This window comes from Panthera pardus, unplaced genomic scaffold (assembly GCF_024362965.1).
Source record: "Panthera pardus isolate Hobbes unplaced genomic scaffold, ASM2436296v1 HiC_scaffold_16, whole genome shotgun sequence".
NCBI lineage: Eukaryota > Metazoa > Chordata > Mammalia > Carnivora > Felidae > Panthera > Panthera pardus.
The window spans coordinates 6,041,131-6,327,661 of NW_026526721.1; the positions used below are offsets into that span (position 1 = coordinate 6,041,131).

General features: G+C 45.7%; 5 protein-coding genes and 1 long non-coding RNA gene across 23 annotated transcripts; 2 read left to right on the top strand and 4 right to left on the bottom strand.

Moving 5' to 3' along the window:
- Nucleotides 1–499: 499 nt before the first annotated feature.
- B3GALT5 (beta-1,3-galactosyltransferase 5) lies at nucleotides 500–39,207 on the bottom strand. 3 transcript variants are annotated; one of them, XM_053903064.1, is made up of 6 exons: nucleotides 39,041–39,207; nucleotides 27,727–27,788; nucleotides 13,422–13,526; nucleotides 12,866–13,034; nucleotides 4,832–5,151; nucleotides 500–3,948 (listed from the first exon to the last, which is right to left on the bottom strand). In XM_053903064.1, the coding sequence occupies exon 6, from the start codon at nucleotides 3,946–3,948 to the stop codon at nucleotides 3,013–3,015; it is 936 nt and encodes a 311-aa protein (XP_053759039.1). In that variant the 5' UTR covers nucleotides 4,832–5,151; nucleotides 12,866–13,034; nucleotides 13,422–13,526; nucleotides 27,727–27,788; nucleotides 39,041–39,207; the 3' UTR covers nucleotides 500–3,012. The 3 variants fall into 3 exon arrangements, with proteins under 3 accessions (XP_053759039.1, XP_053759038.1, XP_053759040.1); XM_053903063.1 differs by having other exon boundaries at nucleotides 4,991–5,151; nucleotides 39,041–39,206; XM_053903065.1 differs by lacking the exons at nucleotides 12,866–13,034; nucleotides 13,422–13,526 and having other exon boundaries at nucleotides 4,991–5,151; nucleotides 39,041–39,206.
- A 50,248-nt stretch (nucleotides 39,208–89,455) lies between these two features.
- SH3BGR (SH3 domain binding glutamate rich protein) lies at nucleotides 89,456–148,184 on the bottom strand. Of its 2 annotated transcripts, XM_019420383.2 has the most exons (7): nucleotides 148,000–148,181; nucleotides 138,962–139,147; nucleotides 128,918–128,998; nucleotides 106,232–106,306; nucleotides 105,537–105,629; nucleotides 91,708–91,837; nucleotides 89,456–89,928 (listed from the first exon to the last, which is right to left on the bottom strand). In XM_019420383.2, the coding sequence occupies exons 1-6, from the start codon at nucleotides 148,042–148,044 to the stop codon at nucleotides 91,742–91,744; spliced, it is 576 nt and encodes a 191-aa protein (XP_019275928.2). In that variant the 5' UTR covers nucleotides 148,045–148,181; the 3' UTR covers nucleotides 89,456–89,928; nucleotides 91,708–91,741. The 2 variants fall into 2 exon arrangements, with proteins under 2 accessions (XP_019275928.2, XP_053759043.1); XM_053903068.1 differs by lacking the exon at nucleotides 128,918–128,998 and having other exon boundaries at nucleotides 148,000–148,184.
- Nucleotides 148,185–148,538: 354 nt separating this feature from the next.
- LCA5L (lebercilin LCA5 like) lies at nucleotides 148,539–202,752 on the top strand. 9 transcript variants are annotated; one of them, XM_019420369.2, is made up of 10 exons: nucleotides 148,539–148,675; nucleotides 161,003–161,158; nucleotides 173,362–173,703; nucleotides 173,972–174,118; nucleotides 177,788–178,302; nucleotides 180,306–180,443; nucleotides 193,745–193,826; nucleotides 195,779–195,882; nucleotides 196,071–196,188; nucleotides 202,041–202,752. In XM_019420369.2, the coding sequence occupies exons 3-10, from the start codon at nucleotides 173,370–173,372 to the stop codon at nucleotides 202,730–202,732; spliced, it is 2,130 nt and encodes a 709-aa protein (XP_019275914.2). In that variant the 5' UTR covers nucleotides 148,539–148,675; nucleotides 161,003–161,158; nucleotides 173,362–173,369; the 3' UTR covers nucleotides 202,733–202,752. The 9 variants fall into 9 exon arrangements, 8 of the variants coding, with proteins under 8 accessions (XP_019275914.2, XP_019275913.2, XP_019275911.2 ...); XM_019420368.2 differs by lacking the exon at nucleotides 148,539–148,675 and adding an exon at nucleotides 154,315–154,781; XM_019420366.2 differs by lacking the exon at nucleotides 148,539–148,675 and adding an exon at nucleotides 155,216–155,316.
- Nucleotides 153,606–155,323, bottom strand: LOC109249798 (uncharacterized). The gene is made up of 2 exons (XR_002072762.2): nucleotides 155,266–155,323; nucleotides 153,606–153,905 (listed from the first exon to the last, which is right to left on the bottom strand). It is a non-coding gene; the product is annotated as an uncharacterized LOC109249798 (long non-coding RNA).
- Nucleotides 161,280–222,848, bottom strand: GET1 (guided entry of tail-anchored proteins factor 1). 7 transcript variants are annotated; one of them, XR_008422411.1, is made up of 6 exons: nucleotides 218,155–218,444; nucleotides 213,836–214,001; nucleotides 212,673–212,740; nucleotides 210,133–210,247; nucleotides 161,775–163,679; nucleotides 161,280–161,535 (listed from the first exon to the last, which is right to left on the bottom strand). XR_008422411.1 is itself a non-coding variant. In XM_019420376.2 (5 exons), the coding sequence occupies exons 1-5, from the start codon at nucleotides 218,314–218,316 to the stop codon at nucleotides 206,986–206,988; spliced, it is 567 nt and encodes a 188-aa protein (XP_019275921.1). In that variant the 5' UTR covers nucleotides 218,317–218,446; the 3' UTR covers nucleotides 206,904–206,985. The 7 variants fall into 7 exon arrangements, 6 of the variants coding, with proteins under 6 accessions (XP_019275921.1, XP_019275925.1, XP_019275927.1 ...); XM_019420376.2 differs by lacking the exons at nucleotides 161,280–161,535; nucleotides 161,775–163,679 and adding an exon at nucleotides 206,904–207,041 and having other exon boundaries at nucleotides 218,155–218,446; XM_019420380.2 differs by lacking the exons at nucleotides 161,280–161,535; nucleotides 161,775–163,679; nucleotides 218,155–218,444 and adding exons at nucleotides 207,822–208,826; nucleotides 222,646–222,848.
- Nucleotides 222,849–246,347: 23,499 nt separating this feature from the next.
- HMGN1 (high mobility group nucleosome binding domain 1) lies at nucleotides 246,348–253,365 on the top strand. Its single transcript, XM_053903069.1, has 6 exons — nucleotides 246,348–246,511; nucleotides 246,855–246,887; nucleotides 246,974–247,003; nucleotides 247,087–247,137; nucleotides 250,551–250,679; nucleotides 252,495–253,365. The coding sequence occupies exons 1-6, from the start codon at nucleotides 246,497–246,499 to the stop codon at nucleotides 252,540–252,542; spliced, it is 306 nt and encodes a 101-aa protein (XP_053759044.1). The 5' UTR covers nucleotides 246,348–246,496; the 3' UTR covers nucleotides 252,543–253,365.
- The last annotated feature ends 33,166 nt before the right edge of the window (nucleotides 253,366–286,531 follow it).

Sequence of the window (286,531 nt, forward strand, 5' to 3'; positions counted from 1 at the left end):
CTCTGTCTCAAAAATAAATAAAACGTGGGACGCCTGGGTGGCTCAGTCGGTTAAGCGTCCGACTTCAGCTCACGTCATGATCTCACGGTCTGTGAGTTTGAGCCCCACGTCGGGCTCTGTGCTGGCAGCTCAGAGCCTGGAGCCTGTTTCAGATTCTGTGTCTTCCTCTCTCTCTGCCCCTCCCCTGTTCATGCTCTGTCTCTCTCTGTCTCAAAAATAAATAAACGTTAAAAAAAAAAAAAAAGATTGAGGGGTGCCTGGGTGGCTCAGTTGGTTGAGTATCAGGCTTCGGTTCAGGTCACGATCTCAAGGTTCACGGGTTCGAGACCCGTGTCAGGCTCTGTGCTGACAGCCTGGAGCCTGCTTCAGATTCTGTGTCTCCCTGTCTCTCTGTCCCTCCCCTGTTCACACTCTCTCTCTCAAAAATAAATAAAACATTAAAATTTTTTTTTTAAAAAAGAATAAGATTGAAAACTCGATCCATGTTCCCCTTAAGAATAAGGAGGATGAGGGGCACCTGGGGGGCTCAGTCGATTAAGCATCTGACTTCAGCTCAGGTCACGATCTCACGGTTCGTGGGTTCAAGCCCCGCATTGGGCTCTGTGCTGACAGCTCAGAGCCTGGAGCCTGCTTCGGATTCTGTGTCTCCCTCTGTCTCTGCTCCTCCCCTGTTCATGCTCTGTCTTGCTCTGCCTCCCTCTCTCAAAAATAAATTTTAAAAGTTAAAAATATGTTAAAAAAAAAAAGAGGAGGATAAAATCTCTCAGGAGGGACAGAAGACCATCAGGGACCATAGGACCAAGCCCCAAATGAAAAACGCTATGCACCTGGGGCATTCTTGTCGGCTGTTATTACTAAGCTGCTTCTCTCTCAGAGCAGAACCAGGAGACGACCCCACCCAAGCAAGACTAAAAACAACAGCTTCGGCCATATCCTGTCAACCCAGGAGCAAACCAGAAGCTCTGGAAACCCGAAAGACCCTGGCTCCGAAAACACCAGCTACCGGGTGGCCTGCCAGTATCGACCAATCAGGACGAGGCACTTTTCTGTCCCTTAGTAGCATAAGGGACTGGAGTGGGAACACGGGGGGGGGGGTACTTTCTCTATATAAGCAGGGCCTCCCCTTTGCCCAGGGAGGCCAGCATAACCGCTCTCTTGGTGCTGTGTCTCCTTCAGCTCAAGCTGTTTCCCGTGCCTTTGACTTTTGGGTCCGGCCTCATTTCTATCATTGTTGGGCCCAAGAATACGACTTGGGTAACACAGCCACACCTGTGCTCATGGCCGCTCTGGCCGAGCTGCAGGCTGATGCAGAGAAGTCCAGATCCTGAGTCAGCCACACCTCACCCACCTAGCCCAGGGGCCACACGGTCACGCACACCAGACAAGGTGGACATCTGGGCACAAACACAGCCCTACCGCCAGACGAACTGCTTCACCCTCAACACCCACCCACCATCACCTTCCTAATCAGGGGCAACCCATTCTGCAGGACCCAGGCTCTGGCAAAATCCGGGCTTCAAAAAAATGAGCTCAGTCCCCGATTTTCCCACCTGGGAAGGAGCGTTTTCTGAACACGACCCAGCACGCTCAGATCAGCCAGGGTAAGGAAACACATCTGCGAAGCAACCACTCGTCCAGATACAACAAATGCGGTTGCAAACTAGAATGCCACACCTCGACCTGCAAGCTAACATCGCCACGGCCATTTTGCGGCAAATACCTCTTCCTGAGCTCAGGTAGGAGCTTAGTCCAACATTTGTGAGTGTCGCGGCCACGTGGGGCCTTGGCTTTGAGTGCTGGTAAAATCCAATCGGATAAGGTAAGAAAACAAGAACCCACAGTTATTCCCACAACCAGGAGCAAGGTGACTCTGCGTGCAATCGATGGCGGCCAAACGCGGTTGAGACCCCTCTGCACAGCAGCGCCTCGCATCCACGGCCCGCGGAACGGGCCCCTGCAAACGTCCAGGAAGGAAAAAGTCGAAGGATGAAGTCCTCCACAAACTCCGTCGTTCCTTGGCCATCTGAGAAATCCAAAGATGAGCTGGGGTTGGGTGTGCCAAGCAGGCGCAGGAAGACAGCCCCTCCTGACCAGGCACTTCAGTGTTCAGTGTCCCAGGGGGTCCTTGAGGACATCTTGACTTAAACCCGCCTGAATTCCCAGGAAAGCTCCCAGAGTCCTTCCCAGGCCGAGCCTTGCGCCCCGCTGCCCTCCCGTGGGAACCCCGACAGACCAGGGGCATCTGCGACAAACAGACACCCTGGGAGAGGTCGGCAGTGCGGCCAAGAATCTGTGCCACAGGCCGACTCTGCAGCCATTTCTAAACCGAATCTTCCACCTAGGGATGGCGGTTTCTGAGGGGCTCTTGCCTGGGATGTTCTCGTTCTGCCATGAGCGGAGGGCTGAGACGCTCACAGGGACTCGGGGACCCACCGCAGAGAATTAAGGATCTGGGGGCACGCTGCTTCGCCCCAGTGACAGCGCTAAAAGCACAAGAATTAGGAGTGGAGGCGGAGGGGACTCTACAAAGGGGCTGAAAGGGGCTGAAGGGCGTCAGCAGCAGGCGTCTCTCCGGGACGGAGGGGCCGACCGAGTCATTGGCTGCACCTGAGTTCCGACGGTGCTGGATTTTTCATCGCTGCCCCAACGTTCACTGGCCGGGAGCCTTGGGACGAGGCCCTGTGCCTCTGCACGCTGCTGTTTCCTGCGTGTCAGAGGGGGACGCGGTGGGGGACGCAGTGTGGAGACGGCCCCTGCAAATGGGAAGACGTGGGCGTGCATCACATGCTTAGTGCAACAGCGTAGGTACTCAGGAGATGGCATCTGTTATTGCTTGGGCACCAAGCGGTTTCTCTCAGGCTCACGTGCTGGTTCAGACGTGGAGGAGATCACCCTCCCCTGCCTCTCCCCCCTCCTCGCTCCCCCCCCCACCCCCACGTCGATCCTCAGCAGTGCCACCCAAGATCTTCCAAAGCTATCGGACGTGTGTCCACGGGTGCCCCCGGGCTCTCCTCACTCAGCTGGGCACTCTTCCCCCAGAGAATTTTCCAGAGCCTGCCAGTAGCTCAGCATGTGGTGAGGCTTGACGAAATGGCAGGCCACGATCTTCTTAAAACGACACGTGGAAAAGCGTAACCCATTTGGGAAGAAGGTCTGCTCGGAGTGAAGTTCCTCCAGCCTGATTTGCAGTTTGGCGAGGCAGAGCCCCACGAAGACGTCCTCCAGCTTGATGAACGGGACGCTCTCCGAGACGTTGTACACCTGACCCGCAACATCGCTGGAGAACACGTAGCCAGTGCCCGAGCAGAAGGGCGGGTACTTGTCCCACGGGTATTCGTACTTACTCACAAACCACTTGTTGTGCTTCTCCCTAATGGGAAACTCGTTCAGTTTTAAGAAGCCGGTGAAAAAGCGGGTGGTTCTGTTTTTCTTCAGAAGCAGCTCGGTCAGGTAGTAGACGTTGACGAACATGTCGGAGTCCGTTTTCATCACAAAAGCCGCCTGAGGACAGAAGCGGTGAATCCACTCTATGCCCATCATGGTCTTCAGGGTCAAGTTGAAGTAGGCGTCCATGAAGTCCTTCTGGATAATGTCGCGATGCTGCTGGCTCTCCTGTGCCACCAGTCTCGACAGGTCCTTGTTGGCCGTGGCTCCCAGGAGGAAGAACGTTTTTATTTGCTTGCCACTCACGTTCTTTTCTTTCCCCCACGTGTTCCGGATGACCGTGCGAGCAAACAACTGTTCGTGGGAGGAGGTCACCAGCAGGACAAGGAAAGGGGGGTCCTGCCTGCAGTTGATATCTGGGAGCTGAAGGAAGCTCCCTCTTTCTTTCTTGAAAACAAACGGCTCGCCTTTAAAAGGAGTCAGACTGTACATGCTAAAATACAAACAGAGGGCTCCCAGGACCACCAGCGAGATATATACCAGTCGCATCTTCACAAAAGCCATCTGAAAGGAGCAAAGAGGAGTCGTTAGACTTCAAAAGGAGGACAGCGTGCTTAGCTCTGCCCCGGGAGGCTTAGCGGGGGGAAGACAGAGACGCTGGGGTCTCGTTGCACAGGTGGAGAGCCGTGCGTCAGCAGTGAGCATGGATGCCCGACAGGGTCGTCCACTCCAGAGCGTGAGGCCCGAGCACGGCGCTCCGGGCCAGCCCGCCCTTCGCCCATGGGGCTCTCAGACGCCCCCTCTGACACACGGGATCGGATCTCCCACGGGGTCCTTCTAGCTCTGCCCGTCCCGGACTCCGTAACGAAATCCAGCCAGAGAACCTGCGCGACTGGAAACCACGTGTTCTAGGTCTCAACGTACGAACCATCTGCATTGTTCTCTGACGGAGTCAAGCACCATCCTACCGCGCCCAGAAAGAAGCAAGACCAGTGTTGTGATCTGTACAACTTCGCTCCCCCCGCCTTACCCGGGAGGCTACCTTCCAAGACCCCCAGCAGGTGCCTGACACTGAGCACAGTGCCGAACCCCCGTTCCTAAAACTTGCTAATTTTTAAATTAGGCACAGTAAGAGATTAACGGCAATAATGAACAATCCAATAGAGCAGTTTTAATCATACACTGTAATAAAAGGTATGTGAATGTGGTCTCTCTCTCAATATCTAACTGTGCTGTCCTCACCCTCCTTGGGATGATGGGAGGTGACAAAATGCCTGTGTGATGTGATGAGGTGAGCGAGGCAGGCGGGTGACGTCGTGCTAGGCTGCTGCTGACCTTCTGATGAGAGGTCAGAATGGGGACCATCGGCTTGGGGACAGCGGTTGGCCGCGGGCGACTGACGCCTTGCAACACAAAACCTCAGAGAAGGCGGGGGGGGACACCGTACCTTGGTTCTGTCCCTGCTAGAGGTGCTGGTTTTACTTTTTTAGGTGACTTCTTTCAATGTCCTGATTCTTTCGTCTTGTGCCCACTCATCTCTGTCATTGTCAGCAAATCCAGAACCACCCGTGTTAATGTTGTAACATTAAGAAAGGAAATCACTCACTTTCTCCTGGCTCCGATGGACCCTCTGGCTTGAAAGCTAAGCCACGGGGTAGATTCCGGGAGGCAACTTGCCAAAGAGCTGTCAGTGAGTGCCAAGGGGCCCTGTCAGGTTCCGGACTCACTTCGTTTGTCCAAAATGCAGATTCTCATCCTCGAGAGTCACTATGAGGAAAAGACAAAAAGAATAGCGCCATTCAAATCAGTCACGCCTCGCCAGCAGCCCCTCCCCTATTACATCGGCCGTGCCAGACAGAACCACATTACCACCTACCCAGGTGACCTTGAGAAGCATTTGGGCCCCCCCCCCCCGCCCCACTCCAGCCTCGCTTTTCTTATCTGCAAAGTGGGTGCGATCAAGACAAACTCTGCCGCCTGGTTCACCTGTCGACAACAATAACAGCATGCAAATACCCAAGAAGCCTGCTGGGCCTGAGGCGCAGGACAGCACCGGGAGCTCAGTAAGGGGACGCGGTGGACTCATAAGTCAGTTCGGGTCCAATTCCTCATGCTGAAAACTGACCTCCTACGTAAGAGTCTGTGGCTGAGGCTTACAGAATTTAACACAGGGAAGAAATCCATCTATTCTCAACTTAGTGCTCCTGTCTGCAAAATGTCTTTCTGCAGGGAGCAAGACAAAAAAAGCACCTGAGTGGAAGGATGAAAGGATCAGGGCGCCTGGGTGGCTCAGTCGGTTGAGCATCTGACTTCAGCTCAGGTCATGATCTCGCGGTTCGTGAGTTGAGCCCCGTGTCGGGCTCTGTGCTGACGGCTCGGAGCCTGGAGCCCGCTTCAAATTCTGTGTCTCCCTCTCTCTCTTCCCCTTCCCCTTCCCCTGCTTGTCCTCTGTCTCTCTCTCAAAAATAAATAAACATTAAAATTTTTTTTAAAAAAGAAAGAAAAGGAAAGAACCCTGAATCCAACCTTCCACCGGAGGGCACCCAGTATCAATAAGGAACAGAGCCTGGAACACCATGTTTCAAGCAAAGGAAATACATATCCCCCAGGTTCTGCCCCTCACAGTCTGGCTGAGAGGAGGGAACCCTTAGCATAAAGCAGCTCCACGGACAGAGCCAAGAACAGGCAACTGTCTCTGCTGTGGAAGCCCCACCTTGAAAACCCACCAGGACCAGTCTGCGTGGCCCGGCTATCCAGTCAGTAACGGAACAGCAGTTTATTTAGCAGATTCTGGGTCCCCGGCTCTGCTCTTTCAACCGATGAGCACTACAGACACGGACACAGAGCCTGGGAACTGGAGTAGATCAGTATTGTGCATGAATTATAGATCAAGGCAAGCCAGAAGGCGGCAGGTCCCTCCCTCCCTTCTCTGCCTCCTGCCCTCCACGGGCTCCTCTGTAGGTATCACTACAGCTCCAGGCTGGGGCAGCTGTGTTCCTCCTGGGCTGGCGTGCCCAGAGGGCCAGGGGTGTGCCCTCCTAATACTGTACAGGGCTGTGCACAGGTTAGACCCTGGGCACGTTCAAATTACAAGGGAATAAGCAAGTAACAGCACATCAAGGGCCTTTAGGGCAGGGAAAGGCTGTCTGCGGGGAGCCCAGGAGTCAGCGTCTTAACGGACAGTCATGTGGAGGGTCCCTTCCCAGGCCAGGTGGGTAAAACTCCTGACCTAAGGCTACAGGGCCTGAAGACAAACGGAATGGAAATCCATCTCCAAGGGCAGGAAAACATCTGCAAAATCAAGTTTAATGGACTGGGCTGGGGCGGGAGCGGGGGTGCAGGGGGTGCAGGCAGGAGAGGACCTCCTCGATCTAAAAGGAAAGGGGTGATGATGGGACTTCAAGAGATACCATAAAAAAAAAGATACCATCAAGAGAGTTCAAAAGCAAGCCACAGAATGGGAGAACAGATCTGCCATACATTGATGTGACAAAGGACTATTATCTAGACTCTGTCAAGAACTGCTAAGAATCAACAAGAAAACCACAAAAACAAACGAAAAAAACCCCACACTTAAAAAAAAAATGAATTGTGAACAGGTATTTCACGAAAGAAGACATCCAAATGGCCAAAACCCAAGAAAGTACATCATTAGTCATTACGGAAGTGCAAATGAAACCACAAGTACCACAGCCACCCATGAGGATGACTAAAAGGAAATGGGCGTGTAAATTAATACAAACACTTCAGAAAGCCGTAACCGTCTGGCAGCATCTACGGCGGGGAGAGCTGGACGACATGACCCAGCAAACAACTCCTGAGCTCAGACACAACAGAAATGGGGCATGGCCAAGAACGCACGGAACACATTGCTGCCCGTTAGTGCCAAAACCTGTGATATCCATCCGGGTCCAAACAGGAGAGAGAAGCCACACAGTAATCCAAAGGGAAAGTTTAACATAAAGAATTGTTCCCATAACAAGGGATGTGAGTGACGAGAGATTAGCAAGAAGCAGAGATCTCTGGGGCGCCTGGGTGGCTCAGCCGGTTGGAGCATCCGACTTTGGCTCAGGTCATGATCTCCGGTTTGTGAGTTTGAGTCCCACATCGGTCTCTGTGCTGACAGCTCAGAGCCTGGAGCCTGCTTCGGATTCTGTCTCCCTCTCTCCCTGCCCTCCCCCCCCAACTCTCTCTCTCTCTCTCTCTCTCAAAAAATAAACATTAAAAATTTTTTAATTAAAAAAATTTTAAAAAAGAAGTAAAGAGAGGTCTAAAAACACAGGAACAGCAGACATAGGGAGCAGAACTGCCCGTAGCAGAGGAGAAACCCTGAGGACAGTCTCACAACCCGGCCCTGAGATGCAGACCTCCATGACAAGGGCACAGCCTGGCCCACTGGCAGCACAGAAGTCACTGTGGGCCCAGAGTCATTTTCACCAAGTAGTCAAAAAAAGAATGAACATGGAGACAAGACACAATACATTGACAAAGGCACAAACGTAAATTAAAAATTTCTTTGGACAGCAGAATGGGCCAATCAAATGTGACACAGCCATTACAAAATACAAACTTCTAATATACCCACTATGTATTAATCTGATAGACATTACGCTGAATGAAAAGAGCCAGACATGAAAGTTATGTTCTGAATGATTCCACTGATAAGAAGCTCAAAACCAGGCAAAACAGATCAGTGATGATAGAAGCCAGAATAGTCGTTACCTTTGATGGAGGGATTATTAACCAGGAGAGGGCACGAGGACCCTTCTGGAAAGCTGCTTTTATTCTTGATCTGGGTAGTGGTTTACATGGGTGTAGACATATGTAAAATTTCACTGAGCCATACGGGTTAAGACGTGTGTACTTTGCTGTATGTAAGTTGTACCACCATTATTTTTTAATAATTTTAATTAAAAATAAATCTCTGAAAAGGGGAGATCTTCTATAACATAGCCTGAATTTATTTGGCCACAAATCTGATTCTCACCCCACTCCACCCCCCCACCCCCCCACCCCCGCAAAACAACCACCACCACAGGATGTTTCATGGACCAGTGTATCACAGGACAAACCTGTTTTGTGCCCAGGTCTTAATTTGTAAAAAGGAATGAATGACAACCCGGACAAGTCAATGTCATTGAAAGAAAATGTTAATGTTACGGTTTTCTTAGAAACAAAAGACATGGCTTGTCATTCTGGGCCACAGGAAGGTCACAGGTTTTGGTCAGGAAGCAGGAGCAACAGACAGGTTTGAGCCTTTTGTGGTAAAGGCAATACACACAGCAGGGTGAGCAGCTTAGGACTGGCTAGTTTGAATAATTCTGGGAGCCAGCTCTGGGGATGGCCCCTAGATACCCAGCAGCTGGCCATGGGATGATTAAGGCAGAGGAATCTTATCTCCTGGGGCACAAAGGCCAGGGGGCAGAGGACCTGTGACTCTGGACAGGTTAGTTTGCATATTCAAGATCTGGTCCTGGCTGGGTCCTACCTTATCCCTAAGAATTGACTCAACCTGGGGGGGGGGGGGGGGGGGGCAGTCCCTCCCCATCCAGAAAGCATTTTTGTTATTGTTGTTTTTAAGATGTCAAAACGTAGTAGCTTACAGAAAATTAAAAATAGAATTCATAGGACCCCAGGAAACGAAGCCTGGGGCTTGCTTTTTCTGGGAGCTCTCAAGTGTTGACGGCTGCTTTAACCTACCAGTTGCCCAGACAAGGAAGACAGGCTCCTTGATCAAAGTGTGCGGTTTCTACAACATTCTACAATATTTCATTCATTGCCAGGCCAGGACCATCTCCACTTTCCATTATAAGTCAGCTTAAGATGCCAGACAGCAGATTTTAAAAATCCCTTTTTGTTCATTTCAGGCAGCCTGCTGGGATGGAAACATCGAGGAATTTGGAAACAGAAGATCTTGTTCACGTCTGGCTCCATCAACAGGGCGCCGTAATTTGGCCCAGGACACTTCAAAGCTGCTGATCTGCGTCTTTGTCTCCAACTGGGATCGTGACGTCTGCCTCACGGGGTGGCCGGGAAGCTCTGACTTCATGGCAGTAATTATTTCCGTCCTGGGTCTTATCCCAGTGTGCCCTCTGAGAGTATCGACTCATAACTCGACTCCTCTTCAAGCTCCACCTGTTCAGCAGTATTCGGCCCAGCGTGCTTCCGGTCACAGACAAGCAGGGCGCCCTGTTCACGGGGGGACCCAAAGCCAAAGGACAGCGGACAGAGCGGTCTAGAAGGCCCTCAGAGAGCCTCGCTCCTGGCTGGCTGCTTCCAAACATATAGGATTACAAAGGAAGTCAACGACGTTGGAATAAGTGTGCCAAAATAGTTTTTAAAGTGCACCAGGGCAATGGGTGCACTTCTTCATTGCAGCATCTGACAACAATTTCTGGCTCCAGGTCTGATAACTGCCTCAATTTTGAAGGCAGCGGGAGCCGTGCCCATATTTGGAAACGTTTACAACTACTATCACGGGATGTGAAATCACGGGTGATTTCTTTGAGAGACAGAGTCACGGGCTCTGCTGCGTGGGTCCGTGTCTGCTACGGGCTGATCTGTGTCCCCCTTGAAATTGGGGTGTTGGGAGTCCTGCCCCCCCACCAGTACCTCAGAACGTGACCTCATTTGGAGACAGGGTCTTTACCAAATCGCCATAAGGTCATCAGGGTGGGCCATCATCTAGTTATAACTCGTGTCCTTATGAAAAGGGGGTATTTGGGGGCGCCTGGGTGGGTCAATCGGTTAAGCATCCGACTTTGGCTCAGGTCATGATCTCGTGGTCTGTGAGTTCGAGCCCCATGTCGGACCCTGTGCGGGCAGCTCAGAGCCCGGAGCCTGCTTGGGATTCTGTGTCTCCCTCTCTCTCTGCCCCTCCCCCGCTCATACTCTGTCTGCCTCTGTCTCAGACATAAATAAACATTTAAAAAAGTTTTTTTTTTTAATTTTTTTTATCTTAGAGAAGGGGGTATTTGGAAACAGACACACACAGGGAAAACACCACGTGAGGATGTAGGCAGAGCCGGCGTGATGCATCTACAGGCCAAGGAAGGCCAAGATGGCCAGCAACTACCGGAAGCCAGGAGAAGGGCTCAGAGGAGAGTCCCCCTCACAGCCCCTGAAGGAACCATCCCCTGCCCACACCTTCGTCTCAGACTTCCAGCCTCCAGAGCTGTGAGACGACACCTTTCCGTTGTTTTAAGCCACCCGCCTGGGGTCCGTAGTTACAGCAGCCCCAGGAAGCTAATACGGGGCCCACGTTCATAACGGAAGAAAGCGCGAAATCACAGTTAGAGGCTCGAGAAAATAAGAACGGAGGGTTTTTTCCCACAGTAGGTGTCGGACCCCAAGTCTGGTGCACAGGGTCCCACACAGCCCGTGGTGGACAGGCTCGCACACCTGAGCCGAGGACGGTCACGCCTCAGAACTACCCTGGAGGGGCGGATGGCACCGTGGAGCTGGAGGCACTGGGGGGACAGCCCTCACACTGCCAGTCACTCTTGAGAAGGTGTGCGTGTGTCCCTCCCTGCTTCTCTCCGCTCCGGCTGGCTGGCTGGTTCACAGCCGAGCTGGGGCCTGGCAGTCAGGCTGGGGTCGAGCAGAGGGGGGGATCTGTGGCTACACCCGTTTACCACTTTGGGGGATAAAATGTACTTGTTTTGTTTTTGTTTTAAGAGAGAGAGAAAGAGCGCAAGCAGGATAGGGTCAGAGGGAGAGACAGAGAATCCCAAGCAGGCTTCATGCTCAGTAGAGTCCAACATAGGGCTTAACTCCACAACCCTGGGATCATGACCTGAGCCAAAATCAAGAGTCAGATGCTCAACCGACCGAGACACCCAGGTGTCCCTAAAATGTACTCTTTAATTATATTTTTAAAAATTTTTTTAAATGTTTATTTTTGAGAGACAGAGAGAGAGCGTGAGCGGGAGAAGGGCAGAGAGAGAGAGGGAGACACAGAATCTGAAGCAGGCTCAGGCTCCAAGCTGTCAGCACAGAGCCCGAAGCGTAGCTCGAACTCACAAACTGTGAGATTATAATCTGAGCCGAAGTCAGATGTTTAACCGACTGAGCCACCCAGGGGTCCCTTTTTAATTGTATTTTAAAATTTTTTAATGTCAATTTATTTTTGAGAGAAAGGGACACAGAACATGAGCAGAGCCGGGGCAGAGACAGAGGGAGACACAGAATCCGAAGCAGGCTCCAGGCTCCGAGCTGCCGGCACAGAGCCCGACGTGGGGCTCGAACTCACAAACCTCGAGATCATGACCTGAGCAGAAGTCAGACGCTTAACTGACTGAGCCACCCAGGCGCCCCTTAATTGTATTTTTAAAATGGTTACACTGGCTGACAATTTAAAATTATTTTCCTGATTAACAAAATAAACTTCAGCTCTGTTTCAACCCCTCTCCGGTTTACAAACTGTTTTACCTTCTATCCTGGCTCCTGCGAGACTCAGCAGAAGCCCTCAGGAGGTGGCCAGTGGATGCAGCCTTCCCCACCAGCCGCCCCAACCGTTGTGCAGCCCGTGGCCGAGTCATGTGCGGGCGTTTAGAGGGGTCTCCTCCTTAGTGGAAGGACATTCAAGTGTCCCAACCCAGGGGAGGGACGTCTCGGCCTTTCACATCATCTCATGAGCCCATCCAAGAGCTATGAACAGAAACCCCATTCATCATCCGTCTTTCCTGCCGCTGGTGGCTGAGGGACGCTGTGTCAGTGAAATGTCCCCGCAGGTCTGGCCTTGGGGGCATCCTGTGCCCGTCTTTCCAGGCTGACCAATGAGGATAGAATCATATCCTGTCAGAAGAGCCCTCGGTGTGGCCCGTGGCTGTCACAGGCAGTGAGCACTTGCCCTCATCCCAGGCCCTCCTGAGAGGCCCCCCTGTGCCAGGCCGGGGTCCGGGTGCCAGGAGCTCCACGATGAAGACAGACCTGGGAGGGGGGCTCACGGCCCACAGCACAGGCAGGACAACAGCTACTACTGAACACAGCGAGGAGGACCGTGTGCCGGACAAACACTCTCCGACCAGGCTCCCATCGGCTCCTCAAATTCCTTTCCCAAAGAGGCCTTGACCTTCAGACTTCTGCCCAATTTTAGCTAGAATCCTGCTAGGCTGGTTTGGCCAGACCCCGGAGCTCTGATGTTTCTTTCCTCTTAAGAACCTCTCATCTGCGGGGTGCCTGGGTGGCTCAGGCGGTTAAGCATCCAACTTCAGCTCAGGTCATGATCTCGCGGTTCATGGGTTTGAGCCCTGCGTTGGGCTCTGTGCTGACAGCTCAGAGCCTGGAGCCTGTTTCAGGTTCTGTGTCTTCCTCTCTCTCTGCCCCTCCCCTGCTGCGCTCTCTCTCAAAAATAAATAAACATTAAAAAATTAAAAAATAAAAGAAGTTGTCATCCACTGACTGCCCCCACCCCCCACCACCACCCTGCTCTTTGGCTACACATCCCACTTGTCTGTGCCATATTCGGAGTTGAACCCACCTCTATCCTGCGGTCTCCCCCCACGGCGATAGTTCCTGCCGCTTTATCTGCTGACCAGCTCTGGTTTTTCTTGGAGAGCGTAGAGGAGAGAAGAGAGGTCTGCCGGGGCGGGGGTGGGAGGGGATGCTCCGGGGAGGCCGAGGGGCAGAGGCAGGGAATCCGGAAGGGCCTGGTAGGTTCCAGAAACAGGGCAAGTTGTACTAAAGGAAAATCTGGGTGTCAGCTTAGAGACCAGGCAGGGCAGGCTCAGGACCTTGCATTTTCTGAGGACCCCAGGGAGCCCACAGTCCTTCCCGAGGCTTCCCACCCTGATGAGCCTGGGGTCCGATGGGGCCTCTCTCTCCTACTCATAAGACAACAGAGAAGCCTCCCACTAACTTTGCACATGGCCGCTCCAATCAAACCAAGGAGGCATCTGAGGAGATACAGTGCGGGATTCATGCCAATGATCAGTTGTCTCCGAGTCGATGAATTTAGAGCTTTCAGAAGGCATTTTCAGGAATGACATTTTAGGCAACAAAATACTGCAGACTGGGCGGTACTTTGAGCAACAGACCTTTATCTCTCGCAGCTCCGGAGGCAGGAAGTCAGAGATCAGCCCGCCAGCATGGTTGGGTTCTGGGGACAGTCCTCCTCATGGCTTGCAACAGCCAATCTCTCACTGTGTCCCCACGTGGCAGAGGGGGGAAGAGAGAAGGAGAGAGGGAGAGACAGAGAGGGAGGGGAAGGAAGGTACACAGGGGCTCCCTTGGGTTCTTGGGTCTCTTCTTTACAAGGACACTAATCCCACCACCACACAAGCCCCACACGCATGACCTCATCGGAACTTCATTAGCTCCCAAAGCCCCCCCACCCCCGCAAATGCCACCACATACATGAATTTGAGGGACGGGGAGCACAGTTCCGTCCAGAGCAAGGATCGTCCTCCAGCATTCACTGAGCACCTACTACGTGAAAGGCTGTGTCACCGCGAGCAGTCCCGGGGTCTCCTGAGACTCCTTGCATCTTCCTCAATTACATGAACTTACTACCCAGAGGAAAATGTCGCCTTTCCACGCTATCCGCTGTGCTTCCCGCTGGGAAGGGCCATTTCCAGACCCTCTAGACTCATTCCCTCCTGAACATGGACAAGATGATCGTACCTGGCCTGGTGACACGAACCCAGACACTGAGAGAGACGTGAATGTGCTCGGGGTGTCTAGAGGCACCCCTGCTGCCCCCTTGCTCTGCACTCTACTCCCTGCTGGAGCTTTCTCTATTAAAAAAAAAAAAATGTTTCGCTAGCAGCTCTCAAGCCTTCAGAAACCAAAATCACAGCTCAAGGTTTTTAAAACCTGATTCCTTTAAACCTCTGAAGCGTTCTTTCCCAAACAGTCCAAATAACACTGAGCAGTTGTACGGGACAGTTGCATCCACAGCGTCAAAGGGAGCCACGGCAACAAATAGTGTCTGTCCACGGATTCAGGAAGGACCAATCTACGGTGGGCTTCTTAAAGCATAAGGTCTGGGGGCGCCTGGGTGGCTCGGTTGGTTATGCATCTAACTCCAGCCCAGGTCATGGCCTCTCTGTTCCCGAGTTCGGGCCCCGCATCGGGTTCTGTGCTAACAGCTCAGAGCCTGAAGCCTGTTTCGGATTCTGTGTCTCCTTCTCTCTCTGACCCTCCCCAGTTCACGCTCTGTCTCTCTCTTTCTGTCTCAAAAATAAACATTTATAAATAAATAAATAAATAAATAAATAATAAGTTTTGGTGGAGCCTGGGTGGCTCAGTTGGTTAAGAATCCAACCCTTCCTATCAACTCAGGTCATGATCTCATGGTTCGTGGGTTCAAGTCCTGCATCAGGCTCCTTGCTGCCAATGTAGAGCCTACTTGGAATTCTCTCTCTCTGTGTCTCTCCCTCTCTCTGCTCTCCCCCCCCCCCCGCTTGCTCTCTCTCTTTATCTCAAATAAATAAGCACTTAAAAAAATTAAAAAATAAGCTATGGATTATTTCAGTAAGCTAAGAATTGGGGGCCCTTCTTCTGACCAAACGCCAAACAAAACCAACGGGTAATATGCAGAAAGGATACAGCACCACATCATGAATGGGTCTGCTGATTATTCTACACAGTCAACTATGTGACAAAAACCTGGAAAAATTGGAAAAGCTCTTCGATTGCCTGGGTCTGGTGAAATACAGGCAGGAGAGTACTCTTTAATCCCATGTAAAACATCCTGAAAACAAGTACAAGAGATTTCACGGGGGCGGAGGGGCATCTTATCCCTGATTAGTCCACACTCCTGTGGCCCAAAGGGTAGAGCCACAGAATCTAGGCTGCCTGGATGGCCTCAACGTGAATTCTAGAGTGATAGGAATTGAGCATACAAACCACAGAACAGGGAAGAGAAGGAAGAATAGTAATTAAAACCAGTGAATGTGATCATTCTGCAATTTGGCCTGCCCATAGTTTAATTAAAAAAAAAAAAAAAGTTCATTTATTTATTTCGAGAGAGAAAGAGAGAGAGAACAAGTGGGGAGGGGCAGAGAGAGAGGGAGAGAGAAAATCCCAAGCAGGCTCCATACTGTCAGCACAGAGCCGGACTCGGGGCTCAATCCCACGACCGTGAGATCACGACCCGAGCCGAGATCAAGAGTCAGACGCTCCACCGACTGAGCCACCCAGGCGTCCCGGGCCCAGATTTCACTTTACATGAGGTGCCCTGAACAAGAGGCAGAGGACAAAACGGGCAGCGTTCAGGTTGGCCCGTGCTGCCTGCGAGGTGTCTTCGTGGCTTGAAATTTCATTTCTGGACGAGTAGGTTCAGCCAACCTTTACGATGACGACTCAGGGCTCCTTATCAGTTAGCCCCTGCCCTGCACCATCTGTTCCCTTAACATCGGCACCTCTGCCCTCAGGCCACTCCTGTTCCCTTCCAGTCCCACAAACATACCTGTTCTGTTCTTTCCCTTCTGTGCAGACGTCCCTCCCTGCGTGCGCTCTGGGCCTCCACCTGCACCCCCACACGCTTCCGCTCAGCTAACTTAGCTCACCCCTCACCCGCCACCCCCAACGCCTCAGCAAAGCGCTGCCTTCATTTACTGCTCATGGCACCCACCGTCCGGTATTTTGTCAATTTCATTAATGGATCGTACTGTATTATTTCCTTTTTTATAGGAGTTTCATTTTCAAAACTTTTTTTTATGTTTATTTATTTTGAGAGAGAGAGAGAGAGGGCGGGGGAGGGGCAGAGAGAGAGAAGAGGGAGAGAATCCCAAGCAGGCTCCACACCGTCAGCATGAAGCCTGATGCGGGGCTTGAACCCACAAACTGTGAGATCATGACCTCAGCCAAAACCAAGAGTCAGACATTTGACCAACTGAGCCCCCTGGGTGCCCCATACTTTCTTATTTTTTTGTGCAAACCTTGGACTGGCTTTCCCGCTGCTTGGTAACTCCTGCTGCTTCGTCCAGCAGAGCAAGGACCGCTCTCCGTCGGTATTTTTCACTGTGGTAGCAACTGACAATGCACCATATTTGCCTCATAGAAGCCCAAAGGAAAGCTCTGTATGAGCCAATGAGAAGATGCCCACGTCTCCAAAAGCCAAAGCTTGCTTCTTTGCAACGTGAATACACTTCCTTCCCTGAAAACCCTTGCTTTGTATGGCATCTCCCTGGGATGAAATTTTTTTCGCAAAATTTTCCGCTGCCTTAGGTGTTTTTGCATGGTGTACATTTCATAAGACCTCAATTATTCCCAGAAGAAACAGAACCTGGCGTACGTCAATGGAAGAAACAGCCAAACCGAGAGTTTCACCCCCTACTGCTCACCCTGAGGGGGCTGGCGGGTTACCAGAGGCAGCGTGCGGAGTGTTATGAGGGTGTTCAGACAGAACATCAAATGCTTTCGTATGGAAGGGAACAAAAAGCCGTGCAGAGAAGGAAGACAGGAATTAAACTCCACACATTAATTCCAGCGTTTGCCTACTGGTCCCAGGAGGTAGGCATATGGTTAAGAGAATGGAAGAGAAATTTCCTTGAGAAAATAGTGCATGTACATGGTAATCAACCACGGCTGTGCACACACAAAGGTCAAAAGCATTCATGATTTGTCCACACGGTGGAAGGGACCCTGTGAGAGGAGCTAATCCTCTGCCGAACAGCCTCCTGGCCCGAACCCCGAACACCTCACTCTCCAGGGCCCGTCAAGAGCACCCTCGACGTGCTACTTTCCTCTGATGACGGAAAAACTCTCTCTTCACAGATTTGGTCACTCATGGCTACCTCTCAACCCTGACAGAAGAAGACCACAAAAGTCTACAAACGAGCAAAAAAGCTGAAATCCAAGTGCCAGCAGGCAGGCCCATCCTGAGGCTTCCACTGCTGATTGCAATGCTGACCATGTATCTCCTGCTAGAATTAAAGCCCTTCGGACAGTGGGCTCTCGATGTCACCACGGGAGGTGTGGCAGGTGATTTCGACCTCAAGGTGACGAGCTACGTTCTTAGGCCTGTGGGTTTTTTTTCCTACAGGATGATCACTTAACTTCCCTCAGCTTCTCTTACTTGCTGACTGTTCAGGAAGGATCGCACTGAGAACACGTGACTGACTAGGAAACGAAATTTGCGTTTCTAACAGAAATAAGGCAACACGTCATGACGTCTGCTCGCTGGGCTCAAGATCACTTGGCTTGGCCTGAAGCCGGTGCCTCTGCCCAAGTTCTGGACAAAACTTCGAGGCCGTGACGCCTGGACAAGAAACTCCCTGATCGGGGAGGTTGAAGGGCCCCTTTTCATGATTCAAACACTGACCTACACAGCTGCCAAGGCACTTCCCTCAACCTTGCAGGCCTGTTCAACCTGCAGGTTCATTTACAAACATGAGCCATGAAGAGTAAACCAATGGACACTTGAGAATTAGCAAATGTTAGAAAGACTGGGCAAACATCTTCGCAGTCTTCTTAAGAAAGCAAATTTCTACCCGACACCCTAGAAACAAATTTTACAACTGCCATTTGTATACGAACATTGTTCTGGTCACAAATACTCTTACCTAGATCACAGTGCAAGCCTTGTAGAGACACCTCGGTCGCAGGGAAGTGAACGTCGTTATGCCTAATAACGAGTTCAGTAGTTTAAACTGAACTGTTCCCTCACTACTGAACTTGAGAAAACCTTACCATAGTGGTGACAAGCAATGTTGAGTCACACCTACTTTTTAGGAGTCCCTTATTGCCGGGGACCAAGCACAAGACGGCCAGTCAAGGCAAAGCCTCATGGCCCTCAGGTAGTGCACGGAGCCATCTGTCTATCTCCGCTTCCCCCTCTAGATGCATCATGGCACCCACTGCCCTACTCCCTAAAGTACTCAGCCTTCTAATAAAAGAGTCCAATAGTCACTTTCCATCGGGAATCTTCAGATCAGGAATGATGGGATACGTACCTGCTTTGCTTCACTCCCCAGAGGCCCAGGAACCTCAAGGCCTAACACAGTGGTAGGAGGTGCGCAAATATTTACTGAACAAATGATCTGAAGTGAACATCCGGGCAGAGTCTACGACGATCGCTAAGCTCCAATGCTCTGCTCTCACTCCTTCCTCTCAAGGGGCATTCACACTCACACCTCAATCCCTGTCCACACTCCGGGACCCTGGCTTCAGGCCCGGGGACAACTGTGAATTTCTTCCTCATCGGTTCCAATGACAATAGATAATAACGAACAACACAAATGTGTTGACTTTTCGCTTAGGATGACAATCACTGCCTGTGTGGATTTCTGCTGTAGGTCTGACTGCAAAACAAATCTTCGCTCCAAAAAAGTGTTTAAGAGACCTTATCCCAACCACCTGACACGTTCTGGGAGCTCACCACTGCCTCGTCCACCAATTAGTTAATTAATCTTCGACCACAACAACCTGCGTCCACGCCCACTGCTCATCCGAAAACACCCTGCCAAAGGTGAGCCACAGCCTGTTTGGGATCAGGACAGGGGGATGCGCAGAGCCTAGCCCTGGTCCCCGGTCTATCGAGAACACTGCCCATTACCAGCTTGCTCCTTGCACAGAGTTCGGGTGGTAGATGAGGACAGAGTTGAGGAATGCTGGAAAAGGCAGAGTGACTAGGGGAGCAGAGTAGGATCGACAGGAAGATGAGAGACACCAGGGCAGGAGAAAGGGTGCCGGGGGTTAGCATACAGAGGGAGTAGCAAGAATTGAAAACTTTGCTGGGCATTATGGATGGACTCATCTTCAGTGTTCTTCAAAAGATTTCAGGAAAGGTTCAAATTGCCGTTTTGGATACCAAACTGGTGACACACACATACATATCAGAAGAGACTTTGAAAACATCATGTCAAGACTGAGCCACAGGGCACACTGCTTTTCTCGGCTTTATCTTCTATGACCTACTTGTGATGTCAGGGGTTTCTGTCCAAGCTCTTCTCCTTGTCACCACCACACTCCTTAGCTTCGGTGGGGTGCCCACCTGGTCCGATCTCCCTGATCTTTCTCTCTGACTCTCCTTGATTGGCTCTTCTTCCTCATCCTGCCCCTAAAATCCAGGTGTGCCCCCGATGCCCTCTTCTATTTGACACAATTATCCGCTCCCATGGCTATACACAAAACAATCCCCGAATGCATACTGTCCTTCCACGCTTTTTGCCTGACTCCAAATCCAAATGCCACTGGACATCCCACCGATAATCTCAACCTCCACTCTTTCTCTCAGACCGAAGGGCCTTGGAATCCACTCAGTGCCACGAGCACCAGACCCGTGGTCATTCCCACCATTTTATCTCACAAACTCTAGACTTAACCACCTACACTCTAGCCTCCATGCTGTCAGTCAGAAGAACATTCCCGAAACTACAAGTCCAATAGCATTGCTCTAACACTTAAGACTTTGCAGTGGCCACCCACCACAGTGCACCCTATCCTCCTGCCACAAGATGGCTTCAAAGTCCGTGAACGCGCCATTTTGTCTCATGCAGTCTATCTAGTGAGCTTCTTTGAATCTTTTCGCATCCAGCTCAAGCTCTGCCCCCACAGTGGTCTCTTCCCCGGTGAGGAGGCTTGACCAGTTCCCCTCTTGGCACCACAATTCTTCGTACCTACCTTTACCATGACTCCGCCAATCACAGCTATTTGTTTATACGCCTCTCCTACTTTACTGTAAGTGGTTTGGTACAGGAAATGTTTTACTCATATTTATTTAAATCTCAATGCCTCATATCACACTTTGCACATAATAGAGGCTCCTTAAACATTTAATGGGTGTGTAAATAAATATTTACTGTTATGGGTTAGGATTGTGTCTCTTCACCCCCAAATTCATATGCTGAAGTCATTCGAAACCCCCAGGACCTCAGAAGGTGACCTTGTTTGGAAATAGGATCATTGGAAATGTAATAGGATCCGGTCATGCAGAGTAGTGTGGACCCCTAATCCAATATGACTGGTGCCCCTATAAAGAGGAAATGTGACACGGGGCACCTGGGTGGCTCAGTTGGTTAAGCGTCTAACTCTTGATTTTGGCTCAAGTCATGATCTCATGGTTTGTGGCTTCAAGCCCTGTGTCGGGCTCCGCACTGACAGCAAGGTTGGGATTCTCTCTCTCCCTCTCTCTCTGCCCCTCCCCGTCTCATACTCTCTCTCTCTCTCAAAATAAATGAATAAACTTAAAAAAAAAAAAAAGAGGAGGGGCGTCTGGGTGGCTCAGTCAGCTGAGCATCCGGCTTCGGTTCAGGTCATGATCTTGCAGTTCGTGGGTTTGAACCCCACCTCAGGCTCTGTGCTGACAGCTCAGAGCCTGGAGCCTGCTTCCGATTCTGTGTCTCCCTCTCTCTCTGCTCCCCCCCTCCTCAAAAATAAATAAACATTAAAAAAAACTTTTTTAATTTAAAAAAGAGGAAATGCAGACCCAGACACACATACACAGAACACCACGGAAGGTGAGGGCAGAGACCAGGGTGATGCAGCCCCGGGCGAGGGAACGTCAAGGATGGCCATCAAACCACCAGAAGCTGGGGGAGAGGCCTGGAGCACATTCTCCCTCATGGCCCTCGGAACCAACCCTCCTCGCCTTGATCTGGGACTTCGGGCCTCCAAAGGGTGGCAGCCAACTTCTCTCGTGGAAGCCCCTCGGTCTGTGGTGCCTTGTTCCGGCAGCCCTAGACGCTTCCGCGTTTACTGAGGAATAAATGATAACGTGACTCAGAGCAGCCACCACCTGCGAGCACAGTGGTGTGAGACAGAATTCCGCCCACGGCCCACGCGCTCTGTCAGCGAGGGCTTCCTCCTCTCTCTGGGAAGACTTTGAAAGGGAAAGTGGTTTTTTCCACACAACTCTTCCCCACTAGATTTTTCTTTCTGTTAGGAGAAAACTCGACAGGGAGGGACAGTTCTCCAAGACAAAGGGTTACACTGAAGACTCGAGAACAGCTCGGGGGCGATTCCCATTCAGCTGTGTCCTGCCTTTCCTGTATTTCTCTGCCTCGTCTTCCCTCCCTGGACGGCCTTCCCTCCTCGGGCCACCTCTAGGCACTCACGGCTTTTCCGTGCACCGACGGAAACCACATTCCCTGAGATGGAAAGAGAAAATGCTAACAGGTGACCATCATCTCTCGTCAAATGCCAGTCACCCCCTCGTGTGTCACTTGAAAACCCAGCACCGACGCCAGGGATCAGTGGGAGAAGCCAGAAATGTGTGAGGAGGACATTTCACTGGCTAAGTCACCCATGCCCAAGTGGCCCTGACTGAGTCACTGCCATACGCGTGTCAGGGAGCGTGGCCAAGATTGGGAGTGTGGCCCAAGATTAACAGAACCAAGACCCAGATGCCCAGGAAATCCCCGCTCCGACACCTGGCTTTCTTGTGGGATCTGGGATCTGCTTCCAGGCTCACTCACATTCCCTCCCCTCCAAATCTAGCTGAACGTACACGGCTTTCGCTAAAGATAACTCTGGCAGGAAAACCACAGATTTTAATGTAAAATGAATCACAGTGAAAATATGACATTTTTTTTAAAGTTCATTAAAATCGTTAAACATTGGTGGGCTTGTTAGAGAGTCGTCCTGTTCCACTTTTAACAACACCTCCTCGTTTTGTCACTCTATCTGGCTCTGAGTGCTGGTTGTTATACAACAGGCGGGACCACTTTCCTATGAAAACCCAAACTGGCAATGTGCCCCCAAGAATTTTATTGAGAATATATACTCTATTTTAATAACAAAAAGAAACACAACGTATCAGTTGGAGAAACAAGAAGTCAAATTTAGACTAAAATAAGTGAGGTATAAGCACCGGTTTCAAATCCTGCTCGTGTTCATTTTAAACCAGTATTTCCATTGTTACAAGCACATATACTCCTGATAGCAATGGAACTGTATACAGACTTAAGAGGAAAACAATAAGCCATCATCCTGACCATAAAGCAATAAAGGAATTAAGTTTGATCAAGATCATCCCAAATCCCAACCACTTAGAAATAAAGAAAATTGACTGAGAAGTCAAAGGAGAAATTAAATGTGTAAAAACAGATTACTTATAAAACAAAACAAATGAGACCACCACAGAGCATTCCTAAGGATGTGTTCAAAGTTGCTTTCAGAGGCAAATGCATAGCCTTGAGTATTTTCATTATACAAGAAAAGAGGGGAGCCTGGGTGGCTCAGTCAGTTGAGCATACAACTCTTGATTTCAGTTCAGGTCATGATCTCTCAGTTTGTGGGATGGAGCCCCACATAAGGCTCTGTGCTGACAGCATGTAGCCTGCTTGGGATTCTCTCTCACCTCTCTCTCTCTCTCTCTCTGCCCCTGCCTTGCTCACGCCCTCTTGTGTGCTCTCTTTCTCTCTCAATAAATAAATAAACAAGCAAAAAATAAACAAACTTTTTTTAAAAAGAAAAGAAAGAAATTTTTAAAAACTAAGCTCTCTCAACTAATTTAGAAAACAAACAAAAAATTACAGAAAAGAGCAGGAATAATAAAACCAAAAAGCAGGACTGGACTAATTCAAACATTAAAACAAAATATTACTGGGGCACCAAGGTGGCTCAGCCGGTCAAGCATCCAACTTCAGCTCAGGTTATGATCTCACAGCTCCAGAGTTCAAGCCCCACGTCGGGCTCTGTGCTGAAAGCTCAGAGCCTGGAGCCTGCTTCTGATTCTGTCTCCGTCTCTCTCTGCCGCTCCCCAACTCTCTCTCTCTCTCTCAAATATAAATAAACATTAAAGAAAAAAAATGTTTTTAATAATGCAATTCATAGAAATTGGTGAAAAGGCCAAATTCTCCCAGATTGGAAGAGTCGCCGACATGGCTGTGGATGAGCTGGCGAGGGGGGCGGCTGGCGTGCAGTGATCTGACAAGAGTCAAGTGTCCTCCAGAACATACATCCCTACAGCACAATTCTGAGATCTGTGTTACAAGAAGCCTCCCGCTAAAATGTAGAGAACCGATCTCATTAGATCTGCCCGCACAGGGTGGGACACTGAAATGGCAAGAGTGACACAATGTCTGGGATTAGACTAATGAAGAACAAAGAACAGAATCTAGGAAACAAGAGTCAGAAGACGGAAATTGGGAGCGGAGAGGGATCAAGTGAATACACAGGAGGAAAACCACGTTAATGTGCCAACAGTGGCTGACACAGACACGTCCTGCACACGGGCAACCATGCCAAGTGCTTCTCATGTGATTGCTTGCAAATCCTTCCCACGCATGTTCACGGTGGGCGCCAAAGTTCTTTTTGAGGAGAACCCCGAGAGTGAAGTCACCAGCCCGGGTCCTGGCATGAGTTAAAGGACAAAGTCAGCATCGACAGCCAAGGTAAGGTGCCCCGGGGCCCACAGTCCTGCACCCAATGCTTACTCCCCCACTTGGTGTCACAGAGAAGTATCCCAGGGACCAAGGAAGCCCAAAGAAGGGAGGGCCATCATCAGCGCCAATCCCATAGAGGGCTGCCGGGAGCTAGAAGCTCTTGGACATCCACAACGCTGCTTCCGTGGAGTAACCGTGGCTAAAATCAAACAGCGGACGACACAATCCTTTAGGAAGAAAAGGAAGGTGATGGGGAAGTGGACTTAAACAAAACAGCCCAGCCAAGGAAACAACAGCTAAAAAGACAAGGGTCCGAGACACGGGCCGTGGAAAGGGGTGGGAAGGAATGGAGCCTCGCGGTTCAGCCAGAGACTAGGACAAGCAGGACAGTGATAAATGATGGCTGATGGCAGAAAAGAAATTAATGCTGCCAACATCCTTCCCAGAAGTAAAGTTGATGCCGGTAAGAGAGTCTTACCTGTTAACGAGTAGGGGACTCACTGACAACGACAATAACACTGATTTCAAAAATGGGCAACAGACGTGAATAGACAGTTTTCCACAGGAGAAATTCAGACGGACAACAGACTGATGAAAAGATGCTCAACATCACTCATCATCAGGGAAATGCAAATCAAAACCACCATGAGATGCCACTTCATACCCGCGAGGGGGGCTCTTATAAAAATAAATTTTATTTTATTTATTTTTTTTTTTAATTTTTTTTTAGCGTTTATTTATTTTTGAGACAGAGAGAGACAGAGCATGAACAGGGGAGGGTCAGAGAGAGAGGGAGACACAGAATCTGAAACAGGCTCCAGGCTCTGAGCTGTCAGCACAGAGCCCGACGCGGGGCTCGAACTCACGGACCGTGAGATCATGACCTGAGCCGAAGTCAGACGCTTAACCGACCAAGCCACCCAGGCGCCCCTAAAAATAAATTTTAAAAAATTAACAAGTGTTGACAGCTCAGACCCTGGAGGCTGCTTCGGATTCTGTGTCTCCCTCTTGCTCTCTGCCCCTCCCCCGCCTCAAAAATAAACATTAAAAAAAATTAACAAGTGTTGGCAAGTGTGTGGAGAAATTGGAGCCCACCTTTGCGCAAGGCTGGCGGGAATGTACAATGGTGCCGCCTTCTACGATACAGAGCACGGCAATTCCTCAAAGAAGGAAACAGAATTACATATGACCCAGTAACTCCGCTTCTGAGGATCTACCCAAAAAGCAGCCCACACGTCCATTGACAGATGACTGGATAAACAAAATATGGTTTATGCACACCATGGAATAGTGTTGAGGCTTAAGAAGGAAGGACATTCTGGGGGCACCTGGGTAGCTCAGTCGGTTCAGCATCCGACTTCAGCCCAGGTCATGATCTCCTGGCTCACGAGTTCGAGCTCCACATCAGGCTCTGTGCTGACAGCTCGGAGCCTGGAGCCTGCTTCAGATCCTGTGTCTCCCTCTCTCTCTGCCCCTCCCCGGCTTGTGCTCTCTCTCTCTCTCTCTCTCAAAAATAAATAAAAACATTAAAAAATGTTTTTAAAAAGGAAAAACATTCTGACACCTGCTACAACATGGATGGATCTCGCAGACATAATGCCGAGTGAAATCAACTAGTCATAAAAGACCAGATACTGTCTGACTCCCTTTATATGAGGTTCCCTAGAGCAGTCAGATGAAAAGTCCGCCAGTAGTACGGTGGTCGCCAGGGGCTGGGGGCTGTGGGGAGAAGTGACTGATAATGGGCACGGGGTTTCCTTTGGGGTGATGCAAGTGTTCTGCAACTAGACAGCAGGGATGGGAGCACAACATCATGAATGTACTGAATTTCATGGAATTGTGGCTAATGTGGCCAACATAATTTTTACCATATCTTTTTTTTTACCATAATTTTTTACGTATTTTTTACCACAATGATAAAAAAAATTGAAAGTTCACTAAATTGTAAGCTTTGTGGATAAAACCTATATCGATACTGCACCCTAGTAACAGTGTTAATAAAACAAGACAAGGGAAGAAAAAATCAAGGGTGGAAGGGAAGCCGAGATCAGAGCTAGAAGGGATGTAGAGGCTTTTCTATCACTATAGGACAGGTTTTCCCAAACTGCGCCCACAACACACCCAGAGGACCTGCCGTGTGTCTGGGGGGGATGCATCGGGTGGCAGACAGGTAGACTGCAAGTTGGGGAACCACTGGATTAAACAGAATTAGACGAGCTTCTTCACTGCAGGACTTTGGGGAAACTTTACAAAGTTAACGTTCAGAGTAAATCCCAAAAAAGAAAATTCCTAGGCAGGGCTGCCCAAACTTTTTGGCCCTAGATCAGTTTGTGAAGAACACATCCCACGGACTAATGAAGAAAGAAAACAGACACAGAAAAAGATTGACGAGTGGGGTTGGAGCTGGCTCAACAGCACAGGTGAGGTGGGTCGGCAGGTAAGAGCCACGGGATCTATGAATCTGAGTCACCAAGAACCAACCACATGAAAAGTGCCTTTCTAACCTCATCATGCGGCTTCTCTAACCATTTAAACCTCCCACACAGTGCCTGGCATGATCAACTTTCATTAGCCTGGAAAAGCTACTCCACATTTCATCTAATGGAATAACTTCTGCAAACCACTTTCCACGCGGCCACAGGATGCTGCAGATGACTCAAGACAGAGCTTCAACAAGACAAGTGTTAACAGCCTGTGTTACAAGTCAGCAAAACAGGAAACTGGAACACGTGCCTGTCAGTCAATATTAGACACAGCGCTACCACCTAAGTCCCAAATGGGAAGCATAAGTCTGTCAGAGAGCCCGGGTGGCTCAGTCAGTTAAGTGTCCGACTCTTGATTTCGGCTCAGATCACGATCTCACGGTCTGTGAGATCAAGCCCCCACTCGGGCTCTTTGCTGACAGTGTGGAGCCTGCGTGGGATTCTCTCTCTCTCTGCCCCTCCCCAACTCACACACTCACACACATCTCTCTCTCAAAAATAAATAAACATCTTTTTAAAAAAAGAAAGCATAAATCTATCAAAGGATAACAGAAACAGTTCCTTTATGTTGCATGTAGTTCAGTTATCTTTCATACAAATTATTTTCTCTCATGGGACAGTCAGCTGGTAAACTAATTCTTAGAACAGAAGCAAAACCAAGATTCACAGGAGAGTTAGAATGAGAAGAAAAAACTACAGTCCTAGAATGATGAATCTTGCACATTTTGGGGATGGTTACGTGATTAGTTAATAACTAGCAGAGGGGGTATCTGGACACTCTGTCCTTGAGAAAGCCATATTAGGGTATAAAAAAAATCCAGTTTGGCTACTTCTGGGTCCTCCAGGAAACTCTTGAGTGTGAGCTAAGAAGCATTGGTGACAGGTTGTATCTATGGCAGGTTGACCACCATCTTTCCATCTATACCCCTACCTTAGTAAGGCCAGCCCTCTACCATTGATTTTGCCTCCTTCAAACTTCTCAGTTTCTTAATCCACGTCCAATTAGATAGACACCTGTTTCCTTCCAAAGATGTCAAACACCTGGGCATTGTGCCAGGCTTCATACGAAACTGGGGCACTGAATACCCACTCTGACCTACTGCTCATGGGTTGAGTAATAGTACCAACTCTTACTGCTTAAATGTGTAATAGGGTATTGAGACATTTGCTTCTCTACTTTGTCCACAATGACATAAAACCGTAAGTTCAATTGGCCAAAAGTAGACAAGCAACAGTCAAATGACAGTATGACTGTGGGCGTGGTCCCTGAAAGCGGTGGCCAGGGAAAAACACTGAAAACGCCTGAATCTTACCTGTGGGAAAAATTCACTGGGGAAGTGTACCTAGGGGGAAAGGTGAGGAACTGACATTCACGAAAGTCTTATTTTTATTGGTCTCCCTTCCCGAGCTTGAGAAAAATGAACAGGGGTGGTAAGTAGGAAGCCTCAGGGAAATAGCCCTCTGGAGTAAAATGGGATCAAAAACCTACCCCTGCCTTCCACTTTCCACAGTGAGGAAAAGCCCAACTGAAAGGAGAATTATTACCACCCCCCAAAATAACTGCCTCCAACACAGCCAGGACTTACCAGAAAGACAAAGGAGATGTAGCAGACAGGTTACGAGGGTCAGCTTAATCTTGTAAGCATTCCTGAAAAAAAGAATAAAGGGAATAGATGAGAAGATATATCAGCTGAGAATTTTCCAGAATGGAACATGGGAGTTCTCAAATCAAAATTGCAGCCTAAGTGCCCAGTACAATGATTAAAAGTAAATCCACACCTCAAATTATCCTAGCGAAACTAACAAACATCGAGGGCAAGGAGAAAGTCTCAAAGGCTACCAGAGAGACAGGAATATTATCCACAAAAGCCTGAAAAAGAGATGGACAGAAATTTCCCATAACTGATAATGTAAGTCAGACGATAATGCAGTGTTACCTTCAAAACACCAGAGGGAAAAAACTGCCAATCTAGAGTTTTGTACCCAGTTAAAATAACATACAAGAGTAAAGCCACATTTTCAAACACACAAATAGGAACTTTATCACCATGGAGCCTCACTAAAAGAATTATTAATGGATGCACTTCAAAAAGATTGTCAAACCCAGGCCTCCGTCAAGGAATACAGGACACAACAATGAGCATAGAAATTGACCAAATATGTGGTTAAATTTAATTAATTTATGTCCATAAGAATAACTCATTTTTTATGTTTAATTTTTTTAATGTTTATTTATTTATTTTGAGAGAGAGCACGTGCAAGGCGGAGAGAGGCAAAGAGAGAGGGAGACACAGAATCCAAAGCAGGTTCCAGGCTCTGAGCTATCAGCACCAAGCCACATGAAGGGCTCGAACCCACAAACCACAAGTTCATGATCTGAGCTGAAGTCAGATGCCTAACTGACTGAGCCACAGGAGCCCCTAATTTTTCATATTTAAAAAAAACTTAAAACGAGTGGCGCCTGGGTAGCTCAGTCAGCTAAGCATCCAACTTCAGTTCAGGTCATGATCTCATGGTTCATAGGTTCGAGGCCCACATAGGGCTCTATCCTGACAGCTCAGAGCCTGGAGCCTACTTCAGATTCTGTGTCTCCCTCTCTCTGCTCCTCCCCCACTCTCTCTCTCTCTCTCTCAAAAATAAACATTAAAAAAATTTTTTTTAATAATGGAAATACAGTTTGTAGATTGAAAATCAGCAAGGGGAGAAAATGGGAACACAGAGAACTTTACTAATTCAACAGGAAACAAAAAGTAAAGAGAACTAAAGAAAAAAACCTAGTAAAGAGAAAACACAGGAGACAATAAAATTAAGTCCAAGTACTTCAGAAACCACACTTATTATAAATAAATTAAACTCACTTACTTAAGAACAATTTATCAGATTGGCAAAAAAAAAAAATATCCATCTATATGCAGATTCAAAAGATACACCCAAAATAAAGATACAAAGACAGGTGGGGAAGACACCAGCAAGAATTGGGGTCAAGGAGATCCCTAGAGCAGCTCTGTGACACAGAAGAGAATTCAAGCCAGAAGCATCAATACAACACAGCACTTCACCATATAATTTGTAATATAGATCCTTGATAAACCTGTACACTTTTTACAACTTGGCCTCAAAATATACAACACAAAAACTGCCAGTACCATAGGATAAATTGTATTTTTACACATCGTCTCAGAAAACAACACAAGCAAACCAAACAATAATAATGATCTGATGGGGGCACCTGGGTGGCTCAGTCGGTTAAGCATCAGACTTCGGCTCAGGTCATGATCTCGCAGTCTGTGAGTTCGAGCCCCGCATCAGGCTCTGTGCTGACAGCTCAGAGCCTGGAGCCTGTTTCAGATTCTGTGTCTCCCTCTCTCTCTGACCCTCCCTCGTTCATGCTGTCTCTCCCTGTCTCAAAAATAAATAAACGTTAAAAAAAAATTAACAAAAAAAATAATGATCTGATGAAGAAAACTAACAAATTCCATTCTATCCATAGGGAAATTGAGAATAAATCTAACAGATTCTGTTGAATGTTTTACGTATTTGATATTTTGGTTATCTGTGTCTTCCTAGCACACGGGAGGGTTTCACTTCCCAAACTATTTTTTAATATTTTTTATTGTTTATTTATTTTGAAAGAGACAGAGCATGAGTGAGAGCGGGACAGAGAGACAGAATCCCAAGCAGGCTCAGTGGTGTCAGCACAGAGCCTGGCATGGGGCTCAATCTCACAAGCAGTGAGATCATGACTTGAACTTAAACCAAGAGTTGGACATTGAACCCCCTGAGCCACCCAGGTGCGCCCCTCACTTCCTAAACTTTTGAAGTTAGACAGAGCCAGCTGGGTTTTTCCAGCCAGTGAAATCAGAGCTGAAGTGGTGAGAGATTTCACTGCACGTGCTCGATTTTCTAGCTCTCTCTTCTCTGCTTTTGCAAGTACATCTTGATAGAAACATGCCATAAGATCCAAATGGCAGAAAATGACAAATCACTGTATGAAGGGCAGCTGCCTCGAAAAGTAGTTTGGATCAGCAACAGACTTTACTTCTGTGAAAATAAACGTACAGCATTAAGATCTGAGATTTGGGGGCTGTTTGTTACTATGGCATAACCTGGTCTATTGGGTCTGATACAATATTGTCTGCAAATAAGAATAGCTTAGTTTCTTTTCTGGTCTTTGCATTGGCTAGAACCTCAAGTACAATGTTTAATAAAAGCAGTGATAATGACATCCTTATCTTGCTCTTGACTTTAGTGAGAATTCTTTTAAGTTTCACTGTTAATATGATGTTTATGCTAGGCGTTTGATAAATACCTTTGGCAAATTAAGAAAGTTCCCTTCTTGGGGCACCTGGGTGGCTCAGTCGGTTGGGTGTCCGTACAACTTTGGCTTGGGTCATGATCTCTCAGTTGGTGGGTTTGAGCCCCGCATAGAGCTCTGTGCTGACAGCTCAGAGCCTGGAGCCTGCTTCGGATTCTGTGTCTCCCTCTCTCTCTGCCCCTCCCCCACTCGCATTCTGCCTCTGTCTCTCTCAAAAATCAACATTAAAAGAAATTTTAACATTCCCTTCTTTATTATGAATTAGTGCAGAGTTCTATTGATTCATTTATTTTTGGTTACATCTTTTGAGGTAATCATGCATTTCTTCCCTCCTTTAATTTATTGATATAGTATATTAATAAAAACCGGATATATTTAGGAACATTTCACTTGTGTTTAGAAGAGATACTGGGTTTTTTTAGAAGAGAACCTATTAATTCTTTTTTTTACTATCTCTTTCTGAAGTGGAGAACTTTTCTGTTTTCTAAAATAGCTTGCACAATAGAGTATTTTGCTGTGCCTTTAAAATTTAGTGTTTACCCCTAAATCTTTGGGGGGTTGTTGTCTTTTTAGGATGGGAGCAGGCAGAATTCTGATTACAAATTCAATATCTTTAATTGTTATTTTTTACTCAGGTTCTATTTCTTCTTCAGTGAACTTTGTTATTTGTGATTTTTTACAAAATTATTTTATCTAAACTTTGAAATGTATTGGCATAAAGTTGTCCATAATATTCTGATTTAAAAAGGTTGTTTCTCTGTGCTTGTGGATATTCTTTATTTTTAATCTGGTTTATTTGTGTTCCTTTTCTCTTTTTGGTCCAATCTTGCTAGGCTTTATGTTGTTGGTTTTTCTTTTCTTTCTTTCTTTTTTTTTTTTTAATGTTTACTCATTTTTGAGACAGAGAGAGACAGAGCATGAACAGGGGAGGGTCAGAGAGAGAGGGAGACACAGAATCTGAAGCAGGCTCCAGGCTCTGAGCTGTCAGCACAGAGCCCGACACGGGGCTTGAACTCTCGGACCGTGAAATCAGGACCTGAGCCAAAATCCAACGCCCAACCAACTGAGCCACCCAGGCGCCCCTGTTGTTGGTTTTTCTAACAAACATTTTTTGAGTCTGTAGCTACCGCTGTTTGTTTTATTCTCTATTTCATTCACTGCTACTCATATCCTCATTTTCCCCCTTCTCTTGCCTTTGGAATGCTAACTGCCTTTTTTCCAGCCTCTTGAATTAAATGCTTAATATATTTTAAATCCTAACTCATCTGTATGTTTGAAATACTTCATACTCTGGGGAAAAAATTTACCAAGGGCAAGCTACATTCTGAATTCGGAGGCAGTTTGAACCCCAAGGGTACCCTGAAAACAACTTGTGATACAATTACAGGACACATAAATAGAGACTAAACCCACCAATCATAATTAGCCATACCTCCTCCTTCAGATCCTCAGGCAACAGAAAGGCAGAGAAAACATGATATATCCAGAACACAGATTAAATAAAGGTCCAAGGCAAACACGGTTCTCCCATTAGAAGAGATGCAATCCAAGATCATTCACTCAAATTATATCTGAAGGTCTAGCTGAATCTGCCCTCTTCAAATACACTTGACATCAAGAGAGATAGCAGCTAAGCATAAAACTATAGACAAGGGACAGCAAAGGGAAGGGAATGTGCAAAAGACAAATGAAGAAACCAGTCTGGACGAAAATACGTCCCGGAAGTGGGTTACGAGTTTCCACGTAGGTCCCCGTGATACTCCGTGAACACAAGGCAAGTATCCCCGGATGGATGGATACTTCTCCAACCCTGGCTCCACGTCTAGCCTTGAGGTTGATTTGCAATATTTCATGAGAAAGCGGGATGATTACTACTGTAAACAATGATTTTAAAAGCTGTCGGTGTAACACCACGCACTTTAAGCTTTAAAAAGATTGACCACACTCCAAGCTCAAAAAAAAAAAAAAAAGGAAAAAAAAAAAAAGCATTTACAACAAATGATTTGCGGCTACAAGACGTTAACAACAGGAAACCAGCAAAGCAAGATGACAATGAGAAAGCATGGGGATTACAAGGAGACACTGCAGAGCTCAGGAAACATATGGAGACAAACCACCACTACAGACCAAAAAATATGAGACAGATAGCAAGAAAGAGAGCAGACAGTTGTAAGCTTACACAGTAAGGTCCAAGAACGGCTTCAGATAGTCAAGAGGGTCAGAGGTTCAATAAAAGGGTCAGGCACCAAAAGTGAGACAACAAATTAAATACTGTGCTCCTGACATTAGTAATTCTATTACAGCAATTCCGCTGTTGTACAAAATTGCTTGGGCACTTTCTTTTTTTTTTTTTTTTTTTTTTTTTTAGCAATTACCTTTAAAACCAGGGTGCGTTTAATTGTTTTAATTCAACAGAAGAAAACTAGTTTTGTTGCCCTATCTTCATGCCTCATTCTGGACCTGAAACAATCTTTCAAAAGAAAAAAAATTTTTTTTTAACATTTATTTATTTTTGAGAGACAGAGAGTGAGCGAGCACGAGTAGGGGAGGGGAGAGAGAGGGAGACACAGAATCTGAAGCAGGCTACAGGCTCTGAGCTATCAGCAAAGAGCCTGACCCGGGGCTCAAACCCATGAACCATGAGATCATGACCTGAGCTGAAGTCAGATGCCCCTTTAAATATTTTTTAATGGGGGTGCTTGGGTGGCTCAGTCAGTTAAGCATCTGACTTTGGCTCAGGTCACGATCTCATGGTTCATGAGTTCAAACCCCATATTGGTCTCTGTGCTGACAGCTCAGAACCTGGAGCCTGCTTCAGATCTGTGTCTCCCTCTCTCTCTGCCCCTCCCCCACTTGTGCTGTGTTCTCTTTCTCTCTCTCTCAAAAATAAACAAACATTAAAAAAATTTTTTTTAATATTTTTTATTGGGGGGGGGGGGCAGAGAAAGAGAGGGAGGCACAGAATCAGAAGCAGGCCCCAGGCTCTGAGCTATCAGCACAGAGCCCGATGCAGGGCTTGAACTCGCGGACTGCAAGATCATGCTGCAAGCTGAAGTCCAACGCCTAACTGACTGAGCCACCCAGGGGCCCCTGGACCCGAAGCAATCTTTAAAAAAAATTTTTTATGTTTTGCTTTATTTTTGAGGGGGCGAGGGGCAGAGAGAGAGAGACACATAATGCGAAGCAGGCTCCAGGCTCTGAACTGTCAGCACAGAGCCCAACGCGGGGCTCGAACTCACAAACACCGCGATCGTGACCGGAGTTGAAGTCAGAGGCTCAACAGACTGAGCCACCTAGGCGCCCCTGGACCCGAAAAAATCTTACGCGGCATGGTAAAACCACGGTAAAGTGCTCGGCAGAAAACGACCAAATAATAATAATAATGGCTCTAACTTATGTAGCTCTTGTTCATATCCTGGCACTGTTCTGAAGCTTTATTCATATGGAACCATTTAATCCTCCTAACCGCCCCCCAACTATGAAATGAGCCCTCTTCTCTTGGATTTCAAAGGAGGAAACTGAGGCACAAAGAAACTAAGTAACATACTCAAGGTCACACAAGTGCCTGGCAGAGCTGGGCTGTGAAATCAGGCATCTGGATCCAGAGCCCAAGCCCTTCCTCTCCCCACGCGTGCTTGCCGAATGAGTAAATGGATGATTAGCTACTTTACGTACCCAACTTGGTCCCAAATGACTTCAGGTTAAAAAAAAAAAAAAAAAATCCTGGTTGATGTTTTCAAACAAGTCTCATTACCCAACAGCCAAATCTCCTAATTCTGGGTTTCAAGTGAAGGCCACGTGGAAGATAAGTCATCTTAGCCACCCCCTCTTCAGGCACAGGCTCGGATACCTCTGCTCCCTTGCAGGCAAAAGGAAACGTCTCATTGAAATCCACGGGAGAGCAGCCACAAAGCCTGAAGGAACCCCCATCCTCGGGCTAGGGGCAAAGGAGAAGAGCCTGGAATTGGGCCGCTGGGAGGAGCCCTTACCCACTCAAGGGGCCTCCCTGGGGACAAAGAAGGGAAGCAGAGGCATGCCATCATGGGGGACAGAGGGAGGAAGGTGGGGAGAGTACCACAGGAGGTCCCAAGCCTGGGGTCTCCCAAGGGGACCAATGAAAGAGAGGAGCAGAAATAAGGCTCCTGGGAGGAGCCCCTGGCTGAATATTGACAGTTATGCTCAGATAGATAGAGATGTGGTAGTTCAAAGTCGGTCAAGCTCATCCTTGCCAGCATCCCAGTCATCTGGGGAAAGAGGCTGACAAGGACCAAGCAACGTTTTATGGTCACTGGAACCGGGATTCAGGATCAGGATCTAGTCCTGGCAGAAGACTAAGTCGAAATTTGGTCTGAAGCCCAGTCAAATGGACAAGCATCCTGGGGAGACAAAGAGTTCCCCTGGGACACCAGCGCCTGGCTCAGGGCCCAAGTCCAACTCCAGGCTCAGGAAGGCAGCGATGAGGCCCCCGAAACCCTTCCAGGATTGATCCAAACTGGCCGGGGTCTCACTGCCAGTCCAGCAGGACTGAGGAAGAAGGGCTGCCCACTGGTGTCCCCTGATGAAGTGAGACTGGCACCTGTTCGAGGAGGAGTGGTCAGATATATAGACGCTCATAAAATCAGACATCAACAGTGGTCCTTGTTTATTCAAAGTACCTACTTAGGAATCCTACAAAAGAGGGGCACCTGGGTGGCTCAGTCGGTGAGGCATCCAACTTCGGTTCAGGTCATGATCTCATGGTACACGAGTTCAAGCCCCGCAGCAGGCTCTACGCTGACAGCTCAGAGCCTGGAGCCTGCTTTGGATTCTGTGTCTCCCTCTCTCTCTGCCCTTCCCCTGCTCAAGCTCTCTCTCTCTCTCTCTCTCAAAAATAAACATTAAAATAATTAAAAATAAGGGGTGCCTGGGTGGTTCAGTGGGTTAATCGTCCGACTTCGACTCAGGTCATGATCTCAAGGTTTGTGAGTTCAAGCCCCGCATCGGGCTCTGTGCTGACAGCTCAGAGCCTAGAGCCTGCTTGGGATTCTGTGTCTCCCTCTCTCTCTGTTCCTCCCCCACTCGCACTCTGTATCTCTCTCTCTCTCTCTCTCAAAAATAAAGATTAAGAAAAAAATTTTTTTTAATTTTTTTTTTTAACGTTTATTTATTTTTGAGACAGAGAGAGACAGAGCATGAACGGGGAGGGTCAGAGAGAGGGAGACACAGAATCTGAAACAGGCTCCAGGCTCTGAGCTGTCAGCACAGAGCCCGACACGGGGCTCAAACTCACCGACCGCGAGATCATGACCCGAGCCGAAGTCGGCTGCTTAACTGACTGAGCCACCCAGGCGCCCCGAAAAAAATTTTTTAATTAAAAATAAATTTAAAAAGAAAGAAATCCCACAAAAGAAACGGCGCTCATGTTCTACAACCTTTGCAAAGACAACGCTGTCCTCATCAATGTTTCGAGATAACTTATCGAGGTAGCTTTCTGCTCTGAGTTGCAGATGCAGGAGCTAAATGTCAATGGACCACACGAGTTTAGTTTTTAGTTGACCTAACGAAGGAAGCATAAAAAATGAACTGACTCGGAAAGGAAAAATTGAAAGGAGACAGAAAACAGGTCTCAATAGATAAGCAGCCATTCCTTAAAGAAAAGATAGATGTCCATATTTTTTTCTACCACGCTGTACGTTACATCCCCAGGACTATTTATCTTGTAACTGAAAATTTGTACCTTTTCATGCCCTTCACCCATTTTCCCCCACCCACCCGCATACCACCTCTGGCAACCACCAATATGTTCTCTGCATCTACAAGTTCAGTTTGGGGTTTGTTTGTTTGTTTGTTTGTTTGTTTGTTTGTTTTAGATTCTGCATCTACGTGAGAGCATTTGTCTTTCTCTGATTTATTCCACTAAAAGGAAGATATTAAAAGCCATCTTTGAAACAATTTGTGTATTACAGGCACCTGTTTAAGAAGAAACGCGATTAAAGAGGTGTGCCTACAAGACTATATAACTTAACTAAAATGTTTTATTACGTGTGAGGATGAGTAGAATCAGTATGTATTTACCCACAAATGTGACCCTAGGAATTTCCATCTATAAAATACCCTAAGGCCCTCCCACCCCCAGGATTCATGGGAATATGATGTCTCCCCCCATGTCTTCATTAAATTTGCTTCCTGCATCTCAGGAAGCAAGGGCAGAAACAGCAAATGAAGGAGGCGTGGACGGGGGCGGTGATGTTAACATTTACAACAGGCAAATGCCTAACAGGGACTTTTAGAAGCTTCTCACGGTAACATAAAGGAAGGGTGACAAGTAAGTTCACGACATCTGGTTACTGCAGAGCAAACTCAGAGTTTTCTATTGGAAGCTGTATTTATCCCCAACAAGTCAGAGATCTAAACAGAAATTAAAAAAAAAAAAAAAGTGAAGCCGGAATAGGATAAAAAAAAGTCAGGTGCAGGGTAAACTGCACACATTTAACACACACACACACACACACACACACACACACACACACACGTGCACACGCACAAACGTGACTGGTGGAGACATTATGAGAAACACTGATTATAAAATCCTAAGGCAGCTCACCGCACTTAGGAATGACCTAAAGAGATGTCCTTCTCATCCTGTCGACAAAGCCAAACCCCCTCCTGTGGCTCCTTCACGAAGCCTCTGAAACCTCCTGCCGGTCAGTCCTCCACAAGCCCCACTGCAAGGAGCCACCCCTCCCCCCACCTCCTCCAGCGCGCCAGGGGGTGGGGTTTGTTTGTTTCTCAGGTTGGGTTATTCATTTCAACCTAGGATGTTTCCATCCCAAGTTAATTTTCCCCATCCTATGTTTGCACTGTGCCCACCTCTAACACCACTTCCTCAACTGTGTGGTGTGAGCAGAGATAATACTTTGTACATGGATATAGTGTTATCAGTAGCAGAGGTAACAATAATGGCCCAATTAAAAACTGGGCAAGGGACCTGAACAGACATTTTTCCAACGACATCCAAATGGCCAACAGGTACATGGCAAGATGCTCAACATCACTCGTCATCAGGCAATGCAAATTGAAACCACAATAACCTGCTGTGTGTCAGGATGCCTATTATCAACAAGACAAGAGATAACAGATGCTGGCCAGAAGGTGGAGAGAAGGAAACCCTGGAGTACTGTCGGTAGGAATGCAAACTGGCACGGCTACTCTAGAAAATACAGACGTTCCTCAAGAAAGTAAAAATGGAGCATATGATCCAGCAATCTCGCTTCTTAGCACATAATCCAAAGGAAACCAAAACATTATCTCAGAGAGGTATCCGCACTCCCAGCCACACTTCAGCAGTACTCACAATATCCAAGGTACAGAAACAACCGGTGTCTGTGGACAGATAAAACAGACACAGAAAATGTGATGTATGCGTACAACTGAACGGTGTTCAATCTTTAAAAAGAAGAAAATCCTGCCGACTGGACAACACGAATGCACTTGGATGGCACGGTGCTAAGTAGGAAGAAGAGAAAGAAAGAAAAAAAAGCCGGATAAAGACAAAGACTGCAGGCGGAATTAAAAATAAAATAAAATAAAATGGGACGCCTGGGTGGCTGAGTAGGTTAAGCTTCCCACTTCAGCTCAGGTCATGATCTCACAGTTGGTGGCTTCAAGCCCCACGTGGGGCTCTGCGCTGACAGCTCGGAGCCTGGAGCCTGGAGCCTGCTTCGGATTCTGGGTCTCCCTCTCTCTCTCTGCCCCCTCCCCTTCGTGGTCTATCTCTCAAAAATGAATACACATTAAAAAACATAAAAATAAAAAAGCGGGACTCACAAGAAGAGAATAGAAAAGTGGTTGCCAGGGGCTGACGCTGGGAAAACAGGTAACCGGTTGGAGGATGTATGTAATATTATGAGCATAACTGCTAACACTGTGTCGTGTAGTTTAAATGTGATGAGAGTAGAACTTAAATGTTCTCACCAAAAAAAAAAAAAAAAAGGCAAGGTGAATTTTTTGAAAAATAAATACTGTTAGACCAAGTTTTTATTTATTTTTTTAAACATTCACCTTGCTTCACTGTTAGACCAAGTTTTATGAAATCTGATGTGTAACCATTTTCTTTTCCTTAATTTAAAAAGAAAAAAGAAAACAGGACAAACCTGCAGAACCCGCGCTCCTCCTAAGCGCTGGGCAGTCAAAAGCGCCCGGGCGCGCCCGCGTCAACCCGCGTCCTCCGCTCCCAACCCCCGCTGCCCCCGCAGGTCCCGCGTCCCCGGAGCCTCCTGCACCCCGGAGCCCCGCTCTCCCACTTCCAGGTCCCCGGCTCCGGCACCCCCCGCAACCCCCTCCCGCGTCCCTCGCGACCCCCTCACGCCCGCACCTCCGCGTCCCCCTGCGCCCGCGCCCCCCCACCCACCCCTGCACCTCCCACGTTCCCTGCGCCCCCTGCGCCGGCGCCCCCCCCCCGCCCCTCCCGCGCCCACGCTCCCCGCACCCCAGCACCTCCCGCGTCCCCTGCGCCCGCGCCCCCCCCCCCGCGCCCCTGCACCCGCGCTCCCCTCACCCCCGCGCCTCCCGCGTCCCCTGCGCCCGCGCCCCCTCCCCCGCCTCACCGGGCGCCCCGCACTCCCCCGAGGCCCGGCTGCAGCCGCGGCGAGCTCAGAGCCGCATTGCGGCCGGCACAGCCAGGGGCGCGCGGCCAGTCTTCGCAGGCACCGGGTCCAGGCCGAGGGCGGCTTTCCCCTCCGCGCGGCATTTAGGAGGTGGGAGGAGCGGCGCGGCGAGGCGCCCGGGAAATCTGATAGGTGAGGCGGCGGGCGGGCGGGCGGGGACGCGGGGGCGGGGAGGGGCGGGGGGTGGGGGCGCCCCGGATCTCCGCCCCCCTTCCCCTCGCGCCCGGCGCGGGGCGGGGGGGCGGCGGGACCACCCGGCGGAGCGCCGGCGGAGGGGGCGGGGGCCGCGTGCGGCGTGCCGCCTCCGTAGCCCCGAGGGGAAGAGCATCCTTCGCGGGGCGGCAGACTTTCGGGAGGGTGGAATTTGCTCACATCCCCTTAGGCCGATTCTTTGCGTTTACCCTCCTGGCCTCCCGGGGGACCGTCCCAAAGTGAACTCGGAGAACACCCTGTACCGGGCAGGCAGTGCGGCCCTGTGCTTCTCAAACCCGAGTTGCCTCCAGAAAGGATACCCTCCCCTCCCCCCCCCCCCTTACAGGCTATTTTTGTCGCCAACGGTTTGATTAGCAGCGAGAAGAGAGGTCTGCTAACGGAATGGGGAGTTTGGGGGGCTGTGTAAGCCTTAGGACAGCCAAATGAAGTAGGTACTATTCCCATTCCCCATTTCACGGAGGAGGCAACTGAGGCCCAGAGCAGGTAAGGACTAGAGGAAGGTGAGCAGACGAATAGTGACATATAGATGTGGTGTCATGGGGACCCCCGCCTAACCTAACATGTATTTTTTTTTAAGAGTTGGAGACACATCACCGATCATCTAATTCCATGGCTGTCGCCTCTGGCTGCAGAGTAACATCCCCTGAAATCCCAGAGCCCAGGCCCTACCCAGACCAAATTAATCCAGCATCTTTCTCTTAATCTCGTATCTGCAGTGCCTCCCGAGGTTGCCAGGCCTGATTCCCCCACCCCAAGACTAGTATGCTTCTTCTTGCACAAAGATGAAGTAAACTGATGTGGAGGAGAGGGGTGGACAAGACCCCAAAATAATTCAGTGAGCTGGAGTGCCAAAGCCTTTCTGAAAGGTTGGGCATCGGTCCAGAGTTTGCAAGCAGAGGCCCCCCCAGGAGGGAGCCGGGAGCCTCAGCGGGGTGGAGGGAGGGCAGCCTGCGAAGAGGCTGATGAGTAAGAACATAGTAGCAATGTAGCACAAAGACCAGCCTGGATGATTAAACTCCCCGGTGCTTCTGCGCGGTTCCCGGCTTCTAGACAGCAGTTTCCTGGGGTAACCAAATGGCCTGGTGCGCTCAAAGCTGAGCGCTATTAGCCGGTGCAACCAGGCAGGATGCAGCCCAGGGAGCCATCAGGTGGGACCGACCCAGAGGGTGAAGGAGATGAAGCCCGTCCTCACACACTCCCCTGCCCTTTCCCTGAGTCCCCTCCCACATCCTTAGCTCGCCAGGCTCAGCCGACTGGCTTCTGGCATCCTGGGGGACTGGGTCCCAGGGCAGCTGGCCTGGGGAGGACCGGACACTGTTCCAGCACCAGGTGAGGAGAGCGTCTTCCCGGCAGAGGAAGGGCCCTCAGACAGGCATTCGCCTGCCCAGTGGCTCAGTATTACCATGTGGAAATGGGCAAATAGAACAGGGCAGACCAGGGGCGCCTGGGTGGTTTGGTTGGTTAAGCGTCCGACTTCGGCTCAGGTCACGATCTCACGGTCCGTGAGTTCGAGCCCCGCGTCGGGCTCTGTGCTGACCGCTCAGAGCCTGGAGCCTGTTTCAGATTCTGTGTCTCCCTCTCTCTCTGCCCCTCCCCTGTTCATGCTCTGGCTCTCTCTGTCTCAAAAATGATTTAAAAAAAAAATTAAAAAAAAAAAAAAGAACAGGGCAGGCCAGGTAGGGAGGTGCACACCAATGGCACACCCTTGGACACGTCAGGAAAATGAAAGCACCGTCCCAGGGGCGGGAGCCCATAGTTAAGACTCTGACCTTAACTGCAAGACCTTAGCAAAGACCTTGCTCTGTCCCTTTCACCCTGACCCACCCACGGGGTGGGTCTGGTGGGTCTCAGCTGTGAGCCATGCAAGCTTCCTCGCTGGATGCTCTTCCCTACCCCCACCCCACACCCGCTCCAGAGCAGGGACCCCGTGACTGCCGGCCCAACGTCCAGCCTTACAGGCTGCTGAGACCCACAACAGGAATTTGCACCATCAGTGTAGACATCGGGGGTCAGAGGTTGTTGTGGAGACTGTTCCGCATGTTGTAGGGTATTTAGCAGGATCCCTGGCCTCTGTCCACTAGATGGCAGCAGCATACACATGCTCACACACAGTTGTCTTCAGACCTTGCCCCTTGTCCTCGAGGGAGAAATACTGCCCCGAGTTGGGAACAGTTGCTCTAATAGGAAGGAAGGGGACCAAGTGCTCCACAGATCACTATAGAATACAGTTATTTTTTTTAATGTTTGTTTATTTTTGAGAGAGAGAGAGCGAGCAGGGGAGGGACAGAGAGACAGGAAGACACAGAATCCGAAGCAGGCTCCAGGCTCCGAGCCGTCAGCACGGAGCCTGACAACATGGGGCTCAGACCCACAAACTGTGAGATCATGAACTAAGCCGAAGTCGGACGCCTAACTGACTGAGCCACCCAGGCGCCCCCAGCACACATATATCTTAGTGATGCCCACACAAAAGGGCCAATTTGCAGATTGGAACCATTGTGCTACATAATGGGGTCCCTGGCCAAAGTCCCATTCCTCCGGTCACACCAGCCTTCTCATGCTCCTTGAACAGACTGAGCTCATCCCCAGTGTAGATCTGTTCACCTCCTCTTTCCTCTGTCTGGAAAGTTCCTCGCCCAGATATTCACGGGACTGTCCCTGGCTTCATTCATCTCTCTGCTCCAATGCCAGGTCCCAGGCAAGCCCTCCCTGAGCACCCAGGCACCCACACCGTCCTGCTCTGTCCTTCCATGTCCTGTTAACCCCGCTCCGTCCTGCCTCGCTGCCTGACATCATAGACCATTTGTTTCATTCTGTGTGCTCTGCCTCCCCTTGCAGAATAGGACTTTAAGGCAGACCACCGCATCCCCAGCAGAGGGCCCGGCACCCAGTGGATGCTTGAACAATACTTGTTGAATGAGTAAGTGGGAAGATGGACAGAAGCGTGTGCAGTGGCTGGAAAGAGTGGAGAAAGCAGAGAGGTCCAATGCCCGTGGGTTGGGTCTTGGGAGTTGTGAGAGGCAGAGAGCGATCCTTCCCCTCCTTATGTAGGCCAGTGACGACCGGTGCGGGGAGGCCAGTTTGCCTACATCGAACCCATCTCAGAGAGCTTAAGGCCACTGCCAGCGGGAAAATCCTGCGTTTCTGATTAAACAGCCTGGCTGGAAGTGACATTCTGGCTGAGACCCCCAAGGACCCTCATGCAAATTAACAGACCGATCGGAAGTTCCTGGAGGCCTGGAAAACGGTGTCCCAAGGAGGCCACTGTACTAATTCGAACTGTGGTGCCGGGAAGGTTTTTCAGGTCCCCAGCAGCGTAATGAAACGTTAAACAAAGTCATCACGGAGCAAAGGGAAGGGCTGTCGGAACTCAGCTCCAGAGCTGAGAGGAAAAGACGGCTGGTGTACGTGCGGGCTGTGTGACGGAACCTTCAGGGGACACCCTACCCACGTGGCCCGCAGAAGCCCGCCCGCCTGGGCTGACCACACTGAGGCTGCCTGTTCCCCCACTGGGGGGGGGGGGGGGGAGCTGCAGCTATAATTGTTAAGTGCAGTTGTAATCCCCACCCCCCCGACGGACGGGAGGGCCCAGGCTGGCCCACATAGCTGCAGCCAGTCATACCTTCAGGTTGGGTCGTGTGTGGCCCCAGCCAATGAAGGGATTCACACCCAGAGTGGGGCTAGAACGGGCAGTCTACACTGGTCTAAAGAATGTCAGATTAGGGAGGAAGGCTGAGTTCAGATGACCCTGGCCACCTCTGAAGAAATAGAGCCCTCCAGCCACCAGGCCACAACCAAAGTGCAGTAAATAAAGTTGCTTCTTTTGTTATAAGTATTTCACCTTATTTCGGGATTATTCTAGAGTAATGCACTTTTATGGTACATGAAAAACTCAAGGATTCTTAGAGAATGGCCACTGATTTCCAGCTGTCGGCGGGGGGGGGGTGGCTTTTGATACTAAATTCTTGACACTGTGAGCCATTATTCACCCAGATGGATGCTCCCCCTGACATCTCCAGTGAGTGCTGAAGCATGTAAACCTAAGCAGATTCTGAAGTCTAAAAACAGATATTGATCTTGAGGGGCAGCTGGGTGGCTTAGTGAGGGAGCGTCCGACTTCGGCTCAGGTTACGATCTCATGGTTCATGGGTTCAAGCTCCACGTCGGGCTCCGTGCTGACAGCTCAGATTCTGTGCCTGTCTCTCTGTCTCTGCCCCTCACCCACTCACTCTGTCTCTCTCTCTAAGATAAATACACATTAAAAAATAAATTTAAAAAAACTTTTTAATTAAAAAATAAATAAAAACATCTTGAATGTGAAGGACAGAAGTTCCAAGCCAGGGAGGCGATGGGGAAGTAGGATCACCTGGTTGTGCAACGTTCTCCCTGTAAGATGGCGACACCATCGGTGGCCAAGACAATGGAGTTGTCGTGAGGGTTAAGTAAGATAGTGCGGTCACAGGCATGCCCCTGTGGCACCTCGTGCTTTCATCATTTAGAGTACTTCATTCTGCAGTATTTTCTTTGTTCAGTTTGTTTGTTTTAATTGCATGTTTCGTGGCCACAGCGTGAAGGCACCCCTTTCTCTCAGCCTTGCCTTTAGAAGCATTTGCCATCCGGAAACCCATCCGTCAAGGGACACATCACCCTTGTCAGAGAAGCTGTCTACATGGTGCTAACTGATGTGTTGACAGATTGAAAATCAAACTTCACATTTAAAGTGTTTTCCACAATTGAGGAGGTTTTCATGCACCCTGAGCTCAGCAAACAGCTCCTGAAGAAAACACATCGAAGGGAGTGTTGAGTCCTGGGGGCCATTTGCTAAACATGACGTTCATTCAAACATATAAATTTTGGAGCATTGGCTTAAGACATTGATCATCCCTTGAGGAGGGCACACACAAAAAAAGTCATCATCTTTCTTCTTCAGGGACACCCAGTGGCAGGAAAGAGATCAATTTTTCAATAAGTGACCATGTCAGGAGGTGAACCTGGCCAGGAATGTTAACAGAAGTTTAACAAAATATGGTGGGAACACAGAGGAAGGACCAGTTGCTTCTAACCAAGGGTTTGACTTAGTCTGCTATGTTCCATCTCTTTTTAGCACTAAAAACTCCTTTTTTTCTCGTTTTATTTATTTTGAGAGAGAGAGAGAGAGAGAGAGAGCAGAGGAGGGGCAGAGAGAGAGGGAGAGAGAGAATCCCAAGCAGGCTGTCACTATCAGCACAGAGCCCAATGCGGGGCTCAAACATACGAACCGTGAGATCATGACCTGAGCTGAAGTCAGATGCTTAACTGACTGAGCCACCCAGGTGCCCCTAGAAACTCCTTTTTCAAATGGAATGTGTGTCGGCCTCCAGTGTCGGGAAGCGAGCTGGGTCAGAGCTGCTCTTTTGGGGACTGAGGGACAGCCTCCAGTCCCGTCAATGCTCTCCTTCCTTCCATTCCCCCTGAGGTACCATCTTATGCCCGGGGCCATGCCCCACGATGCCCCCACATGTCTACACAAGAGGATGGGGGGATTCCTTCCAGTTCTAAGCACCCACGATGGTTAACGGGACCACGGTAGCAAACACAGAGGTAGCCAAGGAAAGTCAAATACTGGCAGCTTCCGAGGATTCACTCCGGGCCTTCTGTCTCTCCTCAGGCTCCTACCCTTTAGATAAGTCCTTCCTCTTGCCCACCTGCAGCTGTGCCAGAGTGGGGTGAGAAAACAGAGCATCTTCCATGGTGTGGAATCACACTAGAACCAAAAGTGACTTTCCCCAGATGCCCCAGCTTCAAAGCACTTTTTATGCAAGCAGCCCTGTTCACACTTCTAATAACCCCCCAGGCAGACCCAGTAGGGGACTGGCCTCACAGGCTCCAAAGCCACTTACCAGCCCTGTCACCTCCCTGCCCCATGTCCACAGTGGCAAGTGTGAAGAAGGTTCTTTGAACTGCCTGGCATGTGGAGTGGCATGGCGAGCCCTCCATACATGCCAGCTCTGAGGGTGACCCAGGAGCACATCTCTAAAAAGTGGGGGGCAGAGGACCAAGACCCAGGCTGCAGAGTACCCCCCGGCCCCCACCCATACACACACCATTATTCCGGGATCCTTTGCATGGTTGTTTGAGTGCCCACAGAAGCACGTTTGATCTCCAAAATAAAGTAAGGAGTGCTACAATGCTTGGTAGATGCATACATAACACTGGGATGTGAAGGCTCTGTTTTCCAGAACTTTTCCTTCTTGGTTTTCCTAGGTAAAGCCTGGGAGAAAGAGTTAATCATAGTCATCTTAGGCAAACTCACTTGACCATCTATCTTTTGTAGAAGCAGACTTACTATTAGTTATTATTAAAGCTGTATGCCAGCCATTACTCTAAATGTGTTACATGCATTAACTCATTTATTTCTAGAACAACTTTATGAGGTACGTGCTATTATATCCCCATTTTACAGATGGGAATACTGAACCACAGACAGACCAAATGATGGGTCCATGTAAAGCAATCTCTTACCAGCTAGAAATAACCTAAAGTTATAATGTTATGTCCACGCGTTTCATTCGCCCACCCAGTTCCTCCCCCCGCCCCTGCTTTTTATCATAAATGTTATGGATTTAAAGTTGGGGGAAAGAATTACGGATGCAGTGCCTCCCACTTTAGTCTGAATGAATGGGGAGCTGACAGAGGTCAGCACAGATTGGTTTCAGAGAAGGAAACCCGTAAATCCATAATTAGCCCTGGGCTGGGAGTTGGATGAGATACCTTTTAAAATTTTAAAAAGAGATAAGGAACCAATCACCCTACTTTTGTCTGAGGCAAAACATCCAGGAATAGGGTGGAGAGCAATAATAAATGAATGAACAAACAGAGACAAGATTTTTTAAAAAGGAGCAGGGGGTAGAGACATTGATACAAAAGAGGGCAAGAGACTCTTTCAAGGTCCAGAAAGAGCCCTGCTGTCCATCACCTGTGGTTCTACAACTTGGTTTTTCCTCTTTTATGGACTGAAGAGCGTGACTTTTAAGGTTCTCATCGTTTGTGCCGGGACAAGATTTGTAAAATCTGTACAAGACAGACTTTTTTTGACTTTTTTTTACTTTTTTTACTTTAATGTAAAAGACATTAAAAACCTGTATTTAAAACACAGAAAATGAGGTCCAGGGTCTCGTGTACTAACAACTAATTTGGGGAGACCCTGTCTATACAATTCTTTGCCCCAATTTTATTGAGATGTAATTGTCACATACCATTGTGTAGGTGTAAGGTGTACAACATAAATGATCTGATATAGCTACATATTATGAAATGCTTACCAACAATTCGTTAGTATTCATCACCCCACATCATTAGTGTCTTTTGCTTGTGATGAGAACTTTCAACATCTACTCTCATAGCGACTTTCAAATACGCAGAACAGTATTGGTGCTCACGATATTCACGTGAATGTTACTATACAGTTTTTTAAGCCAGGACTTCCCAGAGCCCTCATTATGGATTGTGAATTTGCTTTCTTTTTTTTAATTTTTAATGTTTATTTATATTTCAGAGAGAGAGAGAGAGCAGGGGAGGGGCAGAGAGAGGGAGACATAGAATCCGAAGCAGGCTCTGGGCTCTGAGCACAGAGCCCGACTTGGAGCTTGAACCCACGAACCGTGAGATCATGACCTGAGCCCAAGTCAGATGCTTAACTGACCGAGCCACCCAGGCGCCCTTGGATTGTGAATTTCAAGAGGGACACAAGAAATGCAGCTTTTTCCAAACTTACCAAATAATATAACCCATTTTTTCAAAGAGCCTGCTATAGGGCTAACGTTCCAACTTTGGTCCCTGCTTTGGGTAAGAGCATTCTAAAGCAAAATAAACCCATGGAAAATAATTAATCATGTGTTACGTCTGTTATTTCTGCTATTATCTGATACCCATCTGGCACAGCATGACTTCAAAGTTCATGAACACAGAGGGGAGGAAGGTTGTCTATGGGGAGGGAACTTGAGCCTCTGACATTTGTGGGGCTGGACCACATTGTTCTCCAAGCCCCAGGGACAGAAAATAACCACCACACTTGGAAACAAAACTGAATGCTTTAAACGCCACGTGTTCATGTGATTGTTTTCTTAAGGTACTGGATCCTTCTCTCCCTGGGACGAGGAGCACGCACTTTTCGGAGCATTGCCTGCCTTTTCACGCCCCGATGCAGCCAAGGAAGGAGTTCTCATGTGTCTTGTCCAAGAAAAGTGAGCGGCAAAGCAGGAAGCTCTAAATCTACCCATTTGGATGAGACCCAGTCCCTCATCAATGGCTGGCTCCTGTTTACAGAATGCCCAAGCATGAATGTGCCAACACAAGCCAAAATTCCTGCCGTGAACAGAGATGCCAGGAGACAGTGAAGCAGGCGGGGGGCCGGGGGTGGGAAGCAGAGAAAGCACACAGATGCGTTCGAGATCTTTCCACGTGCGAGGGAGGGGACCTATCGGAGCAGACCATCAGCACTAAGCTCATAAGCTTCCCCATCAGGAACGCAGACCTCCCAAGACCATTTCTCTGGATCTACGGTGTTACCCTCCAGCCTGACGCCCAGGTCAGAAGTCTGAGCTCCCTCGTCTCTCCCTCACACACCCCAGTCCATTCTCCCTGAGCACATCTTTTCCATCCAGCCCCTCCTGCCACCCCTGCCCAGGTGCCACCATCTCTGGCTGGTGTTTCACAGGCGCTCCATGACCGGCCTGAGCTCCACTGTTAGAACAATCTGACCTAACTAACTCAAGCCCTTGCTTGAAAACCATGGGTGCTTCTGGAGAGGTGTATCCTCACCCGGCCTCCATACCTGCCAGGAGCTGCACAGCACCTCCCACCAGCCATGCCGACAGTCTGCCGTTTGTGACTTAGCACTCTGGCATTATTTATGACCTTCCTGCTCATCCTTCCCTTCCCTGGGTCCCTAGAAAACTCCTATTTAGCCTTCAACACCCACATCGAATGCCACCTTCTCTCCCCAGCTCAAAGTCAGTGACTTCATCCTCCAGCCATGTCTGTCCCTGCCTCTGCAGTAGGGACAGAGAACTCAGGCATTGGTGTTAATGTTCCTGAACCTTGAATGGGTTCCCACATAAGTGCTAAATCATGCACAAGGGGACACTGAGGAAAGCCCTGCCTGCCTTCTAGGACCCCCTAGAAGCCCACCCTCTGCATCACAGAGATAGAGATGGCTGTATTCTTGGATACAGCCAGTTGTCAGTCATTCAGGCTAAAATACGAAAGAGCTGGGGCGCCTGGGTGGATCAGTCGATTAGCCGTCCGACTTCGGCTCAGGTCATGATCTCGAGGTCCGTGAGTTCGAGCCCCATGTCGGGCTCTAGGCTGACAGCTCAGAGCCTGGAGCCTGCTTCCGGTTCTGTGTCTCCCTCTCTCTCTCTCTGCCCCTCCCCCACTCGCACTCTGTCTCTCTCTCAAAAATAAACATTAAAAAAAATTTTAGATATGAAAGAGCTGTGTTGAAAACTAGTGCGTTATCTGCAGAAGCAGGTGGCATGTAAGGCCGTGTGCTGGGACACAAGATGCCAGTAGGCGTGTTTCCATAGGAGGCCATGCTTCTCTCCATAGGAGGCCACTGCCAAGGCCGTCACAGTGACATCCCTGGAGCACCAGGGGCAGCTGGGCTGGGAACCCAGAGAGGGGAGAGGACACTAGTGATGGTGGCCCAAATCTTGTGTCTCCCTTTGTCATTTTGACGCTGCTCGTGCCCCATATTTGGGGGAAGGTGTTTTTGTTCATCCTGTCACTTACTTCCAGCCCTGGTCACAGTGAAAGGACTTTGGGAAATTATTTGATCCCATCAACTATTAATTCTTTTCTGCTCTAAAGGAGTAGCATCCTACAGTTAATATTTCTGCAATGCACCCTTGTGGGAGCTGCATGCAAACAAACGAGGATCCCTTATGTAATCCCGGCTCCATTTGCAGAACTATAAACAGGATGCTTCATGGATCCGTGTTGACGGAGTTATCGTCGACCATAAAAGGATTCCCTCGTGGGAGAAAGTGCAGCGTCATCTGCCAGTGAATACAATTCTGGAATGAATTAAACTACTGGCATCGGATCAGTAAATTTAGAAACTGAAGAAAGAGCTCTATGAAGAAAGAGGGTAAAATAGCCAAAGGCTTAGGTGGCTGCCGTGGGCAGAGGTTCAAGTACTTCGCCCGGCTCTCAAAAAGCAGACACAGGTATTTTCCCCATCAAAGGGTTTAATCTCATAAAAGAGATCATAAAAAAAGACACGTCACTAATTTTATAGCATTAGAAATTTATTGCTTAATAATTTACACAGCCCAATTCTTCCGTTTAGATTCTACAGAACAGGCAAGGGCAAGACCATCATTTCCAGTCTTTACATTTGACCTGCCCCAAGAGCTCTTGAAAACACTGGAACAACAATGTTTTAAAGTTGTTGGGGTTTTTTTTTTTTTTTAGTGTTTGTTTCTTTTTGAGAGAGAAAGAGAGAGAGTGAGAGCGGGGGAGAGGGAGAGAGAGGGGGAGACACAGAATCCGAAGCAGGCTCCAGGCTCCAAGCTGTCAGCACAGAGGCCGACATGGGGCTCGAACTCACAAACCGCGAGACCGTGAGCTGAGCTGAAGTCCGATGCCTAACCCACTGAGCCCCCCTAGGCGCCCCTGGAACCAACAGTGTTTTCACTGGGCATCCTCTGTGATTGTCCCGAGTGCTCACATCAGGTTACATACCCCTGTTGAATCCAAATGAGTGTTAAAATCCCTGCCACAACTTCCTCCTGGCTTTGCCTTCTCAGCCAGTCATTCCCCCAAACCTGCTGTGCATTATGAATAAAAATCATAAAACAGAAAGTGGTGGTTGCAAACTATATTTCTTTATCGATTCCTCTGTTCAACACAGATCCCTGGGAAGTTATGGTATGTCCGGCACAGTGCTAGATGCTAATGTAGAAACAAATGGGGCATCCTGGTGGGCCTTCAGGAAGAAGTGTGACAAGGGAGAGAAGCGTATGGATAACGATTCCCAAGAGCATGATGGGTATCAGGAAAGGAGTAGCCCGAGGAACCGCCCCCCCTCCCCATCCCAGTTCCCAAGCCAGGTTGTCTTACCCTCTGCCAGCAAAGCAAAACTTCACACAGAAGCAGCCATTTGGGCAATCAGTCAAGTGACCTCAGCTCCCCTCCCCCATAGGGAGGTTCCAGAATCTTCCATCCCATTTTATTTGTGGGCCACATGCCCAGGCTTCCATCCACCCTCTGAACCCTCTGGACAGCAGTCCCACCCTGCCTGGTCTCTGGCATTGGGACCCTGACTCTTCTGTTCAGCTCCTGGCTCAGGTACCCCCGTGTCTTGAGTTACCAGCCACCCTCGGCCTCAGCCTAGAGCCCAGCTGAGCCAGCCTGGTACCCACTGCCTTCCAGCCTCCAGGGTTTCAGATGAGGACCGTGGTCACCTGTATGCAAACTTTCCTTTCTCTGTGGCTGTTTCAAGGTGTTTTCTTTCTCTTTGGTTTTTAGCAATTTTGTTTTTCCGTGTCTGGATATGCTTTTCTTTACTTTTTTTTTTTTTTTTTTTTGTCATTGTTTATTTATTTATTTTGAGAGAGAGAGACAGAGACAGAGCGCAAGTGGGGGAGGGGCAGAAAGAGAAGAAACAGAACCCAAAGCAGGCTCCGGGCTCTGAGCTCTGAGCTGTCAGCACAGAGCCCGACGCGGGGCTCGAACTCATGGACCGTGAGGTCATGACCTGAACCAGAGTCGGATGCTTAACTGACTGAGCCACCCAGGCGCCCCTGCTTTTCTTTACTTTTTATCCTGTTTGGGGTTTGCTGAGTGTCTTAACTGTATGAAGTTATGTCTCACTGAATTTGAGAAGTTTGGGGTCACACCTTGTATCTCTCTACAAGCTCCCTCACTTTTTCCTGTGTCATCATCTGTCAGCTCCATTCTGCTATTGGGTCTGTCTAGCATCGTGAGTTTTGTTTTGTTTTGTTTTGTTTTTTAATTTGAGAGTTGCATTTTTCGCTTCTAAACTTTCCATGTTACTTTTTATACTCCACATTTTTCTGCTGAGAAGTTCTAACTTTCCATTCATTTCAAGATTGTTACGGTTACAATAGCTGCTTTAATGTGTGTGTCTGATCATTCCAACATCTCGGGGATCTTGGGGCTGTGTTTTCCCTTGAGAATGGGTCACGTTTTTTGTTTCTTTGTAAGTTGAATAAATATGTATTATATCCTAGACAGTTTAAATACTGTGTTGTGAGATTCTGGGTCATGTTACAATCTTCCGGAGACTGTTGATGTTTTTCTGTATTATTATCTTAGTTGTCACCAACCGGTTAGTTCAGACCACGAGTTTTGCTTCACCCTCTCTGGCAATGGCTTCAACGTCCATTCAGTTTTCAGAGTCAGAATTGTCTCTCCATCCTCTAGCTCCTGGAAGCCCCCTGTCCTGAATCTCCATCCAGAAAAGCAAATTTCTAGAAGAGGGTCAGCAGCTCCCACTGCTACCATGGTGTTCAATGCAGCTGGGTTCTACTCAGGGCAAAGCAGTGAGGGAAAGGGGAGGGAGAAATTAGCTCTTTGGAGCACACAAGCCCATGTCTCCAGGCACCCTGGCCAGACACATGCGGCTTCTCTTCAAGGTTTTGCTGCCCACGCTGAGCACACACTTCCCCAACCAGGACAACCCACGGGTCAGAGCTGAAAGAGTAAGAAATGAAAGAAAAAAAGCAAAAACAAAAACAGAAAACTCACCCCATGTGAGTTTCACACAAGGGAAAATTCACCCTCTCCTTGATCCGTCGGCCATTTTTGCTTTTCAGAGTCATCGGGTAATTTCTACGCATGTTTTGTCCAGAGTTTTTAGCTGTAAACTGTGATAGAGAAAAGCTGTGGTGGTAGATTACAGTGGAATCTGTACAATCTGCGGAAGAGAAAAGCTTGCTCCATATTAGGCAGCTCCAGAAGCGGATGGTCTTGGGTCACTTTAGATGCAGCAATACAGACTCTTCCTCGGTGAGGATTGATATTCTGAATTATTGTTATGTTAGCTTTCAGCATGTTCATTTTATTTTTGTAATGTTTATTAATTATTTTGAGAGAGAGAAAGCAAGAGAAGGAGAGTGAATCTCCACGCTATCAGCACAGAGCCCTACCCAGGGCTCGATCTCACAAACCGTGACGTCATGACCTGGGCCGAGATCATGAGTCAGACACTCAACGGACTGAGCCACCCAGGCACCGCACCCCAATGAGTGAAGTTTTTTTTTTTTTAATGTTATTTATTTATTTTGAGAGAGAGAGAAAGAGAGCAGAGGAGGGGTAGAGAGAGGGAGAGACAGAATCCCAAGCAGGTTCTGTGAGGTCAGCGCAGAGGCCCGACTCAGGGCTCGAACCCAAGAATCGTGAGATCATGACCCGAGCCAAAGTCAGACACTTAACCAACTGAGCCACCCAGGCGCCCCAGCATGTTCATGTTAAAAGCTGCATTTTCAGTCTTAGTAATGAGGATGCCAAGACGACATATTTCTTGCTCTGCGGCCAATCTCTTTTGACAAGTCACTTTAATACTGTTTTCCTAAATTCAGGTCCCAAATTTAGAATCACGAAGCTGTTAAGATGTCTTTTACACCTAAAATAGTTTTGCGGTTTCCTGGACAGCCACCAGGTAAACATGAATATTGGCTCCTTTGCCTTATAAAAGGAGAACAAAAATAATCGGGGTTGTTGGGCATTCTCTAGATTGTAATGAAGTCAAAACCATCATGAGAGCTCTTTTGTTTCTCAAACCCAGAATATTAAAAAATAAATAAATCACTAAAAGAGAAACTTAGTCTTCCTAGTTTAATTTTATAGAGGTAATGTGTTGCTAATGTAGCTATGTCTTAGCCATTATGATGAGGTTTTGGAGTGATGGGGGTTCGGAGCTGAAGGCCAAGAAAGAATTCTTCAGAGGTCTTTGGGGCAAAATAGGTGAATTTATTAAAGTTCGGGGGACAGGACCTGTGGGCAGAAAGAGACCTGTGGGCAAGGGTGGTAAAGTCGAAAGGGAGGACTCCAGAAGGATTTTCATGTGCTAAAGAGGACTCCTAGGTTACCTGAGGCCTTGCTATGGTCAAACTAAGGTTGTTTTCCCTCTAGTAAGTCATCAACATTAGGACAGTAGGGGTTCCCGGGAGAAGCTTTCTACTCTGGATTTGCCTCAAGTATCTGTCAATGGGCTGTTAAAAGGAAATTTAATCTTACCTGCCATTTCCTTCTGCCTTTGTTCCCCACATCACTGTGGAGGGGAGGGTGATGTTGGGGCTCCAGGGAACTGAGTCTGTGGGTTTCTGGAGATTAGGCTATGGATAAGACTGCCTTTTTCTTTTAATTTACTAAGATATTTGTAAACTGATGGAGACTGGTGTCCTGCATGACTCTGATCTGTATCAGTTAATCACTTGTTTTCCCCTTTGTTCTTGGCTGGGGGGGGGGGTGCTCTTTGCAGAGCATCAGCCTACCTTATGCTCCCTTATTAATTATATACTTTTCAGGTTGAGAAGGATACTCATGGTCCAGTACAAAGACTGATGTGTTAACTGCCAGTTAATTTGTTTTAAGAAAGTTTGTTTCTACCCATAAGTACCCTTCTCAATTGAGGATAATCCGAACACACTACATTTTAAGATAAAGCCCATCTCAGTGGCTCCGTGGGTAGAGTGTGTGACTCCTGATCTAGAAGGTCCTGCGTTGGAGCCCCACGATGGGTGTGGAGATTACTTAAAATTTTTGTTTCATTAAAAAAAATAAAAAAGATAAAGCCCATCTCTGCTGGCTGTAATATGTTCCTACCTTAAGGTAATTATTGACAATATCCTTATAAATGTATATATATCATGCCTTAAAGGAAACTATTTTCTCTCATTCTGATATTATTATTGTGAGAATTGTAAATGGGCATTTCTATTTAATTTGTTCAGTATCGTTGAGTCATGAAATTTCTACTTGCAACTTTCGTGACAAACTGAATCCAAGACGGTAGTGTAGACCTGGGGTGTGATGGCTCGCCTTCCTTTCTGTGGTCAGCCCGTCATCTCAGGCGGCGGGAGGGCCCCAGGAGGGTAGGAAGGATTCGACTCCACATACAACATTCCTTTGTCCAAGAATTACCCACACTGACCAGTGCACAGCAGGTGTTCTTTCGACCACCCAGGTACACACTCATGGCCCTGTTTTGTGACGATTTCACAGCGTTTTTTATTTGAATCTATCCTGTGACATGTACACCTTCCCACTGAACTCTCCTAACTCTCATAGAAGAGAGAAAATATGGCACTCACATAGACCCAACTTAAAGTATCCCACTTTCCCAGGGACCCCTGTGGCTGTGGCCTCAGGGCTCCATTCACCTGTACGCAGGCCTTGGCCAAATGGCTGACACACTAAGTGTCCAGTTGAGGCGGCAGGGACAAACAACTCGGCCAGCGCCTCCCAAGAGGTAGGTCATGGCCCCTAGGCCCACCTGCCAGGTTGCATTTATATAGTCACTGAAAAGAAGGTTCAGGTAAGAAAGGGACAGCTTATCGCTGTCAACTCTCGAGCTCAACCCCATGTGAAAGAAAGCACAATGCTTGGTCGGGCAGGACACTGAGACAACAGGCATAACCCAAGACCGAGCTGGCATACGTCAGACATCCAGAGCCATTTCCCCTCAGATCTCACGGCCCCCGCACAGCCTCCAGGCTTCACCCCTTCCTCTCCAGCCTGCTTCCCTCAGAAACACGATTTCAGGCTGCCAGTCTACATTCCGTCCAGATCTGGCACCAGCCTCTGCCCTGATGCCCTCTCCACCCGGCTGTGGTCCTCCCGGGACCAGACACCAGCCCCAAACCCCCCGCATTGTCTGGGAACCCCACCTGCCTCATCCCTGGGCTCGCTGCATCCCCAGCAGGGCTCAGCCAGAAACAGAGTGGGTCAGAGGGTCTCCAGGAAAGAGGAGTTCCCGAAAGGCAGACGACGCCAGCCCTTTGATGAAAAGTATGGGAGGTATTGAACGGGCATCCGTTTAGTAATTATTTGTCAAGTTGAGAAAGTAGACTGAGTAGAAATACGTACTCCTAAAACAGGGGAACCCTATAAAATGGATCCAAAGGCCAGGCCCTCCCTCATACAAGCTCACAACCTTGGCGACCTTCTTTTCTTCTCATTACATAAAAAAAAAGATGCCCTGCATCCCCACACCACCCCCCACGTGATGATGTGTGTTGTCTAGGAAGAGAAACACGGATCAAAAAGCCTTGTAAATTTTACACAAAGTTGTACCTGCCGTTTCACAACAGCCTCTACACGTGTACGAACAACAGAAGGCATGGAGGAACAAGACTCTGCCCGGATGTGCACAACGCTGGGGACACAGAGCCATGGGACAGCCTCTTTACCAAGCTCTCTGCTCCTCGGGAGTTTGGAAACCCTGTGAAGTAAAAATATCCTGGCCTGGGGGTGCCCGGGTGGCTCAGTGGGTTAAACGGTTGAGCGTCCGACTTCGGCTCGGGTCATGATCTCACCGTCGGTGGGTTGGAGCCCAGCGTCAGGCTCTGTGCTGATGGCTCAGAGTGGGGAGCCTGCTTCCGATTCTGTGTCTCCCTCTCCCTCTGCCCCTCCCCCACTCACACTCCGTCTTTTTCTCAAAAATAAATACAGATTGAAATAAATAAATAAATAAATTTCCTCTGATTGACCCTCAAAAGAAGTGCAAAAACATTACTGCCGAAGGGCCCTTTTCCCAAAAACCTACCTATCAGCTGACACCCCTTTCCAAGACCAATGACCAAAACAAGGTGCACCCATGACTCCCTTCTGGGATCACCAACCTGCCTGTCTACTCTTCCCGTCCATCTGAAGGCTAAGCATCAGGATTTCATTCTATTGAACACAGCAACACTAAATTTCTCTCTCTATAAGTCAGAAGACTTAATGGCACATTATATACTTGCCAACTTTCTTAGCCTAAATTTTACATTCAAAACCAATTTTCCCTGTTTCTTTTCTTTCAACTTAATGGCTTGCTAAATAAATGGGAATACATTTATTTCTAAGTGAAATGGCTCCCCGTGTAATTGCTTGCCCATGGTTTTTCCATCTCCTACTCTGGCCTTCTTTAAGGCTGCACTTTGTTGAAACCATTGAATCATAAAATGTGAGCTCCAGGAGGACAGGGCCTTGTTCTTGCTCAACCCTTTATCCTTAGCCCTGTAGTACCTCTCAATGAGTCTTTGTTGAATTAATTGAAGAACCTTTAAGCTTTTCCAAATTAATTCCCCTCCCAAAGCTGGAGTCCTTTTTAATAGCATCTTAGTAATCCACTCCCTCTCTAAACCTCTCCAGCGGCAGGGAGCTCTCAACCACACGTGAAGACAATTCACCCATCACTAGATCTGTCAACCGCCAGATCTTTGTTTCGTTTTGGTTTTTGATTTGAGTCACTCTTACTTCCTACACCCAATCTACCTGGGTCCTGGTGGATTCTTCCAAGGTAATGCTCCCCTAGGGCCATAGATACATGACAACCTACAAAAATACCTCTTCCTTGTCTTGTGACAGATTCTTGGAGTTGGACGGGATCTTGGGTTGGGTCTTGGAAATCCTCAGTTTTGAGAATGTCCCCATTGGATTTGGATGCAATCGGTTCCAGGGCCAGCACTAATCTGGTACACCATTCTAGCAATCAGTTCTTCAATTTTCCTCCTCCTCAGTTGAATCTCTCTCATCCTTTTCACCAGTTCTGTAAAATTGTCGTTTCCAGTTGCCCGTTTCTAGACTTGGTCCAGTCTGTACATCCCTTCTGAAAACATGTCACATATAAATAGATACAATACTCTAGCTGTGACCCGGCCACTACAGACAAAAAATGGGACCGGACAGACACCACTTTTCTGTCCGTGTGGCCTGAGTTTTTCCGTAGCCCCAACCATAGGCATAGCACAGCCACAGCACATGCAGTGGGGGGAAAAAAGAGAACACTAAATGCAAAAAATATTTATTTATTCTTTTTAAATCTTTTTTTTTTTTTTTGGCATCTCACAGGTATAATTTATTCACACCACAAGGGAAATAACACATCTACAAGTACAGCGATGCTTCGTGTTCCCATCCAACAGGGCTTGCTGAGATTTGCAGCCAGAAGCATGTTCCATCAGATGTACACGCCAAGGGAAGCTGGCTAATGATTACCCTGAGCAGGTACAGGACTCGTAGGTTTCAAAGCTTTACTTCTTTTATCAGCGCTCCTGATTTTATAAACAAGGAAGCCCATTAACCCCCTTCGTACCCAAATCTCGCGGTAAACCTAGGTATCCTAAGGCTTCATGGTGACCAAACTTTTTTTTTTTTTTGAGAGAGACAGAGACAGAACCTGAGCGAGGGTGGGGCAGAAACAGAGGGAGACACAGAATCCGAAGCGGGCTCCAGGCTCCGAGCTATCAGCACAAAGCCTGACGCGGGGCTTGAACGCACAAACTGTGAGATCATGACCTGAGCTGAAGTCGGACATTCGACTGACTGAGCCATCCAGGTGCCCCGTGACCACACATTTTTGATAAGGTTTTAAGCATCCTGATGCAGGATCCCCAGCTCAGGCAACCCCAACCTGCATGGCCAGTGACTCAGAAAGGTCCTCTTTTAAAATCTTATATTGGTTTTTGGCAGGTATTCCAATAGTTAGAGAAAGTTTTCATCTTCAGTATCCAATGGCAGTTTCCATTGAGATTTTTTTGTGAATTTTAATTCACAAGCATTCCGTTTCTTCATTGATTCTCTCGACAAATACTCACTGATCACCCAATACGTGCAAGTCATTAGCCAAAGCTTTATGTGGGACACGAATGTCTACAAGACGGCTTGCAGGGACCCTGTGGTCTCACAAGCAAACCCACTAGGTCTTCATCTGCATGATTAACAGCAAAAACCATCCCAGGCAGAAACTTGTGGCCCAAGGTTACAGCTCTTTACCTCAACACCATGTCCTTAATTGACTCTATTTGAACACAGTCATTCATCGGTTAAGAATCCACCTTCTGGAAAAATGAGATTAAATCAGAGAAGGAGGCCAACCATAAGAGACTCTTAATACAGAGAACAAACCGAGGGCTGCTGGGGCAGGGCGGGGGTGGGGGGGATTGGTAAATGGGGGATGGGCATTAAGGAGGGCATTTGTCGGGATGAGCACTGGGTGTCATACATAAGTGATGAATCACTAAATTCCATTCGTGAAACCAATACTGCACTATGTGTTAACTAACTTGGATTGACATTTTTAAAAAATTAAAAAACAAAGCCTTTGCCACCAAAAAAAAAAAAAAAAAAAAAAGATCCACCTTCTGGCTGTTAGCCTATTTCTCCATGTCCCCAACTCGTTGAAGATTATGAGAACCTTCATCCAGTGTTTTCATGAGATGAAAACATGCATGCAATATTCCTAAATGCGCTCATTAAAAACAAGAAGGAAAAGGAGGCTAATTGGTGATGGTTCATCAGGAACCTCAGCTGGCACTCAGACTTCACGATTTCCTTTTGTGAATGTTCAGAAACCGTCTGCTTCACGCACCATTCCAGAAGCTACCAGGGGCCGACTTGATGCTCACCAGTCCAGAGAGTCTGTTTTTCCCTTTTTTCTGAAAAGAACTCGCACGAGTCTATTCCCAGTCTTTGGAGCCCTTATTCCTGACTGTGCAGCCTTAAAGGCACCCTGCAGGAGCACCAAGGAATTCTCTGGGCTCTGTCTCATCTGGAGCTGATGCTTCCATCCACCATATAAATGCCTGTTAGGCTTCATGGCTACCCTTCCACGTCTCCTATGTCCACCTCCCTTTAAATATCGTTCTACTCTTTCCAGCCTCTTTGGCAGACCACAGAGTGAGTGATTCTTCTGGCCTTCCTCCTTCTCCTGCATAATAGTATCTTTCTCAAGGAAAGATCTTACGTTTTTCAGTCCCCTGACCCTCTTTGTACAGATCCCTGCCGAAGAGTTTTACTCCATTTATATAGAGCACCTCCCCCTCCAACTCTTATACATGATTTCTCAAAGCTGAGCTCCAAGACGTTCCAGTGCGGCCTTCCGTCTTCCTCGGATGCCTTTCCCTGTAATATCACTGGTGAGTTTTTTTTTTTTTTTTTAATTTTTTTTTAACGTTTATTTATTTTTGAGACAGAAAGAGACAGAGCATGAACGGGGGAGGGTCAGAGAGAGGGAGACACAGAATCTGAAACAGGCTCCAGGCTCTGAGCTGTCAGCACAGAGCCTGACGCGGGGCTCGAACTCACGAACCGGGAGATCATGACCTGAGCCAAAGTCGGACGCTTAACCGACCGAGCCACCCAGGCGCCCCTCACTGGTGAGTTTTGAAACATCATTTTGTTTTTTCAAATCTTCTTTTCCCTAGGCTAAATATCCCTTCTAAGAGTCTGTAGTTGGATCATTGAATTTTAAGATCTTTTTAAAAATAAAGAGAACAGAAAAATCCAGATAGTGGGGAAATTTGTGTTTCAACAGGAGACTACGTCAAGGGGATGCCAACAAGATAGTTTGAGAAGTTTGTGACCACTGAAAAGAGATCATGGGCAGAATTTATAGCACAAGAACATCAAAAGTAGGAAGCCACTTCCACTATCATCAGAATAGAAGAGGGATATTTGGGGACATCAGCAGAGACGCACATGATTTTTCCCATAGTTGCACTGAAAACATCAAAAGTACACTTGCTTGCTGTGAAATAATCCAAACGTTCCAGAGCTGCACCAAGTTCTGCAAATGCCATGGGCACAACCCAGAGACAAACCACAGTGAACAGTTGTGTATGTATGTTCCCTAAGACATGAGGATTTCTTTTTCTACAGTAGGCATTGAATCGGAACATTCAAATGAGGTTTTATGACAGAAAGATCAAAAGCATCAGACTTAGTCATGTTTGGCAAACAGGATGTTCTAAATCCAAACGGACAAACATGTTTCTAAATAAGCCATTCAGTCCTCAGGGCACCCACCCAAGGTGAAATTCTAAAGCATAATGTTGCTGCAGAAGACACCCTCCCCAAGGACTGAAGCAAAGCTTAGCCCCCATTTAAATATGTCAGCTGAGAGGGGCGCCTGGGTGGCTCAGCTGGTTAAGCATCCGACTTTGGCTCAGGTCACGATCTCACTGTTCCCGAGTTCGAGCCCCACGTCAGGCTCTGTGCTGACAGCTCAGAGCCTGGAGCCTGTTTCGGATTCTGGGTCTCCCTCTCTCTCTCTCTGTCCCTCCCCCACTCATGCTCTGTCTGTCTCTCTCTCTCTCAAAAATAAATAAACTCTAAAATAAACAAATAAATAAGTCAGTCAGTCAGTCAGTGGAGAGGTGTGCACATTCCTCTATTTAAAAGGATTCCTCAGGGGTCCCTGGGTGACTCAGTTGGTTAAGGCTCTGACTCTTAATTTGGTCTTTAATTTGATCTCACGGTTCATGAGATTGAGCCCTGCATCAATCGGGCTCTGTGCTGACAGTGCAGAACCTGCTTGGGATGCTCTCTCCTTCTCTCTCTCTCTGCCTCTCCCCCACCTCTCTTTCTGCCCCTCCCCCTCTTTCAAAATAAATAATCTTAAATAAAGTAAAAAATAAAATTTTTAAAATTAAAACAACACACACACACACACACACACAAAATCAAATAAAGGAAGCTAGATCCTAGGTATGTTTTGGTCTGGTTGTTGAAAGAAGCTTGATAGAATAGAGAAAAAAGGGAAAGAAAAGAAAAGGGGGAAAAAAAAGTAAGAAAAGGTTTAAAAAAATTTAAAGTGTATACAATAAAATAGAATAAAATGAAATGAAGAAAGCAAAATAGAATTTAAAAATTTACAAAAAGATTTTAAAAAGTAAAAATTATAGTGGAAAAAGGTTAAAGAAAAATATTTTTATGAAAAGAAAATACAAATAAAACCTTTCTCTTTCTGTATACAAGAATAAGAGAAGAAAAAATTGAATACATGGACCAGCGAGCAGAACGAAATCCGAACCAAACTACATCCAGTTTCCCCAAGAACTCAAACTATGAAGCACTTTATAGTCCATAAACTAAGCAGGTGGAGAGATTTGTGGTGGTCCTCTAGGGCTTGGTTGGCGTAGTTGGGCGGGGCTTGGTGTAACAGCTCTGTTCTCCTCTAGGTGGCGCTTCTTGCCTTACTGGGGTGGATCGGCACGTATGCACATAGGAGGGAGAAGTAAAAATGGCGTCACCCAGCTTCCCAGTCTCTAGCATCAGAACTCTGTGCTCTCCATGACTGGCAGTCAAGCACCCCTCCTTTGTCTCCCGCTTCCTTCCACTCTGCTTCTACACCGTTTGTGACCAAGCCGTCAGCCTGCCAAGTGGCACCTCCCTCCCAAATTTTATCTCAGAGGGGGCTGTATCTCCAAACCCCTCACTTCTGAGGGCCCCGCGACTTCCACCTGCTTCACCCTCTGGGGGAGGGTCTCCCTGCGCAATGGCCGGGTGCCAGCTCGCCCCCGGGAACGTTCCTGTGACTGTGCCACTGTAGAGACCCATAGACTGTGGCTGGGTGCTAGCCCGTCCCAGAAAAATTTCCTGTGATCACGTAGCAGGAGCAGTTCAGGGACTATCGTAAACCACAACACACATCTGGAGCCAGGCTTCACCCCACCCTCATGTCCTTGTTCCAACACCAGAAAACGTGGCTGAAATCTGGGGTACGCTGGGACCTTCGCCTGTGGGGAGGCTGCGTGGCCTCTACCAAATGTCCTCCCGGCAGGGGAACGGCCTCTCCCCGTTTGGTCCAAGGACCCCTCGGGCCTCACTATCTGCTTCTGAGGATTCACCCTTCCCACCAGAGCACCGCCAGGTATTGAGCTGCGGAGTTTTCAACTCCCTTTATAGAGTCCTAACGGTATTTGAAACCCTCTCCTTTCTCCTTTCTCCCTTTCTTGTTCAGTCCCTTGCGGGTGCTTTCTCTCTTTCTCTTTCTCTCCAGCTGCTTTCGGGGGTGGGGGGGGGTGCTTTTCCTGTACTCTCCCCCCATCTCCGTCCTCTCTCTGAGAACAAAAAGAGCTCCCTATGCTCTGTGGCTTTTCTCTCCCCGAGTTCACCTCTCCGCACCACATAGCTGCCGAGTTCTGTGGCTCAAGTTATGCAGATTGTTTTGTTAGTCCTCAGATCAATTTTGTAGGTGTGCAAAATGGTTTGGTTGCTGATCTAGCTGCATTTCAGGGACGATAGAAACAGAGAACTTCCGTGCTGCTCCACCATCTTGGCCCCTCCCCTCAATAATCTCAAATAAAGATAAAAGGAGTCCCCATTCCTCATACATAGATAAAATGAAACTATACCATGAAAGAGGCCATATGTACACACACACATATGTACTTGTATACGTACATCCCTCTTTCTTTCCATGATACTTATCTTGAACCATCAGGTTCCCAAAATAGCTCTGGATATGTCAGTCACCCTGTTTTAATGTTCCAGGGCCACCATAACAAGGTATGCCACAATGCAGGGCTTAAATAACAGAAACGTACTCACAGTTCTGGAGCCCAGAGGTCCCATATCAAGGTGCCGCAGGCTTGGTTGCTTCCGATGGTATGAGGTAAAGATCTGTCCCTTGGCCAGTAGATAGCTCTCTTCATGTTCACATGGCTTTCTCTCTATGTGCAACTCTGTCTCTGAATTTCCTTTTTCAATAAGGATTCCAGTCATGTTGGATTAGGGGCCACCCTAATTATGTAATTAAAAAAATTTTTTTGAATGTTTATTTTTGAGAGAGTGAGAGAGACAGAATGCAAGCGGGGTGGGGGTGGGGGGCTTCAGAGAGAGAGGGAGACACAGAATCCGAAGCAGGCTCCAGGCTCTGAGCTGTCAGCACAGAGCCCAAAACAGGGCTCCAACTCACAAACTGCCAGATCGTGACCTGAGCCAAAGTGGGATGCTTAACTGACTGAGCCCTCAGGTGCCCCCTAATTACATTATTTTTAACTTGGCAAACTCCCTGTATCCCAAAATGGCCACTTTCTGAGGGACAAGGGGTCAGAACTTCAACATACGAATTTGGGCAAAACAACCCAACCCGCAACATGCCCCCACCTCTGGCCCCCACCCAGAAAGCCACTTTAGTCTGGAAGAAGCAGCTCTTCGGCATCAAGAAACAAAATCAGCTGAGAAGAACCAAACATCTCAGGACTGTGCCCAGTTCGTATGGAGAGCCATGTTCTAGCGGGCTGGGTATCTGTGAGAGACCAGCCTCTCCCGGAAAGGAAGAAACACAGGACGCATGACAAGAAGGAAGAAGAGAAAAGGGAAGAGAGCACAGCAGAGAAAGGTACCCCCAGGAGGAGGAGAGAGGCAGACGGAGCAGCTGACCGTCTGTCTGTTCGGCCCAACCGTGCGGTTCTACCCTGGGAAAGGAAGTCAGGAGCGCCCGTGGGTCAGAAGCCCAGGCAACACGACAGAGGACTAGAGGCCCTCCGCGCACGGGCCCTCCAGGCCTATAAAGGCACCGAGGGTCCTGGCTGCCACAGTTCATGCCTTGAATGTCACAGATGCAACGTACCGCCTGGATTGCTACATAGACCATTAACTGTCACGGAGGGCCATTGTTCCCTTCCACACTGTAGACACAGGTGAGGATGTGGCAGGACATGGGAGTCTGCACGGAGCCCAAGCATTGGTCCTAATCCTACGTGCCTCCTTTATTCACTGAGCTCCTGATCTGTGCCAGGTGCCGTGTTGAATATTATGCTTAAGCGTAGCTGGGGTCATTTAATGGACTTCACACGCAGATGGGACATGGGGGCTGGGAACTCCCTGCGCCCCCCGGCCCGGGTATCCGCCTTCATCGGGTGATGGAGGGGAGGGCACGTTGAGGTTATAGGAGGCGGGAGGAGATGGTGTGCGGGGCCTGGGGAAGAGCTTGGGGGAAACCGGGGAAACAGTGTGGGAAAATGTGGGGGACCCAGCTCATCCTCACGGCTCCTTCAGAAAGCAGTGTTGTAAATAAACCACAAACGGGATGTTTTGATTAAGACTTTGTGACTTTTGGGCGGGGGGGAGCGCCTGGCTGGCTCAGTTGGTTAAGCATCTTGATAACGACTCAGGTTATACTCTCACAGTCATGGGATCGAGGCCCTAACCTCTGCACTGAGCGTGGAGCCTGCTTGGGATTCTCTCTCTGCCCCTCCCCTGTGCAGTCTCCTCTGTCTCTCTCAAAATAAATAAACTTAAAAAAAAAAAAAAACCTCTGTGACTTTGGGGCTCATGGACAAGTGTCTCCCCATTCCTGTATGGACCCCGTAGCCACATCCAGTAGGGGCCTGTGACGACCAGAAGGGCAGCTGCCCAGCCCAGCCTGACTCTGTCCTTAGAATATCCTAAAATTGCAAACTTACCCCAACTTGGGTTAATAATTTATTTTGCAGGAGTCTTCTGAGCCAGTTTTTCCTTCATACCCCCGAAGTATTTTGTCTCTGATGACAAAGTGCTAAGACTTGAAAATGACTCCAAATCTTTATTTAATAAGCCAAGTATTATTATTAAATTATATCAATTCCTAGATACTCAGGTAGCCATTACAAGAGGAGAAGTGTCTCTCTGTGGCATCTGGCCACTGGGGAGCTTTTCAATGGTGCCCTTTGCGTGCTTATAACTGCACCTCTTTAGGAAGGACCTGCTACACTATAACAGAAAGCATTTTTTTGTGTAATTTTTGTTAACGTTTATTTATATTTGAGAGAGAGAGACAGAGCATGAGCAGGAGGAGCAGAGAGAGAGGGAGACACAGAATCCAAAGCCCAATGTGGAGCTTGAACCCACCAACCGTGAGATCATGACCTGAGCCAAAGTCAGACGCTTAACCAACTGAGCCATCCAGGCGCCCCTAACAGAAAGCATTTTCAATGCTTGACTTTGTATTGATGTTTACAATAATGTTTTAGAATTGGCCTCTCCACATTTTCAAGTCCATTTCTGTCCCTCTTAAATACTCTGGATCTACTCTGGGCTTGCAACTTGCAAGTGTATTTCAGGCTTTCATGCCTTCGTGTCGTCCGTGAATTATTCCTATCAGGTGACATGAGTCATTACTTGTGGGGTTTTTTTCCTCCAAGAAAAAGGCCACTTTCTGAAACGAAATTTCTCAGCCAGTAGTTTATGGTTCTCTTTCTTCCGCCAGCGTATAAAAGGTTCTGTTATAATTTGTATAAATCAGCCAAGTGAATTAAATCGATGTGCAAAATGAACCTGTCACCATGCATGTGTAGACACCTGCCTAAATGTGAGGGAATCCGACTCATCTTTAAGCAACAGAGCAGTGGAACCCCCTTCCCCTCCCCCCACCGACCCCAGACATAGGGAGGCTGGCTCAGGGCATTGAACAGTCATTTTAGGACCCATTCATTGGGTTTCAGAACAGTCCAGAATTCAATTTCCTGTAGTCTCAACTCAAGGCTTTCTTGATTGGACAGATGGTCCCCACCACCTGCAAATGTCATCCACGGAAGAGTTCTTCTGACCTTTCACCCTAAATCAACACAAACGTGACCATCAACTGGTTTTAAGGTCTGTACATATTTTGTCCTCTTGTGATATGTTTATACACAGTGAATGTAAACCATACTCAAAAGTTCTAAATTTAGCCAAATAATTTCATTTCTCACCAGTGTTTAGATCTCACCTGCCCATCTCCTCCTCTCCCACCCAGCCCAGCAGCGTTCCCAGGATGGGGGCAGAGAGCAGAGAAACCGTGCTGGGAGGCAGGCGCTCCTCTTAACTCCTCTCCCTGGGAATTGCGTGCCCACCATAGCTAGCTTTCCAGGGACTTTGAAAGGACCAAATCGCCTGCCAGGAAAAGCAGAGCCAGGCCCTGAGGAAGCAGGTCTTCCAGGGTCATCATCGTTCTGTCAGGTTCCGAGGGCGCTTTTCTTCTCAGAATCCCTGCTTAGACCTCTGGGATGCGCTCTGTACCGGGGACGCATTTACCTGTGGCTTCTGGAAACCGACCACCTCCAGCTGGTGGAGAGGAAGAGAGCCATGCCCACCTTAGAGCACTGTTCATACACCGCAGTGGGGGGGACGACTGGGCGTCAGAATCCTGTATCCCAGGGAGGCTCTAACACTCCCAACAGCAACACCCACATTGCTCAGAAGAGCCTTCCAGACCCTCTGGCCAAGTCAGGCCACGTCCTCTTTGGGAAGGTGGCTTTGCTCTTGGGACACGCCCCCGTCTGATGAATGACACACAGATGACCCACCTGCATCGTGTCATTTTGGGCTCCAAATGATGTGTGATGAAAGTTTTGATACCCGTTTTCTGGCATGATCGGTGAGCTCCCATCGAAAGCAGTTTTGAGTCCCGGCAACAATATCTCAGCCAGCGAGGCATTTCCCGGTGACCTGCGGGAGGAAGAGCAGGCGACCAGGTGACTGGGGCGCCTTCCACCGCAGGAGCCTGGGGGAGGCCGCGAAGGAGAAACCTCCACTAGGTGCTCCCCCACCATCATTCTGATAAAATCCAACTATTTATAATTCTACACTGGGGCCTTTCTCTGGGCTTCTTTTATGACTTGTTTTTAAGAAACACCTATATCCCCAAACATTTTCATTGTATACGCTGTGTGGATTTTTTAGATTCCATTTATGAGTGGAATCATATGGTGTTTGTCTTTCTCAGTCTGACTTATTTGACTTAGTATAAAACCCTCCAGGTCCCTCCACGTTGCCTCAAATGGCACAAAATCTCCTCCTTTTTATGGCTGTGTAATATTTCATTGTGTGTATATATCACATTTTCCTTATCCATTCGTCTACTGATGGACACAGAGGTCGCTTTCCTGTCTTGACTATTGTAAATAACGCCGCAATAAATGTAGGGGTGCCTATATCTTGTCATGTTAGTGTTTTCATTGTCACTGGGTAAATACTCAGTAGTAGTAATATTGGATCATATGGTATTTATATTTTTAATTTCTTGAGGAACCTCCATACTGTATCCACAGTGGCTGCCAGTGTATATTCTTACCAACAGCGTACAAGTGTTCCTTTTTCTCCACATCCTCAACAACACTTGTTTCCTGCCTTCTTGATTTTAGCCATTCTGATAGGTATAAAGTAATATCTCATTGTGGTTTTGATTTTCGTTTCCCTGATGATGAGTGATGGGCATCCTTTCATGTGCCTGTTGGCCATCTGTATATCTTCTTTGGAAAAATGTCTATTCAGGTCCTCTGCCCATTTTTTGATAGGATTGTTTGTTTCTTAATTTTTTTTTTTAAGTTTATTTATTTTTGACAGAGACAGAGTGCAAGCATGAGCAGGGGAGGGGCAGAGAGAGAGGGAGACACAGAATCCTAAGCAGGCTCCAGGCTCCGAGCTGTCAGCACAGAGCCCGACACGGGGCTCAAACCCACGAACCGTGAGATCATGACCTGGACCAAAGTCAGACGCTTAACTGACTGAGCCACCCAGGCACCCCTAGGATTGTTTGTTTCTTTAGTGTTGAGTTGTAGTTCTTTGTATATTTTGGATATTAACCCCTTAAAAGGAGTCTACATTTTCCTAAAAGTTTTGAGATTATTTTCTCCAATTGATGTAGTGAATTAAATAGCGTCTCCCCAAAATTCATGTCTGCCCAGAAACTCAGAACATTAGTTTATTAGAAACAGTATCACTGGGGGCGCCTGGGTGGCTCAGCTGGTTAAGCGTCCGACTTCGGCTCAGGTCATGATCTCACCATCCGTGAGTTCGAGCCCCGCGTCGGGCTCTGTGCTGACTGCTCAGAGCCTGGAGCCTGTTTCAGATTCTGTGTCTCCCTCTCTCTCTGCCCCTCCCCTGTTCATGCTCTGTCTCTCTCTGTCTCAAAAATAAACGTTAAAAAAATTAAAAGAAAAAAAAAGAAACAGTATCATTGCAGGGAAGTTAACTTGAAGTTCTCAAGATTAGATCATCCTAGGTTTAGGGTGGACCCTAAATTCAACAGCGGTGTCCTTATAAGAGGAGGAAAGGACACACAGAGGCATCGAAGGGAAGGCCACATGAAAATGGAGACAAAGATGGGTGAGAGGCAGACACAAGCCAACAGATGCCTGGAGCCACCAGAAGCTGAAGAAACAAGGAAGGATCCTCTCTAGAGCCTTTCAAGGCAGCACAGCCCTGCTGACACCACGGTTTTGGACTTCTGGCCTCCAGAACTGTGAGAGAATAAATTTTTGCCGTTTGAAGTCACCAAATTTATGGTAATTTGTTACCCAGGAGACTAATACCGTTAAATTAAATATGGAAACACAAATCTTATTTGAACCATCATGGAAACACCTCATAACCTGAGGCAAACAATTAATCTGAAAGAATTATACAAAATAATAAAAAAAAAAATAAGGAAACTTTTGGAGGTTATGGTTTATTAACCCATCACTCCAGGTCTGTCCAGAAAGAGTCTGGCCAAATCACTAATAGATCTGATGTCTCCTAACTTGTCTTAATCGCCACCCCTTGGGTTTACCCCAGAGCTTCAGGGGAAAAGGAAGGCATGTGGGGTTCTACTGCCTCTGTACATCTCCTTTGAGATTTTGACCCGAGCAGCTGTCTCTACAGAAAGCTCAGGAGCTGGATCAAGCAGAGTCTGCCCTATTAATCGGGACCAAAGGCCCACTTCCCACAACATCCGGTAAGTCAGGCAGAGCAACGTGTCACTTCTGCAGGAGATGCCTACAGAGGCCTGCTCTGATAACCACAGAACTAGAAGCATCCCTGGAAGCAGGAGGGTGGCGATATTTTAGTGAGTCTTTCTGAGATTTCCCCAGGGCCCTAAAGTAAGGGAAGCAGGCATTGTTCTACAAAAACCCAGCTGCTTCTCCAATCACAAGATATTCTACCCCCACCACAAAAATGCTACGTCAACCTCAGATACCCCTTGCTAAAGACTGCTGACCCCAAACGCCATAAAAGAGGCTAATAATTTAAGTCCATAACGCTTCCCAATTTCTGCATGAGAGAAAAACACAACACCATAACCGAAGTCAGAAGACAAATGATGATTAATCTATTCCCAGTAAGTCCGGCACATAGGTAGACAGAACTTACTTCTTCACCATACAAAGAGCTTTTACAAATCTGTAAGGAGCCACCCACAGGGAGAGAAAAACGGGATTGGCATAGGTAGTTCACATGAAAGCACAGGAAAACTGTCTCAAACCGGCTCATACAGAAACTAAGAGAAAAATAATAAAAATGCGTTACTTCCAATGTTGGCAACAATTTTCAGTTGAAGTATGGGAGACAGACATTCTTACACACCGTGGGCTGGATTGTAAGTACAATATCTGGGAAGGAATTTGGCAACATTTATTTAAAATGTACAAGCTAACACCGTTTAAATTCTTAAAATCCTGTTTAAGAATGTAGCCTGTGGATATTTACATAAATACACAATAACGGCTCTACAGAAATGTCCGTGGTAGCATTATTTGTTATAGCAAAGAACTAGAAACTATCCCCAAAGAGTACAGTAGAAGCCTGGGTAAGTCAGTATAGTAACACTGACCTTGGCTTTTCGAAACAGTAAGAAAATCTAAACGTGCTGATATGGAAACACTGCCTGGATATTTTACACAGAAAGGAAACAAAGTCAGAACAAAACGTATTATCCCATACTACACTATTACCCATAGTAATACATATTATACCCATTACACTATACTATAGCCTTCATACCATTCTACAACTTGCTTTCTCTCTTTTAGGAAATATATATTTGAATTCTAGAAGAATATGCCAAACTATATTAATCGTTTTTATTAATTATTAATAAGTTACTAACAATTAGCCTTTATTAAATGGTAAAGACTGAGAGAAGGATCAGCAAGTGAAAGGGAAGTTTTACTCTCCTTTCTCTGAATTTTTTCTTTTTACCACAAGCATGATTTTATTGATATCCTGACATAGTTTATACCCATACGTCAAGGACTTTACCCTTTCGAGAAAGTTCTTGACCTTCTTTGGGTTGCCATTACACGCGTGCACAGTTAATTGGGTCTTCTCGGAGTGCGTTAGGATTTGTCTCTGCCCTGTAACTTCTATTGCTGTCTACAGAGACAGAGACAGAGACAGAGAGAAACAGCCAGAAGGCAGGAGAGATGGAGACTGTCACAGAGCGGGCTGCAAGCTTGTCTCCAGCCCTAACCAGCTTTGTGGAGGCGTCCAGGGTCCTCACAGGGACCTCTGAAGGCATTAGGAGCCTAAAACCCTTAACACAGGTGGTTACTTCTCTGAGTCTGCTTCCCAGGGAGACTCCACCAATGTTTGTGGCTCATGAGGGGGAGGGAGGGGGAGGGAGTCTCCTTGCACCTACAGCCCAGAACCCCACGACTCTCTGACTCTCCGACCCACCCTGCATCACCCCATAGGGAGCTCACCTAATTCAGAGCACAGCAGGGAGGTGTGGGGGAGCACTTGCCCTTGGGCGGTCAGAAGCCCCCAAACCCCTTAGGAAGCCCTTATGCCTGAGCTGGGGGCTTTGGGGGCACCATGAGCTGTGCTAGGGACTTAGGGTATATTTTCACGTAATACGTGATAGGGTTTTGGAGCGGTGGGGCTCCGGAGCTGACGGCCAAGAAAGAATTCATGAAGACTTCTTTGGTGCAAAAAGGTGAATTTATTAAAGCACGGGGACAGGACCTGTGGGCAGAAAGAGCTGCACTGGGGTTGTGTGGAGTGACTGCTTATATACTAGGGAGTTGGGGTGGGGGTAAAGGCAAGAGGGAGGCCTCCAAAAGGACTTCCATGTGCTAAAGAGGACTCCTAAGTTACCTGCAGCCTTGCTATGGTCAAACTAAGGTTGTTTTCCCTCTACTAAGTCATCAACATTAGGACGGCAGGGGGTTCCTGGAGAAAATCCTACTCTGGATTTGCCTCAAGTGCTGTCAGTGGGCTGCAGGTTATAAGGAAACTAAACCTTACTTGCCATTTCCTTCTGCCTTTGTTCCCCACATCGCTGTGGAGGGGAGGGTGATGTTGGGGCTCCAGGAAGCTGAGTCTATGGGTTTCTGGAGATTAGGCTGTTGATAAGATTGTCTTTTCCATGTAATTTACTAAAACATTTGCAAATTGATGGAGACTCGGGTCCTGTGATCTCTATCAGTTAACCATTTGTTTTCTTTCCTTTCCTTTGTTCTTAGGCAGCCAGGGGTGACTGAGGAATGTCACACACATCCCACCTGGGATGGGGGTGGGGGCGTTTGCCGGGTGTCAGCCTGCCTTCTGCTCCCTCATCAATATGCACATTGTTCCTGCATGTCACGTACTGGCACACTCCAAGGCTCTCCTGATGGCACCAAGGCCACTCAAGTTCACGCAGCCATAAGGCGGATGAGCTGGGAGGCCTGCCCCTTTCCCCTACTCCCGGCAAAGTCGTAGACTCAGCTCTTCACTCACAGCCTCTGGCAGATCCCGCCCGTACGGTTTCAAGAACGGAGACCCGAGCCATCTGGAAGAGGCCGTCCGGCTAGACCTTCAACTTCTCTGATTCTTGAGTTGTAAGATCCACAGGACACTGTGCTGTCATAGATTTGTAACCATAGGTCAAGGCTCTTGGGCTGGAAATGAACCTGGATGCTGATTTCTAACTTCCTGCCTTTGGAATTCCTTTTGGCATTCCCTTTACCCTGCTTTAGACCCCAAGCTTGCAGGTGCCGAAGGAACACCACTCACCTCCAGACATTTCATTCTAATTCTCCTCTGTTGGAAAAAGAACACGCTCCCCATCAGCAGGGCAGGACGTCGTGTAGAGAACAGAATGGTTGGCCAATCCCATGGCGAATCCTACTGGTAAGCTGTAAGTCCAGAAGTTGAAACCAGCATCTTGAATAACCTTAAACTCAAGCCAAGAATTAGGCTGATTCTTACCGGACCTTCCCATCACCACATTCCGTACTGAAGTAAGAGTTTCCAAAGAAATGTGCACATGGTCTGACTAACAGCCATCGTGGGGCCATGAAGCTTGTACTGACATCATAACACACAGGTGAAGAAGCACCTCCTGTCCTCACGTACATTACATAGTACACTACCCAGACCAAATCAGTTAACGTTCACAACGTTCCCGGGGTTGCTATTATTTGTATTCCCACTTTAGAACTCAAGAATCACCCAAAACGATATTTAATAATTCATCAAAAATTTCTGGAAAACAAGAAGCCCAAAATCAAGCCACGACACCTAAGATTTTCGCCATTGTAAATTCCAACGTAGCTGTCATCATGGATTGAAAGCACTGGAATTCAGGGACATGTTTACTGCCCTAAAATTTGCAAACTGAGCACTCTTCCTCTAGAATTCAAAAGTGAGCCTCCTTTCGGGCTCAATACTTCCCACCCCAAACATGTTCTTACCTTTGGATCGATTTTCTCTTGACTTCATTACATTGAGCTGCTAGTTGATGGTAAACTCCCTAAATAATGTGGCTAAAGCAGACAGCCTTAGAAATAAGTGATATGACCATGGCAAAGATGCTACTTTTCATCCCACTTCATTTCGGTCGGAAAACTGAGGGTAAAACCAAGTAAGCCAGCGGCATCGGAAGGAAGGATGACATTCTAACAGTAGGAACGATCTTAAAACAAACCCATTTTAGAAAGGATGGTGTTTCCAATCCCGTTCAGCCATTTGAGACAGCTTTGGTCACTGGGCATTTGGGACACAAAATGAGAAAGATTGAAAGAACACGTCCAGACTATGTGGACAAGCCCTAAATGCATTTCTGTGGGAACATGTCTAGTGAGGCAATGATACCTTTTAGGAGAGGAACCCAAATCATAGGAGGACATTCATCAGGTTTGGTAGTATTAAAAAAAAATTTTTTTTTAATGTTTATTCCTTTTTTGAGACAGAGAGAGCGACAGAAGAAGTGGGGGAGGGGGAGAGAGAGAGGGAGGCACAGAATCCGAAGCAGACTCCAGGCTCCAAGCTGTCAGCACAGGGCCCGACGTGGGGCTCGAACGTGTAAACCACGAGGTCATGACCTGAACCAAAGTCGGATGCTTAACCAGCAGATCCACCCAGGTGCCCCGAGGTTTGCTAGCATTTTTTAATTCATTTTTTCATAAAATGATTAATGATGCGAAGATTGAGACTCACATCTTTCCCTCACAGGTCCTGGGGCTGAAGGTTTGTCAGCCATTGTCACAACCCTGAGCTCTCCTGGGCCCACTTGAACACAAAAAAGGCTTTGTTAGAGGAATTAGCCTCCTGGTCTGAGCGCCTTTGCTCTGAAAGCCTTGTGGCAATACCGTTGCCATAGTTACCAGGCCCTCCTCCACTCTCCTTTCCACACCTCACCACAAAAGACTGTGGGGGGGGGGGGGTGGAAATAAATAAATAAAACTTAAAGCTGGGCCACATGCTAGTAAATTGGCCTAGATGATTAGTTGTTGGCGTCAAATATAAAAAACTATTTTGAAAGAGGAAAGAAAGGTGCAGAGGATTTTAGAAAGCCATCTGTAATTGCTAACCTATTTGGATTTTCAAACGGACAAATAGTTTATCAGGAAATAGAGGGTGCTTTCCAAATTACAGACGTCTTTTTTTTTTTAATCTGTTTTCAAAGTGTATTTATTTATTTATTTATTTATTTTGGAGAGAGAGACAGAGACAGAGACAGAGAGTGAAAGAGCACGAGCTGAGGAGGGGCAGAGAAAGACAGGGAGACCCACAATCCGAAGCAGGTTCCAGGCTCCAGGCTCCAGGCTCCAGGCTCCGAGCTGTCAGCACAAAGCCCAACGCGGGGCTCAAACTCATGAACTGTGAGATCATGACCTGAGCCGAAGTCGGATGCTCAATGGACTGAACCACCCAGGCGCCCCTACAGAAATTTCTTGAAAACAGACTGGCTCCTTGGTGTCTATTTATGTAGTTTGTAGTGGCTTTATTCTTGAATGGAAAGCCATTGTGACCCTCTGACTTAGGAGGATAACCCATCTTGGGGCCAGTATTCCACACTCGGGAGCACAGTGTGGCCTTACCAACGGAATTTATGCCTTTACACAAATGTCCTTACATTCTGTCTATTTCACCTCTTGGTGGGAATCCCACGACGAGTCACTTCAACAAGGAAAAAAAAAAACTGCTCTTCTTCAAACATGTATTACTAATAGAATAAAGTAAAAATAATAGTGACCAACTAAAAACCATCATTTATGTTTTGTAGGCGTGAATTCCTTTCCAGAGATCAGGATTACTTACGGTGAATCACAGATGTACCATATTGGATCTTAGAGGAAAGCAAAGGTCCTGGGGGAATTGTTAGCATCACTTAAGGAGCTGCAAGACAGGTCTCTGGAGAGACGGCCAGAGGCTGGCCCCCCACGCACCAGTCATGGGAAGCACAGTACGCGCAAAAAGAAATGACCAGCTCCATGAGGGCCAGAATCTCAACTGTCACTATGAAGGTAAGGTCAACCCAACCTACATCAGTATATAATGATACAAGGGGCAGGGGGCGCCTGGGTGGCTCAGTCGGGTAAGCGTCCGACTTCGGCTCAGATCATCATCTCGCGGCTCAGGGTTCGAGCCCTATGTCGGCTCTGTGCTGACAGCTCAGAGCCCGGAGCCGGCTTCGGATTCTGTGTCTCCCTCTCTCTCTCTGCCCCTCCCCACTTGGGCTCTGTTTCTCTCCAAAATAAATAAACATTTAAAAAGATGTTTTTTAAATGATGCAAGGGGCAGTTACTATTTACTTTGAAGTTTCATAAAACTTACAGTTAGGTCTGGGGACGACTGATGCCGAGAGGGAAAACTATGTGCTGTTCTTTCTGCACCGGTGAGAGTGAAGGATAAATGGATATAAGGAGCCAGATGAGCAGGCCACAGCCAGAGTAGCTAAGAGCACCGGCTTTGAAGTCAGGCAAATCTGGAGTCAAATCCCGGCCCCTGGGGAGCCGCGAGAACTTAGGGGAGCCACCCGCTGTTTCTAAGTCAGTCTCCTTGTGGCAAAAAGGGGATGGTGATGCCAACTGTATGACTTAATGAGAAACTCTAGGCGAAGTGTTGGACACAAGGCTCGGAAGGCAGTAAATATTCAGTGGGTGGAGCTATAATAATAAGCAAGAAGGTGGGCGAGGGGTGGGGTTGGAGAAAGGAGGAGGAGGGTGACAGGAAGGAGGGGGGAAGGAGCGGGAGGAGAAAGGAGAGAGAGAGAGAGAGGAGAGCGGGAGCCTCGGGGAAGAGAAGGAGAGAAAAGGAAGAGAGGGAGGCCTGCAGGTGGGAGTATTTACAGCGCTTACCACCTCCTGTTGTATATCAACAGGGTAAGAGAAGAGGAGTTGTGGCTTTTAGATAATGATTCAAACCCTGACTCCGACATGTATGTATTCAGGACCCCTGAGCAATCTCTGTCAGTTCCAGAATTTACCATTTGACCTTCCCCTCAGACCACGCAGGTTGGCTCAGGTCGTGCCGGTTTCGTAACCCAGGGAGAAGAACGAGGCACAAACAAGTCCGCTGCAAGAGACAGGGAGCCGGGGACGACAGCTGGAAGGACCGTCGCCCCGAACAATTCCTCATTCTCCTATTTATTGGGAAAATGATATCAATCATCAGCGGACGTCACAACTCATCACATTGTTCCAGGAGTGTTCTCAGGAGGAAAACAGAACTTGTTGAACGCGTAGCGGGAGTCATCTCGGGTTGAGGGAGCACAGCCAAAGCATCTGATCAGATCCATAGTAGGTGGTCATGGTCCCTGAGGAAGCGGAGAAGTGCGAGCAAAGGAGGCAGCCAGCGGTCCACCCCGAGCGGGCCAGGCGCTCCCAGCAGCTCGGCCTCAGCAACGTCAATCAACCGCCTCCCCAGAGAGACATTTCGGTAGAGGTTTTTCTTAGAGCTATATTGTTTATTTTACAGTTCTAGTTAATGTGTTCCTCCAATAGGATGTTTCAAGCATCACGTTGATCTGAGGGGCCGCTACGAGGTCGTGATCTCATGGTTCACGGCTTCGAGACCCATGTCAGGCTCTGTGCTGACGGTGCTGAGCCTGCTTGGGGTTCTTGCCCTCTCTCCCCCTCTCTCTGCCCCTCCTCTACTCGTGCACACGTGCGCTCTCCCTCTCTCAAAAATAAATAAGAAACCATCAAAAGAAAGAAAGAAAGAAAAGAACCCACACCACTACCTCCCCCTGAAACAGGAATATCACAAAGGAGACAAAACAAGGCTCCAGCTTGAGGTGCTTCTGAAACTCTCAGTCTTTCCCTGTTGGCTTCCTTCTCTTGTCTCAGTGGAACAGTCATTCTGTTCCCAAGCCCATTCTCCAGAGCAGAGCCAAAAGGGGGCCTCAGAGGCTGGGTTGTTACTCAGAATTACTCGGGGCCACTAAACCACCCTCCTACCCATGAGGGGCAGTAAAATCAAGTACCGGCTGGACTTCTAGCCACAGGAAATGTAAGAGGTCACCTGCTGCCATTTGCAACATTCATCGGCTTCAGGACTGGCCCTGGGAGGCAGGGAGCAAAGATTACCGAAGAAATGAGGCTTAAGGATTTTTCCACCTTTTGCTGAGACATTTCCACTAAGAACCAGATTTATTTCCCTGATTCCAAGAGCTGGGTAACTGTGCCATTCTGATGGCAGATCCAAGTGTGTGTGTGTGTGTGTGTGTGTGTGTGTGTGCGTGAGTTAAACATTTGAGATACCATTTGTGGATTGTTAGAAATCAACTCTGCCTTTGCACACACATCAAACATTTTATTCGATCCCAGTATACATTGGCCCGAATAATAAAGAACTACACGCATTCCGGGCTCCGACATAACCATGTGAACAGGTCGGAAGGTGTGCAGGGGAACAATGCCTGGATGTGGGCCAACATTTTAGCGAGGAGCTCCCAACTTAGTTCAGTCCCCGTGTAGGGCTCCTCAAACAAGTAACACTCGAATCCCTGTGAATGCTGCGAGCGCTCTATGACACAAGCCAGTCTGGTCTGTTTCAGGATTCGTTCAGCACCTGCATAGACTTAAGATTCCTATAGACTTGGCTTGTCCACTTGGTGGTTGTCACTGCTTTTTCAGACCCGTCTCCTCAGTGTATGGCCACCTTAGACGGCCTCCTCGCCCATGACCTCTACGCCCGTCTTAGCAGTATTCCCCAGTACTTTTGGGTTCCCAAAACAGGGCATTTCGGATTATCTCCAGTCCTGAGATCTAAGACCTAGTGCTGTTTACCCTCCTGATGTATTAGCCATGCCTTCTTCTCTGTATTTTGATGCTCTGACACCTGGGGCCCTGTTGACCCTGGAGAGACTGCCCACCCAGGACTAGCCAATTCCTAGAGACGGTAAACAACTTGCATGCTTTTCGAGTGCAAACCCACCAAGGCAGAGCCCACACCCCTGACCACTTTCCCTCACACTCATACTTTCTCTCCACTAGCCGCCTGGGCCTCATCACCTGGGGCCACGTACCAAACAATGAGGGCCAGTCCCTATGCCCCAGAGTCTGCTGAAATCATTCCAGCCGGCCTGTACCATGCCTGCTTACTCTGAGAAGGTTGTGCCTTCCTGTGGGAACCATAGTAAAGGCTCCTGCCCGCATTTCCCCTCTCCCTCTGTCTCCTGACTCACCTGGGGTTATTCCACGTGTTCCCTGCCCCGTGTCATAGTGTGGTGTGCTCCCTCCTCTGGGAGCTGTGAATAACCAACTATCATTTCGATGGCAATTGTCTCCTGATCTGCTGGCCTTACTGAACCTCGTACTTCCTATGAAGGAAAACACAGTATTTGAAAACATCAAGGAAGCAAAGTCTTCCTTGAGGGAAGAGAGGCAAGGATTGAAGGTTAGTTGCTGGGACCACACATTGTAGGCAAAGTGACCCCAGAAAGGAGTTTCTGGTTCTCACTGAGAGAACGGTCTTCTATCTTACAAAGTCCTAAGTCTGTGCTAATGTCTTCAATCCAAACCTCGCGTCACTGTTTCTTTCTTTCTTTCTTTTTTTTTTTTTTTAAGATTTTAATGTTTATTTATTTTTGAGCGAGAGAGACAGAGAACGAGCAGGGACAGGGCAGAGAGAGACAAAGAATCCAAAGCGGGCTCCAGGCTCCAAGCTGACAGCCCAGAACCCGACGCGGGGCTTGAACCTACAAACCGCGAGATCATGACCTGAGACAAAGTCAAATGCTTAACCGACTGAGCCACCCAGGTGCCCCATGTGTCACTATTTCTTATAGTGATCTACCACAAAATCATCTCCATTTGTATTTTCTTTTCCTTTCTGAGCAATGATTTTTTTTTTTTTTAATTTTTTTTTTTCAACGTTTTTTATTTATTTTTGGGACAGAGAGAGACAGAGCATGAACGGGGGAGGGGCAGAGAGAGAGGGAGACACAGAATCGGAAACAGGCTCCAGGCTCCGAGCCATCAGCCCAGAGCCTGACGCGGGGCTCGAACTCACGGACCGCGAGATCGTGACCTGGCTGAAGTCGGACGCTTAACCGACTGCGCCACCCAGGCGCCCCTGAGCAATGATTTTTTTAATGATCTTTTTGAAATGACTCTCTTGTGCCAGCGTTAATGTATATCATGTATATATAATACATAATGTGTATATAATCTTAGATCTCAGGATTCTAGATAATTCCAAACTGCCTTGTTTTGGGAACCCAAAAGTACTCGGAATACTGCTAGAACAGGCATGGAGACCATTGGCGACGAGGCCGCATAGGGTGGCCCCACATGGAGGAGATAGGTCTGAAAAGCAATGCATATATAGTTACATTTACACAATCAATTATTCAACATAGTTATTGAGCACCTATTGTATGTACTGTTCTAGACCCAAGGGATACAGTAGTAAGCAATACAAACAAAAATCTCCAGGGGTGCCTGGGTGGCTCAGTCGGTTGAGTGTCTGACATCAGCTCCGGTCATGATCTCAGGGTCCGTGAGTTCGAGCCCCGTGTCGGGCTCTGTGCTGATGGCTCAGAGCCTGGAACCTAGTTCGGATTCTGTGTCTCCGTCTCTCTCTGCTCCTCCCCTGCTCGCACTCTGCCCGTCTGTCTCTCCAAAAATAAACATTAAAAAAAAAATCTCTAATCACATGGAGTTTATAATCCAGTGGGAGATGACAAGCAGTAAACAAAATTTAAAAATGGCATGTTAAATTGAGCTTAGCAGGACAATAAAGCAATTGTATTTGAGGGAGACAATACATGATAGGAGGTCAGGGAGTTCACATTTTTTATAACGGCTTCATTGAGATATAATTCAGACACCATAAAACTCACCATCTTAAACTGTCCAATTCTGTGGTTTCTTGTGCATTCACAGAGTGGTGCAACCGTCCTCACTATCTACTTCCAGGACATTGTCATTATCTATCCCTGCCCCCCCAGAAGAACATACCCCTTAGCACTCCCTCCCCATGGCCCCCTCTCCCTAGCCCCTGGCAACCACTGATCTACCTTCTGTCTCTGGATTCGCCTATTGCGGGGAATTTCATATAAATGGAATCATACAATATGTGGCTTTTTGTGTGGTTTCTTTCACTCAGCACAATGTTTTCAAGGTTCCTTGATGCGATGGCACGTGTCTGTACTCCATTCCTTGTTATGGATGAATACGATTCCACCGTATACATTTACTGCGTTGTGTTTATTTACTCATCAGTTGTTGGGTGTTTGGGTTGTTTCCACTTTTTGGCTGCTGTGAATACTGCTACTGTGAACATTCGTGCCCAGGTTTTTGTGTGGACACGTTCTCATGCCTCTGCGGGGCACACCTAGGAGCAGAATTGCCGGGTCATATGGTGACCCTATGTTTAGCCTTTGGGGAGACAGTTCCCTTTGAGTCAAGTGATCAAGGGAGGCTTTGCTGGTAAAATGGCATGGAGCAGACATCTGAAGGAGGTGATCGAAATAAGCCACACCTAGAGCTAAAGGAGGGTGTGCCAGGCAGAGAACAAGATCAAAGGCAAGAACACAGGTGGCAGGACTGAGGAATAGCAACCTACAGTAGTGTGGCCGGATCAGAGAGAAAACAGGGAGGCAGCTACGTGTTGACCTACAATACATCACATTTAAGTGGCAACCTGTTTAAATACTTTAAAAAAAATTTTTAATGTTTTATGTATTTTTGAGAGAGAGAGGCAGAGCATGATCAGAGGAGGGGCAAAGAAAGAGGGAGACACAGAATCCCAAGCAGGCTCCAGGGTCTGAGCTGTCAGCACAGAGCCCGACGCGGGGCTCGAACCCATGGACCACGAGATCATGACCTGAGCTGAAGTCAGATGCTTAACCGACTGAGCCACCTGGGTGCCCCAATAATTTTTTTTTATTGAATGGCGCTATATCCCAGCTTCCTGAACTTAACTCAATTTATCCATAACAATGTCCTTAGCTGATTGATTCCAATTTCATCCATGATTCTGTCTTCTCTGGACATGTTTCATGAAGGAATACCGGAATATACATGCACAATGATTATATAACAAAGATTAAGTTATAGACACATCGGGGGCACCTGGGTGGCTCAGTCGGTTGAGCGGCTGACTTCAGCTCAGGTCATGATCTCATGGTCCGTGAGTTCGAGCCCCGCGTCGGGTTCTGTGCTGAGAGCTCGAAGCCTGAGCCTGTTTCAGATTCTGTGTCTCCCTCTCTCTGACCCTCCCCCGTTCATGCTCTGTCTCTCTCTGTCTCAAAAATAAATACACATTAAAAAAAAAAAAGTTATAGACACATCTGTGTTTGGGGATGGCATGAACGAATACACTGCTGCCCTGCCAGATAAAGGAAAGCCCATCGCCACGTCCCGCTAGTGCCCACTATTCCCCAGCCCTGGCGAAGCAGACTAGGTAACGACTCAGCAGTAGGTCTGTGACCGGGCCCCCAGTGGGCTGGAATGGTGGTCCCCTACAGGCCGGCTCTGGATCACCTCTTCTCTCTGTACTGGTCAAACGAGAGAACTAAAGAGTGAGCATATGGCTTGGCCACTTGCTTCTCTTGGAAGTTTGGGTTGCTGTGGCTGTCTCTCGATTTTCCCGGGGTGGCCTTGTATTTATGGCTCAAGGGGGCAATGGGAGTTCTAAACAAATGGTGTGTGCGCTGCTAAGAGGGACTAACCAGGCACAGGGGAGAGTGAGGAGGCTGAGGGAGGCCATGCAGAGAATCTGATATCATGGCTAAAACTTGAAGGGTGAGGTTTTTCTGGAAGTGAAACGAATGAAGGCATGACAGGAGAGAGAGAATAGCAGGGCACATTCTCGGGCTCGGGCACAGGAGAGAACACAGGACGCTTAATAAAAAAAAAAAAAAAAAAAAAAAGCAATTAACTGTGGCCTGGTTGTGGCGGAGAAATGCAGAGAAATGAGCCGCCTTGGAAAGCACAGCCAGGTCACATAGAGCCTCACTGGACGTTTGGAGCCATCTGGACTTCACGCTAAAAGCCAGAGGCAGGACGGGAAGGATTTCCAGCAGCGAGGGGACGCCATAAGGTTTGATGAGGCTGACGATCATGGACTGAGCATGGGCGAGACTGGGGGCGAGGCGCTCAGATATATTCCCGGTCCTCTCCACGACATCGGATGCGGCCCCCAGGACCACCTGAGCGTGCCGCTTTGGGAGGTCACATTACCCAGATCTGTGTCGTAGCTCGGCCACCAACTCTATTTACTAACTAGGAAAAGCATAAACACTCCTTGAGATAACAAATATCCCGCAGGGAGCGAAACATGGCGTTCCAGATCAGACCCATCCAAATTCAGCCACGTGAATGTTGTAGTTCTTGCCAAAAGGACCCACAGTAGAAGGGTTCTTTTGCCTTCCCTTCCCTGCTTTTCCTTTTTAACCTGAAAACTATTCCATTCAGGGGCCCCTGGATCACTCAGTCGGTTAAGTATACAACTCTCGATTTCGGCTCAGGTCATGATCTCACGGTTTGTGGAATTCTCTCTTGGGATTCTCTCTCTCTCTCAAAGTAAAATAAAGAAACTGAAAAAAAGAAGTATTTCAATCAAACAAATGGAATTATACCACTTGTCTTATGAGGCAAAGCAACTGTGACAAATAGATGTGTATGCACATGTAATACGTATACACACAATACAATCACTGAAATTTTTCTCTCCACTAAACTAACATTTCACCAACATAATCTCTGCCCTCAGAAAATTCTCAGTGGGGGACGGGTTTCCTTCTATGAATAAAACAGGAATTTGAGTCAAATTTAAGTAAATCTTTTTTTTTAATGTTTATTTATTTGGCGGGGTGGGGGGGGGGGAAGTGGGGGGTGGCAGAGAGAAAGGAGAGAGAGAATCCCAAGCAGGCTCCACGCTGTTAGTGCAGAGCCCAAGGTGGGCCTCGAACTCACAAACTGCAAGACCATGACCTGAATCGAAACCAAGAGTTGGATGCTTAACTGACTGAGCCACCCAAGCGCCCCCCAAATTTAAGTAAATCTTAAAAAAAATTTTTTTAACTGTCTATTTATTTTTGAGAAAGAGATAGAGAGAGAGACAGAGCATGAGCAGGGGAGGAGCAGAGAGAGAGGGAGACACAGAATCTGAAGCAGGCTCCAGGCTCTGAGCTGTCAGCACAGAGCCCGACGCAGGGCTCGAACCCGTGGGTACTGTGGTATAGTAAGCTGTATATCTGGTCTTTTTCTCGGGTTCCTGACAGAGCTCCTAAAACCCTTGTAATTTCCTGAGTGATAAGAGTGTCTTTTGTTATTCATAATGAGCCCCAGTGTGTCTTGAGAAGACTCTTGAGGGGGGAATGGGAGCTGGTTGCCAGAAAAACCAACCTGTGATTAGAAGGTTAGACCTTCCGGCCCACCTGACCCCCACATCCTGGAGAGTGAGTTCAATCATCAATGGCCAGTGATTTGTGCCTACATAATTCATGCCTACATAGGAAACCTGGATAAAAAGTTCAGAAACTAACCCCAGGAGTTAGCGTCAGAACTGAATTGTAAGATATCTGGCTGGCATCAGAAAATTGGAGAACGTGCCAGTGTTAGAAAAACAACACAGGTGCAAATTACCATATAAAGTAAACCTCAGTGAAGCTGATTTAAAAAGAAAAGCTTCCAGGGATGCCTGGGTGGCTTAATCGGTTAAGCATCCGACTTCGGCTCAGGTCATGATCTCGAGCTCCATGAGTTCGAGCCCCACATCAGGTTCTCTGCTGACAGCTCAGAGCCTGGAGCCTGCTTAGGATTCTGTGTCCTGCCCCCCCTCTCTTTCTGCCCCTCTCCCACTCATGCTCGTCTCACTCTGTCTCTCAAAAATAAATAAATGTTAACATTTTTTTTTTTTAAAGAAAAGCCTACAACCAAGCAGAACTTCCAAACTGTTCTCTGCATTGGGATTGTCTTCGGGGCCAAGGTCCACAAAATTCTACTCAGAGCTGCTCTCCTTCCATCTGATTTTTACACTTGGAGATCCATTTGAACTGAGAGCTCCATGGCTTAAAAATATGTATTTGAAAACCACTGGTTCCTTTGTAAGGGTCCGTTGGGAGTGATCAGTCTGCTTGGCCCTCGTAGGTGAGAGAATGAGGGCCTGGCTCTTTCTCTGAGTCTAGATTCCTTCTGGCCAACATTTCTTAAACCCAGCTGCACATCTCATCGTTTGAGGAGCTTCCAAAAATACTCTGATGCCTTCATGGTGAGTTGAAGACACCATTGTTGTACAAAAAGTCCCCAGGGATGCTAGCCAGATGGAGAGCCATCTCCAGGTGGAGAGCCATCTCCAATGCATGTTCAGGAACCATCCGGAACTCTCATTCCCCTGCCTAAATATTTCACAGAGAACCTCCTCATATCACTGAAATCCCTTGTAACCACTCTGAGATACCATCAAGCTGCCTTTTGGTGGATTTGACTGAATAGTATCTCAAGATTTAAATCTCTATGAACCTAGTTAAAGGCTGGAGAAGAGCTCCACTCCTTAGAGCAAAACAAAACCAGGTTGTACTTCTCTGCTTCATTTTTGAAGAAACTGAAGAGAAATTAGCCTGTGAGTATGAGGTTTTTAATATGAGCTTCATTTTCCTCCCAAGATAATTTCTGTTTCCTTGCAGTGGTAGACAGGCATTTTTTTTTTTTTTTTATAAAGGGAACACAGAGAAATCTGATCTGCTACAAAACCGGCAAACTAAAAATTCATGTCCTGGGACTCAAGTGTATGTCGCCTCATTAAATCTTCCTCAACGAAGAGCCAGAAGGAACCATCCTCTCTGCTAAAAATACCGTAAGGAGCTAGCTGAGACACTGGGGCATCATTGGGTGGCCAGTGACAGCTAAGCCCCGGAGGAATTCTGGGTATACCCTTGAGCATCAGCAAGCGAGGTATACCCGAGGACAAGTAGACTGGAAAAGGCAGATGACAGTTTTTCATTTCTTCACTCTGCAACCTAAGACTCTGGGTCTGAAGCCACCGACCCATTTCTAGAGTACTGTGGGCTGACAGAGGTTCACATCCATCTATAACTGGGCCTGGCGTTGGCGGCCACAGCAAGCGGCCCGAGAATCTGAGAATGAAGGGGATGGAATTGCTCCCTGATGGTTCAACTGAGAAGTCAGCACATGTGGATTACAGCTGAGAAGTTCCGGTTCCCTTCCTCCATGGGTGAGCGTCTTGACTATGGCATTGAGCCTAAAGGCAGAACACGAGGACTGTCAGAGTCCTGGGAAGGACGCGCTCTGAGGACAAGGCACCCGCTGCCCACTGCCCAACCAGAAACTGTCCAGGGGGTGGGGCTGTGGTCAAGGGCAGAAGAAAAGGGTTTATTGGGAAGGCCGGTCCTGGCCGTGGGGTGGAACACAGGTACATCTCAGTCCCAGCTTGGCCATTTCTGGGCTGTGTGACCTTACGCGAGTACTGAACGCTCTCCCCCGCCCCACCTCCCCGCCACCTCACTTTCCTAATCTGCAAAATGAGGATGATGTCTACCTCATCAGGTTACTTGTAAGGATTACGCGAAGCCCTTAATACAGAGACTGACTCATAGCAGACACCCAATAAACGTTAGCAAATAAAAACATGATGAAACACAATAACCCGGGCCCACTTTGAATCCTGAACTGGGTGTTTGAATCTTGTGACCCGCGGAGAAGGCATCATACTCCAGGGCAAATGCGTTCCGCCCCGGCTACTCCCTGTCCCCTACACCTTACACACACTATGCACCCCCTGGCTGAGTCACCTCTCACGGTGCACCTTCCGGCCCTGAGAGCATCACCACGTCTTTCAACAATCTCTGGATTTCTAGTTCTGGAAAACAACCCGACCCGCTAATAGGTTTAAAGATTTCACAGCTCATTTTTTTCTACTTACAACAAAGTCCTTCCAAAAGAAATAGAAAAAAAAGCCAAGGATCTTAGACGATCATGAAAGAAATGCTTTTGTGAGGATCATGAATATATCTCCCAACATTTGGAAATATGCTGTGTTAGGGCCGAAGGGCTTGGAATGGGGAGGGACAATCGGCCCCTTGGCTCCTCAGGGCTGTTTATACTCCTGGGAGGGGGTAGAACCATTTATAGGCCACAGGAGGATCCTGCACTTATACCAGAAGTGTCCGTAGGCCATCAGTTGTTGACTGACTTTAGACTCCTTCCGTGTAAGGCAAGGATGTGAAATTCAAACAATCCATCCAAACGAAACAATGGTTTTCATGACATTTAAGAATGCACAACATTTTGGGGGCGACTGGGTGGCTCAGTCGGTTAAGCGACCAACTTTGGCTCAGGTCATGATCTCTCAGTTCAGGTTTCAAGCCCCGTGTCGGGCTCTGTGCTGACAGAGCCTGCTTTGGATTCTGTGTCTCCCTCTTTCTCTCTCTGCCCTTCCCCCAGCCGTGCTCTGTCTCTCTCTCAAAAATAAATAAACATTAGCAAGATTAAAAAATGTATTAAAAGAAAAAGAATGCACAACGTTTTACCCAAGATAAATGATCTCAGATAAAAGCTTTATAAACGATGTGCTAATTAATTGACCAGTGGGTGTGCCGGGTTTCTGTTTGTCCTTCCTCTGTCCAGTTGACAAATCCCCTAGACCCGCCTTCTGATTTCAACAGTACCCTACCTTGTACAAGTTGCCAGGGGGCTCTGGGGGCAGCACACTGTGTCAAGAAGCTTGTGTTTTATCACCACCTAATGGTCCTTCTTCATTATTACAATTCACTAGGGTCAGTACACCTCACCACGCTTGCACAGGTGTTATGCCAAAACTGGGTTTGCAAGGAAACACTGAAAAATATTCCCCAAAGGGGGCGCCTGGGTGGCTCAGTCAGTTCAGTGTCTGACTTCATTCAGCTCAGGTCATGATCTCATGGTCTGTGGGTTCGTGCCCCACATCGGGCTCTGCGCGGACAGTTCAGAGCCTGGAGCCTGCTTTGGATTCTGTGTCTCCCTCCCTCTCTGCCCCTCCCCTGCTCATGCTCTCTCTTTCTCTCTCTCTCAAAAATAAGTAAACATTAAAAAAAAATGTTTTTTGAAATTCCTCAAGGAACTCAGCAGGCAATAGATCTCACTCTGTTCATGCGCCTCTCACACTGAGTCTTAAAACCACACACTGTCTTTATCACACATCTTGGATCTGGGTTCCAAATGAAGATTCCAACCCCAGGAAATGCGAGGAGACCCCAGATGGGGAGAAGTAGAGTGAAGAAGGGAGCATTCATTGCTTAGGGGCTAGAAAAGTGCGTTTAGGGGCGCCTGGGTGGCTCAGTCGGTTAAGCGTCCGACTTCGGCTCAGGTCATGATCTCGGTTCGTGGGTTCGAGACCCGTGTCGGGCTCTGTGCTGACGGCTCAGAGCCCGGAGCCCGTTTCGGATTCTGTGTCTCCCTCTCTCTCTGACCCTCCCCTGTTCATGCTCTGTCTCTCTGTGTCTCAAAAATAAACATTAAAAAAAAAAAATTAAAAAAAAAAAAAGAAAAGAAAAGTGCGTTTAGACTTTTTTTGTGTAGTTTTTCTACTTAAAACATTAAAGAAAAGAGAAACCATTACTTTGAATTTCAGCCCCCTGTAAACTAATAAATCAAATTCTGTACCTCTATTACCTTCGGATCATCAGACAAGTATTCCATTTTACCATGTTTTCTTTTTTTGGAACGATTCTGCTTGTTCACTTGGGTTTTCCTTTTCAGTTTCTTTTTTTTACATACTCATAATGCTGTTTGGTTTCTAGAAATTTCCTATGCTGATAAAGTGTGTTTAAAACTGTATTTTGATGAGGTACCTGGGTGGCTCAGTCGGTTAAGCGTCTGACTTCAACTCAGGTGATGGTCTCACGGGTTTGTGGGTCCGAGCCCCGCGTCGGGCTCTGCGCTGACAGCTCGGAGCCTGGAGCCTGCTTCAGATTCTGTGTCTCCCTGTCTTTCTGCCCCTCCCCCACTCACGCTCTGTCTCTTTCTCTCTCTCTCTCTCTCTCTCTGAAAAATAAATAAACATTAAAAAATTATTTAAGAAACTGCATTTTGATATTGCACAGTCCACGTTGGGGGATTTTCCTCGCTGTGCCACTGGACCCACCAGCCACTGAAGGTTAAACCGAGCCTGCAAGAAAGCTGATGCTGTTTGTATGGCACTATGGACCTAAGGGAAGTCCGCATTGCAATAATACGTTAAGACAAGGAAAGGAGAGTAAATACAACCACACTCACACAATGTTAATTTTCTGATTACAGAAAGACCGATGTAAGAAAAACAATTCAATTTAAATAAGTGGTCCTTCTTGTTATCTTGCTTACTGTTAGCATAAAGTCATTTTCACTTAAAAATATGAGAAATAGAGAAGGAAAATTGGCATCCAGCTAAATAAATCTGTCTCCATCAGACTCCACCACAAAAGAGCTAAAAGTCAACCCCAGGAACAGCAAAAAGCTTGAGGCTTCTTATAAGCAGAGTTATTACAAAATTATGTGTGCTCTTTAGATAGGAGAACATTTACTGCAATAAAGTACAAAATTGACATTAATTTTTAATTATATGAATTTTCATTTCACTGTAGTCTCACCTCACTTTTAGCAAAAAAGAATTTTTTGTTGGTGTTTTCTATTTTTTTAAAGTTTTTATTTGTTTATTTTGAAAGAGAGACAGAGAGAGTGGGGGGGAGGGGCAGAGACAGAATCCCAAGCAGGCTCCACACCGCCCTGACACGGGGCTCAAACCCACAAACTATGAGATCATGACCTGAGCCGAAACCAAGAGTCGGATGCTTAACCGACTGAGCCACCCAGGCGCCCCAGAAAGAAATGTTTTTCAGGTAGCCTACTTCAATGATTAGGAACAAAATAATCTTAATTCTCTTCAAAATGCCTCGTTTTGTTACCAGGGTAACAAGAAAAGAGCGGTTTCCAGAGTCTCTGTGATGCCCACAATGTCAGCCACCACCCAAGACGTTCCCAAATGATGCAAACACGCTTCACTGCAAAATCAATAGGCAGACGGAGGAGGTGCCGTTGACGGCCACTCCAGGGTGAAGGGCCAGAATTATCGTTCAATAGAAATGCATCGAGGGGGCGAGATCTTCTGACAAGATGGAAGCAATGCTTTTGCAGCAACAGAAATATTAAGGAATAGCACAGAGGCCGAGAGTGGAGGGATGTCCACAAAATTGGACAAGAAAGAAAAAAATACCTCTGATGATCGGAGATGGGGTGGGTGTGCAGAGAAACGCTTCAAGCCTACCTGGTGGACAAGTCAGAGGGGCTGGACTGGCTCTCGGTCAACTGTGGCATCACGAGGCACAATGAGAGTAGCGGGCTCTGCCTACGGCAGCCCTGGCTGCCAATCAGTAAAAGGCCGCGGGAACAGAAGCAGACACTCCCTTGGCGCAGAAACGTGCAAAGGCACTGGGGCGCAAGTGTATCTGCCCTCACCATCATCCCCACGCATGCGGATGGCAGACTTACACTTAAAGAAGGCCTCCAAGATAATGTGCCTGGTTGGGTGTGTAACACAAAATATGACCTAACAAGACAACCAGTGTCGTTGGAAAACACGGGCCGAGTAACCGGTGCCTCAGGAAACACGGAGCCCCGTGCAGACAGAAAGGGTGTGCTAAGAATTCAGACTTGGCAACAGGCAGACGGAGTTCAGGCAAATCCAAGTAGACATTATAAATAAAAAATTAATGTTCCTTGGGACAGGATGTCTGCTATTAATCTTTATTTGGAAGATTGTTTTCTGGAAAGCTCTTTATTTTCCAAGCTCTTTATTTTCAGTGAATTATCAGACAAGTCGCATAAGGCACATACAAAGAAATACTTTGATTATGTCACAAGGAGAAGCTGTATGTTTTGAAATCATTTTTCAACATCCTTTTTTTTTTTTTCAGGGTATTAGTAAGAAGATCTATTCATGCAGAGCAAAAAATAAGATAAAATAAACAAGCAAAGGCCAAAGATGTCAGGCACATGAAGGTATATATGTGTCGTCCTCACGGAGAATTTCACGTTGATACGATTAGGGAGACATATCCGTGTACATCTCACCATGTCAGATAACGCAATTCCTCAGTGAACCCCGGGCGTACTGAGAGAGGGGTGCTAGCTTTGTGCCAAAGCATTTCGTTGAGGTTGGTTTGGGGGGAGACGGTTGAAATACTGCTTCGTGGCTTGAGTTTTCTAAAAGAAAGGGAAAATATTAGGGAGAAGAGTGTTAAGGAGAGACAATGTTCACCACAATCTTCATTATTTATCACGCATTAGGGAGAAGTTTTACCTTTTACTCTGTAAACCACTACTCACCATTTGCCTCCAAGTGCAAGGACAGGAAAGTGAATGTTTTTCATGGAAAATTAGACCGGGTTTATATCCTTTCCCTGCGCTAACACCTATCAAACACCACAAGGATGCCAACATCTCCAATTAACAGTTTCCCCACTGAAATTCAATGGAGAACGGAGAGGCTGAATTTACAGCTTAGCCCCGGACTAGGATGTTTAAATGGTCCACACCGAGACTGGAGGGCAGTATTGAGAAGCAACCGTCTTGGGGAGGAAGAATTCAGTCTCAGACTATAGATTATTTCTCCTGGCGCATTAATTTAGCATCAGTTTCAAACCCAGGAAATGAGAATTCCTTTCTAGTTAGGTTCATTGTTCTCCCCGTGTTGTACCTAAAACCACCTTTTCAGATAAAATGCGTGGATTCCCCATGAGCTGTGAGACGGGGTTGGCTTTGGACACTGAGTGGTCTGCCCCGTTGAACGCACGACGGCACTGCAACGTTGCACTGGTAAGGCTACGTACGAACTCTCTCCAGGAGTTGGGCGGGGCGGGGGGACTTCAGGGGGATGTCACTCACTCCTTCACTCTCAGGCATTTTAACCTCACAAAAGACTACTGTGGACTAGATTCTAAACTCAAGAATCAGTGAAACAGGCAAAATGTATGGGCTACAGCTGGATTTGCTTTTTTTCCCCTTTGAATCAACTCAGTGTTTGAGCATTTCCTCCAGGTCCTCAATATCCACTGTCATTAGATACTATCATTATCATATTCATATGTTTACAAACTGTTAGGAATTACATAACGATTCTACATGGTCCGAAGCTTAAAATTACAAGACAGCAAGCATACTTGTCAAAGATACGCCAGGCGATCTGCACTGAACTCCACAATGTTTCTACAGGAGTATTCTGGTGAATACTTGATAAATGAAAATGTCTGTCGAGTACTTCTCGCGAAATCTCTAGCAGCGATATTTTTCTCTCGTGACCAGCAGTCAGCGTTGTGATTTTTTAAGGTTGTAATTTACTGCCCTCATTGTGAACCCCGGCTGTCATTCCCCTGTAGATGAGTAAGTTTACTGGGCAGTAGGCGTCGGTGTAATGGAACGTGGATTAACAGAACACGCCCGTGCTTTCACTTAAATGAAGGGCACACAGAGGAAGAGGAGGAAATAAATACAAAATAAGCTCCTCCTAGCCTCCAAGGTATGCTTTTTTCCTAGGAATCATATAAACCATAGCCTCCCATACCCTGGCACGCGAGACACGGGTTAGACGGAGCTCACCCGCCCTGAGGCTCCAGAAGGGGGCAGCCTGGGGCCTTGGTGGGGGGAGACAGGCCTGAATTAGATCTTCGTCTCCCACTGCCAAGTGAGGGGTACTAGAGATCCAACAGTGTGGTGGCGCCTGGGTGGTTAAGCGTCTGACTTCAGCTCAGGTCATGACCTCACCATTGGTGGGTTCGAGCCCCACATCGGGCTCTGTGTTGACAGCTCAGAGCCTGGAGCATGCTTCACATTCTGTCTCTCTCTCTCTCTCTGCCCCTCCCCTGCTCATGTTCTCTCTCTCTCTCTCTCAAAAATAAATAAACATTAAAAAAAATTTAATCTTAAAAAAAAAAGAAATCCAACAGTATAATGAACACGTTCTCAACCCCAGGACTTGGCGATTACCTGGAAAAGTTGAAGAAATAAAGCATGAAAAGGCCTAAGAATCTTCTTCTTCTCCTTGTTCTTCTTCTCCTTTTTCGGCTTCCTCTTCCTCTGCTTCCCCTTCTGCTCCCTCTTCGGTTATTTCTTCCGTCTTAATTTTAACAAAATTTTCATTATTGTTGAGGAAGATCACAGATATAGCAAGGAAAGAGACGTAAAATCTCAGACTAGAGATGAGGGCCTCCCACATCCCCCACCCAACACATACACACGCATCACATACACAGTACACACAACACACACATACTCAAAGCACGCACACACGATATGTATCACACACACAATACACATACACACACAGCACATACACACCACACACAATACATATCACACACACAATATACACAACACCCAACAGACACAATACTCACAACACACAGCATACAACACACATCACCCACACAATACACACAACACACAGAGCCCACAATTTAGGACGGTGCTGCAGAGCAGTAGGTTAATTCTAATGGGTTTCATGATTCCTCTTAAGCACATAGTCTTTACTCGTATTAATGGACTATTCTCATCAGATTACTTTTAAAAATTCAGAAGCAGTTGGAAGAATAAAATACAAAGAGAATTTCAGCAAATAGAATGTTATCAGAAAAGATGAAGCTTTTAAATGTAGAAGCTGGTTATATTTTGTTACAGCAATCTAATTTTTTCAATCCCAAGTCATCAGCGACACACACATATAACCTGAAATTACTTCCAAATTAATAGTACCTTTGTCTTATTTTTATATATAAAAATGCATTTTTAAAAATGGAAACTTGCCTCTCAAGAGAAAAACTGATTATTGGAAAGGTATAACTTATAATTTTAAAAATCATAGAGTAAAACAGGCTAGGAATAACCTTTAGGTCTAAAAACAGGGATTAATTTGACAAAATGACATTAAAAATAATGAAGCAGATCTATATTTTCTATGTCCTCCCCCAAAATACACACACATTCCATGAGTGAAAGTAGATTACAGGAGTTTTCATCGAGGTTTGATAAATATGTGCATGTCTGTGTGTATGCACCTGTGTGTTTGTGCATGTGTGTACATGTGTGTGCACATCTGAGTGTGTACATGTATGCATGTTCTGTGCATATGTGTTGTTCACACGTTTTGTGTGCATGTACATGTGTGTGCATATACATGAGTACGTGCATGCTCGTGTGTGTTGTATGTACGTGTACATGTGTGCATGTGTGTGCGTGTGCATGTGTACATGTACGTGTGCATTTGTGTACATGTGCTGTGTGTAGCTAGTGGTTATCTCTGGGTAATGGGCTATAAACTATTTTTGTGTTCTTCTCTTATCTGTATTTTCTAAATTTTCTATAAAGACCATGAACCATTTATAATTTTAAAAAGCAACATGGGGCACCCGGGTGACTCAGTCGGATAAGCATCCGACTTCAGCTCAGGTCACAATCTCACAGTTTGTGGGTTTGAGCCCCGCATCAGGCTCTGTGCTGACAGCTCAGAGCCTGCTTCGGATTCTGTGTCTCCCTCTCTCTCTGCCTCTCCCCTGCTCTCTCTCTCTCTCTCTTTCTCTCTCTCTCAAAAATAAATAAACATTAAAAAAAATTTAAAAAGCAACAAAGGTTTTTTTAGGGGAATTTCTTTCGACATGTGGGATCCTCTTTAATGCTGATGACCCTCACCAATAAAGGATTTGAAGAAACACCGAGACAACACATTTGGTGATTTTTGGTAAATTAGTCACCCTTTTCTGGAGTTCTCCATTTTAATTTAGCTCTCCCTGATTAGCATTTTAAAACAATCCAAAATGTTCATTCACAGCATTCTTAAAACTCTTGATTATAATGAAAGTCACTGAGACTCAGCTAACACGAGGGCTGGGACGCCTGGGTGGCTCGGTCGGTTAAGAGTCCAACTCTTGGTGTTGGCTCAAGTCATGATCTCGCGGTTCGTGAGTTCGAGCCCCCCCCTTGGGCTCTGTGCTGACAGTGCGGAGCCTGCTTGGAATTCTGTCTCCCTCTCTCTCCCTCTCTCTCCGCCCCTCCCCTGCTCATGCTTGTGCACTCTCTCTCTCTCTCTCTCTCTCTCTCTCAAAGTAAGTAAATAAACTTAAAATATATTAAAAAAAAAAAAAAAGAGGGAGAATCTGAGAATGTCCCTTTGGACTTGCCCTCACAATCCACTAACATTCTCTCAACTGATGCCTCTACACACTGACATGACTTCATCCCTATGAGGGCTTAAATTTAAAACTCCCCAACGCTCAGCTACTAAGCCACAAATTCCACCAGCAAGCAGCCGGGCAAGAATCTCGATTCTGCTTCATTTTGACACGGAGTGCCTCTTGCACATCGTCAGTGGTACAAACACAGGATGCTGCCGCTGCAGTGCTAAACTAATGACAATTATCATGAAGTTCCTTATAATGAAGTCCGCCCCCAGTGCCTATCCGGAAGCAAAACAAAATTTCTCAAACGAGAAAAAGATCATTCTTGAAAGCTTTCACAATTACACTGGTAAAATTAGAACATTTCAATCAGCGGGAAAAGAACGGGAAAGAAGAGAATTCATTCGTAAAAAGACCTAAGCCGAGTTTCAGACACGCCTGGGTCTGGGGTCTCTATCCCCCTTCTCATCTCCTGTTACTCATTTCAATCCCCAAAAGAAAAATAAGGGTTTGGGGTTTGATTTTACCAAACACAAGTTCCTAACATAAAGTAAACCCTATTGTCTTTGAAATTCAATGGACTTTTTATTTTTATTTAAAAAAAATTTTTTTAACGTTTATTTATTTTTGAGACAGAGACAGCATGAATGGGGGAGGGTCAGGGAGAGAGGGAGACACAGAATCTGAAACAGGCTCCAGGCTCTGAACCATCAGCACAGAGCCTGACACGGGGCTTGAACTCACGCACCGTGAGATCATGACCTGAGCCGAAGTCAGACGCTTAACCGACTGAGCCACCCAGGCGCCCCTCAATGGAGTTTTTATGATGAGGATCAAAACAGTGGGAGTTCTTGGGGCGCCTGGGTGGCTCAGTCGGTTAAGCGTCTGACTGGGTCTCGGCTGAGGTCACGATCTCACAGTTTGTGGGTTCAAGCCCCACATCAGGCTCCATGCTGATGACACGGAGCCTGCTTGGGATTCTCTGTTTCCATCTCTCTCTGTGCCCCTCCCCTGCTCGCATTCGGGCGTGCATGCTCTCTCTCTCCTTCAAAATAAACAAATAAACTTTAAAAAAAAACAAAAAACAGTTGGAGCTCTTGCAATTGGCCTCCCCTTGCAAACACATCAGGTTACCTAGAACTTAGGTTCTAATCCAGTGGTTCTCAGATGTGATGGGGCACCAGAAACACCTGAAGAGCTTGCCGAACCACAGTTTCCTGGGCTGCACCTCAGGGTTTCTGATTCGGTGGATCTGGGACAAGGCCTGAAAGTGTGTGTCCGTACAGGTTCCCAGGTGAGGCTGCGGCTGCTGCCCTGGAACCCCACTTTGAGAACCTCTGCCGCAGTCTACCTCGTCTCCCTTAAATCACGCTGGTTGATAACCAGAGCACGGGGGGCACCCACAAGCAGTACGTTTGCCATCGGCACCCACTGCAGTCTTCACTCTCCAGGATGGGTTATGTTGACATACTTGTGTATGCAGGTTAGAGCCGGTCTGTAATTCCACAATTTCAATAAACACCATGGAAATCAATGAAATAGGAGTACGGAAGGATGTTTTTCCTTATGTGAACTTAATGGAATGCTTTGGAAAGACCCTGTACATGTAAGTCACCTTAAAAACCTGCCATCGGGGTGCCTGGGTGGCTCCGTCGGTTAAGCATCCGACTTCGGCTCAGGTCATGATCTCACGGTTTGTGAGTTCGAGCCCCCCATCCGGCTCTGTGCTGACAGCTCAGAGCCTGGAGCCTGCTCCGGATGCTGTGTCTCCCTCTCTCTCTGCCCCTCCCCTGCTGGCTCTCTCTTACGTGTGCTCTCTTTCTCTCTCAAAAATAAACATTAAAAAATTAAAAAAAAAAAAAAGGAATTCTTCCCAAATCAATAAGGCTCTCCCTGGGTAGGTTCCCACTAGAAATCCCCGGACCACGTTATGGTTTCCTAAGGTCACATATCTTCCAGACACCCAACGATGCGCTGCATGCTTAAGCTTCCCGGTTACTACGTACGTGGCCGTAGCACAATGTCTAACGTGGACTCAATATTATGTGCTGCCCTGACATCCGGTAAAATCTGGACAGCTGGAAATGGCCTACACACTGGCCTAAGCTCCCACAAAGGAGGTCTCCTAGCCAAGCAGCCGGCTTCGTCAAGGACCCGGGCACAGTGCCTGCCCGTCCCCTGCGATGAGTCAAACAAGCGAATCCAAACAAGTGAACCAGGACACGCTTCGCTGTCTTGAATCCACAAAGCCTGCCTCCCACGCCCCGATTGTTCACACTGTCCCAGGGCAGCTCCCTGTGTCCCTGCACCGTACTGACGTCTTATTGATGTCTTCATCCCTTGGGCTTTGAGAAGAGGTGACTAGTCATCTGCTGGCAGTCTCATCTGCCCGCTGTCACGCGGCAGGTATCCGCCATCCCCGTGGCCACCGGAAGGGAATCCTTCCCTCACCAACCGGGTCAAAACAGCACTGCCAAGCACCGTGCAAGCTGCATGAAGTGTGCACACTATGCAATAAGGGGTAAAGGCAGAGTGGAAGAAGGACCCCGTCTAGCCTGGCCTGACTGCAGACACAAGGCTCGGAAAAGGTCCGCAGCCATGCCTGTTTCTCTAGCCACGCCCCATTTCTCTAGCCACGCCCTATTCCTCTAGCCACGCCCTATTCCTCTAGCCGCCCTTCTTGGATACATTCACCTCCCACTTATATTTCCCTTCTCAGCTGCCTAAGGGAGGCTCTTCTGGGATGCAGGCTGCATCGGCTTCTTCACGTCATGAAGAACAAGGAGAACGTGGCTAAGGCTGCGATTCTCTGACCTAAGAGATGTTTTCATTAGGCACCACCGTTAATTACGCTACTGTACCTCTTCCGTTGCTGCCTCTCCCTTTTCTTCCTTAGGTCCATAAATACAAAATAAAGGAAAAAATACGAATTCACATAAATTTTAAGTTGAATCTAAACATGAAGCCAACTATGATAAAAGTACATTCCATTGAAATGAAAGACAGTAATTTGTTGATAAAATATATAAATAGCCAAGACATGATAACTAAGCAATGCCTTCTTATTTCATGCGCTATATTTCAAGCCCTTAGAATATTATGAGATTAGAGACATTTTTCCACCACTCTTACTCCTGAAAAGATATAATTAATTAGTAATACTGCCTAGGGGCACCTGGGTAGCTTAGTCGGTTGGGTGTCTGACTTCAGCTTAGGTCATGATCTCACAATTCGTGGGTTCCGGCCCGACATGGGGCTCTGTGCTGACAGTTCAGAGCCTGGACCCTACTTCGGATTCTGTGTCTCCCTCTCTCTCTGCCTTTCCCCCATTCACGCTCTCTCTGTCTCAAAAAAAATAAATAAACATTAAAAAAATTTTTAATAGTGCCTAATTATATAATTAATTTTTGTCTGTATTCAAAGAATATTGCAGATCTCTATCACTACCCAGGAAAATTCAGACCATATACGTAAGCAATTAGAAAATCTGAACAAAATTATGTCTTTTCTGACTTTATGTGCCTATAAGTATGCCTTTACTTCAGCTTTGAAACGGCAAATAAAGGTAGGTCATCAAAAGCTTTTCTTCCATCAAAACAAAATACTAACATTGCTGAACCATTTAGTAGTTAAACACTGATTTCTGGTTAAAGAAAGAAATTTACAAGGTAAGAGAGGGTGAGGCCATGCCAAGTTCACACAGGTGTCTACTCTGCCCACTGGAATTTCTATGTCCCTAAAGCTGTAGGACCAGGCTGTATCTCCTAAAAAGGCAAAGAAGGAAGAGTTTTTCCATCCCTTTCCCAAAATGGCCCTATGAGAAGCCTTTGTGAGGCCAGTGTACTACAATTACTTTAATTAACCGAAGGGAACAGTGCCTAAAAGCTCCTAATGCCTTACAACTCAGGCAGTGAGCTCACAGAATCTTGGACTGGGGACATGAAAGCAATCTGTATTCCCAAAGCCTCACACTCAATCCCTCCTGTGGACAGGTGAGGACACTGAGGCCACAGAGTTAAGTAATTTGCCAAAGATCAGAGGACAAGTAAGCACCACAGTCGGGATGGACTTCGAGGCTCCTGGTCCCTGATTCAGTGCCCTTCCCACTCCACATGCTATGTCTCAAGACCAGTAACAGAAAACGCAGAATCATACAAGGCGGGTGATGAGGGCTCATCACACGGCCACATCCCTCGGTCCAGCTCCATGTTCTCGGCCGGTTCTGGAATAATACTCTCAGATTCCTGAGGTTGGCAGAGAAAACACAGAACCTGAAAGTCTGCTCGAGCTGGCCAGGCTGAGTCAGCCTCAGAGATTTTCCCAACACTGGGAGTCTCCAAACTCACCCTTACATTAAACACCACTGGCGACACGCCAAGTCTTAGCGCTAAAATAATGTCCAAGAAAAGAGAGACCCACACTCGGTGCAGAATTCGGGTGTTGGTTCCTCAGCAATGTGCTGACTGTACCTCTCTAGTATCGCCCAGTTATGCCCAGGCCTGTCCCTCGTCTGCCACGACCCCCATCTTCTCTCACCCAGGTCACGGCGCCTCTGGTCTTCCTTATCGCCGACCTGCTCTCCACACTGTGGCCAGGGATGTTGTTCTAAAAGACAACACCTTGATGCGCCTGGGGGGGCTCAGTCAGTTAATCATCGGACTTCGGCTCAGGTCGTGATCTCACGGTTCGTGGGTTCGAGCCCCGCATCGGGCTCTGTGCTGACAGCTCAGAGCCTGGAGCCTGCTTGGGATTCTGTGTCTCCCTCTCTCTCTCTGCCCCTCCCCCTCTCATGCTCTGCCTCTCTGTTTCTCTCAAACATAAATAAACATTAAAAATAATAATAATGAAAAATAAAATACAACACCCTGCCATGTTTTCCTCATGTTGATCACGTCCATCTTTTCATGGAACTTCCAACGATTATTCTTAGAATGGCTGAAAGGCCATCACAATCCAGACCCTGCTTCCCCCACTCCCACCTCGTCCCTCCCCACCCTTTATTTCAACCTTATGGACCATATGCAACTTTCTCACATTGGCCACACCCTCCAGGACACTACTTAAAATGACCTTCCTGGCCCATAAGGCTGAGTTACGGGACCCCCTTATCTGCTCCCGCGACTATCACTTTTCTCTCTGACTGGTCTGCATTCTTCTTGAGGCACGACCTGCATCTTTACTCATTTTGGGATCTCCAGGATCCAGCCGCTGTCTGGAACCGAGGTGTAAAGCTCAATAAAATGTGCTAAGTGACCAGATCCATGAACGTATACTCTGTTAGTAACTGGATTCTCTTCATATCCACATGAGATCAAATAAAAATATGCAACACTGAATTATCAGCTACACAGTTTCCCCTTTTTCTAAATTCAATTCTTTACATGAACTGTATTCAGCCAAAACAAACACATTAACAAGATGTGCACTGTGAAAAAGGAGGGTACCCTTAGAGTGAGGCTGGGGGACTGGAGGGGTCCCACAGGAATTAAGTACCTGTCTCAACTTTTACAGGTCAGCTAGGAGCAGTTACCGAGGGACCTAGGACTCTCTATCGATATCTGAATTGACCTGAATTTCTTGAAAGAGACATTAAATGGGTTAAGCAATTGCCCAGAGAATTTACAGAAATACTTAGATGCAAAAAACTCAAGTATGCTTTGAAGAACCCCAGCTGTTACCATCACTGGCTCTAGTGGAACATAAGCTCTGTGGGAACAGGGACTTTGTCATTTTCATTGCTCTGTCCCCAGTCCCCAGAATTCTGCCTGGCATGTGGCAGTATTCAATCTGTCGATAAAATGTTGAGTGGGTGAATTTATATTTGCTAGTTCTGCCTCGAATCCCCTGGAGGGGCGGGGGATCTATGATTTCCTTTTGAAGTTTATTTATTTTGAGAGAGAGAGAGAGAGCACAAGCAGGGGAAGGGCAGAGAGAGAGGGAGAGAGAGAATCCCAAGGAGGCTCCATGCTGCCAGCATAGAGCCCAACGCAGGGCTCAATCCCACGAACCATGAGATCATGACCTGAGCCGAGGTCAAGAGTCAGACGTTCATCAACTAATGAGGATGTAACATTTAAATAGAACTTACACTTCCATCCTTAGTTCACAGAATTATAAAAGATGAGAATTAGGCAGATATTGAAAGTCATCTATATACAATGCTTGAACAGACGTTTACTACTGGCAAATAATTACACTGGCAAAAAGGGTTTTTTTAAGATCATTGTAATCTCACGGTCAACTGAGCTAACCTCTTGCAAATCACAGGACAGGCTATGCACCATTCACCTGACGAAGCGACAACTTGAAATCACTGTCCCTTGCTGTTCCTGTAAGAAAGCTAGTGAGGGGAAGCCTCAGAAGTGGGGAGCCTTAGAACCTTCACCAGCAGCTATTTTTGCCAGGACTTGGCCAGCGAAGCAGGCTGCAGAGGCAGCAAGTGGCCAGGACCCAGGACAGGTGTCGGCCGTGGTGAGTGTCAGGCAGTGGCCAGTCAGGGCAGGTGGCTGGTGTGGAAGGAAGCCCGAGGGCCAGCCCAGGGTGACCTGAGGTGGGCAGGGGGCCTCAGAGTGGCTGGAAATCTCACGGACAAGGGCAGAGTTCTCTCGATCTTCAGGCACGACAAGGACCCAGCCTGAGATTCACCAGCTCCTCACGGACCTAAACCAATGTCTGCCCTTCACGAAAGCAACTTTCCTCAGGGCCGGTTCTGGAGGAAGCTGGGAGGGCTTAATCATGTAGCCAGTCAAGCTAAGGTCTTACAAGGTTTGGGAGAGGACCGCTGAGTTGGCAAAGAACACAACTTAAAATAATTTTACCTCAAGGGAAACCAAAGGCCAAGGTGAACATTCCCAGGCTCCCATAAAGTTCTCACGATGCCCCGGGGCCCCAGCCCCCTCTTCATAGTGTGCCCTCAGGCTTTCCTCCCTTCCTCCTCAGGTACCATTCACAAGCCTCCCCTCCCCTCCCTAGCCCCTCGTCCCTCCCGGGTCGGCAGGGAAGGGGACCACAAAGTCCCCTCTCTACCGGGGGTCTGAAGCAGCAGGTGAGATCTTCTTAGGCATAAATGAACGGTGTTTCCAGTGTTCACCGCCTCCCAAATGCCCCCCAACCTGTCGGCACGTAGGTAACACCCATCTTGGCATCTGGAGCTTAAGAGCCCGGATGCCTGGGTTGGCGGTCAGGAGAGGTCCATTTCATTAAAGGAGGTAACGGTTTCTGTCTCCATTTCTGATTTTTTTTAAAATTTTTTTATGTTTATTTATTTTTGAGAGAGACAGAGACAGAGACAGAGTGTGAGCAGAGGAGGGGCAGAGAGAGGGGGAGACAGAACCCGAAGCAGGCTCCAGGCTCTGAGCTGTCAGCACGAACCATGAGATCATGACCTGAGCCTAGTTTGAACGCTCAACCGACTGAGCCACGCAGGCGCCCCATTTCTGATTTTTTTTAAATCAAGAGTGATATTCTTAGATAAATATTCCTCCCCATTAAAATGGCATCATTTGAGGGGCGCCTGGGTGGCTGAGTTGGCTGAGCGTCTGACTTCAGCTCCAGTCATGATCTTGCAGTTTGTGGGTTCGAGCCCCACATCGGGCTCACTGCTGTCAGCACAGAGCCCACTTTGGATCCTCTGTTCCCCTCTCCCTTTCCCTCTGTCCCTCCCCTGTGCTTTCTCAAAAAAAAAAAAAAAACATTTAAAAATAAAATAAAATAAAACAAAACAAAACAAAATGGCGTCATTTGGGTGTTTACGAGTATGTGCCCAGTGAGCATGTGCAACAGTTGAGATCAGGTGAGCAAGCCCACGCCTCAGACACTTCCTCAGCTGGCCTGTCACTCGGTTTACCACTGCCAGCTGCTGGCGGCTGTTGCTGACGTCACACGCTTGAAAGCTGCTCGTGGCACACAGATGAGTGGCATTTAATGCACAAATGAAAGGTTTGAAATAGTGGTGCACAGCAAATAAGGTCTGTAGTCTGCTTCACAGAGAGGCGCCAACACCGTGTTCCTGGTGCCGCTATTGTACCGTGGCTATCTGTGACGTCACCAGGGGGCAAAGCCAGGTAGGACACTGAACGAGGTCCCGGTTAAGTCTGTAATTATTTCAGAATAAAAGGTGAAAATACGTGTGCATTCTTTGGTCTAAATAGTGTGGCTGAATGCCAGGGTATGAATTACCGTTGGGTTCTCCCCACCACACAAAACTGGGGACAGGGAGTCGAGTCTGCCCCTCCCACATTCCAAGGAGACAGCCCCAGGCTGGCTGTGGCTCTGGGATCCCAGGGGAGAAATTCTAGGCCTTGCTTTTCAAAACCCTGGGCTAACAGAGGTGATCCCTAAAAAAGGGGGGCTTGGAGCTTGGGTTCAGAGTGGGGTTGACAGAAGCAGGCAGGCTGAAGACAGAGGGACAAGAGGAGGGACACCCTGCGCCCAGGACAGCAGCCATCCTGCGTCAGAGGCATGTCCGCCCGCATCCAGCCGGGGCAGAGGGCCCGACCCAGCCGAGGGGCCAGCACTCAGTAGCTGCGACGGACAGCAGGGAAGCCATGTGTCACCGCGACCACCACAAAGGACCAGAGCCCTCTCCCCGTCCCACTGTGACTCAGGGGTGACCTAAGTCCCTGCAAAGCCCCTCACCCCAGCTGAAGTTCCTGCCAGCGTTCCAGATGGTTTTCAACAGAGCCAGAGTTTTATCTGAACAAGCACTGGGGGCGCCTGGGTGGCTCAGTGGGTTAAGCGTCTGACTCTTCATTCTGGCTCAGGTCATGATCCTTAGAGAGGATGAGATCGAGCCCCCTCTGTTGGGCTCTGCACTGAGCGTGCAGCCTGCTTGGGATTCCCTCTCCCTCTCTCTCTGCCCCTCCCCTGCTCCTGAAGGTACGCTCTCTCTCTCTCTCTCTCTCAAAATAAATAAACATTAAAAAAAAAAGTTAAAAAAGCATTGGCTTTTTCTGAGCTGTAATATCTAAAAGAACCTACTAGATTCGTATGTTGAAAAAAAAAAAGAAAAAAATTGACAATAAATTTCATATATTGAAAAAAAAAGAACCTACTAGAATATGTCTAGTACTTTGAAAATCAATGTTTAAAGGGTAAAACACAACAATCTAATTGGCTTTTCTGTTTGTAACAAATTAGTTTATCCAAGCCTGAGTGCACTTCGGGCAAAAAGATGTTATGTCAAACAGCCTGGACGGCCTTCCCAGCTTAACCTTTAAAAATAAACCCCAAAACCACTAAAACAGATGGGAGGTTCTTTAAGTACAAAATACAGGCATTCTAAGTATCAGATAGTTTTGTCTCCTTTTTAAATTTCAATCCAGGGGCACCAGGGTGGCTCAGTCAGTTAAGCATCAGACTTCGGCTCAGGTCACGATCTTTCTGTCTGTGAGTTCGAGCCCCGCATCGGGCTCTGTGCTGATGGCTTAGAGCCTGGAGCCTGCTTTGGATTCTGTGTCTCCCTCTCTCTCTGCCCCTCCCCCGCTCATGCTCTGTTTCTCTCAAAAATATATAAAACATTAGAAAAAATTTTAATTTCAATCCATTTTCTTATATATTCAATGCCAGAGCTAATCACGTTATTGTGCCATTTGTAATGCTTACTGACAAATCATGGGTTCTTTTTTTTTTTTTATTTAACTGAATTAAAATGAGTCACACAGCATGGATCATTTGTCAAATGGGAAAATGTCAGAATCTGTCCTTATGTAGACTAAATGTTATTAAAGAGTTGAAAAGTGAGTTTGATAATTAACGTGACTAATACAATCATCTAAAATTAAAATGTTTTTTACTTAGTGTTTTCTTCATCATAGCACAGGTAAAAATGACAGAAATGATTTTTTCAAATTCCTGTCAGGATTCACAAGATTGCAATTTACTTTGTAAAGGGCTCACAATTAAAAAAAAAAAAAAAAAAAAAAAAGTAATAAAGAGAACTCCCAGGCCAGATGGCTTAGTACCTCACTAAACAGTAGCTGGGAAGCTAAAGCAGACCCATCCTTGGGGCGCCTGGGTGGCTCAATTGGTTAAACATCCGACTTCACTCAGGTCATGATCTCCCAGTTCGTGAGTTCAAGCCCCACGTCAGGCTCTGTGCTGACAGCTTGGAGCCTGGAGCCTTGGAGCTTCAGATTCTGTGTCTCCCTCACCTGCTCACACTCTGTCTCTCTCTGTCTCTCAACATAAATAAACATTAAAAAAAATTCTTTTTGTAATTAAAAAAAAAATAAAGCAGACCCATCCTTGCTGTAGAAACCAGGGTCTGGTTATGAAAATGCTACCTTCCTCTAGGTCCCCAGGAGAAAGGGATTACAGTATAAAGTTTCTTATCTTTGTCTGTCTTACAAGAAGCAAACTGAATTTCCAAGTGTAAATCAATAATACTGTAGGAGTGCATTAGGCAATTCCTGTAAAGCCCGAATTATAAAAACATGGATTTTCAAATTTCAAGGTAAGGAAATGGTCACTATATATAACTTAACATTTATCATTTCTGAATTATATAGGCTGCTGTCAAACCCCATCTAACTTCTAGGTCAGGATTAAAGGTTTTATCTTTCTTCCAAACAAAAGACTTCAAAGAGTCTTAAGTAATCAACACTTTGAAATAGCAATCTTTAATATGAGGAATTTACTGATCCGGCCCCTCCCAAATTTAAATCCCTTAAGATAACAACAAATTGATGCCCCCCCCCTCCCCCCCCCCCCCCCCCCCCCCGCCCCAACCCAGTCTTCCATAGCCTGCTTCCCTAGTGTCCTTCCTAACCACATTCCATCTGCTGGGAATGGGAGTCCAACACCTTTCCCAGAATCAGTAAGTAGGTAAAAATGCAAACCATCAGTACTCAGTCAACAGTTTTTGTTACAAGTGGCCCAATGCGTTTACACCACTGAGACTCTAGAAGGAGGCCAGCAACCCCCCCAGTCAGCTCCCCGTGCACCGGGGTCTCCCCTTACCTGGGTTCCCAGGTACATTTTCAGAATTCCTTGACTAAGTAGCTCATCTGATCCCCCTTTATCTCTGCTTGGCCATTCTAGAACCACAGTCTCCCCTTCCCTCCCATACACCCCCCTGCCCCGCCCCTTATTCTGTGACCCCCTGACTGAGACCCCCTTTAGAATTAGATCACAGGCCTTGAAGCAGGTCACATTCCCATGACTGCATCAGAACTGGGTGGCCTTCCCTCCCCAAGGCCCCTTCTCTATCCTCAGCTCCTGTTGGCTTCCCACAAAATGCCCCCACCCCCTTACCTCTGTGTCCCTAGTAGGCAGTGCTGTTGGTGGGTGTTTGCTGGGAATCCGTCATTACTCATGACCAAGGAATGAGGTCCCTTGTTCTACAGAGAACTTGAACCTAACCCAACCCTAACATCACAACTAAGATAACTGAAGCCTTGTCTAGCCTGTCCCTCCAGGCCTGGGTTCAGGGTCCCTCCCCCACTTCCTTTTAGTCCTCTGCCTTGACCACAGTCATTAACACTTCCTCCTGCTTCCTCCCTGGCTAAACCCTCAGCCCCGGGCTTCCGTGCTCACTTTTGTGTGCCCAGAAAGATTCCTGGCACCCGGGAGGAGCTCAGAAAAAGCTTGATGAACCGAATCCAGTGAAATGATGGTGGAAAAAAAAAAAAAAAGACAAACACTCACATTCTTCTCTGGAGACTCAGCGAGGGTGCCCGAATCCTGATTGTCCTCTTTTTGTGCCTCATTTTCTCCACTTTCTTCAGCCTTCTCTGTTGCCTGGTCATAAAGCAAACCCATGGTATCACTAACCTTAGATAAGCTTTCAAGGGAAAACCAAGCCGCACATGCTTTGGTTTTCTTATTTGGATAATAAGTAAACACAGTATATAAACAAAGCAAACACAGACTTCCTATTTATCAGGTCACCTGGCTACTACAATTTAGGATCCGCAACCCCCAATATTGCTCACTGCACCTGCTGTTCTAAGTCAATAGACCTGATTCATATGCCTGGTAGAGTAACAGATTCACTAACGAGGAGCTATAATCCACCCATTTAAGGCTTATGAAGAGAACTCCAAAGGATTCAATGTTTAGGTAGAGTTGTTTTCTGTTGCTTGAGTAGAGGCAGGCTTTACAATTTTAGAGAGTAAAAAAGATGATAGAGGGTAAATAGATGATAGATAGATAGATAGATAGAGACAGAAAATGAGTAAATGGATGGATGGATGGATGGATGATGGATGATGATAACTGATAGATACATAGATAAATAGATATTCTATCTATGTAGAGGAGAATGACAGAAAAATGAGAACTGTGTAGACATTCTGAGCAAGCTGGTCTGAGGGAAGATGGTTCAAGACCCCAACTCTTACCTCTGTGGCGCTCTGCACCTCTCCCACGACATCACCGTTGGGAAGGGAAGATGCTTCCTCGGATGATTTCGTCACCTGTGTCATATAAATCGAGACTGAGAATTTTCTTGAGGATAATAGCTTGCATTTTAACACCTTTTAACTATTCAAATTATGTTTGTCTTCAGCCCTCATTTTATCGTTACAACAACACTGTAGCCTGATAAGGAGCATGGTCAATACCATTCACACTCCAGAGAAAGAAAGTCAAGGCAGAAAGCGTTACATTGCAAGTTCGGGGTGGAGCTAGGTCTACACGTACTAATTTATGTTCTTTGAACTTATCCACAGTTCCCTGTCTTCTAAAAGTTATTTTTCTCATCACAATAAAAAAATTGTATAACTGTGTGAGGTAGTGGATGTCAACTAAACTTATTGAAGTAATCATTTTACAACATACACACACAGCAGATCCTTACGTTGTACACCTGAAACCAATACGATGTTACATGTAAATTATATCTCAATAAAATTGGGGGAGAAATCAGTTACTCTCATTACAAAGGCACTTAAACCATAGACACACCCTCCAGTAACAAGTTCCTATGATAATCAATACTAAACAGTGATACATACCTAAATCTATCCTAATACATATCTAGAGGCTATTTTTTTTTGGTTGGTTGCTATTTTTGTTTTATTTTTGTGTTTTTTAAAACAGACATGGGAACACAGGGTATAACTTGATTGTTTATTTTAATATATCATGGACATTTGTCCAGGTTAATTCAGATGGTTCTAACTTCGTATTTTTAGCATCTGCTGCATATTACATATATAATTTATCCAAATATTTCCCAGATGATGGTTGTTCAAAATGTTTACATATATTTGTGCTTCTACAAACAACACCATACTAAGCTGAACAGTGGGGTTTTTTTTTTAGATTTCCAAAATAAGAAATTGTAGCAATTCATATTCCATAGTAAATATATGAATGTCCTCTTTTCCTTTATCATGAAGATAGAGGCCATGAAGGCCAATGAAGATGACCTCTGTTTTTGACCTCTGCCAAAGTGTTAGGGAGAAAATGGAATTTCATTTTTGTTTTCATTTACAGTTTCCTAATTACTAGAAGAGAAAAGCATATTTTTCACAAGTTTTAGCCACTTACTTTTCCTGTTCAGATACTTGCCTTCATATGTTTTGCTCCTTTTTACTTGAGTTGTTTGTCTTGTCAATTTCTAGAGGTTCTTTAGATGATAGAAATATTAGCTCTTTGTCAGGTTACAACTTTTATTTTTAGTCTATAAAGTTTTACAAGTTTGGGGTTTTTTAATTCTTAGCCTTTTATAAAAAAATAAATTTATCTAATTTTTATTCTCTGAAATGCAGCACTATTATTTTACATGAGTTATTAACATTTGGAGGCCTAATCCATCTAGAATTTAATTTTGTATATAATGTAAATTAGGGCTCTGTTTTCATCCAGAAAAACAGCAAAATATGTCTGCATTATTTATATACCATCATTTTCCCATTTAACTAAGATGTTTTTGTCATTTGTTAAGTTTTATGTATATATTTGGATCTGTTAATACACAATTCTATGTATGAATATATAGGCATATCCATGAATGTATTTATCAGTTCCCATGCCAATATACTGCTTTTATCAGTGTAGCTTTTAAGATTCAGAAAGGCAAGGTGCTATACAAAGTCTTTGTAAAAATTTTCTTGGCTCTTCTCAGACATTTATTATTCCAATAAATTTTAAGGTCATTTTTCCTAGTGTCAAATTTTTTAAAAATAAGCTTTTGTTTAAAAGGGCACTACATGTTTATTAGTTTAGAAATTTTTCAGTTCTTTTTGTAAAGTCATCCTACCCAGAGACACTGTAGGGCTATTACTTTAGTAGCTGTGGGCATCCTTCAGAGTAAAATTATGTTCTTTATAACATGAAGCCCTGTATGCTTCTTCATAAATTTATTCCTAAATCATTCACAGAGTTTTATCACCACTGTGAAGATTTGATTTTTACACTGTAACTTCCTATCCATTATTGTTGATATAAATGAAAACTCCTACTAATTTTTTTTAATGTTTAATGTTTTTAATGTTTTGAGAGAGAGAGAGAGAGACAGAACGTGAGCAGGGGAGGGACAGAGAGGGAGACACAGAATCTGAAGCAGGCTCCAGGCTCGGAGCTGTCAGCACAGAGCCCAATGCGGGACTCGAACTCACAGATTGCGAGATCATGACCTGGGCTGAAGTCAGACGCTCAACCGACTGAGCCATCCAGGTGCCCTGAAAAAACTCCTAATTTTTCAGTGTTTTTCTTTTATCCAGAAATTTAATAAATTCATATTAATTTTAATAGATTTTATTGGAGTTTCTTGAGATTTGCAGGTGTACGGTTATATCATATAAAAATAAAGATAATTTTGGGGGCGCCTGGGTGGCTCAGTCAGCGGAGCATCCGACTTCGGCTCAGGTCATGATCTCGCAGTTCCATGAGTTGGAGCCCCGCGTTGGGTTCTGTGCTGACAGCTCACCCTGGAGCCTGCTTCTGATTCTGTGTCTCCGTCGCTCTCTGCCCCTCCCCCGCTCACACTCTGTCCCTCTCTCTCTCTCTTTCTCTCTCAAACATAAATAAACATCAAAAAAAATTTAACAAATAAAGATAATTTTTAAATTTCTTACATATTACATATACAAGACATTTTCTTTCTTTTACATTACTATAATAAATACAGTTTCTAAAACAAAGTTTAATAATAATGCAGTGATGACAGCCATGTCTGTTTTGCTTCTAATTGTAAAAGAACTGATTCAACATTTCATGATTCACTGTGGCACAGTTGCCTTTTGATAATTGGTTTTTATCATGGTTAATTAGTTTCTTTCTATTTATATTTTAATCCATTTTAATTTTAACTAGGAATATTTGAAGAATTGTATCAAATCTCTTCTTTGTACTTATGGAATCATATAGGCTTTCTCCATTAATCAGTTCTGTGTAATTAATTATGTTAATAGAATAAATTCTGCTTTGCATTATACATTTGTTAACATTTTTAGACTTTCCCCCTCAGTATTTATAACAGGAATTGACCTACGTATAATGGAAAGTATTCTAAGTAATATGTCAACTGGTGAGGGGTTTTATCTATTTCATTTCTCTGTTAAAATTATATATAATCAAATTACATATATGTACATTCAAATTACATTTCTTCAAATCCCATATAAATTATATATATGTACCTATACACATGTCCATAGGCACACAGACACATACTTTCTCCTTCTTTTGTATTTATTTTGGTTGTTCTTTTCTTGTTTTTTTTTTAATGTTTATTTATTTTTGAGAGAGAGAGAGACAGAGCATGAGCAGGCCAGGGGCAGACAGGGGGAGACACAGAATCTGAAGCAGGCTCCAGGCTCTGAGCTGTCAGCACAGAGCCCAACACAGGGCTCGAACCCACTATGAGATCATCACCAACTGAGCCATCCAGGTGCCCCTGGTTTTTCTTTTTATTGGTTCATACTGCCTACTTTTTAATTTTATTTTCCTGTTGTTACTTTTTTTGAGAGAGAGAGAGAAGGTGCACACACACACACACACACACACACACACACACACACACACGAGAAAGGGAGGGGCAGAGAGAGGGAGAGAGAATCCCAAGCAGGTTCTGTGCAGTCGGTGCAGAGCCCGACTCAGGGCTCCATCTCACAAACTGAGATCATGAGCTGAGCCGAAATCAAAAGTCAGATGCATAGCTGACCAAGCCACCCAGGCACCCCTCCTGTTGTTAATTTTTAAATTGAATATTTATTTTACTAAGCTTTTACCTTGGTTTTGTAGAGTGTTTAAAGTTAACAATTTCACTCTGTACAGAGATCTGGCTCTATATTGGGGTTTGGGTATGAAATAATCTCTCTTGCTTATTACTTGATGATCTGTAATATCAGCGCTAAATTTTTTTTGGATACGGAGTTATTTGAAATGGTATACTGTACGTTTATTTCTTAATTTTTTACAATATTTTTCTTTCAGATTGTGATTCTGTAGTTGGGATAAGAATGCAGTCTGTAAAGGGGCACCTGGGTGGCTCAGTCGGTTAAGTGTCCAACTTCAGCTCAGGTCATGACCTCACAGTTCATGAGTTCGAGCCCGGCGTCGGGCTCTGTATGGACAGCTCAGAGCCTGGAGCCTGCTTTGGATTCTGTGTCTCCCTCTCTCTCTGCCCCACTCCTCTCATGCTTTGTCTCTCTCTCTCTCTCTCAAAAGTAAATATTTAAAAAATTAAAAAATAAATAAATAAAATAAAAAGGGCTTTCCAAAAGCCATAAAAAAAAAAGAACGTAGTCTGTAAAATCATCCCCTTTTGAAATTTACAAAGGTTTTCTTTGTGACCCGGTGTATGATAGCTATGGAAATGGTTTTAGTAAGCACAAGGGAAGAATATATTTTATTAATATCTATCTAACATACTGTTATTCGTGTGGATGTATTTCCTATACATATGTATTAAATGAAGTTTCTAATTATAGTTGTGTGCATGCTTAAAATAGTGTCTGATAAGTAACAAGTACAACATATTTATTTAAAGATATTTTTAACAAGTTTTCATTGTATTTCTAGGAGTTTTTGATTTATGTGCTTGACTGCTGTTTAGCATGATCCATAAAGATACATGACTACTATATTTTCTTCATAGATTTTTATCATTTTTCATTATATAATATCTTTTTCACCCAGTTAAAGCTTTTGGCCTTGAATTCCTCTTTATCTGATATTAATGCCACTCCAGCCCTCTTGTTGTTTGTATGTGCCTGCTCATCCCTTTATTTCAATTTTTTCTTTGAATGATTGTTTTATTATGCTCTTATATATAACATATGGCTCAATCTTTCTTAAAATCCAATTTCACTGTCAATCCCAATTCCATTATAGCCAAGTGATCTCCTTTTAAACCCAACCCTCCAACAGATAAGGACTATAAATTCTGAGTTTAAAAAATAAAACAAAACAAAACAAAACAGGGGTGTCTGGCTGGCTCAGTCAGTAAAGCATGCAACTGTTGATCTCAAGGTCATGAGTTGAAGCCCCACGTTGGGTGCAGAGCCTACTTAAAACAAACAAACAAACAAACAAACAAACAAAACAAAAGGAAAAATAGGAAAATGAACCAGAGTAAGAAGGTTCAAGAGGGAGTTGATACTTAACATGATAAAAATTATTTGCATGTTCATGTTCATAGCAGTATTATTCATAACAGCCAAGAGGTAGAAACAATCCAAATGTCCATCCGTGAATGAATGAATAAACAAACGGTGGTATATACGTCCAAGGGAGTGTCATGAGGCCTTACAAAGAAAAGTTATCCTGTCACGGGCCACAGCACCGAGCAACCCTGATCGCATGATGCTAAATGAAATAAGCCGCTCACAAAAAGACAAATGTTTTTGATTCGACTTATATGACATACCTAAAATAATCAAATTTATAGAAACAGAAAGTGAAATGCTGGTGACCAGGGACTGGGGAGAGGAGGAAATTGGGAGTTGCAGGAGTATAAAGTTCTGCAAAGTGAAAAAGTTCTGGAGATCTTTTGCACAGCATTGTGAATCTACTTAACATTACGGAACTGTGCACTTAAAAATGGTTAAAGGGGTGCCTGGGTGGCTCAGTCTGTTAGGCGTCCGACTTCGGCTCAGGTCATGATCTCGCAGTTTGTGAGTTCGAGCCCTGCATCGGGCTCTGTGCTGACAGCTCAGAGCCTGGAGCTTGCTTTGGATTCTGTGCCTCCTTCTCTCTCTCTGCCCCTTCCCCGCTTGTGCTCTGTCTCTCTCTATCAAAAATAAATAAATCTAAAAAAAAATTTTTTTTTAATTAAAAAAAATGGTTAAAACGGTTTACAAAAATAGATGAGGGCCGACTGGGTGGCTCAGTCTGTTAAACAGTCAACTCTGGCTCAGGTCATGATCTCACGGTTTGTGAGTTCGAGCCCTGCGTTGGGCTCTGTGCTGACAGGGAGGAGACTCCTTCTCTTCTCTGTGCCTCCCCCTGCTTGATCTCAATCTCTCTTTCAAAATAAATAAATAAAATTTTTAAAAAATAAAAAAGATGAGAATGACACTGACTGAGTTACTGTTTTCAGGGCTTTTAAGTCTGACAATAAGCAAATGTTACGGGGGAAATAAAACCACAACAAAAAAACCTCAGGATTTTTGGCCTGAAGAATCAGAAAGCAGAACTTGGGGCAACCACAGCTACCAGGAAATGAGGATAGAAGACGGGAGAGAGGGAGCCCCAAATTCTGTATCTAAACTCTGCAAAATCTCCAGGTGAGCCCCTAACCATGCATGCATGGGACTGATTTGACTAAAATAAAAATAACTCAGCTGAGATCTGAGCTGCTACTAGAAACATAGAGTTTACAATCTGAGTCCCACAGATTAAGTGTATGCTGGAATAAAATCATCAATATTTTTCAGAGGAAAATGCACAACACAACATTCACAATGTCCCAGACACAATCCAAAATACTTGACATAAAAAGAACAAGGAAACTATGACCCCTCCTCAAGAGAAAAAAAAAACAGTAAGTGGAAACCCTCTGTGGAAGGACCCAGAGGTTGGAATTAGCAGACGAGGATGTCAAAGCAATCACTCTACCCGTGGGCAAAGAAGTAAAGGAAAACATGCTTGCAATGATAAGACGATTGAAAAGTGTTCATCGGCAGAGAAATGAAAATAATAAAAATCAAACGGGTGGAACATTTTGGAACTGAAAAAGGATAATGTCTGAAGTAAAAAGCTCACTAGAGTAGATGCAGAATGTAGAAGGGAGATGACAGAGGAAAAAATAAGTGAATATAAAAGATAAGATCAACAGAAATCATCTAATCTGGAGACACCTGGGTGGCTCAGTTGGTTGAGCATCTGAATCTTGACTTCAGCTCAGGTCATGATCCCAGGGTCGTGGGATCGAGCCCCAAGTTGGGCTTTGCACTGAGTGTGGAGCCTGCTTAAGATTCTCTCTCCCCCCACTTCTCCCCCTCCCCCGACTCACTCTAAAATGTAAATGAGGGGCACCTGGGTGGCGCAGTCGGTTAAGCGTCCGACTTCAGCCAGGTCACGATCTCGCGGTCCGTGAGTTCGAGCCCCGTGTCAGGCTCTGGGCTGATGGCTCGGAGCCTGGAGCCTGTTTCCGATTCTGTGTCTCCCTCTCTCTCTGCCCCTCCCCAGTTCATGCTCTGTCTCTCTCTGTCCCAAAAATAAAATAAAAAACGTTGAAAAAAAAAATAAAATAAATAAAATGTAAATGAATGAATAAATGAATAAGGAAAGAAAGAAAGAAAGAAAGAAAGAAAGAAAGAAAGAAAGAAAGAAAGAGAAATCATCTAATTTGAAGATCAGAGAGAAACAGATATTTTAAAAATGAAAAAAGGGGGCGCCTGGGTGGCTCAGTCGGTTAAGTGTCTGACTTCGGCTCAGGTCATGATCTCACAGTTCGTGAGTTCGAGCCCCGCATCGGGCTCTGTGCTGACAGCTCAGGGCCTGGAGCCTGCTTCACATTCTGTGTCTCCCTCTCTCTCTGCCCCTTCCCTGCTCATGCTGTGTCTCTCTCTGTCTCAAAAATAAATAAACATTAAAAAAAAATGAAAAAAGCCTCAGGGAAGTATGGAATAATAACAAAAGTTTTCACATGTATGTAATTAGAGTTTCAGGAGGAGAAATGACAGCAAATGGGGCAGAAATAATATTTGAAAGTATAATAGCTAAAATGTTCCTGAATTTGGTGAAAGACATATTTTTACAGAGTCCAGAATCTCAGCAAACCCCAATAAAGATAAGTACAAAGAAAATCATTTTTAGGCACATCATAATCAAATGGCTGAAAACCAATGAGAAACAGAAATCTTGAAAGCGACCAGAGAAAAATAACATATCACATACAGGGAACAAGGATTCAAAGAATCTGCAATGTCTCATCAGAAGTATAGAGACCAGAGGCAGCTGGGTGGCTCGGTCAGTTAAGCGTATGACTTTGGCTCAGGTAATAATCTCACCATTCATGGGTTCGAGCCCCGCATCAAACTCTGCACAAATGGTGTGTGCACTTGGGATGCTCCCTCCCTCTCTCTGTCCCTCCTTTGTTTGCACTCTCTCTCTCTCAAAATAAATAAACTTAAAAAAAAAAAAGTAGAGACCACAAGACAAAAGCAAAAAACACATATAAACTGCTGAAAGAGGGGTGCTTGGGTGGCTCAGTCAGTTGAGCATCCGACTCCTGGTTTCAACTTGTCATGATCCTGCCGTTTGTGAGATTAGGTCCCACATCAGGCTCTGCGCTGATAATGCAGAGCCTGCTTGGGATCCTCTCCCTCTCTCTGCTCCTCCCCTGAGTGCGCGCTCTCGCTCTCTCTCTCTCTCTCTCTCTTTCTCTCTCAAAGTGCTGAAAGAAAAAAACTGTCAACTAAGAATTCTACACTCATTAAAAACATTCTGCAAGAATGAAAGCCAAGGGGCACCTGGGCAGCTCAGTCAGTTAAGCGTCCGACTTCGGCTCAGGTCATGATCTCACAGTTTGTGAGTTCAAGCCCTGCGTCCAGCTCTGTGTTGACAGCTAGGAGTCTGGAGCCTGCTTTGGATTCCGTGTCTCCCTCCCTCTTTGCCCCTCCCCTGCTCGCACTCTGTCTCTCTCTCTCTCTCAAAAATAAATAAATATTTTTTTAATTAAAAAAAAAAAAAGAATGAAAGCCAAGACATCTTCAGTTAAAAAATAGAAAAGAAAAAAAGAAAGAAACACTAAGAGAGGGTGCCTGGGTGGCTCAGTCAGTTAAGCATCTGACTCTTGGTTTCAGTTTAGGTCATGATCTCACAGTTCATGGGATCGAGCCCCAAGTGGGGCTCTGTGCCAACAGCATGGAGCTTGCCTGTTTGGGATTCTCTTTCTCCCAATCTCTCTCTCTCTCTGCCCCTCCCTCGCTCACATGCGCGCTCTTTCTCTCAAAGTAAATAAAGACACTTAAACACACACACACACACACACACACACACACACACACACACACACACACACAGAGAAAACTCATTGCCAGCAAACATGCACTCTAGAACAATACACCAGGCTAAAGTACATTCTCGGGGCCGAAATGGCACCAGATGGAAACTTGACTCTTCAGGAAGAATAAAAAGCATCAGAAATTTTTTTTTAAAGTCTGGGTAAATAGAAAAGATTCTTCTTCCTCTTGCTTTCTTTAAAATACATAGGACTGTTTGATGCAAAAATTACAATATTACAGAGTTGATATACACACAAGTGTAATACACATGCTAAGACAGCATAAAGGATGAGGCTAGTAACTGCACATATAGGACTGCAATGCTTCCACATATTATAAAGTGTTACAATACTAACTCTAACTAAACTGTGAAATGCTAAGAATATACACTACAATCACTAGAGCAGTCAGCACGCAGTAGTTCAAAGACGTACAGCCAAAAATCCAACAGGTAAATTGGAAGGGAATTCTAAAATACACTCAAATAACCTGAAAGAAAGCAAAATGACATCAAACTAAGGAATGAAAGGGAACAAATAATAAAACTAATAATAATAATAATCTAAACAAAACCAATTCAATGATTCCTTAAAAATCAATGGACTAAGTGGTGCCACCACAGAGACTGTCAGAATGAATGAAAATGCACAAGCATCAATTCTACCTTGTCGACAAAGACACACCATAAAAATAAAAGCACAGGTAGGTTGAAAGTAAATGGACGGTAAGAGATACACCACGTGAACCGCAAGCAGAAGTCTGGAGTGGATTTAATACCATGATGAAAAAACAGAAAGACAAAGAGAGTTACCAGAGACTGAAGAAGGGACCTCTGAAGTTGATCAAAATGTCAATCCATTAGGAAGTCATAACACTCATCAGTATGAATGTGCCTAACCACCAAGTTATGAACGACACAAAGCATAAATTGGCAGGATTAAAGGGAGGAGCAGACAACTCACAATCGTAGTTGGAGATCTTTTTTTTTCTTTAATTAAATTCGAGTTAGTTAACATACAGTGTAGTCTTGGTTTCAGGAATAGAACCCAGTGGTTCATCACTTACATATGACACCCAGTGCTCATCCCAAGTGCCCTCCTTAATTCCCATCCCCCGTCTAGCCCATCCCCCACCCACCTCCCCTCCAACAACCCTCAGGTTGTTCTCTGTATTTAAGAGTCTTTTATGGTTTGCCTCCCTCTCTGTTTTTATCTTATTTTTTTTTCCTTCCCCCTATGTTCCTCTGTTGAGTTTCTCAAATTCCATCTATGAGTGAAATCATATGATACCTGTCTTTCTCTTGACTTACTTAGTATCTTAACACCCCTCTCTCATCAGCTGTGGAACAACTATGCAAGAATCCAAACTGACTTGTCTTTTTTCTTTTATTTTTCTTCTTTCGGGGGTGGAGGGAAAGGGGGTGGCAGGAAGTTTCAGCCTCTTCAAACTCATTGGAACAACTGATAGAGTGAATTCAATTCCTTCTGCCATATTAATTCACTCTTCATCTGTCTTTTCTACTCTATTCCTTTCATTACTTTCCTGGCTTAAGTTTCTTCATTCTGTCTTCCTCAGCTCTGCCCTCGACCTTGTTCATCTAACGGTTCTGAAGTGGTTTTTTTCACTGCTGCTTAGTTTCCTATCCATAAAACTTAAAGCTCCCTGTTAATTTATCACAATTATGTGATATAATGGACCCCCATCAAAATGGCTTACCTGCCTTCCTCCAATTAAAGCGACATTTGCAGAACACCTGCATTTCCTTTCTTTTCTCCATATTTCCACCCATTATAGATACTCTCCCGTAAGTTCATCTTTACATAGTCCCTTCCACAACTCCTGGATTCTTCTGAGATAGTTTAAATTTCCTGATGTCACTATCATCACAGTGTCTTCCCTTACAGAAGTGGCTCACAAATTAGTAGTCTGGCTTAACTGATCTTGGAGGTAGCCTGGATTCAAACAGCATTGACAGCTCTCGGGTGCTCCTGAAGGGCAGCCCTAACCCCGCCCCCTGGGGAGGAGCCGCTCCCGGCCCCGCCCCCAGCTCGCGCCCCGCCCCGCCCGGGGATCACTGCAGGGCTAAAGGCCGGGTGCAGCTGGGGCACAAGGTCCCCGCTTCCGGCCTGCTCCCCATCACTCCCCGATCTCCCCAACCCCAGGCTGAAATACACCTCCTGGGGGCCCCTCCCACCTGGGCAGGGCTCTGGGCCTTCGTTTCCCCCTTCACATCAGCCCTTTGCTCGCCACCGCCACCTTCGGGCGCGCCTCCCCGCTTCCCGGTCCGCAGACGGCTCCGCTCCGGGCTCCCGCGCTCAGGGGACCAGGGGCTCCAGCATCTTCACCTGGCGGGCCCTCCCGCGTGCCCTTCACAATTCCTTCTCTTCCATCGGGACTTCTGTTCTTCCTGGAACCCCCGTGTGTTCGCAGGTCGGGCCTCCTGCGTCCGAATTCCAGACTCCTGGCTCCCACGCATGGTGTCTCCTTCACAGTTCTATTTCCTGCTCCGTGTATTTCCCCCTGCGGAGCCCCTGGACCACCATCGGGCCTCCCCTGCGTCCACGCTGTCGTTCACCTTGCAGTGTCAGGTCAGGAAGTCCCAGAACACGTGCTTGTGCCGCAGACTCGGGCCTCTCACGGCTCCCCGCCCCCGAGGTTTCTCCGCGTCTCCTTCGGTGGAAGGCGCCCCAGTCACCTGGTCGCCTGCTCTTCCTCCCGCAGGTCACCGGGAAATGCCTCGCTGGCTGAGATATTGTTGCCGGGACTCAAAACTGCTTTCGATGGGAGCTCACCGATCATGCCAGAAAACGGGTATCGAAACTTTCATCACACATCATTTGGAGCCCAAAATGACACGATGCAGGTGCGTCATCTGTGTGTCATTCATCAGACGGGGGCGTGTCCCAAGAGCAAAGCCACCTTCCCAAAGAGGACGTGGCCTGACTTGGCCAGAGGGTCTGGAAGGCTCTTCTGAGCAATGTGGGTGTTGCTGTTGGGAGTGTTAGAGCCTCCCTGGGATACAGGATTCTGACGCCCAGTCGTCCCCCCCACTGCGGTGTATGAACAGTGCTCTAAGGTGGGCATGGCTGTCTTCCTCTCCACCAGCTAGAGGCAATCTAATTATATATATAAGTGGATGTTTGCTGTTGATAGCTTAGTAATATTCCCGTGCCTGAAATAATGAATCAGAGACACTGATTCCTAGTGCTTCTTTTCCTGACATTTGACAACGGTGGTATAGGTTATCAATCATAACTTCAGTAATTTGCTTTAAATCCTAACTTGATCAAATCTTTACTTCTTTCATTTCAATCTAGCATATCCTGGAACAGTAGTTTTCAATTGGGTATTCCCATCACCTACTCATATAGTTTTATTAATATATAGGTGTTTAGGATCCACTCCAGACCTACTGAATGTCCTTACTGAATATTATTGATATATTCCTACCATATATGGTAAGAATGTGCTTGGCATTCGTGGTATATTTCATGGCACATATGCTGGGTATATTCATGGTCTAGTATGTTTCGGGGTAATTGTGTTATATTATGCGCCAGGGTGGCTCAGTGGTTAAGCATCTGACTTTGGCTCAGGTCATGATCTCACGGTTCATGAGTTCGAGTCTCACATCGGGTGAGCATGAGCCCCACTTGGGGTGAGCTCAAGCCCCACTCTGGGTAAAAAGCATGAGCCCCGCTTCAGGTGAGCCCTGCTTCTCACTCCCTCTCTCTATATCTGTATTTGTCCCTCTTGAGATTCTGTCTCTCCCTCCCTCTCTCTCTCTCTCTCTCTCTCTCTCTCTGCCCCTTGCTCACTTGCAACCTCTCTCTAAAAAAAAAACAAAAACAAAAAAACTGGCACAAAAACAGACACTCGATCAATGGAACAGAATAAAGAACCCAGAAATGGACACACAAATGTATGGCCAACTAATCTTTGACAGAGCAGGAAAGAATATTCAATGGAATAAAGATAGTCTCTTCAGCAAATGGTGGGAAAACTGGACTGAAACATGCAGAAAAATGAACCAGGACCACTTTCTTACACCATACACAAAAATTAACTCAAAATGGATGAAAGACCTAAACGTAAGACAGGAAGCCATCAAAATCCTAGAGGAGAAAGCAGGCAAAAACCTCTTTGATCTTGGCCGCAGCAACTTCTTACTCAACACGTCTCTGGAGGCAAGAGAAGCAAAAGCAAAAATGAACTACTGGGACCTCACCAAATAAAAAGCTTTTGCACAGAGAAGGAAACAATCAGCAAAACTAAAAGGCAACCGATGGAATGGGAGAAGATATTCACAAATGACATATCAGATAAAGGGTTATTATCCAAAATCTATAAAGAACTTATCAAATTCAACACCCAAAAAACAAATAATCCAGTGAAGAAATGGGCAAAAGACATAAATAGACACTTCTCCAAAGAAGACGTCCAGATGGCCAACCGACACATTAAAAAATGCTCAACATCACTCATCATCAGGGAAATACCAATCAAAACCACAATGAGATACCACCTCACACCTGTCAGAATGGCTGACATTAACAACTCAGGCAACAACAGATGTTGGTTGGCGAGGATGTGGAGAAAGAGGATCTCTTTTGCCTTGTTGGTGGGAATGCAAGCTGGTGCAGCCACTCTGGAAAACAGTATGGAGGTTTCTCAAAAAACTAAAAATAGAACCACCCTACGACCCAGCAATTGCACTACTAGGCATTTATCCAAGCGATACAGGTGTGCTGTTTCGAAGGGATACATGCACCCCCATGTTTACAGCAGCACTATCGACAATAGCCAAAGTATGGAAAGAGCCCAAATGTCCATCGATGGATGAATGGATAAAGAAGATGTGGTATATATATACAATGGTGTATTACTCGGCAATCAAAAAGAATGAAACCTTGCCATTTGCGACTATGTGGATGGAACTGGAAGGTATTATTAAGCTGAGCGAAATCAGAGAAAGACAAATATCATATGACTTCACTCATATGAGGAACTTAAGATACAAAACAGATGAATATAAGGGAAGGGAAGCAAAAATAATATAAAAACAGGGAGGAGGACAAATCATAAGAGACTCTTAAATATGGAAAACAAACAGGGTTGCTGGAGGGGTTGTGGAAGGGGGGATGGGCTAAATGGGTAAGGGGCATTAAGGAATCTACTCCTGAAATCATTGTTGCACCATATGCTAACTAACTTGGATGCATATTAAATAAATAAATAAATAAATAAATAAATAAATGAAAAATTAATTAATTAAATAAAAATTTTTTTAAAGTTTTCCGCTATTCATCCATTTTTACAAATAAAATATAATGTTTGCTATCTTCTTTGAAAACAGGTTTAGTGATTGTGTTTATAGATACTTTGTCTAAAACTTTTTGGATTGACTTTATTATTTTGTTTTGCACGCCACAGAAACAACCAAATGTTCATACCGGGCCATTATTCTTGTTATAATTCCCATAAAATCTTTCACCTTTGAAAATTATCAGTTATAAAATTAACCACAGTTATTTTAAGTCTTTTGTCGTCATCCGCAGAGATTTTTCTTAGCTTGTTTTATTTGGATGCTTCCCTGAAAGCTTTTCCAGTCCGCGGGGAGCCAGAATGCCTCACCTGCCACACAGAATGACCCAGAGCCCCATGGAAAAGGATTATATGGCAGGTGCTTTCTCGGATAGGCTTCTGATGGCAACACTCAAAGATCACTGATACCATACCAGTGGACTGAGTCAGGATTTCCAGAATTTCACTTGAGAAGCAGATGGGTTCATGAAACTACCAACCGCAGGTCCAGTGGAACAAGAATTAATTACATAGACCTGAATGAATCAGTGATGGATGAGGACAGGTTTTGTTTAGAATACTGTTGATGTTATTTTAATGTCCTATTTTCTAGACATATGAGGAAACCCTCTGTCTTTCCTCTTAAGCTTTTTATAAATCTCAACAATGTAGGAGGCTCTATTTTTGTAAGTTGAAATGAGACATTTGTAAGTGATACTCTCTCTGCCTGACTCCTTCAGAATTCGAAGATTCTTGTTAAGTCTTTCCATGTTTCAGGGCAATATAGTTATTTGCCTGGGCTCAGTAAGAATGTGTATTCCTTGGGGCGCCTGGGGGGCTCAGTCAGTTGAGCATCCGACTTCGGCTCAGGTCATGATCTCCCAGTTGACAAGTTCGAGCCCCGCGTCGGGCTCTGTGCTGACAGCTCGGAGCCTGGAGCCTGCTTGGGATTCTGGGTCTCTCTCTCTCTCTCTCTGCCCCTCCCCCGCTCATGCTCTCTCTGTCTCAAAAATAAAATAAACATTAAAAAAAAAAGAAGGATGTGTATTCCTTATTGCCAGGGCATTAACTGGAAACTGGTTATGCAATCAAAGCCTTGCCTGGAGTGTGGTATTAAGAATGATGCTCATTTAATCAGATATGACCAGATGGCTTTAAAGAACTAAAGTTGCCTTAATGGAGCCAGTGCTCACTTGCAAGGCCCTCTTGGGGAAAATGACCTGCTGCTCCCGCCTTAGACAAGAACAATATTCTAAAAGCAAAAATGTGGTGTATAATACTTAATATTTTATAAGCATACATTTTCTATGTAATTGTCAAGGTGTCTATTTTTAGAGCTAGATTAATTTCCTTGCTGCTACTTCTCCACAGTGTTGTTTACTACAAAATGACACTGTGACAAATAATATCATTTCCATAAATCATGAAGTGTCTGTCTTCCCAAAGGACACCTGAAGGACTTTCTCCATGTGTGCATGCATAAACACCTATAAAGCCAAGCAATGCTGACACCACCATTCTAGCACAGTCTATGCCGCTAGTGAGTGGAGTATCTGTAAACCCTGTGGGCTTCAAGTCCCTCCTCTGGAAGAGAAGAATCTGGACTGGATGGTCTCTTAGCTCTCGCTACGCTGGGTTTTATAATGCCATGGCCATCCCTTTATTCTCCTTAAAGAGAATTTCATGTAACATGACAGTATTTAAGCACAAATCAAGGCAGGATTTAAAAATTAAGATTAGATATTTTTTAAATGGGACAAGATAAAACACAGCAGAGGCTGAAACAGATTTACATACGTTAGTGTAGATACATCTCAAAGCATAATGTTGTTTTTTTAAAGAGCCAGCTATAGAACATTCTAAAAAAGGTGTGAAAATACAAAACATATGTACTGCTTAAGCAGATAAATATACAGTTTTTACATATAGTTTTATATATAATTTTTTAAAAATTCATGATGTTTGTGGTCTCCAGGGAAGGAAGGAAGCAAAATGACCTCATAGTTTCTCTACGAGTTTTTTAACCAAAGCAAATATGTTATCGCATTCATTTTGGAAAGGCACGTACATGAATATTTAAATGAGTCCCTAGGTTAGTGGCTGCTAAACAGAAGTGTGCATCAGAATCAACCACTTTTTTTTTTAACTTTTTTTAAATGTTTATTTTTGAGAGAAAGAGATAGACAGACAGAGGGCAAGCAGGGGAGGGGCAGAGAAAGAGGGAGACACAGAATCCAAAGGAGGGTCCAGACTCCAAGCTGTCAGCACAGAGCTTGACACAGGGCTCAAACTCATGAATCGTGAGATCATGACCTGAGCCGAAATCAGATGCTTAACCGACTGAGCCACCCAGGCACCCCTAAATCAAAGAACATTTTAAAAATGGAGATCCTTCGGCCTCTCCCCAGCAATTCAGGATCCGTGGGTCTGAAGCAGAACTCAGGTACCTGGATTTTTAAACCTATACAAGTGATTCTCTACTAACAAATAGCACTATTTAAAATAAAATTAAACAAAAGATACACAAATGGTCGTAAGACCATTACTCATAATAGCCCCAAAATGAAAACAATTCAAGTGTCCATCAACTGGTGAATGGATAAAGAGAATTGGTCTATCCACAAAATAAAATGTTATCTGCATAAAAAAGAAGTCCTGATATATACCAGAAAATGGATGTACCTTGATAGCATTATGCTAAGTTAAAGAAGACAGGCACAAAGAACAAAATGCTGTGTGGTTCCATTTATACAAAAGGCCCAGAAGAGGAAAATCTACATAGAAAAAAGTATATTTGTGGTTCTTTAGTGCTGAGAGAATAGGTAGTTTTTGGAGGGGGGGTGGGTAACAGCTAGTGGAGGTTGGGGTTTTTGGGGAGTGACTGATGAAAATGTTCTGGAAGTAGATCATGGTGATATGATGGTTGCACAACCCTGTGAATATACTAAAAAGCCATCAATTGTATACTTTCACTGGGTGAATTGTGTAGTGTATAAATTACATCTCAGTATAGTGTTTTTAAAAAGACGATCAAAAATTAGACATTTAATTTCATTATATAACTGAAATAAATTAAATAGAATTAACTGACATATGGAAAGAACTTAATAGAAGAATAGAGGATGATACTTTATGAGAAGACTGGGGTCATTGAAAATGAGAGGCAGTTTCTAGTTATTTGTGGAAAATTAAATGCAGCTACTTGCCTTGGCTCCTTCCCGGAACCCCACTGACATGATAGCAAAGACATTTTCAGGGCACCTGGATGGCTCAGCATGTTAACAACCAACTCTGTATTTTGGCTCAGATTCATGATCTCATAGTCATGAGATTGAGCCCCTCATCAAGCTCTGCGATGAGTGTGGAATCTGCTCAGGATTCTCTCTCTCTCCCCCTCTGCCCCTCCCCAGCTTGCACTCTCTCTCTCTCTCTCTCAAAATAAATAAAATAAACATGTTTTTTAAAAAAGACATTTTGTTGTATTTAAAAAAAATTTTTTTAATGTTTATTTATTTTTGAGACAGAGAGAGACAGAGCATGAACGGGGGAGGGTCAGAGAGACAGGGAGACACAGAATCCCAAGCAGGCTCCAGGCTCCGAGCTGTCAGCACAGAGCCCGACGCAGGGCTCAAACTCACAGACCGCGAGATTATGACCTGAGCTGAAGTCGGACGCTCAACCGACTGAATCACCCAGGCGCCCCAAAGACATTTTCTTTTAAAGGGTAAACTTACAAGGACAAAAAGAACAAGTGAGAGGCTACTGCATTAAAAAAAAAAAAAAGTGCACAAATTTTGAAGGCAGAAAAGGAAATGGTTGAGTAATAATTGGCTTAACCTCAAAAAATCTAAGACATCATTTCTTACAAAAAGGGATGAGGGGGAATGAGAAGCAGATTTAGATTCCCTCCACATTCCTGGATGGCAGGCAACTGCCTACTCAAAGAGGATTAGTCTCTGCACAAGTTGAACCAGAAAGACTCTGACCTCTTGATCATGAGGCCAGCTGAGGTGGGGACCCAGGATCTACCTGAGAAGTCCACGTCATAAAAAAGAAGACATTCCTATCCCCCTTCGCAACCTGCATCCAGAACACTGGCAACCAGAATTACTCTCCGCTTACCACCACAGTCGTCATCTCCATTATCACCTCCACGACCACCGCCACCATCACCACCGCCATCACTCCCACCACTATCCCCTCCACACCCACTAACACCATCACCTCCACCATCATCACCTCCATCACCGCCACCACCCCCACTACCACTTCAGGAAATGGAAGATTCCTCCCTGGAGAAGTTCACCTGAACCAACCGAAAAAGCCCACGGTACAGGATCCCTAACAGAAAGCCAGTAAGTCCTCTCTAAATCATCCCATGGGGAAGTCTACCACCCGGACAGTCGTGACCATGGATAGAGAGCATCCATTCAGCCTTTTAGCACCTTGATCTTAAATACAGTCAAGGGTCCCCACACATCTGAGAAAAACATCTTACATAAAAATAAAAAGGAAACAGACAGGGGACACTTAGACAAAGAGGGAATGCAGAGAGTTGAAGAAAGTGTGTAAAAAGAAAAACCATATTTAATAAACTCAGAGGTAAGAAAAATAATGAACCTGTACAACAAGAACAGGAAGCTATTTGGTAAGGGAGTAGCCAGAGAAAACCAAAGAGAAAAAAAAAGTTTGTGAGAAATAAAACAAGATCGATAGGGGAAAAAATAGAAGGTGGTATAAAAAGTGGAAGAAATGTCCCAGAAGGGAGAGAAAGACAAAAACACAGAAAATGAAAGTGAAGAGATTAGAAAATTGAAGAGTTAGTGGGGCACCTGGATGGCTCAGTCAGCTGAGCGTCCGACTTTGGCTCAGGTCATGATCTCGTAGCCCCGTGTCGTCTCGTAAGTTCGAGCCCCGCATCGGGCTCTGTGCTGACGGCTCGGAGCCTGGAGCCTGCTTCGGATTCTGTGTCTCCCTCTCTCTCTGCCCCTCCCCCATTTTACGCTGTCTCTCTCAAAAATGAATAAACGTTAAAATAAACAAACAAACTTTTAAAAAGTAAGAAATGATCATTAAGAAAAACAGCACATTACACGAAAAGAGATGGAAAGAACATGACGCCCAGGATGGTCTGTGAACAGAGAGGGTGTTCTGCTCTGCTGCCCCTCTGCCCCCCATTCACTGTGACTCCTGGGGAAGAGGGGGGCTCTGTCTAAGAATTTGACCTATAAAGGGTTAAAGGAAAATCCTCCTTCCTAGGCTTGGCCAGACTACCACTGACCCGGAATAGAAAAGTCTTTGTTGTTTACAAAACCCCCCCACTGGGTCTTCAGCTGTAAAAATCTAGACTCCCCTCCCACCGCCCACTGGTCTGGGGCCTGGAAAGGGGAGGATGAGAAGTAGCAGGAGTCTGTCCAGCAGGTGGCAGGAGAGAGAAGGCAAGGACACCTGGCGCCAGCAGCTCAAAGCGCCTGGACCCAAGGTTCCCGCAGCAGTAATGTGCAGACGCTTTAAAAACAATGCTGCTGCCATATTCTCCCGTCCCTGGGAAACTCCCCAGAGATAACTGACCATATGTAATTCTTCCTTCTTACCACCAGCTCTCCTTCAACCCCCCCAATCTTGCTTCTATCTTCACCCCTCCTCAGAGACTACTTCTGACATGGCTACCAAGGACCTCTGTGTTATCTAGGCCAATGGTCACTTTTTTGTCCTCACTGACTCAATCTCTCGGAAGCATCAGACCCTCTTGTGTGAAAAATGTTCCCCCTTGGCTGCCTTAACACCACACGCTCTGGGTCTCCTCATGCCTCAAGACTGTCCACCTTTGCCTCCTCAACCGGCCTCTGCTTATCCTCTACGCTTTAAGCTTGGAGCACCTCCAAGCCCGGCCTCCTTGCTACTGACCCCCTCTCTACTTTAGCCCCATCCACATGCTAGTGGATTCCCCATGTGCCTCCTCCACCAGACCTCAATGAGACACAGATCAATTCACTACTGTCTACCTCACTTCTTCACTTAGATGTCTTGTTCAAACTTAACACCCCCCTGTAAAGATGGCACCTCCAACCAAAGTGAATGTCTATACCCAACGGCTAGAAGCACTCATTCGTTCCATCCCCACCCCCACATTCAATCCATCAGCAAGTCTTACCAAGTCTTCCTCCAAAACAGGCCCTAAAATCTCCACTCTGTATCGTTCTATCCCACCACCCTGGTCCAAGTCGCCATGATATCTCACCCATTGCCAAGACAGTTTGTACCCTTCTAGTCCATTTATCCCATAGTAGCCAAAATGAGTTTTCAAGGAGATAAGAATACTTCTCCACTAGACAAACCATAAGAGACTCTTAAATACAAAGAACAATCTGAGGGTTGATGGGAGCGTGGGGGAGAGGGGAAAGTGGGTGATGTGCATTGAGGAAGGCACTTATTGGGATGAGCACTGGGTGTTGTATGTAAGCAATGAACCACGGGAATCTACCCCAGAAACCAAGAGCACACTTTACACACTGTATGTTAGCCAATTTGAAAATAAATTATATTTAAAAATAATAATAATAATTAATAAAATAAAACAAAAACAAACAAAAGAGAGACTACTTCTCCACTTAAACCTCTTACATCATCTCCACTGCACCTGAGATAGAATCTGGAACATTGCTGTGGCCCACGGGCTGCCCACCCGCAGATCCCACCTCCTGTGGTACCCCCACCCCTCACTCTGGCAATGCCGGCCTCGTGGCAGCTCTTACAATTTCCAGGCTCTCTCCTGCCTCAGGGCCTTTGCACTTGCTCTTCCCTTTGCCTGAAACAGTCTACCCTTCCTTCCTATCTTCAAGACACAAGTCACCTGAGCGTCCCCACCAAGAAATATACCTTAACACCAAGGCACCGTGTCTTAAACATAATAACTAAACTAATAGGACCCGGTTAACAAACTCCTATACCAAATAAAACCCTCATACCAAACTCCTACACCCATTAAAAAAGATTAGATTGTATGTAATACCCTTTTTTTAATTGTCAATACGGCATTTGAAATGTGTTGCATTCAAGTTGACTCAGGCCAGAAAGGTATTTCACTCAAAGGGAAGATTTCCTTCCTCCTATAAACCCATTAACCAACTGTGAAACCTACATGTTACCTTTGGACAAGGAATTGGTGCTAGACTCGCACATGTTAACCTGAGCACTAAGAGGTCCCAAATGGCGTTACCTGAAGAATGCTGACATATGAAAGACAGCACGGCCACATGCCTCTGAGACCAACCCATCTCTATAAGGTAGCATTTTGAGGTGTTTCTCCTACAATGAGAATTGGACTCGATCATCACAAATCATTTTTGAAATGAAGCGGAGTACAAACAAATTAAGAAATACATGAATCAAACAAATGTGTACTTGTCTTGTATCTGTGGACAGTCATGTGTGAGATCTTGGGAGAAGTAAGGATGCAGTGATTTGGTGCAGAGACTGAAGCTAGGTGATCTCCAGTAGGCAAATTCCTAATATTAGCTTCATTAGCATAATTCTGTATGAAACTGAAATAATTTTACGTAATCAAAGATGAGACAACACCAGAAGAAAAAAAAACCCCGCTGAGACTGTGTCTAGATTTTACTTTCCCCCCTCTTTACCAGATAAAAAAGCAAAGTTCAACTCATTTTAAATAGAATTAAAATAGGGTGATATAGTATTGTAAAATTAACTAAAATAAGTCACATAACAAGTCAGTTCATTAAAAAATAACTTCATAAACACAATCTGGGAACTCAAATTGGTACATCTTTATTTAGTGTATTTAAAATTACTGAATGCAGTATTTCTTAATTTCAGTATTGTAAAACTTACTACAACAAGGTATAAAATATAGAAAAATATAGCAAAAATATGAAAAGCATAGTTTTGGAACATACTTTAGTAAAAACCTTGCATTATCTCTATGCATAAGACTTCATCAGAATAAGGAATACATTAAAAATCGTGTTAACTTAAAGATCATCATTTATGGGGCATCTGGGTGGTTCAGTTGGTTAAGCGTCCGACTTCAACTCAGGGCATGATCTCACCATTAATGAGTTCGAGCCCCATATTAGGCTCTGTGCTGACAGCTCAGAGCCTGGAGCCTGCTTCAGATTCTGGGTCTCCCCCTCTCTCTGCCCCTCCCCCACTCACGCTCTGTCTCTGTCTCTCTCTCAAAAATTAGACATTAACATTTTTTTTTAAAAAAGATCATCATTTATTAAACAGCTTGGATGCTGATTTCTATCTTCATTTATTATGACTCGTACTGAGCCTCAATGGGGTGTGTAAGCTTACCTTTGAGCCTGGAGGGGGAGCCAAACCAAGAAATGAATAAATAATATTCTCTTCTTTGGCAGAGAAGAAAGAGTCAAAATCCTTGAAGCAAAAAAAAAAAGAAAGAAAGAAAAAAAGTGTTTAAACCCACTGCACACTGGAGAGCCAGAATATTTACGTAAGTTGACCTTTTTTATTAGTCATTAAGCTAGAAGCTAACACAAAAGGTTATCCCAGTTTGTTTTGTCAAAGATGACTAACCCCCAAAGTTAAGAATCTCTAACCATGAACTTTACATTTGTTTTTATCATTTCACTGTGTGGAATACAGAACAGTGAGAACTCACACACACCCCCACACACACCAGTTTGTGTTCAGGAATCGCTGACAAGACTCAGATATATAGAGTGAAGGATTCTCTACAAGTTTCACATCTTTAGCTCCTTTCCTTGTAATCTGGCCCTGTGGATTTGGACCCTGATCAGCGGGGACTAAGACGACACAGGATTTCTCCAGTGTTACTATCGTAGCTTCTAGGGGACCAGCCCCATCTCAGACCTTCTGGTCCCAGCAGCCATAAGATTACGGAGGGCTTACAGCAACACTTGTTTCGGCAAAGGGGAAAAACTACAGGAGGTGAGACCCGGTAACTGACTGAAGTCTGGGGCTCAGTGAAGTCCCTCTGCCACCCCGCTGCCCCACCACAGCCCACCCAGCAGGCAGGTCCAGCCCTAAACCAGTAGTGCGATGGTCCACAGCCCAGAAGAATTTCATTTCATATCCTTGAAAGAGACAGAGAGAGACAGAGAGCGTACAAGTTGGGGAGGGGCAGAGAGAGAAAAAGACCCAGAATCGGGGGCAGGCTCCAGGCTCTGAGCTGTCTGCACAGAGACTGACGTGGGGCTCGAACCCACGAACCGTGAGATCATGACCTGAGCCGAAGTTGGACGCTTAACCGACTGAGCCACCCGGGCGCCCCTCATTTCATACAATTAAAACATACGAGGTATTCCCCAGACTACTTCCCCAGACTGCCAACGTGTGTCATCAGGACAGTGATATAGTCTCTTCACACACTGCGGGCAGTGTGTCTGGCCCAGCTTGAACAGACGGCACTCACACCAACTCAGTGGTGTTACTGTCTACCCTACTCTTATGTATTAAGAACCTTAAAACCAAATACAGGCCATTGACATTGGGAAGAAAGTGTTGTGTATTCTTGTGTGTCGACCTTGCCCAAAGCTTTATTATTTTCCTACCTGTTGCCTGGATTCCCTCAGTGATTAAATTTATTCTTGTATGCTGAATACATGTTTGTAAGCCGCCTCAAATCTGAGTTGAAGGAAATAGAGCATCGTGAGCAAGTGATCCTTTGGTGTCAGAAATTCTGGCTGATTCCTGGGGTACCCACTTGCTAGGCGTTGGTAAAGGATCACATGATAGAATGCGTTAGTACCCATAGAGAGCAGGTGAAATATAATAAAATAAATTTATGCTGTTTTTCAAAAATTCTGAAAAGATCTATGACTTCTCTAGTTGGCCAACTCTAGAAGCTTTCCAGTCGAGAACGATTTCCTCATAGTTGAGTGAATTGTCCTCTGCTTCAACTTGGGTCCAAATAGCTCCTTCAGCTTCAGAGGACCAAAGAATAATTTGTCGTGATTTTTGACTTGATGCTAACAAACAGATACAGGAAATCATGAGTATGAAACGGTTTTTTCAACTTCCAGTCACGTTAGAGTAGCATTAGATGCCCTGAAGAAGCCAGATTGAGAAAAGAAGTGTAGGCGCACTGCTGAGCTGGTGATACGAAAGGAAAGATCACGACCAGGTGAGGCCAGGAGTCCTAGGAACAAGCACACACCAAGGCTGAGTTTGCAACAAAGCTGGCAGATCTTTATGCCAACTTTGATGCCACGGTGAGTAAAAGCGAGAGTGGCTAAAGCCTAGAGCCTCCTCAAGGTGGGGAGTTTTATAAAAGGGGGGCAGAGTGGGAGGGGAGAGTGAAGGAGGCAGGGGGAAGGGGGACAAGGAAAAAGACCCTTCCCCATGAAAGAAAATTAGATTGACAAGTGGCTTCTGGACAGCAACACAGAAGTTGGAAGAAAGCAACATAATAGTTTCATGTGTTTAGAAAAAATAACCATCAACCCAGAATTTTAGACCCAGTGAAACTTTTTTAGACATGAGGTAAAACCAACATTAGTTGTTTTTTTGTTTTTTGTTTTTTTGTTTTTTGTTTTTTTTTTAGAGAGAGCATGAGCAGGGCAGAGGGGAGAGAAAGAGAATCTTAAGCAGGCTCCACACTCAGCATGGAGCCCGACTCGGGGCTCAATCCCACAACCCCGGGATCATGACCTGCGCTGAAATCAAGAGTCAGATGCTCAACTGACTGAGCCACTCAGGCACCCCTGAAAAATGTCCCTTTTACTCCAAAATTTAGAGAACTTACCACCAATAGATACTCAAAGAAACTTTTACAGGCTATACTAGGCAAACAGAAAGTGACTGCAGATATATTATCTAAGATGCAAGAAGGAATCATGAGCAAAGATATTAATAAATATGTGGTAAATCTAAACTAAACAAACATTGACTATAAAAACAATCATTAGGGGTGCCTGGGGGGGCTCAGTCAGTTAAGCATCCGACTTCGGCTCAGGTCACGATCTCGCAGTTCGTGAGTTCAAGCCCCGCATCAGGCTCTGTGCTGACGGCTCGGAGACTGGAGCCTGCTTCGGGTTCTGTGTCTCCCTCTCTCTCTCTGCCCCTCTCCCACTCCTTCTCTCTCAAAAATAAATAAATGTTAAAAAAAAAAAACCAACAATTAGAAATGTCTAAGTTGTGGGGTAGGATGAAGACCAACAAACTAAAGTACTAAAAAACAAGACAGGGGCTCTTGGGTGGTTCAGTCAGTTAAGCATCCAGCTCTTGATTTCGGTCATGATCTCACGGTGTGTGAGAATGAGCCCCGAATCGGGCTCTACGCTGACAGAGCAAAGTCTTTTTGGGATTCTCTCTCTCTCCCCCTCTCTCTCTGCCCCTCCCATGCGTGCACTCTCTCAAAATAAATAAATAAATTTTAAAAACACACACACGTAAATAAGGAAATGGTGAGTGAGGTGTTGAAGTCTCTTTTGATATCTGGTACACATATAGTTTTTTTGTTTTGTTTTGTTATTTTGTTTTATTTATTTATTTTGAGAGAGAGAGAGAGTGAGATAGCAGGGGAGGGGTAGAGAGGGAAGGGGAGAGAGAATCCCAAGTAGGCTCCACACTGTCAGCAAGAGCCAGACGTGGAGCTCAAACTCAGGAGCCGTGCAATCTTGAGTCAAGAGTCGGGTGCTTAACCGACGGAGCCACCCGGGCGCCCCTCATAGTAAGTTTTCAACGATGTGAAACAGCTTGTTCAGTAACATCCATGCGTTGAGAGAGCCCTGCCCCACCCCCGCCTCACTGGCCTCGCATCCCGTTTCCCTTGCAGCCCTGAGGATGCCCGCCTGTGCTGAGTGGCCCAGGTCCCCTTTGGTTGTGTTCAGGCCCAGGCAGGCACCCAGTCCTTACCTGGGCTAAGATGCACAGCCTCCAACCTGGCATCGACAGACATGTCTGCTGCGTCCAGTTAGCACTCCTCTGCCAGGCGGGTGAGCTGGCCTCCACTGTGCCTGGCTTCCCATCGGGCGTCCCCTTTCTCTAGCTAATGGTGGTCGGCCACGCCCTCGGGATAATGTCTTCATCTGCTCTGCACGGGGCAGTTCACACAGGCAGGGACGCAGCGGTGCTCAGAACTACCTTGACATCCACTCCTCTCCCTGCCCTGGTGCGAGAGACCACTGCTTGTCCCTGAGGTTCCCTCTACCATTTTATTTTATTTTATTTTATTTATTTTTTTTTTTTAGAAACATTTTTTTTTTAATTTTTTTTTAACGTTTTATTATTTTTGAGACTGAGAGAGACAGAGCATGAATGGGGGAGGGTCACAGAGAGAGGGAGACACAGAATCTGAAACAGGCTCCAGGCTCTGAGCTGTCGGCACAGAGCCCGACGCGGGGCTCGAACCCACGGACTGTGAGATCATGACCTGAGCCGAAGTCGGACGCTTAACTGACTGAGCCACCCAGGCGCCCCCCCTTCTACCATTTTAAATCTGACAGAGGGATGCCTGGGTGGCTCAGTCGGTTAAGTGTCTGACTTTGGCTCAGGTCATGATCTCGAGGTTCGGGAGTTCGAGTCCCATGTCGGGCTCTGCGCCGACAGCTCAGAGCCTGGAGCCTGCTTCGGATTCTGTATCTCCCTCTCTCTCTCTCTGCCCCTCCTTCTCCCTCCCCCCACCTCTCGAAAATAAATAAACATTAAAAAAAATAAAAAACAAAATCCTGACATAGTCTTCAGAACCTTTCTTTGAGTTTCCTTTTAAAATCTGAACCTACAATACAAATAATCATTTTTAGCTACTTTCTGGAAACAAAGCCCTCTGCCTTACCAGTGCACTTTTGTTAAGAGTGTCCACAGATTAGGGCACCTGGATGGCTCAGTCGGTTAAGTGTCTGACTTTGGCTCAGGTCATGATCTCATGGCTTGTGGGTTCAAGCCCCACGTCGGGCTCTGTGCTGACAGCTCGGAGCCTGGAGCCTGCTTCAGATTCTGTGTCTCCCTCTCTCTCTCAGCCCCTCCCCTGCTCTGTCTCTCTCTCTCTCTCAAAAATAAATAAACATTAAAAAAAAATAACAGTTAAAATAAGGAAAAATAGAAGATTTAAAATATTACTTTCATTGGAAAAGTACTAATAGAAAAAAATGAAATTATTCTTTTGATAATTTCAGAGTGCAGAAAGCTTTTCTAAGCAAGACTCAGGGTCAGGAACCATAAAGAAAAAAAGATCAGTGAATTTGTCTACATAAAAAAATTTTAAGTTCTGCTTAAAAACTCAAAAGACAAGAAATGTGGGAAAAGAATTTGCAACATCTATGGGAGTAAAGGGCTACTTTCCTTCATAAATAAAGACTCTTACAAACCAATAAATATCACCTGTGACCCAACAGAGAAAGAGCAAGTCACAGAAAAACACAAATACCTCATAAACATAGGAAAAGGAATTCAGCCTTACTCATCCAGACAGAAATCCAAGTCAAAGCAGTGAGAATATATTTTTCATCTATTAGACTGGCAAAGATTCAGAAGTTTGCATATGGAGTGTGGTCAAGGTCACAGGGAATTAGCCACCCTCAGACTAGGTTGGTGGACACGTAAGTTGGCACAGGGCAGAATAGGGCCATTTGCCAACATCTACTGAAATACAAAGTGCATACGTGTTTTAACTTAGCACATTTTCTAGGAGCTGATTCCTACACGCATATATTCATACTGCGTATAAGAATCTGTATGTATCAAAAGATTTCCTGGGGGCACCTGGGTGGTTCAGTCAGTTAAGCGTCCGACTCCTGATTTTGGCTCAGGTCATGCTCTCATGGTTCCTGGGTTCAAGTGCCATATCGGGCTCTGCGCTGACAGCGTGGAGCCTGCTTGGGATTCTCTCTCTCCCTCTCTCTCTCTGCCCCTCCCCTACTCGCACTCTCTCTCTCTCAAAAAACATAACAAAATTTTTACAAAAAAGATTTCCTGCAGCATTGTCTGTGTGCTGAATGTTTCCTGAATATTCCCCACTAGAGGGCTGTGTCGATAAATGATGTCATATACAATGGAACATTTGGCAGCCATTAAAGTAAGGAGCTTGTGCAGCTCAGGGGTCTCTGAGATACGGTTATGGACTGAAAAAACCCAAGTGTTATAGCACACTCCTATTTTTAAGGGATATACAATATACCAATATATAGCTGTATAATGTATCCTGTATCATAGATATTACAGGTATCTATAAAATATATATGTCACGTATATTATAAATATACACAGAAAATTTCTGGAAGGTCAAACTAGAAATTGCCAACATTGGTTTGCCAGAACAGGACCCTCTATGTAATTTGCAGGGACCCCATGCAAAAATGAAACCCGGGTCCCTTGTTCAAAACCCGTTGTGTCGGGGTGCCTGGGTGGCTCAGTCGGTTAAGTGTCCGACTTCAGCTCAGATCATGATCTCACAGTCTGTGAGTTTGAGCCCCGTGTCAGGCTCTGTGCTGACAGCTCAGAGCCCGGAGCCTGCTTCAGATTCTGTGTCTCCCTCTCTCTGCCCCTCCCCTGCTCATGCTCTGTCTCTCTCTGTCTCAAAAATAAATAATTAAAAAAAAAAAAAAACGTTGTGGATTTCAAGACAGCGACAGCAGAGGGTGCCTGGGTGGCTCACTTGGTTAAGTGTCCAAGTCATGATCTCAGGGTTCAAGTTCCAGGCCAGCATCAGGCTCTGCACTCACTTCGTGGAGCCTGCTTGGGATTCTCTGTCTCTCTCTTTCTGCCCCTCTTCCGCTTTTGCATGTGCGCTCTCTCTCTCTCTCTCTCTCTCTCAAAAATAAATAAACATTTAAAAAAAATTCAAGACAGCAATAGCAGAGTGTTGAACCAAGCAGAGAGCTCTCTTAAGTGTGGGGCCTGGGTGACTTCCCAGATCACAGGTCCGTGAAACCAGCCACCTCGGGGAAGGAACTAGAATCACAGGGGTCTGACATGGGAGGCAGAATAATTTTTACCAGAGGCAACTTTTGAACCATTTAAATTTTTTGTTAACATTTATTTATTTTTGAGACAGAGAGAGAGCATGAACAGGGAAGGGTCAGAGAAAGAGGGAGACACAGAATCCGAAACAGGCTCCAGGCTCTGAGCTGTCAGCACAGAGCCCGATGTGGGGCTCGAACCCACAGACCGCGAGATCATGACCTGAGCCGAAGTCAGACGCTTAACCCACTGAGCCACCCAGGCGCCCCTGAACTATTTAAAGTTTTCAGTGTGCACATGTATTGATTTTTCAATTATTAAAAAAAGTTATAAAAAATAAAATTAAAATTGCCCACCACCACTATTCCTTTCCTCATCCAATAAGAGCCCTAAGTCTTATGGGACACCTGGGTGGCTCAGTTGGCTAAGCGTCCGACTCTTGGTTTTAGCTCAGGTCATGATCTCATGGTTTGTGAGTTCGAACCCCAAGCCGGACTCTGTGCTGGCGGCATGGAGCCTGCTTGGGATTCTCTCTTTCCCTCTCTCTCTCTGCTCCTCCCCTCTGCTTGCTCACACACACACACTCTCTCTCTCTTTCTCAAAATATATAAATAAACATTTTTTAAAAAACAAAGAGCCCCAAGCCTTAGAAATATGGGTCAGGATGCAGGGATGTCAGGAGGTGGGGAGTGGCAGGGGAAGGCAAGAATGAGAGGTGGAGGGGAGGACCCTTCCTCACATAGGAACTCCATTCTACATCCTGGGAAGCCCCAGCTTAAACCCACAGGAGGCCTGGGCTGGACTATACATTCTCTTAAAGAAGAGTTTGCCACATTCAGACTGTTTGAAAACACCCCCCCACCCACAGGACTGAGCTAAGCCTCTGAAGATGCTAACACAGCCATATAAATCCATACAGCCCTGTGCTGTTCCCCACAAATCCCTGTCCACCCAGAACCTGAGAAAGTGACCTTATTCAGAAATAGGATATTTACAGATGTGATTAGTTACAAGAGGCTATACTGGAGTGGGGTGAGCCCTATTCCAATGACTGTTGTCCTTAAAGAAGCCAAGTGAAGACAGAGAGACCAGGAGAACACAAGGAGAGATGGAGACAGAGATCGGAGAGAGATATCTTCGAGCCGGGGAACACCAAGGGTTGCTGGCAAGCACCAGAAGCTAGGAGAAAGGCATGGAACAGATCCTCCCTTGTAGCCTCCAGAAGAAACCAATGCTACTGACGCCTTGCCTTCAGACCTCTGACCTCCAGAACTGTGCGAGAGTACATTTCTGTTATTTTAAAGCACCGAAGTAGTCAGCTTGGATTGCATAACAAAATGCCACAGACTGAGGGGCTTAAATGACAGAAATGTCTCATCTCACAGCTCTGGGGGCTGGACTCCCGAGACCAGAGTGCCAGGATGGCTGGCTTCTGGCTTGCAGACAGCTGCCTCTGGCCGTGTGCTCACATGGTGGAGAGAGAGGGATCTCTCTCTCTCTCTCTCTTCCTCTTCGGACATTAATTGCATCACAAAGCGCCCCCTCCCTGCATGACCTCATCTCAGCTGATACTTCCCAAAGGCCTCATCTCCAAATACCCTCACCATGGAGGTTAGAGCTTCAACCTATGAATTTGGGGAGGGCACAGACAGCTCACAACAGCCACCATGTTTGTGGTGTTTTGTTACATCAACCTTATGAAACGAATACAAACCTCCAATAACCAAACAAGTCGGTGCTTCACGTCGGAGGCAGGCCCCCAAAGCTTTTCTGTAAATGGGCAGATACTAAATACTTCTGGCTTTGTGAATCATATGGTCTCTGTGGCAACTACTCAGCTCTCCCATTATGCAAAATCAGCCACAGGTGATGGGTCACTGAACTAGTGTGGACGTGTTCCAATAACACTGTATTTACTAAAACAGGCAGCCACAGGCCTTGGCCTTCAGGCTTTGATTGGACCATGCCAGCTTCAGATGAGACACAGAATCAAGAGGAGCTAATCGAAAGAACCAGCCATTTTGCGTGCAAGAAAAGAGGGAAGTCAAGATTCCTACAGGTGGCTCCAGCCTTCAGGAACAACACAACACTGACCAGCTCCCTCCACCCTCCGGAGCCCTGATGGAGGCATCTGAAAAATGACCTAGAAGGCTCAGATGACCCCCAGCCAGCTTCCAGTGCTCATGTTCTAAAGCTCTTTGAGTTTTTAAATGTTTCTTTTCAACAATTTCATTTACAAAGCAGAACTGTGGAAAAAACTCTGAGGAAAAAGTGATTTTCTGGGGAAGTGAACTATTAAATGTATAAAATAAAATTGCTGTTATAATTAAAGTGTTCAGGACAGTTTTTAAACAATCTAGATACATTTAAACAAATTTAAGGTATCTGTATGAAAACCCGACTTCTGAAAATCATTTTTTTTTTTTTAGAGAACGCAAGCAGGGGAAGGGCAGAGGGAGAGGGAGAGAGAGAATCCTAAAAAGGCTCCACACTCAGTGCTGAGCCTGACACGGGGCTCAATCTAACCACCGTGAGATCAGGATGAGCCCAAATCAAGAGTCGGATGCTTAACCGAATGAGCCACCCAGGTGACCCTGCAAATCATTTTTATAAAAGTGAAAGAAAGCCGGGGCGCCTGGGTGGCTCAGTCGATTAAGCATCCCACTTCGGCTCAGGTCATGATCTCGCGGTTCATGGGTTCCAGCCCCACATGGGCTCTGTGCTGACAGCTTGGAGCCTGGAGTCTGCTTTGGATTCTGTGTCTCTCTTTCTCTCTGCCCTTCTTCTGCTCGCACTCTGTCTTTCTCTCTCTCTCTCTCTCTCTAAAATAAACATTAAAAAAAATGTTTTTTGTAAAGTGAAAGCCTACCTGTGTCTGCCTGGGTTCATGGATGGGTACCTTGCAAGACTGGTCAGAATTCCTTTCCAACAGGGGCACCTAGGTGGCTCAGTCGGTTTAGTGTCTGACTCTTGATTTCAGCTCAGGTTATGATCCCAGTGTTGTGAGATCGAGCTCCCAGTCACACCCTACACTGAGCGTGGAGCCTGCTTGGGATTCTCTCTCTCCCTCTCTGCCCCTCCTTCCCTCCCCTGCTCATGCACACACATGCTCTCTCTCTCTAAAATACACAAAATGTTTTAATAAAAAATATGTTAAAAAAAAGAATCCCTTTCCAACAAAACGCACACTTTATTTGAACAAGTGAGCTAATTCTTCACAGCAAAATAAGGAACCCAAAATAATCCCAGGAACTTCCAAATCATCATTTTATTGTTTCTCTCCTTTTGTAAATCTCATGCACTGACTACTCACAATGGATCCACCGTCTGGGTACTGGGAGAAATAGATCATGTCCTGAAACTGTCAACAAGTTCAAATTCTGCCTCCAAATTAATCTGTTTAAACCATTTCTGGTAAACACTCACGCAAGAGAACTTCCCAAGAAATCAAACACTCACCCCACAATACTGCTCTTCATTGAAGATCTGGGGAGGCAAAGGGATCCCGTTTTGAGGTTTCTTCTCTCCAGGAACATTCTCCCTCATCCACTTCCTGTTGTCTTCGTCTCCAGCAATGTCCAATTCCTTAAAGTCGATCTTATTAGCTTCCAAAAAGCCCACTACTTCTTGCTGCTTTTTCCTAATCTGAGTCAAGAGCAGAGAAAGATTACGATTCAACTGGCTTTATTTTGTAATGTCTTGCTTAGATTTACAGAAATCCTTTCTCCAACTATACCATGCAACACAAATAATCTCACTATTATTGAAACAAGGTAGACAACGAAATCACACCTCTTCATTATAAAGGATCAACAGAGTGATTATTTAAATTCTAAAATTGTAATCTCACCAATGTTTCAATCATGGTATAATCAACCGAATAAGAATAGAGATGCCCTCGTCCTAGGTTTTATTTGAGGTCTTTGACGTACTTTTCATTCTCTGCTAAGCTTTCACGCCAAAAAAAAAAAATAATAATAAGAATTGGTTATGAAGAAAAAGGGGGGGGGTGGGAGAAGAGAAGGAAGAAAAGAGACAAAAGAGAATTCGCTATGAAACGTAAATACCAAGCACACCCAACTAAAAAGCACTTCCCTCACAGTTATGAAAACGGGCACGTGAGTCACATTGAACAAAAGCGGCTTTCGAAACAGGACAGGAGATTGGAAAGCCCACGTGGAGAGGACTGAGAGGGGAAAGAACAGAGGAAAAGACAGAAAAAGCCAGTGGCTGTGTCTCCCAGCTCGCAAAGCGCAACACAGGCAGAGAACCCTGGTCTCTCTCGGCTTTCTCCTTTCCGCTCACATGGGGAGCGGGCGCCAGCTTCGCCTGAGATACAGCTCTTGGCGCCTTTCTCCCTACCCAGAGCTCTCGTCTCCTAGCCCCCATTTCTCAGGACGCTGGGCCTTTCCACAACTCAGACCTCCATCCCCAGAGACAACCACAGCCACTCTCTCTCTTCAAAGCATTCACTTCCCAAATGCACGACGCCCCTTTCCTGCACAGACCCCATGGCCTCCCCTTAAGAGCCTCTGAGAAAGAGGCCCAGAGTGGTCAACCGAACCATCAATCAACACTGATTTATCCACTGTCCTCGGCACAAGACATCACACCGAGTTCTTCGCGTAACAGATCCGTACGCTGCTTATCTGGGTGAAAAAAAAAATGCAAATAACAACCCATTTGTACATCCTAGACAGCGAACACGCTGTAGATGATCAGCAAAATAAAGCAAAATAAGTCATTTCTTAAAAATATGAGTAAAATTTTAAATGTTTTCTTTGACACGAAAATACCTAGTATCTTATCATTTTGTTAGTAGGCTCTACCCTGGGCATGGAGCCCCAGGTGGGGCTTGAACTCACAACCCTGAGCTCAAATCAAGAGTCAGACACTTAACCAAATGAGCCACCCAGGTGCCCCTAATATCTCAATTTTTTAAGTTCTCTGCATAGAATGTTGTCTCATATCAAAACAAGTCATGAAAAATATTTTATTTAAAAAAAAGGGATGCCTCGGTGACTCAGCTGGTTGAGCATCAGACTCTTGAATTTGGCTCAGGTCATGATCCCAGGGTCATGGGAGCGAGTCCTTCGTCGGGCTCAGCACTGAGCATGGAGTCTGCTTAAGATTCTGTCTCCTTCCCGGGGCACCTGGGTGGCTCAGTCGGTTAAGTGTCTGACTTCAGTTTAGGTCACGATCTTGTGGTTCATGAGTTCGAGCCCCGTGTCGGGCTCTGCGCTGACAGCTCAGAGCCTAGAGCCTGTTTCAGATTCTGTCTCTGTCTCTCTCTGGCCCTCCCCTGCTTGCACTCTGTGTGTCTCACTCTCAAAAATAAATAAACATAAAAAAAAGATTCTCTCTCTCTCTCTCCTTCTGCCCCTCTCCCTTGCTCATGCTCTCTCTCTCTGAAATATATACACATATTTTATATGTATACATGTACATATTTTACAGGCTCCCCCTTGTTATTCTTGTGTAACTCGTTTATCAGTAGAGATACTAGAATTTGAGAATCCCCAAAAAATGATATAAAAGGCCCATGCCCATCCCTCTTTGGGTCAAACCTAATTCCTTCCAGAGATATGTATACAAAAAATTGTTATTATTATTATTATTATTGTTATTTTAAGTAGGCTCCATGCCCAGTATGAAGCCCAACATGGGACTTGAACTCATGACCTCGAGATCAAGACCTGAGCTGAGATCAAGAGTCAGAGGCTTAACCAACTGACCCACCCAGGCGCCCTCCCAAAAATTATTTTGTTCATTTTTCCCAAAATAAATGAATCTTTCAATGACTTGTGTGTAGAGTGTTTCTCTCTTAATATAAGGAAAAAGAAGGCACGTATGGATGCTTAAGCCCGGGAAGCAAATCACCACCCAAATGAAATTCTGTATCATATCATTTTGGTGGTGATCTGATTGCATATTAATTAAAAATATAACATAAATGAATATAATTTGTAAATTCCTTACAAGTAAATATAAATTATACATAAGATTGTATATATGTTATGTGTATACCCATATATATAAGTGGTCATCACACATTTACTTTTTCATTAACATTTGTTCTACCAACATAACAAAGATAATGGGTCTAAAAGCATGAGATCACTAAATTGAAGGCTGCTGTTAGCTACAACACTTAATCAGAAAGACTCAGTTTGGGGCAAGCATGGACCAAAATAAAAAAATAAAAGTCATACAGAAAGGTGTGGGGTGCTGGAATGTCCCTCAGGCTCCCGGCACACACATGCTGGGACATTCCTGAGTGTCACATCTATCGGAAGCAAAGGAAAGGCTCGGATTTCTACACCCACGTGTCCTCCCCCAACTGGGCCCTTGGACCTTCCGTTCCTCCGCACAGAAACCGTGCTCCCAACGCCACAGCCTCACAGCTGAATCTCTGAATATGACAAAAATCCCATCAGACCTGATGACAGGTTGTTGGACTAAATTACTACGTTAATTAATCATGTCTCCTATACATACTTTCCAACTTGTCCATAATTATCCGTGCCACTCTATAAATTGCTTATTCCTTAAGCTATTTCCAGAGATAACTCTGCGGCTTGAAGAGAGGAGACGTCTTCATTTTAGGCAGGTTTGCTTGTAATTAAATAGTCAGAAGGCAACATCCTTCATTCTGTCCAAAGCCCCGTCTTCCTTCCTTCTCAGATACCCTCCCGGGAGCCCGGACCAGCCTGGCCGAGGTCCACGGCCACCTCGCCAACATTATTTCCATCTCTATTAATCATGCGTCAGGACTTGAGGTGAAACGCAAGAAGGATTTCATCTTACTCCCTGATTTCTGAATAGATGAAAAACCCTTCCCCAAGGGTGCCTTGGGGACCCTTGCCCAAGCCCTGACTTGTGTTTCTTCTGTTAGAAGGTCAAAGAGGGCGAGAGAACCAGGGAGGGGAAGACCCGTTATTTCTTGCCAGACAAACAACTGCATGTACAGGAACTTAACGGACTGATGGGTGCATGATACTGTCTTAAGTGCTATCTCCCAGCCCCTTGCCCCCCAAAACAGAGAGGAAAAAAAATCTGCACCCTGAGTGGGGGCCCTCTCCCCCACAGTCCTCCCTCCTGGTGGATATCTATTCAAGGAGCCCCACCGGACCCTCACAGGCAAAAAGTGCTCACTCTTCTTTACACGGCCTCCCGAGCTGCCCCCCGAGCGCCATCAGCTCCCAGGGGGCACCTCCCTTTATGGTCCCCGGGGGAAGGTGCGGGCACGGCACCCAGTGGTTCCCACCACAGACACCCTCCCCTCCCCACCTCCTGCCCCTTCTCTTCCCTCCATGGCACCCTGGCCAGCGCCAGCCCCGCAGGCTGCAGCCTCTTTCTAGGTAGCCCCTCTGAAGGACCTGGGGGTCCCTGGGGTCTGGGTCATTTGGAGCCTTTGGGACGTCAGCCGAGGCTCAGAGATCTCTGCTTTCCCATCCTGTTACATTCACTCATAAGAAAGTGTTGTTTTCGGGGCACCTGGGGGGCTCAGTGGGTTAAGCATCCGACTTCGGCTCAGGTCATGATCTCACAGTTTGTGAGTTCAAGCCCCGCATCAGGCTCTGTGCTGACAGCTCAGAGTCTGGAACCTGCCTTGGATTCTGTGTCTCCCTCTCTCTCTGCTCCTCCCCTGCTCACACTCTGTCTCTCTCTCTCTCTGTCTCAAAAATAAACTTTTTAAAAAACTCTTAAAAAAAAGAGAGAGAGAGAGAGAGAAAGAAAGTGTTGTTTTCCTGAAGTCACCGGCCACTGTTGGTTACTGTAATGTGTCAGAGGGATCACTGAGCCACTTGCCTGGCACCTCCCTTTTATTGTCTTGTACAGTTAGGAGCTTTTCTAACTGAGGCCATTGCACTTAGTGAAAAGCACACTGCATTTGGGGGAGGCGACCTGCATTTCCCTCCTGGCTCAGAAGGCTGCTGTCAGCCTCCTGAGGGGATCCACTCTAAGGCTGCAAAATGTTTAAGCGCCACCCCAGCCCCACCCCAGGCTCTGGTGAGAACCAGGGAACACGGTGTGTGGACGAGCATTTTGCACAAGGTGAGAGCCTGCATGGTCAGGCACCCGGCACGTTGTTACCTCACTGACTCATCCCGATGACCAGGCCAGGCTAAGTACTCTGATCACCTTTTTTTTAAATTTTTTTTAAAGTTTATTTATTTATTGAGAGACAGAGAGAGCAAGCAGGGGAGGGGCAGAGAGAGAGAGAGAGAAAGAGAGAGAGAATCCCAAGCAGGCTCTACACTGTCAGCACAGAGCCAGATGTGGGGCTCAAACTCACAAACCTGAGATCATAACCTGAGCCGAAACCAAGAGTAAGATGCTTAACTGACTAAGCCACCCAGGCACCGCCCCCCCCCCCCCCATCACCATTTTAAAATTACAAAGCTGAATTACCGGTGAATTAAGGAGTTTTCCAAGATTTACACCCAGATCCATCTCATCCAAGAGCCAAGATTTTTCCCCATCATATTTACACTCAATCAAGACTGGAGAAAGGCTCGAGAAAGCCAGGAGCCACCATTACGGTCTGTCCTTAAAGATCAAGGTTCCAGGGCCACCTGGGTGGCTCAGTCAGTTGAGCATCCGACTTTGGCTCAGATCATGATCTCACAATTCACGAGTTCGAGCCCCACTTCAGGCTCTGTGCTGACAGCTCACCCTGGAGCCTGCTTCAGATTCTGTGTCTCCGTCTCTCTCTCTGCCCCTCCCCTGCATGTGTTCTCTCTCTCTCTCTCTCAAAAATAAATAAGAACATTTTTAAAAATTAAAAATGGGCCACCTGGGTGGCTCAGTCGGTTGAGCGTCCAACTTTGACTCAGGTCATGATATCATGGTCCATGAGTTCGAGCCCTATGTCAGGCTCTGTGCTGTCAGCTCCCAGCTTGGAGCCTGCTTCAGATTCTGTGTCCATCTCTCTGCCCCTCACCTGCTCATGCCCTGTCTCTCTCTCTCTCAAATATAAATATACATTAAAAAAAATTAACGAAAAATAATTTTTTTTAAAGATCAAGTTTCCAGGGGCTGTGCAGCTTGCAAACAGTGAGAACCGTCTTCCCTCCCCTTGTCCCCTCAGCCCACTGTGGCACTGGCCTTCAGGAAGACACAGATCTGCTCCTGCTACCAGGGTCTCTTCACCCACATTCCTCTGTAAAGCAGAAAAATGTGACAGTGCTTTGTGATCAACTGTTCAGAGATGTGACACACAGCTGCATATGCATAAGCCCTCATAAAGAGATTGCAATTTGTTTTTTACTTTTTCTTTTTTTTTAATTTTTTTAACATTATTTTTTTTTAAATTTTTTTAACGTTTATTCATTTTAGAGACAGAGCATGAATGGGGGAAGGTCAGAGAGAGAGGGAGACACAGAATGTGAAGCAGGCTCCAGGCTCTGAGCTGTCAGCACAGAGCCGGATGCGGGGCTCGAACTCACGGACCGCGAGATCATGACCTGAGCCGAAGTCGGTCGCCCAACCGACTGAGCCACCCAGGCGCCCCTAACATTTTTAAAATTTATTTTTGAGAGACACATAGACAGAGACTGAACAGGGAAGGGGCAGACAGAGAGGGAGACACAGAATCCCAAGCAGGCTCCAGGCTCTGAGCTGTCAGCACAGAGCCCGACGTGGGGCCTGAACTCAAAAACCCTGAGATCATGACCTGAGTCGAAGTCTGACGCTTAACTGACTGAGCCATCCAGGCACCCCGTTACTTTTTCTAAAAAAAAAAATTTTTAATGTTTATTTATTTTTGAGAGACAGAAAGGGAGACAAAGAATCCGAAGCAGGCTCCAGGCTCTGGGCTGTCAGCACAGAGCCGGACGTGGGGCTCAAACTCACGAACCTCAAGATCATGCCCTGAGCTGAAGTCAGACGCTTAACTGACTGAGCCACCCAAGTGCCTCTGTTTTTTCCTTTTTCATTAATTGTGTTCATCCAACAGAAATCACATGCCCTCATTAACAAAGTTGCAGGCAAGAACCCATTTTTAAAAGTAAAGAGAGTGAAGAAATAAGTAGTAAAGGTTTCGCAGAACGACCACCACCACGTACACAGCATCGGTGCTGGCAGTCGCTCTGGGGTTCCCCTGCCGAGAAGCTTCTGGATAAAATCCCCCCCCCCCCCACCCAGGAAAAATCAGTAGCACTGATACCATGGGAATAATCCGTTCTCATCCTTCAGGATCAGACAAAAGTCTTTCCACTTAAGTGTCTTGGGACAATTCTTCTGAAACATCATCATCACAGACTCACATGTACTAATATTAACTAATAATTACAGCAACTACAATATTAATATTGAGTAACATTAGCCAACGATTATAGTATATAATATATATGATATAATAGTTATAATTATATTAAGTAGCCATATGTAATAATTATAAAGTTAACTAATAATTGTAATATGTATTAAGCACTGACTGAGCATTTGACACCATACAGGGCACTCCATGCCTTCTTTCCTAAATCCTCAAGAGGACGCCAATGAGATGAGTACTATTCTTATCCTCATTTTACAGATAAGGAAATTGAGGCTTAGCAAGGTGAGATAACTTCCCCAAGGTCAAACACTTCCAAGCGGCAACGAAACATTTGCTTAGGGAACCAGCATTAACGTGGCTTTTCCGAGACCCTCGAATGAACGGTGCCCCTCCAGATCCTCGGAGGCTAACTCAGTCATGTGCCCAAACTTCAAGACTGTAAGACATCAAATAATCCTAAGACGTCCACGAGTTTGTTCGCTGTCTCTGGAAGGATGCACAGGGCACGGAACAAGAGGAGATTGGCAGGGCAGGGGTAAAAGTTGCCCGCAATGAGCGTCAACAGCATATTGAGAGCCCACTAAAGCTGTTTCCTTCATTAAAAATCACGTTTTGTCTAGTAATCCAAAACTGTGCTCTTTGTGGACCAACTCAAAGTTTCTGAGGTCGTCAACGGCCACAAAAGACTTTGCAGTTTCAAACTGGAATGTTCCCTCCTCTGTTTCTGTTAAAAGATGTTTTGCAGAGATACTAAGCAGTCGCTGATGCGCTGTGCCCAGAGGGACACACAGGCTCATCGCTCTTGTTTTCTTCTTGCCCTCTAGAAACTGCGCGAACTTTCAGGGCTGTGGGTGGGGGCGTTCAAGAGCCAGCATTGGGGCTGTTCCCGGCCAGTGGCTGGCCTAGGGTATCATCCTGGCTGAGTGAAATCCAAGCAGCAAGATGGCCCAGGAACTAGATATAAAAGGAAACTGCCCCCTTGCTGGTGTCCAACCCTCAGCTTCCTCCCCGTAGCCCCCTAAATGCTCAAATGCTCATGGAACTTTCACTCTCAGACTGATAGACACCTCAGGTTCAAGCCTAAAAGCAAAGCGTGGATCACTGCCAAGGACAAATGGCTCCCCGTGTTACCCCTGCAACTTCAGGCAGGTCTCTCCTGCACAGAATGAAGGCTGGAACTGGAGGGGTGACTCTAAGCCTGGTCCCAGGGAAATCAGACAGTGTTAGGGGGGTCAGCTCTTCGTACCTATTTTTGGTCTGTTTGAATTCCTAGAGCATTTAAAACTGTCGCCTTAGAGATATTTGCTCTTGTCACTGTGACATCATTTTCCTCAAATAATACTATTACACATGCTAACTTTACACTTTCGGTTTGGTCACATCGCACGCTCAGGTACAGATGACCCTTGAACAACACAAGTTTAAACCGCACCAGTCCACCTATAGGTGGATTCTTTTTCTTATAAATACAGAAAGCCCTATAAATATATTTTCTCTTCCTTATGATTTTCTTAATAACTTTTTCCTTTCTTTAGCTTACTTATTGTAAGGATACAGTATATATTACACATAACATACAAAACCATGTGTTAACCGACTGTTTATGTTGTCAGTAAGCCTTGTGGTCCACAGGAGGCCATTAGTCAAGTTTTGGGGAGTCAAAAGTTATACAGGGATTTTCCACTGCGCGGGTGTCGGTGCCCCTAACCCCTGCATTGTTCAAGGGTCAACTGTAATGACACCCAGGAGTCATTTTAGGAATGGGGTTCAGCACACCCTCCAAATGGGGTTCAGCACACCCACCAAATATCATTTGTCTGCAACTTTAGTCTTAGGTCTTACAGAATGATTGGCAGAAATACTCCACCAATAAATAAATAAATAAATAGCCTCTGATTCTATAATCTATGCGACACAACACGACACAAATCACATGTTAAAAATTCTAGCATCAAACACGCCCCCTTCCTGGAATCCCCTTTCACACCCAGCTCGCCTGGATCACTCATTTTACACATTCCTCCAACACGGTTAAAACGAACGCACAAAGCAAAGGCACGCAGGCTTACTGCAGGGCCACGGCTTACTCACACACTCCTCCAAAAAGAATCTTAAGGCCAACGCTGGGCCGGACCCGCTGCTTCTACTCCCCAGTCTGAGCTCCTCTGAAAATACGATAAGGAAGAAAGCCCCACGAGTTCCATCAGACACCTACCGCTATGGACCCAGAAGATGTGGCAACAAACACTTTGATAACCATTTTGACAGTCGGAAAGAGGGCTCCCCCCAACACACACCCCCGGGAGGGGACGCGGCGCTAGCCGGGCCGAGCAGGCAGCAGGCGCCAGGTGCGAGCTGGCGGCCGCCCAGCGCGGTCTGAGCCCTTGCGTCTCCCGCCGCAACTTAAGCTCCGCGCCTGCCCCGCGCGGCGCCGGCGGCGTGGGCTTCCCCGCCATTGGCCCGGGAGCGGTGGGCCTCTGCCAGGCAAATACGTGATTGGTCGGTAAAAGCAGCCACTGACTTTGAACGCCCGACAACAGCCCCTAAAAGGCAAGGCTGCGCCGCGCACCAATCAGACGGCGGCTCGCAGACAGAGGCCGGCCGGCGGGAGGGCGGAGGGAGGTGGGCGCGGGTGGCGGCGCGGGGCGCTGGAAAAGCCCAGAAGACGCCAGCTCAGTCCCCGCGGACGCCGTGTTCGCGAGGCTTTTGGCAAACGAACAGCGAGGGGCCTTGAAATAAACACAGGCTTCCCGACTTTCGAGTTTCCCGGCCGATTAAAACACTTGGGCCAACTCTCCTACAATAGATTCCTTTATGCGTGGCCCGTTGACAGTTTTCTCCCTTTACCACCTGTTCCTCCTAAAGAACCGAGGCTGACAGGCCGCAGACGGGTAAGGTTTCACTGATATCCCAGACGAGGCAGGGCGACGGAGGCGGGCTGTCAGCACGGATGAGTTCAACAAGCATATTGTCTTAACTATTGCAGAGGCGTTGGGAGAAAATAAATGTCGCAGTCTCTGTCCATCTGATTTATGCAGACCATTTGAATGGTGTTAAAAGTTAGAGGACTTAAAAATCGAGTAAAAAGCCCAAATGCTACTGCCCAATGTTTATCATGCGTTTCAAAATCAAGATCAAGGACATAGGAGACAAAAAGCATCAGTCTTATTTACTCCTTTTGGATAACGGAGTCTCTCTTTCCTTTCTCATTCTTTTTTTTTTTCTCTTAAATCCCTGCTACCCCTGGAGGAAGTGTTACTGGCATACTGGAGCAGGGAGGGATCTGTGGGCCTTCTCTACCCGCCCCCTTTTCCAGAGTCCCAGGGGCCTGGAGGTCTAGTCCCACCCCCTTGGATAGGTGCCTTTGATGAAAAAGGTCGCCCCATCCCTGTAATGGAGATCAAACTCATTTACATCAGAATGAATGATTTAAACCACTACCTTTTAACTCAGAGCTTCACTTCTCAAAGTTTACTTCCCAAATTAGGCCCTTGGTAAAGATGCTTACTGGTTCCCCAAATTTCAGTCATTAGCATTGTAAATTTTATTTTTCAATTTTTAAGTTTATTTATTTTGAGAGAGAGTTGGGGGGGGGGGGGGGACAGAGAGAGAGAGGGAGAGAGAGAATTCCAAGCAGATTCTGCACTATCAGCACAGAGCCTGATGCTGGGCTCAAACTCACAAACCATGAGATCATGACTTGAGACAAACAGTTGGAAGCTCAACGGCCTGAGCCACCAGGCGCCCCTGTAAATTTTATTTTAAAGGCCACCTAAGATTATAAATCATTTTTGCTCCTCTTCTTTTCTGTATTTTCAAAATTACAAAGGATTTACAATTTTTTTTTATTTTTTTTTTTAATTTTTTTAAGTTTTATTTATTTTTGGGACAGAGAGAGACAGAGCATGAATGGGGGAGGGTCAGAGAGAGAAGGAGACACAGAATCTGAAACAGGCTCCAGGCTCCGAGCTGTCAGCACAGAGCCCGACGCGGGGCTCGAACTCACGGACCGCGAGATCATGACCTGAGCCGAAGTCGGCCGCTCAACCGACTGAGCCACCCAGGCGCCCCAGGATTTACAATTTTTGTCATCAAAGTATTCTTTCAACACTTTAGTCTCAACATCTACCGCATGAGCATGCTACTTTTTTTCTAAATACAAGAGATTAATAAGCTATACATATTTCTCAATGTTTCTGTAAATTAGTAACATAAACTACAGCTGGACTCTCAGGTGCCGTACAGAATATACATCTGCTGATCATATAGGGCAACACTGCCTCTGACAATGACATTCCCCCTCCATCCATGCGCCCTAGGGAGAAATAAATACTCTACCTGAAATAAGAGCTAACAGTTTTTAGGTGTTTGCCTCGTGCCACATCTGTGCTAAGCATTATCGCAAAGACCACTTCCTTAATCTGCACAACACTAGCACTGGATTCCACTACTTTCCCTCCTCAAGGATGAAGACCGAGGGGCGCCTGGGTGGTTCAGTCAGCATCCGACTTCAGCTCAGGTCATGATCTTGTGGTTCATGGGTTCGAGCCCCACGTCGGGCTCTGTGCTGACAGCTCAGAGCCTGGAGCCTGCTTCCAATTCTGTGTCTCCCTCTCTCTCTGCCCCTCCCCAGCTCACTGGCTTGCTCTCTCTCTGTCTCAAAAATAAATAAACAGTAAAAAATTTTCTTAAAGGATCAAGACTGAGAACTGGGGATGATAGAACAGGAAATGGTACGTCCAAGACGCAAACCCAGCCCATCTGTCTCTGCACCACATCAGAGAAACTCCTGATACACTACCCTCAAACTCCTAGTGCCCTCTCCTTGCACTATGAATTATCCTTTTAATAATGAATTGATAGGGGTGCCTGGGTGGCTCGGTCAGTTAAGCGTCCAACTTCAGCTAAGGTCACAATCTCACGGTTCGTAGGTTTGAGCCCCACTGTCAGAGCAGAGCCAGATGCAAGCCTCCAACTCATGAACTGTGAGATATGCCCTGTGCTGAAATCACCCAACTGAGCCACCCAGGCACACACCCCCCCCCCCCAAGTGATAAAGCTCACCAAGGGGTGCCTGGGTGGCTCAGTTGGTTAAGTGTCCAGCTGTTGATTTCAGGTCAGGTCATGATCTCACAGGTCATGGGATCAAGCCCCGAGTCTGGCTCTGTGCTGACAGCACATATCCTGCTTGGGATTCTCTCTCCCTCTCTCTCTGCTCCTCCCTACTCAAGTGCCACTTGTACTCTCTGTCTCTCTCTCTCTAAAAAATAAATAAAAACATTAAAAAAATTTTTAATAAAAAAAAAATAAAGCTCAACAAATCTGACTTAGAAAATCCACTTCAGCAATAAGCTGTATGCTCCAGTGAAGAGGTAGAAGGCTAATCATTTCACATCCCAAGTCCTTGATACTAAGTGAAATGACAGCAATTATAGATGTGACCTCATTTTTTAAAAGAATGTTCTTCAGCTTCATTGAGGTATAATTGACAGATAAAATTGTAAGATATGTAAAGTGTACAATGTACACATACGTAATGAAAGACTGATTTCATCTGATTTTTTTTAATGTTTATATATTTTTGACAGAGAGAGAAAGAGTGTGAGCTGGAAAAGGGCAGAAAGAGAGGGAGACACAGAATCTGAAGCAGGCTCCAGGCTCTGAGCTGTCAGTACAGAGCTCAACGCGGAGCTTGAACTCATGAACTGTGAGATCATGACCTGAGCTGAAGTTGAATGCTTAGCCGACTGAGCCACCCAGGTGCCCCTGTAAAGGCATATTTGATGTAGAATGACAGCGGTGACTACCAGAGTAACCGCTCAGAAGTGAGTTGAATAGTGTCCCCCCCAAAATTCACATTCACCCTAAACTTCAGAACGTGACCTTATTTAGAAACAGGATCTTAGCAGATGAAGTTGGTTGAGGAGCTTGAGATGAAATCATCCCGGATTTAGGGTGAGCCCTAAACCCAGTAACTGATGTCCCTACAAAAAGAGGAGGGACATGCCGAGAGAAAAAAAAAAAAAACACCTTGTAAAAGCAAGGGTAGAGATCGGAGTAGTACTGTCACAAGCCAAGGAACACCAGGAGCCAAAAGAGGCAAGGAAAGGATTCTCCCCAAGAGCTTTCAGAGAGAGCATGGCTCTGCCGGCACTTTGATTTCAGACTTCCCGCCTGTACAACTGTGGTTGTTTTAAGCCACCGGGTCTTTGGTGATTTGTTACAGCAGACTCAGTAAACTAATACAGAGAAGTAAGGGCATATGTCGATATGTATCGGAATTACTAAAAGGCATTTCTTCAGCTTTGCACTGCCCGGGGGTCTCTCCCCTTCCATAACACAGGTGGACACAGATGTAAAGGCAGAAACAAAGGCTATAGACTGAGACCAGCTAGCAAAGAAAAGGAGAGACCCTTCAGATGGGAAAGGAAGTTCTGAGGAACCTCCATCTTTCAGGTTCCTCCAGTCCTTAGTACCGGCATTGGGAGGGTCATGTAATAATAAACTGCCGCTTTTTTTACTGTCGAGGCAGCACCAGCAGCCATAAAGCAGGCATCTTTCCATGAATGTCAAGTCTAGGGTGACACTTGTCTGATGCGGGTCCTCCTGGAGGTGCTTGCTGCCCGACTTAGTGCCAACAAAAACTGCCACCACCCACCTTATAGGAATAACTCGCCACCTAAGGTTGTAGAAACACAGTCCACCAACATTAAGAGTGGGCACTCTAACAGCACAAGAAGGAAGGGATGGTGACCTGAAGGGGAAGCCTTGCCCCCCACCCACCCCTAAAACACTAGATGTAAACAGTGTCAGTGTAGAAATGCCCTCTGCCCCTATTACTTAAAATCCAAATGCCAAAACCATAAAGGGAAGATGTGATAAAGCTGACTCTACACAAATATCAAAATACATTGCAAACAAAATTTAAAAGCAAGTGACAAACTGGAGGAAATATTTATAACATATACCACAGACCAAGTTTTTGCATGCCAGACCTGAGTTTCACAGAACATCAAAAGTTCTACAAAGATGAACACAAGTGAAAAATGGGCAAAGGGCAGAAAAAGGCAAATCACAAAGTAGGTACAAGTGGTTACTAAAAATATGAAAAAAAAAAAAAAGTGTCCTTCCTAGCAATCAAAGATGTGAATAAAATCAAAATAAAGTGTCAACTTAAAATGCGCAAACGTTTTTTAAAGAAATTAAATTTAAAAGATTCTCCCCATGGGCGCCTGGGTGACTCAGTTAAGCGACTGACTCTGGATTTCAGCTCAGGTCACAATTTCATGGTTTATGAGTTCGAGCCCCACGTCGGGCTCTGTTCAGACCCTCTCTCTCTGTCCCTCCCTTGCTCACACTCTTTCTCTATCTCAAAATAAATAAACTTAAAAACAGATAAATAAACTTAGAAAAAGATTATCCCCAACGTGGGTTAAGGATTGGAGACATTTGCCTGGAAGGCAAACTTTCATACACCTTTGAAAAGCCTCAAAGTGGGCATACCCTTTGATCCTTCAATTTCACATGTAGGAATTTGTTCCAAGGAGTCAGGAGTGACCTCTGTTAACCTTAAAAACAAAACTGTCAGGGGCTGCCTGGGTCGCTCAGTAGGTTAAGCATCCGACTTCGGCTCAGGTCATGTTCTCAGGGTCCCTAGGTTCAAGCCCAGCGTTGGGCTCTGGGAGGACAGCTCAGAGCCTGGAGCCTGCTTCAGGTCCTATGTCTCCCTCGCTCTCTGCCCCTCCCCCACAAGCGCTCTGTCTCTCTCTCTCAAAAAGTAAATAAACATTAAAATAAAGTAAAATAAAATAAAACTGTCAGTTATCTTACCAGCAAATGGGTTTATTCGGGAATAACAGAGAATTGCAACTTGGGACGTCTGAACGATGGCAAAACCTTAGGCAAGTCCGACAAACAGGAGAGGAACGGTATTTTATGGAGAAGGAAAAAGTTGAGAACGGCTCAAAAGTACATCCAGGAAAGCAAGAGTTCAGGGTGAGGACCGATTCTCGTTGACTGAGTTGCAGGAGTGGCCAATTTCTTGCCGGAGACGCAGTGCACATCTTCCCTGTTGGGGCTGGAATCGATCATTCTTTCCTGTGGACAGTCTTCTGTTGGAGCCTGTAATTGAGTTGAGTGGTAAGGGCTTCCCCCTCCAGTCTCAGAGCTACTTTAGTGAGATTTCCCTTTAATTGTCACACCTCAAAGATTCAATTACGTGGCTACTAAACATGCCATTAATACAATGAGGGTAAAGGGAAGAAAAAAAATGTTCGTTAACTCTGCCTATGCAGTCATTTAAAATTCCTAGGTTATCATTAAAAATCACCTGCAATTCCATCATCTAGGTGATTTTAAATTTTTCTTCGTACTTTGTGGTATGTTCTAAATTCTCTACAACAAACACGCATTATTTGGGGATCCGATTTTCTTTTTACCGTAGAAATCCATCTTTGTAAAGAGAGGTTAACAGGAGCTCTCTGGTCTCTGTCCACTCCCTTTCCAGACAGGGACGATGACTCCACGCCCGCCTGCCTGGGCTCACCTCCTTCCCGGGGAACCCAGAGTCTACACCCGCCTGGCAGGGTCCACTCTTTCCCAACCTGCCTGCAGCCAACCTGGAGCGCCCAGCTCGGGGTCCACGCACCGCGCAGGCGTGGGAACCACATACGCGCAGGGGACTCGGATTCAAAACACCGGTACAGGGGCGAGCGCGACCGAAAGCGTGAAGGAACGGCGGGCCCGCCGCGGGACCGGCTCGCTAGCCCCAGACGCGGCCAGGGCGAAGGTGGAGGGCCCCGGGCGCACAGGTGGGCAGGCGAGAGAGGCTACTTCGCAGACTTTTCTACGCTCCGCTCAGCAGTGCGCAAGCGCGTGGACCTCGCGGCGCCCGCGGCCCGATCCCGCGGCTCAGCCAGTCCCAGGAGGCCTCGCGCGCGGGTTTCCAAGGCGACGCGCGGGAGCCGGGGGAGGGGCCGCGGGAGCCGCGCGGAGCAGGTAACTGCCCTGTCCAGTCCCAGCCAGGCCCCCCTGTTCAAGCCTCCGGGCCCTCCGGTGCCGCCGGTCACTCAGCCCCGGCCCCTTGCTCAGCCAGGGCCGCGCAGCCTCGCTCTCGTTAGTAACGCAGCCGGGCCGCCGGCCGCCTCCTCCCGCAGAGCGCCGCCTGGTGAAGAGCCGGCGTCGGCGTGCCCTCCCAGCCGGGGTAGGGGGCCTAGGCTCTCGCCTGCCCACGCCTGCCCAAGCCGTGCCCGCCCAGCCCGGGTAGGGGGCCTGCGCCCTCACCCGCCCACGCCGCGCCCCCATTCCTTGTCCCCCGACTGCGGGCCCGCCACGCGGACTGGCCGCCCGGGGGCATTGGGGCAGGGGCGGCCCCAACCGACCGGCCCTCGTACCGCCAGGCGCCAGGGAAAGGGGCCGGGTCGTGTCCGCCACCCACCCCCGTAGCGGTAGCGTGGGGCCGCTTTCACCCCTCATCCCCGACCTGCAGGCTTTCGCCGGATGCTTTTTTGCCGTCTGAAACTGATGCGGGCAGGTTCGTGTCTACCTTCCTGCTCTAGTTCCCCGCCCCTCCCACACCGGTCTAACCTTAGCGCTGACGTTTCCTTATCCTCAGCCCGTGGCAATGGGAATTCTTTGAAATTTCCGCAGTGTGTGTCCCTCACTCGCTCGGCCTTGGAGCTCTTTGTCCAGTTTCCCCTCTGTGCTTTAACATTCCATTGCTACGCTTGTGCCAACAGGTGACTTTTTTAGGATGGGGTTTTCCACTGCTGAACATGACCTTGAACCTATGTTCTATCTACACTGGCTCCCTACACGAATCCATCCAGTGTCAGGCTCAAATCCTATCTAAATGCCAGTGAGCCCCAGAAGTATCTATCTCCAGCCCTGACCTAACACTGAACCTGAGACCCGTGTACTCAACTGCCTGCCCGCGTCTGTACTTGGATGTCTAAGGCACCCCCTGACAGTCCCTCACACCTGCTCTTCCCACACTTTTACCCACCCCATGACTGCAAACCAGAAACGTCTTTTTCCTTCCTACGTTCAGTCTGTCAACACATCCTTCATAATGTACTCTGAATAGGTGACACAATCCTGTCTTTTCTTCAAACTCCCAGTATCATAACCCAGGTCCAGGCCACCATCCTCTGGTGCCTGGATTATTTCAGTAGCCTCTTAATTGGTCTCTGTGCTTATGTGTGCCCTCCCTCCCTTGAATGTAGACAGTCTTACCTTTTTTCTGTTGTTTCAAGTGAATAAGGCTTTCTTTTAAAGATAGGAATTTCATAGTTTCCATAGATGAAAATAATTTTTAATACGTATTTTGAAGATTTCAGCTTTTAAACCAGGTAGCCAAAGCTACATAAACACCTTACTGTTAACAAGCTAAAAATCGAAAGATGCCCCTCAGCTTTCTTGGGTACCTGAGTGTGTCCCTGGATTGAACTTTGACAAGAACTTTAAAACTGGCTGTACAGAAGAGTAAAAAAAAAAAAAAAAAAATCCAGAGCTTCCTTTTAAGTGAGAAAAAGAAGGCATGTAGGAATTTAGGCTCTGTTTATTCCCTTCTCTTTCATCTTTGGTTTTTTAGAGAAGCACCAAAAGAGGCGAATTGAGATGGAGATCAATGATCATCCCAGTGCTGGTCATGTTGGGAGTAAGTGCCTGGGCACTGGTACTCCAGTCCATCAGGCACAGAGTGATGCAGCGACTGATAGGACAGGTCCTTGCCCTCGGGGAGCTCCTGGCCCCCACGCACCTGTACCCTGGCAGTCGTGAACCCCCAGGCCCCACTTTTTCTTTTTCCACTGAGGGAAGCTCCAGTTGGCCAAAGTAGCAGGGTAGGGTTGCTGCTACTCGTGGAGGGTCCACAGGATATCGCCGATCGGAAACCTGAGCTTTGACCTCACACCTCCCCCTCTTGCCGTCACTTCTTGTCTGACGGGAATCCCCTCAAGCTCCAGCCACCACAACTGCAAGCCTTACCTACATCTATGTGCACATCGTCCTATCCCCGGCCACCCTCCCTGTGCCCTGGATCCCACCCTCACCTGCTTGTCCGAAACCTACGCTCTCACTCTCAGCTGTCACCTGTTGTGTCTCAACTGGCTCTTGCCCTTGGCTTTTCAACGTGCTCCAGTCTCCCATCCCGGAAGAGAGAAAAAAATCTCCCTTGACCCCCTGTTCCCTTTCGTTTTCAGCTATCGCCCAAGGTCTCGTTCCCCTCGACAGGCAAACTGGTTTAAAGAATTGCCACCTTCCGTGTATCCATGCCTTGCGTCTCATTCCTTGGCCCGCTCTAGTCTGCCCTCCGCCCTCATCTCCATCCGACATTGCCAGGCCTCTTCTTGCTCGGTCTCCGGCAGCGTTCGCATTTGACACTGTTGCTCCCGGTTCTTGAAGCATTGTCCTCCCTTGGCTTCTTCGCCCCAAACACCCCCCCCCCCCCCGCTTCTCCCGCTACCGTGCTGGCTCGCCCTCCTCTCAGGGGCTCCTTGGTCTTGCAGTTCCTCAGAGCTCAGTCTGTTCTCATCGCGTTCTCTCCCGTGCCCCCCATAATCCGAAATTGGGTACAAATCTATGCACACCACCTACGTGAATCCCCATCCGTGTGGACTCCCAACTTCATCCCTCCAGCTGGGCCCTCTGAGCTGACCCATATGTCCGGCGAGCGGAATGGCCTTTCCTCTTAATACGTCTCCGACACCAGCTCCACGTGCCCAAGACCAGTCTCCCACCACCCCTCCCAGCCGGGGCCTCTCGCATTGGCAGCAAGGATTCCTCCTTGGCCTTTGCGCTCCCCCAGCATCCGGCAGGTCACCGAGCCCTGGTGACATTGTCTCCCGTGCATCTTTCACTTCTCAGTCGCCATTGGCACCTTAGCCCAAGCTGCCACCTTCTTTCTCCAGCCTTCCGGAATCCTCTCCCCTGGCTTCTGTCTCTTCTGCACTCCACACTGCAGCAGGAGTGACCTTCAGAAAGCAGAGCAAATGATGGCATTCTTCCCCAGCCTCCCGCTTTTGCTCCCTGCTAGCTTCTCATCGCTCGTGGATTAATGACCCAAATCATACACCTGCCCTCCTGTCAGCCTGCAGCGGCTCACCCCCACCGACCTCGGGAGGCTCTGGGACCACTGGGACCCAGCCAATGGGCCTCGTCCGCCCACCAGGCCTGGAAAGTGTCTACTCTCTCTATCCAGTGTACTTCCCTCCTACCCTCCATTCCTTTTTGCGTGGGTAGCCCCCACCGACCTGTCTTAGCTCTGATGGTCCTTCTCTAGAACCTCCATGGTCACTGTCCAGGTCAGGTTTCTCTGTCATGTAGCTTCAGAGAGTTGTGTCTCTTTCCTCTAAAACATTTACAACAGTCACTATTGTGATTATTTTATTGCCAGCATGAAAGCCCCATGAAAAGAGAAACATCTCTGTTTGTGTTCATTACACCCCCCACACCTCATACAGTTCCTGGTGCACAGAAAGCTCCCAAATCTGTGTTAAAAGAATGAATGAAATGAATATTTTGATGTGTGAGATATATCAAATGTAGGGTATTTTAGTACGATTTATTAAAATAGAAGGAAAATTCTAGGAAAAAATTACCAGGTCAACACTGAAAATTAGAAGGAAATGTGGCCGTGGCCAGGAGGGGGAGCTGCAAATGCACACTTCTAGAAATGTAGCCCTAAACTCACATTTGGTTTCTTAGCGTCAGGCGGTGAACTGCATTAGCCACCACTTGGTGGGAGCAGAGAGGCCCGGTTTCTCCTTTTTCATCCCAAAGGCACTTCTTGGGGACACTCGGTCTGGGAAGGAATTCAAAGTTTTTGTCAAAAATAATATCAAGTTGTAAAATGACCAAAACCTACATCGCTTGTCTATAACCAGCCAAACGCTGAACATGACACATTTTCACATTATCAAGGCTTGAAATTTCTGATATATGTAGATATGTTTAATTTACAGATTTTTCACGCTGGACTGGATCTTAGAAGTTATTGAGAACAGTGAGCTAACTTTAGACCTTAGACAGTTGACATCAAGCAGCCAGCTGTACTGGAAGGTCTGCTACTGTCATTCAGATGCCTTTTCTTTGAGCAAACACCCTCTTCTGAATCAGTGCTAATTCTCTTTTTTTTTTTTAATTTAAAAAAAATTTTTTTTTTTTTTAACGTTTATTTATTTTTGAGACAGAGAGAGACAGAGCATGAATGGGGGAGGGTCAGAGAGAGGGAGACACAGAATCTGAAACAGGCTCCGGGCTCTGAGCTGTCAGCACAGGGGCCCGATGCGGGGCTCGAACTCACGGACCGTGAGATCGTGACCTGAGCCGAAGTCGGCGCTCAACCGACTGAGCCACCCAGGCGCCCCTTAATTGTTTTAATGTTTACTTATTTTTGGGAGAGAGACAGAGTGAAAGTGGGGGAGGGGCAGTGAGAGAGGGAGATACAGGATCCGAAGCAGGCTCCAGGCTCCGAGCTGTCAGCACAGAGCCCGATGCGGGGCTCGAACTCACGGACCGCGAGATCATGACCTGAGCCAAAGTCGGACACTTAACCGCCTGAGCCACCCGGGTGTCCCTCATCTATTTTCTAAGTCATCTTAATTTGCATATAGAAAAGATTGATTTTTATATCCATTTAACTACAGTTTTATTAAATATTCTTTAGAGTGTTTTTAGAGTTTTCTAAGTATACAGTCATGTCGTCTGCACATGATAATAATTTGCACAGTATATAATTGGGCTTCTCTTTCCTAATGTTTATTCCTCTTATTTCTCACATCTAATTTCATTGCCTGCTGCCTCCAAGACAGTATTCATTCGCAGAAGTGATAGTGGGCATCCTTATCTTAGTCCTTGCGGGAGGGTGCGTTCATGTTTCACTAGTAAGCATGAGGCTGGCTTTTGAGTTTGAGACATCTATTTGTTTACTGTATTGGAAAAGCGTTCATTTAAAGGGCACTTAGGGCATTTTAAGTTGAGTCAGCAGCAGTGCAAAGCTTGTCAGGAGTAATGGGCATGGAGACAGGAATTGAGGGAGCTAAGAAAGAAACACTCTCACCATTAATTTACTTAATCAATATTTATTGAACACTTATGTTTCCCTGGGAACTCTTCTGGGCACTGGGGCTGCAGCAGTAGATACAACAGTCAACATACTGTACTCAAGAAGCACACGTCAGTGGGGAAGTCAGGCAACGGATAAGCTAAAGGAGACTAATACAGATTGTGTCAGATAATGATCCCTGCTACAGGGAAAAGTAAAGTGGGAAAGGAAGTAGCGAGTGTTGAGAATGGATCAGAAAAGAGGGAAAACTTGAACGTCAGCTATTGTTTTCCATAAAGCAGGACTGGTGAAGAATACAGTTATCTCCCCACACGATAATTTGGGGTGGGAAACCTAGTTGTAACCTTTGAAAACTAAATCATTCTCCTGAATGCGTTCCAGCTTCACTACAGAATATTTACTTTAAGAATTGGGATTTTCTGGGGGCGCCTGGGTGGCTCAATCGGTTATACGGCCGACTTCGGCTCAGGTCATGATCTCGCGGTCCGTGAGTTCGAGCCCCGCGTCGGGCTCTGTGCTGACAGCTCAGAGCCTGGAGCCTGTTTCAGATTCTGTGTCTCCTTCTCTCTCTGACCCTCCCCCATTCATGCTCTGTCTCTCTCTGTCTCAAAAATAAATAAACGTTAAAGAAAAAATTTAAAAAAAGAATTGGGATTTTCTGGTTGTAGTAATAGCCAAGAATGTAGTAATTTGTGAGACGGTTGAAGAGCAAGTTGCGATATATAATGCCATGTCTGTAATATCAGTGCTTCTAAATTAAGATCCAGTGCCCACCAGTAGTAGCAGGAGAGTGTTCCTTTCCTTATTTTTGTTGTTTGCAGATAAGTAACAGGTAACCCAAAAACTTTGGTTACTCATGTTCAACTTTGCAGTGGAGAGAAAGAACAGGCAGGTTGAGCCACACAACCTTTTGTTCTACCCACAACATTTTCAGAGGCGCTGCTCTGTTGTGGCTCCTTCGAATCCCATTTCCTGATCAACTGCAAAGAGCTGATTCACTTTGATAAGAAGCCTTAGTGTGTGGAGTAGACAGCAAACCATATACAAAGGAGTAGATATAAATTAATACCGATTCAAAACTTGTAACTGATTCTTCTCATATAAATGTTCACTTGTGACATCTTGACATTTTCCTTTTGTAATGTTATTCTAGGTTTTTTGAAGTATATTCTTTCCTTAAAAAGAGACCAAAACATGTCAAAAACTACTACCCTGGAAACCTCCTAAATACTGTGGTGTGAAGGACCGTCCACTCAGAATGTATAGTTAATCGTCATACATCTTAGGAACGTTTGATGAAGGACAGCAGGTATGCGTTAATTCATTTTAAAACATTTTGGCATATTTTTTTGTCTGCTTTGTCGCAAAAGCAGAATTGAAGACAACTACACACAAAAAAATGTAGTTTTCAAATGATTCAAATGTGCACCTTGATCTTGAACATTTTTATTTCCAATTCTGTAATTAAAAGAACATGATATACAAATTTATTGTTGTTCTGGGCAGCCATGCCTTTACGTGGCACATTCCAGGAAAGCATAGCATCAGTTGGGTTACATTCTCTCCATTCAAGCCGTGTTTTTGATTGTAAGTTGTGTTCCTGAGTCATAACAGCAAAGAAACTACCATCAACCCTGTCATGACAGAAACATGTGCAGTTATGCTTCAAGAGCAATAAAACAGGAACTTTTTTTTTTTTTTTTTTAATTTTTTTTAACATTTATTTATTTTTGAGACAGAGAGAGACAGAGCATGAACAGGGGAGGGGCAGAGAGAGAGGGAGACACAGAATCTGAAACAGGCTTCAGGCTCTGAGCTGTCAGCACAGAGCCCGACGCGGGGCTCGAACTCACGGACCGCGAGATCGTGACCTGAGCCAAAGTCGGCCGCTTAACCGACTGAGCCACCCAGGCGCCCCCAGGAACTTTTTTTTAATGTTTATTTATTTTTGAGAGGGGCAGAGAGACAGGGAGACACAGAGTCTGACGCAGGATCCAGGCTCTGAGCTATCAGCACAGAGCCTGATGTGGGGCTCGAACCCACAAACTGTGAGATCATAACCTGAGCCAAAGTTGGACCCTTAAATGACTGAGCCACCCAGGTGCCCCAAACAGGAACTTTTATACTGTAAACACTAGTGTTCAAAATATAAATCTTGCCAAAATCTGAACTATACACCACCATAAACTCAGTATATCAAAAACTAGTATGCTCACTCTATAGTAAGAATAATAACATAATTACTAACGGCTTATTTTTAAATCCTTGAAGGCAGAAGTTTGCTTTTTTCATAACCCCAGTGCCTAGTAGACACTAAGTAAACGTTCTTTGATTGGACATTTTCATTAATTGGTCAATAAACTCAGAAGAACATTAGATGGTTGGCCTAAGACTTTGATTTTTCAATAATGCACCACATAATCAGAAATCCATGTGTGGAGCCTACATACATTTTTTAATAACAATGAGGTAAGACCAGTTATGTTAACACAAAGACACACAGAAACAGTTTCATCAACTTAAAAGGGTATTTATGGACCTGATACTAGTCACCAATCCATCCATCTTTAACAGATCAGTGAGAAAACTGGTATTTAACAGACTGAATATTCCAGAGAACTGCTTGATATATGCATTCATGGCACATCTCGTTGCCAACTAGTAATATCCAAAAATACAGTTCATTTGACATTGTTGATGAGACTTCTCAGACTCCGTTTCATGAAAAAGAATGGAATTACCACAGGTGAACCCAAATAGGCCCAAATTTGGGTCCTACAGATAGAAATTATAGAACAGTTCTGGGGTCCTGAGACTTCCAAAATTCTAAGAATGTTCTGTGTCCTTAGTGGGTGTAATTTATGTTAAGCTCAAGTAATTCTTCTGGTAACTGAACCATCCTGAGAAGACATGTCTGAGTGTATTAATTATCTATGCCTGTGTAACAAATGACCCAAAAAACTTAACAGCTTAAAACAATAGTGTGGTTGGCCACCACTCCAAAAAATTATTTTAAGATCATGATTTGATTAAAATTAATGGATTAGAGATAGAGAAAATATGGCATTATATAGATTTTTTTCAGAATCAAGTAAACATTCTAGAAAGCACCTGTTCACCTAAATAAGATATTTAGCATTAAATCCTATTCTCCCATGTTCTACAAGATCACTGTTGATTTTGTAACCTCCTAAAGTAGATTGACACAGAAGTTTTCTGTCTATTATAAGTCTGTCTCCAATTTCAAATGAACACTTACTGGATGGAAAAACAACGACAAACATTTATTATTCTCTGGGTCAGGAATCTGGGCATAGCTGGGTTCCTTGGCTCAGGATGTCTCTTAAGGCTGTAGTCAACATGTCAGTTTGGGCTGTAGTAATCCCCAGACTCAGCTGGGGGAAGTTCCAAGCTTCCAAACTCACTCCAGCAGTTGGTGGTAGGATTCTGTTTTTCACAGCCTGTTCAACTGAGGGTCTCAGTTCCTCACTGGCCATTGGCCTGAGGCCTTAGTTTCTTGTCATGTGTACTTCTCCGTGGGTCTGCTTACAACATAGCAGTTGGCTTCCATCAATGTGAGCAAGTGAGAGAAAAAGAGAAGGTGATGACAGAAATCAAAGCCTTTTAGTTAATCTCATCTTGAAAGTGACATCTGAGTCACACCGTAGGGAAGGGGATCACACAAGGACATGAGTCCCAGGAAATGGGAGTCTGTGGGAGCCATCTGAGAAGCTACCACTCACACTGAGCACATTCCAAAGACAGCCTCAGAAAGGTATATGACGACTCCCTTCTTCATCACAGGAGGCACTGGCATGCTCCAGGGCTCTCTAGGGAAGGAAAAGTGACAATGTAGAGGAATCACCTGGTGGTTTCCCCAGCTGACTGAAGGTCTACAGTTAGGGGATTGTTACCATTCAGTAGACGACAGAAGGGATGCGGCCTCTGCCCCTTGACAACCAGCAAAGAAGCCTCCTAGTCTTCCAGATAGTGCCTGACTACCCTTACCTAAAACCAGTATAGTACAGACAGAATCTAAGGAAGCCCAAAGTGGTTCTTACAGAAAGATTCAGGAATAGAACTGGTTTGGGAAATTAAAGCATTGTTTCTGTGTTCTAGCACGTAGTGCCTGCTTGTACCGTATGAGGCAGATGTCCACTTCCTGAGCTGGGTGGCGAAAGGGTTTCCCTGGTGGATATTCCCTAGACTTTCAGCAGGAGCCCCAAATGGACTTCCCTCATATCCTAACTTTCTCTGCTTCTCCCTTTTATTTATTCCCCCTCTCTCTTGATAACCTCTCTCTTCCCACTTTTCCCTCAAGATTTGCCTTACTTCCCTAGATAAATAATGAATGGAAGGGAACTTCCTCAGTCTAATAAAGGAAAAACCTACAACTAACATCACACTTAATGGTGAAAGACTGGACAGTCTCCTTCTCAGCTCCAAGGCAAGACAAGGACGTCAACTCTTAGCAACGCTTCTGTCCAGCATTGTACTGGAGATTCTGCCAACCAGTCCGGCAAGAAAAAGAAATGAAAGGGTCCATATTAGAAAAGGAGAATTCAACCCTCTTTATTTACAGATGACATCATCATCTGTGATGAAATCTATAAAACAGCTACCAGAACCAATGATCAAGTTTACAGGATATGACCTCAATACACGAACATCAATTGTTTTTCTGTATACTAGCAGCAAACAATTGGAAATTGACATTAAAAGATAATACTACTTAACAATACCTGTATAATAGCAGTTATCAAAAATATGAAATAGGGATAAATCTGAAAAAAAATATGTAAGAGATCTATGCACTACAAACTACAGAAGATGGCCTAACAAACCAGAGCTGTTTTTGTCAGGGTGTCAGTTCTCCATGAATTTATCTGTAGACTCACAATCACAATGACAATTCCATGAGGCTTTTCTGAGGGAACTGACAAGCTGATTCTAACATTCCCATGGAAACTCAGAGAACCTAAATAAAATGGCCAAACAACTTTGAAAAGAAAGAAGACAGTTGGAGAACTAATGCTATCCCATTTTAAGATTAATTATAGGAGTGCCTGGGTGGCTCAGTCGGTGAAGCATCTGACTTCGGCTCAGGTCATGATCTCATGGTTCATGAGTTTGAGCCCCGCATCAGGCTCAGTACTGACAGCTCATAGCCTGGAGCCTGCTTCGGCTTCTGTGTCTCCCTCTCTGTCCCTCCCCACTCGCACTCTGTCTCGCTCTCAAAAGTAAACATTAAAAAAAATAATAATTTTTAAAAAGATTAATTATAGAGCTGCAGTAACAAGAAAGGTGTGTAAAGTGTCAATGTAAAGATAGAGAACTAGGTGAGCAGAGCCAAAGAGAGCACAGAAATAGACTCACACACGGCATCTCAGTTATAAAGGTACAAAGGCAATTCAGTGCAAAAAGTGTTGGTCTTTTCAAGAAACGGTGCTGGAACAATTGATGTCCTTATTTTATTTTATCTTATTTATTTATTTTTTAACATTTATTTATTTTTGAGAGAGAGAGAGATGAAGTGCGAGCAGGGGAGGGGCGGAGAGAGGGAGACACAGAATCCAAAGCAAGCTCCAAGCTCTGAGCTGTCAGCACAGAACCCGACACGGGGCTCGAACTCATGGACTGCGAGATCATGACCTGAGCCAAAGTCAGACACTTCACCGACTGAGCCCCTAAATATCCTTATTTAAAAAAAAAAAACAACAAACCTCCGGTCAATTTCTGACCCATGATAATTAATTCAAAATGGATCAAAGTAAAACAAAACTATAAAATTTCTGGGAGAAAATCTTTGTGGCCTCGGGCTATGTAAAAATGTGTTAGATGCAATACCAGAAGAATCAGTAAAAGAACAAATTGGTAATTTGGGCTTCATCAAAATTAAAAACATCTGCAGACACTTTTAGGGGAATGAAAACACAAGCCACAGGCTGGGAGAAAATATTTACAAACATGTATCCAGTAACAGACTTATGTCCAGAGTATAAAAGCGCTCTGAAAACACAGCCATAAGAAAACCAACAATCCAATTTACAAATGGACAGAAGATTTGAACAGATACTTCATCGCCCATCCCCCCAAAAAAGAAGACACAAGGATGGCAAATGGGCGCGTGAAAAGATGTTCACTGTTATCCGTCATTTGGGAAATGCAAACTAAAGCCATAGAGGGCATCCCTAAACAGACCTATTAGGTTTTTATTTTATTTATTATTTTTTTCTAAATAAAACTAAAAAGAGTGGCCATATCAAGTGTTAGCAGGAACGTGGAGCAGCGGGAGCTCATGCACCGCTGGCCGGAACGCCAAATGGTGCAGCTACTGTGGAGAACAGTCTGGCAGCTTCTTAAGAAGTTAAACATGCACTCACCATACAGTCCAGCCAACCCACCCCTAGGTATTTACCCGCCAAAAAAAGAAATCCTATGTCCATACATAGGACCCGGGTATGAATGCCCATAGCTGTTTTATTTGCAATGGCCCAACAGTGAAGATAGCTGAAAAGTCCATCAGCAGGTGGACGAATAAACAAATTGTGGTGTGGTCACACAATTGGATACTAACCGCGGATGAGATTGGGGGGTGGGGGGGATGAACTGCCGATATACCCAGTAACTTGGATGAATCTCAAAATCATTATGCTGAGCGAAGAAGCCAAGCCAAAGTGCATACTGTACGACTCCATTTATAGAAAGCTGTAGAAGATGCAAACCTAGAGTGACAAAACAGTCAGTGGTCATGTGGGGGGAAAGGGAGGAGCAGGGAGGGATGGGAGAAAGGAACCTCACAGGGGTCCAAGGAAATTTTGGAGGTAGGCTCTACTGATCATGGTGGTAGTCTCACGAGTATATACACATGTCTAGCATTATCAAATTGTACACTTTAAATATGTGCAGTTTATCATATGTCATTTCATACTGTATTTCTATGTACTCAATAAAAGATTGAAAAAAAAAAGTTGCATCTCAGTTGCTTAGGAATTTGTTTTCTTATAGATACTCTTAGTAAGCCAAATAAGTTGACCTACTGGATGCATTAAAAATGATGAGGGGCGCCTGGGTGGCTCAGTCGGTTAAGCGTCCGACTTCAGCTCAGGTCACAATCTCGCGGTCCATGAGTTCGAGCCCCACGTCAGGCTCTGGGCTGATGGCTCAGAGCCTGGGGCCTGCTTCCGATTCTGTGTCTCCCTCTGTCTCTGCCCCTCCCCCGTTCATGCTCTGTCTCTCTCTGTCTCAAAAATAAATAAAACGTTAAAAAAAAAAAATGATGATTGAAATGTTGGTGACTCACCTAATAAACTCATTTAAGTTTATTAAGTTGGTACCATCGTTACTGAACTGCTTCATAGGAAACCCTCTGGTCCCCTGTGTCTCTTATGACCGTTTTTTTGTCGAAGACTGCTATTAACATTAAGAACAATTGCCTTTCTATTTGTTACAGCAGAAAGAAGCACATCAAGTTTACCTAAAAGCTGATATTAATAAACAACTGACATTCATGAGTTGTAGGAAATCACTGGGACGGCCAGCTCATCTCCTGGCTGTACCAGGTTGTAAATGTATCGTTTCAAAAGAATATAGCACTGTGTAAAACACTTATGACAACTCTTAAGTTTAGTAAATTACAAAAAAAAATTAACATCTTAAGGATATGGATTGAAATTACAGCCTGTAATTCTTAGATATTTGTGCTTATTTAATTATGAGAGTGATCAGTGAACCCAGTAATTAATCTGAAGTTGCTTATATTTTCAGTGAAATAGATTAGATTATAATAGTGATCAAGTGTAAAATAACTGTGTCTCATACCATGTTCTATAGAAATTTATTGAAAACAAGCTGACAGTACATCCACTAGATAATTGGTGACAATGATGAATTTTCTACCCACCCATCCCACACACTCACAAAAATACTTTCTATATAAGACTGCATTTTGGCCCATCCTGTGGAAATGATACCGATTGTATTCGGTGAATTATTGAGCAGGAAAGATTACGGACAACTTTGCTAATATGGCATCTTCTCACTGGGATGTTTTTAATTGTATGCGATTTTCTCAAGCATTTTAAAGGAGCTATAGTTACTGCCTCCTAGCTATAGGGGCCTTGCAAAATAGAGACCCACAGGAGATTGTATACATTGGACAATTCAGCCAAAAACAGAGGCTTATGGCTCTTGCAAATCTATATGGGGAGAGCAATAATGACTTCAAATCCACCTTCTTTTCCATAGCTAAACCTATAAAGCCTTCTATTAGAGTACATTTTAATCACAGAATTAAGAGCGAGGCTGTTTATAGATATTAAGGCTTATTTGGCTCCAATGGATTTCAATTAGAATTTTGTCCTTTTTTTTTTTTTTCCTGTTACATCAGTGTTTATTAAACAAAGAGACCAGGATGGCTAGTTCTCTGCTGTATCAGACATGGGGCAATCAACTGGTCTTAGCCCTATGGAAGCATGTGATTCAGAGGGACTACTTTATTTTTTTAATAAAAAAATTTTTTTAATGTTTATTTCTTTTTGAGAGAGAGAGAGAGAGAGACAGAATGTGAGAAAGAGAGAGGCAGAGAGAGAAGGAGACACGGAATCCAAAGCAGGCTCCAGGCTCTGAGCTGTCAGCACAGAGCCCGACATGGGGCTTGAACCCGTGAACCATGAGATCATGGCCTGAGCCAAAGTCAGATGCCCAACCAACTGAACCACCCAGAAGCCCTGGGAATATTTCTTTTAAAAAATTGTACGTGTATGGGGCACCTGAGCATCCAACTCTTGACTTCGGCTCAGGTCATGATCTCGCAGGTGTGAGTTCAAGCCCAGCATTGGACTCTGTGCTGAGAGCTCAGAGCCTTGGGATTCTCTCTTTTCCTCTCTGGCCCTCCCCCACCTGCTCTCTATTTCTTTCTCAAAATAAAAATAAACTTAAAAAAGTTGTACATGGAGTACAAGCACATCACCAAACCTCAATATTCTAATCTAGGAATGGAAAAAAACCACTCTTTCACCCTAACTTCCTTATCTGTATCTCTCACTGTTCCCGTCATGTCAGATTCTGAGTGAGTTGTACTGATTAATCTAAAAGGTTAAGGGATACATGATTGGTTTCAATATAGTCTCAGATTTTGGACTCTAGACTAGAGGTAAAACATGAAAAGCTGAAGAGTGAGTGATCCTCATAGGTTTATCACAGGTCTTGACATACTTTAACATTTTACAGTTGCAGTGACAATTAAGTTGGGTCAAATTATGTCCATTTGGGGTCAAGTAGTATGGTACGGTGAAAAAAACCCAGCAGACAGACCTGGCCTAAAAACTGAGTTCTCCCCCTCACTAGCTTTGTGACCTCAGACGGGTTACTTGACGTTTCTGAGCCTTACTTAGTTTGCTCAACAGTAAAATACGATGACTGATCCCTATTGCACAGGGCTGTCATCATGATGAAGTCAGCCGCCATATGGAAGCCGCTGCCTCTGTGCTTGGCATACAGTGTAGGGGGGGTGATGGTGGTGATCCGTATTCAAGTGGTTACAAATTTTGGTTGTGAGGCAGCAGTGGGTGGCCTGAAGTTACAACAGAAACAAGACACAGTCTCTGTCTTCAGAGAGTTTTCAGTCAAATGCCATTTGTCAAGCAATTGTTCCCAGTAAAATAGTTGATGTGGAAACAAACTGACTCTTGGTTGCATCTCTCACATAAAGACACGAGCAGGGCCCTCGAGAGTCCTGGTGTGTGTTCAAGAATTACTCTTCCAAGAGACAACTAGTATTTGCTGATGGCGTGCTATGGGACAGGTGCCGTGATAGATATTTACAAACACTATCTCATTTCTCCCTGTGATAACCCTATGGAATCGGTGTTGTTATTCATGTCTTATAGGTGGCCAATTTCACTTCACTAACTGACAGACTTAGGTTCAAGCCCACGTCAGCCTGCCTTCAAGTTGTCCACCAGCTTCAACTGTCACACTCCCACTCTTGTACCATTAGACAGTTTGTGACTGTAAATGAAAAACACTCTTGAATTAAGCCTGTATCCTACAATACTGGGATGGCTGTCTCAAAGGAGAGTTCTGAGGAAGGAGAAGGGAATTTTATTTTATTTTATTTTTTTATTTTTTAAAATTTACATCCAAATTAGTTAGCATATAGTGAAACGATGATTTCAGGAGTAGATTCCTTAAGCCCCTTCCCCATTTAGCCCATCCCTCCTCCCACAACACCTCCAGTAACCCTCAGTTTGTTCTCCACATTTATGAGTCTCTTCTGTTTTGTCTCCCTCCCTGTTTTTATATTATTTTTGTTTCCCTTATGTTCATCTGTTTTGTCTCTTAAAGTCCTCATATGAGTGAAGTCATATGATTTTTGTCTTTCTCTAATTTCACTTAGCATAATACCCTCCCGTTCCATCCACATAGTCACAAATGGCAAGATTTCATTCTTTTTGATTGCCGAGTAATATGCCATTGTATCTATATACCACATCTTCTTTATCCATTCATCCATCGATGGACATTTGGGCTCTTTCCATACTTTGGCTATTGTCGATAGTGCTGCTATAAACATGGGGGTGCATGTGTCCTTTCGAAATAGCACACCTGTATCTCATGGATAAATGCCTAGTAGTACCCCTGCTGGGTCGTAGGGCAGTTCTATTTTTAGTTTTTTGAGGAACCTCCATACTGTTTTCCAGAGTGGCTGCACCAGCTTGCATTCCCAAGGAGGAGGGAATTTTTACAGGGCTTTAGCAGCAGAGGTCAGCCAACAACTGGTCAAAAATCTGTCTCACAGATTACCAGCCATTGGCTTCTTGCAGTGATGCGGATTTAACAAGATGCATGGAGGAAGTTAGGGGCTAAAGTCATGAGAGGGAAGAGGTGAGGAGGGACAGCTCCTAGGGTCAAGGACAGGCAAGGCCATGAGGGCCACAGCAGAGCATTTTTGGTCCTTCAGGATCTTGCACACCAGCAACTTGGTCTCTTCTTAATCCATCTGCAAAGGTTCAGAAGTAAGGATCTTTGCCTGTGCATCTACCCACTGTTACATGGCAGAATGCGTCTGGAAAGATCAATTCTTTGCCTTAGGATGTGTGATGTTACCACCAGTGTGATGTTTGCAGTTGTGATGCTTAATGAAAAAAGTCCTGACCTGGAAGCAAGAAAACAGGGACAACTGCTTAACCTGCTTGAGCCTGTTCCCTTCACGTGGCCAGGATGAGATGATGCAAACACAGCTTGGGTGAAGTAAAAACACTCACTAAATATGAAGTACGGTACTAATGTTATTAGGATTATTTGGGCTAAGATTTCTGTAGTAGGGAGATGGTGAACTGCCTCATGTATTTCATCAGAAGAGGAGAAAGCTTGACAGTCCAGCCAATGCAGAAAGAGGCAGAAGCTGACTCGGGAAAAAAACCAAAAACTCTCAGTAGAGCCAGTGACGTTAGATCCCTGTCGGGAAGGGTCTGGTGGCAGCTCATTTCTCTTCTGCCTTCTTGATGAAACAGAGGAAGTGGGGTTGTTGAATGAAAACAATAACCCCCGTAAAGACCTGGGAGATGGGTTCCTTTGTTCTGAACTGCTGTCAAAACAGAACTGGTGTTCTGTGCCTTCCTGCAGCGGCATCATAGAGGATTCCAGAGCCTCCTTGTGTCTGAGTTCACATTCTGTCCATTTTAAATTCTCACGTCAGATGACTAAAGGCTTACCAACAGTATCAAAAGTTTGGGTACAGGGGCGCCTGGCTGGCTCAGTCAGTGGAGCATGTGACTCCCGATCTCGGGGGTGGTGAGTTCGAGCCCCAGGTAGGGTCCAGAGATTACTTTAAAAAAGAAAAAAAAAAAAAGCTTGTGTATATTGGAATCTAGTCTTTGTATATTAACCACGGACAAGGGCATGTGAAAGCTACGTATAGTATAGTCGCTGTCCTGAGCTATCTTGGAGCTAGACTCATTGTACCTCAGAGAACTAACTTTCCTGTGAAAGTTTCACAGGAAACTGTGAGTTTAGCTGTGGGCCATCATGCCTCCCAGGGTCCTTAGATCAAACGAGAATCTGGATGGAGGATTGCAGACCTCGTGGGGCGTGTGTAGGAGAGTCTGTGTGAGAGACCTTGTCATCTAGCCTTACTGGTCACACAGATTATTCAGCTGAATCAAGTTCAATAGTACTGCCTAGGCTCTATACCAAGAATTTAAAAAGAAAGTGGAAGCGAACTACAGTACCTTTGTTTTCACTGAATGTCAAGCAGGCGCTAGCAGCAAAGTGCCGAGAAGTTATTCTAGATGCATAGAACCCTGCAGTGATGTGTGACGTTGCTTTGGGGAGTAATTCGCTGCAGTGAAACATTCCTGACCTACAAGTGAAGACCTGCTATGTTTATTAAACCTTCTGTTGCACTAAATTTGGACCAAGTCTAACCAAAATAAAAGTGGCTATGTCTGGGTCTTAATTACTTTTTCAGTCGTGGCCTTTGGTTGCCAGGACTTTGGACCACATGGTAGCTTTCGTCCCTGATGAGAAATTAGGATCCGCATCGTCAAATGTCATTTCAGTTTCAGTTTTTCAGCACTTTGCTTCGAAGTCCACGTTAGTCTTGTTTAGCTCCCAAGTAAGGTTTCGATTTTTCACATTGAATGATTAAGTTTCTAATAATTAGACAAACTTGGTTTTGATTTTTCCAAATCCATTATGATAAAAGTTTGGTCTTTGTGTAGCTGCGAAAGTATGATCAGTTCTTTATTAAACAAATGTAAATTTTCCACTGGGTGGACTGTCTTCAAAAAGGTTGCAACAATGGGATGATTTTCCGTGCAAACCACATTTTTTCCTGAATTGTTTTCTGTCATCGTGTAGCTGTAATCGGGGGAGGTCCTATTCATGTTATAACAGTCCAAATGGAGCACAGAAAGGAAAGCACATTTTTTTCATTAAAATATGACAAGCCTTGTAATTATGGATCAAGTTTATATCCCTGGGATCCACTATTACTCTTAATTTAAAACAAGTATTAACTCTAAAAAAGTAGTAGATTAATTTGTCATATTCTATGCTGTATGTTTCATCTCAAAAGTGTGATTTCATCACTAATGAATAAAAGTGTGTCCATCTCCACAAATATGTTTGAATTTCCTAAGTATTGCATTTCATACCAGCCATCCAAGCTTACCAAGTACTGTCGTTTTCTTCAAGGCAAAATCTTGCAACATTCTTAGAGAATGAAGATGTAATTCACTAATTCACAGATTGCTGTCATTGTTGTCCTCTGATGTGAACTTTGTCTTGTATTACCTGTGAATAGAGTCTCACCAAAGTTTGTCTCAGGGGTCTTACATTTTATGTCAAAGAAAAAAACAAAACCCCACTGAGATTTTTTCCAGACAATACTTCCACAAGATGTGGTGTTTCCCATTCTTAATGATCCACTTATAGTTAAATATAATAAAGCAGAGGTTCATTTTAATGTCAATAGCTATAAATCTGAAAACACTTTTGTCCTATCAGGTTTTGCTATGTCTCTGGCTGATCCAGCAGAAACAGGTGTAGATGAGCACCTCCCCTGTGTGGCCTTAGGACCCAGGAGGAGGTCTGCAGAGTGCACGGGAACCCAGGACGCAGGTGACTGTTCAAGAGGCAGCCCCAGTCACACTTCTGATAGGAGTGTGGATTACAGCAGATCTCAGTGTTCCTGCAGAAGTTTAAGTTCTCCCTGTGATTATTCAGAAGACTTTCTCTCTGAATGTTCTGAAACAGCTCGTAATAGAAATTATTTAGAGAAGACTATGATAAGAGAAAAAAAGAACGAGAAGAAAATGTATAATGTCTCTAAAGTCTCCCAACCTAAAGGTAAGAAGCAACATTTCCCAAGCAAGACCAAACTTCTGTTCCCAATGACATTATTATTTAATGCACTAGTATTTGAAGTCGTCCCTGTTCGGTTTTATTGTTGTCCCCTATTTCAAATGTGTGTTTATAAATGAACTTGTACGGAAGGAAATAGAGAAATTGGGAATGATTACAAGATGGCAGGAAGTTAGGCTGAAAACAAGAAACCTAGCCCTCTTGTACAACTTACCCTGCCGGAGCCTACTGGTGAGGTTAGTTCCGTTTTTAGTTAACAGGTGGCCTTGTTACAGAGTACCACGACACTTGGACTTTGCTGGCCTCTTGCCTCGCATCCCAGATGAAGAATCAAGGTTCGAATTGCCAATGAACTGTAAATACCTGAGTCAGCACCCCAAGAGGATGGTCTCCAAGTCCGGTGAGGCAAAGATCATCTTTTGAGACAGAGGTGGTTCAAAAGGCTGTTAACAAGGTCATCCATTCCCTTGTGGACTGTAAGAGTACCGACACCAGTTCCTAACTGTCCAGATGGAAGTAGCCTTGTGATGTCCTTGACCTCACTCCCTGCCTCCCTGCCCAGACTGTGAATACCTCCTCCCATTTTAGGCAATCCTGGGCTTATAAATATTCCTAATATGGACATGGCTGACACTTTCTTCGGCTGTGGCCATCAGAACTGCCATCAGTGAGCAGCTGCAAACTACGTCAATACTATGTGGACAGCATGTCTGCTGTCAGGTGTACCCCGTGTCTTCCCCCCGCCAGCCCCCTGTGACCAGGTGTGCCTAGGACTCCCTCTGCTACCTCAGAGTCATCTAGAACCTTCAGGTCCCCTTCTTCCCAGCTATAGGGTAGGGATTCTTCATCTTAGTCGCATATCTCTGGGCTGCATGAAAATCTTTGCATTTTTTGTGTCTATTTACATTTGTGAACTCTTCTAGGGAGAAGGACCCATGAGCTTCCACCAGATTCTCAAAAGGCTAAAAGCTCCTTTTCTAGAGAGGTAGGAGTCTTATGCTCACGGTCAAGGCCGAGGGTAGAAGATGAAAAGCCTAGTTCCTTCTGTCACATGGGACTCTGTCAAAAGAAGTCTGTTTGTGGCATTTGGAAGAGATTATCACAACAGAAACTACATCGTGGTTAGGCTCCATCGTGGTTATGATCCCCTATCCACGTCTGAATTTACAAAAGTCTGAAAAACGAGCAGTTTTTATATCTTTGGTACCTAAACTGATTCAGCAACAAAAACCAGATCTGAACTAACATGAGACTGATCTTTATTTCAGTTAGTGTGAATAGCCACATATTTCACAAAAATATTCTTTGATTAAAGTATGCTATTCCCAGCCCTACTGGAAATTCTATGGGAAATACTGTATATGCACCAAAATAATAATAATAATAATAATAATAATAATAATAATAATTCAGAAACAGTCTGGCTCCAAGGTTTTATGACAGGGATCATAGATCTATACACTACACTTTGTATTGATTCTACACTTCCGTGGGGCTGTATGAAAGGCTGTTAGCATTTATAAAACTATTTCTACACGAACTGCACTTTGAGTTCTAAGTGCCTGACAATTTAACTTTTAAAAACTGTTTCCTCATTTATTTATTCCACAAGTATTTATTGAGTTCTTTATGCGAAACACCTGGTCATAAATTGGGAGCAGCCAAAATTAATTTTGTCACTTCATTAAGAGTAGTTTAATCATTGGGCTAAATCTGCCTCACTACATGAAATGAGATAGAAATGATAAATTTGGTCATTCTTACCAGGCAGGGGTTAGTATAATGAGATGCAAAATCATTAAGGACTAAACTCTATTTCCGTTTTCCATAACCTTGATTAGTATACAAGTATGCATAATGTCTATAGAATAAATTTATTCTATGTCACTCAAATACAAGTGGTATGTTTATCTTCTGAAGCAAGTAAATCTGGTTCATCCTCCCCCAAGCACCAGCTAGGGTAGGCAAACAATTCAGTCTCAGATGTGTTTGGGGGAAGGAGGGAGTTAGGGTGGCTTTACACAGACCGGACACTTGGGGAAAGGCTTCTGGTCCTTCATTTGCATCACAAACATTCCTTGTCCAAGCACATGGGGTCACCTCCTGTTTTCAAAGTACACATGCCGTGTATGTACATCTCAACCTGGGACCTTGGCAGGTGTGCCCATGGCCACAGGGATTAGTCCCCAAGCACCCATTCATGCTGCCTCTGTCCTCCCGTCACTTGAGCACAGCATATGTCAGGGACATAAGCCTCCACAGCCCACAGAACCCACCACCCTCATCCTTCTAGTCTCAGGGAGAGCCCTCTCTCCTCCGGGAAATACATCACCCAAGAGTAGTGAGACATTGTAAGTTGGGAGTCAAGTTTCGGTCACGCTGGACGTGGTGTAGAACATGACAGTCCCCACCCCACCCCACCCCCTGTTTTAATCCAGCCTGATCCACCTGGGTCTGGGCCTTTCCCAGCCAGTGCCCAGCCTCAGAGGTTGACCTTTGCTTTCCAATTTTCAATGTGCTCAAAAACCTATTCCAAAATACTCAAACGTTCAACCACAGCCTTTACTGAATCGTTCCCAGTGGGAAAATAAAGACCTGTGGGGGCACAGTTGTAAAGACCGCCCATTGATTACTGATGTGATACGGATACCGTAATCGTTGCCACATCTATGTGTTCTGTCACAGTCACAATTGAGATGCCTTGTCCCTAGGAAGCACCTTCCATTTCTGTTGGCTCGTGATTTCCATCACAGGCAGAATCACCTTTTCCACCACCTACACCAAACATATTAAGCCGTGTCTCAGGTGACGTGTCCACATGTGGGCAACAGCTTAAGGCTAGGACTCCAGTGACACTGGCCACTAGATGCTTTCTCTCTCCAGGATGAGGACCATATATTTTTTTAGATTCTAGAATCCAGTTTCAGTCTCTCTCATAATACAGATATACTAGGGGCTCCTGGGTGGCTCAGTTGATTAAGCATCTGACTCTTGATTTCAGCTCAAGTCATGACCTCACGGCTCATGAGATCGAGCCCTGAGTCAGGCTCCATGCTGGGAGGGTGGAGCCTGCTTGGGATTCTCTCTCTTCTCTCTTTGCCCCTCCCCTGCTCATGCAGTCTCTCTCTCTCTCTCTGTCTCTCAATATAAATCAATAAACTAAAAAAAGAATATAGATATACTAACATGCACACGCACATACACAGTATGCACATAAACACATGTAAATGTCATGCAAATGCACATACATATGGGGCAGTAGCACAGGCACACAGACATGGGTTCCATTTCACCACTGACTAGCTGTGTGCCCATCAAGCAGGGATGTCGCGAAGCATCAGTTTGTTCATCTTTAAAATGGGATAATAATGCAGTGACGTTACACATACACTTGACACAACTCAGTTATATAAGCTTGATGTGACATTGTTTAGACACGTTTTGTTTGAAATAGACTTCTGAATACAAGCCAACTAACTACTTCCTTTAGAGCCCAAAGGAACAGGAAAACTTAGCTGTGTTGGATTTACTGAGAAATGAAATATCCGTACACACAGTCTAAGCGGTTCAATGGCTTTCTAAGACTCTTTTTGAATATAGGAGATATTCATATATAACACTGGGCTCTCTCATGTTACACTCGAATTGCCTCATAACATATTATTGGAAGGATTATATCAGATAATCTACATATAGCATTTAGTTCAATGCTTAACATGTGGTAAGCCCTTAGTAAATGTTATCTATTATTGTGGTTTTTAATAGAACTTTAATAATAGAAATACGTACAGGTTTTACAGTCAAAGAAAGCCTGGTTTTCCATCCATTCTATGCCACTTTGTGGTTCTGTGACCTTAGACAAATGAGTCATGATCCCTAGCTGTAAAAGAGACGACTACTGACCTGAAATGAGGGATCTATATATGAAGTCCCTACCTGGAGCACGTCTATATTACATGTTCGTTCGCCTTGTATGTGTGCGGGGTGCAGGTGGGGGTAACACATATGCGCAAATCCGCATATGTCTATCTATATGACTAGTAACAAACTGGATTATCTGCTCACGCAGGCCAGAAGGAAATCTCAGTTGGAAAAAAGCACAACCGGAATGCGCCACTTTTAAATGCTCAGAACAATGTGATTGCCCAAAGAAGAGACGCTATGACTCATCGCATCCTCTCAGCAAGGCTCCAGAAGATTAAAGAGCTCAAAAACGAACTATGCGATATACGTCGGAAATTGGAAGCCACGGTCATAGAAAACCAATTTTTGAAACATCTTCAGCTTAGGCACTTGAAAGCAATAGGGAAATATGAGAATTCACAAAACAATCTACCTCAAATTATGGTAAAACATCAGAATGAAGTCAAAAACTTAAGGCAGCTACTTAGGAAATCCCAGGAAAAGGAAAGAAGCGCATCCAGGAAACTTCGAGAAACCGACAGTGAGCTGCTGAAGACTAAAGACTCCTTGCAGGAGCTGCAGAGGCTTTCTGAAGACAAAAATCTTGCAGAGAGGGAAGAACTCACTCAAAAATTGTCTGTCCTCACAACGAAAACAGAGGCAAACAACAAAAAAATACAGGTCCGTATTTCAGAGGCCTAGAAATTGTAATGTCCCAAGAACGAGATGCAGAGTACACGTGCGTCACACTTGCCCCTGTGCAGTGAAGCATTCCCAGCTGCTTTGCTCACAGGCCACACCAGTGATGGCATCCATGGGGGGGGGGGGGGGGGAGGGGCGGGGCAGGGGGAGATGTCCCTTCTGTTGTGGCCAGGCTCGTTTGTCTGGAAATGACCATTCTGTAAGTGTGCTCATGTGCTGGAAAGGTGTTGGGTTGGGTTGTGTGAAACCTCTTAGAAGCCAACCTTCTTCTCCTTGAATCTGTTTATTAAAGACCCGCTTCCCTAAAAGCCTGCCCCCCGCATCTCTCCAGCCCCTCTCCTTGCACTCCCCCTGGTCAGCTGTCTAGTCACTACCGCAGAGACATTGTTGGTAGGCTGGAAACAGAAGTGTTTCCCGGAGAATGCTCCTGGGAACAGAGCGGGGGGGGGGGTGGGGGGGGGGGTGGGGGGGGGTGGGGATTAAAATCATCTAATGAATGGGCTGACTTTCTAGAATAGCACGTGGGTGTCAAAGTCTTGGAGACTGCTCTATGAGGGATGATTTGGGGGAACATCCTGATTATACTGAGAATTTGCTGTGTGTTAGTTCTTGGCCTCTACGGACATAAACATAAATAAAATTAGGTTACTGTGTAATTCCTTATTATTTAAATGATGGTGAGAGGCAAGTATTTTTTACAAACTTGAAATAATAAGAAAATATCAAGTTCATTTCATCCACTTCCTTATTATTTATTTCTTCTTTGGTAAAAGTCCTCTATTTTCAAGGAGAACTTCCTCCCACGAAGTGGATATGTGAACTACAGAAAATGACGAGCAGCCGCATTTTCAGTCACATAAATAATGTAGAAAAGTCCGATGATTTGGCCTCCTATGTTAATAGCGGACCCGTGTTAGCTCACGTCTGTCAAGTAAATGTGGTTGTATCTCACCTACCTATTTTTTATGTATACATGTGAATTAGTTCATGTTTTTTGTAGCTGTAACCAAAACCAAAAAGAATTCAAGAACCCTTTTCTTATCAGAAGCACTTGGTTGTGTGAGAAATTTGGTTGGTTGTAGGGCATTTGCTGGGGGAGAAAATGTTGATGAGCCAAACAAAACATGTCGGTATTTTTCTTTAGTGTTAATACTTTGGGGACTGGGATTTTTACTGATTATTTCATCCTTTCAGCTTACCATATTGCCCACTTTTCTTTAATGACAGAGTATTAATATTAATATGGGGGGAAATGCACTTAAAGGGAAAAAAGAAAAAAGGAAAGAAAAGGCCTTTTGGTCAAGCCTCTGTCAAAGTCCAGATCAAAGAGTTCTGCAAAAAAACTGCTGAGGAGGTGCCCGCGCACCAGTGAGCCCTGGGCACGGATGGCCTGCAGCTGCCCGACCTCTCCTGGTCTGAGAATTCCTTTATCCCTGGGGAGGCAATCCCTGACAGGGAATTCCTTTATCCCGGGGGAAGGGGCGGGGCTGTGACCCCTGCGGGAGCTTCCGGGACGAGACTCACGGGACGAGACTCACGCATGCGCGGCTGCCCTCCTGCTGGCCCGCCCCCCCCCCCGGCGGACGAGGCGGGCCAGGGCCCGGTGCGCACCTGCGGCGTTAGCAGGTCTTGGAGTTGGCACAGCCACCCGGGTTGAGTTTTAAAGCATGGCGTTGGTTATATTTATTAATTTTCAGGAAGTGTTCAAAGGTTATGTTTTTAATCAAAATCAGGGGTGTGAAATCATTGGGTTCCAAACATATTTATTCTCTAGAGTTGCAATATGTAGGTTTTTCGGCTTTTGTATTTGTGCGTGTGGTTATGTTCAGCTCTAACATATGTCCCCTGCACCGGCCATGCGCTGAAGTTGTATTAAGCTAAAACTGTGCACTTACTGTACATGCAATTAGTTCCATTACAGTTGAACTTTGTTAACAATACTACATTGGTTACAGAAGAGTTAAAATATATACTATTTTCAGAGCTTGGAAAAACAGTTGAGGCTGAACAATAGAGTCTTTAATCGGCAGTTGGCCACTGAGAACCGGAAGACGTTAGCAGCCCAGGCAGCTACAAAGACTCTGCAAATGGAAATAAAACGCCTTCAACAAAAACTTAAGGTACTTCTTTAAAGCAAAATGTAACAAAATTTGTTCAGTTCTGCTTCCCAAAATATCAGAGCTATTCTTTAAATTATTTAACTTTGGGAATCTTTCTCAAATTAACTTTTTCCCTAGACCATTGTAACAGATAGAGGATCTGAAACTACCAGGGTGGGTTCACAGCCTGGTGAGCGTGTGCTGTCACTAGAAGTTAAAGCTCTACAGTCTTCATTAACAAAACTTCCTGTTTCCACCCCCACTTCATCCCATGAATTAATATTACTGTATTTCGTTACCATCTTAATGGAAGCCAAACTAAGTTTTCAAATTTGGAAATTACATCATTAAAATATTTAGAGTCATTTTAATGGCCCACAAATTCACTTTAAGGCGTGCTTGAATTGGGGCGCCTTGGCTGGTTCAGTTGGTTAAGTGCCCAACTCTTGATTTTGGCTCAGGTCACGATCTAATAGTTGTGAGATCAAGCCCAGTGTCAGGCTCCATGTTTAGCAGGCTCCATGCTAAGCACGGACCTGCTTGGGATTCTCTCTCTCTTACCCTCTCTCTCCGCCCCTCCCCTGCTCACACTATCTCAAAATAAAAAGAAACATTAAAATAATAAATAAAATCTACTTGGAAATGCTTGCAAAACTGTCTTTTAAAGTGTGCTTTAGGGGCACGTGGGTGGCTCAGTCGGTTAAGTGGCCGACTTCAGCTCAGGTCGTGATCTCACCATTTGTGAGTTCAAGTCTGTGTCAGGCTCTGTGCTGACAGCTCGGAGCCTGCAGCCTGCTTCGGATTCTGTGTCTCCCTCTCTGTCTGCCCCTCCCTTGCTCACCCTCTGTCTCTCTCTCTCTCAAAAATAAATAAACATTTTATTTAAAGTGTTTTTAACATTTATTTATTATTGAGAGAGAGAGACAGAGCATGAGCATGGGAGGGGCAGAGAGAGAGGGAGACACAGAATCCGAAGCAGGCTCCAGGCTCTGAGCTATCAGCATAGAGCCCAACACGGGGCTCGAACTCAGGAACTGCAAGATCCTGACCTGAGCCAGATGCTTAACTGACTGAGCCACCCAGGTGCTCCTTTATTCCTCCTGTTTTTAAATTCCTCCTGTTTCCTCTGTCTTCCTGTTTTCACTTATCCATATATCCTAGAGATTACCATATTATAATGTAAAGAGTCCCCATTCCTTTCTACAGATGCACAGAAATGTATAGAGGTATATTTACTTTTTTTTTTTTTTTTGTAAATAAATTTGGATCTTACTGCATATAGAATTTTGCATCTTCTTTTTCATTAAGTATTTCATTAAGTATTAAAATAGCATTTCCCCTTTCAAAATTGTGTTTTAATGATTGCATAGTATTTATATGCATATCATTGCATATGAAAGCACAAACTTTATTTTAAAATTCTTTGATAGTGTCTCCATCTATGTGGGTGTGTTTGCCTTGACCAGTGGTTCTTGAAGACTCTTCTGTTAGATTTCTAAGCTAGTTGCTATGGCCACACCCATTTTCTGGCATACTTTTCTCTCTGAAGTTACCTGAGACTCTAGGGAAGAAAGAAACCGAACTCTCTTCCTGCTTTGCAAAGGGAAAATTTACATCCAACTTTCTCTCCACCTCCCCACCCCCCCAGCTTTCTCTCCTAATATCCTTTCCCTGCCTCTGAGTGCTCTCCAGGCTCCTGGGAAATCTGAATTCTCTACTTGTCATAAAAAAGTTAAAGATTCTTGTCTTAAAGAATCAAACTTAAGATTTGCTAGTTGAGGCTTGAAAGAGCTGTATTTCTTAAGTGTTTATCTAGTTTTTTTCCAACTTGTTGGCCATTTTAGAAATCTTGAAGGCAGAAAGATAGCAAAAGTCTGAAAAAAATAAATATTTTTAATTCTTATCTTTAAAGCACATTTAAAAATTTTTTATAGCATTTATTTATTGGGGCACCTGTGTGGCTCAGTCGGTTAAGCGGCTGACTTTGGCTCAGGTCACGATCTCGCGGTTTGTGGATTCGAGCCCTATGTCTGGGCTCTCTCTGCCCCTCTCTCTGCCCCTCCCCTGCTCGTGCTCTGTCTCTCTCAAAATTAAAGAAACATTTAAAAAATTTAAAAAACATATGACTTCACTCATATGAGGACTTTAAGAGACAAAACAGATGAACATAAGGGAAGGGAAACAAAAATAATATAAAAACACGGAGGGGGACAAAACAAAATATGGAGAACAAACAGGGTTGCTGGAGGGGTTGTGGGAGGGGGGATGGGCTAAATGGGTAAGGGGCATTAAGGAATCTACTGAAATCATTGCTTCACTATATACTAATTTGGATGTAAATTTTTAAAAGTAAAAAATAAAGTTAAATTAAAAAACAGAAGGAATACAAATATATCCACATTTTTATTTATGTTTTTAAAAGAAAAGGAATAGTGGGGTAACAACGGAAGTAGGGAGATAACAGATCAGAAGGGGTGATTGTAGAACCTAGATTTCCTTGAATATCTTTTTTTTTTTTTAACATTTATTTTTGAGTGAGAGAGAGAGCAAAGGAAGGGCAGAGAGAGAGGGAGACAGAGGACCCAACGTGGGCTCTGCCCTTTCAGCACAGAGCCCGATGCAGGGCTTGAACTCACAAACCGTGAAATCATGAACTGAGCCAAAGTCAGATGCTTAACTGACTGAGCCACCCAGGTGCCTCTCCTTGAATATCTTTTTGGTAGATTTGATTTTAGAACCATATCAAATTGTGGAATCACCAAATGGCTTGCATAATTATGAAGCAGAATGAAATGCAAAAGGAAAAATGGAAAAGCATTCCCTAAAAATCAAAAATCAAATGAAAACAACCCACTGTAAATTCCAGTGGCAGCGAAATTGTCAGAGACACCATTCCAAGAGACTTAAAACTTGTTAATTTCACCGCATGTGCCTAGTGAAATACATTCTTGATTATAGTGTGGGCATGGTTATTTTGAAGCTGTTGTGTTTATCCTATGGGATGAAACACACGATGAATTATGTTGGTGTCATTGAGAACTAGGATTTGGGGATGGAAGAAAGAAAATACAGAAGTAAGATGAGGTCAATAAAAATCCTGTAGTCCTGGGGGACCACCTGGGGGGCTCAGTTGGTTAAGCATCTGACTCCTGATTTCGGCTTGGGTCACAATTTCACGGTTTGTGGATTTAAGCCCAATGTTGGGCTCTGCACTGACAATGCGAAGCCTGCTTGGGATTTCTGTCTCCCTCTCTCCCTGCCCCTCCACTGCTCAATCTCTCTCCCAAAATAAATAAATAAACATTTTTTAAAAATCCTAGTCTTGTTTGTGAACTGAAGTGAAAGTATGCATTTATGATATAATTTATCTTTAAAAATAAATAGGGGTGCCTGGGTAGCTCAGTTGATGAAGCGTCCAACTTCGGCTCAGGTCATGATCTCATGGTTTGTAGGTTCGAGCCCCACGTCGGGCTCTGTGATGACAGCTCAGAGCCTGGAGCCTGCTTTGTTGGGATTCTGTGTCTCCCTCCCTCTGCCCCTCCCCCACTCATGCTCTGTCTCTGTCTCTGTCTCTGACTCAAAAATAATTTTTTTTTTTTTAATTTAAAAATAAATACAATGGGGCGCCTGGCTGGCTCAGTTTTTGGTAGAGCGTGTGACTCTTGATTTCAGGGTTGTAAGTTTGAGTCCCATGGTGGGTGTAGAGATTACTCAAAAATAAAATCTAAAAAAGAAAGAAGGCCCTCCCAGAACTAAATCTGCCAGCCTGCCAGCACCTTGATCTTGGCCTTCCCAGCCTCCAGAACTAAAAATAAATACATATATTCTAATATGACCAGCCCATTAACATTGAATAGCCCTAGTGCCCAGATTATGGTCTTCAAATTCCATACCACACTAAAAAGAACCAAGGCACCTTAAAAAAAAAAAAAAAAATCTCAGGTCTGGAACATGAAATATACTGCATGAGCCTGGGACATACTGTCCTACAAAAGCAAGGAAACTACAGAGAACTAATAGTGTAATATCAGGAGCCATCTAAGATTGGTTCTTATTGGCCAAAGATGGGGTAATCTGAGGATCAGTGAAGTAACTCCGTGGATTGAATCTCATCAAATATATAGACATCCAAATGTCCATAATGATACTTTAAAAAACAAAACAAAACACCTCAGTGATTAGTCACCTTTAGAGAATACTAAGATACCAGCACACTATTTCGAAGACTGGTAAATAAAGGCAAAGAAACAATTCTTTCTACCTTTCCTATTCTCAGAGCGACCAAATAGTTTGTGAGGAGGGAAGAGCCTCCTTATAAGAGCATTCCAATTACCGAAAAAGGAAGGAGAGGATTAGAGTACCACTGTTCTGGAAGTCCCAGTGAGTTAGGGGATCCAAGTTGTCGGTGGCTCGTAGCATGACAAGAGAAGCCATCAGACACTATGTACTTGCTAACTGACGTACACACCACCACCTACAGTGGGTTCTTGCCCAAAAAATCATACCCAGGTGTGATCCAATATTTGTTTTTAAGATTGTTTTTCTTAAGTCATCTCTACACCCAGCACGGGGCTGGAACTCACAACCCCAAGATCAAGAGTTGCACACTCTACCAACTGAGCCGGCCAGGCACCCGGTGGTCAAACATTTAGATCGAAAAGAAATATAGGGGCAGCGGAACACGGTAATACCTCAGGCATGCAGTCAGCAACATCAGGCCATCTGAAACTCCACAGCACAAACAACCCAGTTTCTACAGCAAACAAATAGCGAATCAAAGCAAAAGAGATGAGGGAGGAATTTATAGAGTAAAAGAGATTATGAGAAACCCTCAACAACTAAAAAAACCCAAACAACCCAATTCAAAAATGGGCAAAGGACTTAAGCATTTCTCCAAAGAAGAACTACAAATGGCCAATAAGCATGTGAAAAGATGCTCAACTGAAATGCTGGGAAAATGCAAATCAAAACTGTGAGGAAATACCACCTCACAGTCGTTAGGATGGCTACTATAAAATAATAATAACAAGAAAGAAAAAGAAAGAAAGAAAGGAAGAAAGAAAGAAAGAAAGAAAGAAAGAGAAAAGAAGAAGAAGAAAAGGAAGGAAGAAAAGTATTGAGAAGAATGTGTTAAAATTGGAACCCTTGGGCACCATTGGTGGGAATGTAAAATGGTACAGCCACTATAGAAAACAGTATGGAGGTTCCTCAAAAAATGAAAAATGTGTATGATCCCACAATTCCACTAGGTCTATACCCAAGAGAATGGAAAGCAGGGTCTTGAAGAGATATTCGTCCCCCCACGTTCACAGCAGCATTATTTACAATCGCTAAAATGTGGAAGGTACCCGAGTGACCGTCAACAGAGGAGTGGATAAATATAATGTGTGTGTATATACACACACACACACATGAAGTATTATTCAGCTTAAAAAGGAAGGAAATTCTGACACCTGCTACAACATGGATGAACCTCCAGAACATTATGCTAAATGAAATAAGCCAGTCACAAAAAGACGAATCCTGTATTATTCTAGTTTATAGTCAAAATCATAACGACAGAGTGTAGTGGTGGTTGCCAGGAGCTGGGAGAAGGAAAATGGGAGTCAGTGTTTCATGGGGATAGTGTTTCAGTTTAAATAAAAGTTCCAGGGAGATAAAAAAAAAATTAAAAACAATAAAAGTTCCGGGGAGATCACTGGAGGTGATCAGTGGGTATGGTTGCATGACAGTGTACTTAATGCCATTGACCTGGGCACTTAAAACGATTAAAATGGTGAATTTTATGTTCTGTGCATTTTACCACAATAAAAAAAAAAAATAGAAAACCCACTGGATTGTACAATTTGAAAGGGAAAATTATATGGTACCTGAATAATATCAAGAAAACTGTATACAAACAAGGTTTTTTAAAGACTAAGAGACCTATTAATCTCAATGTTTTGAACCTTGTTTGGATTCTGATTCAAGCAAACTTAAAAAAAAAATTATAGGACAGGGGCCCCTGGGTGGCTCAGTCGGTTGAGCGTCCGACTTCAGCTCAGGTCATGATCTCCTGGTTTGTGAATTTGAGACCTGCATGGAGCTTCCTGCTGTCAGCACGGAGCCCTCTCCACTCTGTTCCCCTCTCTCTTTGCCCCTCCCCCACTCACTCTCTCTCTCTCTCTCTCTCTCTCTCTCTCTCTCTCAGAAATAAATAAACACTTTATGGGGCGCCTAAGTGGCTCAGTCAGTTGGGCATCTGACTTCGGCTCAGGTCATGATCCCAGAGTGCGTGAGTTTGAGCCCGTCGTCAGGCTCTGTGCCTAACAGCTCAGAGCCTGGAGCCTGCTTCGGATTCCATCTCTCTCTTAGCCTCCCCTGCTCGTGCTCTGTCTCTCTCTCTCAAAAATAAATAAACATTTAAAAAATAATAAATAAATAGATGAAATATTTAAAAATTATTAGTTGGAAAAATGTGAAACAAACTGGATGTTTATATTAAGGGATTATTATTATTATTTTTTTTTTGGTAGGTGAAATGTTCATACTGTGGTTAGGTTTTAAAAGGGATGCCATTGTCTCCTATAAATACATAGTGAAATACTTACAGATTAAATTTATGTTGTCTAGGATTTGCCTCAAAATAATTCATAGCTGGGGAACGGGATCAGAGGGCAGTGTGTAGAGAGAGACAGACAGGGTAGGAGTTGTTCATTAGTGAAGCTGGCTCACTGGTTCATGGAGATTCACTGTACTATTTTCTCTACGTTTGTGTATGTTTGACATTTTTAATAATAAAATCCTTTCAAAGGGAAAAATAAGAAAAGTTACATATTTTATGCCCTAAAGGGTTGAACCAGGTCAAGAAGACGAGCTAAATACACATTTTTCATCTCTTCCTGCCACAACCCCATGGAAATGACATACAACATATTTTAAAGCAATAACCCATAACTCCTGAAAGGATACCATGATCGTACCAGAACTTCCAAAGAATTTCTGGAAGATAAAAAGATCAAAAACAATGTTTCGGATTGATCGAGAAACCAGACACCAATAATCACAACCTAAATAACAGTGCAAAACAATTGCTGGTGACTTAACAGGAACAGGGAGAGAAACCCCAAGCTCAGAATCAATACAAGTGGACAGCAGGAGCGGAGCCTTGGGGCAGCTGTCTTCACATTTGGTTGAAACCATGGTCCTCAAACATGGCCACACGTTGATCATCTGGGGAGCTTTGAACACTCCACTGCCCCAGCCACACCCATATCCGTGAAATCAGAATCTCCCGGTGTGGGTGCCTTACACCACATTCACCAGCAGACAGACAGGGACTCTGGTTTGGCCTGAGAAGGACCTTGTTCGCTCTGGCCTCAATCGTTGGTGATGACAGACTCTCTGTAACTTCCCTCCCGTCAGAACCCCACAGAAGTGATCAGTGAAGGACAGAAAGTGGACCCACAGAAGCAAAGAGCTGGGGAAAGTGACCAGCCAACAGTAGAGATTTGGGGACATTTGTTGAAGACAGAAAACAGGTGGAAGCATCTCTATGGGTGTCACAGAGCAGAAGAAGCCACAGCATGAGGTGCTTGGAGAAGCATTTGCCCCGGGGAACACAGGAGCAAGAGACACTTGAGCACAGGGGACTGGGTCATCAATCTCACCTGACTGCCCTCTCAACAGGACTCACAGCATCAGAGTCCAGCATTTTCCATCAGGCAGAAAGGCTGTGAATGAAAGACTTGAGAAGAAATGGGGCTGGGACACCTGGGGTAAATGCCAGTATCCCAGGTAATGCCCTTCCAAGGGGAAATTCTGGAATATGGGAGGCACTTAGTCAAATGACTCCCCTCAGAGTGAAACCTGGCAGTCGGCAAGTCCCACTGATTTACCCAGAGCCAGCCTTTCCGTTCAGGAAAGAAGCCTAACTACAGAAATGAATATCCACACAAAACAGTACGTTAATAAAATAATCCAGGCTCCAGCATCGTGAAGAAAGAACAAGAATGACAAGCAGACCAGCCCACCCTGTAGGCTTAGTTTAATATGCAGAAGAGACGATACTGTGTGCCCATAAAATAAGAATGTGACGAAAATGGGAAAAAAATCAGAAAACAGTAAGTGAAAATTTAAAAAGATAATTCCATCATACAAAATTCAGTAAAAGAGCTGGCAGATAAGGAAAATCTAGGGATATTGAGGAAATCTCCCCAAAACAGAGCCAGAAGACAGATGAAAAACACATGAAGGAAAAGAAGATGCCGAGGGAGTGTGCTATACAAAAGAATTTAAAACAATCTACTGGATCATTTCCCATAATGCAAATCATTCAACCCATGGCCTATCACCTATAATTTCTTCCTCATTCAGGATATACTCCTACCCCCTTACAGTCCTGTTTCAGCAGGAAAAATAAGATAGACTTTTATACTTCATGGTCATCCCGGGTACTGACCCAAGGAACAAAGGGATGGAACCTTTAAGGATGTGTTAGTAACCTGACTGTTCCAATCACTATGGCTGCATAAGATATTACTCCACAACCTAGTGGCTTAAGAAATGACAATACTAGGGCTCCTGGGTGGCTTAGTTGGTGAAGCGTCCGACTTTGGCTCAGGTCATGGTCTTGCGGTTTATGAGTTCGAGCCCTGTGTTGGGCTCTGTGCTGACAGCTCAGAGTCTGGAGCCTGCTTCCGATTCTGTGTCTCCCTCTCTCTCTGCCCCTTCCCTGTTCATGCTCTGTTAAACATTAAAAAATTTAAAAAAAAGAAAAAAAGAAATGACAATACTGGGGGCACCTGGGTGTCTCAGTCAGTTAAGCATCTAACTCTTAATCTCAGCTCAGGTGTTGATCTTGGGGTGCTGGCTTCAAGCCCCACACTGGGTTCTGTGCTAGGCATGAAGCCTACTTCAAAAAAAGAAGAAGAAAAAAAAGAAATGACAATATTAATTTTGCTCACGAATCCACAATCTGGCAGGGGTTAGCCCATCTCCGCCACTCTTGACATCAACTAAGGTGGTTCAAAGGCTGGGGCTGGAGTGCTCTAAAGTCTCGCACGTATGTCTGCAGTTGGTGTCAACCAACAGCTGAGACGGCAACTGGGGTGTTGGCCAGAACCGCCCACATGTGGCCTCCCCATGTGGGGTGGGCTTCCTCACAACATGGCAGCCAGGTTCCAAGGAGCAGAGTGGGGAGATACAGACAGAAAGAGAACCAGTCACACAGCATCTCTTCCACCCCATTCCCTTTGTCAAGGCGGCACCATGGGAGGAGCAATAGATTCTACCTCTTCATGGGGAGTCACAAGTTTCTGGAAGAGCATATGGGACCGGAAATACTGCTGAAGCAATTCTGAGAAAATGCAATCTGCCACATTAACATAAATCACTAGCACCTGAGCTCGGGAAGGCATGGTCCCAAAGATCAAAGTTTCTGTTTTGGTACTCTGAAACTCATTTTCGAAGTCATCCAACACCAATTCTAGACACTGCTCTCTTTCCAGAAAATGGGCCAAAGTAAAGGGATAAATATCAGTCCTCCACGGCTCCCAAATGAGGTACTGCAACTCTACCCTACATCCAGGCTACAAGCTCACCCCTGCCAAACTGGCACTGTCTATGTAGACATTGTTGTCTGTCTTTTGGAAGCCATCTGCCCTGCTCTTTTAACATGGTTCCCCACCATGACCCAACCTCCACCGAACTCTGACCTGATAACCTTGGAGCTGGTGAGTCCTCTTTCCTATGAATATTCCACAAACATGCCATGAGCATTCCTACATGTGGATTTTTCTTATTGTTTTTTTTTTTAATGTTTATTTATTGCACACCAGCAGAAGGGCAGACAGAATTCCAAGCAGGTACCACACTGTCAGCGCAGAGCCCTGTTGGGGCTCGAACTCATGAACCGCGAGATCATGACCTGAACCAAAATCAAGAGTCGGACGCTTAACCGACTGAGCCACCCAGGCGCCCCGGTATTTTTTCTCTTGATTAACTGACTGACCTCAACTACAAGTATCCTGGATTGTGTTCTGAACCTGTTGTCTTTGATCTTGGACCCAGGTCTGTGGACAGCATCCAGACTTGAACCTTTGTTCCAGGCCTGAGGGAGGACTGTCCTTCCCTTTTGCCCCCAGCCAGCCCTGCACCTGTCACCCGTCAGCCAGCATTTCTTATCTGCCTTCTTCCTGCTCTCTGCTGCTGATGCACATGCTAGACCCTCCAAGGAACCAGCCTGGATCAAAATAAGTAACTGGATTTTCCAGACGATCAACGCTTGCCCCTCTAAACATCAAAATCTTTCTTGCCTTAACCAGTGGGGGGTAAAAAAAAAACTTTCTAAGATGTTCTACACTATATTCTTCTTAAACATAATATCCAGGAGTGCCTGGGTGGCTCAGTCGGTTGAGTGTCCGACTTCGGCTCAGGTCATGATCTCACAGTTCGTGAGTTCAAGCCCCGTGTCGGGCTCTGTGCTGACAGCTCAGAGCCTGGAGCCTGTTTCAGATTCTGTGTCTCCCTCTCTCTCTGACCCTCCCCATTCATGCTCTGTCTCTCTCTCTCTCTGCCAAAAATAAATAAACATTTTAAAAAATTAAAAAAAACATAATATCCAGATAAACTTGGCCACCTTCAGGTAATAAACTGTCACCATTACCGTTCTTTCTTGCTAAGTGAGGTGTTATTACAAGAAAAGAAAGAAAAAGAGAAATATACTGATATTTTTGCTCCTAGAAACTGAAATTCTAGAAAAGGCTAATATTCTCATATTGTATCCATTTATGTACCTCTGATAATAAATTAATTTTTAAATTTTTTTAATGTTTATTTATTTTTGAGAGGGAGAGAGAGACAGAGTGCGAGCAGGGGAGGAGCAGAGAGAGAGGGAGACACAGAATCGGAAGAAGGCTCCAGGCTCTGAGCTGTCAGCACAGAGCCCGACGCGGGGCTCGAACCCACGAACCGCGAGATCATGACCTGAGCCGAAGTCAGACACTTAACCGACTGAGCCACCCAGGTGCCCCGACAGTAAATTAATTTTATGATTAAAATAAGTACAGGGGCGCCTGGGTGGCTCAGTCGCTTAAGGGTTGGACTTCGGCTCAGGTCATAATCTCATGGGTCCGTGAGATTGAGCCCCAAGTCAGGCTCCGCACATCAGTGCAGAGATTCTCTTGGGATTCTCTGTCTCCCTCTCTCTCTCTGCACTCTGTCTCTCTCACTTATGCACTCGTGCTCCATCAAAATAAATAAACATTAAAAATGAAATCAGTACAAAACCTGCCCATTCCAACTCAGATGTGCACAAATATGTAACATTTTTAGTTTCCATAACTGAACTATACTTCCTTATGAGCCCCGTTCCCACAAGTTGGAGGTGGGCATAGGGATGGACACGGAGACTAGGCAGAAGCTTGTCTCAGTCTGTTCTAATCAAAACTGGCCCCATTTTAGGTTGTCTCTGAGACTTGCAGCGTCTCTCGGTGGAGACAGCATCTAGCGTTAAGAGCGGGTGCACACCCGTTACCCTGTTGGTAAAAGGAGAAAGAGTCCCCTGACCCTCTGGAACCTCTTGCCCTAGTCTGAGGAGTGACTGGTCCTAACTAGTGGGGTGCCCGGGACCTGTGTGGCATGTACTGAACGTGGCCGGTGACGCTCATGGCCTCTGCTCCGTAGGTCAGATCTCGGCCATCTTCGCTTGTTGTCTGTCGATGCCAATGCCTTGAGGTGCCATCGGATCCTTGGCTCGACGGTCGGTCCCAGAGCCCGTGCTGTGGGATCACCTGGGTCAGTAACGTTGAAGACTCGGAAGCAGGCTCCCTGGCTCTCGCTCTTCCCTCTGCTCCCGTCCCCTCTCTGGGTCTCACTCCTTGTGGAAGTGAGTGAAGTGCTCTCTTTGGCCCTTTGCCTGGATGGCGTGTCTGTCCTTTCAACTTACCACTGGCAATGCATTACTACTCTGGCTCCACGCTGAAGGGGGGCTTGACCGCGGGCTTTGAATGTCCCAGGCCACACCAAGGCCTCCTGCGCTGAGACTTTTCCAAACCTCAGACTTGTTTCTTCACCTTCCTAATATCCCTGAGGGGCACAGGGAGCCCAGAACCCCATCTGATTTCTCTTTCTCTCTCCCTTCCTCCTAACTCTACCCTCCTTCTCTGGGCCCGTTCCTCTGACCCTTTCTGTCTAACCATACAGAAGACAGCCTTAACTCATATATACCCACTCCGTTTTTGTGTTTTTAAAGGGATGGGGGAGAGGGGCAGAGGGAGAGAGTCCTAAGCAGGCCCCAAACTCAGGGCAGAGCCCAACACGGGGCTCGATCTCACGACCCTGGGATCATGACCTGAGCTGAAATCAAGAGTCAGATGCTTAATTGGCTGAAGCACCCAGGCACCAGTGCCCGCTCCTTTTGACTGTGGTTTTGACTAAAACTCAGTGGTCTTGAGTCTAACAGGCTGGCCTCTTGGTGCATGTGTAAGAGGAGTGTTTGGTGCTTAATGAAATCTTTTTTTTTTCCCCTCAACAAGCCAGGATTTCAAAACTTTTGTCAAGACTTTAAAAAAAAAGTTTTTAATGTTTATTAATTTTTGAGAGAAACAGAGCATGAGCAGGGGAGGGGCAGAAAGAGAGGGGAGACATGGAATCTGAAACAGGCTCCAGGCTCCGAGCTGTCAGCACAGAGCCCGACGCGGGGCTCAAACTCACGAGCCGTGAGATCACGACCTGAGCCGAAGTTGGGCACTTAACTGACGGAGCCACACAGCGCCCCTGTTTTGCCAAGACTTTAAAAAGTCAATCCGGACATTTAAAGCTGGACAGTGATGCCTTTGTTCTAGGCTTTACCCACCCTGCACTCGTACTGTCGAAACACAGGCCTGTCTCGTCGAACCTCGTGCCACGTGGGAATGTTCTACCGCACCGTGCAGTCATGTGGCCACCCTAAGCACTGGAAATATGGGCAGTGCCACGGGGGACTGAACGGTGCATTTCATTTTAATTAGTTTAGACCACAGCGTGGCTAGTGGCTGTCCTGGACCACGAGAAAAGCCAGCAAACTTCACGGCGCAGACCCGGGGGGACAGAACCTGCAGTGAGGGCAGCTGGCTTGCAAACCCCTCAGCAGTACTGTCCCCGTCACAATGGTTTGCTGCTCTGTTACAAGGTACTTTTTGGTGTCAGGGATGATCTCGAAGGATATGGCCTATTTCTGTTCCTGCCAGCATCTACAGAGTTTATTCAAAGAATGCTGAGCTTGCTCAACGTGTTTTATAGAAGAAATCCAGGCTGCTAAAAGCAAGTATTTATAGAGAGATTGGTATTGTGGTTCTCTTTAGGAGAAGGACCGAGAGCTTGAAATCAGGAACATCTATGCGAATCGGATACTTAAACATTTACATGACAAAGATTATCCGACAGGTACGCTTTATTTTTGCTCAAAATCTACTTGTAAGTATGTAGTCCTATGTTCCTACTTTATATCACGGAAATAATGGGTATTTTAAAAACATCAGTTTATTAGGCATTGAAACATTTTGTGATTCCAGAAGAACAATGAGCTGCGATATGGGGGAACAGGTAGGAGGGACTGCACGTGCTCCCTGGTCCTCCCAGCCTCTGCTCAGTCCCGCGTGCCCTTTCTGCAGGCGGAGTGAGAGGGCCACCTTCCGGCTTGGAGGAGAGTGTCTGGCAAGCAGCGAACTTTCCAAGCGCATCTCTTAGTGTGTGGCTTGGTTTTTTTTAATATATATAGATAATATATATTTTATATAATTATAGTATATATAATTATATATATTTATATATAATATATATTATATTATAATATATATAATTATGATTATAATTATATATACTATATAAATATATATTATATATTACATGTATATTATATAATATATATTTTAAATATATGTTTATATGTATTTATATAATTAATTTATAATTTATTTTATTAATATATTTATTTCATATATTTTATATTTGTACATTTGTATATATTTATATATATTAAATATATATATTTATATATATTATATATATATTTTAGAGAGACAGACCAAGCAGGGGAGGGGCAGAGAGAGAATGAGGGAGGGAGGGAGAGGGGGGGAGAGAGAGAGAGAAAGAGAGAATCCCAAGCAGGCTCCGCACTGCCAGCACAGGGCCCGTGGGGCTCGATCCCACGAAACCTGAGATCGTGACCTGAGCTGAAACCGAGTCAGACATTCAACTGACTGAGCCTCCCAGATGCCCCAAAATGCACCCATTTTAAGTATGCAATTCAGCAGGTTTTGACCAGTCAGTGCAGAACCTCTCCCTGCTCAGGAGGCCACACACGCGCCCCCTGCCATCACGAGTCCCTGTCCTTGTCCCTGGGACAACCACTGATTTATTTCCCTTGTCACAGCAGCTTCGTTTACCTGTTCTCAAGTTTCCCGTAGGTGGGATCACACAGCACGTGCTATTCGGTCGGCTTCTCGTGTCCAGCCTAATGCTTCGGAGACTCACCCATGCTGCTGCTGCCATCATCCGTGTGTCCCTCTTCATTGCTGAGTAGTACTTTTCCTTCAAGATGGGGTGTACTTATTCCCCCCACCCCCCCACCGCTACCCCCCAGATCTGCCAGCATCAGGCTTGGCTCAGAAGAGGTAGAATAGAAACACCCTGTTTTGGTAGAAAAAGTCACTACGTGCTCACTTTTAAAGGCAGTAATTTCAGGGGCACCGGGGTGGCTCCGCTGGTTAAGCACCTGACTCTTGATCTCAGCTCAGGTCGCCATCTCAAGGTCATGAGTTCAAGCCCTGCACTGGGCTCCATCCTGGGTGTGCAGCCTGCTTTAAATAAATACATAAATAAAGGCAACAACCTTGACATTTTCTCGCCTTCCTTTGTTTGCTTCTGCTGTGTAATCCAGAACAACAGCCAGCAGAGATGATCGTACCAGCCATGGGGCCATTTACATGGGATAACACTTTGAGGAAAGTGAGGTATAGATTTAGCGGTGGACGATCTAACCACTGGTTACCAAGAGCCCTGACGCAGGACGTCCCTGTGACTCACTCCCTCATGACTGTGTGTCTGTGGTGGGGACAGCGTGTCCTCCCAGAGCAACGTGGACCTAGCCTAAAGCCTCCTCGCTCTGGAGCCTAACACTTTGATTCGCGCAACCTTGGTGGCCCCAAAACAAGACAAAACAGGCAAAATGATAGGGAAGAAAGGAAACTGGCAAATGTTAAACATATATTGGAAGAAAAAATTTTAATATCTGGTATACTTTGTTTTACACAACGAATGTGTTATTTTCTCTGTAAAGTCAATATTGCACCCACACGTAAAATATGTTCCTTACATATAATGTACCTGTTCTGCAGTTTCTTCAACAAAATCCGTACAAGCAGACAGAAGTTTTTTGTTTACAAGCATGAAACACCAGGAAACCCAAAAATCAGAAGATGTCCCATCTTTGACAACTAAGGTACAACAAATTTGAATTCTTGCAGTGTCTAAACATATCTTTACAAAAATAGACTATGAACAGTCTTTTACTCTACACAGAAAGTATTTGTATTCAGTGAATAAAATACAATTTAAAACTATCTGTACCCAAAAAAATGTGTTTTGGTTGTTTTTTTTTTTTTTTTTTGCTGCTTTCCTAAATTATAGGGTAAAAAGACAACTGGAAACATTGGTCATAAAGAAAAATCCACCGGAATGACCTGTGCGGTTCCTCCCTGTATCAGCAAACTACCAAACCAAGAGGAGTCCAAGAAAAAATACGAAGGTAATTTTAACTGCTTTTAAAAGTGTCCTTTACTCTTACCTGATCTTTTTAAGGTGTGAATTAGTGTGTGTGTGTGTGTGTGTGTGTGTGTGTGTGTGTGTGTGAAAGTACACATAAAACACATACATACAGGGGTGCCTGGGTGGCTCAGTCAGTTGAGCATCTGACTTCATTCAGCTCAGGTCATGATCTTGCAGTTTGTGAGTTCGAGGCCCACATCGGGCTCGCTGCTGTCAGCCTGTCAGTGCAAAGCCTGCTTAGGATCCTCTGTCCCCCTCTCTCTGCCCCTCCCCTGCGTCCCTGCGTGCACCTTCCCAAAAATTAGGGGGGAAAAATCATACAACATAAAGAATTATCATGAAATGAACACCTGTGTGGCCATTCTCCTGCTTAAGAACTAGGTCATTTGGGGGCACCTGGGCGTCTCTGTCGGTCGAGCATCCAACTCCTGATTTCAGCTACGGTCATGATCCTGGGGTCGTGGGATGGAGCCCCACGTCAGGGTCCGTGCTGAGCATGGAGCCTGTTGAGATTCTTTCTCTCTCTCCCCTTCTGCCGCCCTCCCCTACTCGCTCTCTCCAAAATAAAAAAAATTTTTGGGGCGCCTGGGTGGCGCAGTCGGTTGAGTGTCCGACTTCAGCCAGGTCACGATCTCGCGGTCCGTGAGTTCGAGCCCCGCGTCAGGCTCTGGGCTGATGGCTCGGAGCCTGGAGCCTGTTTCCGATTCTGTGTCTCCCTCTCTCTCTGCTCCTCCCCCATTCATGCTCTGTCTCTCTCTGTCCCAAAAATAAATAAAAAAAAAATAATAAAAAAAAAATTAAAAAAAACAAAATAAAAAAAAATTTTTTTTTTTTTTAATTTAAAAAGAGCTAGGACGTTAGTGTTGCCCAGAACACGCGTGGGCCCTTCCTAAGCACTTCCCCGCCCCCCGCCCACCAGAAAACAACCAACATCTTCAGTTTGCTGCCGGTCACTCCCTTGCTGTTCCTTCCCATGTCCTGTCCTCGTACACATCTTTAAACAGTATGTCCCATTCTGACAAACTGAGTAGCAAACCCAAACCCAGCTGCGTAGAGGGCGACACTCCCGCTAACGAAGACTTGACGTGAAGACTCCAGGAGAAGATGCACACAGACTGGCTTCAGCCTCCCAGGATGCTCCTCCGGGAGCACCGAGGAGGCCACGCAGCTCCCTGGGAGGCTGGGGAGCACCAGAGCCGTGGCATCTACACTCCGGGACAGGGCCAGTCCGAATTCCCTGTGCTAAGATCAGCACACTCACCTCCAGCTCCTGGGGGGAGATCCCAGCAGAATGCTCCTGGGGGGTGGAATGAGAGTCCCCAGCCAACCCAGGCTGCCACTCACGATGGAGAGGGCAGCACCTTCATCGGGCCACGGGCAGGACGGGCCGAGGACATCGGGGGCCCGGGAGCTTTGCAGAGCAGGGACCCCGGTGACACCAGCCCTTGATGCTTCAGCCTCTTTGCATCCGGGCTGGTCGCCCTCTGCCTCTGGCGCGCAGCTATCATGCTGGGACCTCCCTTCCTCTGCAGGCTCCTGTCACCCCCTCCTCTGCTAGGTCTTATTCCTAAACCATATCCTCCTCCTCCTTGGCCAGTGCCATCATCTCCGAGAGCCACATCTTGGGAATGGGTGCATGTGGGGGAAATGTGTTTACCTTCACCTGGAGACGTGATTCTGCCCTCGTACCTGATTAATAACTGGCTAGAAAGAAACTTCTAGGCTGGAGATGATTTCCCTCCTGAATTTTAAAGGCACTGCCCTACTGCGTGCATGCCACATTATTGCTGCAGGGGAATGCGGAGTCCCTCACGGCCGGGTGAGCACAATCGCCGTGAGAGAACTGTCCCCCAGGGCCCCGGGTCACCTGCTCCCCCTCGGCAGAGTGGGGGGCTTCAGGAGAGGCTCTGGAGGGGCCACACCTTTGGTGTGGGGCCAGACTGGCTTTAGAATGTTTCTTTTTTTTTTTTTTAATGTTTATTTATTTTTGAGAGAGAGACAGCATGATTGGGAGAGGGGCAGAGAGAGGGAGACACAGAATCCAAAACAGGTTCCAGGCCGAGGCGTCAGCACAGAGCCTGACGCAAGGCTCGAGTTCATGAACTGTGAGATCATGACCTGAGCTGAAGTTGGACGCTTGACTGACTGAGCCACCCAGGCACCCCTAGAACACGTTTCAATAACACAAAGGCTTGGCACGACTCACCTGTAAAGCCACCTGTAAAGTGTCTGGTGCAGTGGGCAGAAGCCAACAACTCCATTTTCACTTCCTCCTGGGGTCACTGGTCTAAGTTTTCCGCTTGTCCTTTAGTCTGTTTGTAATTCGTATTCTCCTAGAAACTTCATCCGTTCATTTGACAAATGTTCATTGAGCATATACTGTGCCCTGGGTACTGCCCTGGGCACTGGGGGTACAGCGATGAAGACAAACCGCCCTGCCCGCACATGTGTCCACTCCAGCGCAGACAGACAGACACTGTGTAAAACAAGTAAGGTGTGCAGTAGGTTGAGGGCGTGAAGTGAGGGTGGGAAGACAAGTGGAACAGAAGAGGATAGGGAAGGGCAGCTGCGGTGGGGTGGGGGGAAGGGGCCAGCTACGCGGACCCCCGAGAAGAGCATTCCAGGCCAAGACCCCATGGCCCGGAGGACAGATGTCACGGGGTGGGGGCGGGGGGAGCCGAGGAGAGGGGAAGGGAGGCCAGATGTGGTACAGCTTTGTAGCATGCTGGGCACACGGGCCTTCTCTCCGGGGGGGAGACGGGGAGCCATGCCAGGATTCGAGTCAAGGAGGGACCAGACCCGCCTCCGTGGGCTGCCGTGCAGCCGGGAGGAGCCTCCCACCCCGGCCAGGAGGGAAGGTGACAGACCAGGACTGGGAACAGCAGAGGCGCAAAATGAGCAGTCTCCCCCAACTCGTTCACATCTGCATCAAGTATCACAGGGCACAGCTAACAGTCATTTAGAATTAACTAGAGTCTGCTGGCTTCTTCCCTCACCACGAATTCTTAAAACAACTTCTCTTGCTAGAATTCCTAGTTCCCTGGATCAAAATGAATAATTTTCTCAGTGTGTTCATGCGAGAAAATCCTCCAACTCTGTGCACGCGTGCCACTGTCCCCATTGTCCGTCCCAAATGGGCGGCCGGTCAGTAATCAGGTGGTGGGGCGGCCCGTCCTCGGGAGGCAGAGGGCAGGGCCTCCCGAGTGCCCGGGGAAGGACCGGGGAAGTTCACCTTCAAGTGGCTTTTTCATTAACAACACACTGTGAACGTCCTTCCCCGTCAGCTCACGTGTACGCAGCCCATTCTCTGTAACCACCGCCCGGAACCCCCTCGACGGCACGTGCTATGGTTTCTGTAACCGTGACCCCTCGACAGACACCTGGGACGCTTCGCCATGACCAAACCGTGCCGCAGTACACATCCTGGGTGTGTGTTTATCGCGTTCGGTCCTAGAAGCCAAGTTGTTGACCATGTCGCCATCCAGAAAACGCTGTACCATTGACACACCCACCAATGGGGACCCGGAAGTTCCAATTTCCCTGTATTCTCACCGAACCTGGAAATCACTTGCCCACTTGGATGGGTGAAAAATGCTCTCGTTGTTTTAACTGGTACCACACCCAGCTGGTAATGATGAACATCCGCTGATAATTTCTTAGCATATGTTACTTCTTCTTTCATAATTTGGGTTCATAAATCTATTTACCCGGTATGTCCTAGGAAAGCCGAGCATTTCAGACTCGTTATCGGCACCTTCCCCTGTGTTCTAATGTTGGATGCGTTTGGTTTCTCACCTCTCGTTGTCCCTTTCATGTGCCTGTCAGGAGATGTCAGTAAGTGTGCTACATGTGCCACCTTGAAATAGAAACCCACTGGATTTAAAGATCACCAAACAGGAGCGCCCGGGTGGCTCAATCGGTCTGATCTCACAGTTTGTGGGTTCGAGCCCAGCATCGGGCTCTGTACTGATGGCTCAGAGCCTGGAGCCTGCTTCGGATTCTGTGTCTCCCTCTTTCTCTCTCTGCTCCTCCCCCGCTCATGCTGTCTCTCTCTCAAATATAAATAAACATTAAAAAATTTTTTACAAAAAGAAAAGAAAAGGTTAACAGTGCCTACCGCTTGCTGGAAGAACCCGGGGTGAGGTTTTTGCTCTCTTCTTTATACCTTATACTTTCCTGGGTGGCTTAAACTGTTCTCCAGGAGGATATATGATCTTTATAACCAGGAACATAACAGCTTTGGGGCCGCTGTTTAGTAAAAACTGGCAATGACCCCCAGAGACTGAAGATGCAAATGGCCAGACCGCACACAAAAATAGAAGCTGACCCACAGGCTGCAGCAGGCCAGCCCCGGAAACCCTTTCCCGCCGGGCAGGTACAATCCGCAGCCCAGGACGCCAGCCGGCTGGACGGTCACACGGCACCTCTAGGAACGACCCAGGCGGCCAAGCGAGGACTTCCCTAACAGCTGGCCCAGAATGGCCAGGATTCGATGGATAACCTGCCGCCTCCCTGGTTTTTGGTTCTTCTGTCCCCTTGGCGGCAACCAGACAAAGGCGAATCCGTACCCCCTGATTAATCGATTGCTGAGGAGGCCCCACTGCCAGCTGCCCACGGCTCTTCCAGGCCTATCGCCCCCATCAGGGCCTGCCTGCAGCCCTTCCTTTTCTCCGGCCGAAGCTTTCCTACTCCCCTGCCTGCCTTTGGGTCTCTGCCAAAGTGCAGGTGACGCGGCTGACTACCTCGCGGTGGCAAATTCATTTAGTCCCACAACTTGAATGGTTCTGTTAAGCCAAAGGGGACCATGAGGACAACCTATGAGGAAAAGGTTATGGCACTGGGGGGTCTACTGGCAGTGGGGTGAGGGAAAGAGACAAGCATGTCTCTGGCTTCTGGCTTGGGGTTCTGACCGCGAGCTGATGCCATCCGTGGAGTCAGTAAAGGGAAGGGACACACGGGAGAGATAGGTGTTAGGGTCTTCGGGAGACAGGAAGCACACGTGGTGGGACGGACAGAGGAGGGTTAGAAGATTCTGGAGGCGCGGGATAGGCCAGGGGAGACCAGCCATGGATGGGGAGGCACCCTGGGGCCAGGAACAGCCGGAGCCATCACCCTGAGCCTCAAGGTGCAAAGGGAGAAAATTCGACAGAACCACTAAATGAGAGTATAGTGGCAGGAAGAGCTCGGTCCGTTTCAGCTCCGCCCGGGGCCTACAGGAAGATTCCATTTTCCACCTGCCCTTCAGTCTCCTGCCAGTGCCTCCCATGAGCCCAACCCAGCAGGAAGCCAGAGCACGTGAGAGGTGGATGCAGGTGCATCCATAAGAACCATTCTACGGGGATGTAGGGAAGCTCCGTGGGGGCAGGTGGGGAAGTTAGCCCACACAGCATGGGGATGATGAGTTCCGTCTTGAAATTGTCCACTCTGAGGATCCCACAGGGTCTCCAGGTGGGTATGTCTCACGAGCAAGTCAACCTGGTGGTGTAGAAACTAAAAGAAAGATCTCAGTTGCAGAACTCTATGTGAGAGTCATCTAAATATAAGAATTTTAGAATGGGGACCTCTCCCTGAGAAAGGGTGAGGTATCGGGGCACCTGGGCAGTTCAGTCAGTTGAGCGTCCGACTTCGGCCCAGGTCATGATCTCGCGGTCCGTGAGTTCGAGCCCCGCGTCGGGCCCTGTGCTGACACCTCAGAGCCTGGGGCCCGCTTCGGATTCGGTGTCTCCCTCTCTGTCTGCACCGCCCCCCCATACTCTATCTCTCTCTCTCAAAAATAATAACTACACATTTAAAATAATAATGATCGCTAAACAGACTATTTTTCGCATACAGATTTATCAAAGGAAGAGGACCATTTGGAAGTACGAGCACCTCCAGAGGACCCTGAGAGACAAAGGGAGAAAAAAGAAGATCAAGAGAAGAAAACCACGTTAGTGCCCGAAGAACAAGAAGTGCCACCAAAGAGAATTCAAGAGACTCACCCTGACAGGGAGGACACGCGGGAAGACGACGCAGTGAAGGAAGAGTTCAGAAGTCTGCAAGTCAGTGACGAGGGTGAGGGGCCCAAGAAAAGCGCAGCTGCAAACGTCAAAATACCCTTCCGGCAGAGAAAGCATTACTTGTTCACGGAAGCCACCGAGAACCTGCATCTGGGCCTGCCCGCGTCAGGGGGGCCGGCCGGCGCAGGCAAGGCCCACGGGCTCGCGGAGGGACCGAAACCAGAACGTTCTGTGAGCGGGTACGAACCCTCTTTCGGCAAGTCTTCCCGACCCAAAGCAAAAGACACCTTCAGCGAGAAGAAAAGCAGTCTCATGGAGGAACTGTTCGGGTCAGGCTGTGCCTTTAAACATGACCCGACCAGCACGGCTGCCCCCAGGGGGGCCGAGGAGACTGCAGAAGGCAAGGCGCACCATCCGCCTCCCGGTCAGGCCTCGGCCAGCAATGCTTTTGGAGATTCTAAAGTAACTGTGGTAAACTCCAAGTCGTCTTCGCCCACCGAAGGGAAAAGGAAAATAATTATTTAAATAGAAGCCTTATCCTAACATTCTGATTTGATATTCTCATTCTTACTTGCCTTCCATCTTACAACGTTAGTGTGTGTGTGTGTGTGTGTGTGTGTGTGTGTGTGTGTGTTGTAGTACTTAGACTGACTGGATAAGTAAGGTTTTGTTTTATTATAATCTAATTCTAAAAATCCAGGGGCACCTGGGTGGCTTAGTTGGTTAAGCGTCTGACTCCTGATTTCGGCTCAGGTCATGATCTCATGGTTTGTGGGTTCGTGCCCTGCGTCAGGCATCTCGCTAACAGTGCAGAGCCTGCTTGGGATTCTCTGTCTCCCTTTCTCTGCCGCTTCCCTGTTCCTGCCCTTTCTCTCAAATAAACACTTAAAAATAAATAAATAAATAAATATCCATGGTGATTAGCCAATGAAAACATTTCAAATATAAAATTGTATCTTTTTTTCTCTACAAATGAAACACGTCCATTATCTTTTGGAAAACTGATTACATGGCTTTCATATTCTACGGGCCTCGATGGCTCATAAGACCAAGTTAGTCACCAAGAACACACACGTCTCATATATAACAATGTTCTCAGCAATCACACTGTATTTTAACTAAAAAACATGGAAGCAGCTGTGAAAGGGAACAATATGATCAGAAGACTCTATTTAAAAAAAAAAAAAGGCACAGTGATTACCAAGCTTGGTTTCATGAAGATTATGTTTGAGTGCTCTCCTATTCGGTTAACCAGGCCTTTGTGGTGACTTTCCTCATGTACACCTGACATTCACTCTTTTTATTTCTACTGGTTGCACACACGCACCTTGACCTGTATTCTGTTAATCTTGTTCTGAACGAGCATATGGGCCTAATCATTGTCCACTCCAGCCAGCCGCTCTGTCCTAACAGATTCAGGATACTGACAGCATCTCCTGTGGGGACAAGATGGGGGCTGGACTCCCAGTGCTAAGTAGCTTACTTACCTGCAGTGATTTTTAAGGGCCACTTCTTGATAACGGAGACCGTGCTATTTCCAAAGAGGTGTATTGGGTTAGAGTGTGATAACACTTAAAAAAATTGAGAATAGTAAAATAAAACTTTTAAAAGAGAGTGAAAGCCATGGTGGAAAACCATTGTTTTTAAAACCAAAGATGAGATAAATATTGTAACTGCCATGCGTTTGACCGTTAGGAAAACTACCCTGGGGAACAGAGTAGGAAGGGGAGAACGGAGGCAGAGGGAGAACGAGCCCTCCCCCAGGCTTGTAAAGGGAGATTCGCAAATGCAGGTCAATTGACATAAATGCCTGGCCCCGAATTCTGGGAAATTTACTAAAAGGATTCTTAAAAATGGTGTACGGAGTAATATTCCATGTTATAACATCTACTTGCCTTGTAGCAGATGTCGAAGTTTTCAAGGGGTCTTTTCTTATGCCTACCCACAACAAAAGCATAAATCAAAACATAAATCAGAGCCATCCGAAAGTGCTTCTGTAGGGAACTACTTAATAAAAATATAATCCAGGACTGTTGCTTTCTGGTCATCTCAACTTTTTAAAAAATTATGCATAGGAGCACCTGGGTGGCCCAGTCAGTTAAGGGTCCAACTCTTGACTTCAGCATAGGTCATGATCTCACAGTTCATGAGTTCAAGCCCCACATCGGGCTCTGTGCTGACAGCTCAGAGTCTGGAGCCTGCTTGGGATTCTGTCTCTCCCTTTCTCTGCCCTGCCCCTCCTCTCTCTCTCGCTCTCAAAACAAACAAATAAACATTTTTTTTAAATTATGCATAGGAATGGTTATAGGGTAATAAAATGCTAACTTTTTATTTCTGAAAAATAAAATCGTGGCTGACTTTTTTTTTTTTTTCTTCTTTTGAGAGAAACAGAGCACAAGCGGGGGAGGGGCAGAGAGAGAGAGAGAGAGAGAGAGAGAGAGAGGGAGAAAGAAAGAGAGACAAAGAATCCGAAGCAGGCTCCAGGCTCTGAGCTGTCAGCACAGAGCCCAACATGGGACTCAAACCCACAAACCATGAGATCATGACCTGAGCCGAAGTCGGACACTTAACAGAATCACCCCAGTGCCCCAATTGTGGTCAACTTTTAAATTTATTCCTATGATTTTCGACAATGAACATACTCTATAACCAACAGGAAAAAAAAGGTTTTATAATAAAAACAAAAGAGCCACTTCCTGTAGTCTGGAAGACAAGGAACTCCAGCATTCCTGCTGATTAAGAAAGCTAAAAATGTTGTACCAGCTCTAACGAACATGTGTTCAGTTTTCAACTAGGTCGCACAGCCGGTATCAGTTTTCAACTAGGTCGCACAGCCGGTAAACACGAAGTGAAAGCAGGTACCCAGAGAGGCAGGTAAACAGAGCTCTGAAGTCAGCTCTTGCCTAAGGCATTTGCCACAACTGGAGAACTGAGTCTCCAGGACAAAACCCAGTGGGACAAAGTCTGTCCACCCAAGCAGGGGCCTGCCAGGAGCCCCACCCATGGGATGGAAGGCTGGGACATCCAGGGCCTCCAGCCTCCAGGACCTGGAGAAATTGTCTCAGACTCTGAGAGTCTGTAGCCAGTCTGCCCTCAACCTCCCGGGAAGCCTGAAAACTGGATTACCTACAGAGGGTAGTAGAAATGCAAACTGTCGGGGCGCCTGGGTGGCTCAGTCGGTTAAGCGTCTGACTTCGGCTCAGGTCATGATCTCGCGGTCCGTGAGTTGGAGCCCCGCGTCGGGCTCTGTGCTGACAGCTCAGAGCCTGGAGCCCGTTTTGGATTCTGTGTCTCCCTCTCTCTCTGACCCTCCCCCGTTCATGCTCTGTCTCTCTCTGTCTCAAAAATAAATAAACGTTAAAGAAATGCAAACTGTCTGTAAAAGCCTGTCCTTAACCCAGGTCTCAAGAAATCCCCACAGATAATTTTGTTTTGTTTTGTTTTAATGTTTATTTTTGAGAGGGAAAGAGAGAGACAGAGGTGAGTAGAGGAGGGGCAGAGAGAGAGGGAGACACAGAATCCAAGGCAGGCTGCAGGCTCCGAGCTGTCCGCACAGAGCCCGACTCGGGGCCTGAACCTGTGAACCGCGGGATCATCACCTGAGCTGAAGTCGGATGCCCAACCAACTCAAGTCATCCAGATGCCCCATCCTCAAAGATTATTTTAAAACTCCGGCCAGGTCAAGGAAGAGTGAACTAGTCGACTAGGATTCTACCCCTCATCCAGGCAACAGAAGGGTATCAACCCCAAAAGGAAATGTTGGTGGGTTTATGTGTAAAGATCTCCACTTGATTTACCATAAATGTAAAGCAGACCATAAAGAGAGCTTTAGGTGTTCAAGATCATGACCTGAGCGGAAATCAAGAGTCAGACACTTAACCGACTGACCCACCTAGGCGCCCCTATATCCAGTATTTTTTAATAGAAATGCAAAACCTATAGCTATCCATAAATAAATAGAAAAAAAGAAAAGCACAAATGTTAATACCAGTAATCCCCACTCTGTGCAATCATGGACTTTGTTTCCTTGCTTCCAAGTAGGAGTTGTTTGTTTTTTTTTTTTTTTAATGTTTACTATTTATTTTTGAGAGAGAAAGAGAGACAGAGACAGAGTGCGAGCAGGGGAGGGGCAGAGAGAGAGGGAGACACAGACTCCAAAGCAGGCTCGGGTTCTGAGCTGTCAGCATAGAGCCTCACATGGATCTCAAACTCACAAGCTGTGAGATCATGAGCTGAGCTGAAGTCGGTCGCTCAACCGACTGAGCCACCCAGGCGCCCCTAGGTATTACTTTTATAATTAAAAAAAAATTATTTTAAAAACACATTCATCAATATTCATATACACACCGGGTATCGTTGGAAGAGTCGTTTTTTCTTTTTAAATGAGCAGTTACTATTTTTTTAGGTATTACTTTTTTTTTTAATGTTTATTTATCTCTGAGACAGAGACAGACATAGCATGAGTGGGGGAGGGGCAGAGAGAGAGGGAGACAGAATCTGAAACAGGCTCCAGGCTCCCAGCTGTCAGCACAGAGCCCGATGCGGGGCTCGAACTCACAAACCGTGAGATCACGACCGGAGCTGAAGTCGATCGCTCAACCGACTGAGTCACCCAGGCACCCCTAGGTATTACTTTTACAATTAAAAAAAATTATTTTAAAAACGCATCCATCAATATTCATATACACACGGGGTATCGTTGGGAGAGTCGTAAGAAACTGGTACTGACGGGAAACAGAAAGTGGGCTGACAGGACACTCACCGGTCAGAAGATAGATCTACTTTTCATTGTATCCCTTTCTGTATCTCGTGAATCCAGTACGATGTTTATTATCTATTTAAAAACAGACTTGTAAAAAGCCGCGATGCTGTAAAACACGACGGCCGTGTAAACGTCCCTGACGTAACCTTCACAAACAAGTACCCGCGTGCGGAACGGACACGGGCCGGGACTGCGCGTCTCCTCCTCCAGCCTCGGTGACAGCCGTCAAAATCCTTGAGTATTACGCGGAAGATCAGATCATTAGGAGACGAGCAAGGGTCTTGTCAGGGAGACTGAACACGGACTAGTGACCCACGGGGGTCCCTGCGCACGCCGTGCCCGGCCACCGAGGCTCCATACAACCTGCCTCCAGGCCTGCAGCTCGCTCAGTGCGGGCGGCAGGCACGCGGCCTTGAGGGCCTGGCCCCGGAGGCTCCCCGGTGCCCCCCCTTCGCCTCGGCAGGTGGGGCTCTCATCCTTTGTGGCCAAAACACCCCCTCGGATGCTTTCGCTAGAAATACTCCCGTGATGCCTGCTCCACGTCCTTTCTGAGAAAAGCTAAGTCAGCCCGGGGCTGGGAAGTCTGAAGGAACGAGAAGGGGAACCTGACCCCGACTCTGGAGACACACTAGAGCGTTCTGGCACTTTGTCTTTTCCCGGCACAACTGGTAGCTTCTCAGGTCATTAGGGGACTCGGGAATACAAATACTACCTTTTAAAAACCAGTGACAGGATTTAGTTTTAAGGTGCAGTGGCCAACTGAGTTAACAGTCAAAGCCCTCTGTCACCTGTCACATTTCCAAACTGGTCATAGCAAGTTAAGTAATCATAAGGAAGGAAAAGTCACACAAGCCCTTGCAAAACTTTTAATTATAAAAAAGTGTTTTACACAGAGAAACTAGACTCATCGTGATCGTTTCACAGTGTGTACAAATACCAATCACTATGTCGTACTCATGAAACTAATACGTTATGTGTCAATTATAATTCAAAAAAAGAGCAACAGTAAAAAAGAAGTGTTTTCAAAAATGTATCCACTCAAATTAATTTAATCAGAATTCCCAGTTTAAGTTTGTTCCATTCTACAGAGCATAAATATTAAATGCTTAGAAAACACACTTCATTTGAAATGCTTTAAATATAAAACATACAATTCAAGCATAAAACAATGCATTATGATCTCATGAACACATTACAAAACACAGTGATGAAACATCAACAGCTTCAGATAAGTAGATAATACTATACAAAGGCTTGCCCAACACGTGACATTTCAACACAGGAAGGGAAAAAACACAAGCAACGTCAGATAGTGTTACTCTTAGCAGTACTACACGAGATTCCAAATTCCACTGGCGGTATTAAAGTTAAATTGCTTTCTAATCTGGGTCAAGAATAGCACAAAGTCTTTAGAGTACTTAAGTTAGAAAACCGACTTCCCATTGGCAACATGACCTTTAAAATACGCCAACAGGGCAAACCCCGAGTCACAGCGTGTGGACACCCACGCCACACCCTTCTCCCGACAAACGTGCGGCTCTGCCGGCGGGGGCACTCGCCTGAGAGACCAGAGACCGGCCGTCTGGCTCAACAACAAGTGCACAAGATCAGGCCTCTCGTATCTCACATAAGACCCAAGAACAAACACATTCAACAAAAAAACCTAACCTGTGTGCTTCTGTTTCCTTTAAAAAAAAAAAAAAAAAAAAAAAAGTATCAGGTTTTTAACCTATAAGGGAAAATCCACTGTTGACAAGTGTCTCAGCTGGACTCGTCTGGTCTCTCAGCTGAAAGGGTGCAGCACAATAGCCACGACTTTGTTACAGACTAAAATCCAACAGGTGATTCCAACACCACCTAGAAACCAAGAAATTCAACGTCAGAGAGCATGCCAACGGTTCTGCCCGTATTTCCGGCCTCTGCTACCTTTAATTTACAGGAATCCAACCCTTTCTCAGCAGTGCTAGGCTACGAAAAACTCAGACTGTGTCTCCTGGATTCAAACTCATCAGACCTGATTCACAGGCTGCCTCCTTCATTCAGTAAGAATCACACGAACTGGCAATGATGCGAATTTCTTTCCTGCCAGAGAGGTGTGTTGTTATTTACGACATTAACAAATCAGAAAACCACCCTGTAAGACTATTTGTTTTTCCTTCTCAAAATACTGTTATAAACTAGGCCATGTCTACCCTTGCCGTTCGTGCCCAGGTGATGACGAAGCAATAGGAAAGCAGGCTGCAAGAGTGCCGGTGGCCCCCGAGATGCCTGGGCCTCGTGCTCTCCTGCTCAGCAGCCCTGACAGCCCACCAGCAGTGCCCACAAGGCTGGGGGGAGAAGAGGGGCAGAGGGAGAAGGATGCGGTGAAATTGGAGTCTTTGGGAACAGTCATTCTTTTTCACTCAGTAAATTACTTCCAGCATGATCACAAAACACAACCAAAGGCTGGCGGGCAAGGATGCATGTTGCAGAATACAGACTGCATAACCAGACTACGACAGTAAAAAATTAGGACCTAAACAAATATCTTTAACAGAGAAATTAATGAAGAGCAGTTTTTTGAAATTCCTTCAAAAGTCTTCTGATACGGGAAAGGGTTTACAATATAAAGTAAAAGGGGATATGAAGTTACATGTACCAGACGACTTTAACTGTATAAAACAAATAGAAAATAAGACTGGAAAAACATACCACAAAGTTAAGAGAAGTTATCTATAGCCCATGAGATGGTTTTAAAATTGTTCTTGTCTTTCTAATCATTAATGATATGTACTACTTTTAACATCCCAAGGATGTTACCTTTCAAAAATAAAGGAACAGCCAATAGCAGTAAATGCTGGAGAAATGCCACGCGTGAGGAACGAAGAGAGGTCACAGAATCTAGGGACTAGAGACTGGCGTTTCAATGAACAGGGTATCAAACTCAAGGAGTGGACCTCGATTCTGGAAGCAGACTGGACCGAGAACTCTAGCACTCCTACCGACCATGCCGGTGACGCTGGCCACGGCAGGTAACTTCTCTAGGCCTGTTTCTTCACCGCGAGCCTGCTGCGAGGCCCAGACACCAAGAACTGCTCACTAGTGAATGGACGAGGTGGGGGTTACTTCACCTTGTACCCCACATGTCCATATTCTTCCCCTGGGATTTCCAGAGAACTCTTACCTGCTACTCTGGTAGGAAATGCTACCAGGCGGTCTAGTGGAGTTATCCATTTACTCGGTACCACGGCCACAGGGACAGAGTAGTATTTCCAAATGAGCGACACCATCAGGGCAGCCTGCAAAGACACTGCCGGTGAGCGGACAACCTGCCAGTGACACAACCAATAACCAAGAAAGACGAGAAACGCGCAAACATGCTAAGGAAACTCTCCAAACCGACGAGGTCAAGCCCTGTCAATCAGTCCTCGCGGGAAACAGACCCAGACGCACAGCCACTAATTTCCGCTGGCGGCACCCTGAAATAGTGTCTAATTAGAGACTCGTCCACAGGACATTGGCACGCACTGCTGCCAAGTGGGGTAGCCTTCTGTGAGCTGGCGTTTTACTGTTTTAATATGAATAACAAATACGCACTATTAAATTAGCTGATAAACCAACCCGGGTCCCGCATAACGAAGGGGTTCTTTCCTCATGGAGCATCTCCTTTAAGTAGCCAGACTATGATAAACACACCTTATTAGTGACAAAAGTGATCTCACGCCTCTGTGATCCTTGGAAAACCAATCGATCTCCCACCCACACACGGTGCTGGCCTCTGCTCGAGGAGGGAGCCCAGGGAGTCTACACGGTAGGCAGCGAAGCAGCATCCCTTCGGTTGTCCTCACCCATTTCGTGGCCTTGAATCAGCCACTCAAACGAGCGACCATAAAAGAGGGAATCTGGCTCAATTCTGCCCTCGGGAAACCAGCCAGTGTCACAGTGACAATGCCTCGGGGGGAGTACTTAAATGTACCCAGACAACCTGGGCTGTGTGGGGCGGGCCCAAATCCTTTCCCCAGTGAGGACCACGTGTAGCGCTGAAACCCAGAGGTCACTGAAGGCAGCCGCTCGTCGCGTGCGCAGCACATCCATGACCTCAGAGTATCGCAGCAGAAGCAGGGGTTCCGCAGGAACCTTCCAACCCCAGACAGGAAAGCTGGGAATCAATGGGCTGGACTTTAACGAGAACAGCGCCCCTCCCCCCCCCCCCCCCCCCCCCCCCCCCCCCCCCCGGAGAGCGGGCAGTCACTTCCACGTCCACACACCACACAACAGCCAGCGACCCAAACCGGCACTCTCACAAAATACTCTCTCTAGGGGGCGCCTGGGTGGGCTCAGTCGGTTAAGCGTGGGACTTCGGCTCAGGTCATGATCTCACAGGCTGTGGGATCAAGCCCCGCGTCGGGCTCTGTGCTGACAGCTCGGAGGCTGGATCCTGCTTCGGATTCTGTGTCTCCTCTCTCTCTGCCCCTCCCCTGCTCATGCTCTGTCTCTCTCTGTCTCAAAAATAAAACATTTTTGTAAAAAATTAAAAAAAAACAAAAAACAAAACGCTGTCTAAATAAGCTTCTCTCCCTTCCCCACACGCCTCCCCAAACTGCATTGGAATAAAGGCAGTAGGAAAGAGCTCCAGGGAAGCTACTTCAGCATTCATGTGCTGAAAACTTCAACGTCTCACAATTCCAACCGAGAAAGGCTTTCTCGGAGCCCTCGCGCACCGCTGGTGGGAACACAGCCGGTGCAGCCACCACTGCAAAACAGTATGGAGGTTCCTCAAAACATTAAACACACAATTACCGTAGAATTCCATTAAACATAGAATTCCACTACTGGGTATTTGCCCAAAGGAAACGAAAACACTAATTTGAAAAACTATACAGCCATCCTTATGCTTACTGCAGCATTACTTACATTAGCCAAGATACGGAAGCAAAATGTCCAGTGACAGATGAATGGATAAAGAGGAGGTGGACACACACACACACTGGAATACTACTCAGCCATTAAAAAGAATGAGATCTTGGGGCGCCTGGGTGTCTCAGTCGGTTAAGCGTCCGACTCTTGGTTTCGTCTCAGGTCATGATTTCATGGTATTGTGAGTTCAAGCCCCGTGTCAGACTCTGCGCTGGTGGCACAGAGCCCGCTAGGGATTCTGTGTCTCCCTCTCTCTCCACCCCTCCACTGCTCGTGCTGTCTCTGTCTCTCTCAAAATAAATAAATAAACTTAAAAAAAAGAAAAATAAAAAGATGAGATCTTGCCATTTGCAACAACATGGACGAACCTAGAGAATACAGTGCTGTGTGAAATAAGTCAGACAGAGAAAGACAAATACCGCATCATTTCGCTCACATGTGGAATCTAAAAAAACAAGATGAATAAACACAAAAACTAGGACCTAAATAAATTTTAAAAAAAGCAGATGGTGACCACCACTCTCCTGGCAAGCACCAAGTAACACAGAAAACTGTTGATTCATTATGCTGTACACCTGAAACTAACACTGTGTGTCGTACTTCAACTCAAAGAGAGAGAGAAAGGCTTTCTTCTAGTCTAACTTATAAATCCACAGTGCTCGGTTCCATGCTGGCAGGATGACGCAGCACAGCAGCTGAGAGTGGAAAAGCCTGAATTCTCACACCTGGACTCTGGGGGCTGCAGAGTTCTGGAGGACAGTCTGGTACCAATTTTAAGGACCCCAGGTGACACAATACGGCACTTACTTGCAATATATAGAAGGCAACACTTATAACCCATTTTATCTTGGCCAATTGGGCTGTCCGAGCTTTCACTGAAAGGAAAACAAGGATGAAATCATTATTATCAGTCCTGAAAAATGAAGAAAATACTCAAAGGACACAGAAATGTCATTTTCATTTTATAAAATGTTTTCTAATTCAGTGTATTTAGAAATTATAAACCAGATAGGTGCCTGGGTGGCTCAGTCAGACATCCGATTCTGGACTTCGGCTCAGGTCGTGCTCTCGTGGCTCATGAGTTCGAGCCCCAAGTCGGGCTCGGTGCTGACAGCTCAGAGCCTAGAGCCTACTTCAGATCCTGTGTCTCCCTCTCGGTCTCTGCCCCTCCCCGACTTGTGTGTGTGTGCGCGCTCTGTCTCAAAAATAAACTTTGGAAAAAAAAAGAAAATATAAAACAGAATTTCTTAAAAGCCACAGATTATGCCAGTCATTGAAATAGAATCACACACAGATTATAAGATTTGAAGCTTTAATTGTGAAAATGCTTAAAACTATCCATCTACATCAGAGATTCCTTTTATAGTGCACTTATCACTCACCAAGAGGACTATATTTGCTCCCCAGGCCTCCCTGTCTACACAGCACACTAACCCAGAAGTGGAAACCTGGCTAGTCCTGGGCCTGGGTGGGCCCTTCCATATGTCCTATGAGCCATGGAGACAGCTCTCTCACCCAGCACATGGGTGAAAAACGTCTTCATCACAGGAGACTGCTAGGGGTGGTGGCAAAAGTAGCGGTGAACAAGACCAAACCCCGACCCTGAAGTCTATACTGGGGTAAGGACACTGCTGGGCATTTCTGAGAGTATTCACAAAAGCCCGTGGGAATCCAGTATGACATTTTCTCAGGCTTATCTCAAAATGTATTGAATTTGAAAATGTCTACCTACAGAAAACGAAGAAAAACTCAGAAGATGTTAGTTGTTTCTGTGTTTAGGAAGCAAAGGTTCACAGGCAAGTAAGGAGAAAGAAATAATGATCACTGGGTTTCTTCCAGACAACCTAAACGTTGCTTTCAACAGTTAGAACATCGAAGAATCGAAACATATATTCCACGAATCTTTATATAAAAACTTCTCTATTAATCAGCTCTCGTAAAGCTTTCCACACTACAACTGAAACCAGTACCGTGAGTTTTGAGCTTATCCGTCATCTTGTTGATCTTTCTCTCCAGCCTGGCATATCTGGCGAATTCATCCATCATGTTGACGGTGGAGAGTTCTTGCTTCATACCCTGGATCTCCGCTCTCATCTGCGACTCCTGCTCAGCGTCCTTCTGCAGCACCCTGGACATCTGGTGGGGCGGACAGCGGGGATCAGCGCCTTTCCACGGGGGTACACCTTCTCCCCCACCTCCTCCACCACTCCACTGAGGTCTCTTCCAGCGGGGCGGGCTGCCCCTTACCTACATAGCCAGCCTCGGCTGCCCGGTCCTCCTGCCCCCACAACCACCACAAAGACAAAAACTCCCTCTGATGTGGACCATTATTCACATTATACGTTTCCTTTTGCAGATATGCTCACGGATCGCTCTGGTACAAATGGATGTATCTTTCACTCTAACCACAAAACGGTGATTACAGAATGAAAACCAATTCCAGTTGCCACTCGGTTGACAAGGAGCACACATCCTTTTAGGTAGGCAGAGGAAGGTGAGCGAAGGGGGCCAGTGAGGAGGGCGTAGCCCAGCAGGAGGAGGGCACTCCCACAGAGGGGCACCTTGGCAAGGGGGTCAGAGCCAAGCACAGTGCTACAGGGGTCTCCAAGAAAGGGCGGCCTGGCATTAGAGTGAGCGCAGGAGTCATACAGGATACAGGCTGGGAGCACCCAGCCAAACACAGAGACAGAGCCCAAGAGGGGCTGGCCGGCATGGGGGATGGGGGGAGCAGGCATTGCAGGGGGCAGGGACGGGGTGGGGGGAGCAGGCATGGGGGATGGGGGAGGAGCAGGCGTGGGGGAGCAGGCACAGGGGTGAGGGGGAGTAGGCATGGGGGAACAGGCATGGGGGGTGGGGGGGAGCAGGCAGCAGTGAGGATGGGAGTTACAAAGCCTTAATCAAATACAGCAGACATAATGAAAATAATGGGAGGCAGTTTTCTGTCAGAAAAGGGGATTAGAAATATGGATCTGGAAAAGAATACAGTGAATCCTGCTGTGTTGAATTAGAATTGGAGGCATATGGGTGTGAACTTGCGATTTTCCGCAGATGGAGAAATACAGATGTAAAGGTTTGTGAAGGGGCACCTCCGACAGCCAGGCCCCCATCGCTCACATGCAGCGTCCCCAGATACCTGCGCACACACACACACAACTGCAGGGTCGCTCGCTCCCACCCCAGGACCAGGGAGCAGTGGCCACCAGGTGGCGCTGGGCAGCGGCCAGGACAAGTACAGATCCCCTGACAGCAAGGGTGGAGTGAGACCCACCCACAGCGCAGGTCTGGGGCGGGGAAGGACTGAGAAACCCTGGAGCACCCACCCCAAGCGGAGAGTGAACACCCCTAAACCAAAGTCCACAGCGCCAGAAGACCTGCAATGAGAACACAGCATCCCTTCTGCGACATCAGACAAGGATGTTCCAAGAAGGCCATTGTGCGAACTCACTGCCCTTGCCCTATTCAGAAATGTCAGCCCTGCGAGTCCAGGAAAGACCAAGAATCCTTCCAGACTGAAGAGGCGTGACAAGTATGTGCAACGCATGGTACTGACCAGGGTCCTTTTGCTGCAAAGGACCTCACTTGGGAGGAGTGAAAACAGGAACGAGAGATCAGGAAGGTCCCTGATGGTTGTGTTGTGGACAAGCCACCTGTTTATACACTAGTGCATCCAGGAATGCAGGGGCGCAGGTTGACAGCTTAATTTCAAATGTTTCAGGAAACAATATTGGTTCCTTGCACTGTATGCGTAACTTTCCTGCACGTTTGTTTCAAAATTTTTAAAAGTTTGATTAAAAAAAAAGATGAGGGGCACCTGGGTGGCTCAGTCGGCTGAGCCTCCGACTTCGGCTCAGGTCATGATCTCACAGCTTGTGAGCCCCGCGTCAGGCTCTGTGCTGACAGCTCGGGAGCCTGGATCCTGCTTTGGATTCTGTGTGCCTCTCTCGCTCTGCTCCTCCCCTGCTCGTGCTCGCTCACTTGCTCTCTCTCTCAAGAATAAATAAAACATTAAAAAAAATTTTTTTTTTCTTAAAGACTAAAGAGGAGCACCCGGATGGCTCAGTCTGTTAAGCATCCAACTCTTGATTTTGGCTCAGGTCACGATCTCGTGGTTGGTAAGTTGGAGCCCCTCGTCAGGCTCTGCTCTGACAACGCAGAGCCTTGTTGGGATTCTCTCTCTCTCCTGGTCTCTGCCCCTCCCCTGCTGGCATTGTCTGTCTCAAAATAAATAAATAAACTTTAAAAAAAAAAAAAAAAGAAAGAAGATAACGTATGACGTGTACTGGCACATAGCACGCGCACAATGAGTCGGTCCCTCCGGCTTAGGCTCCCCTCTGCACAACAGGGCAACTCTTCAGAAAGAGACCGGGAAGCCATGTCCCCATCACGGGTCTCCCCCGGCGCCCGCGCAAGTGCCAGGTCCTGGGACCCCCTCTGAGGTGGCAACCTCCGGTGCCTGCGCAATGAAGTCCTTCTCGTGGGGACACGAGAGGTCTCTCAAGGGCACCTGAACAAAGCAGTGTGTTTGCTACCGCACATCTTCCTGCAGGCCTTATGCCAAGAGTAGCTCTGTCTTCACCCCCTCTGCCCTCGCCTGGCCCCTACCCAATCCCCTAACTAAAGGACAGATATACTCCAACCTGATCCACTCTGGAGACGAAAATAGGAACAGGACAAATTTTCTTAAGAAAGTCACAGAATCATCTTTAAGAGCAAAGAGTCTATGGATGTTTAAACTTAACACATCAAGAAATGGGCAAGAAGTAGATTTTTTGAGTGAAAGAGATCCTATCTTGATTGTGATGTAGTTATCCTACTGAATAAGGGCACAAACTCATCAAATTGCCCACCTACCTAGAAAACGTCAATTTCACTAAATGCAAAGTACACATCAATAAACCTCGCTTTTAAAACTAGATTTTCAAGGGGCGCCTGGGTGGCTCAGTTGGTTGGGCATCCCACTTTGGCTCAGGTCATGATCTCGTGGTTTGTGGGTTCAAGCCCGGCGTCGGGCTCTGTGCTGTTGGTTCAGAGCCCAGAGCCTGCTTCGGATTCTGTGTCTCCCTCTCTCTCTGCCCCTCCCCTGCTCACGCTGCCTCTTTCTGTCTCTCAAAAAATGAATAAACGTTAAAAAAAAATTTTTTTAAACTAGATTTTCAAGAGAAGAAACAGAAGCACAAACACATTACTTAGCAGTATACAGAACACACAAGAAAATTACAAACCGAGAAGGCCAAAGGTGTTTACTCAGCACTCAGTGAGCGAGGGTGGGAAAATGAGCTTGGGGAGAAGTGAAGAGTTTTGTGGTTAAATTAGACAACTGCAGTGCTTGGGGGGGAACGGATAAATGACATCTGCAAGTATACAGAACTATTCCAAAGTGTTTAAATTTGCAAATATGTACCCACATTAATCCAAGACCTCCCTATAAGTGACAACTAAAACATTCTAGAATTTATGAATTGAATTGTAACACTTAATGAGATTTGAATGTAAAGGTTTTGAATATTAATGTTTAAAACAAAAATAAACCCCTGTCCTCCTTATGTACTCAAAAGCACCTTCCAGGACATTAAACCTCCCACTTGACAGAAACAGATAGGCTGTGTGGGGTACAGCTTTTCAAAGACCTGGAGACGGGTCTACAAAGCATTCTCAAGCAGAAAATGAGTTATTAAGATGACAGGCAGTAGGAGAATCTTGGGAGAAGACGAGGATAGAACCGATCCTTCTCGTCACCCCGGTGCCCCAGACGCTGGCCGCCAGCCTGCATGAGCTCAGTGTCCTACCAGACTCACCCTCAGGTCCTGTCCAAGTTCCACACTCCCTTCCCAACAGACAAAATGCTAGGGCTTGAACTTGGGGTCACACCGGGTTAGACTGAAACCCCACTCTACCACTCAATGGCTGGCACCTACCTCCCTGGACCAGACCCATCTGAAAATTAATCAATGCATAATGCCAGTTAAGTCCCAAAGGCTCATCCCTCCTGGAACACAGGAGGCACAGGGGGAATGACATGCTGGGGTTGCCCGCTCAGATGTGTCCCTAATACAGGCGACACACTCGTCATCCGGAGAAGGGACCAAGGCCCCTTCTGCGGACCCGAAACAGCCCAACGTGCCACGCCCGGCGGGTCAGCGCTCTCCAGTCGGGAGCCCCCCTCACAGCACAGGTCCCCCGCACGTGGACGACCCCATTCACAAGGCCGCACCTGCGCACCCAACCCCCAGTGCCCCCACAACTACTACTTGGGGGTCATCCTCACGCCTGGTCTGCAACAGGAACTCACTAGGTGACCATGCTCCTTGGAAAGGGAGAGGAGGGTCCCAGGAAGGCACCTACAGTGGCAGTTCCTGCAGTGTCTGCCCCTCGTCTCAGTGGCCTGAGCCCCTATAGGGAAACGGAGGCGGCCACTTTTTAAAGCAGAAAATGAAGGCAATTCCAAAATCATCAATTATAAAAACGGCAGTCGGCCCCACAAACCAAGTCCCAGGCGGACAGCCTGCGCTGTGCCCGCGTCTAGGGTCAGCAAAGCGAGGACCCGTGAAGGAGGGGCTGCTCATGCCAGCGCTGAGCCCACCCTCGGCCGCGTCAATCCTGGGGCGTCTGCGCAGTGCGCCTCCCTACACCCCGCCCTCTGCCGCGTCAGTCCTGGGGCGCCTGCGCACTGCACCTCCCTACACCCCGCCCCTCACCGTCGTTCCCGGGGCGCTTGCGCAGTGCACGCAGCTCGCTGGGACGTTCACTCGGCCCAATGCCCTCGTCAGGCTTGAGGCGCCTGCCTCAGGCTTGAGGCGCCTGCGCAGCGCGCCTCCCGACACCCGCGCAGAGTGGGAGCTCGAAGGGGCACCTTTGTCCACCTCTTCCTCTGCCTTTGGCTGAACAAAGTCCTGGATCGCCTACTATAGGAACTAGGCTCTGTCATCCATACGTCCTGTGACCAGCTTGAAGACGGGAAAGAACTCTGAGGAAATGCCAGCCAAGTCAACACCAGGGACTGGGGATCCTCATCCAGGCCCCTCCTCCGCCCCAGTATTGAGCTGAGATCCCCTGCCAGGACCTGGCCAGGCTTTGCTAGGCAGAGGACTTGTGATACTTAAGAGATTATAGGGCCTCAACCAGCCTACCCGACTAATGGGACGGCGTGCCCCTCCTCTGCTTCTGGCTGGGTGGGAAATGCTTCCGAAACACTGTAGGGAAGGCCATAATTGGAAGGACGAGGATATGGCCCATTCCCAATTAAGCTTTCTGATTCTCCTCGGGAGGGCCTGTAATGGGCAGCCTCTAAGTGTCGTGAAAGAACAGCATTTTACCCGACCCAGGACCAAAGCATGCCTTACAGCTTTACACTGACCCTCGCCACAAACCCAGCCACCAGGCTGTACAATGTCTTCATTACTCTTCCCTGTTCTGAACACCAAAAATAAGGGCTGTACTCTGATGGGATAACTATACATCATCCTTTGAGCCTGGCTCACAACCCTGGCAAATAGCGCTACAACCAAGGGGAAACGGGTTTAAGAAAGCTAACTGGATTGAGGTTAGAGAGGCTGTACTTCCTGTGGGAAGCGGCACAGAATGTGAACACAAGTCCAAAGGCAAACCCAGGGCTCTTTCATCTAAACGATGAACATCCACGGGTGCAAGCCTCAGGCACAACTAGACTGCAGCGACAACCTTTAGTGAGTGTGCACTAGCTGCAGAGCACGGGTTTGGTGGAAGCTTAGTTAAGGAGCCCGAGATGATGACAGATCTTCCTTACAGCTGCTGCCACACCCGAAACAAACACTCCTCTTTCCCCCTCTGCTAATGGGAAATTACGAACGATTCATAGAGGAGCACAAAGCCAACACAGCCTCTTTGAGCAATTTAGGTTAGTTTCATATGGCTCCCACAAGAGATGAAATGGGATGGGGTACACAAGAATCCAGGAGATACTCCAAGGAAGATGGGCAAGCAACCCCCAGAATGGAAGAAAATATGTACAAATCATATACCTAAGAAGTAGTTTAATCCACAATATACAAACAGCTCCTCACTCAACAAAAACCCAAATGAACAAAAAAAAAAACAAACAAAAAACCATTCACTCCCTGCTGTGGGCCTACAGAGGATGCCCTTCCCTTAGGGACAGCTGCATTAAAAAGGGGAACAGGGGCGCCTGGGTGGCTCAGTCAGTTAAGCGTCCGACTCGGGCTCAGGTCATGATCTCACAGCTCGTGACTTTGAGCCCCATGTCGGGCTCTGTGCTGACAGCTCGGAGCCTGGAGCCTGCTTCGGATTCTGTGTCTCCCTCTCTCTCTGCCCCTCCCTGCCTCACGCTCTTTCTCAAAAATAAATAAACATTAAAATACATACATATATATTTAAAGGGGACAAAGGACTTGAATCGACATTTCTCCAAAGAAGGTATACAGATGGCCAATAAGCATATAAAATGATGTTCAACATCACTAATCATTAGGAAAATGCAAATCAAAACCACAGTCAGATGCCACCTCACATCCATTGAGGACGGCTATTATCAAAACAAAACAAAACAGAAAATAGCAAGTGTTGGAAATTGTGGAGAAATTAGAACCTTGTACATTGATGGTGACGATGCAAAATGGTGCAGCGGCTGTGGAAAACAGTTTGGCAGTTTCTCAGAAAATTGAAAATAGAATTACCACATGATCCAGAAATAACACTTCTGGGTATTTACCCAAAAGTACTGGAAGCAGAGACTCTAACAGGTATTTGTACACCAATGTTCCAGCAGCATTATTCACAAGGGCCAAAAGGTGGCGACAACCCAAATGTCCATCAAAAGATGAATGGATAACCAAAATGTGGTCTATACATACAATGAAATATTATTCAGCCTTAAAAAGGAAAGAAGGTAATCCTAGCACATGCTGCAACAGAGAGAGCCTTAGAGACATTATGCTGAATGAAATCAGCCAGGCATAAAAGGGAAAATCCTGCATGATTTCACCTACATGAGATAACCACAGTGGCCAAATTCATAGAGACAGAAAGTAGAACTGTGGTTGCCAGGGCCAAGGTGACAGAGGACAGGGACTTACTGCTGAATGGACAGAGTTTCAGTTTAGGAGGATGGAAAAATTCTAGATGGATAGTGGTGATGGTTGCACAACAATGTGGATTACTTCATGCCATCGAACTACACACCTAAAAATGATAAAATGGTAAACTTTATGTTACGTGTACTGTACCACAATTTTTTATTTAAAAGGAAAAAGGGGCGCCTGGGTGGCTCAGTCGGTTGAGGTCCAACTTCGGCTGAGGTCGTGATCTCACAGTTCGTGAATTTGAGCCCCACATCGGGCTCTGTGCTGACAGCTCAGAGCCTGGAGCCTGCTTCAGATTCTGTCTCCGTGTCTGTCTCTCTCTCTCTGCCACTCCCCTGCTCCCCAAGTGTCTCTCTCTCTCTCTAATATAAACATTAAAAAAAAAAAAAAAAGAGATGGGCAGAGGCCAGCTCTTCAAGGGTCTTTTATGCAATGCTAAGTACTTGGGACATCACCTTAAGGACTAGGTAGCATCAGGATAGATTCTGAAGGGAGGTTGGGGGGTTAGAGAGAATTCTGTATGCCTTAGGACAATGCAGGTAGTAAACTCCTGGCACAGAGTTTTACACAAAACAGGCACTCAGTGAATGCTGGTAGAATAAAGAAAGAAAGTGGAAATCCTGCCTAGTCTTCAATTCCACCCCCACCCCCCGATACACACACACGCACACACACACGTACACCACCAATTTAAATCAGCACAGAACTGCGTTTCCGGCAATAATGCTCCAATGCTTGCACCCAGTCTCTGAGCTCTGTCAGACAGTCCCTCACTCCCGCTGTGGACATAAAGAGGGCGCCCTTCCCCAGGAAACAGCTCCCTGTTTCCCGCACACACCTGACATCAAATTTGCCACCAAACCTCTCTTCGGGCTCCAACAGGCAGAGGGACAAAACTAGGAGAATCACAAACCAAGATCAGTCTCCAGCCCCGCAGTCCCGAACCGGATGACACAGTGCAACCCCTTGACCCTCTGTGTCAGACTCCTCCTCTGCTAGTAAAAGGAGACGGGATGACATTCATATTTTACAGCAGCCGTGACGACTGGACCCGAGGTTATGTACTCATGCCTACGCAAAACGCACGGCGGAGAGCTGCATTCCAGTGCCCTTTGCTCCCTTGAATACAGGAAGCATCACACAGTGCCGAGATTCTGTCTACACTGCCTCTCACCCCAAGAACGGGGGCTGCTGCACCCTGAGATCCTTCCATATGGGACCTGGCAGAGCTGGCGCTCTGGCACTGCATGCACGAAAGGGCCAGGGCCTCCAGGCACTGGACCCCCAGCAGCGAGGCTGCTGGATGCCTCCAGGGACCGGGGGCTAACGGAACTAAGCGTGGCTGGCAGAGGGGCACTGAGAACTCCCAGTCTGAGGGCTGCTGCCACGTGAAAACGTGGCCAGGTGCTACCAGGTCATTCTTTTTTTTTTTCTCCCCGAGAATCCAGATATCCGGATTTGGGAGTAAAGCCTTGCAACTTTTAGACGCTAACAACGGAAGGAAGGAAGGAAGGAAGGAAGGAAGGAAGGAAGGGAGGAAGGGAGGGAGGAAGGAAGAAAAAAAGAAAAACCTTAAGGCGAACAGCCCAACCAGACGCTTCTCCGGCCCTCACGCGGTTGGTCTGAGTCCCATGTGTCTACACCGGGCTCGCCGGGGACAGCGGCGGAGACCCACCGGCCCCCTGGAAGGCCAGACAGTCACTTACGAAGGAGGAGAAGGACGGGAGGAGAATCCTGAGGACATTGCACCCAAACACGAAGCTGAGCACCAGCAGCCACGCCCAGCGGTCGGCCTCCGCCGCGCTCATCCCGGAATCTCCTAGAGCTGCCGGCTCCGCTAAGGTAACTCCATGGGGACCACGCCGGCGCCCACGCCCTCGCGGGCGCCTGCGCAATGAAACGCAGCGACCTCTGAGACGCGCCGCCGCGCCTGCGCACTGCGCCGCACTTGGCGGGGAGGCGGAGTCCTCTTTTCTTCTTGGTCCCGGCGAACGCTTTGCAGCATGCCTCTTGGCCTTTCGGGCTTCCGTAGTTTTCCTGCACCCTCCCCACCGTGTCCTGGCTGCGGGTTTACCGGTTCTGGTGATTCGGCTGCTCCCGTCTCTAATTTTGTTGTCGCTGCGAACCACTTACGTAACGAGTACTTTCTTTAAATTGACTCGCTTTTATTCCTAGATAAATTTATTTTAAAGTAAGCCTTTCCGTAAATGGAAAACTATCGTAATTGTAGTAGCAAGTGACTAAAAAGAAAGGTTTCGTAGTTATATGTAAAATGCCTTGAGTTTACATTTCAAAACAAAACAATGAAATCTAAACAATTTACAAAGCTGCATACCTAAAAAATAAGTTTTAATCGGAAGGTACTGCTTACAGTCAGCCCGTAATAACGTTAAGTTTAGGTGAAGATGAGGTTTTACTGCAAAATAATCCCAATTCACATTTATATATGATAGGTAAAGCAAAAGATGTTTGGCTCACCTCTCTGCCAAGGTTGGGTTTTGAGAATTAACTCTAATCAAATGAATCAAGGAGCTGTGGTTCTACTGGCCTTGCAAAATAAACAAACCTTTTAGAATCTCTAAAAGTTTTCTTCGAGCCCATGTTAGGACAGTTGTTTGGGAAACGTGCTCTTCACAGGGAAGAAACTTCGGAGAATAATCAGTTTTTACAAGGTTATATTTTTTTACATCTTGCACAAGCTCAAGAGGTTACAGATTAGCATATAAGAAGGAATCATGAGTTTCATCACAAAGGAATGCAGGGAGCAGGAGTCTTGATTGATATCTTAAGACGGTTTTCCTTCAGGCTACTCATCCCCAGATGTACAGTACATGGGTGGAGGGCCGTAAATCAGACTTTTGGTTTGAACAAAGTTTATACACAGTCATGCTGACTGAGAAAGAAATCTAATAGCGTCCCTTGTATATCAGACCTTTCGAGAGTGTTTCTCTCATCATTTCCCCCTTTTGATCAATAATCTTTCAACAGAAAGCATTGATCATTATTTTCTCCCTTGATGCCAGGGTGATTGTTTATCTGCCCTGGGTCCATCATGTCCCTCAATGCTAGGCTCCATTTAAGTCACCTAGGAATCTATGTTGCAGGGGCCAACAGTATGTCCTTTAATAGGGAATATTACAATATATATACATAGATAGATATATAGATATGTACACTTTTTTTAGTAAGATCCAGTTGTAGTGCAAACATTGTATGTGTGCTGCTTTTGCACTTTTGTAACATTTATAGCATAAACACAGAAATAACAATAAAAATCAATTAATAACACTTGAAGCAGGGGTGTCTGGATGGCTCAGATGGTTAAGCCTCGGACTCTTGATTTCAGCTCAGGTCGTGGTCTTGCAAGTTTTTGAGCTCAAGCCCCACGTCAGGCTCTGTGCTGGCAGCATGGAACCTGCTTGAGATTCTCTCTCTCCCTCTCTCTCTGCTCCTCCCCCACTTGTGCTCTCTCTCTCTCAAAATAAATAAACTTAAAAAAAATTTAATAATATTTGAAGCAACCAATGGGGACTAGGTACAGAATTAGAAAGAAAAGAATAAAAAAAAAAATCCATTACAGGTACTTTGTAATTCTGAATTAATTTGAGTATCTATTTCCTTTGTCTATACTTATTTGTGCTTTGTGATTTGTTTGGGCTGATTGGTTTTAAATGGTAAGTAAATTGTCTGTTATTATATGGAACAATTTCTCTGGCCAGTTAGTTTCCATAGATATTACATCTTGTGGTGATTGTAATGCTATCTCCCAAAACATTTCATCATCAATATCAATATGAGTTTAATTTTTGTTAGAAGCAGGCAATTCTATTTGAGATACAAGGTCAGTATTACCCTATATAGCAGTAGAGTTGTGATGAAAAGTACTCTGGTTACAAAGCAGATCAAGGAGTATTACAGAGGTGTTTTGTAAACCTTCCCAACAAAATCTTCCTTTTCCCAGATGCCATATGTTAATTTGTAGAGGCATAACCATTATAGGCCCAGTTGGAGTGATTTCAGGGCTCTGTTGTTGTTTAGGACCTAACCATATATTTTTCCTGAATGCACAGATGTCAGTAGATACTGGAATCCAAAAAGAATCATTGCCTAAGTAGTCACATCTTCCTCCCATGGGAGGAACTCTGGTGGTATTTACAATAGTTTCTATATCTATGATGACATTGAAATTAGTTTAGTTGGCCATAAGTTTGGGTACCAATGCAATAATTGAACACTTATATAAATTACTGGAGTCTTTAATGATTTCCCACAGATTAGGAGAGCTGTGCATTTTGGGTTTCTTTCAAAAGTATTTTTTAAATTTTTTTAACATTTATTTATTTTTGAGAGAGAGACAGACAGACAGAGTGTGAGCCCGGGAGGGGCAGAGAGAGAGGGAAACACAGAATCCAAAGTAGGCTCTAGGCTCCAAGCTGTTAGCACAGACCCCGCGGGGCTCGAACCCACAAACCATAAGATCATGATCTGAGCCAAAGTTGGATGCTTAACCAACTGAGCCACACAGGCGCCCTGAGTGGGCTTCTGCAGTTAATAAAGAAGGCCATTGGGGTGCCTGGGTAGCTCAGTTGGTTAAGTGTCTGACTTCAGCTCAGGTGATGATCTTGTGTTTATGGGTTCAAGTCCCGCATCCGGCTCTGTGCTGACAGCTCAGACTGGAGCCTGCTTCGGATTCTGTGTCTCCTCTCTCTCTGCCCCTCCCCTGCTTGTGCATAAAACACTAAAAGGAAGGAAGGAAGGAAGGAAGGAAGGAAGGAAGGAAGGAAGGAAGGAAGGAAGGAAGGAAGGAAGAAAAGAAAGCCATTGACCCAAAGTTACCTCAGAGTCTTCTAGGTTATATGGCAAAGTTAGATTTAGGAGGTTACTGAACCCACCAAGTCACTCCCAAAGTAGCGTTTTTGATAGATGCCCATTGTTTTTTATTATTTTGTCTTAGGCCTCTCCATCCATAAAAACATGATTTCTTAGTACATTGGATATTTTGGCATGTTGGGCAAGCTGCAGCTAAGTTTTTCCCATTGTAGTTGGGGATCTTTCTTAATAAGTTATCATCTAACTTTACAGAGATTCAATGGTCAATCTGTTGAGTGTTGTATATAATGTGGGTTAAATCTGAGTTGGGTAGCACTTCTTGCAAAGCTTTTCCTAAAGAGGTACTTTATAAGCACCAGAAGCTAAAGCTAGAGTATGTACAAGAGGTCGTGAACATTTTATCTAAATTCTCATCATAATAAAGTACTAGGGTAGTATTTGAAGTTATGTTAGTTAAATCAGTGGGTAACCATCATGTTTTATCAAGACGTAATAAAGGGGGAGGTGAAAGCGAACAAATAGGTTTACTATCTTCTAATATCACAATTTATTAAAAAAAAAAAAGAGCTGGGGAACCTGGGTGGCTTAGTTGATTGTGTGTCCAACTCTTGATTTCAGCTCAGGTTATGATCCCAGAGTCATGAGATTGAACCTCATGTCAGACCCTGTGCTGAGCATGGAGCCTGCTTGGGATTCTCTCTCTCTCTCTCTCTCTCTCTCTCTCTCTCTCTCTCTCTGCCCATCCACTCCTCATGTGCATGCGCTCCCTCTCTAAAAAAAATTTTTTTTAATTATTAGAAAAATGAAGCCTAGAAATACAAGCCTGGTCCCAAATCTTGGGAAAGCAATCTACCCTGATGTTTTATCTACTTTTTATCCTCGTTGTAGCTCAAATATCTCTGATGTTCTTTGAGTGACCCATTGAGTAATTAGGCACAAAGATTTTGTCTATTCATGAGCTGTTGCAGGGATTTCTTTGCATCGTTTATTTATTTATTTATTTATTTATTTTCAGTTTGCAGGACTTCAGGGAAAAGGACAGTTTTAGTTCTCAAATGATTCCACGTCAGAAAGATGGGAGAAAAATCAAAATGTTAGTTTGAAGAGTTTTGGCTGGGAATTGGCAGACACTAGAAGAAATCAGAATTGAGTCCAGTTTATAATGAATAGTATTAAAACCCAATATCTACAAAGATATGTTATTGAAATATTTTCTTTCTATAATTACTCTCGTTTTTCCCAAAGATAGCCAAATTAATACTAATTTGTGTGCAAAACAAGTCCAGTTTTAATAAACTTGGCCTAATTACTTACATAAGCAGAGCAAGAATAGTGATTGACCATACAAGGTTTCTAAAATCTGCTTTGTTCGAACTTTTTTATAAGGAATTTTAGGTTGAACTTTTAATAGCGTTTCAAGGCCAGAAGCCAAACTAAATTCTTGCTCTCAGATTCGCCTGCAATACCTGTAGATTTGGGTGAATTCATCCTCTCGAGGTCCCCAAAATATTCTGAAGTTCCTGCACCTGCCAGGAAGTGACTTTCTTTACTCATCTGGTAAGGCTGCTGGGGACTCTGTAAGCAAGGTCTCAGGCCAATTTCCAAGGGGCTTTATGGCTCCATGCTTCAGAAAGTCAACCTCAGTTCCTTAAAGCTGCCCAGTCATATCTGAGTCTATACATGTCTCTTTGAAATATGACATTCTAGTCAAAGTCTTCATAAAATAACCAACGTTTCTAATGGTGTCCTGTTCCAAGGAGAACAGATTTTTATTGAACTTATGCAAACAATTATAACTGCCAGGAAAGAAAGAAAACTCACTGAGAGTTTCTGGATGTCGGAGAGTTCAGGGAGAGAGAAACGATAAATGTTTTCAATTTGTTCACAAAGGTGTATTTTACCATATTTCTGTAAGTCATACATACCTTAAGAGAAAAGGCTTCCTTAAATCTGGAAGAGCAAATATTAGAGAACCAGTAATGTTTCAAAGAAGAGCCATAAAAACCATAATCATCTTCCTCAATTCATTCAGTCCCGTATTACTAATTCTTGTTCTGTTTGAATGGAGTTTCCCCACTAGTTCTAGAAATTCTTACTCAGCTTAGTTTTATAAACTCAAGGACATCAGAAACCTGGTGTTTGTCAAAAAGTCCTTTTCATGAATCTCCTTGAAGATGAAACACATTTTCAAGAGCATCAGAACAATAACTGTAAACGGCAAAAAAAGACTCAAAATGGACATGGTTAAAGATCTGATGAGAGGTCATTATAATGCAGTTGACAAGGATATCCAGTTGTTTTGGTGACTCACAACATATCAATAATTAGAATGTCAAATGATGACCATATGCCAGAACATATTAAAATTTTAGAGGGGCGCCTGGGTGGCTCAGTCGGTTAAGCGTCCGACTTCGGCTCAGGTCATGATCTCGCGGTCCGTGAGTTCAAGCCCCGCGTCGGGCTCTGTGCTGACAGCTCAGAGCCTGGAGCCTGTTTCAGATTCTGTGTCTCCCTCTCGCTGACCCTCCCCTGTTCATGCTCTGTCTCTCTCTGTCTCAAAAATAAAACGTTAAAAAAAATTTAAAAAAAATAAGAAAACTATTATTAAGAACCTGAAATTAAGAAAACTTCATTTACAATAGCATCAAAAAGAATAAAATAGGAGGGGCACCTGGGTGACTCAGTCAGTTAAGCCTCTGACTTCAGCTCCGGTCGTGATCTCATAGTTCGTGAGTTCAAGCCCCGCGTCTGGCTTTGTGTTGAGAACTCAGAGCCTGGAGCCTGCTTCAGATTCTGTGTGTGTCTCTCTCTCTGCCCCTCCCCTGTTCATGCTCTGTCTCTCTCTGTCTCAAAAATAAATAAACGTTAAAATTTAAAAAAAATAAAATAAAAAAAATAAAATTTTAGAAATTTCATAAAATTTCTGAAACAGTTACAGCATTTACCCCTGCAATATAATCTAAGAAAGTTTGTCATTTGTTTGACAATGCTTCCCATGTAACTTAACATATCAAATAAGCAAGCCTAATTAGTCAAAAGGACTTCATTTACAATTTGAATCTTGGCAAGTTTTGTTAAAAACCTCAGTAGGTTTTAAAGTGCCTGCCTACATGAAAAGATGCTCAACGTCGCTCCTTATCAGGGAAATACAAATCAAAACCACACTCAGATATCACCTCACGCCAATCAGAGTGGCCAAAATGAACAAATCAGGAGACTATAGATGCTGGCGAGGATGTGGAGACACGGGAACCCTCTTGCACTGTTGGTGGGAATGCAAATTGGTGCAGCCACTCTGGAAAACAGTGTGGAGGTTCCTCAGAAAATTAAAAATAGACCTACCCTATGACCCAGCAATAGCACTGCTAGGAATTTACCCAAGGGATACAGGAGTGCTGATGCATAGGGGCACTTGTACCCCAATGTTTATAGCAGCACTCTCAACAATAGCCAAATTATGGAAAGAGCCTAAATGTCCATCAACTGATGAATGGGTAAAGAAATTGTGGTTTATATACACAATGAAGTACTACATGGCAATGAGAAAGAACGAAATATGGCCCTTTGTAGCAACGTGGGTGGAACTGGAGAGTGTGATGCTAAGTGAAATAAGCCATACAGAGAAAGACAGATACTGTATGTTTTCACTCTTATGTGGATCCTGAGAAACTTAACAGAAACCCATGGGGGAGAGGAAGGAAAAAAAAAAAAAAAAGAGGTTAGAGTGGGAGAGAGCCAAAGCATAAGAGACTCTTAAAAACTGAGAACAAACTGAGGGTTGATGGGGGGGTGGGAGGGAGGAGAGGGTGGGTGATGGGTATTGAGGAGGGCACATTTTGGGATGAGCAGTGGGTGTTGTATGGAAACCAATCTGACAATAAATTTCATATATTGAAAAATAAATAAATAAAGTGCCTGCCTAAATAAGATCATAGATCATTATACTACTTAATATTTAATTATCTATTTAACCAAGATGGCAATAAGAGATTCCAAAGGCAAATACAAAAGGTTACCTAGTTGTTAGCAAAACTTAGCTCCTTTTAATATTGAGAGATCTCAAATTTGTTAAGTAATCAAAGACCTGATAAAGACAAAACAAAGCAACTATGGTTGGGCACAGGGGAAGGGGGAGGGGAGGGAGGGCAGATAAGAAAAACTTTGTTCACAATTTCTTATCAAGAGCAGATCGATAATCCAAGAAAGCTTTGTCTTTTTAACCAAGAAAAAGGCCAAATTTCTATTTTATATCAATTTACTTTTAAAACTCATTCATTCCAACCTTCATCAGTCCTGACCATGCATAAAATTCTTTTTCCAAAGATTTCACAAACCTGCAACTTTCTTTTTCATTCAAATTTTCCTAAGCCTTCTCTCTCTAAGTAACCAGTCTCATATTAGGACAAAATTAGTTTTCTTTCCCTCAACCAAAATGTATTCCCGTTCCTCATACCTTTCTTGTTAAAAACACAGCTTACTTTCCTTACATACAGAGTTGCCTTCTTTATCACTTTTAGCAGTCTCAATTACATTTGTCAGAATTCTTAATGCTTAGAAACCTTAATTTCTGGTAAAAATTAAGTAGTAACCAATTGTGAACGGTCACACTAGAATACTTAAGATCAGAAATGTAGGAATACATTTCAGAATTTCTAGGAAACTTTTTTTTTAATTGTACAACTTTCAATAAAACACAAAGTATGTTTACCAACAGACCCAAGTATCCCCAGTTTCTAAGAAGGCAGAAGGGGACCTACATTCAGTAATCAATGCTTTAGTATTCTATCTTATTTGGCAAAGACTTAGATATCCAATAAATTCAACCCAATTTGTCGTTTAACTTAGCAAAACTTCAAAGTTTCAGGTAACCAAAGATTTTGAAAGCTATAAACCTTTTTATTTATTTAACCTAATTGCTTGTGACAGTTACCCGGGAAAACTTCATGAGACAGACAAAATCAACCATCATTTTAAGTCATTTTTCTGCTGCCAAATTGCAACAAAGATAACACAAGCTTATTTGACATTTAGTAAACCTTCACAGAACAATGGTGGTTTTTTTGAACTTTTTAAAATGTTTTTATTTATTTTTGAGAGAGAGAGGGAGACAGAGTGAGAGCCAGGGAAAGGCAGAGAGACAGGGAGACACAGAATCCGAAGCAGGCTCCAGTCTCTGAGCTGTCAGCACAGAGCCCAATGCGGGGCTCAAACTCACAAACCATGAGATCATGACCTGAACCAACTCAGAAGCTTAACCCACTGATTCATCCAGACACCCCAATGCAGATAACTCTAAAGGCATGTCTATTTTAATTAAACCAACAAACTTGAACTAGTTTTAATATTGAATATTTTCCCAGATAGCATAAATTTGAAAAACATTTGGGTTAGTCTCCATCTTTCTGAGTTTTAGAACGCCCAATTCATTCTTATAAGCACTTGGCCTTTAAGCCAATTAAATAGAGCTCTTTTATGAATTAGTTTTAGCAAGACCATCCAGGAGGTAGAAAACATATCTCACATTTTTTATAACACACATGTACACAAACAAGATGCAAACAAAATCTAACCTTCATTTCATTAATATTTGTGCAGAGGACATTGAAAGCCTGATTTCCAACTCTTTTCTTTTTTAAAAAAGTAAATCTAATTGCAAAATAGCATTATAATTTATGGATCCGTGAATTGGTCATTTCCCATTTTCCAATATAACACAGCTGGTGTTGTCCAAAGATGCCAAAAGCTACAGCAACAAATAAACCACATGAGGCCCAGAATACCTCTGAGTGTCGGTTGCTCCCCAAAGCCAAGGGCTTCACCGACTAAACCAAATAGCTTCCTAGTTTCTGGCTGCTTAGTCTTACAACCAGCTCTCTCTATGCTGGTTATGCACACACACAAAAACTAAATTTAAGGGGTGACTGGCTGCCTCAGTGGATGGAGCATATAACTCTTGATCTCAGGGTTGTAAGTTCAAGCCCCACTTTAGGTGTAGAGATTATTTCAAATTAAATAAAATAAAATAAAATAAAATATTTTATTTTATTTTATTTTATTATTTTTAGAGAGAATGTGCAAGCAGGGGAGAGGAGCAGAGGGAGAGAAAAAATCTTTAGCAGGCTCCATGAGACCATGGAGTCTGACTCGGGGCTCGATCCCACAACCCTGGGATCAGGACCTGAGCCAAAATCGAGAGTTGGATGTTCAACCCACTGAGCCACCCAGGCGCCCCTTAAATAAAATCTTAAAAAGAAAAGAGAGAAGAAAAGAAAACTAATTTAGACATATCAAAGAACACTATCTGAGACTCAGGTTATTCTGTTAAATTTTCCCACATAAGTAAGTACTTGCAAGTAGAGTGCTGTGTGTGTTCCACAAATAGTCTGCCGGAGTTCCTGTGGGTGCCTGATGGTTTTCTGGGAGCTGTTCGGCTTTTTTTTTTTTTTTTTTTTTTTTTTTTAGTGCTTATTTATTTATTTTGAGAGAGAAAGAGAAAGAGAGAGCAGGGGGAGGGGCAGAGAGAGAGGGAGAGAGTCCCAGTGCAGAGCCTGACGTGGGACTTGATCCTATGAACCATGAGATCATGACCTGAGCCGAAATCAAGAGTTGGAAGCTCAACTGACTGAGCCACCCAGGAGCCCTAGCTGTTCGACTTTTAAAGCACGATGCCCAGGGCGCCTGGGTGGCTTGGTTGGTTAAGCGTCCGACTTCGGCTCAGGTCATGATCTCACGGTCTGTGAGTTCGAGCCCCGCGTCAGGCTCTGTGCTGAGTGCTCAGAGCCTAGAGCCTGTTTCAGATTCTGTGTCTCCCTCTCTCTCTGACCCTCCCCTGTTCATGCTCTGTCTCTCTCTGTCTCAAAAATAAATAAACGTTAAAAAAAAAAAATAAAGCACAATGCCCTAGTCATTTTTGTTTCCATTTTGGTATAAGGCTTGAGCAAAATCTAAGGATGTTGAGTGTGATGGATCAAAGGGTGCTTCTTGTGAGTGTCACTTGCAAACAGCCATAATACATTCTTCTGGGTCTCGGTTTCTCCCAGCGAGGTCTAAGACCACCGGGGGGGCTCAATCCCTATGTGTGCATCCCCAGATGAGCCAATCGCTAATTACTTTATGAGATGGAAATTCCTATGGGACTTGAGGAATACCCTCAGCCACTTCCTCTAGACTTTCCGTCACCTGAAAGTGGCTTTAGGCCAGAAGGAGCAAGAGTCCCTTCTCTTCGGAGATGAGTGATTCAGTCTCTCATGTTTCTAGCCAGCAAATCTACTCAAGCCTTATATGAATAACACCAATTAGTATAATGTCAAACTAAAACAACCTACCCATAACTCCAACCCCTCTAGATTATTCCCACGTGGAGAATATTACCAGTAACTCTCAACAGCTCGAATAAAAGTCAGTACTGCCAACCTAAATCGAGGAGGTCTGGATATTCCTGCGGGGAGGTCACCAGATACACCTGTGAGGTGCTGAGACGTCAGAGGGCCACACAGGGCCCCTGCTGATACCTAGCACCAGGCCCGGTGGACCCCACGCGTTTCTCGGGCTAGCTGCTCTGCTATCCTGCCTGCTATACCAAGAAATGCCGAGGAAGAATGAACAACACTTTTTAAAAATTTTAAAGAGAAAAGAAGAGTCTCATTCAAGCCCAAGTGAGGGCAGCTTCCTGGGGAAACACGCTCTTCACAGGGAAGGAAGTACTCCGGAGAATGAAGTTTTTATAGGGTTGTATACTCTCTTTTTACATCTTGTAAAAACTCCAAAAATTATAGATTAGCATATAGGCAGGAATCACAAGTTTTGTGACCAAGGAATGCAGGGAGTAGTATGATTGATATCTCGGGGACAAGATGGTTTTCCTTTAGGCTGCCCATTCACAGAGCAGGTGCACAGCACATGGGTGGTGGAACCACAAATCAGGCTCTGGGTTTGATTTATGTATAATCACATTGACTTAGAAAGAAATCTAAAATGGCATCCTTCGTGTATCAGGCCTCCAGAGGGTTTTTCTCTCGTCACTACACGTTTCTGCTTCAAGAAAACGTGAAGTTGGGGCACCTGGGTGGCCCAGTCGGTAGAGCGTCCATCTCTGGCTCGGGTCACGATCTCACAGTTCACGAGTTGGAGCCCCACACCAGGCTTGCTGCTGTCAGCACAGAGCCCACTTCAGATCCTCTGTCCTCCTCTCTCTCTGCTCCTCCCTGCTCACACTCTCTCTCTCTCAAAAATAAACATAAACATTTAAATAATAATAATGATAAAAAAAAAAAAAACGTGAAGTGAAGCGACTCGAGAGCGGTCAAGTAAACTCTTTCCGTGGAATGGCATCTCGGCTCGTAGGTGAGGCTGAACTGACCAAACCAAAAGACAGGGTGGAGCTCGCCTCACCTCTTTTGCCTTCAGCTGGACCATCCAAAGCTACTAGATGGTCCTATTGGCTCCTCTACTCACTGGAGACTTAGATGAACTGGGAGGGAGAACCCCCCTGAAGTGATAGCAGCTCCTGCCCCCCTGCCTCCCTCCCCAGTGACTGCCTTTCAGGCAGAACAGGAGGCATCGCTATTCCCCACCCCTACCAGAATACCCCACTACACTACCACATCCCCCAACCAGGAGGATTGCCAATTCCTGGTAAGGCAAGAATTCGACCAAAAAACAAACAAACAAACAAACAAACAAACAAAACAAAACTGAAGGATGCCCTTGACTGTGCAGTCATGGTGGAAGAGCACCGGCAGCACCTGGCCTTCAGAGACAACCCAGTTTGAACAACTAACATCTCTCCTATGGCTTCATTTGGACAGCTCGCAAAAAGAGCACTAACGCTGAAAGCTGAATCATTCTACTAGCAAGTGGAGAGAAAGCACGAACGCCAGGACATCTCAGGATCAATCCGTTTCTATCTGGTTCGGGTTAAGCCAACAATCACACCACTCCAACCTCTGCTTCCATTGCCACATCCTCCCTGACACTCCTCTGGCCCTCTTGACTGAAGTCGATCCAGACGGGTAAACTGGGATAATCTCCCTCCCCATTTACAAATCTTTAACTTAATGGGGCGCCTGGGTGGACTCAGTCCGTTAAGCGTCCGACTTTGGCTCAGCTCACGATCTCGCGGTTCTGTGCTGACAGCTCGGAGCCTGAAGCCTGCTTCAGATTCCTGTCCCCTTCTCTCTCTGCCCCTCCTCCGCTCACGCTCTGTCTCTCAAAAATGAACAGATGTTTAAAAAAAATTTTTTTTTAATGAAAATCTTTAACTTAGTCACATCTACAAAGCCCTTTTGCCACATAAGGTAGCATCGTCACAGGTTCTGGATATTAAGAGGTGGATAAGTGGGGGGTGGGGTGTTATTCTGCCTACTTGTAAAGACCATACTAGGGGCACCTGGGCCATCAACATTTGGGTGAATTAAGTAAAGCCTGCATCGGTTGTGTCCGTGACTGGCACAAACCAAGCACAGGCAGTGTCCTGGAAGGCACAAACTTCCCAGCCCCGCGGTGAGCGTCAGCTGCCAGAGGCCTGCACGGGTCTGGTATGTTGGCGGCCTGCTTTAGGGTCCAAGAGAGCTAAGGAGGAATGAAGTAGGAGAATCTCTTGGAAAACTGCACTTGAGTAAAGCTGAATCTTCAAGCAGTCTTGAGTGTGTGCACACAAGTGTGCGTGTGTCCCGGTGCGTGAGGACCTAAGGAGAAAGAAGGAGGTAACATGGTTGCAGGATCGTTTACCACAATGCCTGGGATCCCTGGTCTCACCGGCTTCGAAGAATGAAGAGGCGGACACAAAACGAGCAGCGGGCAAAAGTTTATTGGCAGGTAAGGTCAGGAAGGGAGAATAGTAGGAAAGCTCTCTCCTTGTTTTATAAGGTTCTGGTTGGCCCTCCCCTGCCCCCTGTTCCCTCTCAGGTCCCACCCTTATTGGCCTAAGGGCTCTGGGCGCTGGGAGGTCCATTCCTGATTGGTTCAATTTCATTGTATGACAGATGGGCTATGGCCATGCTTAGGTCTTTTGTCACATCCCTGAGGGAAACCGAGGGGGAGTAGGTGGGGTCTGTTCCATTCTTTTTTATTTTTATTTTTTTAATGTTTGTTTACTTTTGAGACAGAGAGAGGCAGAGCACCAGTGGCAGTGGGGCACAGAGAGAGGGAGACGCAGAGCCCAAAGCAGGTTCCAGGCTCTGAGCTGTCAGCACAGAGCCCGACAGGGGGCTCAAACTCACAAACCGTGAGATCATGACCTGAGTCGAAGCTGGACGCTTAACGGACTGAGCCACCCAGGCACCCTGGATGTGTTCCATTCGTAAGAGGAACTTTTATGCCCCGGGGGGGTTGCTGAGGTCAGATACTCCCAGCATTTGTCCAAAATATGTCTTTCCCCACCCAGGGACCTCAGGTCCTAATCCTTTCCCTCTCAGCCTATTTTATCCTATTTTTTTCTTTTCTTTTTTTATGTCTTTAATGTTTATTTTTTTGAGAGAGAGACAGAGACAGAGTGTGAGTGGGGGAGGGGGAGAGAGAGAGACAGACAGACGGACAGACAGACAGAATCCGAAGCAGGCTCTAGGCTCTGAGCTGCCAGCACAGAGCCCAAGGTGGGGCTCGAACTCACGGACTGGGAGAGCATGAAACAAGCCAAAGTGGGACGTTCAACCGACTGAGCCACCCAGGCGCCCCAGTCCTATTTTTTTCTATTATAACATCGGCTGTGTTTTTTAACTTGTTAAAAAAAAACAAAACATAAAATGTTTTAATGCAAATGTGAAGTTATCTTTAAAAGCAGCACATTTAATATTGCTAGATAGTAGTTGAACAATATGGTGAATGTACTAATGCCACTGCATCGTACATTTTAAAATAGTTTCGGGGCACCTGGGTGGCTCAGCCGTTTAAGTGCCCGACTCTTGGTTTTGGCTCAGGTCATGATCTCACAGTTGTTGGGACTGAACCCCACGTCAGGCTCTGTGCTCCCTCTCACCCCCGTTGGGAGCTCGTGTGCACTCTCTCTCTCAAAATACACAAATATCTGGGGCGCCTGGGTGGCGCAGTCGGTTAAGCGTCCGACTTCAGCCAGGTCACGATCTCGCGGCCCGTGAGTTCGAGCCCCGCGTCAGGCTCTGGGCTGATGGCTCGGAGCCTGGAGCCTGTTTCCGATTCTGTGTCTCCCTCTCTCTCTGCCCCTCCCCCGTTCATGCTCTGTCTCTCTCTGTCCCAAAAATAAATAAAAAACGTTGAAAAAAAAAATTAAAAAAAAAAATACACAAATATCTAAAAAAATTAAAGTAAAATAAAATAGTTACATGTTATGTGAATTTTACCTCAATTTAAGAAAAACACCGCTAAGGGGCGCCTGGGTGGCTCAGTCGGTTAAGCGTCCGACTTAGGCTCAGGTCACGATCTCGCGGTCCGTGAGTTCAAGCCCCGCGTCGGGCTCTGGGCTGATGGCTCAGAGCCTGGAGCCTGCTTCCGATTCTGTGTCTCCCTCTCTCTCTGACCCTCCCCCGTTCATGCTCTGTCTCTCTCTGTCTCAAAAATAAATAAAATGTTAAAAAAAAAAAATTAAAAAAAAAAAAGAAAAACACCGCTAAAACCAAATAAACTTTTAAATGTTTTTAGGTCTCTTTGTTATGGTATACCTTTCTGAATATGCAAAATTCAGTAGTTTAAAATGTAATCTTATTAGTGTAAGAAATTTAATTCTCAAATTTTCACAGGCTTTGGACTATGTCCAGAAGAAATGTATCTCTAAATAAATTTTTCGTTAGCTTTCAAAAAATGATTTTAAAATAATCTCAAACTTATAGAAATGTTGCAGAAAATTAAAAGTGGAGTCAAAAGCCAGGCTCGTCTATTTCTGCTAATAATGTTGTATCTGGTTTCTCTGAATGCAAAGGAAAATGAGAAGACATTCAGATGGGAATAACATTTTATATTATTTGACTACATGAAATGTCATATTAGGTTCCCTCTCCTGTTTTTGCCTTAATAAAAATTACACCAAAGTGAAATCTTCATCAGTTACATTGCTTCTGAGAAAGGACTCAGAAAAAACTTTTTAAAAATTAAGTTGACCTTTGAACAACAAAGGAGTTAGGGAAGCCAACTTCTCCGATGCAGCTGAAAATCCATGCATAACTTTTGACTCCCCCAAAATTTAACTACTAATAGCCTATTGCTGCAGAAGCCTTACCAGTAACATAAACAGCCAACTAACACATATTTTGTACGTTATATGTATTATATATAATACATATATTGTATGTATATATGTATATGCATATGCATATATGTATATATAATACATATTGTATGTATAATATTTTATGTATTATGTATAATTTGTATTATATAATACATATATAATATATACTAATATATATTATATGTATAATATTGTGTATATATATGTTGTATATATATACATATATCTTATACTGAAGCTAGAGAAAAGAAAATGTTATTAAGAAAATCATAAGGGGGGGGCACCTGAGTGGCTCAGTTGGTTAAGCATCCGACTTCAGCTCAGGTCATGATCTCGCAGTTCTTGGGGTTTGAGCCTCGCGTTGGGCTCTGTGTTGACAGCTCAAAACCTTGAGCTTGCTTCAGATTCTGGGTCTCCCCCTCTCTCTGCCCCTCTCCCCCTTGTGCTCTGTCTGTGTCTCTCTCTCAAAAATAAATAATAAACATTAAAATTTTTTTAAAAAATCATAAAGAAGAGAAAAATACATTTACAGTACTTTACTGTATATATCGAAAAAAGAATTGTGTATAAGTGGACCTGTACAGTTCAAACCCATGTTGCTCAAGAGTCAAATGTATTTGAAAAATGTAAAAGTAGCATTAAGAGAACTTTTTTTTCCTTCTTTTAGTTGTTATTCTGGCCAACACTCCAAACCACAGATGTGGGGCGACATCTAACCAAAGGAAACAGCTTTCTCTTGTAGGCTATGAATGGGCATCCCTCAAACCATGTCAGCTGAACACATCTATACGGCTGCCTCTGCTTTTAGAGTTCACACAAGCCAGGGAAACCTTGAACCCTTTCGTGTGATAGCAAGAGTCTGGTTGAACAAGTGCCTCTTAACAATGGAGTAGAATATTTCTGCTCAAGTCTCAAAGAGTATGAAGTGGCTGCCCATTTGAGGGGGTGATTCTCTTTGGAAGCCACAGAAGCTGAATGATCTGGGAGAGATGCAGGGAATGTTCTTGAACTGTGCTCCCCCAGAATTCAATTGTTGAAACCTAATCCCCATTAGGATGGTATTTGGAGGTGGGGCCTTTGGGAGGTGACTAGGTCATGGGGGCAGAGCCCTTGTGAATGGGATCGGTGCCCTTATAAAGACCCCAGAGAGCTGCCTTCCCCTTCCTTCCAAGTTGAGGACACAGCAGGAAGACAGCCATCTAGGAACCAGGAAGCAGGGAAGCAGGTTTTCGTCACACATCGAAACAGCCAACACTTTGGTCTCGGACTTCCCAGCCTCCACAACTATGAGAAGTAAATGTCTGTTGTTCATGTCATCTAGTCTATGGTACTTTGTTAAAGCAGCCAGAACAGACTAAGACGCTTGCTTTCCATATTTAGAAAGGCAAGGTTCACTTGTGAGCAGAAAAGAATAACGTGACCAATTTATAGCTGGCTTATTGTTCTGTCTAAAATAACAATCATAAGAGCCCACATGAATAAAGAAGAGGTGGTATATATATATATATGTGTGTGTATATATATGTATATATGTATATATATATATACACACATATGTGTATATATATATACATATATATATGTACATACATACATGTAATGGAATATTACTCAGCAATAAAAAGAATAAATTTTTGCCATTTCCAACAAAGTGGTTGGAAGTAGAATGCTTTATGCTAAGCAAAATACATCAGAAAAAGATAAATATGATTTCACTCATATATGGAACTTGAGAAACACGACAGATGAACATAGGGGGAGGGAAGTAAAAAGATAAAAACAGAGGGAGAAGCAAACCATAAGAGATGCTTAAATACAGAGAACAAACTGAAGGTTGCTGGAGTGGGGGGAAGTTGGGTGGGAGGATGGGCTAAATGGATGATGGGCATTAAGGAGGGCACTTGTGGGGGTGAGCACTGGGTGTTTTACGTAAATGATGAATCACTAACTTCTGCTCCTGAAACCATTATTACGCTATATGTTAACTAACTTGGATTTAAATAAAATTTAAAAATAATAAATATATAAATAACAACAAAAGAATAAGAAAGGGCACATGCCCAGATACCATAAAAGTGAAATGAAATGACATGAAATATAAAATAAAAAGAAATGAAGTGAAATAACAATCAGTATGATGAACTGCCAAACAGGCAACCTTGTAATAACAATAATTCCAATTATCTAAGAACAATGATGTAGTCATGCACCCATAAAGTTTGCAAACAGGCTAGAAACATAACTACATGGTGACTTCTACAACTATGTCATCTTAGGGCTCTCTCTGTTCTGGCGTTTCTGGCACATTCAGCACAGTGATCATCAAAAGCTCCGTATGGAGGCCTAGGTTTTTGCTCTTTTCTGCCACCCTTGCACCTCCCCCTTCCGCAGCAGCGTGGATATCCAACAGAGTGGTGAACAGTAGGCATTCAGTGTTCCCACCATCTTGGGAACCTTCTCTTGCTCACAGGCTTGTCTCACACCTACCCCAGTTTATCATGTCTTCACTCCCTGGACACACTGGCCCAGAGACTGGGCTTCTGGAGACACAGCACGGTAGAGCACAACACAGTGGGGGCTGGAGATGTTTCATTTCCTCCCCTCCCCTACTTTCTAACTTCAGTCTGGTTTCTGCCCTACCTCTCCTGCTCCATCAGGACAATCGGTGACATCCTAGTGGTCAATGTAGTGGGCACTTTACAATTACCACCTCCACACCCTCTCCACACCCCTGCACCCCTCTTCTTTCATCCCTACCTGGCTGGTTGCCCCCCACCCATACAGCCTAAGAAACGCACCTGATTCTCAGCCCATTGCCCTCTTTGTCCTTCCTGACAGAACCGTTCTTTTGTTCAGGTATCCACTCCCTGCACCCCTGGCCCTACCCCCAACTCCGGGGGGGGGGGAGCTGATTTAATCTAAGGGTGGCCCATTTCCCCTCGCATGTCACCCAATTCTGGCCAGCAAGTAAAGGCAATCGAGTAAGGGATTCTGGGGGAAAGGGGCTTCTTTCTCTGGATGTTATAAATCTGGATGTGATGTGCAGAATTCCCCTTTCAACTGAGAATGAAGCCAATTTGGAAAGAGGCACAACAACTGGGAGAGAAAAACTGGGACTGTGATAACACATTAAGCTGCTGAATCCCCCAGTCCAGAACATTCTACAGTGGAGGAGCTTCCATTTCCTTATTGTTTATGCTGATACGGGTTTCTATTACTCATAGCCAAAAGTCTGTCTCGTCTCCTTCACACCCAGTTTAGGGAAGAGCCCTGTCAGTTCCCCCCACCAAAATATATCCCAGATCCTTCCTTCCACTGGTCTTCCCCACAGCCAACATTCATTGGCTCGACTGCTTTACAACGTCTCACCTGCTGTGCCTTCTTGCGACAACCTGACTTGACATGGGACCTCTCAGCCTGACCGCACCTCTACTTGGAGTCCAGACCAATGACGTCAGTTCCCCACTACAGCCCGTCATTGCTTCTGTCTTGCACTTCCTGGCCGCTGCTTTCTTCTCTAACCCCGTTTCCCCTCTTCAGATACACCAAGGTCCATCCTACTAGAACTCCTCAATCACCACCCCACCATCCACCAGTCAGCATCAATCCAGGATTTTCCAAAGTGGGGCACGTGGACCCCCGGGTGGAGTAGTGGAGAGGATTCTTGTATACAAAGATCCTGAGGGTTCTTGAGGAATTTTTAAAATTTCGTGTTTTCATGTGATTATCCAACATTCTGGATCATCCAGTATAGATTCCCACTTTTTTGCGGAGGGGGGGGGGGCGGGTGCACAAGTGAGCAAGGGGTAGAGACAGGGAGAGGGAGAGAGAGAGAGAAGCGGGACTCACCGGGGACTCGTGTTTTACTCAAAGCGGGGCTTGTGTTCACCCGAAGAGGGGCTCGAGCTCACCCGACGTGGGACTCGAACTCACCAATGGTGAGATCATGACCTGAAGTCAGATGCTTGATGACTGAGCCACCCAGATGCCCCATTCCCACTTTTGATCAAGCACTGCCTGGTTCTAGTGCCTGTGTTGGGTGTGTGTTTAGGTTTAGCAACAAGTGGGACCAGCTTTCCAATTTTATAGGAAAAGCACACAGACATACACGGTTATACACTGCAGCATCCTTTGAAGGATCAAAAGACTGGCACTATTTGAAAGTCAACAGAGAATTGGTTTAAAAATGTTTGGTACATCCATACAGTAGGATATGATTCAGCAATAAAAATGTGCTAATAGGAAACAGACTGCATTAAGTGAAAAATGCAAGGTGCCAAGCAGAATGGAAAAGCAAGGGGTGGGGGGACAAAAAGTATAGATTCATTTGCTTGTATATGCACAAAACATTTCTGGAAGGACACACAAGCAGCAACATTGGTTTCTCCCTGGGAGAACTAGATATCTAGGAGCACAGAAGTAGAACAGAACCTTCTCTGGAAATAAATCTGAGCCCTTAGAATGTTGAACCACATAAATATTTCTTTCAAAAATAAATGGAAATACAAAAAGTGGTGTCTGCAATTACCCTCGTTTACTCACAGGCATCACAAACACCTTCAGAGGCCAGGCAGAAAATACGGGCGAGACGGACTTCAAGCTGTATTACAAAGCTGTAATGATCAAGACAGTATGGTCCTGGCACAAAAACAGACACTCAGATCAATGGAACAGAATAGGGAACCCAGAAATGGACCCACAAATATATAGTCAACGAACTAATCTTTGACAAAGCAAGAAAGACTATCCAGTGGAATAAAAGACAGTCTCTTCAGCAAGTGGTGCTGGGAAAACTGGACAGCGACATGCAGAAGAATGAACCTGGACCATTTTCTTACACCAGACACAAAAAATAAACTCAAAATGGATGCAAGACCTAAATGTAAGACAGGAAGCCATCGGAATCCTTGAGGAGAAAGCAGGCAAAAGCCTCTTTGATCTTGGCCGCAGCAACTTCTTACTCAACACGTCTCCGGAGGCAAGGGAAACAAAAGCAAAAATGAATTATTGGGACCTCCTCCAGAAAATATGGGTGAGAAAAATCAGCAGGGCTGGGACACTGGCAAACTGGACAGAGTGCCTCTTTATAAGTTACAAGGTCAAGCGCATCCCATGGACTGCACACAAAGGAGGCCAGGGGAAGGTAAAGAGCTGAATCTGTATGTGAAATCGTCTGATTTTGACATGTTGCTTAAAAAAAAAAATCTTTAAAACTTTATTGTTATGTATCCAGAAATGTATATACTAAGAGCACAGCTCAATGAACACAAAGTGAACACAACATCCAGACCAAGAAACCAACATCCAGACCAAGAAATAGAACATGACCAGCCCCCTAAAGTCTTTCTCATCCAGCCACTGGCTCGCCACCCCACCCGCACACAGGAACTAGTTTCCTGACTCCTAATGGACTAGACTCATTTCCCTGCCTTTGGACATTATGTAAATGGAATCACACTGTATGCATTCTTTTGGAGCTGCATCTATCTGTCAACCTGTGTTTGTGAGATTCCCCTATTGTGTTGTTGTGTGTGACTGTAGGTAGCTCTTTGTCATTGCTGATAAGACTTCCATCCATTCATGCAATTCATGGGCATTCCAGTGCCAATTCATGGGCATTTCGGTTGCTACCAGCTGGGCCTATGAAAATAAGCCAGCTATGAATATTCTACATCATGTCTTCTGGTGAACGGATGTAAGCAATTTTGTTGGGCATATTTCTAGGAGTGGAATTACTGAGGCATGGAGTGCTTGCTTACCTTTAAGAGACACTGCCAAATGGTTTTCCTATCGAATTCTTGTTCCTCCATGTTCTTATGTGGGCCAATTAAAAACAAAACAAACAAACAAACAAACCTGGTCCAAAGCAAACTGTAGGCCACCAGTTCATCACCTCTGGCTTCGTGCAGCTTTAATTCTCATGGGAGAAAGTTCACAAGTTAAGTTCAGATCTCAGCCCGTCATTCCCTTCGAAAGACCTTTCAGCATCTCCTTGGATAATGGCCAAACTCAGCTTGGCATCAAATGATCCCCTGCAGTTTGCCCTTTTTTTGTATTTTGTCTCTTTTCTCTAATTGTCATTGGCCATTCTCCATGTGTCCATCACTGCCACTTAGCAGGCCCTGGGGGACCGTCACATTCTAGTAAGTCCACATGCCCTGGACTGTGCTGTCCTGCCTGCGGCTTCCCCTTTCCCTCGCCAGGATGATTTGGGTGCCTTCTCTCCTCTAAACTATTACCCAGAGTCTTTACCCCACATGTCCTGTCTGCTGTCTCTCTACCCCAAGGCCTAACATAATGCCTGGCACAGCACAGGTGCTCAGTACATGTCTGTGCCATAAACTCAGGGGCTGATGTTTGTTTTTTGTTTTTTGGGGTTTTTTTTGTAATGCAGATAGGAGTGAGGAAAAAAGAGAAAAGGATAAATTTTAATCTCACCCTGCTGCTAGTTGTTCTCCACAGAGCCAACTGCTGGCACCATGTTCTCATGAATTCTTTCTGCGTTGCCTAATGAATGTATAGCTTTATATTCAATATAGTTACATATTCAATAGACACCACGTAGAAAAAAAAAGGCAGAGAACAGAGATGGGGAGTTGCAATTTTAAACTGAAAGGTCAGGACAGGCCCTAATTGATAGGGTGAAATCTGTGCAAAGCCCCAAAGCCCCAAAAGAAGAGAGCCATACTAGTCTGAGGCAGGGCATTCCAGGCAGAGGGAACAGCAGGTGACAAGGCCCTGAAGCAGAGGGTGCCCAGCCTGTTTGAGAAGAGGAAGACGAAACAGAAGGAGCATCTGTGAAAATCAGTGAACTGGGCCAAACTGCAGGGGACTTTATAAGCCACTCTAGGACTCAGACTTTCTTGAATGAGAAAGGAAGACGCTAGTTATTGAGATCAGGAGGTACATGGTCTGACTGGTGGTTTTCAAAATTCACTTCCTCTATAAAGAGCTGGCTCATTCTTTGTTGTAGTTCACTATCACACCATGCGAGGGGCCATAGTTTAGCCAGGCCCTTCAAATGAAGGACATTTGATCTGTTTCCTATCTTTTGGATGCAGAGTCCTCCAACATTTCCTTCTTTCCAAGAGTTCCGGCTGACAATTCTGATTAAAAACTTGTAACCTCACTCAATTCCTTCTTCTAAATGTAATTTTTATGGCGCCTGGGTCGTAAGTCGGCTAAGCCTCTGACTTCAGCTCATTACACCCCGGCTCAGGTCATTATCTCCCGGTTGGCGAGTTCCGGCCCCACGTTGGTCTCCGTGCTGACAGTTTAGAACCTGGAGCCTGCTTCGGATTCTGTCTCCCCCCACCCCCCCCCCCACCTTCAAAAATAAACGTTAAAAGAATTTTCTAAAAAACCTAATTTTCTTCTTCATTAAAGAAATGGGGTAAAAGGTGAGCTCACTGGTTCCGGGGTTCCCGGCTCAGCCTCCCAGCGTGATGCCCTTTTTCCACTTTAAAAAGGTGCTTAGGTGAGCAGCCGGTTAAAAACGGGCTGGAGAGGGTGGGCGTGCTTCCCGCTTCACTTCAGGGAAGGAGGGATCGGCCGGCCCAGGAGTCTGCGAGAGGTAGGGCACGTCCTGGGGACCGTGGAGACCCCGGCCCCTCAAGGAACAGATGATCTAAAGAAAGCGACACAGAAAGAGCTGATCTAGAAAAACCGCGCAGCAGAGACGGGCCTCCGGGGGCCGCGAGCCCCAGAGACGTCGCAAAGACCCGCGCCTGCGCAGTGGCACGGGGAGCTGAGCCCGCGCGCCAGCGTTCCTTCCCACGACCTCCCCTCCGGCGCCTGCGCACTGAGGCCGGCTTCCCGAAGGCCTGTGAAACTGGGGCCCACAGATAGCCCTTCTTGCCGACCGAGAAGGGAGAATTGGCTCGTACTTGAATCCATCGTCTCTCCCTTCCCAGTTTATTAGACTAACTATAAATGCCCCATTCCCAATACTCCTAGAACGGACGGACTCAATCCCTGAGGCTCTCTGGGCGCCGGGGGAGCCCAGGTAACTAGGGAGGCTGTGGGTGGGGCCACTCGGCGATCACGTGGCGGAGCTCCGCCAATCGGCGCGCAGACCGCACTTTGCGGCTCGGCTTCAAACAAACTACCGTGAGGTGAGAGCGGCCTCTGGGGCCCCGCCCCCCTCGCCTGGGTCTGGGGCCCCGCGAGACGCCGGGCGGGGGTGGGGGCGCCGGGAGCGGGGGCGGGGCGCAGTGGTCGAGTGACGGCCCGCCTCACCTATTCCGGGCGCGGGCCGCGGCGCGGTGGGCCTCACAGCCAATGGGCGGGGGCGGGGGCGGGGGGCGGCCCGGCCGGCGGGGAGGGGGAGCCAGCGGCCGGGGGGACGCGGGGGGAGGAGGGGGCGGGCTCCCAATCCGGTTCCATCCGGTTCTCCCACCGCCCCCGCCGCGGGTCGCAGCAGCTCCGGCGGCGGGAGGAGCGGTAGCGGCCAGGCAGCCCAGCTTCGCGAAGGCTCTCGGCGCGCGGCGGCCCGCAGGCACCCGGCACGCGCCCGCCCCGCCGCCACGATGCCCAAGAGGAAGGTGAGCGGCGGCCCGCACGCGCGCCCTCCGCCGCCCGGCCCGCCGCGGCGCCCCGCGAGGCTCAGGTCCCGCCTCGCCCACGGCGGCGCAGGGCCCGGCAGGCGGCCCGGCGCCCGCGGCGGGCGGGCGGGCCGCGCGCTCGCGCGGCGGCGGCGGCGGCGGCCGCCCGGTCGCGATGTTCTGGAACGTTCGGCGGCCGAAGAGCCGGGTGGGAGATTCGAACGCGGCGGCGGGAAGCCGCTGACGTCACGCGGCCGGGCATTGTTCTCGCGGGCGGGCGCAGGGCGCGCGGGCACTTTTGTTTGCGGGCTGCGCCCACGGGTCCGTGTGCTTCCTTCCGCAGGTCAGCTCCGCCGAGGGGGCGGCGAAGGAGGAGGTAAGAGCCCGCGCCTGTGCCCGGGGGTGGGGCCCATTCGCACTGCCCCGCTCACTCCTTGCTCCTTTTCCTTTTTGTTCCTAAAGCCCAAGAGGAGGTCGGCGAGGTTGTCAGCTGTAAGTAAAGCGAGCCCCGTAAGCGTGTCTTTTCCGTGGGGTCGTGCCCAGTGAAGACACTCAGTGCTACCTTTGCCTTTCAGAAACCTGCTCCTGCAAAAGTGGAAGCGAAGCCAAAAAAGGCGGCGGGAAAGGTAGGTTTCAAACTTACGGGACCGCGGTGTGTTCGAAATGCTGCAGCGCCCCTCGACGCGTGACTTTCTCTTAACAAAAAGTCATCAGCGGCGACTCTGCGGTCTTGTGACATTGTTGGTGACTAAGATCTTGACTTTGAAAGTCTCAAGAGTAATCAGATGTTACACTTGCCCGAAAAGTGGAAATTGTCTCCTGTTTCTGTTTTCTATTTAAGTTTTATAATTGCAGCGACCAATTTTTTTTTTTTTTTTTTTTTTTTTTTTTTTTTACCCCTTGGCCTGGGTAAACAATAATGGATCTGGTCCTACTGGTTCACGGGAGCGTAACGCATTACCTTCATTGTGCTGCAGAATTCAAGACTCAAGACGAGTGAAAATACTAACAATTTTGCTGTCTGGTCTTTGCGTTGTACGTCACGGTCAGCGTTTGCCCGGTCAGCGTTTGCCCGTTCGATGCATACTTGTGCGTACTTTTGTGACGGTAACATCAAAGCCAGGATCGGTAACATCAAAGCCAGGATTGCCACCGGGAGAAAGGGGATACGCAGGTTTTGGTGTATAAAGTTCTCAAGCCAAGGTGCAGGGAATCCCGTGTGCAGGGGTAAGGGGTTTGTTGTGGTGTTTTGGAGGGGGAACAGCTGTGTTCAGAGGGGTACCCTACATCTTTTTCCCCGAAGAAACTTTTGAGTTAATCCTCAACAACATTATAGTTGTCTCCCTGGAGTAGGTTCGAGATTGCGTTGTTCACGTTGAAGGTCTTTGGAATGAAATTGTTCTTGAGTATATGTATGAAAAGTTGGGAAAACAAAATCTATGTAAATCGTTATAAGTTTGATTTGAGGTGGAGCCTCGAAACCGCCCTTTGCCAAGCCCTGTGGTCTTCAGGGGAAATTCATGGTGTGATTACTGTTCACCCGCAGCTTAAGTGAGAGTTTGTGGTGTTAGGCCCCTTTTCTAAAAGCATAGATGGAAGCTTAGCACTGCATAGGCCAAAGGTTTTTTTTCCGTTTCTTTATTTAAACGTTGCACAGAACTGAGAAAAATCTTAACTTTTCCAGTAGAAAGTTCTATTTTTTTTTTTTTAAGTATTTGCAGAAGGTGTAAGCGTGGTACGTTAATTTAGTATTTTTCACACTAGAGGATAAAGCAGTGCATCTTTGTATAAGAAGTTAAAGTAGCCTGGGAACTTGCCGTGAATGGCCAAGAAAAATAGTGGATCTTGTTGCATGATGATAGAATGAGCTATTGTACTATTATTACCCGTCTTTGATGCTTTTGAGTTCTTTCAATAAACCAATTTGCTGAAGTAGTATGATTGTTTCCCTCTTAGGTTTTTTTTGCTGTTCCTTGTCCTATATTTTGATTTACTGTACAAATTTTTTTTGGTGAAAAAAGTTATCCTCCTGTTATCCTCACATTTTATCCTCAGTTGGGTTTGGGACATCAGGTGTAATCACTTTTTTTCTTTCTGTCCATGAGAGGCCAACAGGAAGTCTTCCTTGAGGAACAAATTTGTCAACTCAGTTGACAAATTTTCCTTTGCCAAAGGAAAAATGCGGGGTTGGAGGGCTTGGTTTTACTTTACTTTCTAGAATACATTTTTCAGGGGCAATCCAAGTCAAAGCCTGAGTGGAAGGTAAATATTTTGATGTATTAATTACAGTGTAGACACTTTTCTTTAAAATATTATTTATTTTTGAGAGAGAGGAGAGAGTGAGGGGGGGAGGAGCAGAGAGCGGGAGACGCAGAATCGGAAGCACGCCCCAGGCTCCGAGCGTCCCCACTGAGCCCGATGTAGGGCTCAAAACCTGTGAACTGTTAGATCATGACCCGAGGGAGTGGAAGTCGAACGCTTAACTAATTGAGGCACCCAGGTGCCCTGACGCAGTTTTCAAAGTATATGTTTGCCACTGTGTATGTACTTATAACTTGTATAAAATTCTCAGAATTATTTTAAGGGTTGAAACACACGTATGTTAGGAAAACATTGATTTGTTTCATCTGTCTTGCCATAGGTAATTAAAAGTGGTGTTGTTTTAGTCCAGGTTATTGTATGTTTCGTTTCCATTTTTAAGGTTTTTACGTTTCTACATTAGTGCCCTAGTGGTTACAAAATTAATGAGAAATCTAAAGAGATCAGATTACAGGAGAATGGTTTTGTAAGTACAGAAGTGATTGTGATACTTCATGGTACCAGTATGAGTGGTGCTGTCCTGAATGTTTATATTTATAATTTATAGGGTTTTTTTTTTTTTTAATTTTATTTTTTTCCTTCATGTGAGTGTTGACACCTAACAAGGAAGCTTAGTCTTTAAAGTTTATTTACAGAGAGGGAGAGGCAGAATCTCAAGCAGGCTCTGCACTGTCAGCACAGAGCCCAGTGTGGGGCTCAAACTCACGAACTGCGAGATCATGGGCCGAAGTCGGTTGCTTAACTGACTGAGCCACCCGGGCAGTCCTCAGAAATTCTAGTTCATTCGTGTATTATTAGTGGCTGTCATGCCGTCTTTATATGTGGAATGCCATCATTGGTTTAGAATACATTATACTGGTCCCCCCGCCGTCCCCTTAGCATTGAAATCGTTTGACCTGTTTGCATGTCTTTGTGGCTGTTTAATTCAAATATCAGTCAGTACTGTTAGGGCTCTTTTATACAACTCCCTGGTGACCTAACTTCATTTAGCTGTTGCTGCATTCTTCATTTACAGGGAATAAATGTCAAGATTTAAACTCCTTCCCCGTTGATGGAGGGTATCCAGAAGCACTTTAATATTGCTTAAAAGTGGTTTACATTTTTGAACCTCTTCTATCGTCATACTAATACCTGTGCTTTTCAGATTTTTCAAACATCTCAATGAAAACGATAAACTCAAAATGGATCCTTTTAGCTACTCATTATATAATATCAAGGGATTAGCTGTAGCAGGATAGTCAACCTGACCACACAGCATGGTGCTGTGTTCAGGTGAATGGTCTTACTGTGAGGGTGAACATCTTGTCAGGACAGTGGATATATGACAATTTGATCATTATTCAGGCTTAAAAGAAGTTTGGGGATGGGTAGGGTTACAGTGGAAAGAGATTTCCTCCTTTGTTTGCTCATGTGGAACTTCAGAGAATAGTGGGTGATTGAGAAGGCAGAGGAGGATTGTAGCTCAGGCTTTAGGTTTAGAGAACAGAAGTCTAATGAGGCTCGATAATGCCAGTACGGTTAGAGTTCTTCGCGAACGATGTTGTCCTGACTAGTGGCGATGGACCTTAAAGTGTCTTCCGTAAAAGATGTGTCCTGGATCTCAGGCTGATGTGTGACATCGTGTTGACATTGCAACTCTTGTGGGGATACTAGCCCTATAGCAACTGAGAAAATGTTCGTGCCAAGTTTTTACTTAAAATATACTCTTACTGTATCCTAGGAGAAATCTTCAGACAAAAAAGTGCAAACAAAGGGGAAAAGGGGAGCAAAGGGAAAACAGGCTGAAGTGGCTAACCAAGAAACAAAAGAAGACTTACCTGCAGAAAACGGAGAAACTAAAAACGAGGAGGTCAGAAGTGCTGTGTGTTGTTGATTGGACTCTGAACCATAGATAATCTGTTGTATATTTTTATGTAGCAGATAAGACCGTCTTTATTATTGTCTTTTTCTTACAATGTTAACAAAGGTTTGTACAGTAACATCAAATGAATAGACAGATGGCTTTTATTAGATATTTAAAATCAGTAGGTAGATGGCTTTTTTAAATTATTTTTTTATTTTTAACGTTTTATTTATTTTTGAGACAGGGAGAGACAGAGCATGAACAGGGGAGGGTCAGAGAGAGGGAGACACAGAATCTGAAACAGGCTCCAGGCTCTGAGCTGTCAGCACAGAGCCCGACGCGGGGCTTGAACTCATGGACCATGAGATCATGACCCGAGCCGAAGTCGGCCGCTTAACTGACTGAGCCACCCAGGCGCCCCAGATGGCTTTTTTTTAAAGGCGTGAATAAGAACTTTTAATATGCTCAGAATTTCACCAGTAACAAGTTCACACAAGTACAGCGTATGTTGTACGCAGGATTCGTTATAATAACTACTGACGTGAGTTAATTTTTAAAAGGTTTAATATACCAAATGGTGTAACACTCCTTTTTCTTTCATGTTTTGGGATATTGTTTAAACAAACAACCTAGGCCCTTATTTTTGAAATTGCCATCTATGGAACTGTTAAAAATCATGTTTTTATTTTGGATATTGCTTCAAAAATGTTTTGAATCCATTCCTCATTTGGGACATTTTTCCCACTATCAGATAAGTCCATTTTTCTTAAAAGTGGCTACTTGTTTTAGGATTAAATAATAACTTAGATCAAGCAAATAAAAAGACTTGGTATCCCTAATCGTTACGTTTTTAAGCCACGAGAAGAGGCCTTTTCTTAAACAAATAGGCTACAGGTTTCAATAAATAGTTTTTCTTAAGCCAAGCATTTTTTTAATGTTACTGGTTAAACCTGGAAAGATAAATAGTGTGTGGTATTTTAAAAACATTTATAGATCAAATCTTAAAACAACAAACCACTTGTTTCTAACTTGTGAAATCTGTTGCCACAATTTACTTTTAATTTGTAGTTCTGACCACACATCAAATATCCGGTGATGTTATGATGAGATTACTAATCTAGCTGTTAGGGAAGAATTTGACCATCCGGTACATGTTATCACACTACACTTGATTCTTAATATTCATGGTGGTTGTGTTCTAGAAGGTTGTGTGAATACTGAAAAATTGCACATGGAGGAAATACGACATTAGATTCTTAGCTGCACTGTGATCACGTTTCCATCAAACAGTTGGTGCATGATCTATGTGTTTCTGTTGAATACGTGTTGTTGATGCATCAGCTTTGAACTGGGCCAACAGAAATGGTACTGGAACTCAGGCCTAAATGATGCTATCCAGCATACGTATTTTCTCCATAAGGCACATCCCAACCTTCTTGCATTTAGCCATAGTAGATGGTATTATATTAGTCCAGTCAACATCAAGAAGCACAGAAAAAGAAATGTGAAATGTATGGCACTTTAAATAAACTGCAAAAAAGGCACCTGTTTAGAACTGAAACAACCATCCCAGCTGGGAATGTGCATGTTTGGCATTGCAAAGAAAGTTTTAAGTCTATTGAAGTGCCATGAGTATTGATTTTATGGTTGCAAATTTTAGTGAAGAGGCAAATTTACAAATACAGAATCTACATATAACGAGGGTCACCTGTAATTACATAGAAGTAAAACTTACATTGCATTAAATTTTAAAAATCTTGGAGATCGTAACAGTGACCCAGAAATCAAATATTTGATCATTATTTTTTCTTTGATTTGCAGAGTCCAGCCTCTGATGAAGCAGGAGAGAAAGAAGCCAAGTCTGATTAGTATCATATCCCATGTCTTACTAGTGGTCCCTGTCTCCCTTCTTGTACAATCCAGAGGAATATTTTTATCAACTATTTTGTAAATGCAAGTTTTTTAGTAGCTCTAGAAACATTTTTAAGAAGGAGGGAATCCCACCTCATCCCATTTTTTAAGTGTAAATGCTTTTTTTTAAGAGGTGAAATCATTTGCTGGTTGTTTATTTTTTGGTACAACCAGAAAATAGTGGGATATTGAATATGGGAGGCTTTGATCGTCTTGGGTGTCAGCTTAACATTCCATAGATGGGGTAGTTTTTATATCCTATAATACCAAGCATACTAAATGGCAATTTGGAGTCAGTTGTGCATTTAATATGTCTTGAACATTTTAAATTACTTCTATTCCCATGTTGTTTGGTAGAATTGTTTCCTAAAGAAAACCACTCCTTGATCTTGGCTCTCCCTGTCAGAATTTTGTGCATTCTGTAACATCTTGGTCGTGGTAGTCCAGTTTCCTAGTAACTTTGTTAATGTGCTGTGCGAGATTGAAAATTTGAGTATGTAGCGTATATGACATTAAATTGTGAATTAATGGGACTTAACAGTGTAACAGCATATCAACATTTGAAGATACCGGTACTTGATATACTGTTAAGGGAAATTTGCCTCCAAATTTTAAGCTGGAAGGTCACTGGAATAACTTTGAGAAAAGAACCACAGCTACATGGTTTTTTTAGGTTTTCGGTACGTACATTACGAATTATGTACAAATTGAATTGTCTGTACTGATCCTCAGAACAACAAATAAAAACTCAATTATGAAAGAATTTCTTGAAGCACATAAATTAAGTTCTGGCTTATATTTTATTACAAGAATTTCCACATTTGTTCTTGCAGAGTTTTCTTAAAATTTGAAAGTGGAGTATTTAATTTTTTTTGTAATACTTGAACATGTACAGCGTTCTTTGAAGGTACTTTGGCCTAAATTGATTTAATAGTGAGCAAATGGTCCAGCGTCCTCTGAAGCAAACTAAACGTAACTCTTTGTTCTTCATATGAAGTGAGCTTGTAAGTACTGAGTAAGCTAGAACTGCATCTACTGTGGTTTGTGTTTGCATATTATTCTGAGATTTGTTCTCCTATATATCGTATTTCTGCTCTGCCGTGTAAATGGTCTTCAAGAGGTAGTATTGGAGACTTGCGCCGAATCGGCAAATGCAAACACGGCCAGAGAAAGCACCAGGTCAGGGTTACCACTGAACAAGGGGAGACCTGGAAACCGTTTAAACCTCTCAACACTTGACATGTTATTTTGCCCTGGAGTGAATACTGGGGGGCAAGAATGCGCTGGAAACAGGAGTCCCCAAGGGCTCACACCTCTGCTAAGACTGTCCCACGGGAGTGGCTATTTTGAGCAACTTCATAGGGAGTGGGGAAGTGCGGCCCCTTTGTTGGAACTACGGAACGTCAGTGGAAAAAGGATGTTGACCTGGGCTGAAGGGGCGCCCACAGGAGGGCTGTAGTAACCCCTGGGGAGGGGGCAGGGCCTGGGAGCCATGTTCCCCAGTTCTCCGTGGTCCTTACTCCACGGAGGGCCTGGAGGCAGGATAAACAAGAGTTGCCTGTAGTTTCTAAGTATAGATAGCACAGGGTCTGGGTATGTAAATTTAAGCACTGAACTGAAAACATTCTCTCCCTGTGCGGGGATACTTGATAGAATTTTATTGTACCAGAATTTCACTAGCACCTGTCTATACATAGCAGTTAAAAGTGGTCTCCAGGCACCTGCCTGGGTGGCTCTGTGGGTTAAACATCTGCCTTCAGGTCACAATCTCCCCACTTGGGAGTTCGAGCCCCACATCTAAGCATCTGTGCTTACAGCTCAGACCCTGGAGCCTGCTTCAGGTTCTGTGTCTCCCTCTCTCTCTGCCCCTCCCCTGCTCACAGTCTTCCTCTCAAAAATAAACATCTCTAAAAACCAATGGGAAGAAAACTAGAACTTTAACCCTACGACCCATCTTGTACGACCTAACGCTCACCACCCCTAGGAACTGATCATTATTTACAGTCACAGGTTTCCTCGGTTCGGGACTCCCTGCTAATAAAGAGATTTACTAGTATAAGAGAGTTTTGTTTTTACTTCTTTCAGGAAGATTTATCTAAGATTATCTTGTAGAAAGTTAGATTGGGAGTACTAGATCCTACCTGCCTTGCGCATCCTCTTCTGAAAAAGTGAACCCCCACCTTATTTTATGAAAAAGCAAGCTACTTTGAGGCATCTTCTTAAATTTTTAAGTTCTCTCTGTAGCCCGACATGATGCTTGAACTCACGACCAAGAGTTACATCCTCTGCCAACTGAGGCAGGCACCCAAGGCATATTTTCTAGAATCGGTACCTACAAAAAGTTACCTCTTCCTCTAAACAAGTAGTTGTGAGCAAAAAGAACTGAAAGATAAGAATGCTTGAATGGATGTCAATTCAGACATCCTGAAAGGACAGGGAAGATAGCTTTTTAATAATGCAAACAAATCCGGTTTCAATTTGTTAACTAGCAAAACCAGTAAGAACACTTCATTCCCTTGGCTTGTCAGAGGTTCAGTTGGACCTTTCAAATGTGGGTTAATCAGAAGACCGACTCCTAGAACTTGGTGCCTCGTATGACGACCTGCCAATCATAGAGGCCCCAGAGAAAAGGTGGTCTGTTGTAGCACCGTTAGGGGAGAGTGTGCAAAAATGTGGGCATGGGGACAAAAATTAGGGAGAGTAGGCTGGTACACGGAGGAAGGTATGTGTATATGTGTAATTGAAGTACACAGGTGAGTCATACTGGGGGAAAACTCAAATGCAGACAAAAGCCAAAAGCACCCATAATTCATTTACTAGGCATCTATTTTATTTCTTATGTGTTAGTTTTGAGAGAGCGCTCGAGCAGGGGAGGGGCAGAGAGAGGAGAGAGAATCCCAAGCAGGCTCTGTGCTAATAGTAGCAGATGGGGCTTGAACTCAAGAACCGTGAGATCATGACCAGAGCTAGAGTCGGCCGCTTAACTGACTGAGCCACCCAGGCACCCCTAATGGTTTTTTTTATGTTCATTTTTTGAGAGAGAGAGAACATGAGTGGGGGTCGGGCAGAGAGCGAGGGAGACGCAGGATCCAGGCTCTGAGCTGTCAGCATAGACCCTGACGCAGGGCTTGATCCCACAGACCTGGAGATGGTGACCTGAGCCAGTCAGACGCTTAACTGACTGAGCCACCCAGGCTCCCCTCTAAACCAGTATTTTAAAATGCATTTTTCTCAGATTTAAATGATGTCATTATACATCCTATTCTGTAATCTTTCTTAATACTGTGAACTTGTCCCTATGTTAATAAATACACTTGCATAGCATTTGTAAGCACTGCATAGGATTTTATTTCTAGAATATAATTTGTCAGACATTTAGATGTTTTTTTCCCATTAAATAAGCATTGTGAAACCAAAATATGGATAATTTCTCTTGATCCTTACAGATTCTAAAGGTACATCTGCCTGGCAATGTTGTTACATGAGTTTGCAGCAAAAATATTTAATTTTAAGACGGAAGTTTTAAAACATTAGGCTTAGGTAGATGATGAATCAAATAGATGATGGAAAGTAGCTGGGTTTTACATCATGAAAAGTTGGGATATTAAAAAAAAAGTTACCTTGAAAGTAAAGTAAAATCATTTAATCCCAGAAGCCAAAAGTAATTATTTTAGATAGGTTAGAATTTATTTGTAAAATGTTGTAGCACTTGCTTAATAGTTCGTGTGACTATGCCATACTTTGGTCGTTACAAGTGGAGTTTTTTTCCCTTAGTGATAACTTTGCCTGTGCTCGAAATCAGTACAGTATACTGAACCCCACACACCAGTTAACCGTTTCCAGTAGCCATCAAACCATTGCCAATCTTGTCCATAAATACTATCTATAAACAGGAAAACAAGATGCACAGAAAGCATATAACGACATTTCTAATAAAAATTGTTCAGGGGCCCTGGGTGGCTGAGTCGGTTGAGCGTCCGACTTCGGCTCAGGGCATGATCTCATGGTTCCTGAGTTCGAGCCCCGCATCGGGCTCTGTGCTGACAGCTCAGAGCCTGGACCCTGCTTCGAATGCTGTCTCCCTCTCTGCCCCTCCGCTCACACTGTGTCTCTCTCTCTCTCTTAAAAAAAAAAAAAAAAAAAAAAAGGCTTAAAGGGAAATCCAGTGGAAATGTGGGGGAAAGCTGTCCCTTCTAATTTTCTAGCAGCCACATTAAAAAAAAAAAAAAAAACAAAAAAAAAAAACCACAGGTAATGGGGTGCCTGGTGGCTCAGTTAAGGGTCCCACCTCAGCTCAGGTCATGATCTCACGGCTGAGCTGGTGAGTTTGAGCCCTGAGTCAGGCTCTGTGCTGACAGCTCGGAGCCTGGAACCTGCTTTGATGCTCTGTCTCCCTCTCTCTCTCCCTCCCCTGCTTGCTCTCTCTCTCTCTCAAAAATAAATATTTTAAAAATTGTTCAAAAGAAATAGTTCATTTATTTTTGAAGTTTTACACATTTTGTCAAGGTTGGATGCAGATTTACTTGAACAAGAAGCTACTATTTTTTAATCCAGCGTGGCTAGTTCTGTCTTTCGAATCAAAGTATTCCCTTCCAAACGCTGATTCCAAATTGATTTTAAAAAGCAAGTGGGTGTTTTGAAGTTTCCTGACGGCACGGAAATGTAAAATGATGTGATTAATGATGGGCACCGGGGAGAAGGGAAACAGCATAGGGAGGAAACAGATACTCCCTATGTGGTGCGAATACAGACCTGCGTTAGGGACGGTCGCCGTGGCCGCTGTTCCCATCTTACTGTGTTCTTCCTGTGGAGGAATGTGGCCCCACAACGGAAGGGGTGAAAGGGAATAGGGACTTAACTGAAGAGCCAATCATGCCTTTCTCAGAGGGTCCTGAGGGGCTAAAGCAACGTCCAGTGCACAGTGTCCAATAAATGTCCGATGCTCTTCCTTTCAGTGATTGTCCCAGCTTAGGGTAGCTAAATTCCTGGTGCGCTTTCCCCCTTTTCCAACAATATAGATTGCTGAGTAAAACCTTAGAAAATACCTCGGATTTGGGGCGCCTGGGTGGCTCATTCGGTTGGGCGTCCGACTTCGGCCCAGGTCATGATCTCACGGTTCAGGGGTTCGAGCCCCGCATCAGGCTCTCTGTTCTCAGCACGGAGCCTGCTTTGGATCCTCTGTCCCCCTCTGTCTCTGTCCCTTCCACACTTGCATTCTCTCTCTCTCAAAAATAAATAATAAAAACATAAAAGAAATTACCAGATGGGATTAAAAAAAAAAAAAAAACCTCGGATTTAACTGACTTTTTAAAAAATTTTTTAATGTTTAATTTTGAGACAGAGACAGAGCATGAACAGGGGAGGGTCAGAGAGAGAGGGAGACACAGAATCCGAAGCAGGCTCCAGGCTCCGAGCTGTCAGCACAGAGCCCGACGCGGGGCTCGAACTCATAGACTACTAGATCATGACCTGAGCCGAAGTCGGACACCCAGCCGACTGAGCCCCCCAGGTGCCCCAACTGACTTCAAGCTGAGCATGAACCTTGCGAACTCCTTCTCAGCCCGTCCGGCTGTGTTACCTTAGTAGGACACAGCATTACCTCCACCAGACTTTCCTCACCCCCCGAACCGCCAGGACTACTACCGCTGCCGTACAGGCTTAATTCATAACCCAATTGTGTTAATATTAAATTTTGCCTCTGAAAGCCCTTGATGTTGCCCACGGAAAATACAAGTTGAACAACGCATAAAAGCTGATGGTAAATTCAAGTTATTTACGAAAAAATTCAAATACGCTAATTTGTTACGCGTGACTCAGAGGAAACGTTGAGAGGCTTGCATGCTTGGATGTGCCTGTGTAAGGATGTGGCTGCATATTCAAATGTGCAGGATGATCGCTTCCACCAGTGCTGATTTGGGGTTTTGCAAAAAAAAAAAAAAAATATATATATATATATACACACACACACACACTATATATATAAAATATATAGTATATGTAAATATATATACTATATATAAAATATATATAATATATAAAATATGAAATATATATAATATATAAATATATATAAATATATATTTATATATATTGGAAGGAGTCTGAACTGTTGTAACATAATGTCTCACTTTTTGCTTCACTCTACTTATCTCATTGATCTTTGAAACCAAAGGAAACTAAATGTTAAACTAATTTAATTGAGCTCATATGAATAAAGTGGGTTCCCAGAAATCAGGATAAATGGATCCTGGGTATGTGGCAAGACAGCACGGCCTTCCGAATTTCTGGGACTCAAAATGGGTCTTGGTCAGCCTCAAAAATTAGCATTTTTCTGGGGCATTTGGGTGGCTCAGTTGGCTAAGCATCCGATTTCGGCTCAGGTCATGATCTCACGGTTTGTGAGTTCGAGCCCCGCCTCGGGCTCTGTGCTGAGAGATTGGAGCCTGAGCCTGCTCCGGATTCTGAGTCTCCCTCTCTCTCTGCCCCTCCCCCATGCACACTCTGTCCCTGTCTCTGTGTCTCTCTCTCAAAAATAAATAAACATTAAAAAAAATTAGCATTTTTCTCCGCAAAGGAAAATGTAAGACTGGACTGGAGGACATAAAAGGTCTGAATAAATGAAAAAACAATCTTCCTGACAAGAGTCAGTATGTAAGGGGGTCGGTTCTTTTTACCTAAAAAAAGTAATACAATTCCAATCAGGATGCCAGCGGGATTTTCATCAGGAATTGGAAAGCTGATTTTATTTTTTTTATTTATTTAAAAAAAATGTTTTTTTAACGTTTATTTTTGAGACAGAGAGAGAGACAGAGCATGAACAGGGGAGTGTCAGAGAGAGAGGGAGACACAGAATCCGAAACAGGCTCCAGGCTCTGAGCTGTCAGCACAGAGCCCGACGCGGGGCTTGAACTCATGGACCGCGAGATCATGACCTGAGCCGAAGTCGGACGCTTAACCGACTGAGCCACCCAGGCGCCCCTGGAAAGCTGATTTTAAAGACCACCAGAGGGGCCCGCGGCTGGCTCAGTCGGCAGAGCGTGCAACTCTTGATCTTGGGGTTGGGAGTTTGAGCCGCATGTGGGGTGTAGAGATTATTAAAAATAAGATCTTTGGGGACACCTGAGTGGCTCAGTTAAGTGTCTGACTCTCGATTTTTGGCTCAAGTCATGGTCTCACAGTTCGTGGACTTGAGCCCCAAATCGAACCTGGGCTTCTCTCTCTCTCTCTCTCTCAAAATAAATAAACATTAAAAAAAAGAAATAGGAGGAAATAGTATGAAGAGACAATTCAGAATAAATACAAATTTTGAAAACAGTTTTTTGTGTGTGTGGTAAAATACGCATAAAATTTATCACTTCAACCATTTTAAGTGTCCAGGTCAGTGGAGTTCAGTACATTCCCATTGTTGTGCAACCACCCCCACCATCCATCTCCAGAACGTATTCATCTTCCTAAACCGGAACTCCATCCCCATTATCCACGACACCCCCCGCATTCTGCTCTCTGCTCGGCCCCTGACTCCCACGGTCCTACCCGTCATCTTTATGGACCAGACTCCTCTAGAGACGTCATCTAAGTGGACTCAGACGGTATCTGTCCTTTTGTGATTGGTTGATTGTGCTTAGCATGTCTCCAGACTTCATCCATGTCGTAGGGCGTATCAGAAATGCCTTCCTTTTTTAAGGCTGAGTAATATTCCATCGCACGTATAGATGGACACTTGGGTTGCTCCCCCGTCTTTGGTCTGTTTTGTGAACAGCCCGGCTTTGAACACGAGTATGAAAACATCTGTTTATGTCCCTGCTTTCAATTCTTTTAGGCATATACCCAACAGTGGAATTGGTGGGTCATAAGGATCATTTTATGCTTACTTTTTTGAGGAATGGTCATGCCGTGTCCACTTTTTTGAGGAATGGTCATGGCAGCACCATTTTACATCACCAGCAGCAATGCACTGGGGTTCCAATTTCGCCATACTTTTACCAACATTTGTTATTTTCTTAAATATAGTTCCAGGGGCACCTGGGTGGCTCAGTTGGTTAAGCGTCCGACTTCAGCTCAGGTCACGATCTCGCCTTTCCTGAGTGAGTTCAAGCCCCGCGTCAGACTCTGTGCTGACAGCTCAGAGCCTGGAGCCTGCTTTGGATTCTGTGTCTCCCTCTCTCTCTCTGCTCCTTCCCTGCTCGCACTCTGTCTCTCTCTGTGTCTCAAAAAACAATGTTAAAAAAAAAATAGGTCTAAATGCATTAGAAGTGCAAATAAAAACAACAAAGATATCATTTCTGCCTATTGGATTGGTAAAAATGTAAAGGAATGATAATATTTCCTGTTGGTAAGGATGTGAGTTAAAGAGCTTGCCCATACATTTACTGGGTGGATATGTAAATTGGAAATGACGTTTTTAGGGGCGCCTGGCTGGTTCAGTCAGTCAAGCATGCAACTCTTGATCTCAGGGTTATGAGTTCAGGCTCCACATTGGGTGTAGAGATTACTTAAAAATAAAGTCTTAAAAAAAAAAAAAAAGGAAATGACCTTTTTAGAGGGCAATTTGGTAGTACTTATCAAAAACTTAAACGAACATATCCTTTGTGATGCTTAATTTTGTATACTAATGTTGCTGGTCCTTGATGATCAGATATATCGTCAAACTTTATTCTAGATGTTTCTGTGAATGTGTTTGGGATAAGATGAACATTTAAATTTGTAGTCTTGGAGTAAAACAGCTTGTCCTCCATAATGTGGGTGGGCCTCATCCAATCAGTTGAAGACCTGGATACAACAAAAAGACTGACCTTTCCTGAGCAAGAGGGAATTCTGCAGCAGTTGGCTTTCAGACTTGAACTGCAGGTTTTGGACTTACCAGCCTCCATAAATCATGTGAGTCAATTTCTTAAAACAAACAAACAAACAAAAATATATATAAAACACACATCCTATTCTTTTTTTCCCTGGAGAACCCTGATCAATACTTCCTTTGACCTTAACATTAGAAAACTTTGGGGGGAGGGGCGCCTGGGTGGTGCAGTCGGTTAAGCGTCCGACTTCAGCCAGGTCACGATCTCGCAGTCCGTGAGTTCGAGCCCCGCGTCAGGCTCTGGGCTGATGGCTCAGAGCCTGGAGCCTGTTTCCGATTCTGTGTCTCCCTCTCTCTCTGCCCCTCCCCCGTTCATGCTCTGTCTCTCTCTGTCCCAAAAATAAATAAAAAACGCTGAAAAAAAAAAATTTAATATAAAAAAAAAAAAAAAAGAAAACTTTGGGGGGGGATGGCACCTGGGTGGCTCAGTCGGTTGAGCCTCCAACTTCGGCTCAGGTCATGATCTCACTGCTCATGAGTTCGAGCCCCACGTCGGGCTCTGTGCTGACAGGTCAGCCTGGAGCCTGCTTCGGATTCTGTGTCTCCCTCCCTCTCTGCCCCTCCCCTGCTCACACTGTCTCTGTCTCTCTCTCAAAAATAAATAAACATTAAACACATTTTTTTAAATACCTCCTTTGACCTAATAATTTATTTTGTAAGAATCTACTCATAAGAAAATTACAATTGCAGAAGCATCTATGTACAAGGACGTTCCCTGTATTATAATTTGTGACAGCGTCTACATGTCCTATGGTAGATTATAGTACATCATCTTTGATCCTTATCACAGAACAGCAAATAGCACTTAGCTAAAAAGACAATAGACTTGTATGGGTTGACATGGAAGACGGTCCAGAATACGAGGGTGAGGAATAAATGCCAGTTGCAGAACACCACACAAAACATAATCGCATTGCCCTGATGTATTTGGTGAGCATGCGATAAGGGCACTTGGAAAGTGTTGGCCGTGGCCCTCCCAAGGGAGTGAGATCCAGCGACGAGAGAAGCAACGGTTAGAGAGGGAATTTAAGTTTTTCATGTCTTTGGATCGGAATGTGTTAAGTAAGTATATAATAATCTTGTAAAATAAATTTGAAATTTTTTTTTTCAACGTTTTTTATTTATTTTTGGGACAGAGAGAGACAGAGCATGAACGGGGGAGGGGCAGAGAGAGAGGGAGACACAGAATCGGAAACAGGCTCCAGGCTCCGAGCCATCAGCCCAGAGCCTGACGCGGGGCTCGAACTCACAGACCGCGAGATCGTGACCTGGCTGAAGTCGGACGCTTAACCGACTGCGCCACCCAGGCGCCCCATAAATTTGAAACCAAAGAGAGAAAAAGAAATCCAGGCCAGGATTTTTCAGTTTAGAGCGGAGCTAAAGATTCTCAAAAAAAAGGTCAAGATGGGCCACCTGGGTGGCTCAGTCAGTTAAGCGTCCGACTCTTGATCTCAGTTCAGGTCATGATCTCATAGTTTGTGACTCTGAGCCCCGAGATGGGCTCTATGTTGTAAGTACAGAGCCTGCTTGGGACTCTTTCCCTCTTTCTTTGTTCATCCCTTCCCCTACTCTCCCTCTGTCTCTCTCTGTCTCTCTCTGTCTCTCTCTAAATAGATAAATAAACATTTTTTTTTTTTTTTAATGGTCAAGAGACTGGGGTTTCCGTTTGAGGGCAAATTGGACACATTGCTCATGGAATCTGGAGGTCCTGACCTAAACTGGAGCTTTGGGCCTTCTCTGGGGTATTTTCACCCTCCAGCCCTACCCCACCCTACAATGCCAAGAATCAGAGTAGTGAGGTTGAGGAGACCGGGACACCCGGCTCAGAACAGGAGACTGCGTTGCTGGTGATGTAGCACTCATTACTGATACGTTGAGGAAGTTTCTGGAAAAGATCTCGCAGGCAACTCTTGATGACCCATGCCTTGGCAGGTGAGAGGATCGGTGTCCTTTAAAATGGTTTGTAATTAAACCGCAATGGGCCACCTGCCTTTGCATTTGGACAATCAACCCTCAGCTCTGTCACAGTTCCTTTTGGATGAAAGGTCTAGAAAGATGTCTTCAAGTGTCCGTAAACATGTTGTAGATGACGAGTTGGGGAGCATTCAAGGGGAGCAGGACCACTTGACAAGAGTCCGTTCTGATCTCTCACAGTCCTTCGCTCACCCTCTCTCTTCCACCCTTGCCTGAATTCCCCCCCCCACCCCCCAGAAAAAGCCTCTTGCACAAAAAACCACAGCCTCCATTTAGATTGATCTAAAGGAGGGAAAGGGCTTGACATGGTTGAGAGCGAGGGGAGGCATTTGACTCTCCAAAGATCGTGAAAAAAGAAAAAGATCTCCAGCTGTGTACTGCGGGGGAGATACTTTTGAATTGAGGTCCTTTTTCACTTAGTTCATGACTGGCGGGACTTTTCGCTGATTTTTTTCCCAGCTCTGCTAGGAAGCACAGGAAATAAAATAATCAGCAATCCAAAATGCTTGACCAACTCTTGCCTCATGTTGCACGCAAACTGATGTATCAGTGAGAGGGTCACTGGTAAGACAACGCTGTAGGACCAGGAAGGGAGAGTCTGTTTACTCATTCACTCAACATGTATGTACTAGGATGGCCCATGTGCCTGGCTGAACGTGCTAGAAATACTAAAGTGTGAACAGGCAAATTCCATGCTCCCTTGGAGGTTCCATTCTACTGTGGAGGCAAGCAAGAGACACAATATGTATATGATATAATTTCAGAAAGTCATGTTATAAAGAAAACTAAAGAAGGATAAGAAGTGAGAAAATGGAGCAGTATTGTTTCGGATAGGGTGTTTAGGGAATGTTGTTTTGGAGCAATGTCATTTCAGACATAAAGAGAAAAAGGAACCAGTCACGCAAAAGTCTTTGGGAAGAGCGTTCTGATCAGAGGAAATGACAAGTGCAAAGGCCCTGTGGTAGAAATAAGTTGAGTTTAGTCAAGGAAGGGAGGCAGAGTAATCAAGGCTATGGGGAGAAGTAGGGACCAAGGAGGAAGACCGTAGGTGGGAACCAGATTATAAACAGAGTTTGGATTTTATCCTGGATTTGATGGGAAGGCACTGGAGATTTTCAACAGGGCATCAGTGTGCTCTAATTTACCTTTTTAAAAGCTAACTCTAGCTGCTGGAATAAATTACCACAACTCTGGGGGCTTAGGACAGCACAGTTTTATTATCTTCATTTGGGGGCCATTATTCTGGAGGTCAGAAGTCCAAGATGAACTCATGGGGCTGAAGTCAATGTCTAGCCTTCCTTTTGTGTTCTTTCTGGAGGCTCTAGGAAACACTCCATCTCCTTGCCTTTTCCACCTTGGAGAGGCCATCTGCATTCCTGGGTTTGTGCACCACCCCCTTCAACAACTGCGTCACCTGTCCTATGTTTCTGTCCCCACACCTCTTTCTCTGCCTTGGACGCCCACCCACCTCCCTCTTATAAGGACATTGGGCCCACCCGGCTGTTCCAGGATACTCTCTCCACTTCAAAGTCCTTAACTGAATCCCATCTGCCAGATCCATTTTGCCAAGTAACATGTCCACAGGTTCTGAAGATTCAGGCGTGGACACTTTGGAGGGCCATTATTCTGCCTACTCCGCGGGACAAGAGCGGAAGAGAGAGACACACGCAGGAGGCCATAGCAATAGCCATGCCGGGAATCGCCATGATTTGTGCCTTGGAGGGTGCGGTGGAGGCGGGGTGCTCGGATCCGGGGGCGTTTGAATGGCACCACCTCTCAGTGCTCCGTTCCTCTTGAATTTTTTTAGTCTGCACTTTCAGGGTGAGATTGGCCTGGGGGCGTCTGGGGCCCAGGAAAGAGAGGACTCACTGAAAGCTGCAGCTCCTGCCAGGTATGGTTTATCAGGGCATCTTTGGGCGGATAAAGAGAATGGAATCTTGTTTCAAGAAAGTTGCAAAGCAGGAGACGGTAAAACTCTGCTCTGAAACAACAGAACTGAAAATGGTCTTCATTTTGGTATTTAAAGATCCTGCCCTTAAAAGGCGTCGTCGGGCCATGTTAGATTTTTCAACAAGTCTTCCCTTGTCTGGAGATTCACATAGACAGATATTTTAACTTATCTCAAAAAAACAAAACACAGGTCTTCTCTCCTCACCGATCTTGCCAAACATGCTCATTCTTGTTTCTCTGCCTTTTCTCAGGAATGCCCTAGATTTGCTCTGCCTGAATTCTCCTCTTTTAGAATCACCCCTCTTCCAGGAAGCCTCCTTAGGTTTTTCTAGTCTACCTTGAGGGCTATCTTTTTTTTTTTTTTCCTTAAGTTTTATTGATTGATTGATTAATTTATTTATTTAATTTACATTTTAATTTATTTTTGAGAGACAGAGCACACGTGGGGGAGGGGCAGAGAGAGAATGAGACACAGAATCCCAAGCAGGCCCCAGACTCTGAGCTGTCAGCACAGAGCCCGACGCGGGGCCTGAACCCATAAACTGTGAGATCATGACCTGAGCCGAAGTTGGACGCTCAACCGACTGAGCCACTCAGGCGCCCCAGTTTTATTTTATTTTTTAAAGTAATCTCTACACCCCCCGGGGGGCTTGAATTCACACCCCTAAGATCAAGAAACTCATGCTCCAGCCAGGTGCCTGAGGGCTATCTTTTGTGAAGTCTGTACGTTATAGTCGCCCATAACGATAGAAAAGCCCCTGTTCATTGTCCACCTGCCTTGTCTTTCACATTCTTTTAGTATATTACCTAAATTCGATTCTCACAAAACCTTACAAAAAGTAAAGAATCTTCTCCACATTATACTGAGAAAACTGCCGAAAACACATACTGAGTGACCAGTCAGAAGGCTGCATGGCTAGAATTTGAACTCGCTGTTACTTGGCTACATTTCAGCCTTCCGGCGAACCATCAGTCAAGTTTCTCCAGTTGGTGGCACAGTTTTTGTCCCAACATTTTATCATGAGAGTTTCAAATATACACAAAGAGCTGGAAAATCTTATAGAGAACACTGAAACCCCCCCACCCCCCAGATCCTACAATTTATGTTTTCACTACATTTGCTACACTCTGTCCATTCTGTCCTCTTCCCACTCTTGCATCCACCCATCAATTCGTCCTACTTTTTTCATTTATTTCGGAGAAAGCTGCAGACATCAGTACACCCCCCTCCCCCCAATACTTCAGCATGCACGTTAATGGTCAGAGCTCAATATTTGTTTGCGGTTCTATTTGTTTCCTTTTGAGGTAAAATTTGCATCTGATGAAATTTACAAATCTGGAGTGTACTGTTTGATGAGCTACACCTGTGAAAACCAACCTCCGTGACGATTTAGAGAATCGTCATCACCCCGGAGGTGCCTTCGACAATGCCCCTTTCACCCCGTCCTTACCCCCACCTGGAGCCTTACCTTTTCCCCCCCGGGGCTTAGTTGTGCCTATTCTAGAGCTTCATATAAATGGAATTGTGTGATGATTCAGAGCAAGTGTCTTGAATCAGGCTTCTTTCACTCTGAATGTTTTTGAGATTCATCCATGCTATTTCAAGTGTCAGTTGCCCATTGTTATTACTGAGTAGGAATCCAGTGCATGAATACGCCATGACTTGTTTATCCATTCTCCTGTTGATGGGCAGCTGGGATGTTCCTACTTTTTGGCTATTATGAATAAAGCTGCAATGAACAATCTGATACAAAGGTGTTGTTAGGTTTGTGTGTGTGTGTGTGTGGACATATTTTCATTTCTTTTGGATAAACATGATACAATTTTGAGTTTCTGAGTTTCTGTAATTATGGACCAAATTGGAGATAGTATATTGTTAGAAAGGTAAAAATCTGGGGGCGCCCGGGCGGCTCAGTTCGTTAAGCATCTGACTCTTGGTTTCGGCTCAGGTCGTGATCTCATGGCTTCGTGGTCTCGAGTCCTGCCTCAGGCTCTGTGCTGTCAGCACAGAGCCTGTTTGGGATTCTCTCCCTCTCTCGCTGGCCCTCCCCTACTTGTGCTGTGTCTCTCTGAAAATAAATAAACTTACAAAAAAATAAGAAAGGTAAAAATTGGGCTCTTGTTTGAAAATATATTTGAAATAGTTGAAATAGTTGAAAACTATTTGTTTCAATTAGCAAACCAAGAAAGGTTGTCTTGTCCAAAGCCAGACGAGCATGAACATACACGTGTTGAGTCCCTGTCACGGTTGAGGCACTGTCCGGAATATTCTAAGCTCACAGCAGCAAGAATACCCAACTCCTGACTGCAAGGAACGTTGCTTCTCAACCTCTTTCATCCTCTGAGGTTAGAACAGCACCAGCACATAATAGACACTCAACAGATAAGTGTTAAGTGAATTAAGTGAAAGATTTGTGCGCTGGTTACTCAAGCAGATTTAGGAGAGACGGGACCTAAATAACATATTTTAGGAACACCTGCCCAAACATGCTTTCAGATCTCCAGGGGCCTCGAGAATGACTGCGATGGTATAGTGTGCTGCTGACCTATCCATTCTAGACATTTGAAGAATCGACTGAGGAATTCAGCAGCACCGATTAAATTAAAATGTAGTATTTCCCGTGTCCTAGCAATGTCATCATTAGTACTTACCCTAAAGAAACTCAAGGGAGCACCAAGAGGGAATGATGGAGATGATCGAGGCAGGAATGTTTGTAATGGCGGAAATTGGGAAGAGCCCAAGTGTCTCTCAGTAGGGGACTGGCTAAGTCAACTGCGTTGGGGCGCCTGGGAGGCTCAGTTGGTTAAGTGTCCGACTCCTGATTTCGGCTCAGGTCATGATCTCACGGTTCATGAGATCAAGCCTCACCTTAGGCTCGCACTAACAGCATGGAGCCTGCTTGGGGTTCTCTCTCTCCTTCTCTCTCTCTGCCCCTCCCCTATGCTCTCTCTCTCTCTCTCTCTCTCAAAATAAATAAATAAACTTAAAAAAATTAACTTCATCAAACCCTGTTTCATTGACCTAAGACCTCTTTTACATTCACCACACCTTCAATATTAACATAAGAATAAAAGCTTATACTCTTGTGGAGGAAGGAGGGATGAACAGGCAGAGCACAGAGGATTTTTTAGGGCGGTGAAACTACTCCATATGAGCCATACTGATGGATAACATATGTCATTATGTTTTTGTCCAAACCCACAGATTGTATAACACCAAGGAAGACTCTCCATGTCAACTATGGACTTTGGGTGATAATGATGTGTCCACGTACATTCACGTACTGTAACATGTACCACTCTGGCGGAGAACGCTGATAGCGGGAGAGGTTTGTGGGAGGTGGGGGCAGGGAGGATGTGGGAAATCTTCGTTACTTCTTCTTAATTTCGCTGTGAACTGAAAACTGCTCTCAAAAATTAAAATCTATTGGGGCACCCGGGTGGCTCAGTCGGTTAGGCATCTGACTTCAGCTTGGGTCATGATCTCATGGTTCGTGAGTTCAAGCCCCCCATCGCGCTCTGTGCTGACCACACAGAGCCTGCTTGGGATTCTCTCTCTCTCCCTCTCTCTCTGCCCTCCCCCCACTCATGCTCTCTTTCTCTATCTCAAAATAAATTTTAAAAAATATTTGAAAAAAAATTAAAATCGTATATTGAAAAAAAAAAGAAAAAAATTAAAAATCTATTAAGAAAGATTTATTAGCCCCCAAACTTGTACCCTCACACTCAAGTACATTCCGCCACGAACTGTGTGCCTTTCTCATAAACGAGAAAAGAAATTGTAACAAAAGGAACATAGCGTGTATGTAAAATTTGCGGGAGAAGCCTCGGTTTAAACATTATGCAACTAGCCGTTCAGCTTCTTCGATTTTAAACGCACAGTTGCCTGTGAACGCACTTAATGCCACTGAATTGTACACCCCAAAGGGTTAAGGTGGTAAATTTTGTGTTGTGTATATTCGACCATAATGAAAAGCAGAAACAGTGGCTCTGATAATGAAACCCATCTGAAGTGAAGTGAGGTGGCCTGACGGGGTCACTTCTGCCCCAGGAAAGCTAATAAAAAGCACATGATACTTCCCGCTTTGATGAAATTCTTGGTTGCGGGCAAAGTCCTCCCCCCCCCCCCCCCATCACAGACATCTTTACAGTAACATTCCTCGTTCATAGCAGTAAAAACTAGAAACAGATGTCCATCCACGAGAGAATGGACTAATGAATGGATATACCTATCCACCCAGCGACATATGAAACAGTACTTAAACATGAATGAACTGCGGGGCGCCTGGGTGGCTTCGTTGGTGGAGCGCCCGACTTTGGCTCAGTTCATGATCTCATGGCTCATGAGTTCGAGGCCTGCGTCTGTCAGCACGGAGCCCACTTTGCATCCTCCGTTTCACTCTCTACCCCTCCCCCTAGTTCTCTCTCTCTCTGAAAAATAGACATTAAAAAGAAATGAATGAACCACAGCCCTTACAACAGGGATGAACCTGAGACACAGTCCTGTACTGAGTGAAAAAACATTGACAAGGATAGTTGGGTTTTCCTTTATTCGCTTCCAACCACCTACCCAGATCACCATGTGTCCTTTGCTCTGCCCTGCGTCCCAAAAGGCTCCACCTGTGGATTGTAGCATTGGTATTTTTTTGGCAGCGGGGTTCCGGCTGGATTCTTCCAGTGGGAAATGCCAGGAGGACATCACGGGGCAGATGGAGTATTTCTTCCAGTGGTTCTGGAAGTGGCTGTGATAACTTCTACAGCTACAACTCCTCATCCCGTGGGCCCAGCTCTCCCCGGATCTTGCTTCCTTGCGCCATCAGACCTAGGGGGTAATGGCCCTCCACTGCTCCTGGTTCCTGGGAGCCCCGATACCCTTTGTTGGTGCCCTCAATTTTGGCCACATCTTGTAGCTCCTTCAGTGCGAGCTCTTCATGGGAACCACAGAGTAGACTTTTGTTTTCTGGAGAGATCCCAGCTGATATAATCAATACATGTTACGATGCCATTTTTACAGAGCTCAAGACCATGAGAACTAAAGTGTACGTTATTGAAGGACTCCTGCATGTCTAGTAAAACTGTTTATGAGAAGCAGAGCAAGTGTCTAATAAGCATACAGTTCAGGCCAATGGGCACCTCCGTGGGCCAACCTGGGATAAGACTGGGAGGACAACTACAAAGTTGATAATGTTCTAATTCTTTATTTAAAAAAATTTTTAAAGTTTTTATTTATTTTTGAGAGAGAGACAGAGAGACAGAGTGTGAGCAGGGGAGGGGCAGAGAGCGAGGGAGATACACAATCTGAAGCAGGCTCCAGGCTCTGAGCTGTCAGCACAGACCCTGACGTGGGGCTCAAACCCACAAACAGCTAGATCATGACTTGAGCTGAAGTTGGACGCTTAACCAGACACCCCAGTGTTCTAATTCTCTAGTTGGAAGGTATGTGCAAGGGAGTCGATTTTAATATTGGGCTTCATAACTTACATTTATATTACATATATTCTTTTATGTGAATTAAATTTAGAAGTCGAAAAAGTGTAGAGGGGCAGATCTGCTAAAACATAAGAAAAAGAAAAATGTCTCAGAAGCAGACTGAAATAAATGTCATAAGCTAATGTTATGCGAGGTATTGATTACAGCCAAGAGCCAGGAGAAAATCCCTTGACTAATATCTAGGCTATTTGATTTCCTGAAATTTCCATTTTTTCTATTTTTTAAAAATCATGTTTATTGTATCATTTATAGACAGTAATATTCACTTTTTTAGCAATTGATTTGATGAGGGCTTTTTAATAGTTTATTATGTTGAAAGAGAGACAGTGAGCATGAGCAGGGGAGGAGCAGAGAGAGAGAGAGAGAGAGAGAGAATCCCAAGCGGGCTCCTCTCAGAGCCCAATGTTGGCCTCAAAACCACAAACAGATCTTGACCTGAGCTGAAATCAAGAGTCAGATGCTCAACCGACTGATATACCCAGGTGCTTCAAAAAAATTGGGGCACCTGGGTGTCTCCATTGATTGAGTGTTTGACTTCAGCTCAGGTCATGATCTCACGGTTCATGGGTTCGAGCCCCACATGAGCTCACTGCTGTCAGCACGGAGCCTGCTTCGGATCCCCTGTCCCTCTCTCTGTGTCCCTCCCCCATTAATGCTCTCTCTCTCAAAAATAAATAAAAACATCTAAAAAAAGATTTTAATTTTTAGTTAATTAATTAATCTTTTTAATGTGTATTTTTTTTAATTTTTTTTTTTAACGTTTATTTATTTTTGAGACAGAGACAGAGCATGAACGGGGGAGGGTCAGAGAGAGGGAGACACAGAATCTGAAACAGACTCCAGGCTCTGAGCTGTCAGCACAGAGCCCGACGCGGGGCTCAAACTCACGGACCGCAAGATCATGACCTGAGCCGAGGTCGGCCACCCAACCGACTGAGCCACCCAGGCGCACCTAATGTGTATTTATTTTTGAGAGAGAGACAGAGTGAGTGGGGGAGGGCAAAGAGAGAGGCACACACAGAATCCAAAGCAGACTCCAGGCTCTGAGCTGTCAGCCCAGAGCCTGATGTGGGGCTTGAACTCACGAGCTGTAAGATCATGACCTGAGCCGAAGTTGGATGCTCAGCCAACTGAGCCACCCAGACGCTCCAAGATTTTATTTAAAAATTTTTTTTTCATGTTTTTATTTATTTTTGAGTGAGAGAGAGAGAGAGAGTGTAAGCAGGGGAGGGGCTGAGCCGTCAGCACAGAGCCGGATTCCGGGCTTGAACCCACAACCCATCAGATTGTGACCTGAGCCAAAGTCAGATGCTTAACTGACTGAACCACCCAGGTGCCCCAGAAAAGATATTTTAAGTAATCTCTACACCCAATAAGGAACTTGAACTTATAACCCCAAGATCGAGTCATAGACTCTACTGACTGAGCCAGCCAAGCACCTCTGGTTTGATGAGTTTTGACAAACACATGCAGGCATGTAATCACTGAAGACAGACTATTTTAGAAAGTCCCCATGTGCCACTTTGTAGACAAGCCCTCCTCCCACCCTTAGTTCCTGGCAACCACTGATCCGTTCTCTGTCCCTATAGTTTTGCCTATGCAAAAAAAGTCATATACTGTATACGGAATCACTGAGTATGTAGCCTGTTGAGTCTGCTTTCTTTCACTCAGCACAATGCTCTTGAACTTCATCTAGGTTGTTGAGTGGATCACCAGTTTGGTCCTCTTTGTCACTGAGTAGTATTACATTATATGGCTGTACCATAATTTGTTCATCCATTCACAAGCTGAAGGACATTTTCATTGGTTGTTTCCAGTTTTTAAAGATTTCATCACTGGGGCGCCTGGGTGGCTCAGTCGGTTGAGCATTCAACTCTTGATTTTGGCTCAGGTCATGGTCTCACAGTTCACGAGATCGAGCCCCGTGTGGGGCTCTGCACTGACAGCATGGAGCCTACTCGGGATTCTCTTTTTCCTCTCTTTCTGCCCCTCCCCCTGCTCTTGTGTCTCTCAAAATAGATGAGTAAGCATCTAAAAAAATTTCATCACCAAGGCCCTTATAAATTCTCACATATAGGTTTTTGTGAGAAGATACATTTTCGTGTTTTTGAACTAGGTATGAAATAGCTGGATCCCACGGTCCCCGAGACCTTGGTGCCCCCCAAAACAACCCTCAGGCTTGATGAGTCACTAGAAGGACCCACAGGATTCAGAAAAGCTCTTATACTCATGGTTAGACTTTATTACAGCAAAAGATAGATTCAAATCAGCAACAGAAAACGGATATAGGGTGGAGTCTGGGGGGAACTAGGCTCAAGCTTCCAGTGGTCCTTTCCCAGTGGATTCTCCAGCAGTGTCTCACAGAGAGCGCTTAATTCTTGCAGCAATGTACAAAGTGTTGCCAACCAGGGAAGCTCACCCAAGCCTGGACGTCCAGGAGTTTTATTGGGGGTCAGTCCCGTAGACATGCGGCACCCATTTGACTGACCTCACCTTCTCAGACCCCCGTCTCCCAGAAGTCAAACTGATACAATTTGGCCAAAGCCTCAGGCACACAAAAATGAGCGTTCATCGTAAATCACATTATTAGCGTCAACTACCTGGTGTGGTCCACAGCCGCAGCATGAAAATGTACTCTTATCAAGCAGGACATTCCAAAGACTCAGAAGTCATCTCCCAAGTGCTGGACCAAGGGCCAGTCCCAGAGACCTTGGAAATAGGAAAGGTCTGATCACCCCAGGCCTTCTGAGTTAACCCTTTCCTGAATAGAATGTAAATCTGTGTTTAACTTTATAGAAATTTCCAGGGGTGCCTGGGTGGCTCAGTTGGTTGAGCATCGGACTCTTGATTTCAGCTCAGGTCATGATCCCAGGGTTGTGGGACTGAGTCCCACGTTGGACTCCATGCTGAGTCTGGAGCCTGCTGAAGATTCTCCCTCTCTCCTTCTGCCCCTCTCCCCTGCTCATGGGAGCTCTCTCTCCCCCCCCCCCCAAAATAGAATTTTAAAAAATCTTTTAAAAAAAATAAATTGCCAAACTGCTTTTCAAAACGGCTGCATCATTTTGCATACCCATCATCAATATGTGAGAATTTCAGCTGTGCTACATCCTTGCTGGCATTTTCTATAATTGGTTTTTTTAAAAAAAATTTCAGCCATACTATACTATGAGTGCAGCAATATCCCCTTGTGGGGGAACTAAAGTTCAAATTTCCTTTTTAAAAAAAATTATTTCTAAAATAAGATTTTTTAAATGTTTATTTACTTTTGAGAGAGAGAGAGAGAGACAGAACAGGAATGGAGGGAGGAAGCAGAGAGAGAGAGAGACACACACACACAGAATCTGAAGCAGGCTCCAGGCTCTGAGCTGTCAGCACAGAGCCTGACGCGGGGCTCAAACCCATGAACTGAGAGATCATGACCTGAGCTGAAGTCAGCCACTTAACAAACTGAGCCACCCAGGTGCCCTGTGGTTGAAATTTTCTTAATGATCAGTGATGTTGAACATCTCTTTATCTACTGCTCTCTCACTCTGGGTAATGTAACTATTCACCCTTTGTTTAAAACAAATGGCTGTTTATTTATCGTTGAGTTTCAAGTGTTCTTTCTACAGTCAGGATACAAATCCTGTATCAGACAGGTGTTTCACAAATATTTCCTCTCAATCTGTGGCTTGTCTTTTCATTTGGTTCACAGTGTATTTCAAAGAGCAGAGCTTTTTAATTTGGTAAAGTCTGGGGTGGACAGACATTAAGATGGCCCCAGTGATCACGGTTTCTTGATAGTCATGGTCTTGTGTAATCTTCTGTCCTTGAGACTGGGCAGGACCTCTTACTTGCCTCTAACCAATAGAAGGCAGCAAAGGTGATGGGATAGCACGTTGGGATTATGTTACATAAGATTGTCATGTCTGCCTTGCTAGACTCTAATGAAGACTCTATTGCCTTCTTGGCATGTACAATTTGAGGAAGCAAGCAGCTGTGTTGGAGACCCATGTGTGAAGAGACTGAGGCCAGCCTCTGGCCAATAGCCGCTAGGGTCTGACACCCTCAGACAAGAAACCCTCCGGGAACTGAATTCTGCCCCAAAGCACATGTGCCTGGAACGGGTTCTTCCCCAGTTGCACCTTCAGATGAGCCCCCCAGCCCTGGCCCACACTTTGATTGGAGCCTTGAAAGAGAGAGACTCTGAGACAGGATCCAGATAAGCCAGACCTGGATTTCTGATCTACAGACACTGGTGACATAATAAATCTGCATTGCTTTAAGCCACTAAGTATTGGGATAATTTGTTACGCAGAAATAAATAATAAAAAGTTTGGGGGCGCCTGAGTGGCTCAGTCAGTCAAGAGTCAGACGCTTAACTGACTGAGTCACCCAAGCACCCCATCAAGTTTTTATTTTATGGATAATCCTTTTTGTTTTATGTTCGTGAAATCTTTGCCTAACTGAAAAATATAAAGATTTCCTCCTAGGATGTTTATACTTTTAGGTTTCTACTTAGCTCTCGTCTCCATTCTGTGTTAGTTTTCATATATGGAGTGAGGTATTTCATCTAGGGATGTCTAGTTGCTAACGGACTGTTCTTGAAGACTGTCCTTTCTCCACTGAATTTCCTATGCATCTTTGTCAAAAGCGAGCGGGCTGTATTTACATACACCTGTTTCTAGACTCTATTCTGTTTCACTGATCTATGTGTCTATCCTTTCACCAGTCCCAGACTGTCTCAATTATTACAATTTATTTCACAGAGCTTTGAAATCAGGTAATATCAATCCCCCAGCTTCATTCTTTTTCAAAATTGTTTTGGTTATTTTGGTTCCTTTGCTTTTACATAAACATTTTAGACTCAATTTTTCGGGGCGCCTGGGTGGCTCAGTGAAGCATCCAACTTCAGCTCAGGTCATGATCTCACGGTTCATGGGTTCCAGCTCCGCGTCGGGCTCTGTGCTGACAGCTCGGCGCCTGGAGCCTGCTTCGGATTCTGTGTCTCCCTCTCTCTCTGCTCCTTCCCCGCTCACATTCTGTGTCTGTCTCTGTCGCTCTCTCAGAAATAAAGGAACATTTAAAAAATTTTAGAATCAATTTTTCAATTTCTATAAAAAAGCCCACTGAGTTGGGCACCTGGATGGCTCGGTCAGTTGAGCATCTGACTTTGGCTCAGGTCATGATCTCACGGTTCGTGAGTTCGAGTCCCACATCAGGTTCTGTGCTGACAGCTCAGAGCCTGGAACCTGCTTCGGATTCTGTGTCTTCCTCTGTCTCTGCTCCTCCCCCGCTCAGTCTCTGTGTCTCTCTCCTTCAAAAATAAATAAATATTCAAAAAATATTTTTTTTAATCCCACTGGATTATTTTATTGCAAAATATACATAAAATAAATTTTACCATCTAAGCCATTTTAAGTATACAGCTTGGTGGTGTTACTTTCCTAATGTTGTGCAACCACCAACACAGTCAATCTCCATAATTTTTTTCATTAAAAAATCCCTGAAACTTTGGGGGCACCTGGGTGGCTCAGTCGGTTAGGCATCCGACTCTTCGTTTCTCCTAGGGTCATGATCTCATGGTTCATGAGACAGGGCCCCACATCAGGCTCTGCACTGAGCATGGGGCCTGCTTGTGATTCTCTCTCTCTCTGTCTCTCTCTCTCTCTCTCTCTCTCTCTGCTCCTCTCCCGTTCAAGCACATGTGCTCTCTCTCTTTCAAAATAAATAAATAAACTTAATTTTTAAAAAGCCCTGAAATGTTGTACCCATTAAACAATAACTTCCCATTGCCCTTACTCCCAGCCCCTGGCAACCACAATTCTTTCTGTCTCTATGACCGTGACTACTCTAAGGATCTCCCATGAGTCGGGTCATAAGGACAGTTGATTCTTCTGCACCTGGCTTACTTCACTCAGCAGAATGTCTTCAAGGTTTATCCTTATCATAGCAGGTGTCAGAAATGTCCTTCATTTCTAGGGGTGAATAATATTCCATGGTAAGAATATACATTCGGTTTATCCGTTCATCTGTTCGTGGACACTTGGGTTGCTCTCATGTTTTCACTACTGCTGCTGTGAACATAAGTATACAAATATCTTTTCACATCCTCGCTTTCAATTATTTTGGATGGACACCCAGCTGTGGAACTGCTGAATCATATGGTAATTCTACATTTAGTTTTTTGAGGAACCCCCCCCCATACTGTTTTCCATAGCCACTGCACCAATTTACATTCCCACCCCCAGTGCACAAGGGTCCCAATTTCTCTACATCCTTGTCAACACTTGTTATTTTCTGATTGTTCTTATAGTAGCCATCCTAATGGATACGAGGTGGTTATTTCATTGTAGTTTTTTCTTTTTTTTTTAAAGTAGGCGCCACACCCAATGCGGGCCTTGATCTCACAACCCTGAGATCAAGAGTCCCATGCTCTACCAACTGAGCCAGCCAGGCGCCCCAATTTCATTGGAGTTTGGGTTGGCCTTTCTCTAACGATCATTGACGTTCAGCATCTTTTCATGTGCTCATTGGCCATTTGCGTGTCTTCTTTGGGAAAATGTCTGTTCAAGTCCTTTGCCTATTTTTGAATTGGGTTGTTTTGGGGTTTAAAGAAATTTTTTTTAGAGAGAGAGAGCAAGTGCGTGTGCAGAGGGGAGGGGCAGAGAGGGAGAGAGATAATCCCAAGTAGGCTCCGTGCTGTCAGCATAGAGCCTCACATGGGGCTCAATCCCACGACCATGAGTTCATGCCCAGAGCTGCAATCAAGAGCCGGATGCTTAACTAAGTCACCCCAGTGCCCTGCATTGCTTATTTTTTTTTATTAAAAAAAATTTTTTTTTGTAACGTTTATTTATTTTTGGGACAGAGAGAGACACAGCATGAACGGGGGGGGGGGGGGCAGAGAGAGAGGGAGACACAGAATCGGAAACAGGCTCCAGGCTCTGAGCCATCAGCCCAGAGCCCGACGCGGGGCTTGAACTCACGGACCGCGAGATCGTGACCTGAGCCGAAGTCGGACGCTCAACCGACTGAGCCACCCAGGCGCCCACTTATTTTTTATTGTTGAGTTCCAGGAGGTCTCTCTCTGTATTCTGGACATTAACCCCTTATCAGATCTATGATTTTCAAAATTTTCTCCCATTCTCCCACTGGGATTTTGACTAAGCAAAATTTGGGCCAAGTCGTGAGAAGGTAGATGTCTCAGTCCATCTGGGGGGCTATAAGAAAAATACCATACACTGGGTGGCTTACACACAAATATTTATTTCCCACAATTCTGGAAGTTGAGAAGTCCAGATCTAGGTGCTGGCAGATTTGGTGCCTGGTGAGGACCTGCTTCTTACTTCATAGACAGCCATTTTCTTGCTGTATCCTCACACGGTGGGAAGGGTGAGGGAACTCCCCGAGATTTCTTCTTCTATAAGGGCACTAATCACATTCATGAGGGCTCCTCCCTCGTGACCTAATCACCTCCCAAGGACCTGATTTCTAAATAACATCACATTGGGGATTAGGGTTCAACATACGGATTCCGGGGCGGGGAGGGGGGAACACAAACATTCAGTCTATATTAGTAGTTATCCCGGATTTTTGGCAAGCATTTAATACACCACCCTATGGAATATCGAGTGACATTTTGAAAATGAAAAACGTGGTGGATCTACTAACACAGGAAGATTTTCAAAATACATTGAGAGAAACAAGCACATTATCGCATCACTTAATTTATGTTAAAAAACCAAGTTACCAAACTTGGCATCACCCCAAACTATCTGAACCGATTATTGTGCACGTCCTAACGTGAAGCAGTGAGAACTAAGTCGTGTCACCCGTGAGATATCCATGTCCCAAATGTTTGAACTGAATCTAGTCATGAAGAATAATCGGACAACCTCAAATTATAAAACAGTTTAAGAACATAAAAGAGGACTCTTACACAAAAATCAATGTCTAAGAAAAAGGGGAGAGGGTTGAGAGGACTTGTTCTAGAGACCAAAGAGATAAAACCAAATGGAGTATGTGAGACGAGACTGGATCCCAGATTAAAAAAAAAAAAAAAAAATATATATATATATATATGCGAAAAAAAAATATATATATATGTGGTACTTGGGGCGCTTGGCTGGCTCAGTTGGTGGAGCGTGTGATTCTTGATCTCAGGGTTGTATGTTCTAGCCCCTTGTTGGGTATAGAGATTACTTAAAAGGAAAATACACACACATACGCTATACTTGACAATTTTAGACAATTGGAGAAATCTGAATATATATGCTGCAGAGTAGATAACCTTGAAAGATTTTTTTATCTTCCTGGGTGTGGTTATGGTATTGTGATCATGTAGGACAATGTCCTTATCCTTTGTCTATACATATTGAATTAGTTGTGGTGTTAAGTCATGATGTGTATGATTTAATCTCAAATGGTCCAGTAAAATAAATACATAAAAATAAGCGGGGGTGCCTGGGTGGCTCAGTTGGTGAAGCGTCCGACCTCGGCTCAGGTCGTGATCTCATGGTTCGTGGGTTCAAATCTTGAGTTGGGCTCTGCGCTGACAGTGCGGAGCCTGCTTGGGATTCTCTCTTCCTCTCTCCCTGCCCCTCCCCTGCTCTCGCTCTCAGTCTCAAAAATAATAAGTAAACTTAAAAAACAAAAAGCAAAAACAAAAATAAACAAATGTGGCAAAAAGTTAGCAATGGATGAACTACGTGAAAGATACATCGCTTTTTCTGGTATCACTCTTTCAACTTTCCTATAGGCTTGAGAATGTTCAAAATAAAAAGTTGAGGGGGAACAATCAAAACAACAGAAAAAGAAGAGGAACATTAGTTAATAAAACCCTGTTATTCTGGTGCTCTGGCCTTGCTAACCTCGGCACTGCATTTATTTGGAGTCTGGAAACAGATATTTTTAAAATGTGGATAATTTTGCCGAGGCATCTAAATTTAGATGACGGGGTAGCATGGAGAAACATTTGCCCCTTGAATCAGACGTTGAAAAGGTAAGAGTTTTGCTTGGCAGGGTATACCTTTCCTGCTACTGGCCAGAAGAGCATGTTTTCCCTATGCTAACCATGCTTGAATTTTACAGTACAGCTATTCAAGATGCCTTTCTTGCTTACCTAACAGCAGTTAGGACAGACGCTGTCACTCTTCTGGAATGGAAGAGTGTGCGGGGGCCAAAGGTCAGGAATAATGGCAGGAAATCCTACAGACAGTGAGATGCAAGCTCGGCCTTGGGGACACAGAAAGCATCTAACTCATAAATACTTATTTGTAGATGTAGGAGCAGAAGGTAGAATGAGGATGGGATGAATGGAGTCAAAAGAAAGGGCTTGGAAGAAAAACAAAGGGATTTTTGGCCCCGAGGAGGCTTCAAAAATAACGTGTAAGTTTATTGTCGATGATTCGGAAGACGGAAGAGCTCAAGGAAGAAAACTAATGACCCGGCATCCGGCCGCACAGTTAGCATGTAGGTCTCTGTATACTTCCAGACTGTTTTCTGCACAGGAATAACAATGATGGTGACGACGATGCGCTTGCTGTGTGCCAGGTACTGCTTTAAGCAGTAACCTGTGTTTTCTTGGTCGGTGCTCCTGAGTTCTCTGGGGGAACGTGAGAAGGATTGTTCTCCTCTCGTATGCACGACACGGCCCCACGTTCACCTAACTTGCCCACACAACTGATAGGAGGTGGGGCCAGAGTCACGTCCGAGTCCTCGGACCATGCAGCCATTTTATATACAATGCTTCAAATGTTTGGGGCGCCTGGGTGGCTCAGTCGGTTAAGCGGCCGATTTCGGCTAGGGTCATGCTCTCGCGGTCCGTGAGTTCGAGCCCCGCGTCGGGCTCTGTGCTGACAGCTCAGAGCCTGGAGCCTGTTTCAGATTCTGTGTCTCCCTCTCTCTGACCCTCCCCCATTCATGCTCTGTCTCTCTCTGTCTCAAAAATAAATAAACGTTAAAAAAAAATTAAAAAAAAACAACAATGCTTCAAATGTTTGATAAAAAGGGAGAGACACACTGAATATTGTTTTTATAAATTGCTTTTTTAAAAAACAGCCCAATAGAAGGGAAGATAAAATTTAAGTACAGTATGTGTATTTAAGGCGTAGGGCTCTTTGTTCTACAGAAATGGATACAAAACTAATGACGTTATCACTAATTTGAAGTTTGTATGTAATAATTCTTTTACCACTTCAAGGAGCTAATTATCTTTATGAGTATCACAATTACACCAAAACACATTCTTTAAACATCTAAGTTAGTAATGGGATCAATGAACTAATTCAACCAAAAATTTGAGGTCTCATACTCTAGGCCTGGTGCCTAGGACATATACTATTTCACTTAATTCTTGTGCAAATCCATATGTAATTATTATCATTTTAATTTCTCGGATGGAGTGAAGCACAATTCCCCAAAGGTACACCAGCTGGTAAGGGTACGGTCATGAGGTGGGCTTTGTAACCCAGCCAGCTTGGTGAACTGAACTTCATTTTTCCAGAATTCTCCCCCTGTATGCATTAGTAAGGGTGGGCTACAAAAGACATTGTGTACCAGGTTGTTTTCTTCTTATAAGAGCCTGTGTGATACCATTGGGCCTACCTGAATAGACATCTACAAAGTCCTTTTTGCCTTGCAACATAATGTATTCACAAATTCTAGAGGTTAAGATGTGGACATCTCTGGGGAGCCATTATTCTTTAAAAAACATTTTTTTTTAATGTATGTTTATTTTTGAGACAGAGACAGAGACAGAGAGACAGTGAAAGCGGGGAAGGAACAGAGAAAGAGGGAGACACAGAAAGTGAGGCAGGCTCCAGGCTCTGAGCTGTCAGCACAGAGCCTGACGTGGGGCTCCAAACTCAAAAACCGTGAGATTGTGACCTGAGCCGAAGTCGGACGCTTCATCGACTGAGCCACCCAGGCTCCCCTGAAGATTTTATTTTAAAGTAATCTCTACACCCAGCATGGGGCTCAAACTCACAACCCGAGATCCAGAGACACATGCTTTACCGACTAAACCGGCCAGGCGCCTCATGGATCCCTCCCATTCTAAAGCCATTCCTGAGCCCGTCCCTTCTCCCGGGCCTGCCTGTTATTCTGCCCATCCCATGCCGGAGCTGGTGATGGGGTGAAGTTCAGTACGAATGAGGCTAAGGATCCGATGAATATGTCTGCCTCATACGTGACTTGGTTGATTTTTAAGACGATGTATTTGTAATGTCCCTTGGGTCAAAATGGGGTGTTAAATTCAGGGCTGTACCAAAATGGCGGTATCGCAGGATGCATTCAGAAAAATATTGGGGTGCTTTGTACTTGGTGGCAGGACAATAAAGCCTCTAGAAGAGTCAGGTGGGAAAGAGGACCAGGAAGCTTTAAAAAAAAAAATCCCCGGAGACCGGCCAAAAAAAGAGCTTCTTCCATCTGTTGGAATCTTTGCTGGCTGTGGATGGTACAGTCTGCAGCCATGGGTTCTTGTGGGGAGTGTAGAAGGTTCTGGAAAGCCATGCTTGACTGGGATCAAGCAGCAGATATCTGTCTCCTGCTTTCTGCAGCTGTCAAAGTTTACTTCTGGGTACTTTGTCACCCAGAAAACTTCTTACCTATGGGTCAAACCATCCCCATCTTTTTTTTTTAATTAAAAATTTTTAAAAGTTTATTTATTTATTTTGAGAGAGACAGAGAGAGAATCCCAAGCAGGCTCTGCACTGTCAGCGTGGAGCCCGATGCAGGACTCGAACTCACGAACTATGAGATCATGACCTGAGCTGAGATCAAGAGTTGGACGCTTGGGGCGCCTGGGTGGCTCAGTCGGTTAAGCATCCGACTTCGGCTCAGGTCATGATTTCATGGTCCGTGAGTTCGGGCCCCGCGTCGGGCTCTGTGCTGACAGCTCAGAGCCTGGAGCCTGTTTCGGATTCTGTGTCTCCCTCTCTCTCTGACCCTCCCCCGTTCATGCTGTCTCCCCGTCTCAAAAATAAAATAAACGTTAAGAGTTGGACGCTTAACCAACTGAGCCACCCAGGTGCCTCAAACTGTCCCCATCTTAATGAGACAACCATGCAATTAGAACACTTGGGGAGTTGTATCGAGAGAATTCAAAGTAGTAGGCTGGTCATTACTCTTTTTTTGTAAAGATAAAAGAGAAAGCTAAAGAATGTATATACCAGCAGTTCCACAGTTATTAATTAGAAAGCATTAGCCACTTGGGACCAAGATCTGGTTCAAGGTAAACTACATATTTTATTTATCTTGTCATCATGAAATCGAGTTTCCGGATTATTTACTGCAAAGTGCAAGATGTTCTCCTGTCATGTTCTGCTCTCTGCAAAGCCTTTATAATTAAATTTTGTGGAGTGTGTGCCCTTTGCAAGGTTAGATTTTGGCATAGCTCCCGCTATGGGCCTGTTGCAAGAAATTGTATCCTTTAGCCGTTGTTGTTACGGAAAATGAAGCTACTCACAAAAAACTGTAATGAACGTGCCCACTTCGTGATAATTCTCGTGCTACTTGTGATTGTGTTAATTTTGTGGTATGTCTTCTGTATAAGTAATATGAATACCTGGCCTGCTCAATGTGCTGGTCTCTGCTGTCTTAAAGGCCAATTGGAAACCAACACATGTCCAACCCACTCAAAGCCCAGTTCTTCCAGACTACAGGCTGGGTCCTATGACAAGAGGGGTTGGTCACGCCTTTCGCTGTCCCGAAGCTGGAAAGATCTGCTGGGTGCAGGAGCCCTAGCCTTGGCAGGAGCGGGTCTATATGAGCTTTGAGGGCACATGTTCGCTATTAGTACCCCTTTCCCCGCAGCTCTGCCTAGAGGCTTGTGGGTGGCTTTGTGTTAGTTTCCCAAGACTGCCTGGCCTGAACATACTCTCCGTGCCATTTAGCCTAGATCACCAGGGGATGAGGTCAGGGTTAATACAGTACCCTTACAGCTAATGAATGTCCTCTCCTTGGAGACCTTGTGGAAGTGGCTGGTTAAAGGCAAGATTTGGGATTCTGGGTTCTTTCTTTCTTTCTTTCTTTGAGAGAGAGTGCACAAGTGAGGGGCAGAAAGAGAAAGGGAAAGAGAAAATCACAAGCAGGCTCCACACTGTCAGCGCAGAGCCCGATGTGGGGCTCAAACTCACGAACCATGAGATCATGACCCAAGCCAAAGTCGGAGGCTCATCCCACTGAGCCACCCAGGCGCCGTGGGATTCTGGGTTCTTAACTGAAACATCATCTGAATTTCACCTCATTACCAATATTCCTATCTTAAACCTTTGGTGGCTCTAATTTTTAAAGTGAAGATTATTTTGCGTTAAACTGTGTTTTTATTTATTTATTTTTTATTTATTTTTATTTTTTATCCTACCGTAGGGCAGACTTGCCTATCAGTAAAAAACAGGGACCAGGAAGCTCTCTCCAGCTTGCAAACAGGGGAGTTATTTCTGCAGTTAGGTGTCAAATGTCATCACAGAAAATGGGAAGGCCTTGAGGTAGGCACTTGGCTGTTGCATAACTAGTCACAGGGGAATATTCCCTAGTGAGATGGCCCAGTGACCTTGGAGTGCTACCTTCTCACCCAGCCCCGCCTTCTTGGAATTTCCCTCCATCCTTTGTTCTTTCTTGTAGATTTCCTCTTGGGCCTGCTCACCTCCCCCATAGGCAGGGCCAGTTTTCCTGGTCTCCTCCTCTTTGCGATCCAGGTTGTGCTTGCTTAAGGGGGAGGTGGGAAAGCCAGGGGTGTGTGCTCTGCTCTCTCCGGTGGGGGCTCGGGCTAGCCCCCCCCCCCCGAGGACATGGGGGCACTGGGTGGCCAGGGAGGAGGCGGAGGCCAGGCTGCTTCCCTGGACGGGACGACCCATTGTCCCATCCGGTGGTCTGGAGGTCTCTCTACAGGAGCCTCCCTTCCTGCTCCTGAACATGCTCTTTTCACACGCCCTTCCTCTCTCCAGGCTCTGATGACTTCTCTCTGCTTTTGAGAGAAGGCAGGAGGCCCACGTTCCATAGGGCCCCTGTGGGGAGAGGTTGCAGGGAAGAAGAAAGCGTCTCTGGTCTTGAGCGAGCTCTATTTCTGCTGGCCTTGACTTCAGAGCCCCGTCTCCAGGTATGTCATGAGCCAACAGGTGGTTGGTGGGCTCTCCACCGACCAAACCACCACACCATCCGAAAAGATTTATGAGGGAATGTTGACAGCAGAAGTATCTCATATTTGAGGGACTGTCTAGTTGAGCAATTTTTTTTAAATTTCGTGTGTACCTACCCTACATCAGGCTTCGTTGTAGCTGTAGAGATACACCAGAGAGCAAAACAGACAGCAAATCTGCCTGCCTTCAGAAAGTGGGAGGAGACAGGTGATCAGCACCAATGATGAGCACCTTTTACAACAGGGTAGAAGGTCAAAAGGGCTGCTGCAGAGACAAAGGAAGCAGGCAGGACAGAAGGGAAGTGGGAGTACAGAGTGGGGGTAAGTTGTATTTTATTTAGGGTAGTCAGGGGAGGGCTCACAGAAAATGTAAACTTTGAGCTAAGACTTAGAGGAGGTGAGGAACTGAGCCACTGGTTTTCTAGGGGAAGAATGTTCCTGGCCGGAAAAACAGCAAGTTCAAAGGCCCCGGGGCAGGGGCGTGCCTGGCAAGTCTCGGGAAGGGGAGGCCAGTGTGGCTGCCGCAGAGTGAGAAGAGGGAACCGTAGTGAGACGAGAAGTCACGGAAGCACCAGACAGGGCGCATCGTGGAGGCCTTGTAGGTCTTGGGCCTCTCCTCTGGGTCAGATGGGAGCCATCTGGGGTTTTGAAAAAGGAAGACATAACTGCCTTAGGTTTTAAGCTGCTACAGGATAAACAGAGAAGCAGGAAGACACTTAGAAAGTTGTTGAGCTCACCTAGGTGAGAAGTGCTTATATCCTAGATAGGTTTTGAAGGTGGGCTCATCAGGGTTACTGATGGATTCCTTGTGCATGTTTTTTTTTTTTCTCCATGTTTGTTCATTTTGAGAGAGAAAGAAAGGATGAGCAAGGGAGGGGCAGGGAGAGAGGGGGACAGAGGATCTGAAGCGTGCTCTGTGCTGACAGCAGAGAACCCGACGCGGGGCTCGAACTCACAAACCCCCGAGTTCATGAACTAAGCTGAAGTCAGACGCTCAACTGACTGAGCCACCCAGGCACCCCTGCGTGTATGATTTTAAAAGAGATAATTCTAGGACTTTTGAAAAGAGATTAACAAGGACCAGAATGACTCCGGAAAGGTTTTGTGAAGGAAGGAGTTAGGGATCTAGGTAGATCCTTTCAAGCTATAGGACAAGATGCACAGAGACAAGGAAGAGATAGGGAAGTAGAGGGGGCTTTAGTAAGGGACACCAAAGCTTGCTGGGCCCCCTCCAGTGGCTCCTATCTGGCTGGGAAGGGCAGCCCAAGTCCTAAAGTCCCGGGGGAGGCAGAGGTATTAAAACCCAGAGTAGGTGGCTGTATGGAGATAGGGCTGTCCCACATGTACTGTGGCTTTCGTTACAGAAACCGCAGCCACCACCAACCTGGGGCTTGGCAGGAAAGTCACTGGGAAGATAGAAGCCCGCCCTCACCCTCCTCCTGCTCGGCTGTCTCCTACTGGGGTCTTCTACTGGACGGCCCATTGGGAGGATGGCAGAGCCCCCCCGAGCGGTGCAGTCAGCTTTCCTGGGGACACGACCGAGGGGAAGAGGGTAGAAAG

What these genes read in the sequence shown, in the direction of transcription:
- LCA5L (XM_019420369.2), top strand. Translation starts at nt 173,370, where the DNA reads ATGTCTCTGGCTGATCCAGCAGAAACAGGTGTAGATGAGCACCTCCCC. An exon ending in TCCCATCTTTGACAACTAAG is followed by an intron (nt 195,883 to 196,070) that starts GTACAACAAATT and finishes CCTAAATTATAG; the next exon opens with GGTAAAAAGACAACTGGAAA. An exon ending in GTCCAAGAAAAAATACGAAG is followed by an intron (nt 196,189 to 202,040) that starts GTAATTTTAACT and finishes TTTCGCATACAG; the next exon opens with ATTTATCAAAGGAAGAGGAC.
- HMGN1 (XM_053903069.1), top strand. An exon ending in GGTCGGCGAGGTTGTCAGCT is followed by an intron (nt 247,004 to 247,086) that starts GTAAGTAAAGCG and finishes TTTGCCTTTCAG; the next exon opens with AAACCTGCTCCTGCAAAAGT. An exon ending in GAGAAACTAAAAACGAGGAG is followed by an intron (nt 250,680 to 252,494) that starts GTCAGAAGTGCT and finishes TTTGATTTGCAG; the next exon opens with AGTCCAGCCTCTGATGAAGC.
- B3GALT5 (XM_053903064.1), bottom strand. Translation starts at nt 3,948, where the DNA reads ATGGCTTTTGTGAAGATGCGACTGGTATATATCTCGCTGGTGGTCCTG.
- SH3BGR (XM_019420383.2), bottom strand. Translation starts at nt 148,044, where the DNA reads ATGGTTATCAAAGTGTTTGTTGCCACATCTTCTGGGTCCATAGCG. An exon ending in ATGAAGAGCAGTATTGTGGG is followed by an intron (nt 128,999 to 138,961) that starts GTGAGTGTTTGA and finishes TTTTGCTTCAAG; the next exon opens with GATTTTGACTCTTTCTTCTC. An exon ending in CTGAGTCTCCAGAGAAGAAT is followed by an intron (nt 91,838 to 105,536) that starts GTGAGTGTTTGT and finishes GTTAAAATTAAG; the next exon opens with ACGGAAGAAATAACCGAAGA.
- GET1 (XM_019420375.2), bottom strand. Translation starts at nt 218,316, where the DNA reads ATGATTTTGGAATTGCCTTCATTTTCTGCTTTAAAAAGTGGCCGCCTC. An exon ending in GGATAAGCTCAAAACTCACG is followed by an intron (nt 212,741 to 213,835) that starts GTACTGGTTTCA and finishes TTTTCCTTTCAG; the next exon opens with TGAAAGCTCGGACAGCCCAA. An exon ending in TTGCCTTCTATATATTGCAA is followed by an intron (nt 210,248 to 212,672) that starts GTAAGTGCCGTA and finishes GTGTCTTTGCAG; the next exon opens with GCTGCCCTGATGGTGTCGCT.